The following is a 268,788-nucleotide window of genomic DNA, read 5'->3' on the forward strand; positions in this document are numbered from 1 at the left end:
TTTGTTTTATAGATCTCATCTCGGCGATTCATATCAGAAATTTTTGGGAAAAATTGCTTTACAAATCGGAGATCCATCCGTCTTTGAAAATGTCCCTTTTCAAGCCAATTTACAAGGTTTGGAGTGACCGAGAGAAGATATTGATGAGCTGAGCATGACACACATCGGCTGATCTTTTTATGCTGAGCGCGCTCTGAAATTTTAAAGACTCTTAGATACGTCTTTGTTCTTCGCGTCCTTAACGCTCGCTACCAAACTGAGCTTGGCCAACCAAAAACCCCACTGCACACCCGGAAGTACTGGACGAGGTACTCCGTTTATTATCCATTTTTTCAACTTGTTGAACTCTGCCTGTATGGGTGTGTTATAGGCGATCGCGTGGCATGTTTGGTCGGGCGAAGTATAAGAAGTTTTACGTTAACGATCCGCACATGCACACCTTGACGCTAACAACTTAAGGTAAAATATTTGGTTGATGCGAAGAACCAATTACCGTCCACTCGTTGCATAAGCTAATTCTTCCAAAGTTCAACAAACTATCATTGTTGTAGAGGTTCAAGTTCATGTCGCGCAAGTGTCACGGATTATTAATCCAGACAATAGTTAACTTTTTATCTCGCGAAAAAATCGAATAAGTCCACCTTGGCAGTTCCTCGTTACTTTACGTTCATCGGCTTCGATATTGGGTTGGCGAAATATCAGGGACGTATCGGTACCAAAAGAGGAATTGTTTCTTTGCGCGCATCTGAACCGATTCGACTCTGTCCTCGATACATTCTACAGTACTTGACCAATCAGTAACTCTTAGAAGAATAATAGCCTTAATAACAATTCTTTATAAGAATAATAGGTATTGTTTCAGATTTTATTTTCTGCTCTGTCATCGCTCTTCGTCGAAACTTACTTCTCAATTTAAAACCTTTGCTGATTACCATTATGACTGGTTAATTTATCAAGCGAAGCAGGGCCGGCTTCTCGACATTAGCATGTAGCGTAGTTTATGACCGAACTGATAAATTCCCTCATAAAACGACTTTTTGCTAGGGAATCAATCTCGAAGCATTTTTTCCCGTTGGGAAATAAAATGAAAAAAGTGCGCCTCCACCGGGAATCGAGTCCGGTGATCCGTCTGAGCGGCGTCACTAGCGAAGTGTCGGATTGCTGGCTGAGGCCCATATTCGCTCCTAAGGGGTGCCGAAATTTTTTTATTTTGTTTCCAGGCAAGACGAATTGCCGTCGAGCATAACCACCACAAGTGACAAGTTTCGATGGACGCTTCGAGCAGAATCACAAGCACGGGAATTAAATTAAGATTTTACATTTCGCTCCTGTCAATATAATTGAAACAAAACTTGGTGCGGTAAAAACTCGATAATGTTTCCCGCAAATTCCAATGCCATTAGTGCATAATGCGTTCCTGCTACTTCTAACAGTACCCGTACATTACCAGTGACAGTACCGCTTCGGCCGCCTTTCCTTATCGAGGGCAAACTTTGCTATAAGTACAGATGCGTCTTGAGCACTCGTTCGCTCTTCAGAAAATGGAAAGATTCCGATGAAAACGTCGGGGCACCTGGAAAATACGCGAAAAAAAAAATTGTCCTTAATAAGAAAATTTCACTTCTGATCGACATATTGCGCGCATAACAATTTTGCACTTTATTCTGCAACTGTAGCAAAAACCGGACACTTAATTTATGGCTCGATCTTATCCACAGATGCAGATTATATAGGCAACATTTTAACAATCAGATTTCACTTTGTATAGACAAGTCGTTTATTAGAAACATAATATGGTGCATGTGGGATAATAACTTTCCTGCGATTGCATCACAAGGAAAGTGAAGTAAAAGACGTTTTAAAATAATTACAACTGAAAATATATCTGATACTCCCTGCTTTGTGCTCGCCATGAAGTGTCGAGAGACCACTGGTGGAAAGGAACAGTCCACTATTTAAGAGCAGCTAAATTAGATTTTTACATATTGAGCGAATCTCTTCCTTGCCGATTGATAATACTCGTCCATCAAAGGCCTCCTTCAAGGGTGCTGTCTAACAATGGATTATAAATCATTCATGAAGAAAGAAACCATTTTTCTTGTAACGAGGCCTTCGATTACTTAAAACAATATATTAAATCGTCGGGCTCATGATACGTCTCCGACAAATTAAACGTTAACCTGTTTGATGAATTTTAAAATTTCTCAGTTCATATGGGTGATAAATTTCTTGAAATGCCCTCGATGACTTAGTGGCGTAGTCATCATAAGCCAGGCTCGGACTTGAGTACTAAATCCAACAAGAGTAACTGAATATATGTATTCGAGCTGTAAAAATTTCCCCGACTTTGCGACGGTTCTCAGAGGTTTTCGGAAAATTTCGCCCGTGCGGCAACGCCGCAGGGTAAAAACCTCTGCGCGGGGCGCAGGCGTTGCCGTCCCGTCCTCGTTAGTTAAAGACTTTCTTGTGCACTTGCCAAAAGGGCATGAAATTCCATTTACTTCCGCCCGCCTGTTGACGATAAAGAAGGGCATAACAAGCTGTCGAGGAAGGTTCGTACAATCGTCCCTGCTTTCGAGGAAAGAAATCTTCGATTTCAGGGGATGTTCTATTTCGTTGATTGGTTTCGATTTGTTCACGAAATTAATTGAGAAAAAAATTGTTTTTTTTGTTGTGAATATGCCCGGTTTCACTTGAGTGGGAAAAGCAATCGGCCCAGTCCGGGCCGTGGGATTTGGGATTTGAAATCGAGTGAAATTGGCCGGAACTCTCTGGAGATTTACAGGGTACCAAAATTTTTTGCGCCCTAAAACTGAAAACTGGAACCGATTCTTTCCAGAATTTACTACAGCCCTACAGTCATAAGAATTTTTTTGAAATTTGGAACGTAGTTTCAGTGAAACGCAGCCCATCAATTGACATTTTCAGCCACGAAACGAGGGATTTTTCAGACTTTGCCACAAATTAGCAGATACGTTTTTGAGGAATCTTTGATGCCAGAAAAGGAGTTTTTGGAACTTCCTGATATTAATAGAAATTTCTAGAGTTTCCAACAAATTTTAGGAATTCACGAGTGCAATTTTATCAGCACAAATTTCATCGAGACTTCCCGTCCGAGCCCTTATTTAAGCACAAATATTGTTCTGAGCTGATGATGGTTGAGAATGCTGAGCAACCCCGCCCCTCCGCGATCCTTCTCCCCGTCCCTACCCCTTTGCGTTTATTTTTGTTTATTTTATTTATTGTTTCAACATTTTCCGGCAGGAAAAAGCATTTGCGACCCGCAAATAACGGTTTTTACAACAAATCTTTCCAGCCCACCTCAGAAAGTTGTCACCCAGTGACCCCAAGTGCACCTGAAATATTCCCAAGCGTTCAACTAGTTACCATACTCTCTCCGAAGAATAATTTCGAAATTGCGTGACTATCTAAAGCTCATTTATCCGACTTGGGTTAAATTTTTATCAGGATGCGTGACAGGCCATCCTGCGAACTTCTACAGGCAATTGAGCACTGCTCGAGGCTCAATTACCGGACAAGCAAAATTAAATGTTTCAATTAAGGCTTGTTGGGGTTTCCAAACCTTCTAAGTGCGGGCAAACACAAGAGAAATCTGTCTCTCGAGTTTGAGACAGTTCGCGAGATATCCGAGATGTCTAGACTTTGAGACAATAATCAAAGATTGAGCACTTATGCGACATTTAAAACCTGTATGTTAAAGGACGCTTTTAGCACACCGGAACTGGGACATTAATAAATGACATAAAGTCACTACACGCGGTGTTGCCGATTGAATTGGCAATGCCACTTTGAACTCAATGATCTGCAGGAAGAGCCAATTTGCATGCATAAACTATGTGGTGCATTGAGAGCCCTTTAATTGATAGTGTGTGCCTAATTTTACTCCTCCCTATCTTGAACCGAATCCAGCGCCCATGTGCACACTATTGCCGGATCTCTTTAAACGGCAAGTATTAGCCTTCGGACCGTCCGAACATCTGCCCCCGCACTATGACCGGCTGAAGCCGTTCCGATTCGGCCTCTGCCTGTGCACTACGGTTCTCCCTCCTCCTGCTAAAACCCCGCAAGTACAATTTCGGGCACTCGAGGAGGCGGCAACGTCGCAATCCACCCCAATCCCAATATCGCTCCAGCCATCAGCGACACAGCTACACAGCAACTGAGCAGCGCTGGTTCGGGGTCAGCTATCGTCTGCTCGGACGGTCGATTCGGTTTCTTTGCTTTTGTAGAAACGGCTTTAGCTAGTAGTGCAGGTGCTTTTTCTTTGTGTTCATTGGATTTCTGGACAAGTGCCATCGATGTATTTTTGGATATAACCCGAAAAGAGGAGGAACGTAGCTGGGAGAGCGTATGTAGGTCTAAAGTTCGTTTGTGCATGTATAATGTAATTTTAGGAGGGTGAGAAATAGGAAAACGGGTTGAAACCTCGATGAGGTATTGAGCTGTCCCGGTGGTGGCATGAAGACCCACTGCCATCCCTTAAATTGTCAATTTGAGCATCGGATGCGGTCGAAGAAAGGTTGATCGTCACATGCGCTTATGGGCAGAACTCTCTGTTACATGAATATGATAATATCCGATAATTTCCCGTATTGATTGGGAAATTGAACTTTTATGATGAGTAACCTTTGAACATATTCAAGGTGTAACATATCTTCATGGAGATACTTCAGGGTTCAATAGTACTGTGTGAAGTAGTAAAAAAGTGCTAACAAACCCGTGGTCAAAAACTTACCATTTTGGAATATGGGGTGGTAAAGTTTCACTTTCTTTCTCATATTTTATATTTTTTTCACATATGTCTGAAGGTATTTTTTAAATATTTTGCACACCTACCATAATCGTCGGTATCCGTTTGCAGGGTGTCATATTTTTTGGGCCATTTTATGCTTTGGACCTTTTTTTTTAAACACCCTGTACGAATTCTGACAGCAAATTTAAATTACCTCTTGAGTTTTTTTACCTTTTTGCAACGTTTTCGTATGCTTCACGGTTTTCGTAAAATTTGTAAAAATATCTGTCGATGTAAACCAAGAATGTAAAGAAAACAAGGAAACTTATCAACTATCTGAAGTAGTTCGTAAAATTTAATTAAAGTTCTTAAAGTAAAAATAAATCTAAACTAAAACTAAATTATAAAAACTGTTGATAGCGTCTTACGCTTGTGTGTCGAAAATGGTGCATTTTCGACCATGGCCCTATTAGCATTTTTTTGCTGTTTCGCAGAGTACCATCGGCCGCTGAAGTATTTCCATGACGATATGTCACACCCTGTAGAGCATCAACTACCTATTAAAACCGCGATCATTGAATCGATACCTCGGACTAATAAATCATCATAGTATTAAAGGGAGGAATTTAATAATGCGGAGTTCAAATGTTGTGGTTTGGGCGGCGAATTTGGCAACTTTGTAATGCAAAAATCAGGGTGGTACTAGGGGGAAAAAGTAGCGTTGCGGAACACCCTGTTTAGCTCCTTTAACTCGAGCACTCCTCCAAGCGTGTTCCGTTATGATGCGCTACTGAGCAATATGTGTTTCGAACTGGGGATATCCCGCTATAAACAGAATACTTTGCCGTAACATCTAACCAGGGCCGTGCCATGAATGGTAAAAAAAATTGAATAAAATATATCCCACTTAGACCTACCTCTGGAACTCAAGTACGCCGCTGTCACACGAGGGGTCATGTAAATTTAAAAAAATACCAGCAAAAACCCGTTCTATCTAGACCTTTTAATTGAAAAATTCCTACCAGCTCATGGAAATTAAGGACGTTACTGAGCATCGTAAATTTCAACATTCCTTTATTACTAGAAAATTTTGCACAGATATTTGAACGATCGCAGGGCCGGACCACGAGGGGAGAGAAAATAGAACTTTGATTGGAAAATTTTCCGAAACCATCTGGACCATACAAGGGCAGCGTCCAGAGGGGTCACGGAAGCAGAAAGTGCATTTTATTCCATTCAGGTTAGTTCGAGTTTAGATATGCTACCGGCATCAAATGCCTCACACTCCGGACGCTCATCTGTAACTAGAAACGTTTTGGAAAACGTCTGAACAATATCAGGACCGTATCGTTGATTCCCTGCTAATTAAATGCGCCAATGAAAATTCTATATTTCATCTTTTGGACATTTATCCGCAACTAGGAACGCACCTAGAATAACATCAGAGTCGTACCGAGTCGAGCCCCGCAAGTGGAAAAATCAATTCAATCTAGTTCTGCTGGCTGTGGAGCTCCCTAATAATGGCCTGGAGATTTCACGCTTCTGGTCGTCCTGCATGATTAGAAAATTATTAATTTCTGCAATATTTACATATGAAAGTGCTTCCTGAAAACTGCGTTTAAGTTGGGTTATTGATCGAATGAATCACCATGATATAGAGGTTTTGTGCGAGATTACTGCAATAATTACTACCTAGAGCCGTCAGGGCATGCCCGATGTGATTAGCCCAGTTTCGATCATGAAGCGAATCAATTCCGGGCACATGCCTATTTTCGCTTTTATGATATTTGGACTTCCTGATCTGCGAAACGGGCCAGATCGGTCGTCCGTCCAGAGGATCCGGCTACGCGAGCGGACGGGACGAGAAGGCACATTGAATAGTCATACTGCTCATTATCTCTGTGGCAATGCCGCCGATTCTAATGGCGGTTAATCTAATTAATGACTTGGCCCAATTCCGGGCCCTCGTGAAAAATTTTCAGTAATTAGTTTTGTAACTGCGCCCGTTGCAGATGAAGTTCGTTACCGCCGTGGTTACAGCACCAATCCTGCAATGTAACACAATGAACTGGTGAATATTTGCAGGGGGCAATCTGCATGCGAACTCGTATCATTTCTTTTCGAAGAACGATCCCGGAACACACCGATCCGATCGGAGACGGGCGGAAATCGCATTGCGTTACCGTGCGTTTACGTTAAGCTCGCACGTAAATTTCGGTGCCGTTAACCCTATTGGTTTGTTATCGTTGGGGGCCCCCGTTTACGGTTGTCGAAATTTTCCACGTGTAAACGAAGGCCCGACGCGATTTTACGTGCGATCGGGGTGAACCGGCCCAGAACGTCCGTCCGATATTTGATACCCAGACCGTGCCTGCAAAGCCCGATTCTGGTTAAACCTCATAAATTATAAGTAATTTATAGTCCGGTAAATATGCATTGACATGTGCTTATTAACAATGTAACATAGGATTTCTTTGCCTTTTTTGATCGCGTCTTAACTGATACCATTAAAAGCGGTCATCAATTCTTGTCTTTAGAGCCTGCCTCGTTTCTGCACCTAAAGCATGGCAGCGCCCGCAAAAACTTTATTATGAGCAATAAGGCATCTTCGCTGACTATTATAAAAGTGAAAAAAAGATGAGTATTTCGATTGCCAATAAAGACTGGCACTGATATTACAGTGGTATGCGCTAAGCGTGTAATTGAGTTCACGTCTAAGTGGTACGCATGACATAAATCACTTCGTGGAAAATGGTTCTCTTCGCAGCACCTAATTGCGTTTTTAAGGTCGGATTTAATTTAAGAAGCGCCCGGAAATTTTCCCGATGGAACACTGCGCGAGTACCACACATATTGTTATTTAGAGCCATTGATGGCCCCGGCGATGGTATCAGTGTCGCCAAGATTCTCTGTCGGTCACTCGATTTATGCAGGAATTCCGAGCTGGTAGTACCAAGTTGTACGGTAGCTGCTGCTCACAACTTAGAATCGTATCATATTATATCATCTACCTATGTATATGGGTAATTTATGAAGTCTAAACGCACTAAAACCGTCGGATTAAAAGATCGCATAAAGGTGTACACTTCGAGAGCGTACACTTAAATGTTGGCCATTTTTCTAATCTCTTTTAACTTTTTACATGAGCCATAAAGATAAATATGGGAGAGTTGTGTGCGTGCTCGCTTGCAGAGACGTTTCGTCGTAGAAATTCGTGTCTAACGCATCTGCAGATGAGCTCGGAGCGCGAGGAAAGGCATGGGGGCTCATCAATTTCGGCGAAAAACGTGGCCGGGACGAGTTTGACAAGTGGCCGGAACGGTTGGGAACTTCTGGAAGTGGCAGGAACATTTTCGTGACCAACGGCACCAGAATCAGATCGGGAAAAACATCTGAGTATTTGCCCGCATTTGGGTGCGGCCCCGTCTCCCACGACCCTACCGCTCTTTCTTTTTTTTTTTTTTTTTTTTTTTTTTTTTTTTTTTTTTTAATTTATGACCGCTCAAAATGCCGCTCGTACTGGGGTTTTCATGGCTCCAATCAATTGAAACCAACCACTCGTTTCCTTGGCTTTTCAACCACTTTCGGTGCGGCCCAAAAGTGTTTTTCGACGTCGCGCCTGCGCTACTGGTTTTGACATCTGTTTCTAATGCAAGTGAATCACGAATCTTAAGATTTCGCACGGAACTGGTCCCCGTCCCAAACTACCGCTGACGTTGGTGGCGCACATTGTTTTTGGAATCGACTAAAATTTCAGAAAAAAAAGAGAGAAAGTTTTTCGTAATTTTTCGTCAGTTTTCAAATCCTCTAGGAGCGCCACTGGCTTAGACAAAATAAATGGTAAATTTCAAGTTTTAAAAAAGCTTCTTCAAGGTTCTTCATGAAGTCGATAAGCTTAAAAGTGAAAAAGTACGCATGCAGCTGCTTCTAACAGAAACTTAAAACCAAGAATTCCTACGTAAAGACGGGACGCTGCTTGGCAAAGAAAGTCGTTACGCCTGTGTCTAAATGCCTTATAACCCAATATTTAAGTTTTTGAGCTTTTCCCGGGCCCCTCCAGTGGCGTGCAAGTATGGCTCTTGTTTTGTCAAACTGAAGGCTTCCGCAATGCTTTTTCCGTCTGTGAAACTTACACCTCTGGGCCTTGGCTTTAACCCCTGCTGAAAGCTCATTTTCTTCATTAAAAGTTTCGCTAATTTTTCGGAAAATATTCCCCTGAATCGTTGGAGGAGATACGTTTCTGGACATCGAGAGGCCCTGCTCCTCCGTCTAACCGGAGCTTATTTGACTTGGCTACCTTCTCACTCGTTTGCAGACTCTTCGAGAGGTGCAGCCTCTCTCGAAGGGCGAGGATTCGCAGAAAGCTCCCTTAAATTCATATCCTTCCCAAATTTTCTAATATTTTTCCTAGCATGTTGGCGTAACATTTACCGCTGCAGAACCATCTGCGGCACTCCGAAAGCCTTGCCGGTTACACAACATTATCGCAATTTAATTTAACAGCAAATTGTTTATGAGTAGTTAAACATTTTATGTAAAGCTTGTAAACTAATGAATTTATTTCGAGCCATAAAGAACGCTTGGCAGGGACTCAAAGGCGTATATGCCGCGAAATCGTATTAAACTTTTTCCATATCATCGCACCCACGCAGTACCACCCATATAAGTCCAAGAGCTGTCAGGTCGAGTTTTTGTGATAAATTTACATGTAGGAACATTTTTAATACCGACGAAGAACAGCTGGCTTGAGCGTTAAATCATACTGCGACATTTCGCCAATATTGTAGTGCGCAGTAAAAAATATTAACGTATTGACAAAATAGTCCTCCCCAGGGCAATTTGGGGCTACCCCTCGGCTTTTGTGGCCTCCTAAAAGCAATCAAGAGAGGTAAAGTTAAAATTACGATTTCGATGCAGGGCTGGGGCGAGAATTGCAGGGTTGAAATAATGCCGCGTGGGAAATAATAGTCTGGTAAGGGTGTTCTTACCGTACGCCTTCTTATCAATGCTTTGGTGATACTTCAAGAGCCACTTGCAGAATAATAGAACATAATTTAAGCACTTAAACTGAGAATGTTATGGGTGTTTTATATCTATAGATCCTGCGAATCTCTTGCATTAGCGCCGTAAACTTGGGACATTAAATATCAGCTTATAAATTACATAGACAGAGCGCTATAAGTTAGCTATTAAATAGCTAGCAGGGATGGCACTACGGAACGTCGTTTATTTACACTTCTTTTATACGCGCTGATTAAACCGTGTGAAACCTAAAACAGTTCTGCTCATCCAAAGAATTATGAACTCTCAGGGTGAGTAATTTAAAATGCATCCTAGTGAATTTCCTCGCCGGAAATTGGAAAATCGATTTTCCAAATGTCCCCTTCCCGTCCCTGTTTTTCTCCCTCTAAACGGCAAAACCTCAAATTCCTTCATTAAGCAGAAACCGTAAACTTAAAAACGTTTCTTGCCTAATTCTTTTGTTTGGAACACGTATCTAGCGCCGTTAGCAGCAGCAAATGGCTTTAAAACGCCCATGGAGACCTGCGAAATATGAACCCGAGTTAAACCCATAAAAATGTTATTGGATACAATGCAAGCTCCTATACAGGGTGGCAAAAACACCGAAGGCTTATGTTTTGACAGTTTGTTGCTATGGCACTGTGGCCTCTCTTAGTTCAGGTTATTTCGAGTTAGTTGCTGCAACAAACGTGAAAAGCCTGATTTAAGTTCCTCCATAATTCTCGATTCCAGTCGGTTTAGGCCCCCCCCCCCCCAAAAAAAAAACGTTCACATGAGGTAATTTGAGCTAGTCAAAACTCTTCCATTGCGGTCAATTCACATTTAATTCGGGTTAAAATAAAAACGAAATAATTCAAGGCTAATTCAGATTATCGAGGAAATTTATGGCGAAAGTGATTAAATTTGTACTAATTTAAGTCACAGACTTAGATTTTTTCCCAAAGCCTGCACGCGCTGCAGTGGACTATTGGGACACAAATAAATCCGGAACGGGGCCTATCACGTCAAGGCGTGTATTTGCATGACGTGTATGTGTGGTGTGTTTGATTTAAGGGGCAATCGATGTGCGTTCGATGCTACTTCGTTGGAGGAACTGAGATTTTGCTGGAACGAATGAGAGAGGTCCGGGAGAAGAAAAGGGCTCGCCAATAGAGAGATTTCCAGGCAGGAAGCCTCGGAGCTCCCCTGATATTCAGAGGAGTGAGATACCAGAAGGGAAGCGACGTGCTCACAAAGGAATAACGACCCCAATTTAGGGCAACGGTTTATCGAAAAAATAGTCGAAGAAAGGGTCCAAATAGAGACAGTTAAGTGAAACGTTGTGGCGATAGCTGATTAAACAGCTATAAAGACTCCAATTTGGGGCAACGGCTTATCAAAAAACAGTCCCGGCAAGGTCTAAATTGTAGTCGTCAAGTGAAACATTGTGGAGGCAACTGATTACATAGCTGTAATGACCCCAATTTGTGGTAACGACTCATCACAAAAAGAGTCTGAAAAGCACCCGAATTGCAGCCAATCAATGATACGCCATCAAGAGCAGAAAATGTAGCCTCCAAGTTACCCCAATCTGGGGACAACAGGTAAAGAAAACAAAAAAGTCTGAAAACGGCGAAAATCGCGATCGTTCAGTTAAATCATGTAAAGACAGCAGATAATGACCCGAAACAGTTTCGATATGCAGAGCAAAAGTGCTCTGAGTGAACAGGAGGCAAAAGAGGAAAAATTTGTGAGGTACAGTGGGGGAGGTCCAGGGGAAGTTGGCAAATGGGGCGGCTGGTGATGATCACCGTCCGGCGTTGAAGAGTTTTGCGACAAAACCTTTAAACCCAATCAGGTTTTTGACAAATCAATTTCTACTTTCACTACGCACTCATTAGGAAATACACAGTTATTGAACAAGGTCGAAATCCATTTTTGTCAACGCTATATTGCCATAACGGCGTTTTTTGCAGAAACATATCTCGCGTTATTAAATGAATACATTAACGGATTGTTATAAATAACAGTAGGAATTGCTATAAATTCCGTCATTGGTGGTTTATTCAGCTACGTGCACGGACCGCACACACTTCAGCCCCCTTTCACAATTGGATGTCACATGTCCTTTACGTCGGATTTCCAGGAGGCCACACGTGACTTTTCGGAGAAACTTCCCCAATATATCCTGATATTGTTCGAGAGGAAAATGGCAATTGCCACTATTTTGCCGTCCCATGTGTTTAATTGGTTCTAATGTGCTTTTTCCGCACAGTTACATAACACAACTCTATTACACATTATTGCGTCACTTCAGAACCAAATCGAAATATTTAATAGCGAGTTGGTTCTGGTCTTTTAACAATACCGTCTGTCCCCTTCGCAAATTCCTTATCGGGGTTCGTAATAAACCTGCATGGGTTGTTCGCCATAATAAAACTAAACTCAACAATAAAATGCTGGACGCAATAACAGTAAAAAGAACATAAATTACACCCGCATACGTTTAGACAGCCAATGATGCCGTACATACTCAATTCCATTATACCTGTAGCACAATATGAGGTATAAATTTATGAAGGTTCTATGTTCTTTACCAATTAGACTGCCATCGCTAAGAGGAGTCATGTGGACAATATGCAAACTGATACGTTTGTGTTCTTGAGGATACCGCTCGATATTGTGAACCAGCCATGCAAGACAACATTTGATCCATCGGTAAATAACTGTACCAGATAGGGACTGGATGAACTGCAGCTTTACGTTCAGGAGCCATTATTTCCGAAAGCTGCCCGTAAAAATCAAAACAGTAACGAGGCGCACACAGGGCGCACACCTTATCGCACACGAAGATTTGATGTGGGGGGGACGGGGTGCACACCTTATCGCACACGAAGATTTGACGTGGGCGGGACGGGGTGCGCGAGAGGCGCGCACCATTCGGCACCGCGACAATGGGGTGGGCCCACTACATTGCGCCAAAAGTATCTGACGAAATAATGGGAGCGCGCACGGGGCGCACGCCATAACGCGCACCAAAGCGTTTGATGCAATAATTGGGGCCACACAGGGAATACACTTTATTGCGTCAAACTCCTTGATGCCATAAGGTGTGTATCCTGTGTCGTACTCAATCTATTAGTAAGCTTGATGTGTTTCATTAGGTAATAATTATTATTGTGAAAACGCCGCCACAAGAACTATTTTAATTAATAATAATATCCTGCCAGTCACATTATGTTGTGATGAATCTTTGGTGATGAATAGATCCTTTTCTCAACTACTTTTCGCGATGTTTGCCTGTTCCACAAAGCAGTATCGCGTGTTAGATACAAATCCCCATTAGGCTTCCAGTTTCTCGCTTTAATTAAATTTTAATCGTGTATAATAACTCTGACGTAGTACTACTACGAGCATGAAATATTCGATATGTTTTAATAATTCATGTAGCAGCACCTTTAATTGGTTTCGTAATTGTATCACACATGTCAAATCGAACGCGTTGGTAACTTAAGCAGCCACAATCGCTTGCGTAACGATTCTATTAAAATTTGATACGTTAATCAGCATTTATGATTATCATTATGGTACACGAACACGTTAGATTGCCGTGATTCACGATCTGTTTTCAAATTACGTCATTTTTCTGGGCACAGCAGGTAGTAAACCAATTTTTTTGCCACCGTAAACTACCTACATAGCTCTGTGGTGAATATCGGTGTCCCTTATTTGGGCAAGAGTGAGATAGCTAGGAAAATTCAGAAGAAAAAAAAAACTTCCAAAATAATACAGCAAATGATTCAACGCCAAAAAGCAAATCCACACTTCACGCTTATCAACGGCTGCAATCCGTACAGGTAACCGTTGTGCAACTGCTTGAAATCCCGAGCAGAAACGATGCTGTAATCTCGTTTAACAGTGATAATGTCACCCCCTCCTCCTTCCGCCCCTAAGATACCACATTTAAATCAATGTGAAGGGTAGCGTGTCGTTCAGCGGGAGTTCCAGCAGTTGCACAACTGCCAACTCCGTTCACAGCAACGTCGGGACAATTTAGAAAATCCTTCTGATTCCTCATTCTAAAGTGAGCGTTCGAACGTCCTATATATGTCCGTATAGGTTTTCCCTTAGGATATTCTCGGACTCCTTAAAATTGGCTTTTGGATATTTCCGTCGTGTCCAGTTACAAGTAATCTTTTTTCCGGTAACTTCAGTTAGGTTTATGTTGGGCTCTAGATATTTCGTAATATTACGTTCTAAGGGATGGGACTTTGAGTTTTCTTCCTACAAATTTTCCCTCCATTTAGGGGAGTTCCGCTCAGAGCTTCTCCTTCCTCTGAATATCGAAACTACGCACGTAGCTGAAAAGCGACATCCCCGAACTAACCTGAATTAACCCGAACAAGGACAGATAGACACGCGCGTTCGACACGACAGACCTGACACCATTTGACCGTTCCAGTTCTAAATTTGACTTCTTTTCGCGTGGTGAATTTTCACAATTGTTTATCTGTAAATGCAAAAATTGCGAGTCAGGGATTCCATTCGGTGGATCCTTTCCAGGGCTCTTTTTGCGATAAGCCGGTGCCTCATTTTGAATACTTGGAATTTTTGAACCCGAGCGGGAAAATTCTCAAGCCACGGCATATGTCTTATAGATAGAGATGACACTGATTTACCTGACCTGATATCGAAATCTGGGATAACATTTAAATACTAAAATATGCAGCAATTCACACCAATACGCGAACTGCCTGAATTTTTATGCTAATATTTCGACGAGACATTTTTGTACGTAATTTCGTCAACATCAGATACAGTCTGAGAGGAATTTTTCCTTGTTTGGTCGGGAGAAAACCCTAATGCTCCTTCGGTTCCTCTTTGAGTTGGAAATTTTTGAAGTTATTCATCTGAAAATGGAAAAAAAACGAGAGGCATATCGAAAAGGACACGCATAGGTAGACACGAGCAATTTGTTGCGTCTGATATGCCGGATTTGGGCCTACGCGACCTCAATATTTCAAACTCCTAGTTTGATTCCTTTGCGAACAACGAATTTTTGAAATGATCCGACCAAAAATGGAAAACTGCAAGTCGACAAAAAAGAAGCGGCCTCGTGAACCACGACGGAGAGACATGCGCAGTTCCCTGCGTCCAATCGACCAGACTTGGGCCTATTTGACCCCATGGAATGGTGAATTTTTCAGAGACATTTTCCTGGGCAACTTCTCCCATGCAGCCTCGCCGGAACTTTTTAAGGTTCGGATGGCAGAAAACCCATAATGCCCCTCGTTCGTAAATCAAAATTTTATTCGCGTGTAATAATAATTTCCTCGAAGGAGATACAATATTTACGACGTCTCGCAAGTGCCTTGGAACCACATGGAAATAGGGAATACCTTTCATAACGACCCCCGTAATCGGCTCTTTAATCCATTTAAATCTTGAAATGTTAACACTTATCGTGATATAAATCGGTCTGAAGAAAATGTAATGTAATCGTATTCACGGTTTAAGTACCATCATATTCAGCCTAAGTTGTGCTTTGTTCATGTACTATCAAGTCGAAAGGTAGATTTTACAGCGAGCTTTAAACGATTATTTACCTTACGGGATTTGAGAAGAAAAAACGATTGTGTGTGTATGGGAGAGAACTGTAGAAATCGCGCTGATCTGGCTAGTTGTTAGTAGGTGCTCGGTATTCGACGAAGAATGGTAACTCGAGGAACCCGTAAGAACCACTCCAAGTGAACCGTGATACGGTTTTGGCGCGTGAAGGTTCAGTGGATTTAAAAATCGCTTTTTGATTAGCTCGGTGCATATAAGTATTATTACTCCTGCTGTGACCTTGTTGGATTATTGTGCCGCTCCATGAACCCAGTGGATTAAAATGTGCACCTAAGGTGAGCTCAAACATTACCTGGAACCCACCATGGGAAATTTATCGCCGAGTGTTGCATGTCGCTTAAAGGGACACTTCAGTTATGAAAATGTCCGCATTATCTCGATGAGTGTTCAAACGAGATTTGCCAGTTAAAAGTATGCCAGAATCTGACCAATTTAAATGCCGCTAATTAACCAGTTCCAAAACCACTATTTTCGTGTTCGACAAAAACTCAGGCATTTTAATTCAGATTGTAACGACAATTTAATGTGCTGTTCTGTGTGAAATGTGTGTTGACCACCTGAATTCGCCATATCCGCCACTGTGGAAATTTAAATCGGGGAACCGTTTTCTGCGTGCGGTGCAAGAAAATTTGTTTGACTACCTGAACTCATTATTTCTGCCACGGTGGAAATCGAAAACGAGGAGCGTTCGCTGCGCACGCCGCAAAAGTTCGATTTCCAATAATAGTTAATTAAATCAATAAATGATACGGAAAAGTCAGAAAGCTGTTCCTTTCCCGTGCCACAAACACTAATCTCGATTCTTATTTTCCTCGCCTTTTTACCGATTTGTCATAAAACACACAGCATTGTTGTATTCAGTATCAAAGGAGGTCAATGTGTTATTTAAACAAAAGGCCATTAAAGAAAGTGATTACAAGTAAAACAAATTATACAGAAGTGTTTTACAATGGTAGCGAAAATTGGTTCACGTTGGTCGGTTGGATGGTTCAATGTCTCAATGAGTTCCCGTGGCAATATTCTTTGCGTCCTCACTCGGGATCCAGTGGGACGAGCGCGCCGCACTGGAATGAGAGGTGGTGACCCTCACTATCACACACAATAAGAGAGGAAATTAGCGGTTCGATTGAGGACTAATAGAAACAGGATTTCGCTGTTTTTGTTATTCGCACTTAAGTCGCTATGCGCCGAAACCGAGAAAAATTATTGCTTCACTCCTGCTCTATTTACTACTGAAAATGTTGTTAATCTACTGCACTTCAAGCATCAAATTTTAATTTGTGAAGGTGCTTTGGTTTTCGTTATTTAAACGCTACGGAACTTTCTTTCCTCGCCTACCATCAAATTACTATATCGATACCGTGTGAAGTATTAGCCTGGAGTATGCTCAATCTACTGACGAAAACGGCATTAATCTACTGAGAGAAAGTTTGAGCCATCAAGCAAATTGGGAATTCACTTTTTGATCCGTTTTCGGGGCTTCCTTGGGAGTTGTCTTGCTTGCAGTCGAGTGACTGCTAATGTGAAACTGTAGCTTTAGATCTGTTTGAAAAGCGTCATTAATCTACCGAAGACGAAGTTTACATCGCCGAGTGGTAGTTGAAATTCACTCTTTGATCCTCTTTCAAAGTTTCCTTGGGCGTTACCTTGTTCACAGACAAGCAACTGCATTGGAATGGCCAATCAGCCTGCTGCCCGCCTGTTAATTCCACACACACCGAACCAATTTTCACTGTTTTGAAGGGTACGTTGGATTTTTGCAAAATGCAAAAACCAGTGGCGTAGCTTGTGCCTAAACGTAGAATTATTTTTTTTTAACTTCGCACTAACACATTAGGGGATTGGGCACCCTCGGTTCTTAAATTAAAATCTCGACGTGCGAATTCAAGAATCCGCGTCGTAGCTGCCTAACGAAAGACCACTTTTACATTCCATCAAGTGAAAAATTCATAAAACGGAAAGCCCTGAATGTGACAAAACAGGGCTAAAAAACTCTAAAGGGTCTGAAAATTGCTCCTCCAGCTCCATTTCATATAAATTGTTAAAAACTGGGAATCCAAGAAAGTTGTTGTCCAAATTGTAGCTGGAAACCTCTTTTAGACGACGCTGAGCATCTCATAAACGCAGTGCTTCGCAGGGGAGCGGGGCGAGACTCGACGGGAATTGGGATAAATTAAGGGCAACTGGGGGTGCAGCGATCCGAAGGAATCGCTAGATTCTCGCAGGAATAGACCGATAAATGGCCTGAAAGGCTCCTCTGCAAGTGACAAAAATCTCTTGTTTCAAGGCATATTTGCAGCTCACATTTCCAGCTTAGTGCTACAATTTTTATTTGCCCTTTTTACGCGGACTTGTCACAATATTCCAACAATAATCCAATTTCATAATTAAGCAGATTTGCAAACGTTGTAAGCTAAATTGCTTTGTGCATGCATGCGGAATACTATAAGTGGATTTGGCATCAAGATAATTGAAGTGACCTTGTTGAATACACTTCCTTTTTATTTCACTGAATGGACGAAATGCGGGTGGTCACTTCGCGTATGATTATGATGGTGAATGTGTAAATTTCATAGGTCAAACTCTTTCATAAGCGATCATTGCATAAGTAGCCTTTCCCGTGGCTAGAGGTGGTACCGCTACGCGTTTACAAATATTTGGCTATCGCTTATTAATTCATCGTGGAAACAGTTATAAAATGGGAAGGTCAGTTACGCCATTGGTACTGGGTTATCACGATGTGGTCTGAATATTCCGGTAAAAGATTTTACGAGGATTTAATCTTCTGAAAGTTGGAGCGAGAACGGTATTTTACTTACCGCTTTGCCCCATGAGCGTTGACCATTCAAAACAATTTTTTTCGGACCTTGACTTATGAGCAATAGCAAATTCGGCCACTTTATCTTGAAACCGTCAAAATATCAATTAAAGCTCACTAACCTTGATATTATATTAAGTACCTGTTGGCGCACATTGAGATCTGGTGGGGAAACAATCTTGTGTGTAGCCGGTGATTTATTGCGTCTTTTTAGGCGGTTATTATCAAATTTAATAGCGATAATTTAACTAAGTGATTAAGATAAATACGGTCAAAAACGAGAGTTGCTCAAACGGCCAATAACAGTAATAACAATTTAATAACACATCCTGGTAGCTTACCTGAAATGTTATTGGGTGAATTACGGGCTCTTACAAGTAACAACTTTAATATATCAATTACTTGGAGGGTAAGAAGTAACTGCCTTGTTATTTTAGCACCGTATTACGGCTCGGGAATGGTAATTTAAAACTTAATAATTTATCCAATAATGTAATAATAAGAATAAGTGATTAATAATCTATACGTATACGTGCTTTCAACGCGTTGGATCCGTACGGTTATGATACGTTTTTTGCGCTGAGTTTTAGTGCCGAGGACGAAGCGAAAAGACCACGAAACGCTGGAAGTTTGAACAACCGACGGTTTTTCGTTTTTTTTTCGGGCGCGGTTGGCTGCTCAAACCACATAAATGCTCAAAATTTTCGATTTCAGTGTCGATGTTCGACCTTCGGATTTTGAATTTGAGACAAAATTCTTCAGACGCAAAATCCAATGAAAACCAAGGGCGTGCGTGCTGCCGCAGAACGCATGAACTGAACAGAGCCCCGACGTCGATTCTACTTCATTTTTGGCCGTCTCTGATCCCTCCGCGGAATGCCCCTGGTTCCTACCAATACGCCTTGAACTGTAGAATCTCGCAAAGGATTATTCAGGTTTAAGAATCGAATGGCAGGCAGCGACGTCTTTACTCCCGCGGGAGTTGGGGGAGTTTCGAAGGATCAGTTTTGGTTTTAATTATTTACATAATTTCTTCCCGCAGTGCCCTCATGATACGACTCAGATTTCTGCATACACGCTTTTGGGCACAGAAATCTGTCGTAAATTGGACACGTGTTTTGTACGGTTAAGACTGTTTGCTCAATGTTTGATTTTGCTCGGGAAGAGCGCCTCACGTGCAAGTTGTTTTTTCCCGGCAGTTCCGTGAAACCAGGAAAAAACTGCCGTTCCTTAGCGATTGAGACCAGGAATTTTTTCGATAATTTAGCGTCTCAAAAAGACATTACAGAATTCCTTAGATTTTAAGATCGCAGGAAAGACAGTGGTGTGCCCAGCTCCACGGAATCTCAAAGAATTTCCCCAAAGGAGAGATTCTACATGATTTTTAACCTTGTGGCGCGACCCTGGTTTCTGCAAATGTGCTTTTAAACGCAAAATTTCGAAAAGAGTTCGTTAGGCTTTCGAATCCAAAGAAAAGCAGTCGCGTGTTTAGTTCCACCAAAATTATCATAAATTTCAAAAGAGTTAAGAGGCGGGCGTGGGTTTATCCTTCAGACACACAATTTCAAAACACAGTGGCGCGCCGAGTTCCACATTATCGTCAAGAGTTTCTGCAACGTGGAATGTCAGGCGTCGTTGCAACACGATTTATTGTTGCTCCCTGTGATCCGTTTATGGCACGACCCTGACTTCTATAAATGCTCCTTCGAGGAGAAAAATTTGCGGCGAATTCTCCTGACTTTCGAATTCCGTGAAAGGCAGTGGCGTGTCTCGTTCGATGGAATGTTCGGGAATTTCGAAAATGCAGGGAATTCAAATGCAATATGCGGTTTTCAGAGAGAAGAATTTGGACAAATCGTTATTAGCGAAGCAGTCCTTCTGCATCAAGCAATTTTAAACTAAATGATATTTCAGGCATTGTACGTGGACACTAAAACAATGATGACGCATTTTGCCTGGAAGTTTTACCATCAAAAAAAAAAAAGTGTGTTATTCGACGCCTCTGAGAATAGCTGCACCGGGCATATTACATAATCAACAGCATTAATCTCAGGCAGAGAATACGTGACTTTCAAAATCTAAATAGTACCTAATTATCCACGGAATAGGTTTTTAATAGCAGGTTGCCTAGCAGACGCTTCCGGGAATGCAACGACTCCAAATCACCGCATCACTGTGGGATTTCCTCTGATATCTTTGATTCTCAACCGAAAAAATTATTAATGATAATGGTAATTGAGTCTATTCTTAAACTAGCAACAATAGCCAGTGGTCAAAACACGTTTCGTGGCGTAACTTTGATTAAACTCGGCACAACACACTCTCAACTGAAATTAACCTCCGAGTCTCACTGTTTGCTATAAATCACTTGAGGATTAGTGGGTCAGTGGCGTGCCTTGTTTATAAGCCTCCCCAGGGATTTCCGAAGAAGGAAAGTTCCCCTCGAGTTCCGCACCATCTTCGTGTCTTCTCTGGGCGAAACTAGCTTCATTGAAGTTAGCTGGCCAGGCTCGCCGATTGCTCGAAATTTGGTGGATTTTAAACGTTGCTCGAACATCCGTAAAAATTTCGGGACTTTCATCAAAATTGCCGAAGCATAGACGTACCGACGTGTCGCGAATTTGCAAAGATTAAACGGCAATATTCCAGCAACTGATGGAGCAGCTGCCTCAAGAAAATATCTCAAACTCTTTTGGTTTCTAGGATACTGAGTCATATTAATAACGGTTTTTAAAGAACTGCTTGAAGCGTCATGATTTATGTAGGTCACTGGCGTGCACTGATCGTCGGTGATTTTTAAAGGAGAAAAGTTCTAGAATTTCGGGCCTTTTTCAAAGGGGATTCTCCCTTTCGACTAGCGCCAAAACGGCCAAAGCGTTTTACGTGGCAGTGGCACCCCGCGCCTATAATGTATTCACCAATTTTAACTATCGGACTCCATTGGTGCCCGAACCACCATTACTACTCCCAAATAGTGTTACTTATCGGAACCAGTTCTGCATTCTATATCGTGTCTGGGCCAAACTAAAAAAATGCTTTTGTTGCAATCTGAAACAATTTCGGATTGCACAATAGGACTTTTAACGAACCTGCATTAGGCCAATGGATAAATTGCACGTCTATAATGCTCGTATAGGCAATGTAGGTGAGACGGATAAATGGCTGCACCTGGGATAATGCAGTTTAACCTGATTTTGTTCGGAACAAATCGAACTTTCCCCATCAGGATTTAGCGCAATGTCTATGCTATTTAGTTGACACTCCATTGAATTATGCCTCTTTCTTTTCCCACCGTCTGTAGGTGGCTGTAGAAGAACCTAAACCCTGAAAGATGGCATACTTAAATACCTCCCATGTAATTTCACATTGATCACATCAGATCGTCTGTAAAAGTATCTACTGGAGCTAGCTGCTCTCCCACACATACAAACTACAAGTCTTCGCAATTCAATTATGATAAGATCGCTTTTGACACACCTTTTGTTTCTTACATATTTATCGGTGTCTGTCTGCGGTCCTTGTAAATGATCCTCAAGGGCACCATCAGGTTTAAGGCTATGATGATCGTTGGAGCTAGAAATCACCAGTATCAATCATGCTTTATAACGAATTGCAGCCTTCACGAGAAAAGCTCTAATTAGGCACTGAGGAATACAAAATCACACAGGAGGTAAATTTCCTAATCGCAGCTGATCTTGATACATATTTTCGTAGATTTTCAACATTAACTACGTGGGCGAAACAACTTAAGCTCGTTTTACGTAACCGACAATTTGCATTTTCTCCGTGGGCGCTGCTTTATCGTCCATACTGATCTAGTTTTGTTCAATAATTTCCATTTCATTTAAATAAAAAAACTTCTCGGATCAGTCGAAATAAGTCCAGCGAGTGAACGAGTGTGGGGCGTCCCTGTAGCATGTCGATCACTCGTTCTAAGGTCGCACAGGTGTTGGGACCTTTAAATCATATGGGAAGTGATCAAAAGTCATGGAGAGAACAGTTTGTAATGGAGCTAATTGGGGTCCAGCAAACCGGAATTATACGGGAAAGGGGTCCTTCGTGGTGGGGGGCAGCGCAAGGAGACTGGTCGGCTCAGGAAGGGTGACCGACCAAGTCATTAAATGGGCGGCGAGTGGACTTGGTCCATGTAAGGCTTTCTGATGACTTCTTTCGAAACAGTACCGTGAGCCCGCGCGGTTGCAACCTCTCGGAAACCCGTGGAGCGATCGTTTTGAAGAAATAGCTAAAACTCCGTTCGCTTCTGAGATGCTGAGTTAGTTCAAGGACTAACTCGACGATTTTGAAAGTGCTGTAAAATGAAGGTTCGCGAAAAGGCTCTTCCAAGACTCAAGGACATCGTTTGAGGCTCAGAGGCGATTGATTTGAGCAGTGTCATGGGTTCCGGAAAAACGGGATGTCGTCTCAAAATTTGACCTCTCAAGTGCATTGCCGTACGCAGACTTCCCGATCTTCTCAAATAGTCCGCAATTCCAGTGGAAACTTTACGGCATTGTTGAGACCCATGTGGTGTTGCCCGGGGTTTTAGGGGCAAGTTCTAGGCACAAGAGGCCCTTTTTCGGTCGTTAAAACGTCTATTTCTGTCGAAGGTTCTTCAATCTTCCCAAACTTGCGTTGGGCTGCGACAACCCAATAATACCTTGTAATAACTTGTATTACTAAGTATCAAAATCACACATCAAATCCTAATTAGGTAGAAGCACTACGTCAGGAAACGACTGACAGGTATCTTGAAATAAGCCAGAATAATATTACATGTTACGTAATGTAAATTTTTTAGCATGTCTTATTCACGTCAATAAAATATAACGAAGGTGAACCCGAACCAATTTGTTTCGTTTCATTTGAATCTTATTACAAGCGATTAATTGCTTGGGAAAGACGGCAATATTGCCGCGGTTAAAGCCTTATAAAAATCATTATTAAACAGCGGTTTTGCCACATTATACTATTGGACAAGGATGAGGAATGTTGCGTGATATTATGCAGTTATGAATTAACTGTTAGTTTGCAACCAGTTGCTTGTCATCCGCAGCTGAGCTTTAATGAATTTCTCCCGTGAAAGAAGCAGCCCTATAACATCAAAGACAGGCAGAATGACCTTACCACTTTGGTAGTAGAAGACCATGGTGGTATGTGAACTAAAAAACTCGACGTGTTGCATAAGACCAAACCGGTTGATTCTTGGCTACAAAGAATTTAGTTGAAAGCAATTACTTATAATAATGAAACAGGTACCGTTAAACAATGTAAGTAACAACGTTATTAGTCCATTATAATGGCCCTTTAGAGGCAGTTTTTTGGACAATTTCGCCGGCATGCATAATTGATATGCCGCTTTATACAGGGTGTCGGTCTCTGGAGCTCGACCGTGAGAACTTCGGACACCAAAAGAGATACCAGATCGGTTAAATTGGGGCCAGGCGGCGCAGTTTGAGGTCGAAAATTCGCCCTTCCAAAATTTGATGGCAATTTAACCGAGTCGGTTGCACCTTTGAGTATGGACGAACGTCTCGGAAACTCATCGGAAGTTTTCAAATTCGCGAGACCTCCCGACTCCGAGTTGCTCAAGTCTGCGACGGAACTCGTCGTGGTGGTTCCGATACCCCACGGTTCAGCTCGACGGGCGGACACCCTATACGCAGGCCGAACCGATGCATGTGACCTAGACTGACAGAAAAAGTTTCCGCAAATAACCAGATTACTTCTTTGATGATTCCAATTATCCGGCACGAAAAAGCAATTATTCATTTAAAATTCGTATCAGCCGAAACCGCACAAGATAATTTAAAAATAAGACATATTAGGCTAGCAGTAATAACGTGATGTAATGTTCTAGTTGAAGGATCGCATTAAGTTTTTATTGTAGGCCGAACCAATACCCAATATAAAGCCTCGGTTATTGACTTATTGCGAAGACCTTCACTGAGACCATGGTGAATGAATAAGTTCACGATCTGGTCGCACACTCGGCGTGTCATCTTTCTCTAGTAAAAACAATTCACGATTCTATGCGGCGTACTTCGTTTCGCTCTGGGCACGAGGCAACATTCAAATTGCTTTTATTGCATTCAGCACACGGAAATTGTTTATATTCATCAAGAAGAACAGCGAAAGAACATCCAGCACGAGGGAGCAGTGGATGTTCTTCTAGATCTATCCTTCTCGATTCTCGATTCCAGTTTACACAACAACAAATAAATGAAATACAAGTCAGCTCTAACGACGCAGATCTACGCATGAATCGCCTTCTTTAAGCCAACACTTATTTTTGATTTTTATTAGATCGGGTTAGGCAGAACGATGTAGACACGGAGTGCACATCATTAAGTTTTGCCATCAGAAACACGATCTACAGTAATGCCCCCGGGGTCGGTTTATAGACAACATAGAAACAGGGCATATACAAGTGAGTCTACATAACTAGTCATTACATTATGCAGAGCAATGGCGCCGTTACGGCATCCTTGAAATCTTTCATCTTTGGTTACAATGATGGTGTGAAAATTTCCTCTCGATGGTGTTGGAAAGTTTTCCTATTCAATTTAGATGCGGTTTCTTGTGAAACTGCTTTATTTTTATAAGCTCTTTTACTTTCGTTTACCACGCCAAATTAAACAGCTTGCTATAGCGTGGAAATCGTGCCTCTTTAATTCTTTTGTAGGATTAAACGGAACTGATGGCGAATTCCTGTTTCGGTGAGTCGGTGAGGCACACAGCTGAAAAGCGAATAAAACGTGAAACTACACGGTTTTCCCTGAAAGGAGAGTCATTCGCCGGTTGTTAGGAAAATGACTGTTACGTAGGCGCCTCCGCGGCCAAATTGGCAACCAACAATACACGTGCATCTTGCCCGGGCACGTTCACGCAGTCACGCACACGGAGAAAATCGCGCCGTTTCCTGTGTCCGACGCGTGAGAAAAGCGTCAGGAAACGCGCGCTCGGCCCTTCATTCTCTCAGGAACGTGGAAAAAGCATTCGGTCCTGCGAGTTTTCCGAGCCGCTATCGGTTTTAATTACGAAACAAGAGCGTAATAGCGAAATTCTCACCAGGCTCTTGTATAACGCAGAATAAAAATAAGGGCAAATTAGCAAATTTTCCCACCATAAAACACGTAATTTAGCATCTCATTGTCTGGTGGAAAATACATTCATCAAATCGACCCAGAAACTACCAAATTTTTTTAATTTTAACCGGAATGAGCCGGTACTCTGCAAATAAGGATGGGAACTTCCCACGACACAAAACCCATACTTTTCGCTCCAGTCAAAATTCATTCCTTCGGCTTCTATTTCAGGAGTGATTACATAAACAGTTTAGGTATCTAAATTTATGGCTTTTTACCTGCCTGTTTAGCGGTGACGATTAAACCACCTAATTTTGCTGTTGTTCCTTTGACATTTACTTTAAAGGCTGCCAGCCCAAGACGGAATGATGGATTAAAGCAGACAAAAAAAGGCTGCGCAAGGTCTAAAGAAATGATTAATTACCACCTGCGTTATTAATGTAATGTCTGCATTAATGTGTAACCTAAAAGATAGCTGAATGTTGATAAATACGAGGTCGGGAGGGTCTGGAGTTCCACCGAAAAAAGAACTGCGGAGAATCGCGTGTCGAAATATTGGTCTTTGCCTAACGGGCGTTTAAATCGACCTCGGATCGCAAGCGGGCTTTAGTAGTTTTCGATGAGTTTTCTGAAGTCTGATCGACTCGATCGTTCGAGAGTCTGAGGATATTCGGTGGGAAGGACGTTTCGGTAAAACTTGCAGCCGCTCAAACGAACGGATAATACGCAAGAGGCGTCACTTCTGGTGGAAATATAAGTGCCAGAAAATGGGAAACTTTGGCCAATTCGAAACTTCGATATCTCAGAAACTCCTTAATGGATTTCCATGGAGCTTTCTATATAAAGTATCTGCCCTCGGTATGATTAAAAAGGGCCGCATTCGTGTTGAGTTATCGAATAATACCCAGGCAAGTTCCATATACATTTATATGTCTGTTTCTTTGAGTCCTAACAACAAGAAGCTGAAAATACAGCAGGATTCAAGCCACGCCTGTATCCTGGCAACCGCTCAGACGCCATGTGATCGATAACAGGGCGATCTGGCTATACAGAATGAGTTATTACGCCTGTATTATATCGGTCCATCAAGGTATTTCCATTTGGAAATTCTCCTTTTGTCCCGCAAGGTTTGCGCTCGGCCGCAGGAGTAATCAAGACTCGTTTAAATGATTTCTTAGCGGGTAATTAACACTTTCATTTGAGTCCATTTCGATTGAAAGGAAATCGGATATCAATTTCGTATATAAGAAAGTCGGATGTGTCACTAATGCATCATCGTGGGAATATTCCCCGGTTGAAAAATGCATGTTTCCATTATCGCCGCTTTCGGGGCGAAAACATGCAACTTTCCATTCACCCCCTTCGCAATTCTTGTGTAATGGAAAAGCGTACTAAGTTCAGTGACCGGCATAAAATACTGCGGAAAGAGAGGAGCTTTCATCGGGTGTTTTGTGTCATGGTAAGGGTGGTAACTTCCCTTCTGCATTAACATAATTGATTCCGATCGTTCAAAGCTGAGAAAAGCACATTGCAACGGAGAACAATTGTAATGGAGAGTTCGGTCACACACAGCTTTATTTACACTGCATGCAAAACTATTAGGAAACGGTACCATTGTTTCGAAGCACGTAAAATTCGCTGAATACAATCGCAATGCAGGATTGTGGGCTAAATGACATTATTTTGATACCGTGGCGCAGAGAGGTGAAGAAACGTGGCTTTACGCATCTCTTACCGCGTTTCGTAAGATATTCGCCTATGCGTCCCTCTTTGTTGCATCAAAGTAAATACATAATAATATAACCACTTAACTGAGTAATAACAATAAATTCCTGGCTAGAAATGGTCATTGCCGACGTAAAGATCAGAAGGCGAGATAATTTTTTAAACTACTACAACAGGTAATTGCATAATCGACACAATTGTCTCGTGCAGATTAGAAAGTGCAGCAACTCGTAACGATAATTGAATGACAGCTAATTCGATGCTCCTGCAGAGATTGAGGACTGTAATTGGCATATTTGGTGGTGTCACCGAAAACCACCTTTTTACAACTAAACGGTTTTATCTGAAGTCGAAAAACTGCGCTATAGAACTAATTGAATTTTGTCTTTATCGATTATAACTGGCGGATTTCGGTCTAGAAACCCTTTTTCTTCTTTTGCTCTCGATTGGGGCAAACCATACTCGGCGGAGCGGAAAGATGCCAATAAACCTCAATTAGTTTTTTGGGATGCTAAAACCAGAAATATCTCAATTCTATCCGAAAGAAAAATCTAAACAATCATGCTTTATCAGCAGAAATCGCCGCTTCAGAATGATCATGTAACTCAATGGCGTCTTCCTTTATTTTTGTAGGTGCGGTAAATAGTCCAGTTTTGTTCAACGAATTCGCACGATTACGCCCCAAACACGAACGACAACGGCGTGAACCTCACCACGAAAAACGTCTAAAATCTGAAGAAGCCTACAGAGGATCGGGATTGTGGAGGCCTCCTGGGTCGCGATTTGTGTTCAACGAACGCGACAACCGTCCTCTGTAAACTGTCAAAATTCTCCCTGTATAGTGGTATTTCTGTCGTGTATTCATAATCAACGAGTGAGCTAATTAGCCCGGGCAAGCCCCATTGTTTTCCCTCTATTTTGACGTGCAGTCGGGGCCACAGGGCTGATATCTTATCGGCCACAGACAACCAAAAATCTCAATTCTAATTTAAACGATTTTAGAATTTTTTTTATCTATCTACTAATATATTTTATCTATTTTTTGTGTATATATATATATATATATATATATATATATATATAGAGAGAGAGAGAGAGAGAGAGAAAGAGAAAGAGAAAGAGAGAGAGAGAGAGAGAGAGAAAGAGAAAGAGAGAGAGAGTAGAGTTTTTGGATGTCATTGAAATCTTAAGAGCCGTTAGGTTTCATTGGTTCATTTTCGAGCTTTCTTACATCTTCGTGAATCAGTGCTCCGGTATTTATTCTCAAATCCACACTTTCGACCAATAACGTACAACCAACTGACCCGAACTAACCCGTTTCGACACTATTTCATCCACTGCGTATCAAACGAATCGAGCTCGTTAAGATGTTACTCACATTTCTCTTCTATTCCAGGCCTGAATGAGACCCTTAGGGTGGCACAAAGCGATGTAGGTGTGATTTTTCCTGAATCCTTTAAAGGCCAAGAATATGCCTCCGTAAATTAACGGTAAGTGGCAATTTGTTACACTAAAGAAAGTTTGTTAAACAATATCGAAAAGGTGGATTGTGCGGTGAGTAAGGTGCTTCTGCTGCGAAAGCATTGAGATTCTTTCCACCTTACTGGAAAATGAGCTTTTCAGAATGTCCGCACACAAAACTGACACCGAACAATAATATTGCTTTCGCAGTAATTAGCACTAAAATACAGTTTTAAACACCGTATTGGCTTACAACGTGTAATGAGTGCTTTGTCTTACAATGGGCGCTTTGTAACCCGTTCGAACCGATATGTTATAAGCTATAAAATTTGAATTTTAAATAGAAAATGATGGCTGAAACACGGAACGGAATTTCTTGATCTTTGTTTTCGTGTCAATAATGAGGGGGTCGCCGTGGGCCCCAGGGACATAGGAAGCGACTTTGGCGGAGGCGACCGCGGTCAATGCCTGTCTTTGTTCGTGAGAAAGAGCATGCTGCAAGTCGTTGCGTTTTGCATTGTTATCCGAGGAAAAAATCCCACTCTCACCTGAAGATGACCTCATCATTTTCGACAACACACCCAGAACAGGTTGAAAAATCTAAAGTTCAAGCCCTTTTTTAGCGCCGCGTCTGTCTTGAAACAAAATCATCGGTAATACGTTCCATCATTTGCGAGCAGCAACAGCAGAGAAGATCTAGAGCATTTCCAATTCAAATTTGTTAAGTGCCAGTTGAAATGAATATTTTCCCCGGGGAGAAATGCGATTTCGTGTTTAAGTGCCGGTTAGCTTTGGCAGAGACCGGATGATTACATATCGTGGCAATAATGGAAGTTTCTGTTAAAGTTATAATTGAAGCACCCCTGTGTGATAATTCCGATCTTAAAACTTTCGCAAATTCAGTTTGGAAATAATTATAATTTACGCCAAATCTCTCGCTAAAACCTCTCTCTAATCTCTCCTTCTCAATCTGGCTGACAGCTAGGAAAATTGAAATACCTTTGGGGCTTAATATCCGACGCCTGAAATGGGCTATTGGAATATTGACATTTATCATGGAGGGGTATCGCCTACAGCGACGTAATCGGCACGACTTCGGATAATATTGAAATCCGTGGAAAAACTGATTTTTCTAATGCCACAGCGAATTTTCACACATTTGGACCGGGTTTAAAATCGTGTAAAAAGGGACGAGAAAGCTGCTCTCTTAGTTTCACTCACGGAAGCCATTTGCATTCATAAACTTTCATTAATTACGTCCGCACTTGCAAGGCACATTCCATTTGGTTCTTTTATTGGACCTTATCAACAGCTTCCCTTCTTATCGAGTCTGTCACCCAAAACACTGCAACGCGGTCAAAAATATTTGCAACACCGTATATCACGGCGAAGCGGGCATTTGTATAGCGGGTGTATGTCGGGTTGCTTACATAAGAGGCAATATATAACGGATTCATCATTGTTCTGCCCCCCAGTGTTGCTGTCTTGGCAACAACCTCCTGATTGATTTACCAGGACTGCCTGAAAATGGTGGTTTTGAGTAATGTTGTTACTGAACTTACGATTGTTGTATGCACTGATCTTGGAAAACCAATATCGCCGCTGGGGAATTTTCCCCGTGCAACAAGAGCGACTTCTCAAACAACACAAATTTCGTTTTAAATAAAGAAAGATGCAATAAAAAATAGCCACCTCCTTAGAGTCGCTGATAAGATAAGATAAAAATGGTCTGCCTTCTCGCTCGCACACCCTGAGTCGAGATTCACTATCTGAAACCGCCAAAGTCAGCTTTATTTGTCAGTTAATACTTTGCTTGTTCATGTGGAACAATCAGTGTACACAGTAAATTGTGTTCAACCTGTTCTCGTGGAGTTTTTTCCCTGCAATTTAATAAGGTGAAGTTGCAATGGTGCAGTGAAGTGTAAGACATTCCTATAGATAACTGATCGGCTCGATAGGCAATAGTGCTGAAATGAGTAATAATGGCCTTATAGAAAATTTTTCCTTGTCCGAATTCAAGTTTAGCATGTAAGTCTTAGGTCAGAGCCTCCATTTGCTCAATAGATGTCGCAAATGCGTGATGCCATCTATGTTACCATAATCGCTTTACTGTTTCAGATGTGACATTCATTTAGCAAAGATGGAGGAGGAGGACGAGCTGATGCGAGGTGGTCCTCAAGACTCGGGATACCTTCTGGTGCGCATAAACGTGCCAGAGCTGAGCGTGCAGAAGTGCCTGCAATTCCCTCGGGATCAGCTCGTTTGGGATGTGAAGCAGCAGTGTTTGGCCGCCCTTCCTAAGGTAGATCCGCCTGCATCAATCTCGAGTTAAGTTTGAGAGTTTGAGGGGACAAGTTGCATTTTAGGCTCAAGTTTTTGACCCCTCAATCCTCAAATACGCGCACCTCCATCAGCTTCAAACACCAATGCATTTAATCACTCGAAAAAGTAGTTGGGCAGGAAAATTTTAGGTTTCCAAAGAATTCTATTGGCCTGATGCGATGTTAATGACCACTATAACACAATAATTACATTGTGGTGTAAATATGTGCTTAGTAGATTAGGTTCCAAAAGGATACTTGCGTTTCAGTCATATAAAGGGTGAAGTAATCCGAGCTTGTGCAAAGTGTGTCGAATTTATTATTTTTGGAAAAACTGGAATGGAAATGCGAAGAATCGACTTTGCTGCGACGGAATTAATTTTATTGGATTTTGATGCGTTTTATAATGCCACCGAAATTACGTAAAAACGATAAACTAATTCCTCGTTTTACCTGATTTCAAGCAACGATTCGTGGGTTAAGCCTGATTTGCTGTTGTCCGCGAGTCGATTTATACATTTTTTGCACTCTTTGATGCAACGAAATTTTCATATGTCCAGTATCATTTCCATTCATTAGAACCATAGGAAGAAAACTGATATGTTTCTTATTATTTGATTTTTGTTTTTCATTTGGTGGCACGCGCAGGTGGCAAGTTGGTTCCGGGTAGGTACCAAGCAGTTATGCATTTTGGCACTCACTAGGTTCAATGTGTTTAGCGTTTGATTGCATGAGAATGCGTGGCACGTAGTGTTTATAAACAAGCATGGAAACATTCGAGAACGAAGAAAAAAGTAGATTTGAAAAATTAGTGAGTTTGTTTGCCAGCGCAACATAAATCATCTACATCGCTGACTTTATAAATCGATCCTTCATTGCTTATAATTTCCTCCAATTCCTTGGTTAATTGAAAAAGCACAGGTGCGTCGGGGAGATGAATGGCGCAGAGCATCGCTGTGATTGGTCATTTAAAGACTATTCAATGTTGAAAATTAATTACCAGAGCAATAATTAAAAATAACATTTAAAGCCCCCTAAAACTCTGTAATTAACTTGAGGCGGAGCAGCCTCTCTCCTCTGCGCCTCGTGGCGCGGAGGACAGATCGAGCGTTTCTGTGAGCGGTCGCTGAAAGACTAATCGGCGGTTTGCAGATTCCATGCGAAATCGGCCCTTGAAAGGGCGCTCTTCGAAATTTCATGATTTGTTGCCAGACTAGTAGCACCTGCATGCGAGTTTTAAAAAATAATTATTATTCAGTTAAAACATAGTAAATAATCGATTTTGAGATATCGTATCATGTGTATTTCTCGCCGAAGGCGTCTTTTATCTATGCCAAAATAATTATTAATGTATCGAAAACAATGCGCAATTACGTTAATCTCTACGAATTATTTCAATTGTAGTATTTTCGATATTATCGTATTGTAAGTGAAATTTATGACATCTTCAAGATGATAGATACGAAATTCCTGCGAGCTTTATCGTCTTTATGAAACATCGGGTATGTTACTATAAGCCATATGTAATCTGACTCTGTTGCTCTGCTCCTTTTACAACGTTTGTGCAAATATTTGAAGGCAGGTGCTATTTGAACTTCCAAGGCGAGCATTTCGAGGAATCTCTAATTTCATATTCTCGTATGTTTGCTCATAAATGTCCTTAACATATTTAAAGACTGTGTTCTAGTATGCCATCAGTTTTGTTTACCTGATATCCGCACAATGGAACTTTTGAACTTGTTTTGCTGATAACGACGCCCGTGCATGTTTAGTTCCATTTTGCTATCTCTTTGAGGGATCAGATTTGATTTCCAACGGTCACTATTCTGTTAATGGAACGCAGTCAAGTGCTAATGGAACTCAACCGGTATAATTACCATCAGTACTGCACAAGAAGAAAAATTACGTCCCATATAACCTCACACACACACACGTACACACACACACACATACACACACACACTTACACACACACACACACACACACACACACACACACACACACACACACACATAGGGCTACAAATTGCGAAACCGGCAATTGCCATTAAATTTGATTTATAATTCAAAAGAAACTAAGTTTGCCCTACGTGCCTTTCGAGCCGATCATAAAGCTTCGAAAGAACAAAAGTTCTTCTTACGACCTGTTCAGAGTCCGGACGATAAACTTTTATTGTGTCCCGGTATATCGAATACCGAGACTTGCTTTGTATGTACGATAAAAAAGATTAATTATTAGCATACACAAGGGGTCGTAATTGCAATTTTAAATGCTGAGCAATGCTGCGAATAACTTTTGAAGAGTAGCTCGAGTGACCTGTGAAATCAAATAAGTCACCGCCGTTCTTCGCCACGTACGAATCGGACTTTTCCTGAAATCTATCCGATTTCCCGCAGTTTTAATCGTGGGAAAACCCGCCCCGCGAGGGCGTAAACCGAGCTTAAATTTAACTTCGTGTGCGTTTATTTAACTAATTAATGGGATCATAGACGTATTCTCCTCTCATCAATCATAATTAGCAGATTGTATCTGCTTAGTTGGCGGCTTATAATTTCTTACATCGAAAAAAAGGTAATAATAACGCATTTAATATGTAAACTTATGTGGTGTCCGATTTCTTTCCCGCCTCATCCTCTCGTCCACCCATGCGAGCACCTGGAGCAGGCTGGATATTGATTTAAAAAACAAGCCTTTGCGCCTCGTGTGATTGAAATTGAGAAATTTTGCCCCGCAAAATTATCATTAGCTCCCGCTGCACTAGTGAGCGGCTTGAGTTTCTTTCCATAGGCAACCACCATTTCAGCCTCTCCAGGGCTGACGCATATCCGCCCGTGGTTTCCCCGATTTTAGTACATTGAATTTGTCCTTCTTTGTTTCCCGAATTGCCTGAAACTTCTCTGAATGTTACTGACCGATAAATGTTCCAGCTTTTAGAGGACGTTCCCCTTTTGCATTTAATTATACAGCTTTCCAAGGCTCGCAATAACAGCGCGTGTTTTGCCTTTAGGAACTTAAGGAAAGCTTCAACTATGGCCTGTTTTTCCCTCCGGAGAATGGCAGAGCCGGCAAGTTTCTGGATGAGGAACGACGCCTCGGAGACTATCCCTTTAATGGACCTGTGGGCTATCTCGAGGTGAGTTACGTGCCGGGGATTATTTGGGCATGTGCTGTTGACTGAGTAACTTTATTGGAAAGTTTGAAACAAAAGGAAATTTTCGTTGCTTGGATTTTGTGCCAGTGACGAAATTTCCATAGTGAGCAGACCCAAATTTTGAAACGTTCTGCCAGTTCAGGTTGCTCGCTCACTGAAGAAATTCTTGCTGAACAGAGAGCGGATGTATTGTTGTAAAAAATCGAGGACAGTGGGTCACCAAAAACATGGTTAAAATTCTTCACCAAAATCTGCGATGGACCCATACATGATTAAAAGCAAATTTGGGTGTTACAGAACTTGTAGCGGCTAAAGTAGCTGAGTTGCCGCTGTAAATTTTGCTTCACACTGACGTGAAATATCGCCTCAGTTGCTAACCAAAAATAGGGCATCTGGACCTATCAATTCATGTCCCGCTTTACCCACAACTCGTGTTAAAGATTTTGATAAATAACTGTGATCCACTTGTCTTCTCCCTCGTTCACAAATCCCCTCACAGTTCATACATGTTAAATATATAAAAGATCCACAGTTTTATTCCCTGTTTCAGCTCAAGTATAAGCGTCGAGTTTATAAAATGATCACTTTGGACGAAAAACAGCTGAAAAGTTTGCACACTAGGGCAAACCTTCGCCGATTCTTGGATTACGTTCAGAATGGGCAGGTGGAGAAAATTACGAAAATGTGCTCGAAGGGACTGGATCCGAATTTCCATTGCCAGGATTCGGGAGGTAAGGCTATTTGATTCGAATCCCATGGATTAACTCTTTAAAGGCCAACATATCTGCCGGTGAATTTGCCAACAGGGTAATTTCCATGAAAGGGACACATTCGGCGCCGAGCACTGGCCAGTTCTTTTATTTCTATGGAAATTATCTTCTTGGCAAAGTTACCACGACATTGATATATGGCCCTAACTTAAATTCCTCTGATGTGTTTATCAACATTGTTCTAGGAAATTTTACAACACGATTGCGCCTCTTTCCATATTTTGCTAGGTGATGCAGGCAATCGGTTATCTATACAAGTACTTGTTTCATAATAAAACTATTGATGAAAACCGATTCCTAGTAAAAATCACAAATGCAAGATATTAACGAGTGCTCTTCAAATTATCGATATTATCCCTTCAAATTCGATAGCGGCTAAAAGCGCTATTCCGTAATTGCATCGATACCAATGTTATCTGAGGACTATCTGAGATAAAATTCTGTTCACAACTATTTCCAGAAACGCCCTTAACCATCGCCACAGGCATAAAGAAACCTGGCAAAGTGCTCATGGCACTGGTGAATGGAGGTGCGATCCTGGATTATCGAACCAAAGACGGTTCCACGGCCCTACATCGAGCTGTGGAACACAGAAGCGTAGAGGCCCTCAAGACTTTATTAGAGTTGGGAGCTTCTCCCAATTACAAGGACAACAAAGGGCTCACTCCTCTCTATTTCACCATAAGCCCTAATGTGGATCCGGTGTTTGCAGAGACCCTTCTGCATGATCACGCAACGACTGGGGCTGCAGACACCCAGGGATGGCAAGAGGTTCATCAGGTAGGAACATCCGTACAAGGACCAAAATATGGGCGGCCAATAAGAGCAAATCATTGACTGTTAGAAGTATAACTTCTTAGTTTTATATTGAAATTATATTTTGGGTAAAATTGTCAGTGCTTTGACCTGTCTGCCCTGTTTTGGTTAAGTCGGTTTCCAGACATAATTTTGGCTTTAATTGTCAGAAACATATTTGGTAAATTTATCAGCGTAATCCCACTGAAAACTCATAAATTCTAGAGATTTTCAATTGAATGTGCGTACTTTTCGATATTAAGCGTTCGAAAACCCTTTTTAATACACGTTTATTTAAGTTAAATCTCGCATGAGCTATGTGTTTTGCAGTGGCATTCCCGGAAATAAACGATAGATTTGAAGTTCTCCATTGTTAAAATATTTTACTAAAGCTCGATTGTGAAAAACATATTGTTCTATCACTCGCTGGGAATTCGTATCAGTCAGAGGTGTGGCACGTGCAAATGAGACTAAGTAACCTTAATTTCTTTGTTCCCAAGGCGTGCAAACACGGCCTATTGAAGCACCTCGAGCATCTCCTGTTCTATGGCGCAGACATGAATGCGCATAACGCGTCCGGAAACACGCCCCTTCACGTGTGCGCAGTGAACGGACAAGACTCTTGCGCGCGTCAATTATTGTTCCGCGGCGCAGACCGACAGGCGCTCAACTACGCTAATCAGACACCCTGTCAAGTAGCTGTGATAGCTGGCAACATGGAGCTGGTCGAGCTGATCCAGAATTATCGGCAAGAGGATGTCGGTAAGAACAATTTTCCCATTTTTGATAAGATTTTACGCATGGATTAATAGTAAAGCAGAGTTTTGGAGAAAGGCTCGGTACAATTGCTTTCTAGTTGTCAGGCTTTGACGTGAACAAAATCGCATCGTTGCGTTGCCAGATGCTCTGTAGTGTGGGATTCTTTAAGAAATTCCTTTTGATAAATTGTGTTCGGCTCTATCTCTCTGCATAATGCATATGATAATTTACAATTTGCATGTTGAAAGTGAAATGCATCAAAATATTAATGCGCAATCTGTTTCACCTCGATGCGTCATTTTTAATTAAAATCGCGATTTATTAGCTCGCCAAGAGTGAATTGCCCTAAGAAATTTGCCCGGGTTTAATGAGTTGCAAGCATCTTCTTTGTGGCGTTTTTGATCGTTAATATTTTGATGATATATTCCGCACGATTTCAGTGTCTTGATTGCACGAATTAAATCACTTCAAGCAAATCATCATTGTATTCTGGCATGCCCCTCTTGCAAACGGAAACTTTTTCAGTCCCCTTTCGCGGACCCCCCAGCTACAACCCCAAAAGGCGTAGCGCCGTTGGATTGTTGACCAGAGCTCCCTCTTTGAGCACCCTCCATTTACCACCCTCTCCCTGTCCTAGTGACCGATCCTCCCTCCCTTTCAGCTCTGCCAGTTCTAGTCTCAGCGACGGAAGTGTCCCTCCAGAGATGGATACTGCCAGCATCGTCACAGGTAAATCTATTCTTCTTTCAATCTTGTTAATGCTGTTCATGAACTTCTTCCTTGTCATCTATGTCAAGCTGGAATGGCAGTTAATTGACCGTGCGCTATTCTTAATTATGCAAAAGGAAAAATACACCTTCGTTGAAAATTCCATTATAGGCTTGTGCCTTTGGTGGTTTTCACACTATTTTCCATCTCAATATGCTGCTTACATTCAGGCCACGATATTATGTCACGAAACTCTCGTTCGTGACCGCCGGTTGGCACAAAATAAGACATTTCTGGTCGACTAACTGTCGCTATAAACATAAATCGCTTTCAGTAGCAGAACCCTAGAAGGCTATTTTTCATCCATGCACTGAGACATTTTATACCAGCATATTTGGAATATCATAGCAAACATCTGTCATAATTTGCGTAATGGATCTCAGTGCTTGCACTGGGTGTTACAGACAAAAGTCTCGGCGACGCTAGCGACATCATCAGTGACAGCTCTGGAGTGGGTACCGCCAATTCAGATACCACGAACTGCAGCATGTCCATGCCCGGAAGTACTGTGGTTTGCGTGGAATCTTATTCTCCCAAGGAGAAGGGCCATATTAGCATCAGGGAGGGAGAGCTCATTGAGGGTGAGTGGGAGACCTGAGAGACTCTTTAAAAGCTCGCATTAACATTAAAGCGATGCCAGAATTGCGCGGGATAATGGGTTAATTTTGAAAACATTTGAGTTATTGTTTATACGCACTTCGTTGTTTTAATAACATTATTACTTGTTGTGGGCCAAAAGCGATTATATTATTAGGTGGTAAAGGGTAAATTGCAATGTTTCAGATGAATATACCATGGTAGGTAATTTCCTTCTAGCACTCAATCTACGTTTTTCCACTGCAATCACATAATTCCCCAGAATTGTCCTTTTATTTCTATCCACCGGCTTCGATAAAACCCCTAAAGGGGCTTGTTTCGAGCAATGCCAATTTTTTACATCCCCTTCTGCAGATCCCGCTTTTATTGACCCATTTATCTCGTTTAAACGTTCCCGAAAGCCGATAATAACTATTCATTTAGTTCATTGCAGGTTTTAGCCAAAAGAACGTAATGCGTTGTTAATTGAATCAGTACTAATTTAATCGTAAAATGCCACGTTCAAAGGATATTCATATAGTGCCCAACATAAATGGCAACGTCGCCCGACCTTTGTGTCAAACATCTCGCGACGTTATTCGCCAAACAACGTATCACGTGATTCTTGTCTGCTCAAGCGAAGTTGTCGACGTTAACCAATAATCTTTTAAGTGATGCATGTTTTTAATTTATCATTTTCTTAAGTTTTTGCCTTGGATGATTGTAGCTATGGATCGTCCAGATCTCAATAGACTTTCTTTTAATAGTGACTGGAGCTACAGACGACGGTTACCTCGAAGGCAACGTTCGCAGTTCTGGCAGCCGGTCCGGACTGTTCCCGGCCCATTGCGTCCAAGAGGTCAAATTACGACACTCAATTCAGGCCCCCATGATTGTTGCGCGTGACGCGCGAATTCCTGTGCCATCTCAATCTGGGAGTCGTGTAGTCGGAAGGCGAGAGAGTACGTCCAAGCAGTTCGCCACAGCGCCCAGATCCAAGAAACCGTAAATGAAACCAGATTATCCGTAAATGCCTTTTTAAAGATTATTTCCAGATATTCTCCAATGTGTTTGGAGCCTCGAACAGTCGTCCTCCACAAGGGAAGAAAGGGGTTCGGATTTATTCTTCGAGGAGCCAAAGCCATGTCGCCCTTAATGGAAATGACCCCGTCCGACCTCAAATGTCCTGCCCTGCAATACCTGGATGACGTCGATCCGGGTGGAGTGGCCGATATGGCAGGTTTAAAAAAGGGTGACTTTTTGCTGAGGATAAATAACGAGGACGTATCTTCGGCATCACACGAACACGTGGTTGATTTGATTCGAAAATCCGGAAACTTGGTCCAAATGACTGTTATTACGTGGGAGCCGCCCACCGCACACGGCACAATGCACATGAGCAGATCGGCAAATCTGCCCTCCGGTGATTTCCCAGACAATCCAGGCTCGAGGCAATTCTCCACTCTACCTCGAAAGATGGGCGGCGTGGTGGGCAGTATAGGGCGACCTGCACAAGCGCCTTTGCCGCCCAGGAGAGACCCCAAAACCACGCTAAGTATTGGTAGAGCTCGGGCGAAAAGTCTAGTTGCCGGATTAGGTAAGTTTTTGTTGCACTTTCGGCCCGACATATAAATGAGAAATCCAGGAGGAGATAGAGACGAGACTGATGATATGGCTAAATCAAGTTCTGCGGAATCGATCCAGCAGACGCCTTGCGGCACTGGAACCTCCACCCCAGTCCAGCCCAGAACTGCGTCAATAAGACAAAGACCCACCTCTACGAGGATGGGGCACACGGCCCTGGAAGATCTCTTCCACAAGCACCAGCAGGATTTGGAGAGTACAAACCAGAATTGTAATATTAACTTCGAAACTATTAGCATTAGCAGCACGGGATCCGGGACGAAGGGCAGGGTATACGCTAGTGTAGCCGAAATGAAACGCAATAGGTCTAAGGTAGGTCGACAATAGCTCTAATCTTTTTGTGCTTTACCCGATAATAGTAAATGCCATATCATATTCATACTTCACACGGCGACATCTGTCGGATGCGATCCTAAGTTATAGGATACATTAAAGATATTTAAATTATCAATTTTAAGCTGCATCCAGTACGTCCCAACTTTTACTACACGAATTTGTTAACTTTCAAATATTCCTCCTAATTTTCAGGTTAAATCGAAATTCATCGACATCTTTGGCGGTCAAGAGCTACGCAGGACCTTCCATAGCACCCCAGATCTGGCGCAGGAAGTGGCCTATTTGACCAATTCTCAAACTTTGCCCAACATAAAGAACCATCGAAGTCAAGAGGACCTGGGCGTAATTATGGGAGTCAACCGAAATCTGCCTCCTCCCAACCATCCGCCTCCACCTCCACCTCAGCAGGTTCTCAAATTCGAAATACCTAGACCCAGATCTGAAAATTTGCAAGGCAGAGATGCGATATCCGAAGGTGAGGTCAAGTTTTACGAAAAGCATGAGTGTGCGATTAAATTTTTAATAGGTATCGCATCATCTTTCAATCCTTCGGCAAATGCAAAGCTCTACGCTGCTCCAGATGATCTGAAAACTGTAGCTTATAGGTCGAAAAGTAATGCTTCGCAATCGTCCAGGCCAATTTTACGGAAATCTCAGAGTTTGAAGCAGACGCAATATCAATCTTCGTTGAATACCTCCGGACCGGCTGCGCCTTGCATATCCAGCCAAATTCAGACGAATCCCTATGCTCAGCCATTCCGGACTGCTAGATCGAATTCAACAGCAAGCAATAGGACCAAGAGGAAAAAGATCTCAACTAGCAAATCGGCATCGAATATTGTGCAATTAGGCCATGCAGGTCCTCCGACCACGCCGGAGCCAGACTACAGCTGTACAGACTCCGAGGAGGAGGTGGAGGTCGAGCAGAGGGATCTCACCGGATTGGCCGGTCGACTGTCTTCAGTGCAATTACAACCCGTGGAAAATAGCGGAAATAGTAACACAAGGTTGGTAGAACTTTTCTTGACGAATTTTCAGTTGGAAAATGCGTGATGATTTTCAGCGGCAGTAGTTCAGGAAGTAACTCAGTGCCTCACAGTTTTAGTGTAGAAGAAATTCAAAAAACTAGGTCTCAACTGAAATCGTCAAAGTCCTATCCCGACGATTTCTTCAAGAAACAAAACGCTTCGAGTGCGAAGATGGAAGCAGCAGAAGATGGAGATAATAGTTCCTCGGGAGTAAGTTCTGATCAGGAAATCACCACAGTTTCCAGTTCAGAATACCACACAACCGCTGATGCTACTCTTAAGATCCAAAGGCCACAAGCCAGTAAGTTGAATAAACATTTCTAAAAATCTATATTTAACTTCGGCAACTTCGCCTCACCTCCTGGCAGCTCATGTCCCGCATCCAGCTCTACCAAATTACCCCCCCCCCCCTCCCGAGAAAAACGGTGTCTTGTTACCACTTAATGGAATTGGCGCATTTTTTCCAGGTCTTCTCAAAAGACACGCAGTCTCTCTGGCCCAATTACCGCCCCCGATCGAAAACGAAAACGACGAAAAAGAAGAATTTTGTTTACCACCCCCTCCAGAGTTCAACGAAAGTCAAGCGGCTCTAATGGCAGCCGAAGAACTTGTTGTGGCTCCTCCACCTCAGTTCAGCGATAACCGACAGGTTACCAGGGTAAGTCGAGGCTCAGATTTTGAGCCTCAAAAGAGGAAACTGATTGGGACGATGGATAATTGGAGCTTGAGCTTTTGTTCCAGGTTGGTAATTTTTGTTCCAGGTTCGAATAGTCGGTGCTGTTCCTAAAGGGGTTCCTGCACTTAACAAAGCTCAACCAAAAATGAAGCAAGGCCGTCTACATAGCCAATAAACACTAGTTAGATCAGCGTTTATTGTATTTAAATACATGATTTAATGCACTAACGATTTTATACTCAATGTAGTGATATTACCCACTGAATTTGTTTTACTCATGGTATATCGCCAGTAAGGATTTTATTTGTTTCTTTTTTAACTCTAAATTTAAACTCCAATGATACTCATTTACTTGAATGTGATTAACGAATTCTCTCTCTATACCTCCCCCCCCCCCCCCCTTCTTCCTCTCACTCTAGCTCTTACTCTTTCTATCTGTATAGATCCTGAGCAAGTATTGGAGTTTTGAAACTATAAGGTGTTTTCTAACAACCGCTCAATTTGGTACAGTATTTTTTAACTTGTGTTTATATAATTTTACGGTATTTTAAGTCAGATTAGGTTATCACATTTTTCAACTAAGCACGTAACACTGTAAGACATTAAATTATTTCTTTTTGTATAAATTACATGTAATATTGATTAATACAACTCGGTTGCTTCCTTAGAATGAGCAGGGGTTTTATTCTTAACCCGCAAGATAACGGTAATTCGTCATAGGAATGACTCAGCTTCTCAAGCCCGATGCTGACTAAGCCAATGCCGCTTCCTGGGTTATGATAACGCCATTTTAAAAATCGATCGGACGAACATTGCAAACATTCTTTAAGACCTTCGTACCAGTAAACGAGACACGCACGTCGATCAGATTAATCATCATGGCGACTTTATTCACTTAGAACGTGCGAATATCCGATTTTGCAAAAATGGACAACTTACTTAACGCAACCCGGCTTGACCGATAAATATCTCCAAGATTCATCGGTTCTCGCATTTTTTCTTTGCGCGATCTGTTGGAAATGGTCGCATCTTGGAAAATCTTTTAAAATTAATTAAGAGACTTAATTGAGCCCCAAAGCTAAGGTTGGAGAGAACGAGCGGTTCAAGGGAAAATGAAAATTGACCCAGAACATGGGCTATCTCGAGAATTGCCGCAGTGAGCGCGTTCACTAAGGAATGAAATACCAAGACAATCTTTTTCTGTAATGAAACCTGAATCCCACAGGGTTCTCCTGGCCTTTCCAGGTCAGGGGAAACTTCCAAGTTAAAAAAGGGATAAATCTAATTTTATTTGAGTTTAAGTAAAAGATTGGAGAATTAAGAGAACAGGAGGGAAAGCTTTTCGAACCACGAAGAGTGACTGCACCCAATATGGCCTCAATGTCACCATATTCAGACATTTTACTACCATTGTCTCGGACAAAAAAGACACGACACGACTCGAAAATCCGAACCTTTTACAGTCATGCCTGCGGGGTTTAAGTAAATGATTACTGAAAGTTGCGACTAACTGAGAGATAAAGAAAATTAAGAAATGACCTTTAAAATCTGAAGCAATACCAATCAATACGTAATCAACCTGTAATAATCCAAAGTTTCATTAAGTTCAGTTTAATTAGGAATTATGTTAATGACTAGAAATTCTATGCTGTGCACGAATAAAGTACAATGAACAAGTTGATTAGTAGCTAATTATGGAAATTCTTAATTAGGAATTGAAGTTGTGGCAGCTGATTGAGCTTCTAAATGAGATTCAGGAGAATTCCGCTAAACACACACAATACATGATTTTATTGCAAGTTGTTGTCAAGAAAGTAAAATTCCCGAAATGTCAGTTAATAACCAGCGCACTGAAAATTGGGAAAATGCTTGAGAAAAGAGGGCAAGAATTGCTAATTGGAAATTACAATAACCTCCGAGGAGCACAGCTGACTATTCAACGGAGAATGCTGATAAATTGCAACTCAGTGTGTGTTCATCAATAAATTAAAGTGAGTACGCTAATTGCAAATCGAGCCAGCTCGATTTCTGGCTCTCAGACCAGTTATGTAATGTGGGTTAAAAATGCCCATGCGATCCTGGTAAAGGTTGAAGATCAATAAATAAAATGAATCGCTGATTAGGTGACGAAATAAACACTTCCCAAACTAAAAGGTGATTAGCGGGAATTAGCAGACTCATGACTTGAAACTGGGTAATTTGAGCCATAACGTTCAGTCTTGCCCCCCTGACCGCCGACCAGGACAGTCCACTCGATAGCCTCAAAGTCATTATACAGACTTTCAGCCTGCGTATCCTGGCTCTTTCAGAAACCCACAATTTCAGCAGTTCCCCCCTCGCGTCTAACCACACTTGGAAGGTACCTGCTCCAGCACAGAGGCCCCGCCCCTCTCTAGGGTGCCGATTTTCTTGTTTCTGGAACTAGACTTGTGTGTTGTCCAGTGCACCCCCTTGCCTCTCACCACTCTTATTGTTATTCCCGCTAAGTCTGGCGTGCAATTTTTAACAACTTATTCAAGAATTGATAGTAAACACAAATGGAAACCATCAACCTACATGCAAATTGCATAAGAAAGTTAAGTCGGTTAATGAAGCCCGACCTTGACTGCTTTGACATAACCATTTGGAGGGAGCAAATATTCTTTACCTTGCTTTGGTATGATAGCGCGCCCATGAAGAACAGTCGTGTTCAGGATTGTTGTTTCGGTTAAAGGGAGAATTGGTAAGTGTTTTAACCGAGAAAATCTTGTTATTTAAGGCAGTTCACGATGCTAACATGAATATAAGAGAATTAATTGAGTTTGAAGTTGTTTTTATTAGTAAATTGATTATCTTAGTAAGTCTAAACTCAGTGTCCCCATAGAGAGGAGTCCTTGATTCTGTCCGTGTTACCACATTCAAATCGCAGCTTTTCTACTCCCTCCACCAGGTTTGACAAGTAGTTTAAGAGTTTGTAATCTAGACGAACCCGTGATCAGTCGCGCTACTAGCCCGGTATTATAGTAAATTAATGTTCAAAGTAGAAAGAGAAAATTACAATTACTCGACTGGGACAGCTAGATAGGCATACCAAGTAATACCCACCTGCAAGATGGTGGTCGAATTCAGTATCTACGTACTTTCTTCGCTTCGGGTATTATCATTATTTTCTCTTAAATGGTTCAGGTGAGTTTCTATAAACATTTAAGTGGTTTAAATCACTGACGAATCTTGGCAATGAATTTATGAAGAAGTCAAATTTGAGTGTTTGTCGTTGGAACAACTCCTTGGAACTAAACAATCACAGGTAATAGTGCTTTAGGTTTAATATTTTGCTTCAATGCCTCGGAAATTGAATCTGTCTTTGAGAACGTAAAAAAATTCGGCCATAAACCGTCAAACGGGTCATTAAACTTCCTTGAACAGTCTAATCATCATCGAAGCGAAAGTGTGCATAAATTACATAATTATTATTTCGGCATATCGATTCGCGACTTATACATTCGATTATTGAATTAAAGGTCATTTTTTGCAGGAAATGCCTCATGCTTTGCTACAAAAATGCATTATTGTGCTCACAATATCGGTTTCTATAATAGCAGTCGCGGAAGAAGCGGACTTCAGGGATCACGCGTTTAGAGGCAAAAGGGCAGTTGGAAAACCTGGATTTTTCAAAACCCTATTCTCAGTTATCGGAGAAGTAATGAGTTTCGTTAAAACACAGTATACCCGTACATTAACTATCTTTAACTCTACATAGCAATACTCGGACACCAAAGATACCTTTAGCAAGGTAAATGGCATGATTAACGACAATTTCCTACCGGAACACGCACCTGTAAGTACATTTTTATTTCTCGGATAAATTTCATAAAAAATCATCTCAGGTCACGGAGGCTACAACTTCATCCAGTGATCCAAACGTCACCACCACGGCAGCCCCATACAAAATCACCAGAAGCGAGTTGAACAGGATCATTAGGAGGAACTTGAAAGGGCTCATGAGGTTGTTCAACATTGAGCTACAGGATGCTCTAAAGGTGTGTTTGAGCCTTTGAACTTTAGTAGTAATGAGATATTATTTTTATTATAGGAATCAAAAATCACAAATGCTGAGTACAAGAAGGATCTGAACAGGGAAGTTTCGAAGTTCCTCTAAAGGATCGTCATATAAAATGTAAATTTGTTTATATTGTAAATAATATGTTTGTTTAACAAGTAAATCCTTCAGGAGTAGGTCCACTGAGCGTCTTACTCGCAACCTAAAATATGTATGTCAGAATCCTCCCATTTTCAAGAGAACAGTTTTTCACTACACAGAGAATAAGTATTGAGTTATGCATTGAGTGAGTTTAGTTTGCCTTAAATTGTTGTTAATTTAATTTGGACGTTAATTTAATTGGTCGATGCACGCATCGACCAATCTCTAAATAAGAAGAAAATGGCTCGTTGTTGAAACAGTATGATAATATGCGACGAAAAATTGATAATCTACAACAACGTTGTACGTTGTTATTACATTATTCATAAAAGATCTTGGATCAGACGCAACGAGCCAGCCCGAAATACTCCAAAAGTGAACCAAAGAAACGTTACGTTGTCGGTTTGGTGGAATTGCAAAGGTGTGATACATTTCGAATTCCTTCCAAGGAACCAAAGAATCGAATCGAGTATGTGCTATCGTCAAACGGGTAGAGGAAATAGAGTCTAGAATTGGTAACTCGTAAACGAGTTGTGTTTCATCAAGATAACTTTAAACCACGTGCAATTTTAAGCACCCGTCAAAATTTACTACAACTTTAATGGGGGAATGTTTTGCTGCGTCCACTCTATTCCAGAGACCTGACACTATCGAATTATCATCTGATTCGATCGCTGCAGAAGGCTCTTAATAGAAAAACCTTCGCGACTGACGAAGACGTAAAAACGAATTTGGGTCAGCTTTTTTGCCGCAAAAGAATGTAATTTTTACAGGCGTGGTATCATGAAACCGTTCAGAAAATCGACAAATGTTATTGGACAAAACGGGCAATACACAACATAATAATGTTTTCATTTTTAATGAACTCTTTCGCTTACATTGTGAAATATGCAATGACTTCGTGGACAATCCAATAATATTCTGGAAAAGCCGTGGGGCTTCGGGGTCAAAAACGTACTACACTTATGCATGTAGATATGGGCCATCGAAAAGTTCGTCATAATAGAAAATTGCCCAATTTCGTGGAATTTACTCAAACGCTTCGGTCGTAACTCAAAATCTTTAGAGGGAACGTTACAACGAAATTCAATTTAAATTCCTTCTAGCATTGTTACTGGGCTGTCGTGCAACATCGGAAATCCGAGCGTCAACGACGCTAAGTTCCCGGTATTGTCAAACCAAATCGAATTTTAAAAGTGAGTGATTTACCTGTTTTAGCCGGGCACGATCTCATACAAACACTCACTATGTTTCTACGTATTTCACTTTTAACTCCGCACAAAGTTTTCCAATGTTTTTCCGATATTTTTACTCGAAATTCGGTATTTTTCGCGAGCGGAACGGCAAGCAACGCGGAGCCGCCATTAATACTGACAACCGAAGCGTTCTTGTTATGTTTACAAAGCCTTCTTTGCAAAAAACGTCGCTCTCATGTGACGAATATTTGTAAAATCACGTGTCGACAATGAACTATAGAACTTTTTTAATAAATCGTGATCAAAATACCTCACATTACTTGCGGTGCTGTAGGAACCTTAATAATAATATTTTTGCGCAAGATATCTATTATCCATTGAACTGAATAAGGGCTATAAAGTATGTGGTACTGGAAGCTATGATTCCTAATAGAACTGAGGGCTGGATCTGATAGAACCCCATTCCAGTATAAACCAGTTTGTTCTCAGAAATGTATTTCCATAAGGAATTCAGCTCTCTCTGCTCGTAAGATCCATATGGAAACTTGTACTGAAGTCTGTAGCAACTTGAGATGAGGCAGTCGGTGCTTTTCGTTACTTTTCCACATGAGGTCGTAATGATGAACGCGGGAATCTGGAAACAAAATAGATTCGTAATACGTGAAATTAAATAAATAACAGAGAAGACAAAGATGCACACTCAGTATCTACGTATTCGCTACTCCAATCATAGCAAACGAGAAACTCCTCAACACATATTGCGACCTAAACCCATTCGAGCCGGTCAATTTTCATCATTCGAAACCTCAATGAATGAAACCAGAATGCGGAGGAGACAGGGACAAAATGAACCAGAATTTTAAGGCCGTAATGCTAATTCATAACGCCAATCACCTTCCTTGATCGCAAATACTCTCTTTTAGAGGTTTTTATCCAAATTAAAAGGAATTACTAAATGCCCTCGTTTAATTTTTTAAGCGAGACTATATCAGCTCTAATTTGTCCATTATGAAAAGATTTAATAAAAGAAAGGCCGTAGCAACGAGATTCTCATGGTAAAGCACTAGGATTGAGGTTTTCATCAAGAACTCATCGAGTGATCTCGAGGAACTGGCGGTAAATGAGAGCTCCCAAATAAAAATAGTATTGATGCTATATGAACTGGGACCATGTAGAAAATTCAAGAAAAAAGGGTTTCCTTATATGTCCCCATGAGGCTGTTGTTCTTGACTTCATTTCAAATACTCAAAATGATGATCCTTTTCCTATTTCTGGAAACCACGCAAGGGAAAGTACCAACATGAATTAAAACGTTGAATCCTGGTCAGTAGCGGCCTTACAGGGGATGTTGTATGACGGTCCAGGGCAACAGATCTACTAAGGCCGACGTTGATTACCGTACATGTTAACTTTTCCATTGCTGAGAAAGCTGTAACCAGGGCACGTATTCTCAAGCATTCTCCGTATGTATCAGAGACAGAGAATATAATTTTATATCAGAAGCTAAATGCACAAACGCGCTCGGACAATTCGTGCATTGCGGGTTGCCTGTTCAGTACTGAAGGCGCTTATATTTAAATAGAGTTTTATTCAAAACCATTTAAGCTCAAATTGAGAGAACTATGACGCCTCCAAGTACCACTTGAGATCCACAAAAAACTTAAATTAAGTACCCAGCTCTCTTACCATTCCATAGACGGCCACAATCAGAGCTCTACTAAATTGCTCCCACTCAACATCCAGCGTAGTAACAAATTTCTCAGGGTTCCAATAATGGATAGATGAAATGAAAATCCCCAGTAATCTTGTAGTAGAATTGCCAAAGTTCACCAGTATCTTCCCTCCGAAGTAAGTGTCCAAAATCATAGTTCTTTCAACGGCCCCTAAATAGTGTCTTTTGATGTCTTTGATGGAGCTCAAGGAATTCAGCTGATACTTATGGAGCTTGTGCAAAATAATCTTAATCGTTAACAGTTGGTTTGTAATTGCTTTGTTGACTAGGCAAATGGACACTGCACATAGAGATTCGTAGTAGAGACTCACAACTGGAAGTTTCATAAAAAAAGAAGTGGCGGTATTTTCTTTAGAGGATTGTGAAACGTAAAGTATCAGCGAAGCAGTGACGAAGTTTGTATACAGAATTAACTGCCGAATTTCCCCGGCATAGAAGTGAGCAACACCCTTGACTTCGTTTAGATAATCCAGGATTTTCAGCCACTTGGTGTTTCCTCCCATGAGGTGAAGGAGAAAAGTTAACGGCACTGAGATATTGAATATGAACTTCACTACGTCAGCTGCAATGTGCATTGTAGTGATGTGAGGGTAGAAGGTTATTACAGTGAGATAGTAACTGAAAATAAGGGCAAAGGTAATTGAGCACATTAACATAAGGTTCTTCACGAGCATTGCCTTGTTTTTATGGAAATTATCGTGGGGTAAAATGCCCCAGAATTGCAGATAAGCTATAAAGTAATTTAAAACCTCAGGGGACAGGTGGCCGAGCACCATGTTGGGGATTACGCAGAGAACTATTTGAACACTATGTGGTATTACTCAATGGATTGGATATTAGTTAAGGTAATTGATGAATGTAATCAATCATCGTGAAGGGGGTCTGGCTTTATTTTTTCGAACTTTTTTGTTAAGTAACATATTAATTTGGATAGTCATAAAGTAGAAACGACGTATTCTCACATTTGTTGAAGAAAATGGGAGGTTGTTATTTAAAAAAATTATCGATGACGTCATATTTCGTATACGGATGACGTCACTGGTACGAACAATATGTCATAGTAACGCTTTTTTAAAACAAAATTGACTTTTTCGAGGATTTGTTTGAAAAATTTGTTTCTTCAGGAAAAATGAATTTACGCGTTACTTTACGAACATTCTGTGTAAGGCCATAGAGATTTAAAAAAATTCAATTTTACTTCCAAAAAGGTCAAAAGTCAGTGCCAAAATGACCTTTCCCTTCTCTGGAAATTGTGCACAGCGCAAGCTTCCTGTTCCTCAATGATCATTTTACGTCAGTCGCGTAAACCCAAATACACCCTTTTAACAATCCCCCCAAAAAAAAACTATTTTCGCATTTTAAATTCATTGATTTATTATCAGTAGCAGCAATAAATTAGTAAGAATACAAACAGTAGTGCAAAGGTAAATTATCGTGGGGACGTAGTGACGAGAAAGATGGATCAATAACGTCGTGAATAGCGTGGGGGCTAGTGCAGGAAGGCCACCATGAGCAATGCTGTGAAACTCTCCCCTCGGCCTAGAAAACATAAGAAATCCGAGAACATGAAACAGGAAATTGTGGCTCAGGTCCATCGGCACAATAGATCGACCACAAGTTCGGACAACGACTATGCAAATTCTGAGGACAACTTGGAAGTGCCTAAAAGCGACAAAAACGAGAATTACAGCTGTACGTAAAAACTCAAAATAAACCAAAAAATTCCGTTAATTATGTGTTTTTTTAGTGGTGAATACACCAAGCAGGGAAATTTCTGTAGATGGGGAGGCACAAATAAACTCAAAAATCATCTCATTAATTGAGACAGAAATGAAGAAGGACATCAACAGGCACTCTCACTTTACTGAGTCTAGGCCTCAGAGTCTTAGCTTCTATGAGGATGAAAAGATGCCAGAGGAACTATCCGGTAAACACTGAACATATAACTCCTCTCATTCATCAAATGTGTTCTTTATTTATAAGGAAACTTGGAGCTCTTAAGCCCCGAAGAAAAGAAGCACTACAGGAAGCGAAAGGAGTACTCTCAGATGGACATAGAAGAGCGCAACGCTTATAACGCAATACAGGATCTATATAACTCTAGAGACCCCGAGGAGATCCTCAACAGCTCCACAAAGAAGTCAAAATCCCGGAAAAAGAAATATGGGGAGTCTGAGCAAGGCATTGGGGATAGCAGGGAGATGATGATCCCGAAGGAGAAGCGCAAAAGCAAGAAGAAGAGAAGGGAAGCTTCTCCATCGTCCAGCAATACCAAAAGGAAACATAAGACTAGAACAAGGTTTGCAGTTCCTTTTAGATTAAATTAATAAAAAACACACTTTTCGCAGGGAAGATGAGCACCAACCTCGCAGTGAGGTGACACTGGCATTAGAAGAGCTTCAAGATGACGTTTTCGAAAACACGCTTGAAGATTTTGGGAACAAGGCCGAGAAAATGAAGAAAAGCCCTAGGAGGTCGGATAAAGTTTACGTACAAAAAAAATCCAGGTTCGAGGAGGTCAGCAGGCATAATAACATCCCTCTGAGCAGGCAAAGTGCCCAAGATTTAGATTCTGTTAGCAATTTAGATAAAAGGTAGATGCGCATTTCTTCAATCAGAGACCATTTAAATACTCAGTATTTTTCTTGCAGAATCTCTTCTCGTTATCCAATAGAAGTTGCTATAGTCTTCCAAAAATGGTGGATGCGCCTCTCTTCCCTTTGCCATGGCTTGTTGGGGGGTTTAGGGCTAGGCCATTGGCTCTATTTAGTCTGCAACTTTCACACCCAAGACCAAGCTTTTCTAACTCATTACGCTTACTATAGTGATATCTATGTAGGACTCTTCTTTGCCTTGTGTGTACTATGCATCATCTCCGTTTTTGACAGGTAAAAAAAACACATAAGTTAATATAAGACAGTGCAACGAAGGAAAAACTTCAGGATGGATGTAGGCCACTTGGACACTCATGATTTGACACAGTTTTTCAAGCAAAAGAAATATTCCCTTTTGGTGATTGTTTATATGGTCTGTCTAACCATACACTTATTAACCACCCCCTATGACGAAAAGCTCGCATTGCTAGCAAAGAGGAATCATAGCGATATAGGGGATCTTATTGAAAATACAACAGATTTGGGAGGTGAAAACAATGTTTTTCGTGAGAGTGAGGTTATTTGTGTTCAACAAGCTTTTAAACAGTAAAGAAGTAATATTATATTTTTTATAGATTACACTGGCGGAACTTAAAACTTGGAACCATCTGTCCCTATGGCGGTCCTTACTAGCATTCACTGCGTTTATAATTTTAGGCATAAGTACCCCAGAAGACATGCTCTACAACCACCTGAAAAGCATGGAAGAGTACCTACCCTCGGACACATAGCATTCAAGCATTCTAAAACGTTCGAATCGAAAATATCTTGACTGTATGTGATAACTGTTTTCATATTGTTAGTTAACGAGTAATAATATATCTTGAAGAAGACTGTGCTTACCAAAGTTACGGAAATATATTTAGAATTTATTAAGCCAAACGTCTATATATTTTCTTGAGTTAAAAAAATGATAATAAAATCAGCTGGTAATATAAAGCGATACTTAAGTACTTAGAATAAAAAGTATTACCAACAGGTATCTGACTTTCTTTTATCACTGATGACTAAAAATTTCAAAATATCCACTGGGTAAATTCAAATCCGTTATACCGAATTTCTTTCTCAGGTAACAAGTAAATAAACATATTCAACACTTTAATATAGAATGTGTACAACATAATAAGCGTGAACAAGACAACAAACATGATATATACAAAGTTTCCAATATTTTAAGAGCTAAATCAGATTATGAATGTTTCGCCAAAGAGGCCCCTTTCTTCCCGATTCATTGGCATTAATAAGATCCTAACGTTAAACATAAAAAATATATAAATCTATGACAAAAAGATAACTTGTTTGCCAGAGTTCTCAAAAACCCTAAGATAGTAGAAAAATATAATCTTTTTCATATCAGCAGCTTACATTTTACGTTTTGGCCTCGGTATTATTGTATAAAAATTAATCTACACAAATCTGCAAAAATGATAGAGCATTTTTCATCAAAATATAAATAATTGAAAATCATGAAACTTGCAGTTAATACCATAAAAGTTTTTTAACCACTGGAATGTGATTGCCAATTAAGAATATTAATAAACGATCTTACTGAGGTAGATCCATAATTATTAAACAAACAGGTGATTAGATTTTTAGACCAAAGACCATAGTCAAAAACTGCTCATAGTGGATTGTGATGTAGCCATCTTGGTCAGTGTCATATTGTCTGAAAGCTGCGGTGAGAGTCTGGAAAGAGGTAATGCTAATATACTACTGTAAAAATGAGTCTAAAAGTACACACTAAAATATCATTAATCCTGCTAATAAATTTACAAGCTAAGAGAAACAATATACTATAAACCATGAGGATGAAACGCTTTTCAAGGGAGTTTTTTGTATATTGAAGGTTTAATTATAATTTATATACTCACATATAAAACAATGCATGCCTGAATGAAATCATCAAATAGAATGGTGCCATTTCCGTGACGATCAAATTTCCGAACCATAGTGCTTATCAATACATCAGACAGTCTATAACCAAAAGAAGTGAGAGCAGTTTTAAGTTCCTCACGGTCTATGTTCCCAGAATTGTCCCGATCAAATGACCGGAAACAATTCTGCCAATCTGTCACATATTTCCAGAGGGCTCCAAAGTCTTCGAAGCTTATTTGTCCCTTGTTGTGTCGGTCAAACATTCCTGAGGGGGGAATATTAGGTAATTTCAGTCAACGAAAAAAAAAAGATTAGGTACCTATCATCAACCTGACAGTTTCAGGATTAAAGGGACTCCATGTTCCATTAGATAAAGCCTGCTGTAGTTCATCCGCGCTGATAAAGCCACTTCTGTCTTTATCCACTCTATATGAAACAAAGAGCAAAAGTTATGTAGTAATTTGCATCCAAATGTTTAGCTTTATAAAAAATTGCATATGTGAAGATCCTTTTAGATAGAAGATTTTAAAGCCACCTAATATATCTTAATAAATCTTGACACAGCTAAGAATACATTCCCAAAAGCCTTTATGATCAAAATTATTGGCTGACAATCGCCAGGTACACTCAACAGGATTAAATATTTTCATATTGCACAATATTTATAAAATTATATTAACTTTCAATGCATGGGATGCAGGCTGAAATTCATACCTTTGAAACACATCCCAAAGAAACTCCCTGCTGGGCATGGGGCTCTGAAAAGTCATTGCTCGGAAGATTGGGAATCCTCAAAAGATACTCTGAGGGCTAGGAGTATGGATTTAACCTCAAAATTTCGGTTGTAGACACTTGTACTATCAGCAATAATAAATATTGCAATGTTACACTGAATCGGCGAGATTTAGCTTTTAATTACTAATGTTTGTTTCTCAGAATTTCATTTGGAAATTCAGAATATTATTTCATACACTTGATATGTGTGGAAAACTAGGTGGATATTTGCTAATAAATATTTTGCTGCCAAAATATGTAGTGAGAGAGACAGCACTATGACACTTATGATAGATAAAATGGGGAATTTTTTATAGGTGTAAGAGAGAAGGGGCTGGTAAGGGAAAGGCTGGGGAATTTATAATAGCATTGCAGATATTTTTTATGTTCTGGATTTTATTTTTTCAATAAATATAAAAATACATAATAGCATATACAGAGTTTAACTAAAATTAACCTAAATAAACTAAAAAGAAATGAAAAATGTTTTATTATTCAAATCCATTTTTGTCATCCAGATTTTCTAGAAGATACAATTGTCGCCAATGGTTACGAATCGTACAATTTCTCCCTCATCTTACTCAAAATTCTACTACATTTGACCGAATAATAAAATGATGTCTTCTTCTAAATTAACTATATTATCAATCTCATACACTGAACTTGTTAGATAATGCCATTCTGTTTTTTCACACTCTGGTATTTACAAGGTCAATTTATACCATTGGCGAAGATTTCTTCATCTTTATTTCTTTGTACCTTACAAGGCAGATCCGGCCTGATTATTTTTATAAGTAAAAGCTTTGTTATTTTTAAGATTTGCTAATGAGGAATCTATTGTATTGCCTTGACTTACATATGAAATTTGGAAATAAAAGGAAATCTTATCAGAAATCGCAATAAAACTTGCTCTCAATGTAGTCAACATGTGTATTAATTAATGGGTATATTATTAGGTATATTATTACAGTCGGTAAAATTCGTCATAATTGATAAAACAGTCAATACTTATATAGTAATTAATTAATCCAAAGATCATAATTTATAATTCCATAATCTCCGGATAAAAATAAATTTTAATCGTGTAAGTGGTTGAGCTACCCGCATTTTATGCACTTATGCATTAAAAACATTCAAGGAATCTCTAATTAATGAATCATGCTCGCATAAAATCTTTCAAAGGTAAGAGTAGAACATTGAAAACTAAAAATAATTACTTTTCCTATTGGTTTTAGTATTGACCGCGACAAAAACGGTTACATTGACGTAAGTAAACTGCAAGAAGCATTATTAAATGGATCGTGGGAACTCTTCGACCCTGAGATTGTAAAAACGATGATCCATCAGGAATTTTGTCCCCCACAGACCGCATAACCAAAAAACGTAAACTTTAGTAATGTTTGATCGAGGAAACAGCGAAAAAATTCAATTTAACGATTTCGGGACTCTGTGAATGACTAGCAAAAATGCTTCAATTCTTTTAATATAGACTACTCTGGTACCAGTAACAAAAGAGTTTAGAATCGCCTTGATCATTTTTGGCTATAAACTTTCAGATTGTGCAATAGACCAGTTAATAAGAAAGTTGGGTGAACACAAAAAGGAAACTATTCTATTTAATAAGTTCATTGAAGTTTGTATAAAACTCCATGTGTGTTCAGAGGTAAATATTTGGCTCATTTGAGTAGTTTTATTATATTTAATCTTTAACTGCAGCCTGTAACGAATGCGAAATAAATAAAGATAGTTATATTAACATTCAGTATGATCAGTTGTTGAGTATGATCATTAGTTTGTAAGTTTAACGCTTAAAGAGGAATATTTAATTTATTTGTACCTTTGTTATTAAATAATATTAAATTTATTATTTTAATTCGAAAAGTCCATATTATTTTATTGTAATCAGTAAATAGAGTTGCGTAAATGTGACAAACTTCCACTTCTTTACATTGTTTACTTAAGGTGTTGTTTCAACAAAGGTTTCATAAATTAATATGCAACCAACAATTCGAGAGACAAGGGCTGTCGTAGTAAGGTTATGTTACATTCGAATTTAAAATAATTTACTTATTTCATTATTTCCTGTATTACTAATCGACACCATATACACAGTTTTTCACTAAAGAACAAATACTGATCATGGCCCTCCCCAATCAAGAATTCCTGTGGGGTGTTTTTCAAAGGTGGAAAATAATCAAATCTGCACAAAAACAGCCTTCCATTCAACTTATTTTTTCTCTTGCTATTTCAGTGTTGATCGAGATAGGAGTGGCTATATCAACGCCGAAGAGCTACAGCAGGCTCTGTCTAATGGGACATGGCAGCCTTTCAACCCCGAAACTATCCGATTGATGATTGGTAGATTTCACATTTATCCCCCTAATTTGTTGCTTTTGTAACTCCTCATATAGGGATGTTTGATCGTCAGAACAGAGGCCAAATTGCTTTCGAAGATTTTGGGGCCCTTTGGAAATATGTGACTGATTGGCAGAACTGCTTCAGATCATTTGATAGAGACAATTCAGGCAATATAGATAAAAATGAACTACGTACAGCCTTGACCACCTTTGGTTATAAGCTGTCTGAAGCATTGATGGACACAATAATGAGGAAGTTTGATAGGTTAGGAAATGGAACCATTCTCTTTGATGGCTTCATCCAGGCTTGCATCGTTTTGCATGTGAGTAGTTGAGATTTTAAATTTCATGTCACTCTTTTATGTGATATTTCAGACTTTAACTGCAGCTTTTCGTCAATATGACACAGATCAAGATGGGTATATTACAATTCATTATGATCACTTCTTGAATATGGTGATCAATTTGAAAAATTGAGTTTTATGTGATAGGGAACATCCCACCATTAGTGATAACTAAAAAAAAAATTAAAAGATTATGAATTTTGGTGACTTGCAAAACAGGATCACTAGAATGTTCTTTAGTTTAAGGCCTATTCCATGTTAAAAACGACCAAGTTATGTATTCTTAAGAAATAGTATGTCTTAATTCGAGTTCTCTATAAATAAGTTGTAATTGAGTAGAAGTAATGCAGACATTTTGTTTTTTCGGGCCTGCTTCTGGGGACAATTAATAAGGAATCTGTTTTTTTTTTATGTTGGATTTTGTGCTTTTTTGAGTTTGAAAATAAAATTGCTATTTTCAACATATAGTCAGCTGATTAATTAACATTCGCATCGATCATCGTCGTCCCACTTTAACGCAATATAATAAAAAGAAACAATGTGTTTTACTAAGCGCAATGACATATTTCCCATCAGAATGTGACAGTGACAATTATTGTTTATTTTTTACAACTTACTTTTAAAAAACTAATTAAATCATCTTTTAATATTAATATTCAATTATTTATTAGTTTGTTTAATTGTTTTTACTATAATATCAACCAAGAAGTGATTTTAACAATGTCAATAACAATCCCCAATGAATTTTCATCAGGGGGGCTATAAAGTGATTGTGGAAGCTGTACAGGGTTTTCCAGTTTTTAATTGGAACAGGATGTTTAAATTACTGTATGTGGTGATATCACTAACTTTGCAAAGTTAAAGAACTTGTTTAATGACTGCATAACTAGCTGAGGTAAGAAGAATTTAATCTCGTAGGAAGAGCACTGATTTTACACTATGTTTCAGCAGTAATCAGCACTTAATACTGTTTTATGAAAACAATGGTATATATATATTGATTTATTTTATTAACAGTTAATTGCTAGAGTGTTTCCGAACTAACATAAGAATGATCTTTTGGTAAATGTAATTAGTGTGTAAAGTGAATAGTAGCTCCTTGCAGTATTAAAGTAAAAATCATACATAAGGGGTTATATATTTTAATTTCCTTTTAGCTCCTTCAATCCTTTTAGATAATGAAACATTTATTAAATTATTTTTGAGGAATTATAAGGCCTAAGTTTTCATAATCAGGGGCTAACAGCTTAATTATCACATGCCATACAATTACATTGAGAAATAACCAGATATAAATATGCTATCTTGTGTTATGGTAATATTTATAAATAACTATGCAATAGCACTATTCAAGTATTACAACTTTGTTAAATATAGAACTGAAGATGGTGGATATGAAAACCTGAATGGAACCCCACTAACATGACCTTATTAAATGTTTCATTAACAGCTTCATGTGGGTCCTTTATTGCTTTTTCTATGGAATGGTTTATAGGTTATTTAGTAGTGCTTGGATGTATGAAGAAAATTTAAAGTAGAATTGTGGGTCTGGGCAGAATGGGAAATTTCCACCGTCGGTTGGTGGAGGAGTTTTACAACATTAATTGAAGAGTTTTTTCTTTCTTCAAAAACAATTGTTAGGACACTTCTTGTATTCTTCAATTATTTCATAACATTGAATTGTTCTACGAGTCCATTTTACACTCTTAGTAATTTTACCTAATTTATTTCTTTATTTATGGAGGTCAGTAATTAGATCATGCATAACAAGATATTAATTTGGGCACTTTTCGGGGCATATTGTTGGTTGATACTGCAAATAAATTATATAAAGTGCAGAACCCACTAGCAATAAACTGTTAATGCAGAAATCAAACACTTCAAATGCATAAAAAATGGCACAAATTAATTTTTTGTCTAGGTGTACTAATATTTTTTGTACCCCCTGTAGGTGTTAATCTGCAAAACCAAATGAATCTAAAGTTATTCAGCGGCATCGAGTTTGTTGCAGCTTCAATCAATCAATTTTTTTAGTTGCTATTATGGGCGAAGCCTCTGATGAAGATGACTATTTCGATACCGTCTCTATAAACTCCCCAAGCAGCAAGCGAAAGCTGAATAATAACGATTACATAGCGCTCTCCCGCAATACCTTATACCATTCTATAGCTGATTTCGAGCGAGGTAGCATGGAGATGACCGAGCTGACTCGAGACGACGACCACAAGGTCTCAGGCAACAAAAACATTAGAACCTATACACAGTGGAGAGATAGGGTATAGCAGCTTCCTCAATTTTCTAACTAACTTTTAATACGTTTGTACCTTATTTCACCACTGATTCGGAGTTGGTAGTACTTGACCAGTAGGGCTTGACTGTAATGCTTTTAGCCATTAGGTCATTGCAATACCGGTTTATAGACGGGTGACGGTCCAGGGCGGCGGAGTTTTCTGGTCGCCGGTTTTTAGTAGGGAAAGGGGGCGGTAATTAGAAACTTCGCTCAGAGCGCCAGACTGGTTAAAGCCGACCCTGGTTTGTTATCAATTGCCCATTATAATTCATTTTTATGAAGCCATGCTAATTTGCTTCATCCCGAAGTGTTTAGTCGATTCAGTGTTTTGCTTAAGAAATCAGGCAGTTTGTACGTTCAGTTTCCATTACTTTAGTCTGTTTGGCTTTCAAACATGTGTTCAAATACATGAGATTTATAATTATGCACATATCACGTTAACGCACAGTTTTAGGATTAATTTGGTATTTTTGAACAATATTTCAAAGCTTTTATATAGGGGATATCGCCATAATGGTTGTAAGTACATGTTGCAATACGTTTCAAACAGGTTAATTCAAGGTAAAAGAATAAAATTTAGATCCAAAGACAATTAAGAGTTACTCATTGCCATTAATGACAATAGCACAATAATTAGCTATTATTTTGAAGTTTTGTATAACCATAGTGAAGTCTTAATTGCATGGTAGTGGTACTAGTTAATAGTAATCCAAGAGGGGAAGAGGGTCAAGGCTTTATGGCTAGATCCTTAAGGGTTCTTTTCGCTCCCCAGTGCACCTCTTTGCAGTCCGTATGGATCCTTTGTTTCTGTCCTTTTTCTTCCGTACGACGAGGACCATGCCGCCTATCACACACGGGGTCCCTTTTTTTACTGACCCCGCAGCCTTTTCCCCTGCCCCGCAACCCATGTGAATGTTCTCCTTCAATACACCTCTTTTTGGGACCTCAATGCATAGCTTATATACAATAGAGGGTTGAATATGTGACCAATGCACTATAATTTTAGAGTTGGAGGTATTTCTCGAACTCTGAATTGCAAGTCGACTTCGTTCTGGCCTATGACCAACAGGGAAAGGAGGCTCATGTGCTTAAACGCAAGACTTTCGAATCGAACTTGCAAAGCACCGGCTTAATTTTAGAGAGGGAGGTAAACCAAAGAATACACTTCGTGAAAATTCACGTGCCCAAAGAGGTTTTGTGCCAGTACGCTGAAATTCTGAAGTTGCGATTACCGATTAAAGAAGTGAGGACCTTAACAGGATTGCTTTATATTAATTAACGAAATATTGTCATTTTTAGAATAATGAGCAGCTTCCTAGGGACAATTTCGTAGCGAGTACAATCCAAAAGTGCTTAGAGAAATGCAGAGTTGCTCTAGATCCCCACAAGTTTCCTCCTAGGAAGTACCAGTTGACTGCGGAATTCAGTAAGGATAAAGATTATTTGTAAGTTTTGTGAGGCTTGCAGTAGTGTCTTGCAGCAATGTAGACTTGAAGAACATGCTTTTATGCAGGTTTTATTACAATTTCCTTCTATGTAGGTTTGATATTGACTCTCCCGACTTCTTTAACGACTCAGTGAAAATCGCTGTAACTTCATATATTCTGGAAAGGGAAAAATTTGGCCCGGAAGATCAAAATAAAGGCATTAAACAGTTACTTGCGGAGAACGTTTACAAGGCTGCCTACCCCTTGCATGATGTAATATGAATCAAAAACCATCAAGTAAATATTGCATGAGTTTATTTTAGGGGGAAATCGACGACGTGGGCTCGAAACGCTACTTACTGTTCCACGAATGGGCCTCCGTGTCCAAATGGATAAAATTCCAACCGGTGGACGATATCAAAGACTACTTCGGGGTCAAAATCGCGTTATATTTCGCATGGCTCGGCTTTTACACGCACATGCTAATACCTGCAGCCATACTCGGGGTCATCTGCCTTATATACGGAGCTCTAACTCTAAAAACAGACGCTTTGAGTAGGGATATCTGCAACTTGGATATCACAATGTGTCCTTTATGCGACAAATACTGTGATTATTGGAAGTTGAGCGAGAGCTGCACTTATTCGAAAATTCAGCACGTCATAGACAATCCTGCCACAATTTCCTTTGCGGTTTTTATGTCCATATGGGGGGCTGTGTACTTGGAGTTATGGAAGAGATATAGCGCAGAAATAGCCCATCGATGGGGTTTGACCGGTTTTGATCTCCAAGCCGAGCCTCCAAGGCCCGAGTTCTTGCTCCGACTGTCAAACGCCAAGAAAAAGAAATTGAATGTGGTTACTCAGCTACAAGAACCAGTAGTGCCTTTTTGGCGCGTTAAACTGCCTTCGATTATTCTGAGCTTCACTGTAGCCTTCTTCTGGGCCTTAATAGCTTTAGGTGTGGTTATCGGAATTGTGATTTATCGCATGTCCTTGCTGACTTCCGATGCATTATACAAAGACAAGACCAGCGTTAGAATATACGTAGTTCCGGTCACTGCAGGTCTGCTTAATCTAGTCTGTATCATTATACTAAATATGATTTATGACAGATTGGCCGTGTGGCTGACCGAGATGGAGTTGCAAAGGACGCAGACGCAATTCGACGATAGTTTGGCATTGAAGATTTACATCTTCCAATTTGTCAATTACTATTCCTCTATTTTCTATATTGCGTTTTTCAAAGGGAAGTTCGTGGGTTATCCCTCGAAGTACAATAAGGTTTTTGGCTATCGCCAGGAAGAGGTAAGAATTGACAAATTTATGTCTAACATAGGCAATAAGCAGTGCCGGCCTTATGGGGGGGGATTGAGATTGGCATAAGGTCCAGGGCGGCGGTACTTTTGAGGGTAGGCGGCCACTGACTGAAAATTTCGCCTAGAGCCCCAAACTTTCTAAGGCCGGCTCTGGCTACAAACATGCGGAATTCGGAGCAAACTTGCCGCATTCCCCATATGCATGCGCTCCTTTTAGAATGTGTGTTTTTGTCATCTAGTGCAATCCTGGGGGTTGCCTGATGGAGCTAACAATTCAACTTGCCATAATAATGATCGGGAAACAGGCCATAAATAGCGTGATGGAAATGCTGATTCCTCTGTGCTTTAAAATGTACAACACATTTGTGGTCTCGAAAAAACTTGAGGAGGCAGACACTCAGAAAGAACTGATAGGCTGCAATCAGTGGACTGCGGATTATAATTTGTCCGATTTAGAATCGGGAAGTTTGTTCTCCGAATACCTAGAAATGGGTATGTTAAGGTAGTTTAAAGTGGAAGTTGTACTTTGAGTTGTCTTTACAGTGCTCCAATACGGCTTCGTCACCCTGTTCATCATAGCGTTTCCTCTGGCGCCTTTATTCGCTTTAATCAACAACGTATTGGAGATGCGATTGGATGCAAAAAAGTTTATTAAATATTACCGACGCCCAGTACCTCAAAGGGTAAAAAATATCGGCGTGTGGTAAGTTCACCTACCATTGGTCGTTATACTGTGTTGCAGGCTTCTTTCCAGGTATCGTCTATTAGCAGTCGTAGGCCGAATAGCGATAGTCTCAAACGCCTTGATTATAGCATTCTCATCTCACTTCATACCCAAACTCGTCTACATACTAAAAGTGAACCCCCAACACTCAGACTCCGGATTTCTCAACTTTACTTTGGCATTCTTTAACACCACCGACTTTAAACCGGGCACCGCCCCGGAATCTCCAACGCTTAACATTTCAATGTGCAGATATGCGGAGTTCAGAAACCCTCCAGACGATCCTCACAAGTACAAACGCCCCTTGATTTATTGGCACATTTTAGCGGCGAGATTGGCCTTTGTCGTCGTGTATCAGAATCTCGTTACGTTCATTGTAACAGCAGTGGAATGGACCATTCCGGACGTGAGCAGGAAGTTGAATGACCGAATCAAAAGAGAAGCCTACAAGGTGAATGAGATCATTATTAAAAATGAATCGGAAAAGGCTAAAAGGAAGCTAAATAGAAATGGTATGATTTATTAGTTTTATTTCGTATGTAAATGCTTTATTGGGTAGGTTTTTTAGCGGGGAAAAGAGACTCTGTTCTCTCAGTTGCTACCGTGTATCATGACGCTATCAGTGAGGCTGGTAATTCGCGCAGTAACCGATCTACTACGTATTACGACACAGGAGATAGTTAGCGTTCAATGTTCCTGCGTAAAACTTGCCAGTTGTACTTATGTTATTTCAAAGTTATTCTCGAAATACCGTTATAATTCTCTTTTATTCAATTATATTATATGAAGGTTGTATCATTATTACTACAAATCATCACTATAGCTTTAATAGAGTGTAGTTTTCGGTATTTTTTTACACCTTTTAACATTTCGTGTTATTTATTTTATGGGCTTTCTGTGGGAAAAACGTTTAATGGGACCAATAGGCAGTAACTATAAAGATTAAGCGGGTAAAAGAAGTTTTATGTTATATTTAATTGTTGAATTTGTGTGTTTGTTTTTATTGAATGATTTGACGAAAAAGTTGTAACCATAAATTTAATATATACAAAATTATACATAATATACCAGGGCTATTTTTTCAACTTCTGGTGAACTAACAAAGCTCGATGAGGTCAGCAACCACATATTTTATCATATGTATGCCAGACTAAGGTTATTTAAAAAAAAATAAAACAAACATAAGGCCTTGTAACACTGCTTTATTTTCAAGAATTGAGAAAGGCATATCTTCCAACACAATGCGTCGTGGCCATTCCTGAGCTCATATGTTTACATTAGAAAGTATTAATAAACATTCTTATGGAACCCCATGCATATTATGGCGTTTTTGGGTTCTTTGAAAAATTCTGTATATATCACATATCATGCCCACGTCTAATTTCAACAGTTTTCGAAAAAAAAATTGCAAAAAATTGAAATGAAAAAACTATTAAAAAGAAATAATTTTATATAATTTCTAAATAAGTTTTGAAAATCATTGAACCAGTTTCGAATTAATTTCGACTCGATCATACGGTGTCTTGTGGTGAAGACGTCTTCACCGTGTGTCCGGAAGGGATCGCAATTGTAGGAGACAAAAAATCAAAGTTTTATTAAAAAAACCCTATTAATTACGTTTAAAAATAGAAACTTAACATTTCATACATTATTGCCTTACATATTACAATTACAAATCGTACAAACTCGAAGGGTTATTCGAATTTATACATCTACATATCTATGAAGTAGTAAATAAACAAGTACTAAAACAAAAATATATTTTAATAGTCAAAGTAATATTTTATATCGAAAATCTATAAAAATAAGTTTGCAAACGTCCACATACGCACTTTAAGATCGCAATTAATTCTGTGTAAAATTCCAGTAATGTGACATTGACAGTACGAATTTAAAAGTCGCATAAACCACATAAAATCGTCTAATTTTGCGTTTACCCAAGATCATCAACGTTAAAAATCATTTTGCCGCCTCGATATGAGCCAAACTGAGCATGCACATATTCTGAAATTTTACCAAAGTAACACGCTGCACTGCTTTGGTTAAATTATGACTTAGATCGAAAGGGTCTTGAACACACATATATGAATTGAACCGGAATATTTCTGGATCTTCGCCTTTCAATTGGGCCACGTAAGCATTCATTTCCGGAGGAAAATTTTCGGGAACTTCATTGAAAAATAGACTGCGTTTGAATGGCTCTCCCAGCAAAGGGCATACCACCTGAAAATACTCATTCGTATCAAATCTCCCTTATTTCAACATAATTTCAAGATTCTTACATAGCTATTAAAGTCAAATTTTGAGTAATACATGAAGAAGTCCTGGAGTAGTTCGTATACTGAAAATTCATATGTTTTTATGTACGACTTCATTTCATCTGTAGATAAGACGTAATTTATGGTCTCCCAACCTAAAACCGCATTTAAAATTGATATAGCTAATAATTTACTTAGTAGAGAATAAATTAGTTACCGCTGATGACTTTATGCTCAGCCACATTCAGCTCTCTAATCCTTTTTATTGAAGGTAAATATCCGATCACTTGCAAATAAAATATGCACATTATGGCAAATGCATAAGTTGTTATATTCTCATAAACTACTAAATCGACCCATTTCTTTATTAGTAGAATCAGTTGTTGGCACACTGGCTGTAGCTCCATGCAAAGCCTGAAATAAAGTTAAGCTCTAGTTATTGTTCTTTAAACATTGGAGGTTTCATTAACCTCAGAAATTTGGTGTTTTCAACGCTAAGACCATGCTTGAATGAGAGATCGCAGGCGAGATTAGTAGGGACGTGAAGCAGCCTTAAAATCGGGGTTCTCGCTGTTAAAACTTGAACTAAATTTGCGTAATCTTTATCTTTGCTCAGAATTTTATAGGCTTTTCTGATTATCGTTACTTGGCCTGCTGGGTCTTGGTTTTTCTGGCCGAAATAACTTCCTGCGACCTCGACAAACACGTCTAGATCACTGTCCTGGAATTTCGTTCAATATAAGAAACCTGTGGTATTATACTGAACTAAATAGGTACCTGATTTCCTATACCGGAAATTCTAGACCCGAATGGGTAAACCTTGCAGTTTTCATCTATTTCTGCAAGTGCTGATTGGAGTTTCTGACAACAATACCTTGATGAAGAATTCGTCAGAACGTTATCCGCATTTTTTGCCATTAAAGCAGCCTGTTGGATGATTTGTTCTTTTGAATCCAAGAGCTTCGTTACGAGGTCAGATAATTTTGCACCTTAAATGTACATTTTAGGGTATTTTTGTGCTAATTAGGACTAGAATACTCACTCTTCTCCCGTCTAGTGCGCACATTTGCGGCCTGCAAATGACGACTTAATGACACGTCATCACCGAAAATTACCAAATTGCAAGTGGTACATTCGTATTCCGCTACTCTAGATATTCGCTTGGGTGCCATCGCTTTGTGTCTAATTAAAAAAGCAAATATTTATATAGATTAAATATGTCAGTGTAGGTAAACGTATGTTAGTCTAAGAATACATGGAAAAAAAACCCACCCCCATTTACGTGTGTGCTATTTGGCTTTCTTTTTCATCCCTTTTGCTGGGTCTTGGCAGATAAATTGGAGTAACATAAAAATAATGTAACAAGTAGAAATGTAGCTCAAACAGCTGACAAACATCATCCACAAATGTTTTAAGCCGAGCAGCTATGCATGCCTCAAATTTAATTAATGCATCTGAACAAATGAGCCATTCTTGAAATAGCACATGGGGCGCAGTAGAAATGCGCCGAACTTTAGGAATTTTTATGCACAAACAGATGATTTTATCCTTGTTTTGATCCCATAATAATTATAACTTACCTAGTTCCGTTAAAATTGTGGCTTATCCAATCCCCCTCACTATACATCTTAACATTGCAAATTTCACAATAATACTTATAATTAAGTTTATGTATCTTCTTATGCTTTGGAGAGGAAACAAAATGATTTTTCAATGAAAGCACGCTGCCCTGCAGTTCGCATTGACATAGATTGCATGTAACCAGTGATCCATTCTGGTGATCTTTCCAAGATAATTGGGAAGCGTAGCGTTTCATGCGGTAAGGCAATTGCTCTATAGGGTTCATACTTTCGTCCTTTTCTACTGCCTTTATGATACTATGTTTCGCGGGTATTTGAACAGATCTTCTCTGTAATTGGTCTTGAAATTCATGAAATCTCTGTATTGAAAACAAAGCTTGAGCCACTTTATACTTACTGTCAGGAGTAGCATCTGGGGTTAAATTTAAATTATTAGCCCCTCTAACTTTTTTGGCCTCTTCTTGCCGTTTTAGCAGTGCTTCTCTGGCTATAACTTCACTCTTAGAAATACCATAAACTTGAACTTGCAAATTCACTAAATAATAGGCATTAATTCTTTTCTCATACATCTCCTTAATTTTCTTCCTATGCATGCCAATTGTAATGTGGGCAAGTACGTCGGCTTTAAGGCAACTAACATAGCACAAACTGCACTTAAATTTTGTTGAATCAACGGGCTTAAAGTACACTTGATGCGCCTGAATGGGCGCCTCTTGCTTCATCCAAAATTCGTGAAATGTCTTCAAAATTTCCAACGTAGCTATATCTTTAGCACAGTTTAAGTGTTTCTGACCCATGGCATGACTGACAAGCAAGTATTTGCTAATTTTCAAACCATTCAGATCACAACTGCACAATAAACAGGCAGCTTTATTGTTACTAATCTTGATGATTGTAAATTCTTTGACTTTGTCATATTTACGCACACCAGACATAAGCATAGAAGGATATATTGTATTCTCAACTTCTTCATCATAAGAAATGTTAAAATTAAAACGGAAACTGTTGACGTTTTCTGAAAAACTTGGGGGAATCTATAAAATGTGATTCAAATAAAAGGAAAAGTTCGTAACACTGGTAAAATGAGTACTTACTAGTGCACTTACTACAGAAGGTTCCGAGTCATGTTGCTCAAACCCACTATCATAGTTTGAGTTTCCAGTATTACTAATGTCCTCCATTGCAAGGGTACTCTTGTTTTCAAATGTAGTAAATGCCATGTTCTCTGTTATTGGCTGAATATTTAGTGTATTAGTCAGAAACTGACAATACAGCTCTTCAAAATGATCATGCCCTTGCAAACAACTCCAAATATCTTCATATGGATTTACCAGTATTTCTTCATTACATAAACCACACCTAAGAGTAATGGATTAAAGACACATAACTGTAGCGATATTTATGTGTAACACAATAGGAAACTGATAATGTTTAAATGGCTGATAATCTATTTCTGGATGAATCATTGTACTCTGATAATAGCCAGTAGGTCCATCTAACAGCACTTGATAAATTCTATTTGCCATCAATTGAAACGGGTCTAGCCAATATTCTGCAAGTTTTCTTTATCATCAAGCAACTTTCTTGACTTCCTTATGTTGGGGACTCCTTACTTCTTGCAAATATGGTGTGAGCCATTTGTGTGAGTTTGGGGTTCGGGAGAGGTTTTACAGTGATCAGTTTCTCTACTTGGTAGAACAACTCAGTCATATGTCTGTAGAAACGTTCAGAGATAAAGTTTTCAAAAAATTGAGCCGTACCATTTCAATTGATGGTTAGTGCAACACAATAAAATATTTTGAGGTTTTATGTGAATTTTTTTATATCCAATTCCAAGCAAGAACTAACACTATCAACAACAAATTTTTTTGACAACATAAACATTGCAAAAGGAGTTTTTTAAAACTTAAAACATGATTTTGCTAGTGAAAACTGCAGACTTAATTGCACTTACTTGAAGTTGTAGGTGCGGTTTCGAAAGGTTCCTCCTAATTCTGTGAGAGTCAATTCAATACTTTTTCTCAAAGACCCCAATGAATAACGCAAACTTTCTCTCTCTTTTGGATTGCAGTTTAAAAGCTCCAATCGAAAGAAACTTAAGTTATGAGAAAACTCTGTGATTTTTTTATGGATATTTTCGACACTTAGTTTATTGTCTCTATGAAGTGCAGACTGGGATTGATCATTTTTTCTTGCATGAGCAGAGGAAGTTGGCATAGATTCTCTATCCATTTTAATCTGAGAAGTAGGAGTAGCAGGTATACCACATAAGTATGGAGATAGAAATTTTATATTAGTTGAAAGTTGGCAATATAGCATTAAGTGGGGGGCGGTGGAAATATGTTTAATACATTTTAGAAATGCTAAAATGCGATTCTATGAGAGGTACTCATAAAATTCACTTAATTCGCAAGGAAATTTAGCAAATTAATTTACTGCTTCACAATCCTAACCTAGCTTTCGTTTTCTTTGGCTAAGACTTCTAATTTGACATTCTATAGCTCTGATGTTTCTATTTCTACATCACTAGCTATCTTGTTTCCTCGTCGTGATAATGATATAAGACAAGAACAACATATAACTGCTGCGTTTGTATTCATTGACGTTCCACGTAATTCGTTATTCTCCCGTATCACGTCAGTGATGAAATCATTTTTTTCAATTATAACCTAACATTACACCTCCCTCTAGTATTCTTGGCGGTGGTAGTCTTTCTTTTCCAAAATTCAATTCCTAATGATATTTTGTCAAAAAAGCTCTTCAAAACCATGTCTTCCTCAAGTGGCAGTGGTTTCTCGACCTTAAAGTGGCAAATAGCTCTCGGATTGGGTGCTGTGGGAGCCGTGGGATTAATTTATTGGTACCAGAAATCTGGCCAAAATCAGACCTTACGTTCGTCAAAAGAAATCCAGAAACAAGTGGAAGAGTCGTCTTTTCAGCAAGCGCAGAGACATAAACTGGAAGGCAACGAAATGTTTAAGCGAGGGAAGTATGATGAGGCCATTTCATCCTATAATAAAGCCATTGAAATCATTCCTGAGGAGTACAAAACCGACTTGGCTACTTATTATCAAAACAGGGCGGCGGCTTATGAGCAGTTAAAGAAGTGGAGCGCAGTCATTTCTGACTGCCAGAAGGCCATTGAATTGAATAACAGATATGAAAAGGCTTTATACAGGTATGTTTGATAAATTTATTTTCCTGGAATAAATAATATTTGTAATACTCATAGTCATACATGTTTTTTTTTCCAAATCCGTGATTTTGCTCATCGTTTTGGAAATTTGAACTGGTGCAATGAGCTGCCTTATAAAACTTGTGTGTTAATATATTATTATTTACTCATCATAGGAGAGCTAAAGCATATGAAATGTTAAAAGATTATGAGAATGCACTAGATGATGTCACAACAGTATGTCTATTGCAAAATTTTGGTAATCAAAAATCGCTTCTAATGGCTGACAGAGTGTTGAAAGGGTTGGGGAAAAAGAATGCTGTGGAAGCAATGAAAACCAGAATATCTGTTATACCATCTAAGAATTTCATTAAAACATACTTTGCCTCATATCCTGATGACCCAGTATATAAAAAACTACTTGAGACATCAGATCCCCTAGGCCAAGGAGAGCTGAAAGGTAATAAGTAATAATAATTTCAAATATAAAATAATAAAATAAATAAGGAATATAAATTTCAAGTGTTGGCAGGGAAACCAATCCCATTTAAATCATTCCCTGAATATAAACTTTTTTTTAGGATTCCTAAAAGCAAAATTAGCATATGCTACTGAAAAATATGATCAAGTTATCCCAGCCTGTACCGAAGAGCTAAATTTCAGTGAAGCTGAATCAATTTATAAAATAGAGGCCTTAGGATTAAGGGCTTCATTTTACTTTCTTACTGGTCAATTTAAAGAGTCCCTTGATGACATTTCAAGCATCATTGACTCAGAGGTGGCTTCTAGCAGCATAAAAGTAAATGCTCTCATAAAGAGAACATCCATTTATATGCAAACAGACAGAGTACAAGACTGTATGAAAGATTTTGAAGCAGCCACCATTTTGGGACCAAATATTTCTGGTATATAAGAGAATTTGGTTGCTCAAATTGTAGTAATAAGTTTTAAATCATTGAAGATATTTACCATCACAGGGGACAAGTCATGTTGCTGTTAGAAAAAACTGAAGAAGCTCGACGTGACTTTCAAAAAGCTGTGGATCTAAATCCCAATTTTCCTATTGCTGTTGTTCAGAAATGTTACACTGACTTCAGACATGCCACACAATGCCAGGATGTTGGATTACTGATGTCCACTTTGAAGGAGTTTAGAGAAGCAGTGGCGAAGTTTCCTTCATGTCCTGAAACTTACATTTTATTTGCTCAAGTATGATGTCTGCTCTTATTTTCCAATCAAAAATAAATTAAGTTATAGGTACAAACAGAAAGGCAGGAATTTCAAGAAGCTGAAGAGTTGTACAAAAAAGCGATAGACATTGATCCTTCAAATGCTACAGTTTATGTGCACCAAGGCCTTTTGTTGCTGCAATGGAAAGGAGAAATTGAGAACGCTGTGCAATTGATGAGACAAGCGATAAATGTAGATGAAAAATGCGAATTCGCCTATGAAACTTTGGGAACGGTGGAAGTGCAAAGGTATATAAACTTTAAGTTTATAGTGTTAACTTGAATTAAATGAAAAAGTTTTATTTTATTTCCATTTTAGAGGAAACCTATTAGTGGCGATTGATTTATTTAATAAAGCAATCAAGCTAGCCAGATCAGAAATGGAGATGGTGCATTTATTCTCACTGCGAGACGCTGCAGCTTCCCAGCTGAAAGTAGCATCCCGCATCGGGATCGACTCCTCTTTCTCCTTTATGAAAGGTGCCGATTAAGCTTTTGTTAAAAACATTCTAGTCTCATAGTAGATATCGTTATTAAATGATGGAAATTATTTTCGGTAATTCGTTTTAGATATTTTTTATTCAGTTTTCCTTTGAAGGTAATATATATTATTTCTTCTAGGAGAATGTCTTTTTGTTTAAGAATATCTATAATCAACTGTTTATATTATTATACCATGTTAAACGTTGTTGTAGTACTATAAGGGAGTTTATGCTTGTTTCAGATTACCTAAATTTTCACTTTTACAGAAATTTTCAGTGTATTCCAAGCTTCTTTGCTTTGGTATATCATGAATACAATTTCAATTGCTAATGTAAGTTCCTAACCTTTTAAATACAAGTAAATGGGTTATAATTTGTTTTTTTTTTATTTCCATAATATAAATGCTTTTTATACTTATTTAACCCGATGGTCCAAAAATCATAGTAGATATCCATCATTGAGAATTACCGAATGGTAATCTGTAAGTTTCCGAAAAAGGCACAAAATAAAAAAAACCCACATGATCAAATACAAGAAAATTTCTTAGTCACTCTTCTCCCAACTGCTGTAGCTCGAGATTAAGATGTCATCTTCCTGCCCACCCAGCTTGTTTGTTTCCCCCTGAAAGATGTAAAATCAATATTTGATTCGCGTTCAAGCAGATAAACTGATGAATGAAAATAATAAAAATATTTTGGCAAAATTCATTTATTTTTATGTTTAGGGTCAGTCAGATTTAGGTGTATTACATAGACAATGTTTGTGATACGGAAAAACGAAACACAACTGAGAAGAGGACATAGTATGTACCCATGTAGAAGACGTTCGGTATCCCTTTTGTTCATCTTTACTCCTGAATAATACTGACAAATAAATAAGCAATGAAACTGCATTTTTATCACATGTAAGATTGGATTTTACACATCCAAAGATACATAAATATTTACAATCATACCAGCGAAAATAAATTGCACGGAGTTATAAAAAAACAGTTTAGTGTTTATTTAAGATTAAGGTCCAAACAATTCGCTCAGTTTAGAAGCCTTTCATTTACCTTAGTAAATAATATAAAAATAACAACGGGCTTTTAACCTACTACACTAACATTTTGTACATTTCATTAAATAATTTACACATTTTTTCCTTAACTACCACTATCTATACACGATTCACATTCACGCCTTTTCACTCTGACCAACAGGTCACCTGTGGGTCGTTCCATCGTTTATGTCGTACAATACTTGTGCTATGGTTCTCGAAGATTCTACGTTACTCAATGCGATGTTTGCCAAGTGAGACTCGTACGATTTTAAGTACCTGTAACCAAAAAAATCACCAAAATGTTTCTTTGCTTTCCTATCCGCTTAATCAACAAACCGTTTACAATGGCTGCTGTAAATCACCAGATTGCGCAGGATTAATGAAGCTGTTAACCGTATGCTTTTGGTCACTGGCCCTTCATTGTCGTCCTGAAATAAACGCATTTATGTGACTTCTGGAGACAAGCAACTTCATTGGACATCAAGCAAATAAAAGAAATATCAACTATTTTCAAAACATGCGAGTATGCACCGGGGTTCAAGAACACTTCTGGCAAAATAAACGACATTAAACCTTCACCTAATAAACTGTAATTTATTCAGAAAGCGTACTGGAACAATAACTAGCACTAGAACCAATCTTGGGCAAACTGAAAAACAACGTTAAAGCAAATTATTGAAAGCCACAACGGGAAAACACCGAAACTTAAAAAAGGATTAGCTAAAGTGTCGACAAACGCCTCACCTGATCTTGAGGTGGAAGCTGAACTTTTATTGTTGTAGTACCACCATGCTTAGGGGTTTTGATCTAAGTACAAATTAAATATTGGTCAAGACAAAAATGTAAGGCAAGTCGAAGATATAAAAGCACTAGTCTTCGGCTTTAATCAAATATAAATAACGTGTTTGGATGTGTTTTATTTTGATGTGAACGTTTAGAAAATATTGGAATCTCGCAAAGTAGGTTTTGATATTCCACAATTTCTTGGGGAAAAAAAACTGCTGCGAGTACTTTATGATGGTATGCAGCTGAAAGAGATTACGTCTCGGGTCAGTGTTAGGACTATTGAGAATTTTGGATATGATGGAATATATCGCTATAGATTGGTTTCGTTGTCCAGGCTGATGTGGTTTTATGTTGAAATCGTGCCCGTGTTCGGCTAAAATTCCCTTTGATTGGTATTGCAGGTTTGTAAAGGCAGTGACTATAATATTACAAGGAAACTACATATAAACTGTACTTTGATAGAAAGGTTTTCTGTATGTCTTGGCGAAGGAGACGTTTGCTATGGTGATCGAGTACCTTCTACCTTTTCCAATATACTTATACTTACATTCAACAATCAGTTTTTAATAAACAAGACAAATAGCGATGTAAATAGAATTAAAATAATTTTTTATCTGAAAAAAAGGGAAAAAACTAGAGCTTATATTTTCATGGTTTTACATATACTCAAAACAGCTTTGAAGCGTGTCGGTTAATTTTTACTATTGGATTTTAGCCCCAATTCTCAGCACCGAAGGAACTATGAAGGAAACGGTTCTGCAGCAATACAATAATCAAGTGAAAAAAGCCATTTTACGTATTTTTTACAGTTTCTTAATAATTCAAACGTATTATTTATACCTCACCTGCAATTCCTTGGGGTTAACAAACTCCAATGCGTGCCTTTTAATGGCATGAAGGGCTGCATCCGGCGCATACCCGGGATGCGAGGTTGGAGACGCTGGAGGCGGCTCCACGTTTATGCCCTGCGAGATTTTTTTCCGTCTTACTAAACTATGCTTCATAGCCTGAAAAGTGTCACAAATCAGAAAACTTTCGCGTTGAAGCCATACCGATCTCGTACCTCAACATTACAGTGTTTGTCGTGCAAATGTGTCATCAAGGAAAACCGTTTGCGCTTCAAGGAATCACAGCGATCCCACTGACAGATGACCTCCTCGTCACCTTGAGGACAGTGAGCTTCGCATGCATGCATGTACACTTGATTAGCGGATTTGAATTTCGTGTCGCTGAAAGTATAAATTTAGAGTAACTTTTAAATCACAAACTGTGAAAACTTACATGACACAATCGCCCCACTCGCAGACGTACGGCGTGGTAAGGTCCCGAACGATCTTGATTTTCGGTTCTTCCTTAACTCCATTACTCAACGAGGAGGAGGTGGACGTTGTACTCAAAGCTGGAGAGGGTGCAGGAGTCGGTCTTGCGGACTTTGATTGCTGGATGTTGTTTGATACCTTTAGGGAAAAAATTAACTATCAACGCAAAGTTACTTTGTCGATTATTAATTAAGAAAAAAATTAGCTAAATGTCTTACAGAAGAAGATTGGGCCACAGGCCTAGGAACTTGAGTTACCACCACTTGTTGCCCCTGTGGCGTAACAACGACTTTTTGATGGTGGGTGGCAGAACCCGTCGGCTGCTGCTGTAGGATAATTATCGTCTTCGAGCCAACGCTTTGGCCCTGCTGCGCCAAGAGAACGGTTTGGGGCTGGCCGTGGACCACTGCAGTTTGAGGCTGCGCCACAACATAACCTGATACGCAACAAATTTTTATCACTCTCTCTTTCATAAGAGTTCCCGAGTTTTATAAATGTATATTTAAATGGCCAGTTAAGTTTCGGTTTTAACATAGTTCGTTTGTGATAACGTACCTTGCGAGGAATTGGTCTGAATAACGTATTGTCCGCTTTGGGAGCTCTGTACCAGCTGGACCTGACCCTGAAGGCCCTGCGACAATAGCAGTTGCCCCGCGTTTGGTTGTATTAGAACGGATTGTCTCTGCTGCATTCCTGCGTTTACAATTACTGTCTGACCAGAAGCGGTTTTTATCGATGTTCCTAAGAGCAAAAATTCAGTTAGACAGTGCTAAATGTACTAAAATGGTATGAATTTCATTGTTGCGTTATTAAGAGCCGTTTTTAAAAGCTCTGTACGTAAGTGCCTAATCTATTCATAAAATTGATTACAAAGGACAGAATTTCGTCGCATATTCTTAAAACTTTTGGAGTTTTCGAACACCTTATTTTGATATACAAGGGTTTCATAACCCCCAAAAAAAGAAATCGAGAGGTATTAGATCTGGACTCCGGGCCGGTCAGTTAACAGATCGACCCCGTCCAATCCAACTGTTAGGTAATTTTAAGTTTAAGTGGTCCCACACGTCGTAAGGAAAATGTGCCGGAGCTCCGTCATGCTGAGACCACTTTCTTTGGCGGATATTCAACGGAACGTTTTCGAGCAACTCACGAAGTATGGTTCAATAACTCTACTAGTCGAATCAATATCAGTTCTCTATTAACGTGTGGGCTGGTATAATTTCCAATTATGCCAACCCACACGTTCTTAGAGAACTGATGTTGGTTGGACTTTTTAAATGTTTTATGAGGATTTTAGTCGCTCCAAATATGACTATTACGGCTATTAAAGTAACGTTCTATAACAATAAACAAATCAATGAAATACGAAACCATGAGCATTATTTAACATTTTTAACAATTTCTTTGTCTTGTGCCTTTACGACTCATTTCCGAATATGTTTATGAGGTAAAATGACTTAACTTATCACCCTTTATAACTTCCTAAAATTTGGCAACATGTTCCTGAAACACCCTGTATATAAATACAAAAACTGTACTGACCTGAAGAAAATACCACCTGCTGGTTAGTGGTGTGTATCTGAGGTTGCGAGACGATGATTTGTCTCGGTTGCGACAACAGCACCTGCTGGTTATTGTCCACTATCAGCTGCGGTCCTGACTCGACGACCGGAGGATTCGGAGTTTGCGCCACCTGCATCAGCTGCTCCTCGTCCTCATCCTCCAAAATATCCGCAGCAAAATCGGCAAACAACTTGGCTGCTGCAGTGGACACAGTGGATGGTCGGTCCTCTCCGTTAGATGACTCCGCAGGATCGCTACTGCCATTTACATTGGTCAGCACATGAGCTTTCTTGGCGTCGACCTCCGAAATATCCTCCGAAGCTCGGCGTTTCATCCCCTGTTTCATTTCAACAACACCCTCTACTTTCATCTCTTCGACTTCCATATTAACTTCCTCGACCTCGTTCCTAACTTTATCCCTACTTAAAGCCTTCTCGATGTGATTCTCCAACAAATCCGACCTGTCGGAGCTCAATTTCAGATCTTTACTTAAACTGCCGTTCAATAATGTCGGACTCTTATCGAACTTTTTCTCCAGCAAATCTGCCAGCCTAAGTGGCTTGTCAATACTTATCTCACTACCAGGATTTTTTACAGAATCTTTGGAATCGCTGCTCTCGTTCAGTGTCTCTTCGACTATCGGCATACCGTTTAACAAACCCTCGAAACTGGTCAACGAATTGTCGTTGTCCTCAGTTGAGGAGACGATGCCCACTGCGGCAATGCCAGAGGTAGACGAGAGGGAGTCACTGTCCTCGTTCACTATGGGCGGGGTTTTCGCTTTGTGGTTGCTTAAAGGCGCCAGCGGTGGAGGTGGTGGTTGCGGGGGCTCTTTTTTACCCTTAATGGTACTCGCGAATTGAGTGGTTGAAGACACTGAAGGGTCACCGACGTCACTGTCATTAAACAACTGTCGCACCCCATTGATTCTGTGCATTTTTAACGCATCCAATCTACTTTGGTTTTTCGGTTGGGGGATGGGTTCCGCGGGAGCGACGTTCTGTTGCGAAAGGAGTCTTTGGCGAGCAGCCACCTGAAATCAATTTCCACTTAAAAATCTTACAATTGATGAACACCTATGAAATATATTAATAATTATTATTAATATTATTACGTCAAAAAGCAGTTATGTAAATACCTACAATAATTATAGATTGTAAAATTAGCAAGTAAAGTGGACCCTTTTTCTAACGACCTAATTCACACATTGGAGTTATTTTTTAACAACACCCAAGGTTTAGTTGTAGGTTATGAAATTACCATGCTATTGACTACACATCGAGAAAACAAAGCGTGGTTAATGATACAGTGTGAACAAGAAAAGAATATATATAATATAATAGTATTTGTAGCTACCGATACAGTTGAGCGGTGAACGGTGGAGTGGAAATAATAAAATATTGAAAAAAATCACGTTTTTTTCATTGAATTTAAGTTTAAATCAAATCTGCAGCTATTGCAGTTTACGTTTACGCTCGTGCTTACCTTGGACACACTGTATAACAAATTGTTACGGCTTATATATTACACTAAAATACTGAATAAGATAATGATCATCAATCACGTGTTCAATTTGTACTGGAAAAAAGGGTGTTCAATGTTTAGATTACTACTGGTTGTAAAAAAGTTCTTAGTATAAACATGTGTCAAAAATTAAGCGAGATTTCTAAAACCTCCAAAAGTAGTCAATTTGCAATATGAACATGGCAGCCCCTTAATGCTCTCTGGGAAACCTCAGAGATTGGTTGGTTTCTCACGGAGCCATTTGCTCTGGTAAAGACAGTTAATACCTAATTCTATTTCCTTTCAATTGATTTCTTGGCAATAATCTAAATTTTAAAGCCTAAAATACACCGGAACGCATTTAGACGCGAGCGCAATAGAGAAAACAACAAAACAAAAATGCTGGAGTTAGTGTGTTACCTGGGCTACATTTTGGCAGTCTGCGGTGGCAATCTTCATGCTCACTGCCGGCAAGCATGCATCGTTTACCTTTGTTGCCAGTAGGCTTTTAATTAACGAACTGCTATTACTCTGTCCGGTTTGCACTAATTGGTAATCCTGAGTTTCCAGCTTGAGCGGCGCGGCCGCCAACGGAGTCACGCTCGTCGTCGACGACGAGCTGCCGCTACCAAGAAGCGCGTGGCTCAAGTGGGGATGAGCCATGGCCTTGTCGGGTAAGGGAGAAAAGTTAATACGGAGAAAACTGGGAGAAACTTTTGTATCTTGTCATGCCAGTGTTGCAATTTATCGTTGAAGCTATAAACAGTGGAATAACCTGTGAACTTTATAACTCCAAGAACAAATTGATTTAACGAAAATAACCACATAAAGTCAAAACTCAAAGAATTACGAATTTTGTTAGTACAAGGCTACTACGTGATTAAAAAAATATTTTTAAAACACCGACTTTTCCAATACGAAATCTGCTCAAACAGATACCCAGTAAGTCCAAACAAACAAGAAAACCTACCTACCACATTATACAAAAAAAAAAAAAAAAAACAAAAAAAAAAACAAACAAACAAAATAAACACAATAGGATCGATTAGGTTAGGATAGAAAAAGGCTCCACTGTTATCCTATAGTCCAGGTATACCCCAAAAAGAAATATTCGGCAAAAAAACCTTTTTAGACTTCTGCAAATTTATCAATGAAAAATAATCGATTCTCTTCCCTTCACCGACGTATTCCGCTTTACAAGGACTATTACCTGACTCTTAGAATCACTCGGAGCGACCAGCGTGGAGGTAGCGCTCTCCCGTGGCTTTGGTGGAGCGCTCAACTGAGCTTTGAGGATGGGGGATGAAGGGGACAAAATGGTCAAAGCTCCTTCTGGCTCCGCCTCCACAGATAGTGGCGCCGCGTCGCTTTTGGCGGCGAGAACCGGCGCCACTTTCTGTTTTCGGCGCACCGCCGACTTAGGCTGCACCGCTAAAGCACCGGTTCTCGAAACGGGGTTGAAACAGGGCTTGGGGGGAGAAGATGAGGGGGGAATGTTGAGTTTAAGGGGTTGGGCGCGCACCTTGATTCCCTCGTAGAACTGGGGATCTCCGGGATTGGCCGGTTTCATTGGGTTCGGGCCCACAGTTCCGCCGAATACTGATCTGCAAGCGAACATACATATACTCGAATTTTCCACGATGTCCGTGGGAATCATAAGAAAACTCACCGTACACATCTGGGAAAGTGCAGCGGTGAAATGACTCCACGCCTTCCAATTTGCGAACAGGAATTTAAATAGTGCTTATATAACTCCTGATGATCCACCCTGAAATAGTTATTAGTAAAATAAATCGATAAAGGATTGAGATGTGCCTCACTTGTTCCCGGCAGTGGAAGGTTCGTAGGTGGCTCGCAGCCATGCCAAAGCAAACTGTTCATTTTCATGGATGGCTTGCTGATGGGCATGTTGTTGCTGAATCAACTGCTGTGGGGTCAAAGGTTGGACAGCAGGAGGGGCAGCAACAGCTGGTGTGGTGGTGGTGATGGTAGGAGCGGTCAGGGTTATGGTTTTGGCTGCTGCAGACACCACCCCATCTATAAAAGTTATTAATAATTTTAGAACCGAAATGTCTCTAAGTTTGGAATTTTCAGCCTTTACGCGGAAGTAGGTACAATGAATATGAAGCGATCAGTAAAATTACAACTAGACATTTTCAAACAAATTTGCTTTACATCCATACCATTGGTTGCAATGATTATTTCGATAATAATTATGGAAATAATCAACGGTAATAATAACTAATCCAATTGGCTGCAAAGCAGATTTGCTTGCAAATTTCCATTTTGTAATTTTATTACTTACTTTATATTCATTGGTCCGAGTTCTGCGTAAACACTAACAATTTTAGAATATAAATCTATCCAAAAAATATTTCTCAGCAATTACTAGAAGTATTTCCCAGAAATTTTATTCTTTGTAACAGTATCTGTCTCTTACCTGTTTTGGTAGTAACAGCCACTGGTGTAGCTAATATTCTCTGTGGAGCGATGGTTACATTCCTAATTGGAGTGGTGGAAATGTTGGATATAATTTTGACAGGCGTAACACATGGCGCTGGGGGTGGACTGACAATCGCCGCCGAAAGAACGTTTGTCACTGAATTTGATACGTGCGTCGAGGACGAAGTTACAGCGGTCGGTTGTGGAGAGGTTTGAGGAGAACTTTGTTGCTGTTGCAATGTCGCCTGCGTCTGAGATTGCAGTTGACTTCCCGAGGGAATAGTCTCCACCAGTTTCATCCCAATACACGCCTTGGGTCCGTAACTTTTTCCCTCCACAGTTACCAGTGACACTAGAGTATCTATCACCCCATGGTTATTCGCTATAAAGTTACAAGCCCTTTCTCCAAGGGACGACAAAGAGTACAAACATTCTAAAGTGTAAATTAATAACATGACATCGTGAATGGTGAGAAAGGAACAGACTTTGTTATATACAGTTGACTCTAATGACCGAATAAGAACGTCTTCGTTTTTCTCGTTTTGGCTTAGTTTATTTAATACTTCTACGGATGACAGACAAGCGGCGCGATCGTCGCTTTGCAAGTTCTTGCTGACAATCTTCAGTAAAAACGACGCGATTAAGTCGGTTTGAACGTCCTTCAGCTCGATATCTGTGGCGATGTTTCCCAACATATCGAGCCCTAACGTCTTCAGCGCGTTCCACTGCGAACAGCAGCACAATAACAAAAACCTAATAAAGGCAGAATTTTTTGTCAACACGGCCACGTTGTCTTCGATGAAACAAAGATTCCGCAAGATGGTCGCGATCTGCAGTACCCGCTGCCCGATGTAGTCCTGAGTACCCAAAGTTCGTCGCAAACAAAACAGCTCCCGATCGCACGAATCCGATTTGAACTTGACATACTTGGGTAGCTTTAAGCTATCCTCAAAAATTTCACATTCACTGTCCATATCACACACATTCTTCGCTGATTGTTCGCTTGGCGGTAAATCTAGGCCGGCGTATTTTAAAAAATCATCCTTTAACAACGTATCACAGGGTTTGTCCTCTTCCACCAGAGGGCAGAACTTAGTTTCGTTTGTGAGATCCAAAAATTCGTCCGATTCGAGCACATCACTCCAGAAGTTATGAATCGGCTTTTTTCTTACTTCGCTATACACATACATAAACAGTTGCCGCAGAGAGCCTGGAAAAAAAATTCCCCCATTCCCAATCGTTCGAATTAGACTAGAAATACTTACTGTAATTAAAAATTCCCGCATGACCTAGCAGATAAGTGACGATCCTTGGATGTTTCTCTAGCTTTAGATTGTTCCTATTGTCGTTGGAGAGTAACGTGCAGACGTTAATCGCGAAATCCTGTTCATTAGGTAGAGGTGATATTAACGAGAGGGCCAATCTATCGTAGTCCGAAGGTCGGTAAATATTTGAATCCAAGTGATGCTGCTCGCGTTTCTCGTCTGGAAGGAAATATGGCATCTTTACCTCGACATAAAGGCGTTTAAACAAATTCATTTCAATCCAATTAGATTAACAAAAACATTTGAGAAAGAAACTGTGTGATACAAAACAGAATATGTCTGCTTTTCAAGGCAGCGCTAATCCCGCGGCTAATCCACTGTACGTACAACATCGCTCAAAGTCTACGACCCACTCATTTTATGAGAAATTTCTTGGTTATAACGAGACACCATGCCCTTTTCATCTCCCCTACATTTTTTTTGCGGCGCGCCACTGATTAGTTTTTAAAAACCTGAATTGCTAGTTCAATAACGATATTCAGCTGTACACCACACCAGCTCATATCTGATCAACAATCAACGTACTTTCAACGTTTGCATCAGACTAACTTAGTCCCCGCTTTCTGATACTCAATTTAGCGATTTAGTATATTCCTGGTGGCAGGTTAACATGCTCAGTCCGCTCCTGGATTGAAGTGTTTTTCACTTCTGGTGTCAATTTCATCAGCGCTCCACATCTGGCGGGGCGGGTGCCCAATCCCGACCCCGCCAAACCAGAAAGGGCGAATCAATAAACGTCTGTGGGCAAAATGCCGCGCCGTGGCAACTGACAACCGTCGGGCCGCTGCTGTTTACACCTCAGATTCGCGACGTTGCCATCAACTAGAAGAGGGAGGGTTATTGATTTGGTTCAATCATGTTTTATTACCCGAAAAATTGCTATGCCACAAATCGGAATTTACCGCACAAGCACAATAATTTAAGGTCTATCCGCAACCAATAAGATGGATAAAACTTCCGGGTTTTGGCTTATCGAACGATCTGATCGGCATTGTGCGGTTTTACAGCTAGGAAATAAGAGCGAGTCTTTGTTGGGTCATTTCTTGGTTTCACGAGGATGTCGCACGCTGCATCCGGCAACGTCGTTGAACGTCGCTTAATCACATCATCGAGTTCTCGCCCGGCGCTTAGCGCTTACCACCACCACCTCCACGCAATGACAAAGCGTCTGGTTTGCTTTCGGATTGCCGATTTTATCAAATATGCTCGGAATCCGCACTCGGGCTGCTTAGAGGAGCAGGCAATTGACCCAATCTCGATATTCAGTCCCCACTTTCATTGTTTGATATCCGTTGCCTATCGTGAGAGTTCGCCGAGAAGCGCCAAAACCTTTATCTGCACATTCCAACGATGTTTTGGCAAGATTGTTTTAAATATCTGGATTAACAGAAAATCAATACGCCAGCCAACGATTAAACCCACGAGTGCAATTTAGAACGGGAGGGTTTTATTGTTGGGAGGCTATAAAAAGACCATATGGCTTTCCACAATGTAGTAATGGCCTATTTATACCTGCGAATTTTTATATTTATTTGCTTGCTAGGGCTACTTATTCGAAGCTTATTTGGCACGAAGAGAACGTGGTTACTTTGTAGAACAATAGGGTTAGGTCGGTTTATTACCTGATACATTATGTTGGGCGTAAACATAGGTATGAGGAACAGCGTGTAGCACCCGCGCAGACCAACGTTTATGTCTGCTCTCTTCGTCGTCATCGCTTCCTCTATCTCCATCTTCACCCAGAAAGTGAACTTTTTCCCAACGGTCCAGATACCTAAAAATTAGAAGGGTTTATGAAATGCTGAAGGTTCTCTTAGCTTCGTTCCTATTGTCACAGAACACCGTCCACATTGTGAACGCGCGTATCTTAAACTGAAATTCGAGCGATTTCGAGTTTTTGAGAAAATCAAACTCCAATTGCTGAACCCGATCTCTTCCACGACAACATCCATTCCTTCATAAAAATTTCGATGCGATATTCGAAGCAAATCGCATTTTCTATTATTACCTGACAGCAGCAAATGGGTGCCAATGGTGAGCATATGAAACCGAATGAATGAATGTATGAATGAACGAAAAGCAACGACGTTTGTGCAGTGGCGGTACACACGGGCTATACGACAGTTCGGCGATGCAACCGGCTACTACTTATCGAAGTGACACTGACCTAGTCCAAGTTAGAATGAGAAAGACCGCGAACCTTTTCGGAAGAGGGGAGGGGGGAAATAGGCGCCGGCGACCACGTGATTTTGTTAGTCACCGGCGGCACGAGGGTGTTCTTTGCTTTGGCGGTTTAACGCTCCTCTAGACTCAGTCTCTACAGTATCGGTCGGGGTGCCAAGCCGACTGGTCCAAACTTCGATAATACATATACAGTTAGCAACGTGCGACCGCCCGAACTGCCGCATTTCGGTTCAGGCAGCGTGTGAGATCCATGAAAGGAACGCTTCATTTAAGCTCTCACTTTAGAAGTGAATGGGGGTGAGACATCACCCTTTAAAGAAAACTTCCCGGATAGAATACAATTGGAATAATTCAAAAATACAAACGGATCGTTCACTGGAATATGCACTCACCTTAAGTAAATTTGCTTGAGGGCGACAGATGCGTTAACGCAGGAGGATGGGATCTTGAAATGAGGCCAAAAATTGTTCCATAGGTTCTTCGAGTTCACCTGCAAACATATAAATTTTTAATATGTATAAGTCACTCATTGGCAGCCTCAAATCCTGCCTGTTTTGACACGTCGTGTATCGTCATAGCGTCCACACTACTTCATCTATTAATAGATAATTTGACTGTCGAAATCGGCCATAAGGGACCTTGGGGAAGTCCTCAGAAATCGAATCTAGGTACCAGGTACACCTAGCAGAATACCGTAGGACCGCGTCATTAACGAAATTTGAGGAGTTTGAAGCAGACAAGGTTTGTTAAAAATCACGAGTTTAGAAATTCGACATAGCTGTTGTCATTTTTTTAAGGCAAAAATGGCGCGAACCTGCAATTTTAAATGGGGTACTCTGTATTTTTTACATTTTTAATTGAGCAGATAGTTCCCGGCGGCACCTTTAAGCCAACCAGCTGGTCCAATAGGATTTTCTGGACATCGTCGCTGCATTACAATCTTCTTCATCATCGGGCACCTACGTAACAAGCGTTTTCAAATATACAACGCCTTGGGATAGCTTTCCTCCTGCAATGTACTGTGGCTTTCGACAAATAGACGAATTGCCCATTGCAAGGAAATCATTTCTGCACGTGTAATAAAAAGCAAGAAAACCTTGAAATTCGCCTACAGAAACATATGTTTGACTTTTAATGAGCCATATCTGGAGCCGGCAACGTTGCTGCGAGCAATTTTCAGTTCATCAAGTTCATCGACCGTTGGAAAACTCGTTCTGAATCTGAGCTGCTCGACGACAACATTGAACATTCGCTGCTTGTTGTGAATGCTATACATACCATCAAAGCAGCTATGATACAATGTATCATAGGTGCCAAACGATTCAAAACGCGAAATATACGTTGATATGCAGGAAGGAATTTGCTTCATGCATAAGAGAGAACGAACTAGTTTTGTTAGGGTAGATGACCATACACTTGTAGAATCAATAAATTGCAGCACTATGGTGGTTTTCCAACTGGAAACGGTCAAGAATGCCACCACGCCTTCAATCGCACCTGTGAGTGTTTGAAGCAATGCAATGTTAATAGAAATAATTACTCAAGGATGGAAAAATAAACGCAGTAGCTATGAAATGGGAACAATGTCACAATTTGATTGTTTAAGGTCAAATTATTCATGTTTTGTTAACTTTAACAAGCCAATGTCTATAGAAACGACAAAACGAAGACTGGAAATAGGACAGATTGTTGGTTTCCATGGAAACTAGCCAGATGTTACAGTTAAAACCACATCAACAATTTGGTACCAAGACCGGGAAAATTTTTCCTGACACGATCATCACCGCTTCCCCTTCTGTTTTCTTCGTTCAGCACTCAAATGCGAGTGAAAATCCAAATTTTTAATGTTTCCAGGCCCCACTGTCAGCGTTCATCACGGGAGGACGCCGAGTCAAGATCATCACCGAGCACCCTCCGTCACGCGGCTCGTACGCTTTAAAGTGAAACTCTGGTTGTTTAAAGACGTAACCGAATTTACGTTTTCAAAAGACCACGTAGTGGTGTCGCAGGCTTTACAATTGTTAGTTAACAGATGCCTTCGCCTGTCGTGTGTTGGCCGTCGATAGAGGTTGTCCCGCCGTCGCGGCGAATGATTGCACCACGAGCTGTAGGCAACTCGGTTACAATATGATGAGAACGGCGGGACGGTGAGGGAACAGGGGCGAAACAAAACAGTGAGACAGACCCTGACCTAGACCAAGCGGCGGCACGCGCCACATTATATGATACAGAGGATGGACTGACTACCTCCTCCCCAAGACGGCGAGCCGCAGGCGCCTTCACGCAATCAAGGAGAGATAACTAAATGAGGAGGATTTTTGGAGTCGTTGGGAAGGCGATATTAGACGAAATAACATAACTATTAATTGATAAGTGAATTAAACTGTAGAAAACACTTTTGGCTATATTCGTGGTTGACCCTGTACATTACTAATTATTGAAATATTGCCGTATCTCGACCAAAACACCCTGTACAATGACAGTCCCACAGGGCCTGGCATCAGGAAAATATGTGAAGTGCGTGGGATCTTTTTTGAAAACAGAATATCCCTGCTTGGGTTGTTGTTATGATTCAAGGTTCTTGGTGTAATTTATAGTTTACTTCGTTATTAGTTATCGATGTTTTAGTTTATATTTGATCACAGGTCACGCAGTTAGGGTTCTGTTCTACGTACATATCTATTTAGGTATTATTACATATGGCCAGTTTGGAGCCCTATTATTTCATCGTTATTAATATAAGCTAATTGATATGGAAATAGAAAACCGAGTTTCTGGGCAATACCCAGGGAAATTTAATGACACACGAGAATGCTAAATATGTATTAAAACAAATTAAGAAAGTGAGTAATAAATCATAACCTTAAAAGATACTTCATGTGGAGATTAGTTGCTTTCTTATATTTACATTTTGTCCCCCAGAGGCGCTTTCCAGTTGTAATAAAGGACTAAAGTAACATACTCTCTGAGCCTTAAATCCACAAGTGCTCAACACCTCTAGCTGGAACAACTTTTAAAAGGAAAAGCACAAACACCAAAAACAAGGTTACAAAAAAAAAAAAAGAATTTTTCTCCTCTTTTTATTTGCTCACTTAGTAAATACATACTAAAAAGGCTTGAAATACTCAAAAGTAAACACATGGCAATGATCTGCCATACACATAAAAGTACTTTCAACCCCAAAATATCAGTAGTCACTTAAATGAGAACAGGCAACAGAAAATTGGAGTGCTTTGGATTCATAAAGCTATGAAACCAAACTAAACACTTCCGAACTGTTCAGAACTAATCACAATGCAATATGGAAAATAACCCAGATGTCACACTCCTTTTGGAACTTGTCTATGGAAATTCATTTGCACATAAAACTGACCACACAATAATTTCCCTCAAAATGGTTTCTTATGGTGAATCATAAAATTGTGCTTTAAGAAGGGACTCAAACACCAAAAAAAAAAAAGGTAAATAATTAAGATATTTTCAAAAATGAATCACAAAATTTGTAGGGCATAACATTACTTCAACTTTTCTCTATCCACCTCACTATACTCATGCCTGGAAGGTATGAAAAACCGCCAATGCAGAGTTTCTATGACTTGCTTTGCAGTCAAATCAACTAAATGAAATAAGATGTCACCATCACCAATCATTAATATTTACATAAGTGCACATTTAGTGTTATGTAAATTCTTACCTTAATCCAGCCCCCTTCAGCTGTGATCAGTGAATACAGCAGATAGAGGTCAATCTCCTTACCTCCAAGGGTAGGGCACCGTTTGAAGGGAGTCCTAGAAGAAGTACCCATTGTAAGCATACTATACACATAATTGGGGTCTGGATGATCCTTACCCCCTGACCTCATGGAAGTGTCGCAAATCGCGAAGAAAACTGTCTCTTTCCTTGGAGTACGTGGCCTCGTCTTTCCCGACAATTTCGGCCATCGCGTCGATGGAAAAATCCAGTCAAATTCACGTCGAGCCCCGCGGAAAAATTACATGTACGGGTACGTTGGTCGCGATTTCGAAAAGGAAAATCCACGACGGTCCGAGGAAATCTCTCATTTCAGTTCGTTTTCCAGTACATTTAGGGATGCTCGAGCTCGTAGTCTTTTACCATTCAGCAGGCAGTCGACTCCCTGCTTGCGCTACCTATCGCGACGTTGCACTCACTCCGTGCGCAGCCAGATACATCGCGAGCGCTGCACTAGACGCTGCCTCACTCACGGCTATCGCTCTACCAAAAAAAAACACCACTTCTCCGGCAAATTCGGCGCTTTCCCTCAATTCCGCCAGCCGCTTTTTCCGGATAAAACACATCAAACTGGCCTTCGTTAACCCATGATGCCTGCCTTGAATCCTTACAACATGGCTGCCGGTCTCCGTTATAAGAACACACACCAACCGAATGTACTATTCACAGTTCTGGCTTCGTCTAACGAACTAAAACACTGAAAATCAGAACAAACTTTAATTTACACAATCTAAATTTCGCCGCACTGATCAATCTCTTTTAGAAACCCAATTTACTGGCCGATAAGTCCGATTAAAAATACACAAACATTTGACAAGACAAACTTGGAAGTTCAAACGGCGAGAACTTTGACTATCGAGTAGGAGTAGGATATTGGGATTTGCGGTTGCGCCATCTAGACGCATGTCTCGTCAAACTTTCCAATTCAATAATATTTTGCTTGTATTGTTATTTAAAAGTGTATTATAAACCTAACAAAAAAAAACGAAAAATTAAGCAGAATGCAGTTATTTTTTAGTTTGCTAGGCGGCTTGAATAATTAAGTAGTATTCACGAAAACGTATAATTGCAACGGTTCTTGTTAAAGGTGACATTGCGATCTCTGAAATTTAAGCCTCGGCTACTGCACTTAAGATGACAGCACTAAATAAGTAATTATCTAAAGGAGATATTAAAGCTTTCTGCATTTTTAAGTAATTATTTTTAATATCTATATAATTGTATTTTATCTTTTTATTATTCATCTGCACTACTGCCGTACAACTATTATGTACTTATTACGAGTTTGTTAATGAGATTAAAACAGCACCACTAACAACGTTGCCAGATCAAAAAATCTTAACTTGACAACGTGGAGAATTCGTATTAAAATGGTGACAGAGTATTTCTCGTGTACTTTATTTTGATTTCTTGTTGCATACAAAATACACATTTTTTCGCCTTATATTTCCGTTTCTTAGAAAACCGCATTTTTCAATTTCTTTAATTAACTTAGAAGTACATTCTAATTGTTAATGTAATGGTTTATAAAAGAAAGAAGTATAGTTCCGGAGACACTAACCTCAAAAAAAAGTACAGAACTAAGCGGCGCGTGAAAGATCTGGATCAGGTAAGCATAAAAATTTATCAGATGGGCCTTCAATTGAAGTTAAACATAATAATATCCGGGTCAATCGCGTTCAGCGCTCAAATCTCGTATTTTCCTAACAAGTAAACTCCTTAAGATTACGTTTGCACCCATCCTTTAATATTTAAATATTTCATGTTTTAATCAGGTTAATCAGATGCTGCATTTGAAGTCTAATGAAGCTCCTGTTATAAAAATACAAGAGGCAGATCATTGAAGTATTTTGTGTTTTAAAAATAATGGTTAAAGGCTTTTTTACATAAAACAAATTCTCATATGCTTAGTTGCCACTCGTTTATTCCAGATTGATGAGGACTTGAAAGAGGAGAATGCCAAAGAGCTCCTAAACCAGGAAATTGACTTTGATAAGCCTGGAAACGCCCAATTTTATTGTCTGCACTGCGCGCGATATTTTATTAATAGTAGTGCACTTCAGGAGCACTTTAAAACCAAAGTTCACAAGCGAAGACTGAAGGCTTTGCAGGAAGAACCATACACAATTGAAGACTCAGAACGAGCTGCCGGACACGGCAGTTTTTCACAGCCTTTGAAAAGAAAAATTGAAACTCAGTGTGTGTTAGAAAACAAAAAGCAGAAAATTAATTCATAAAGATGTTACGACAGGTTTTAGCTTTAAGAATTATTATTAATCGCCAATTTTCTTCGGCTCTTTATGTGACTGGAGATAAAGCACATAAACAGTTTGCTGTTTTAAAACCAATCATAGACTTTGATGACCAGTTGAAAAGTAGGAAAGACTGTTTAATTGAAAACATAAAAGCCCGTCAATTATCCATTGATTTAAACAAGGTTGAAGAAAGATGGAATTATTTCAAGGAAATTGAGAGAAAAAAAGAGATTTTAGAGGAAACCAAAGCCGAAATTGGGCACAACATATCGAAACTTATGAAACTGGACAATGATCCAGATTTAGAAAAGGAAATTGAGAAACTAAAGATACATTTAAGACTTGTAAAAGATGAGGTAAAAAATTTGCGAAATTTAAGTTATGCAGTTGAAGAAGGAGCAGCTTTACAAGTACTAAGTTTGCCGAACGTTTTACACCCGAAAACAACACAGTGTGAACTTGAAGTCTACAGATACCTGGAAAAATCTGACACAAGAACTGAGAATCATGTTGAGATTGGTAATAAGAAAGGATATTTTAAGTTAATTAATCACATGACTTGCTACTTAAAGTCAGAAGCAGCTCTATTTGAGTTGGCAGTTCAGAACTATTTCAGCCAAGAGCTAGTTAATTTAAATTATACTCAATTCTCTAATTCTGATTTTGTAAAGAGCGTTGTTATCGAAGGATGCGGTTCAGACCCCTCTGCATGCTGGGATGGTTTAACCTTGGAAAACATACACTGTATTCAGAATGAGGGCAGTAATAAGTTGCACTTAGTAGGAGCAAGTTCTCTTTATTCTTTCATGGCCTATTTCACCAAACACTTTGTGCATATTACCCAGCTCCCAGTCAAGGCCTTTTGCGTTGGTAGGAAATACAGGACGGTGCAAAGCACTAGCCCCAAGGACCTTTTCAACTTGAGTCAATCATCTGAAATCAGCTTATTCAACCTTTTGTTGGACGACGATATTCTAGAGAACATGGTTGATGAAGTAGCAACTTTATACAGACAATTAGGACTGCATTTTCGGCTAGTTTTAATGCCTGCCAATCAACTCAGCAAAGCTGAAAGTTTACGTTTGTCGATACAAATGTTTTCAAACAGTTCCTTGTCCTATGTCGAAGTGGGTTTTGTGTCTTTTTATGAGGATTACCTTAGTAAACGGTTGTTATTGAGTTGCAGTCAAGATAGAAAAGGAAAGTTCCCTAACGTGGTAGGTGGGAGTTTAATTAATGCGCAAAGGGTAATTGGTTGTGCTTTAGAAAACAATGTCTTAAAGCAGAAGCCTTTGTTAAATGATTTTTTGTCTAAATACATCTGTTAGGTTTGTCGGATTTTTTTTTGTTTTATTTCAAATAATATAGGGCAGCTCTCAATCAATGGAAAGTAAGTTCCCTTTAAGATACTACAATGAACCTTTCATTTAATATTCTTGAGTGTACAACAGCCGCAGATTAACGCGGTTCAACAGGCTATGTAATCGCCTAGCAAATGAGCGCTTTAAGGGTTTTTATTGATACTTAAGTGGGATGGATGAAGGGTTTAACTTAGAAATGAAACTTAAAAAATTAATATTTAAACCTAATCTTGAAAACAAAGAATTTATTACACATAAATAAGCAATATGTTAAACTAGAAAACGTTCTTAAAAATCATTATATATAATATATAATATTAGAGGTACAATTATTATTAACAAATATAACTTCAATTTAGTAGCAAAATTAAGAATTATCACCGTAATCGCGATCTCCAACATTGATCCTATCGGGAGCAGATGTAACGTTGAAACCTAAGATACGAGAATCGACCTTTAACATTTTTGATTTCTTGCTTTTCTTGTTCTTTCCCTGAAATAATGTTTTCGTTACAATTATATTTGGTTTAATTAAATATCTAACCTTGACTTCTTGAAATTCAGTACTGTTGTGCATCGAGGGAGTTATGGCAGGCGCGGGTGAACACATATCATCTTTGTGAGCGTTTTTAGGCTTGAACGAGCGCCTTTTTTCCAGGAAATTATTGGTGAATTGTTGGGTGGCGTTATTCTCGCCCAGGTACATTCTGCAATATTCTCTTACCTCGAAAGCAGACTCGATGTCCCGTAAAAAGGTGACGAAAGTCGGAACTACACATTAAAATAAATGTGCGAAACAGGCAAAAAGAAACCATTACTCACCATCAACGTTGGTATCAATACTCGATAAAGCCTTAAAACACCAGTTGGTAAATTCATCATCGACGTTATTGTTATGATTCTTTTTACTGGCGGTAGCTTCTTCCTTCTTCGCCTTGGATTTTTGGTGTTGAGGCTGCTGTTGTTTGGGAGGCTGAATTTTGGGACATTAATAATGATTATTCGATTTTAAGAGATTCCAGGCAAACCTGTTTGGAAGCGCTGTTGATCGTCGACATCGAATTGCTCTTCGCAACATTGGACGGTTTGGTAGGTTGCGGCTTTGGGGCGGGATCGTCCCAAAATCCACCTGTAGTGGTCGCTGACGAAGACCATTGCGAAGAAGCGCTTGCCCAACTAAGACTTTGACCGCTCCAAATCGTGTTGGTTTGCTGAATTGGCGCGGCCTCTCGCGATTCTTTTTCCTTCTTTAATCGGGCTTCCGCAGCTTCCTAATATACCGTGAGTCATATGCATAAGAATTAAAAAAAAAAATACCTTCGCTAATCTTTCCTGCTCCTCAGCTTGAATCTCTGCTAACGATTTCACTTTTCTAGGTTCCATCGCTTTTGCCCAACCCAATTGAATCCCACCAGGTTTCTCCACTGACTGTTGCTGTTGCAGTTGCAATTCTCTTTCCTGGAATTTTTTTTTAAACGATCTTAAAGCTCACGAGTTTTTGAGGCACACCTGAGCCCTTTGAGCTTGTAAAGCTGCCTCTTGTGCCTTTCTTTCCTTTTCGGCTTTCTGGATTTCAGTCAGACTCATGCCGAAAGTGGAATTGGCTTGTGACCATGGAGCAGCTTTAGCTAACGACAATTGTTCCAGGCGTCTTTCCTCTGCTCTCTGTCTCTCTTCTCGTTCTCGTTGCTCCTTCTCGCGTTGGATCCTTTCATCTTCGATTTTTTTTCGGTCTTCATCTGAACGTTTTTTGGCTTCTTCTTCTAGTTTTCTTTGCTCTTTACGTTGCATTAAACCGCTATAATTTGTCCGTGTTTCTGTGAAAATTATTACCTTTCAATTTCCTCTTTTCCTCGAGTTCCCGCAATCGTTTCTCTTCCGCTTCTTTCTTGGCCTTCTCTAGTTCTTTCTTTATCCGCTCCTCCTCCTTTTTCTTTCTGTCAATTTCAGCTTTTCGTTCCGCTTCTAGTTTCTTTTGTTCCAGTTTTCGTTTCTCCTCTGCTTCCTACATATTGACATTATTCAGAAATTTAATATATTATTAGGATGGCCAGATTATCAATTTGAGATTTCACGGGGAGTGACCCCCCGTCCTAATACCTCTAGGCCTTCAAAGAATGTAAATAGTTTAACCTAATCTAAACTAATCGAATTAATATTAATCTAAGTGTAACAGTATTCAAAGCTATTTCATCAGTTTATATTGAATTCTTACCTTTTTCTGTTGTTCTTCTTCAGCTTTCTTTTTCCTCTTCACCTCTTTCTCATCATCTTTCTGTTTACTCTCCTTCGTCTTCTCAGACTTCTTTGCTTTTACCTCTACCAGGACTGATTCCTCAGGTTCACGTGATACTTCAAGCGGTTTACTTGTTTTTTGATGCTTGGGGAAGGAATTATTGTTCACAATGGGCATTTAAAGGGGCTTGCCACAACTCACCGCTGGACTAGAAGATGATGGCGGCTGTTGCACATCCCACATGGATAATGGGACTTCTGGCTGAATTTGATTAGGCCATTGTTGTGGCGGAGCGGCCGGAGGGGCCGTTCCGAACTGATTGTGTTGCCAAAATGACTCCACCTAGATTTGTTTAATCCCTACATTGTTAAACCCAAAGCAGAGCGAAAATGGAATGGGAAAAGTACCAAATTTTGCTGTTGTTGCTTTTCCTGGAGCTGTTTCAATAGTTTGGCGATGGGATCGTTTTCTCTGTTCGCGCTGGGATCCATCCCTTGTGGAGTTGGTACTGTGAGGCCTAAAGCGCCGCTTAACCCACTCTGTAGTGGGTGTCCTGCACCTAGAAAATATGAAACGAACCCTTATTTTGTAAATATTTGCAATCTTGAATATAGGTAAAACAAGCATGCTTCTGTGGAATTTTATTTCAAATAAGACTTGTTTTTGTTGGCTCAAAACAGCCTATAAGCACTATTAGTTTCTCGCAGTTTTTACTAACCAATTCCCGCTCCGGGAATACCGGATAAACCTCCAGCAAGATTGTCTGGCGGCAAGGGACCGGGTATTCCTGTAGGAAGGGCATTAGGCATTGTACTTGGTAGTCTATTTTGCATGGATAAAAAATGCGGCATATGTAAGTGAGGGTCTGTCGCTGCAGCCGCAAGATTCGGCGGTTGCTTGTCTATAAGTCCAGAAGGAGGGAGTTTATTCGCCTTGAAGAAAAATAAATAAATTCTCCCATACTATGAGAGAGGAAAGGACGCACTTGCTGCATTTGACTTATCATGTGCATTAAAGGATTTACTGGAGGATGCTGCTGCACATACTGGAGATCTTGAGGAACTTGCTGAAATTAACAAAGCAATGGTCTAAGTTTTATTAGTAGCTTGACGAGGCATGTTACCTGCTGTTGCAATATCAGTCTTTGAGCGGCTATTTCTTGTTGCTGGACCGCGATGGCACTCCACGGGTCGGCCAGAACTCGTGCCTGCGCTTGTTTAAATGCCTGCATCTGTGGCACAAACGGGTACTGACGGTCTGGTTCCGATATCTTGGATATGTCATTTTTCAATACTGGGAAACGCATACTACAAAAATGCAAAGATTTACGTTAAAATTTCCAACATTCATAATAATGACAAAACGGCAACCTGGTTTGGAATGGATTTGAGTTACACATGGCCATAAGTTCGCCAAGCAAGAAGAACCGCTCATCGCATTGCCTCCGCACTTTCAAATCCTGACCGAAATACCCTGCTTTGAACCACTCCGACATTTCCATGTTGGTAAATGGGCCTTGCATTTGCCCCTGAAACCAACAACCTATTTTTTATACAATAACAAAATAAGCGTTAAGGAATTTTTGAAAAACTTCGCTAAAATTGCGTTTTAGTCCAACAATAAATACCTGAGGATCTTGGTAAAACCATTTGTCCTGCCCTGGAACAGAGAGATTTGGAGGGGGCGCCAAATTGGGCAGTTCAAATGTCGGTTGCACCTGAGTATTTTGTTTAGGAGGATCCTCGTCTACAACCAGTTTGGAAATGAAAGCTTCTTGAAGTTTCTCAAAGTCATTCTCCTCAGCTCTGTTTGATAATAAAATATCTATTCAGAAAAACGTATTAAAATATCCTTACTTCTCCTGGATTTTGGGTTCTTGAACATCAGAACTTTTTAATGGTCCTTCAGATTTGGCCCTATCCCTATTGCTAATAGAATCCTTGAGCTTATCGCCCGCTTCGGGAACAGATAATTTTCTCTCTCTATTAGATGGAATATCCCTTGAGGCATATTCTTGATTATCAGGAGGAATTTTATCCTGAACAAAAAAACAAATAAAACTATCTTGACTATATAGATTGTTCAAAGGCATTACCTCCCGAATCGAGTCATAATCAATGTCTTTAACTAAAGACATTGTTGATTTTGAAGTAAGTAATGGAGGGTGCGTTTTATGCGAAATATGCTGCTGGGAGGAGGATTTGTGTAAACCATCTTTTTTCTGTCCGCTAGATTTGCCACCATCCGACTTAAAATCAAAGTTAAAATCGCGTTAGAAACATATAGAGTAGAAAATTTACCTGATGCTCATCATCCGAGCCATGAAAAGCTCCCCGATCGTCAAAAGACCCACCACTTTCCACTGGATTCTCAGTGGCCCATTCTGGCAGATGATCCTCACTCTCCCACGACCTCCTAGAGTTCGGACCTCGGGTGCCATCAGCCCAACGCCCGCCTCTTTCTGGCGGACCAGTCCTCTCTTCTTCACCGTCACCTCTCCAACTCGACTGGCGACCTAAGAAAAGAACAATAACTTTGTCCTTACCCAAGTTTAAACTAAATACCCCATTTCTCGTGCATGCCCCTGCCTAAGGAAGACATTCTCCATCCATCTCCTTCCTCAGAATCCCTACCCCGTCGCCAATTATCCATTGAAGATGGTCGCGAACTATACTCCTTTCGAGGACTCCAATCAGAGGTCTCTCCATTTCCCCAAGTGCCCTCATAATTGGGCCTTCCATAAATTTGATAACCTCCTCTTCCACGGCTGCCTCTCCCTCCACGATCGAGGGAGGTACCTCTTCCACGTGGAGCGCCACTCAGGCTCAAGGGGCGACCTTGCCAACCCCCAACTCTCTATACACAAACCAGAAAGAGAAGTTAACTTATGCATATTATTTAACAAAATTTTAGCTTGTAACAAAGAAGGTTTCCAAGATAAAATTGAATACTTGCCTCTTCTTCAGTTGTTGGTAAAAGGGCCAAGGGTAAAAGTGTAGTATCTGAGTACAAAGTTTTAAAGTTAGCAAGACTGGCAGGCGGTTTTATGTTCCGGTCAAACAAAGCTAACATTTCCTCTCTCCCATACCTAAGCAAAAGGGTTTAATTGTACAATTGGCCTTTTTTGTCTTTACAATAATTAATTCCTTTAATTCAGGTTGTTACAAGACAAGAACTATATTGAAACAGTAAGTATATGGGATGTTTGGGTCAGGATTGAGAGGATTTTTTTAGAATACTGCACAAAAACTAATGTATTCAGTAAAAACTCAGATTTTCAAAAACAACATAATATTCTTCATTTCAACAAAAACAAGTAATAGGCTCAATTAATTCTTTATTACTTCTGTTAATATGCATAGACATCAGTATCTACCTTAAATGTTTCTGTGCAGTGTTCAATGTGAAATTGGGCTGGCAATATCCAGTGGCAATTTGTTTGATTCTTTATAACCAAGATCCTGCTTGCCCTAAATCTTGTCATCATCAAACTGATATATGGCACTGACTAATACGGGACTAATATTTTGGATATACTTTTCCTTCAAGGTTTCTGGCTTTTGCTGTTATGTTAATATTAAAATTTCTAAGAACCGTGATTTTATTATCTATGAGTGTTCCTACCATATTTGCCAATATGTTTATATCCATTGCCGGAGCAGCAGTAAGATTTTAATCTGAGACACTGTTATCCATTTGCTTTTACGTTAATTCTCTTAAAGAACTACATTTCGCTATGATTTAGCACTCCACCTAACCTCACAAATATATATAATCGGTTTTCGCTTAAAATTTCGGTTCCGCTTCTGAAAAATTGTGGAGTGTTTCGATCAGAATAAAGAGGGTCTTCAGGGAAATTAAACATTATTGATCAAAAACTTGAATTTTCAAGAACGACACAATCTAACTCCCTACTGAGCCCTATAATTTCAATTTGGGTCAACTTCCAGTCATCCGTCAACTTCCACCACTGTCAGTGTCCCGACCACGAAGATGAAGAGCGTACGAAAATGCATAGGCAGCTGATAAGATAGTAAGAGATTAAATTTAAAAAAACCTACATATGAAAACTTCCGTATCACTAAAACAGGGGCGTACAAAATCCATAGGCACCCGATAAAACCGTCAAATAAAAAATACCCTGCATATGAAAATGATCACAAATCATTGTCAAACTCAGACATTAGAATGAGATCTACTTGATTTGATTGTGTTCTTGCTTAACTGAAACTCTTACATAAGTTTTATGACTTCCAAAATACTACAAATATAATAAATAAATTTCTCTATTCCTGTTATGCAGACAAAACCAAGGCACTGGGTAGAAAGAAAAATCAAGTTGGATTAATAAGTGGTTGCTGCAATGTGTAATTGTCTTAAAAAAACTCAAGACCAAAATAACATTAAGTCAACCTCTTAAAATGAAAACAATAACAATTTTTTAAAGATGGAAATGGAATAGTTAAAGGACTCTAAGGAAGGAAATCCTAACTAGAATTTCAAAAATATTTTCAGTGAAGAATGTGAGGAATTTGAATTTAATAATTCTTATATTCTAAAGGGTATGTGTAAAATTAATGTTTTAGTGTTTACTTACCGGTAGTCAGCTAATTGACACCGTTGTCCACCTCCACCAGCTCCTCCTCCAGCATTGCCCTCCGAAGAGAGGTTGCGAATCCAGTCAGGACCAAAGTTCATTGAGTCAGTCATACTAAAACAAGTACACACTATCAAAAACTACTCAAAAAAATCTTAATGGGTTGAAATGTGGTTACATTTCAGAAGATGTTTGAGCCTGGCACAAATAGTGGCACAATCTAAAAATGGAATAGACTATTTATAGTAGTTGGAATGACTAAAACTATGAAACTACTAAGACTAGGAAGTAGTCTGGTCTAAAATGGGGTGTAATGTGTGAGTTTTTAGGTTGTCATATGTGAGATCTGACCATGAAAAGGCAATGTGAGCATCAAGGCCCCAGGCCAACATAGGTGGCAATTTTGCTCAGAGCACATACTGGTAAATAAGGAAAAACTCCCAAACCACTGTTTGTTTGAGTGTACTTTCTTTCCTGCATTTGGGATCGGGATTCCTCGAGGATTAATTCAAAATTACCTGCAAATAATACCGTTTTTTAACTTCGAAAATGCGATCAACATTAAATGGCTGCAGCCAAATTGTAGGTTATCGCGCATGTGTCATGTTGTCAAAAAACTTAACAAACAAAAAATCTCTGTGCTGTCCCGACAATTTGATTTAGGCAAAAATAGTACACTCAGTGTTGGGTGAGTGTTATGATTTTTTTTTTTAATATTTAATATTTCATATTTCCCGTTATTTTTTCCTGAAAAAAACTGGACAACAATAAACAATTGGACAGAATCTAAATATATTCAATTAAGAAATATGACAAATTGAGGCAAGAGAGGAAAATAGACATAATAAACGAGAGCAGAATTAGACGTTATTTTATTTTAGCGAACATAAAGTATCGATTGGTAATAATGATTTATGACATTCATATGTTCCCATTTCTTGTCTTGCTGTCAAATTTATTATTCATTTTCATCTGTTAATTATTTAGCTCCATTCGTGTTTCTGAAATTCTAGGTTTCCGGTTCTTTTATCTGCTGCTTTATTCTAGAAAGAATAGGAAATATTAGTACACTGGTCTTCAGTTATTCTGCTTATTCTACCCATTTTGTATCTGTCTCCTTCAAGTATCTAATGAATGCTAGAGTCTAAAAGTTGAGGCATATTTGATCATTTTTGCATGCGCTAGCTCCAAATTCCTACCTAACTAAATATGGCTGAAGTGGATATTTCCCCTAAAAGAAATGGGACACTTTTGAAAAAGATATTAAAGGAGGGTACTGGGGATTCCCTCGTTCCTGAAGGATCCAGAGTCCAAGTCCACTACACTGGCACCCTTTTGAATGGAGAAAAGTTTGATTCCAGCCGAGATCGAAATACTCCTTTTGAGTTTGAATTAGGGAAAGGTAGGTCTCAAACCTTTGAACTTCCTTCTTTTAATTACTTAAAATAATTATTCCCAAAGAAAAAACTACAATTTTTTTTATAGATTATGTTCAATTAATCATTCCTTAATAAACTTAAAACATGCATTTGTGCCTGGGTTTACATACCCTGAGTAGATTAGTCAAGTGGTAGGATAATTTAATGTATGACTTGTTCAAGCACTATCACATTCATCAAGTTCATTACAGGGTCTTATTCATACAAGTTGTAATATATTTACTAAATATATTCATCAATTTTATGAACAAAATAATTGAATTCCACTTGACTAATTAAACTTTGTATTATGTAAGTTTTTTATGTTTTACATTTATTGACATATTCAAGACTTTATTATATATAAAATAAGTGTCACATGCTAAAAATCTTTATAAAACCAATCAGAAATTATGCACTTTTTTCAAATTTTTTTTGTTATTAATTAATCCTTTATTTATCCATACATCTGCCATTTCATTATATTTTATTGTAATGAAGTTTGCTTTTACAGGAAGTGTTATTAAAGGATGGGACATCGGTGTAGCTTCCATGAAAAAAGGAGAACAAGCAATTTTAACTTGTGGCCCTGAATATGCTTATGGTGCTCTTGGCAATCTACCACTTATTCCACCTGACTCAACATTGAAATTTGATGTAACATTATTACATGAAAGCAACAACTAAGTTACTCATTTACTGTTTATTTTAAGGTTGAAGTTATTGATTGGAAGGCTGAAGATCTGACCACAAATAAGGATGGGGGTATTGAAAGAATTGAAGTTTTAACCCGAGGTGAAGGCTATATTTCACCAGTTGAAGGCAGCCATGTGGACGGTGTGTTTATTTAAATGTTACCATCACTGAATAATATGTAATAAGTTTTTATCTTTTTAGTTAACATTATTGGGAAATATGAAGGTCGAACTTTTGAAGACAGAAAAGTTGTTTTTAACCTTGGTGAAGGATCTGAAGTTAATGTTATTGAAGGGGTTGAAAAAGCTTTGGAAAAGTTTAAGAAAGGTGAATCTTCAAAGCTAATTATTAGCCCTAAATATGCCTTTGGAAATATTGGATCTGAGGAGTACAACATTCCCCCAAATGCCACTGTTGAATATGTGGTCACCTTGAACAATTTTGAGAAGACGAAACTCACCTGGGAGATGGATTCTGAGGAGAAACTAGAGCAGTGCAAAATCTTCAAGGAAAAGGGCACTAATTACTTTAAAAATGCCAAGTATCAGTTGGCCATCAAGTTTTACAAGAAAATTGAAGAATTCCTGAAAGAAGAACCAGGTGAGTTGTGTATTTTTCTATTTATTGAGTATTAACTAATGCATTTTTTCAGAATTATGTAGTGAAGCTGTGGACCAAAATGTTTCCCTTCTCTTAGCTTCATACTTGAACACCTCTTTGTGTTATTTGAAAACTAAGGACAACTTTGAAGCAAAAGCAGCTGCCACCAAAGCTTTGGAATTGGATCCCCGCAATGAGAAGGCTCTGTTCAGGAGAGGTCAAGCGTTTTTAGGCCTCGGAGAGGCTGGATTGGCCGTAAAAGATTTCAAAGAGTGTCTGATAATTGACCCCAAAAATAAGTCAGCTCAAACACAACTGGCTCATTGTAACAAATTATTAAAACAACAACTGCAAGAGGAGAAAAAAATATACGCGAATATGTTTGATAAATTCGCCAAAATGGATACCCAGGTGAATTGAAATTAACTGACTTAATATACGTAAAAAACTGGAATTACAGGGTTTAGTTCGTTTTTTTTTTCTCTGAGAAGGTTCGTACCGTTCCCATTATCGATGCACAATAAACTTTTTATGTGAACAGGGCGTTTTTCTTTTTATGTCTTCAAAGAGGGAAGAAAATGAGAAGCAAAGAGAGCCGAACGTGATGAGTTGCGTGGGTGAATGGGGCAAGGAAGACAGAGAACGGGAGCCGAGCGAATTCGAAAAGGAAAATCCCAACATTTTGCTGCTCAATAGCAGTGGAGAGTTTAAAGATATGTAGACTTATCAAAGGTACATGCCCTATATTAAATTCGGATAACTGGGGTAATATCTCATTTTAATCCGAAAGCATATGAAAATTTCCCAATCATCAACAAGATAAACGTAGTCAATGTTGTCGTTCTGGAAAAGGTCGGAGGCAGTTTCTTAGTAATACACAGGAAATCACGACACTAAGCGATACTGTGTTTTTATTTCAACAGACATTATTCTCTTGATAAAGTTGTCAGGAAAGGTAGATGGATATTAGCTTAACACCCTATTGGCTAGGTTTATCCGAAAGTATTTTCGAGGTTTGATCAAAAATAAAACGACTTTTTCCTAATAATATATAGATTTATTTCAAATAACTCTCGACTTCTAAAAACTCTAAGACTAAACAGCTGTGAAGGGATCTTCATCATAAGTTAAAGCGCTCTCGACACGCCATTATTAAACGTTTGATATAAGAATACTTTATTCAACATTACAACCTGTTCACAATTATTATGTATGTGCATTTCATCGATTGCAATGCAAAACATTCTCATTAGTCAACCGCAAGGCAATAAGTTTCATTAAAGTGCAAAACAGCTTCAAAAAATCAAATGCACTTACTAACAACAACTGTGACAAATCGGTACCCCTGGACTATAACACATATAATAAAAACATACTTCTTTGGCCAAAACATATACGAACAAGCGATTTGTAAATGCTAGTAAATACGCGATGAGCTTTATATACAACACAAACTAATAATTGGGTTATTGTGGTCTTTAACTGTGGCCACTCATAAAACGAAAAATCAGTCGAAAACAAGTCTACAAAATAGACAAAATAATGTAAATAATACTCTTGCGAAATCTAATAATGATTGAATTTATAGTGCGAATAGATAGTACACTTGGTTAAAAATGCTTCGTACAAGAAAAATATATAAACATATAAATATATATCGCTCTATTTCTTTTTACTGGTGGGATTTCTCTGTGGTGTTGATGGTCGCCCGGAATTTACTCCCTGATATTGGTATTTTGCCTTTTTTTCCGACGGTTTCAAGATCTGCATAACGTCAGAATCCTCAAGCGCAAACTTAAAAATAAACTTAGAAATCTTACCTGGAAAGAGCACATAAGTGTCTCATCAACGCTCATCATCCCTCCAGCATTGTCGAACTCTCCGCAATAATTCGGGGCCGAGAAGAGCGTCACCAACTGTCGCTTGGCAAAGAATTCATACCCGTCTTCGACTACTTGATGTGCGCGACAAATCAAATCCAAATCGTGCCTGTTTAGGAATTTACTGACGACATCCGCTCCAAAGGTAAAAGAAACGCCGCGGTCGTTTTCGCCCCAACCCTGTACGTCTTTGTCCGGATCAGACCAAAGCAAATCGCACAAAAGTCCTGAGAGAATTCGGAAATTGAAACAATCACTCCAACTCACAACATACCAACTCACCAGTATCAGGAACATCGGTGGGTCTCATAATGCGTCTTATCTGCTCCATGCCTTGTAGATCCGGACTAAGGCCTCCGTGGCAGCAGAAGATTTTCTCGTCGATGATTGCGGCAATCGGTAAACAGTTGAAACAATCAGTAAAAGTCTTCCAGAGTTTGATGTTAAACCTCCTTTTACATTCGTCGTAGAAACCATATATCCTGTTGATGGAGGCGCATTCATGGTTGCCCCGCAACAAAAAGAAGTTTTCTGGGTATTTTATTTTGTATGCGAGCAGGAGACAGATGGTCTCCAGAGATTGCTTTCCTCGATCGACATAGTCTCCTAGAAATAAGTAGTTGGCTTCGGGAGGGAAACCGCCGTATTCGAATAGTCGCAATAAGTCGGTATATTGTCCATGAATGTCGCCTGGAAAAAAATATGTTTTTAATGGAATTGAGTCGGAATGTGATGTGAAGCATGCTATTTAACACATACTACTTTAGTATGAGCTTTTATCATATCTGAAACCGCCCGTCGGTACTAATTATTTTGTTTATTTACAAATATACTTGAAAAACATCCAAAGGTAGTTACATTTGCAAGAAGCGGTTTTTACAAATATGAATTTAACATCGGTATAAACTTTTTTGAATAAGTACAGCTCTTTAAGCATTTCAGCAGATCATAAATAAAATTTAATAGAATACAGGGGCGACAATATTGCTCTGGAATTATACAAGAAGTAGCAATGTATAACTCAGATAAAGAAAAAACTACTTTGACCTTTTGAACTTGATTCCTCAAGCATTAGTTTATGAATGTAAATATCTGCCGGAGAAACCCACCTCTACCAACTTGCACATCAGAATGCCATGATCATATCAAAGGTTTTGTACAATCAGTATGAATAACATCTACCTGCTGTTTGTTTAGGAATGTATTAAGCATATTCAAAGAAAATATGCATGGAAATCAGAATTTCATAAAACAATAAGCCAGCATGATGGATGTACCCATAATCTTATTAAAAAATCCCAATATGTTTGATAAGATAAAACTTATTACTGACTGGATAATAATTTGTATCAGTGATTGATTCGTGGAATTATTAATAGTTATGATCGCTAAAAATTATCCACTTGGAAAGTTAATAAACTTACCACATATCTTCAGGGGGGCCTCAAGTTCCAGTAGAATTGGTTGTTGCAGGAAAATTTCCCTAGATTTTAAGCAGAGACCTCTTACTTCGGCTTCGGTCATGTGAACAGGCTTTCCAGGACGGCATCCTCGGACTAGAATTAATATTGTTAATACTAAGTCAAGGATCATTAATCTTTAATTATAATTATGCTCATTAGTTGTTTGTGTTAGAGAATGAAGTCATTCAGAGCAATAAAATTAAAAATGTAAGTAAGGCACATTCTATTTAACAAGCATGTAATGAGCTGAAATGAATACATATTGGTCATTTTCAAATGGAAATATATACCTGGACATGTTTTCAGTGTAAGTACAGGGAGACAAGCATTAATATGATGGAAGAAAATACTCAACAACCTGGATTTATGTTTGGATCATGTGGACAAAATTATTAGGATTTTATTTATTATTATTAATTAATTTTTTGGCAAAAACAAGGTTGAGGAATTTTCCAAATCTTGAATTACAATGTTATGTTAACATCAAAGTATACAGCAACCCCTTTTTTACATACACGGAATGTAATTTTAAATAGTAATATCAAGTTTATTACATTAGTATTACTTTTTACCCTCAAGGGAGTGTAAAAATAGTCCTGAAATCCCGTTTTTTATTGTTTTCTGTATCTCCTAAGACCTTGATGGATTGTTATGTGACCACAAGACTACACAAAGTGTGATTTTGGGTAGTTTTCATTAAACTTCCATTCAATTTTAAGGCTGTATATTGTACGAAAGTACTGAATTAAGAATAACTATTGAATTACTATGTAAGCTCATAAATTCGTCTAAATTTGAGTGTTTCAATCGATTTGACAGGTGCAGAAAATATACGATTATTTCACTTTAATTTTAGTTTGTATGCCCTGCGACTAGGAAAAATCTAGAGTATGTTATTAAAGGATACGGAATTGCTACAAGTTGGTTATAAATACCTTCTAATAGACGTTGAATTAAGCTATCAACGTTTAGCTCAGGTTCTGCCATTTTCCCTTTTTCAACACAACAAATTGAAGTTCTATCTTACCGCTACCAATCTAAGAAATTGACATATTCAACATGACGTTGACATTTTGGTTAGTGATCTTAGTGCGGGCTCCTAGTAACCTCCTAGTAACTTTCATGATGCGCTGTCACGTGACCTGTGTCTAGAATTTTACTAATTAGAATCAAAGCATTTTAAATATGCATGGAAATGCTGATTTTGTGCGTTAATTTATTAATAAGCATTCAAGTCCTGTAAAATATTCATATATTTGTTACTCAGTTTAAAGAGCTTCTAGTAGTTAAGTTTTTTTGTCGTCTGATAACGTTGAAACTTGTTGGAGTTTCAGCTGCAATGTGAAGTAATAGTTATGGATAATTGAAGACAAGTTTTTATTACTATTTTATAGTTACCAATTAATGAGTATTTCAGTTTTAATTATTGTCGTTAGGATGAGATTGCTAGTTATTATTAGCCTGAAAATGGCGACCTAAAAGCGCCATCTAGTAGAATTAGATAGGAGTTGTATTTGACAAAATTCATCCGCGAATTTTGAAACTGCGATCGTCCTGGCTGATGATACGGTCAATTACTTCTGTTACCGCAGTTATATATTATTATATACTTTATTTCTCTCTAATATAAAATATATTGTTTTAGAAATTAATTTCCAGTACGTAGTGGAGAAAATCGCGGGGGAAAAATAGGAAAACGTCAATAGAATAACTTTCAACGCAATTTCCATAAAATAGAATATTCAACAATGGCTTTAGTCGTTTATTCGTAATAGAATTGGTGACCGAAAGAGAAGTTTAACCTCGAGCTAGCAATTTCATTTATTTTAATGAGGAAAATATGGAAAATTGCCGCGAGAAAAACGGGAAAGTAATTCTAAATAATGAACCAAATCTTGCCTGTTTTATTGTTACGTTGATTGGTTTCGAACAATCGCTTTATTTCATATGGATATTTTATTAGGTTCAGTAATCCTACATATGGTGGTATCAAAAAACATATAAACAGAAAAACTTATTTTTGTATGAATTTATTTTACTTTACATCCTGTGATTTAGGCAGTTGTACTGCAACAATTAATATAAAATAACATGCACTTCCTAACATTATCACTTTGTACAAGATAAATATACGAATCAACAGAAGAAACCGACGGTTCGGTTTAATACTGCGCAAGGCCTTGCTTCTTTTTACAGAATTAATTGAGCGTCGTTGAAGTATTTACACCGCTGATGAAATGTGGATGATGATTGGAGCGTTCCGCCAACTCTCCACTAGGCAGGGAGTAATGGCGATATGACATGTATTCGGGGGCTGCTGCAGGCGGTTCTGGCTGTTTAGGACAACGCCTCTGTTTCCTCACCTGTAAAAATCATACTTAATGATGTTTAACTTTTCAATTATTCGCTCGAATACCTTTAGATAGCCGAGAATTGAAACCAAGAGTACAAAGACAACAAATCCCAAACAGCAGCCTATTATTAGGCCTAATCGTCTAGTCAGAATTGACGGTACACCCAATGAATGGTCTTGAAGTACGCTTAGGTCCGGAGCTCCCAAAGTTATCACCTACAAGACGGAAACCATATATAAAGCAAGAAACTTCTGCTGATCTTTTAACACACTTCTGTGCATTTACTCGTGGACGAATCGACCAACAGAGGCAACATTTCTTCCTGGAAAGACTCGAAGTCGTCCTGACTTAGGTAGGTGGTATTCCCGATTGGATGGTTCTTTAGTCTGGATATCGTTTTGAGTTCATAAGTGACCCAATTACCCAGAGCAGAAACGCATATTCGATATCGAATTCCTGGATAAAGGTTGGTTAGTTTGAGAGAGCGGGCAGATTCATTTAAAACTTTTCCTTTTATCTGGAACGTTTACGATTTTCGTTAAAAATACATCGGAAGAAAATAAGCAAAAATGACATAATGACTAATAAACAATGGTTATGTTTAGTGACGTCATGACGTCGCGCCCTCACAGACGTCATAACGACAAGATGGTGGACATATTAGGAAAAGCCGTGTAGACCGGTGATGAAAAGCAAAAAAGTTGTGTTTGAAGACTCTTTTGTCGGATTTTAAGTGTGAAAATATGTTTTTTCGGCGGCTAAGTTATCGGAATATCGCTAAAGTGTCTTTCTGTTATACAGACGTTACTCGGAAAAAGTATTTTAAAGTTCATCCCACCACTGACGCCTTCTGGAGGACACCGCTATTGCGTATGTATCTCATTTTTAATTTAACATAAATCGCGTAGGAATTTAAGTATCAAAAAGAAGTGTTTAAATCCTATAAATATCTGATTATTATTTCTACAAATATCGGTTCTCATATCAGTTTTAATCCCATCCTCATATTGGCCTTTTTGCCGCCCAACAGCAACAGTCTTATTCTATAATTAAATTATCGGCACACTCTCGATATCGTCTTGGTCTCGGCGACATCTCCCTCGTTCGTCGTCTTCAGAAGTCAATTCACGGAGCTCCGGCTGGATCCTCGCCTTTTCCCTCTTGCCGCACCGCCTCGCAACGTTTCACCAAATCGAAGCCCAGGAATTCGTCGGAGGGCCTTTGGGTGTGCTTTCGTTTATGTTCGACGATCAGTTTAAGATTTGTGGTGATAAGTTGAGGATGTGTATGTGGTTATCCACGGGGGATTCCACTTCACTACTGTTGAAACAGACGAAACCGCTACTGTGGACGAAAACGGGCCGAAAGCGACCGCAATCAGCGAAACGATTCAAGACGAACGATTGCAGTAAAAGTGAAAGTGAGAGGACCAAGCAGGAGACTTCTGAAGACGAATTACCCTATAATGAGTAATTTCAGATCCGATAATGACAACGCACTTAAAAGCTTCCATCACTCGAATGGCCAATTAATTCCTACCTCTTCTGAAGCTTCAGTCGAGTAATAAGCAACTTGGTACCCTTGCAATCCTGACCGGTTTCTCCCCTGCCATGATACTACAACCGAAAACGGTTGTATATCTTGTATACCCAGTTTAATAACCATGGGTTGGTTACATAATTGCTTGGGAGCCAAATCCCCGAAAATCCGCCCTTTAAGATCGTCGGGGTATTCGCAAAGCAGTTGTTCGTCATTCTCCAGTCGTTTAAGGTGATCTTTCATCCATTGCCATAATTCCTCGGAATTGCAACTGCAAACTATCGGATTATCTGGAAGGGTGAAATCAGTTGAAAATTCCATCGGAAATAGTGAGGTGGAATTTCACCGTGAACGCTAATAATTTTGAGCTTGGGTTCTACGGGTCTGAGGGCCTCCAGTGGGATCTGCTCCAGGCGATTACCACTGATATCTAAAACCTGCAGTTTTGTCAACGTTCTAAAAGTTTCCGGGAGAATGTTAAAAATCCCGTTTCCATTCAAATGCAGGTCGGTTAAGCCCTTGAGGTGGCTGAAGACATTTTTTTTTAACCTGTAACATTAAACAGGCTCTCGGATAATAATCTTTGGAAATGAACGATGCCTCACTTAGTCAAGCGGTTGAATGCAACATCCAGTATTTGCAACGATTTCATATTAGCCGGAAACTCGTCCAAATCCTTTAGCCGGTTTCGCGATATATTGAGGATTTGCAGGCTGTTCAGGCCGTATATGCGTTCCTGGGGTATGATTTCGATGTGATTGATGGCCAGATCCAACGAAATCAAGCGACTGAGAGAGCTGAAGGCTCCTGGTGATATTTTCAGGATTTTGTTGGAGCTCAGGTGCGCGTGGAGCAACGACGGGAACAGTTCGAATTCCTTGCTCGTCACCACTATCAATCCGCTGTGCTGCAAGTAAAGCTGCGAACAAACAAAAATCAAAAACGTTCGCAGATAAATTACTCACCTCCTCGAGAGAAGGATAACTGCGAACAGGTCCATTGTCGTGCATGTTAACTATGGGATTCCTTGAAATATTCAGCCACTTGAGTCCCGGTAGAGTCATTTGGGACAAAGCGGCGTTCGGCACGTGCTGAAATCGATTTCGAGAAAGATCCACCCGTCTGAGAAGGCGGGAATTCTGGAAAAAATTAGCTGGCAAAGCTGAGAGCTTGTTAGTATTCAAATTGACCGAAATTAACTCGCGCAAGTTGGCCGAACTGAATCCCGTCAATCCTGATATGGAGTTGTCGCTCAAATCCAGATACTTTAAGTTGGGCATTCCGTTGAGATGATACATCTCTAAAGTCACGAAGTTATTGTTGGATAAAGCCAGTCTTTCCATGGTCGATATGTTGGCGAGCGCCATGTACGGGATTTGAATGAAGTTATTCGAGTTCAAGTTGACTTCCTTTAAAACGCTCAGCTGAGCGAATATCCCCGGGTACAATCCGCTCAGAAAATTCGAGCTCAGGTCGATTTTCGTCAAGCTTTTGTTCTTCAGAAAAACCGCCACCGGCAGAGTCTTTATCGAGCAGTTTTTTAAGGAAATCGTTTGCAGAGAGGGCAAGCCATTAAGGGTTTTTTCATCGATACCGCTCAAGTTGCCGCAGGACACATTTAACATCCTCAGCCCCGGCATATTGAGCTGACTAAGGAGCGCCGAAGAGACGTCATTATTGGCCAGATTTAACTCGTTAAGACTGCTCAAGCCTGCAAGGGCATTAGGTTCGATCTTGTAAATGGAGCAATTGGCCAAGTTAAGTGTCCTAATTGGTAATCCCTTTGAGAACGTGGAATCCTGCAGAACCCTCAAAGCGTTAAAGGACAAATCCAGTTTCCTCAACATTCTTAAGCCGGCGAACGATCCCTTCTCGATCACCTCGATGAGATTGAAGGCCAAGTTCAGCTCTTCCACTTCACGCAACTCCGCGAAAGTTTCCACCGTTATTTGCCTTAGGAAGTTAGCGTGTAGGTCCAGGTATTTTAAAGTTTTTAGGGCGTCGAACGCCCCCGTTTCTATGGCGGACACGCTGTTGTTATTCAGATAGAGCTTTTGAGTGGAGTTTAAATCTCTGAACAGAGGACGTTCTATTCGTCGCATTCGATTATTCCCCAGCCAAACAATTTGCGTCCTGGATTGTCCCCGGAATGCATCGTGGTGTAATGAACTCACAATGTTGTAATCTAATTGTAGAGATACTAGTGCCGTTGGATTGTGCGGGAACACGTCTCCAAGGTCCGCAATGGCATTGCCTTGTAAATTTATGTGCTGCAAACTCTGCAACGTACGAAATGCGCCTTCGTCAACCCACGATATCTCGTTGTGTTGCAGGTGCAACTCTAATAAATTCGGCAACGGATCAAACGCCCCCCCGCGTATCGTCCGGATTCTGTTGTTGTTCAGTCTTATCTCTCTCAGCGAGTTGGTTTTCTCAAAAATGCCCGGCTCTAAGTCATCCAAAGAGTTCCCGTCGAGACTTAATGAAGTTAAATTGCCATTGTTAATGAAAACGTCTCGCGGCAAGTGAGAAATAAAATTCGAACCTAAGTGCAATTGTGTTAAATTACTGAGTCCCAGGAAACTTTCCGGGTCTATGTAAGTAATGGCGTTCCCGTGGAGATAAATGACGGAAATATTCGATGACTCGGCGAAGGTGTCCAGGAGAATCTCTAAAATGTTGTTCTCGGTTAAAAAGACTTCCTTCAAATCCGGCAAAAAGGAAAACAGCCCACTGACATAATGGAGATGGTTGTGGCTTAAATCGATCGACCGAATTTTCTTATTGTGCTTAAAACTCTTCGGGTTCAAATGCACGATTCTGTTATGGCTTAAATCTAAACTTTCCAAGTCCCGTAACATTATGAAAGTTTCCTCATGAATTGTTTCGATTCCATTGTAATATAATGACAACGTCCTCACTGCCAGGCATACTTTAAAAGTTTCCCGGTTAATAACTTCGAAATTGTTAAAACCAAGGTCCAGATACACCAGGGAGTTCAAATGCGAGTAGGTATCACCGGTAATTACACTAATTTCGTTGAAAGATAAACGGAGGTCCCGCAGCTGCTCCAGGCGTTTCAGAGCGTTTATGGGAAACTCTCGTAACTTGTTTTCTGATATGTCCAGTTCTGAGATTGTCTGCTCCAGACCGGCGAAGGAGTAGTCGGTTATCTGGAATAGGGGACGTTAGCTGGATGATTTCATTTCACACAATGCGAGCGAGATGTTTGTCAGCGTGTATGTGATGTAATTTTTCTTAATGTTCGAGACCTCTGCGCCGCATACCCGCCGGCCATACTGGGCGTTTCGAAAGTGCAGAAAATTCGGGCGATATCAGGGAAGGGCCAGTTCGCACTGGGCACGGGTCCGTTTGCGCTCCCCCGCCCGAAATACCGGGCGGTGAAAATGTTCGAGTTTCCCCCGATCGAGTCTTCGCGGCTTTGAACGTTTTTACGAAAACTGGGGGCGCAGAGACACGTCTTTCAAGGGGGAAACAGCGCTTTTAATCGCGCCAGCGGCATCCCCATTGGCGCGACCCTGGACGCTCGCTGCTCCGACCGCAAACCGAGGCGAATTCACTTATGAACGATCACATGGAAAAAAATTATAAAAATGAGAAATATTTATTTCTTAAAAATAAACGTCACAATTCAGAATTCGGCCCAACGTTCTTGTGCCATCATCTTTCGCATGTCGCGAGACAATCACGGCAGTTCCCTCCCGGGATGGCCTTCGGTACCGTCTTCGATTCGCCCTAAATCTCCTCAGTGTCGGATCGTAACGCTCTCCCCGCGAGCCGGCCCTTCGAGCACGTTGAACAGCCAGAAGTCCAACAGTGCCGAATCAGGCGAGCGCGGTGGCGGCGCGACGATGTGGGTCGAATCTCTGGCAGAACGTCCTCTGCAGTGTGGGACGGCGCATTATCGCGGTGCCAAAACTGAGAATTGTCTGCCCATAATTCTGGCCCCTCGGGGTGAATAGCTTCACGCAAAGGATGCATAATACTCAAGTAATGTTCCTTGTTAAGTTTGGCCTGGCGGAAGAAATTCATAACGCACGACATCGCAACAACAATGTTTATGAGAGCACGTGTGGCTCTGCAGCAATTCAATAAATCACCATGGAACTTTGCATAGATATCACGGACAGCGCTACCGATCTGCAAAAAAGTAGTTTTGTAGTACCCATGAAGTTTAAATCGAAAATTCACCTTATTTCTTTTTATCACAGTGGTAAAACCCAAAGTGTGACACGCCGCTGGCTTTCTGAATGTAAAAATAATTTTCTGAGTACTCCATACTTCAATCAACAAAAATTCAATATTTTCCATAACTTTTAATTCCATTAAAAAAAAACATTATTTTCTAATTAACACACGTGTAACTACAAGGCTACGTTAGATAGGTTGCATCGCTTGTAAGAGAACGTTTAATTAAGGTGTCGAAAATGCCCTTCAGCTGCAACAATGCATGCCTCGGCCCTTTTTCGCATATTTTCGGGCATTCTTTGGAAAATTCCTGGTGCATTCTGTACCGCGTTAAACCAATGCACTGTGCGATTCCTCCGTTGCTTATCGTTGCGTTTTAATTTTTTCCACGAAAACGCGTGACGTCATAAAAAAAAAACATCCAATTGATCTTTTTCGCCCAAATATGGAACATTCGGAAATAATTCTTTTAAAACAGTGGCGCCCCATGTGTCACGTTTAAAATATTCAGGGTCACGTGAATGGGGACGCCACTGGTGAAATGAAAAACGCTGGCTCCCCAGTTATCACGATAATATTTGATGCTTGACGAACTTATTAGGAGGATTTTTTTATCGCCCTGTATTTCAGAGAGGAGTCGCGAACGGACCGAGATCCATATGGGCCCTTTTTCTAACATCGCCCATAGACTCGCTTCCCGAATTTTTGACACGCTGCTGCGAAGCAACTCGCATCGTGCTTCGCTCTCACCCAACCATTCAGGCAGTTACTTAATGCCCGTAGCGGACGTATTAAAGAGAAACTTTAATAAATCCATTAATTTATCATTTCCAAATTGCGTTACGTTTATTGCATATAGTTACGATTATATTAGCCTGAGTTGAGGTAAAACATAATTAAAATTACTAATCTGCAACTACATAATGATATAAAAGCATTAATTAGATACCGCGTGCATTTTAATCATGGAAATTGCAGTAATATCGGAAATCCATGAACCAACCAGCCACGATTTCATTGAAATACTTACGTTCTCCAACCGATTGCCCTTAAGGTTTAATTTCTTCAATCCTAGGCCGTAAAAGGTGTAGTCCGGGACCTTCATAATCTGGTTATGCTCCAGATCTAAGGCGGTAAGCTTATTAAGACCCTTAAAAGCCTTCTGAGGGATCTCTTTCAAACGCGCGGAGGCCACACTGAAACTTTCCAGGTAGGGCCTCAGGGATCGGAGAGACTCCTCGTGGAGCTCCTCGATATTCGACTGCGATATCTGGATATCACGTATAAGCGCCGATTCCGGAAAGATGTTCTTGGGGAGCTTCGCCTGAAAATACAGGGTGGCTCGCAACGCAATAGACGCAAAACCCGAAGGTCCCAAAACAAGAAGATTTTTTCACGTGACATTTGTTCTCGTGCCTACGATTGTTGGGGCATCGGCCTCGGAAAGAACGTTTCCTAAGGCTGATGTCTCAGCAACCCGAGCCACGAGTATTCCGAGTGCCGTCACTCGCACCTGTTCTGTGCCTATTGAGTTGGGAACCGCCCTGTATGCTGGGTGTACGAAATTAAGTGCACGCCATTGTCAACTCTGTCAGTAGTAAAGCGTTTCTTTGAGCTGGTTGCTATGGCGACACTAAACAAATAATTGAACGTCGCATTGTCAAGCTGGTTTTAAAACAGTTTTTTTTAGATCACCGTGTATATTTACAAACGGCATTCAAACTAGTTTAATTTTGTACCTTAAACCTTCAGTGACTTTTTTGTTTAAAAAGAATATTTTTTATTAGAAATTATGCGCTATTCCAGTATGTCACATCTTTTTCGGGGCGAAAAGAGCATTTTTAAGTATTTTAGCACATTTACTATTAACTTACCACCTGCCTTAGATTTGACATTTTTTCAAACTAACGGGACATATTTGACACTTTTCCCTTTCAGCCACTTAGCGCTTGTTCGATTAAATTAAACTGATTGATTGCCGCTAGTGCAACTTGAAATGAACGTAGCTGAATACCTTAGAAAATGCTCATTTCAGAAAAGAAGCTTTTTGCATAAAATTAAACTGGTTTCAATTCCCTTTATAAATATATACACAGTGTTCGATTAAATAAGGGCGTGTTCAAAATAACCTCTACAACGCGACGTTGAATTGTTTTTCTAACACCAACATCGCAACCAGGCCAAAAAAATAAAGCTTTTCACGATTCAAACTAGAGTTCTATCTCTACTAATACCAAAGTTAACAATGGAGTGCACTTAATTTGGTACACCCCGTATAGTACGGGCATGCAGTAGACAAATATTAATGGAACTAAGTGCTTGCCAAAGTTTTGTCGGGCTCGTAAATGGAGAGTGAGAGCACGGGCACTTTGACGGCCTCGATGACCATCTTCAGGGTGTGAGCAGTGGCGGCGGGGCACTTGAGATAGATTCCATTTTCGAAATCGTAGCAATGACAAGAGGGGTTGGCGGCTGGGTCGGGGCAGTGTTTGCCGCCCCCCCTAACCGCACCCCACAGTGTCAGCACACTTGTAAGGGCGGCCCAGAGGCGGCTCATGACCGACAATGATTATCATCAGGCATCTTCCATGATTTTGCCACAGATGTGCGGCTTAGAATGATCTGGAACAATAATGTGAAGCCTAGTGGGGCACAGGTACGAATGTTATGGAACAGTAATTAATTGTCATGAAAATGGAAGATTCAGATTAAGCACCATTGTTAGTAAAGCGTTTAAGCTCCCATTCATTTTACTTAATGTAGTAACTTTGGGTAAATATTGTGTGCCACCTTTCCTATGCAAACAGGGAAAAGCTGCTGTGCAGGGTAAAGTTGAATCAAATAAAATATTTGCGAAGCATTAAAGCAGTTTAAGGTTTAAAATGCCGCTTCATTATCGTTATTAGCCCAGTTGAGTGAGAAGTTTGAAGTGATTTCACGGGGTTATTGCGATATTTAAAAATTACCTGCTCGAACGTACTAAATTTACATATAAACAACTAAATTTCAGCTTCTGTGAGCCACCTGACAGTAACGTTCCCTGATCAAGCGGTATCAGGTTTATTAATCCAGTCCATTAAGAGCTATTTATCCAGGAATCGTGATCCATATAGTGTAAATCGCAATTAATTACTGAGACACCGGCAAAGCGTTTCCGAATTCAGGGGGAAATTTCGTATTGATATTTGCAAGCAATAGATCATGTTTATTCCGGTTTAGCGCTCGCTGCCGCCAACGTTTACTTGCCTTCAAGTGAGAATCGAATTTCCAAGCTTGACAATAATTAAATTTTAGTTAAATGCAGTCCCCAATTAGTATACTTTGATGGCGATAGACAAGCTCAATTAGGTTTTGTGTCTTGTCTATTGTCGAGATGGTAGCTGCAATTAGTTAAGTTGAAAATTTAATATCGATTACGTCAGCCAGGATACGAAAATTGTTAAATAAGCTGTCATTCGCCATTTATCAAGAAAATAAATCGAAGGTTGAATGGTCTGCTCAGAGATGGCGCCCCGGTCGCGGGAACTTGGAGCACTGTTGTACCACGGTTCTGCAGATGAAAGATACTAATTGCTCAAACTAATTGACGATGCATGTTCAGGCTTGACGCGACAGAACTATAGCAAATGGAATTTTAAACCGCATAGAGTGCTTATGCCGGTCCGTAGTGTCTGGCATTCAAAAGGCCGAAAATATCTCGGTGAGATCGATAGGGCAAAGATGCACCTTGCATTCACCATTTAATCAGGATATTTTTGTGTATTCCAAGTAAATAAGCTTTTTGAATAATCTCAACCCAATTATTTCAACGCTCGAAGGAATTTTTTAATTAAACACCGTCTGAATTAATTCAGGCGTGTTTTGGCCAAGGCAAATAATAGGTAATCATCATAGTTTAACTCTCGAACTCCGGCAACTCGAAATATGCACAACCAGTTAACTCGGTTAATTCTAAATGTTGTTCACATCAGTCTGGTGGTTTAGAATTTGCGGTATGAGCGAACCATATTTTAACCGTTTTACTCTCCCCGAATTAATTTGGTTTGCGCAGTTCGAGATGGGTCTCAGAAACCTGTGTTTTGTCGGAAAAAAGCTCGTTACTGTACGTTTGATTGTCTGGATCCCAAAACATTCTGTTATGCCTACGTAGCTTAATTTAGTCACTTACGAAAATTTTTAAATGGAATTTCGTTGCTACATTTTTAACAGCAATGTTAACTAGCTCGTATGCATTATGAAAGCCTCCCTCACAAAAACCTGTAAATTGGATATAAGAAGGGCAATTGAGAGGTCGACGTTGGCAGCATCGTGGAAAAGCGGCGAATTAAACGATTTTCCGGGGAATTGCGCTTTTTAAATCGCATAACGTATTGACTACTCAATTATGCCTGCCAGTGAGTAATTGATTACGCCGAACTGGACGTAACTGATGGATTGAGTGAATTCACTGAGCGAACCATGTTCGTTGACCGAGAAATGAACCAAATAAATCTTGATTTATTGTGTCACGTCGCCAATTTGTTTAAATCGGTCTATTTTAATAAATTTACAGAATGGTGGCAGTTTCGTGGTTGGTTGTATATGGGAAATTTTCAAATAATCCGATATGGGGATCTAGAGAAAGTTTAAAATCATAATTAAATATCAAAAGTAATTTCCCATCTAAAAGGAAATTACCGAAAGTTGAAAACTAATTAGTGATTGCTGAGGGGAAGATTAATGTTGGAGGAAATGAAATAAGGGGAGGTAAAATCGGCTTGGCTTTCAAATAAATCAATTAAAATATCCGGTATTTTCTCATTTTACACTTTGGGGTTCAGATATAGTTTGGATTGATTTACGATTACTGGAGAATTTGTTGAGCGATGTTCCTTTTCCAGGGCGCTAAATAATAATTACACAGTCTTTCTTCAAACAACTTTCCAGGGCATTATTAAAGTACAATTTAGCCGTTATTTATGCTACAGAATTTATCTTTTACAGGAGCGATAAATTATGCACAGGATGTAAAATTAAAATTTAATTTGAAAGTTTTTAAAGAGCCTTCTGGAATGTAAGACTGCACACTACGTGACGGAAAGGAGAACGCCCCGTAGAAATTGTTCAATCCAAACAATTTTTCTTATGCGTGTGTCTTGTACCACCATAAATACATTGTTAAAAAATTAAACCGTTTCGATGGTTAAAACACGAAAAAAAACTTTATAATACGTGGGCCCTCCGCATTGTTTTATGCGTCCCCCGACACGTCTAGGCATTGATCCAATGAGATGATCGACGTTCTCTTCAGGCGTCTCACTCCGGGCTATCTGCACGGTATTACAGGGCGGCGCCGAGGTTTTCGGGGGACGATGTAAATTTTGTCATTTTCAACCCACAACATCCCAGGCCTGTTCAATTGGTGACAGGTCCGGAGAACGAGGTGGCCAACGCAACGAATCGATTTCATTTTGTTGGGAGAAATCCGTAATAACCAGAATTAAACGCGATCATGCATTGTTTTGTCGAAAAACTGAACTGCGAAACGTTCGAATCTGAGACAGGAAAGACCGCTTTAAGACTCCTTAGATGTACCGTTGAACCGTTATATCGGCTCTGATCAAAGGTGACCTGGCGAACATGAGCTGCGGCACCCCTTGTTCGACCCCTTTCAAGATGGATTTGTAGTTGCGCTTTTTACAGCGAAAAATGCTTAAAATTCTTTACAACACAGAGACCGATGCGCGAACATACATTTGAAAAACTAATAGGATTTAGTCTATATGTATATATATATATATATGTATATATAGGCGGGGATGTGTGCCAAAAATTACTTAAATCAAGCCATCTTTACGGGGTGTTTGCCTTTCTGTGTCACGCAATTTTCATGCTGTTTTCTTTTTATTCCCACCTAAAATCAACATAATATCAGACTAGCTCGAGTATAATAGTCTGGGAAACCCCAGACTAATACAGTTTCGAATAAATTCTGCGGCTTTCTCGACAAAATCTTAAATTTCCCCATGATAATAGTAAACCCTTGTTGAGAGTTTTCGGGTTATCCCTCTTTTATGCAGCAACAGACGTTTACCCTTAGATTTAATATAAATAAAACGAGAGCAAAAAAATGAGGGACTATATACAAAACTCAGTGGAGGAACATGTGTTTATTTCGAAGAAAGCGGGGAAGGGAAAATGTTATTTTATTACATTTGGGAATTTAAATTCCCTGTAGCGATGAAAACTTCCTTAATCCAGTTATTTGGAGCTTTCTGATGAAGAATTTTGTTCACTACTGAAAGGGGCAGTTTCCCCCTCATAACCAACGTCTGACCCTTTCATTAACTGAGATAGAGGGAACAGGTGTATCCTTTGCATTTAATATAATTTTCGCAATTCACCACCTCCACCTTTGACGTCAACCTTTTAATATTTGGAAACATAAATTGTCGGTGATAAATCTCTGGAGTTATCAATTAAATCCGGCCATTCATTCGGCATTTACAAAGACACCGCACCAGCGGGACAAATAATTAGGAATATGTTTCAATCACAGGTGATTTAGGTGGATATGACCAATTTGAGGTCATTAATTATTTTGATTTATTGTTGTCAATGGTGGGATTTCACTAAGGTATCAATTAGGGATCCGATACATTCCAGCTCTAATCAATAACAACTATGGAGATAAATCAATACAAACCAAGTTGATTTGGAGCCGGATCTGGGGTTCCGGCTTCTGGTGAATTATCGAGTAGCGGTCGCGATAACGTGTCGACAAATATATGCTTTTTCACCTCCATTACTACTTCGCAATCGATTTTGCCTCTACAGGGCGGAACAGCCAATTTGAACAAATTCAATATTTGCATATTTCCAAATATGCGAAAAAAATATATACCGAAATGCGTCGATTCTGAGTTCTGAAATTACATCACTGTGTAACTGAATTTCGATGTGCTTCGACCCTTCCAAATCGATTAATAGGAAAGCAAAAATCGCTGGAGTGGCCGGCACGTTCACCCGATATTGCTGCATCAGACTTCTCCTCACGAGAATGTGCGAAGGGCAAGGCGTACAAAACTAAACCACGTGATCCAGCTGACTTGAAGAGGAGAATAACGTTTGTGATTGGGAGATTGCCAAGAGGTCCGAGGCATGCATTTGGGACATCACGTGGTACATCGAGATGGATTTGTTTCGTTATTTCATTACGTTGTCCATAACGAAACTGTGCTAGTTTTTAAGTTGTAGAGAACGTCGTCAATTACATGAACTTTTTTCTATTATTCTCTGCAATAAAGTATGAAGTTGTGGTAGTTTCGAATGAGGAACGAAAGGACCTCTCAAACGAGGCATCACAGGCCCATACATTCGATTTAAAAATATGGGGGATGCAACTGTCACGCAAAAGGGGGTTGAATTTAGGGATGAAACTTTTACGTTGCAGGATGTAATTTCAGAATCTAAAATTTACGTCCTCGGTATTTTTTTCCCATGTGTGGAAAACGCAGGTATTGAATTTATTGCATTTAGCTATTCGATCCAGTATAGCTGGTTCGCAGGTCTTTTTGCAATTCTCAGCTGCGGGAAGCGACAATTTTACAAGTTCACCTACGAATATTTTGATTTGAGGCCATTTCGAACCTTCACTGAAGGATTCTCTATCACCTCGAAGCGTGTTTCGTACATGGGGATTCGTAAACAATGGCGAATCCTTATGCCTTATGGCATGCGCTATGCACTGTATGCGTCGGGTGTGCTTTTACAAACTTACCACCCCCCACATTTCTAGAAATGTGGGGTAAAGATGAAAATGCTGGGACCCGTCGACTTTGCGTATGTGGGGAACGAAGAGGGAAGGCGAAGAACGAAAAATTTCTTACCCCCGATCGACAGTTTTGTTTTTTTTTTTTTGGAAAACATGGGTCAAGAAGCATGTCGTTTTAAAGATTTTCGAATTTTCTAAACGACCGTGCCGAAATGTCGTTTTTTTTTCTTCGTAATTCTCAATTTTTTAAGAGCCGTCCACAATGCATTCCATCCTTCCCCACGCAATAAGACGGACGGTTGTCAAGCTCTTATCGCGCTTCTTCAGAGATCCGCTGATCCTGAAGATCCTGAAGTGCCGAAGAGCCACGTTTTTAAGGTATCCCCTGAGGAAGAAGTAGACAGCTGTAACGTCGGGAGATCTAGTTGGTCACTCGATGGTATCTCTTCTGCCAATCCATTTATCGGGAAAATTATTATCAAGGAACTATCGAGCCGGTAAAACACAATACGGAGAGGCACCGTCCAGTTGGAAATACAATAAATTCCCTTTCAATGTTGGGTGTCCATTCCTATGAGTCCTTCTTTTGATAGTTACACGGAATGAATCACTTTTCAACTACATTTGCATTAAAAAAAAACCAAAATTTCCACCACCGTTTGTAAGACAACCACTCATGCGAACTGACCTGATCAAACCTGTAATTGGAACATTGGCCTCTTAAAACCTTAAGTAAGCGGGTTAAAACTTGTTTTAGTTAGCATCCAACCGTTAGCGTTTTCAGTGTAAAATTAGTCTTTTATTAATCCTGATCCGATAGCCCTTGATAGATTCTGGTATCAGACTTCTCTCCTCCAGAACCTCCATAGTCTCCAAGCATTTTTTGCGGACGTTCTCCTTTTTGGTCGAGCTGACGTGCAGTTCGGTGCTGCTGATTTTGGAGGTATAAAATCAATTTTAATTTATTCTGCTTTTATTTCATTTCTCCTCTCATGTATCATTTTTCCGATATCTATCTCTTGACGTTGCTCTCTCCCAGTAAAGTAGAATTAGCATTAATGCATTATTCCGCAGAATCCCACGGGATAGCTGGCATGGCTGGATTATTAGATTAAGTCATATGCTGTTGGAGGTGGAAGTTCTTTGTGCATTTTCGGACCAAAATAGACGGCAAAATCAGACGTTTTAGCCCAAAAATCTTACCCTCTCTTTATGCTAAAAGCTCTTCAATTTTTCATACCGGAGACTCCTTTAAAATGACAGTGTTCCTCGAGTCTTTATTGGAGCGATATTAAATGACAAAAGCCATTTTTCAGAACATTGTTCGCAATTGACGGCTTTACCACTTGATATGCTCCCACATGAAAAATACATTTACTCTTTTTAAATCCAAATTTCAGGCAGCTGTATATTGAATTTCTTCGGGCCACACCATCGGGAATAGTTCAACACTGAGGCAAATTGCTTTAGAGATTATTATTATTTACATGGAAGCCAATTTCCTACGATCCGACAATGTGTTCATTATCTCCGTTTGGGACGCCGAACCTTCCATTTTTCATACCGAAATATCGTAGGGTTGAAGAAATTTTTATTACGCGAATGTTAAATGACCCAAATCCATTTTCGGAACGGGCTTTGACGGGTCGATTGCATTATGTGCTTTCAGACGATAAGTACTTTGAGCTTTGCTGAGATTCACGTGATTTAATGCGTCCTTTCGAACAACGTTGCGCTAAATTGTGGTCGGAAGATATCGGCTCGAAGGGACATATATTGTGTCCTCAACAGTCCCATCAATTTTTAAAGAATTTATCTAACAGCCCTCAATGTGACCGGAGTACAAAGGAATTTTGTTGAAAATCTTGACGAAATGGTGAAAGATATTTGTTGAGTTTATTCTCACTTCATATCGACGAGAGACGGAATGGGACGTTACTCCTGCAGGTCGGCGCTTTTACGCCAATAAGCTGGGGGCATCTGTCATTTCTCTCTGTGCACATAGTCAAATTCAGGGCGCGACAGAGAATACTTTCCTTTACTGTCCATTAAATTTGCATTATACACCCGATAAAAAGGAGGCCCGTCAATTTACCTCTCGTTTGTCGAAGGCGCATTAACTATAAATGATCGCAAATTCGGCGATTTCATCATTTAAAGTATCGATTTTGGCATCAAGTGGGAGGAAATAAGAATTTGAGGTGATTTATCGCCTAAACACTCCAAAAACACTACTAAGCAGCGAAATTGAGTTTTCAGTTCAATGAATGATATTTCTTTACTCATAAACGCTACGCTGAAGAAGGGAGAAAAAAATCGGTTTTAAATCGTTTTTCGTCGGAGGAACGGAAACTGCACTTTTTTATTTTAGCGGCCGAAGCGACGAGTGCAAAGACGAGACCCAACTTGTTTAGCTTCCCCAAAATCAAATTGGACAACATTAGAATCTAACCCGAAACGGCTCTCGTAAGCCGAAATTTATTACAAGGTCTAAATGTCCCGGATGTCCTAATTAGGCCGATTTTTCTGTTTACCCGAAAAAGCGCTTTTTCTACTACATTAACCAATTTCCTAATCTCCGATATCATCAGAGTCACAATCCCGGGTTGTAAAACCGTTTAATTAGCAGCTAATAATTTCGGTTTAAATCTATTGAGCTTTCCGTAGAATGAAATTTCAATCGAGATTGATGGAGCCGATGATCCCGTAATCATCAGCAAAGCCCTAAAAAGGGAAATTACGAAACTGTCTTTTTAAATTTTCATTAGCTGGTTGCAGTGGTTGTGGTACGTCGACCAGCGTGCTCGTTTGGACGCGCAAACACAGGCTGATTTTAAAACAAGATGTTCCTCAAAAACTGATATCGGAGGCTTGAAAAACGTGCGACAAAGCAAATGCTAAGTGTTCTTCAGTGCAAGGGAGAGAAAGAAGACAGATTCCTTTATCTCGGAACTCTTGTTAAAACAAAGGGTGCTGATTTGCACTTCATAAAAGTGGCCTCAACAGCTTTATTATAGCACCAGGCGACATATTTCCTATTTTATTATTCTTTAATAATTCAGAAACCTCGGGTCGCCAGTCGAAGTGAAACCCCGGAGAGGCAGTTATCGATCTTGGAAGTCTTCTCAAGTCGTAGATCAATTAATAATTGTGACTGTCGACGATGTAATTGTAGTCGGTGTTGGAGTTTAACGAGTGCAGTAGGCAACACACCGTACACCCCGCCTTAAGACGCGCATAATAAGTGTTGATACCAGGTTTACTTCTCGGTCCCCATGAGGAGCCCAGGGTGTTCCAAAAAGAAAGCTCTTTAATGGATTCATTCGCATTGAATAAAATCGTCAAAAAGCAAAGAAAACAATTCGTACAACATCTGGGCTGTGGCGGCGTCTCGGAACTTACGAGTGAGTGCTTTTAGGTCCTTAACGATTCTGTGCTCTGGCCTGGCAAAGCACTAAGTATATGAAATGGAACAGTAAATCTCAGGAAGTGTTGCAACACATTTTGTCAAGGGCCGGGAGTTAATAAAGTTTCTGCTTTATAGCAATTCCATTTGTTTTTTCTTCGTTCGGGGGCGACGGCTCCTCCAGGCATTCTATTATTTTCTACTTTAGGACTGGGAGAATGTTTTTCGAGCCCCTTTCATTACGTCCGAGAAGAACTTAATTGAACGAACCCATCACTAGGTGTTCCGTGACAGTTCTGAACTGGTCGCGCACTGCACCGTTGTTCTTGACGTGCACGTGTTCCGGTCGGGAAACGCATCACTTCACGCAAAGAATGGTGCTTCGCACTTACGCATTTACCACAATACGGGACGAGTGCGCCTTCTCTATGAATCCCGTTTAAAAACTACGTATTTTTTATTTCGATATCTCAACATAGTTACCACCGGAGCCGGACTTTTGCCGTCTCTGTATGATTATCAGATCCATTTATTTTGTCCTGTTATTGCTATCTCGTATCCAATACGTTTCCAGCCACATTAGCTCCGGAGCTTTGTATCGTGGAAGTAATAGACTAGTCGTACAAATCCAGGCATTAAATTGCTGTTTTTCGACTGATATCCTAAAAATTTGGCCAATATGTTTTTAAGTAAAATATTCCAGCACGAGAACGTCAGTTCGTTGTTCCTGTTATATGTCAACGGTCTCGAGAAGTTGCACAATTTAGTTTCTCGAGGCGAGCGAGTGACTAAAACTTAAAGCTAAAAAGCAGCTCACGTATTATAGTTCGTGCCTAATTGCCTCCATTGTGAATGCATGCGGGGTCCCACAGGCGTCAGTCCTTGGACCGATTCTGTGGAACCTGTTCTACGACCAGCAGTGCGACACTCGAATGGCGTCAGCGGGAGGCCCTGGAACTGAGAATAACGGAGGCAGTGGAGCTCATGACGGGCACGTTCGGAAAAAGGGCACTCGACATGGCTGCGGAGGAGATAAGTAATGGTGATAACTTTTTAAACAATTTTTCTTAGCAGAAAGTTCAAGTTAAAGTCATAACGCTAATTCGTTGTCACTCTTTGGTGACTTTGAACTTTTTTCTTACTTTATAACATTCCGACAAAGTTTTACTTTAGTCCTGCAAACGTCACCCTCGATTTCCGAATTGTTTTATGGAATCTACCTTTGTTTACGCACGGAAATTCGGACTATTGATTTAAAAAAGGCTCGATCAATCGTTTGCTTGGTGAAACAGAGTAGCCAGCTCGGTCATCAGATTTAAATACCTGTGACTTTTTCCTTTTGGGCCGCTTAAAGATCAAATCTATAAGGATCGGCCGAATAGCGTAGAAGACCTGAGGGCTAGTATCGTCGGTGTAGTGTAATCAATCTGCAAGACACCAGTGTATGTTCAGGCGAGAAGATCGCTTGTGCACCATGCACGACTACTCGGAAACCGAAATCTGTTCAGTAAAAATTAGCGGACCCCTTGAGATGGACGGAAGCCATTTTCAATATTTTTTGGGAGTAAGAGATAAATCCTTAATAACATTAGTCCTGTTGCTGCTGTCTAATGAAAAAATATTTCCATTACAAGAATGCCCGCTACGTCCGTGACGATGCATTTCGGTGTTCATGCAATCGTGCATCGGTTTATAAACCCATTTTTCTGGAAAACGGTCCATTCTGAGGAAACGAAATAAGAGCGCCTTTTTTACTTAGAAATATTTACGACTCAGTAATTTTATTTCGAAACTGGAGAAGTGCTAGAATCAAAGGAGTTAGGGACGCATTTGGGCAGGACTCCCCTGTATGTGACGTCCCTGGCTAACGTCTGGAGTTTGAAACGTGGAGGTTTTCTATCACGAGGGAGTCGGAGCCACATCAGAACATACCCCGTTGGTGAGACCCGAACGGAAAATGGAACAAAAGTGAGATCAAGAGCGAATAGATTAAGACTGGAGCCTGAAATAATAGCGATAGAACTGATGGAGAACGAGAGGAAATGGATGGAGTTCGCAACTATGGTGGACGGTATTGCGAGAACGGAAATTGTGAAGGAAAGGGGAATGGGAGAAGCCGAGTGTTTGTCGTGTCTCAAAGTAATTACTACTCTGAGACACAAGGAGAGGAGAGGGGACGGCTGGGGCGGCTCCGGCGGGGAATCCCAAATCTCAGACCACCCGGTTGTTACGATCGCTCCATCTGCAGCGGAAGCTCGAACGGCCGGGTGCGCTTCGAAGGATTCCACCTGCTCGGGCCCCCAAAAAAGAAAAAAAAACTGCCTCCATGGTGCGTCGCAAGCGAACAATCCTCACTTGGAGTCGTACTAATTAATAAATGTCGCATTAACGCCTGAATGAAATGCTTATTTGTTAGTTAATTTACGACCTGTAGTTGCACCATTCAATTTGTCGTCTAAAGTTACGTCTTACATTAAATTCCAGGCGTCTAAATACGACAATTTTAGCTAATTAAAATTAACTACGTTTCTTGGAAAACAAATCCCTTCTTCCGCTAATTAAACAAAACTCACATTCCCACTTCAGTTTCCAATTAGCTTCAAAATGTTTTTATTTTCGCATTAGCGACACTGCAGTTGTCCAGAAAAGTTCCAACAACTGAATCGGTTCAACACAACTGAATAAGGGCCCTGTTTGACATTAAAAGGAGATCCTCTCGAGTAATAATTTAATTTTCCTGAACCCAGACGAATCTAGATGGATGTCGCCTTAAATAATGGGATTCTTGAACGATTCCATTCAGCTGCAAGTCATACTCGATTTAATTCGATAATTACAAATTAGATTTGAAATTGATTAAATGCGCGGTTTTTGTTCTAAATGGTTAAAGTTCTCTGGGAAGTCCCCGGATTTTTTTAAAATTATTTTTTTATTTTTTTTTTAAAATAAATGACGCATCATGGCCGTGTAATTTGAGTAAAATATCCTTTATTCGAGCTAATAGTGAGGAAATTGAAAGGTAAATAGAAGACAATTAAGTTCCCGCAGAGATCGCCCCAGTTCTCGAAATAGGGTTCGAGTGCGGTACACATTTTAAGTTTTTGTACCTTTCGATAGTGGATTCGAGAAATGGGTATTTACATTTCGTCCTTTGTAATAAAATCTGGAGGATTTTGAATGTTGACAGTCTTTAGAGCTGGATCCAAACTTTCGGAAAGGGACGTGCGGACGAATAGAGAATGCAAATTCGCAAATGCCCGTAATTTTTCTGACGTGTGCTAATTGAAATTCAAATTTTAATACCTGCGAGTGAATATTGTTAAAATTCCTGAGCGTCATCGACGCTCACAACAAGATAAGCTTATTATTAAAGTGCGAAGAACACAAATTGAATTTTAAAGAGGACACTTCCCCTCTTCCGTCCAATCTCATTCTCATCCTCCCGGAGTATGAAAAATATTGAAGGGAAATATACTTTAACCGACGCTTTTAAAAATGGGTCAAATTCCAACTTTACTGCTGGATCCTTTAAACTTAAAGGAAGCAACGCCTGATTTCCGATACTTAATCCCTTTGGAAATGCTCTCTTAAATCCCAAACTTTTGTGATTTGTTGGGTTTATTTCAGACAAATCAGAAATATTAACGGAACTTGGCGTTTGAAAGAATATTTATGGGTGTATCTACGAGGAGATTCACGACTATGCGCTCGAACTTATAAGGATTATTTAATACAACACTAAAAGACGTTCGAGTACAAGAACCCACGTCCGGAAATGTCTCCTTTAGACGCCGCGGCCCCATGACGCCTTAAGACAGTGACGCGCAAAACGTGTTTTTTCGAATAATTTCGTTTGCGTTCAAAGCGAAACTTCCCGAAAGGTTCCGTTAATCGTTCAATAGCAAACGTGGCCGCACATTTTTCTATTCAACCCCGTCAGCGTTGGGACCGTCAGTCCCGTGGCCCCCCGGGCTACCCGATTTGACACCTTCAGATTTCTTTCTGTGGGGACGTGTAAAATCTCCGGTTAGTGAAACGCCAGTGGAAGTGGACCAAAGCCAGAATCGACGAATTACTGGGCCATTTGAAGTTGCTCGAAGCGACGATCAAAAATTATGAGCCACGTCCCCAGAAACCATCCGCAGGGTAGCCACGCGAAGAGACCCCCCCCTCTAACTAACTTTTCAATATATTGAAGTAGAATTTGTTTTTTACAAAAAATGCTTGAAAATTCACGTAGTTTTCCAAGGGTTGTCAGCAGTTTTATACGGGGTGTTTAATGAACGCGTGCCAACCCAACACTGCACGTATTGAGCAATTAAACAAGATTTTTTTACATGTTTAAATTCTGCGTTTTATTGCTATTTCAACGACATATGTAGGCCACAAGAAATTTCCGGATTAGGGTTCTAATGCTTAAACATATTCTACCGTTGCAGTGAATAATCCCTAGAAGTTTCGTCCCATAATGCTGAAACACCCCGAATTCGTTGCATGGGGCGGGATTTGCATTATGTCCAAAAAACGCATGCTAGGAAACCAAAAAAAAACCGTAATACTCTTGAAAACTGCCAGAGCCGGATCCAGCCCGATACTCCTAAGCCGGGACAAGCGGGGTAAACCTTTCTGGGGTCTTGTGCAGGCGAGCGTTGTTAGCTGTTGGTTTAAGCTACGTGAACGTCTCCAAAAAGTATTTAAAAATGGATTTTATATAGCTGTTATATACGTTGAGAGTTTAGCCGTCTAAGAAGGGCCATTAACGTTAAAAATCGCCGGTCCTTCCAAAGAAAAGGGACGTAGTTAGCGGAGTTTTAGTGGAGTTTTACTGTGCGGCAAAAACCTACTGTGGATCTTTATTTCTGCTACATTACGAGCTAAATGCTGGTGCTAATTACCTCCTCGTTGTGCCCCATTGTAATTGTTCCGAAAAGTTACTCGAGTATTACAAAAGACTCTATAATTATGAGTTCCTTTTGTGCCGTTCTTCCACCTTTGTAAACGTAACATAATGATACGGTTGGTTATTTTTTCTCTTACTTTGCCATAAAGATGCTCCCTTGAAAACCAATTATATCGTAACAACCTTAACCAGCAAATCTTATTAAATTATTCAGGTTATTGCGCTCACATTTACTAACTACTCTGGAAGATTGTAGATGAGTTATTTACAGGAGAGGCGCCAGGTAATCAAGTTTGTTTAAATATTTCATCCTCTGCTCCATCAAGATAAAGAGAATTCAGTACCAAAGTATTCTCCGTATTTTGTCTGGTGTGTGGTAGTCCCTAAGGGCGGTCCGACATTTAAGGATCTGCGTTTCTGGATTCGTCCTAAGGCGGAAGCGTTATATCAACGTTTGTCCTAAAGTTAGCTGCTTCTGGGACGTGGGGTGTTAAATATATTTAAAAAAAAAATCAAAATATTTTTCGTCAAATTTGCAAAACATGGCGGGGGACATTTTATCGAAACTCGGCATACCCAGGCGGCAGCCCAAACAGTGCATTTCCCTTCTATTTGGGAGAAATGCCGCGACCGTAGATGTGCGTCGGGGCTACCACGTTAATTCTTATAGGGGAACTGGGGAGGGGCCACGCCACCAGAATTGTCCAAACGGGATACTTTTTATATAGCCGATTTAAAGCATGCCAAAAGCGTATCTCGTTTCGATTCGGCGAGTCGTTTTTGCGAAAAACAATCTAACGTACCGTCCAGAGAATCTGGATGGAGAATGCGTAGGCCCCCGGACGGGCCGGGGAATAGTAGACCGGAACGATTCGCGGCCGCTCAGACACCCGGAATTGATTCCTTCAGATTACTTTCCACGGGGAGATTTGAAAGCATTCGATTACCGTACGCCAGCCAGTGCCGTACATCATCACGTGTGCACGTCGCCCAATGGAGTCGCGCGAGGTAATTCGCGATACCTCCGGTATGGTCGAACGCGTTCGAGAGCCCACGGGAAGAAGGACAGACCCCCGTGCGTTACGGCGGAGCAAAGCCTCGGACGGCGATCTTGGACTTCTGTGGGTCTTCGACGCTCTCCTGGACTTCTCCTTGGCGACGGCCGCGACACGTGGGTTGCGGGTCAACCTAGTGCCGATCGCGCTAAGTGACCCGCCGCCCTCTCCCAGGCCCCCCATTCGACCCCTCTCGAAATGTTGATTTTTAGTTGCGTTTTTTACAGTTTAAAAAAAAAAAAAAAACTAAAATTACTGCCGACGCGAGGTGGAACGCGAGAGTATAATTGAAAAAGTGGTCGTTTCTGCGTACCAAAAATGGTTGGGGGCGAGCTACTCTCGCGGGGTGTTCCCCTTTTTTCGCACGCAGTGCACTATGATATGGAACAATTTATTCTTATCATATTACAGACGTGGCGGAACTTTGGCTGACATATCTGCGATTATTGGAAAGTCGGGAACTATCCAATTTCGTTGAAATATTGAACTTCCAAATACCGAACTATCTCATGCGGCATGTCAGACTGGAACTTCCGAAGAAACTTTATATACTTACTGAGTATTTTTGCTGGCACTATTTATTTGTCACGCGTCATTTCTTAATAAAACTTTTCCGTATATCGAATTTATGTGCTTAGAAATAAACTTCCATCCGGGCTTTGTACGCCAAATTCCATTTTTCCAAAGTGGTTTTAACCTTAACCGCATTGCAAAATAATTGCAATAAAACAACTGGAAATTGCTCCATAATTTTGCCTCAAACGGCTTTCATTGTCTAGAATGTTTTTCGTTCGGCGGAGGGAAAGCCGAATTGACTAGCGCCGTCGATTTTCATCGATATTTTGTTTAAATTGCGGTCGCGTAGATCGATATGACGCCCATTCCTGTGTGGCAAATTCCCAAATTAGTATCTCGGTTTTTTTTCTTTTTTTTTTTTTTTTTTTTTAAATTCATTCAATCGGTGCAAGGGCCGACTCAATATAAACCAACTTCCAGAAAGCTCTCCGGGAACAAACACCCAAAATACATCCGGTGCACATAAACATGTTCGGGTTATAAATATGTGAGACGTATATTTGCCTCTCGATGCCCTTGATGTTCTCGGGAGGTGTTTATATCGCTTTCAGAGGAGAAGCCCCGAGTTTGTTGTTGTATATTCTCTTTTCCACAAATCTGAAAGAGAACGTCGGCTGGAACGCTCGTAAACTTTGATTTGTGCCCGCGTGTGTTTAAAAAAGGCGCGCGCGTTATCGCCGGCCGTTTGCGAGATATTTACACTTCTCTTTTGATATTTGTGTAACTAAGGCAAGAGCAAGACTTCGTCTTTAATTGGGTCATAAATTCAGTTAGGCGGGGACAACGTGGATGCCGAGATGATGTTATTGGGGACTAATCGATATATTATGCTCCGGCCAATTTCGGGGAACAATAATATATTATTTTGGAAATATGCGCTTCACGTGAGAGTGTTTTATGGGCGCGCATTAAGGACGCTTTTCATACGGTGACATTGTCCAGGACATTAATCCATGTCTCCAGGGTCACAATGAGTTTAGCGTATGACAAAGGCTGTTATCACGTTAACGACGCGGCCACCCATCCTCCCAATTTCGGCCCACTAGGCCTGTTTATTATTTATTATCATTAACATTATTGTTCTTACACTTATTCTCGCTCCTACTGCGTTTCGCCATTGTCATTTTCTCGGCAATTATAGTTTCTTGTCGTCGTTCCCGCTCCTACTCTTGCGATTATAACTTCATCATCGTTAATCATCATAATCATCGTTAATTTTTCAGTCAACTACAATCGGAAAAACATCTAGGCGCTCACCTGCATTTTAGGCCTCGCATGTGTATCGTTGCACTTCCCTCACTCGCGAGCGAAACGAGTTCCGGTAAAACTCGCGGTGCGCTTTCGCGTTCCCTCCACCGCCGCCGGGCTGAGTCTCGGCCTGCAAACGAGGCGAAATTCCGCGCTCAACTGCGAGTTCGGATCCAGAGCAGCTCCGGTTACGGCGCATCCGAGAGTGGCAACGTTCTCGGGAGAGTTAGATTGATGTGTTCCCCATGATCAGTTGAGGTTGGTCCAGACTTTTTTGCCGAATTGAGCCGTTCCAGCGAGTGGCCAGTAATTATGCCCGAATTAAAGTTACACCCGGGAAGTTACAGAGATAACGACAATTTCGAGCCGGGCTTAATCACAAAAGTGACCCCGACAAGGCGGTTTCGGGAAGAAGTCGAAATGATGATGATGATGATGACGACGACGATGTGGGGGGCCGAGCGGGACGGTTTCCCTTAGCGCTATTAATTCGCCAAATAATCGCGGTTTACGTCGTTAGATGGAACCTCGAAAAACGCCCGAAAACGTCGGACTTAGTTGCGGCGTTGCTGGCGAGTCGAACATTTTGTATTCTCTCCTCGAGCCGACAACGGTGTAACAACTGTTGGACTTCATCGTTCGGTATACCCGTAGAGCCTTTGGTTTTTCTGATTTATGGCGTTTTTAATTTTGTATCTCGAATTGCGCTATGGAAATTCAATTTACATTTCAACGTTCATCAACCGAAATTAAAAAATTCTCGATTATGCTTTCGATAAATGTTTGCTTACATCGTTTGATTTCGAAAATCAGCTTAAATTGCAAACTGCTGTTTTTAATAGCAACTAACTAAACCAACAAACTTTAACGAGATTCGATCGTCTCTATTTACACTATCGATTTGATTTTTGAGTTTCATTTTGCAGGATAATCCGGGTTTTCGCAGTGATTTTCTCACTCGCAAGTTGAATTTTTCTGTCTACGTAAATTCGTTTTTTGGCCGATGTGTCGCTTCGCCGTGCAGAGGTGTCGATTTAAAAAAATGTTTATGATTAATTTCACGTTCTGTTGATCCATCAGAAAGCTTCGGGAGTTAGGCGGCTCCCTCCCGCCACAATCACGTCCTGGGGGCACCTGCTTCTGAATCGTAATTCGGCAAATATTCTTTCCCATTCTGGACACTTAATAAAGGCCGCTGAGCGTTATTTAGCGGCCCATAACGATGTATTTTCGTCACGTCTCCAAGATGTTATTGGAAAGATCCGACGCGATACAACTAAAGAGGAAAAGTGATATATGGGACATAACTTTTTTGCTGCGTAAATAGATATATTGAATTGACGTGTTTTGGTTCGAAATCAAATAAATTCAATTTTACATATTTCATTAGAGATGTGAGGAATCAGCCCGTTATTTATTCAGATTGTCGGCGCTGCAAAAGTGCTTCATATCCAAGTGCGCTTATATTAAGCTCCCAAGAGACTCTAGTCTCTGTATATCTAGGAGTAATTCAATTTTTCTACGAAGTTTGCCAACGGAATTCGCAAAATCGTCAAAGTGTCACGTCGGACCTGCATACAAAACGTCGTTAAGGGACCATTTTCTGCTTTAGACACAGCTATAGCCTGATTGTACCGTTGCGGCTTAAGATTAAAATGGAAATATACGTCTGAAAGATGAATCCCTATTAAGACGAGTGATATTTTTCGCCATGGTCGACGTTTATAAATCACCTCGAGGAACATACTCACCTCCGGTATGTAATTTAATTCGCTTGCAATATTTCGAGACCTTCCGGAAAGAGGGCTCCGAAACACACACCGTGATTTGTTATTTAAAGCATTGGCAATATTTTGAGGCTCGATCGATTTTAAAGTGCCTATATAGAAATCCAGATTTTCCTAAAAGCAAGACCACGGCCATAGCAACACGTTTATCCGGAGAAATAAAGCTGATTAGTTCCCCATTCACGTCCAGTTTCTCTCGCGGATCCTGCCTTAATGACGCCTAATGGAGAGTTTCACCTGAATCTTAATTAATTATCACGCGTCCGGGGACCTGGCATAATATGCTTTGATAAATTTGCAACAACGGTAGGAATTTTATGATTTTCAATTTTCCTGAGAACGACGTAGCCGTTCCTCTAAAACTTATATCCAAAGCGCAATCTAAATCCCAAGTTCATATTCCTCTGCTGCGTCTTTGTTTGAGTTAACAAAACACATTAACCAGTGCGAAAATAGAGGGAGATTAAATTTCACTAGTCGTTAGAACATTAATATACAAGGTAAAGTCATCAAATATTACTTAACAAAACGGCAGTCTGTGTATCTTCTCCCGAGGGAAATTTCATGGAACTCGGTTTAATGTAGCATCTAGTCATGAACGTTAAAGTTTTACAAGCGTGTCCGCAATTGGATTGTACCGTTTATTATTTGCTAACATCGTGACCTTAATACCGCCCAGATTTTGATGACACGGATTTTTGCCACCAAGATGCGATGTCGCGACGCAATTTCCTCACTTTTATGAATCGTAATCTGGTCGTGTATAAAAGGTTTGATGATGATGATGGTGGTGGTGATTTCTTTTATACCTCCCCGAGAGCGCATCCCACCGAAAAGCGTTGCCGTTAATTGATTTCCTCGAGTCACCTCGCAAATGGAAACCTCAAAAACCTTTCCCACCTGAATGTACTTCAACATTCCACACCACTGGCAGCGCTACCAGCAAGGCGGCAAAAGTCACGTAATCCGAAAAATCGACGGAGCGCTGATCACTGACGGGGGCCATTTCAGAAGTGCTATTGAATTTTCCTTAATAATTGAGTTTCTCGAATTGATGCAGATAATTCTTTAAAAAAAAATAATGCCACCAAGGTGCCTCGCAGGTGTTTAATTCATTTTTTAAGCTGTTCCCCAGAAATATCCTCTTCTCAATTTTCACGTCGTTACTTGCGGACACCTCCCGATAACGTTTTGGTGAGACGTCACGATGTTGAACGATGTCAGCAGAGAAGCTTAGCGTGGGACAGTGGGTGAAAGTGCCCGTTTTCCAGGACAAAACAATTTTCGACAATAATTAGAAACAAAGTTAGAATTTTATTAACATAAAATTGCGTTAAAGGTAAAACAGCCGTGTCTGACTGGTGTGTTTATCGAAACCACGGTTTGATAAATATTATATAATTGTCAACAGTTTAACTGATTCCGACGTCTAAAGTTCGAAACTAGTTCCTAGAATGTAGTCGTTTGTAGAAATATTTTACGGCGACAGTTTTGATTTATATATACTACCAAATCTGTATAAAATGGAAATAATCTGCCGTCAAACACCATTACTCCGGCTGCAGCAAATACATGTTTATGGAGCCGAACGATTTATCATAATGTGCTCCCGGCAGAGCGAGTACGCAGCTGGACAAGACACGGCCCTTATTGCTTTCGAGACGGACTCCAAACTTAATTCACCTATAAAGATGGAATATTTTTTGAAATCGAAAAATTGCAATTACGTTACTTTTGATATATAAGACTTCGTTCGCCAAATTGTCCAGAATATTTTAAACAGTAACATAATATTTGCCGTATAGTAGAATGTATGAATACATGGAGATTTTAGCATTTTCAATATATCATTTTATGCGAACCCGTAACGTGGATATGCCGTTATCGCTTGCATCATTAAATTTTCATTTGGCCCGTCATAAATCCACCTGCTAAGCTAAACCTAAATATCCAGTGACACTGAAATGCGAATGTTTCATCGCATCAGTTGGCTTTTAACGCTCGTGTTCTAATTGAGCCCCAACGATGAGAGAGTTTGTGCGATAATGAGTACACTTTTACAAGCAAAAAAGTGAATCCCCGTAACATAAAAGAGGGAGGGTTGGGGGCAATGAACATGTCTAATAAAACGCGCTGCGACAATTTTTCTCTTGAATTAGAGCGAAATTCCGTCGTGCTAAACTTTCCAACTATCCATGACATTTATGCAAAAGAAAAAAGCATAATGAAACCCGAAACCCGAATCCCACAACATACAATTAAATGCCGCAAATGTGTAGGCGAGGGAATTTTATCTTGCCGGACGATAATTGAGGTGCTTTACCGTATTTCATGCCGTCCCGAGCTTTGTCCGCGGCTTGCCAACCAAGCACACAATGCAAAGGAAGGAAGCCGCTGTTGGTCGCAACGAATATATGCACGCGAAAGCGATTCATCAAAATGCGTCACCGGGGATTAACAAATGTGTACACTCGGCTTGGGATTTGGATTTCATTTCAGTGCGACCTCAATTTTACCTCACCAGCCTGTCCGACACTCTAAAAAGTTTAATTTGTGTTGGTTTCGATAGAAAGAAAGCAAAGGATTTGATCGAAAGAGTCCAAAAATGTTATCAGTGGCAGAGCTTCTTTAATATGTACAGCGACGAGGGTCGCGAGTTTCATAATTCCGAATTTAGGTTGGGTACATCATAAAGTACCCCGTTTCTTGTACATTGCAGTTAAATTGGTAGTTGTCAATCTTCCAGTGCCGACACATAGAGACTTTTAAATGAGGTCGTTGATAGTGCCCCAGAATCAATACCTTAATGAGGGATCGATCTGGTGCATATGCCGGCCAACGCGTTAGAAATCAAAAATGCACCAAAGTCAGCTCGATTTCTATGAAAAAATTAAAAATAATTTTGAGCTCATACCGACGCAATCATAGCTGAAGTGCCGAAGCGGATACCCTGTATATGCTTTAAAAAATACTCGTTCGATTTCTGAACCTTCATCATCTAGAGTACTAAAGGTAGCGAATATTCTCATTTTCTTCTTTTTAAAATTCAATTATTGATTCTACGAAGTTCTCGCAAATCCAACCATTTATCCCCGCCTGCTTTGGTTAGTAAGTTTGTTCTATAGGTATCACTCAAACCGGAAACAATGTTCTTTGCAGATTCAACAACCCATAATGCTTGCATCTTCGTTTTGCAAATCTCGAGGGGAATTTCGATTTGCTTTGTACTTTTCGGGCTTGAGATATCATGAATATTTGACAAACTTGGAAACGGATGGGAAATGTTAAGGGCCGTTGTCTCGGCACCGTCGGTGAATCATTAATGCAAAACAAGGAGAAATATGCGTTTTATAGACTCTGCAATTTACCACGGAAAACTTCACATTTCTCAACGTTAGAGGCTCACTGAGGGCAAATAGATCTTAATCCTCCCACAATTAGCCTAAAATTCGGGGAACAACTGCTAATCCATTAAAGTACACATTGTAGGAAAATTTGTCGAACGACAGGGCCACATTAAGGGCTTAAGCTTGTGGGTAATAACTATCGATCCGTGGACAAATTGTTCCGAACAACTGTTGCCCAGTTTCTGGCCCTTAATAATTATTATAGGTGTCCTGGTCAGTTACGGCGATAGCCACGATTTACCGCAACACTAACTTTTAGGGATGGAAATTAGCTATGAGTCGTTAAGCATCTTCTGAGTCCGAGACATAAAAACGTCATCAATCAAGAGATTTACGGACAACAGGGAGCTTAATAAACGGAACGTTCCACACTAGCGGAATATGAGTACTTGTTTTTACATTTAAATGGCAACGTTGCATTGGTCTTTTGTTAAACGTTATCATGTTTGTGTTCGCTGCGTTGCCAAACGTCAATTAATTTCACTTCTTCCTTCATTTGTAGATACATCGTTATTTCTACTGTATAAACTATTCTCGACATCCTCGCGTTCTAGCAAAGTCTCCATAGCTAAAATTGCATAACTTTCAGTGCGCCCTGATTCCGGAGAGCGAGCGGGTTGAAAGTAATCTATTTGAGACCAACAAATCTCGAAGTAATTTAGTTTCCCTAAAACTTCGCGATATGTGCTTAAATAAGAATGTTCTAGCAGGAACGCTATACTTCTCGAATGTTCAAATTATGAAATATTATACGGCTCGAGGCGGAAGTTTCCAAATTTTAAAGTTTCCGATTTGCCAACACTCGACGAGAAGCCTTGAGGGTGTAAACCCTGCCACAGGACGATCGTAATGGATTCGTAATTTAAGTACACATTTTTGGGTTAAAACCGCTTTTTGCCTTGTGCAACCTAATTAAGTTAATCCACGAAGTTCCTGGAACTTCTAAAACATCCGAAACCTAATTTTAGCAGATTGCAAAGAAGGAAAAGTACATTTTTTTAATTCCCGTTATCTCCTCGAGTCCATTAAACCGAAATTGCCGTTTAATTGTCAAGAATCTGGAGGGTTAAATGCATCGCCCGTAGTTAGAAGGGTATTGATTGCCATGCTAACAGTTATATTCCCAAAGTTTCGCCATAAAACTTGGAAAATAAATTCTAATTCGTCCAATATTGAGCACGTAATAAAAATACTGTATAACAATGATTTATACATAAGGATGAGCGTTTCTCAAAGATATTAATGCACGTCATCAGATGTTTTGATTACCAAGTTGGGAAGGCGTTTACCTAACATCGACGTGCATCAACGTGACAAAACTGATTTTATTCTGCGGCATAATTTGGTATTCTGACACTGTTCCCACGTGGAAGGGTACGAATTTGTTTTGTTACATTTGCATGGCATTTCTGGATAAAATGGAAATTGTGCCAGAGAGTTTTTACACTCATACATTTCCAATAATGTACATTAAAAAAACGTTTGTGGTACTTGTTAATTAGATTTTATCCTCGGTGTCGCGTTCATTCGCCATTGCCACTCTTAAAAGGGAGTGACTCCTATGTCCAGACCGGCAGTGGCAACCATGTCCCTGGGAAGAATTATCTGGAAATGAGTACTGTGTCACGGGGTTTATTATTGAAAATAAGTGAGTTCAAACTTTTAGAAATTTCGAAGATTTTTGAGCTGACCCATAGCTACTTCAAAACTTTAAAAATTCAACAAATATATTGCAGTCAAAAGGTCGAAATCCCGCTCATGCACTTCATAACGAACTTTACCAGAAAGTTAGTGAATGGCGCATAGCGATAGGTGGCACTTGTGGGTTTCTAATTCCGCTGTGACCCGACAGATAGCACCAACTAACTTTTTATTCTTTTTGATGGTATAACGTACATTCACCACCTATCAAGAAACATCAATGAGTGGTTTAATACCTCGTACTCAGTTAAACTCAATTTTTTAGAGTAGATTTAATGCTCAAAAGTTTCTTTCGGAATTTTCTCAATTGAGGATTTGCAGGAGGTTTGCGCATTAATACATGATTAATAATTTTCATGCTAAAAAATACTAAGTATATTGCGAAGGTTAATCCCCCCAAGCGTCTCCTGGATTTGCATCCACTTTAAAACCTGATCTCCCCGCAATCTCCACAATATTTCGAGTAATTTATAACCGACGTGAAAGGGCCACGTATACGGTTTTAACAAAATGGTAGCGACACGAGACCTCGATTATATATCATATTACTTTTAAGAGACTTTCGAGTCTGGAAACGAGAAGCCGTCCTACACCTTATAAACCGGCTTCCCATCGTGATATTACAGGGAATCAAAGCGAAGTTAGGCGCCTCAAAGGGACTCTTGTAATAAACTTAACTTTCTGAAAGACAGTAAATCTATCACAGCAAAAGTCCCTCGCAGATTATCAGTTTATCGCTTTCAGGTGAGTTTTGCGTCATGCGAATGTGAGGCCGAAGTGGATTTAGGTGGGGCCGAGGCGGCAAAAACAGGAGACCATTTTATAGAGCCAGGAAGAGCAATTTTTAAAACAACCGCGTTATTACTTAGATTTGTTTAGGATGGAAATTCTGGAATTCAGCAAAAGTTAATTTTTAAAGCAAAAATTGTTCGCACAATTGGACACATTTTCAATATACTATAAATCAACTCATTTACGCTTAATGTCTGTTCTGCGTTAATTAATTTTAGAAATTGAATTACGTGTGTTTACGATGCACAGATACGAGCACTGATGGTGTATGTGTAAATATAATATTTACACGTAAAAATTCGGCTTTTATGTTTTCTGATAATTGGGAATTTGATTTAATTTTTTTAAATATTAGTCTGCTTCATACGGCTGTTTCCCTATCAAATATGTTGAAAATTATTAAAATTATCACAAAATATAATTTATACAATACACAAAAACCCAATAAAACCTCAAAACTGTGATATTAAACGCATTATGAATTTGGTGTACATTCAGTCGGAATGTTATTTATAATATTTCAGGGGTATAATGCAGTAAATACGCGTTTCAATAATATTAACATTAAACATTCAAATAACATATAAAAATTCGATAAGCAAATTCAACAGATATTTAAAATCATTGAGAGATTTATCATGACGGAATTAACCAACTTAGTCCCTCATTTGCAAGTATAACACTTCTGACTACCAAATGTTGTTATTGCATGTTGCTATGCTCAGAATCGATTTCCCTTCCTGGGCGGCATACAAACAAGAACGTCCTTAAATACAGTTTCATTGGAATCTTCTCAAATGATGGAATTGCAGTTATCCAGAGTGGACTATACGGTGATGGGAGTGGTGAACAAGAACTGCCTCAGACTACTCCCAGCGGCAGTTCCCAAAGAACCACAAAAGGTGGCTATAGCCGACACTGATGGAATCCTCCAGGTCTTTTCAGTGCGCAAAGACGACATTCAGTTGCACTTTAAAACCCTGCCGGGCCCTGCGATTACGTCCCTTAAAGTAGCTGGAGCTTCAGGTAAGGGCCAGCCCTCTTGATAGAGATATTTTCTTATTTCTCAACTTCCAGGGACTGTAAATGATAAAGTATTCATAGCTGCCGGCAACGAAGTCAAGGGGTACACTAAGAAGGGGAAGCTGTTTCTAGTCTTCGATTCAGGAATGACTGAGGATATTAATTCTATGTAAATATTATACCGTGCGGCTCTAAATTATACCTCCCTCCCGCTCTACTGGTAATTTAGAAAAAAAATATATTTTTTTTCAAAGTTCAAAAAGAGCATTAAATAGAACAAAAAGTGGTATCTTTTGACGTTTGTTTTTTTTTCTTAAATGTCGCGCTTACGTCATCGGTAGGATAAAATGGCCAATTTAAACAAAATAAAACATGAGTCATGTGACATCTCAAATTAAAGATCTTTAAAATTTACATTCAATGGTGCCCGTTTCAGACGTTTTATTTAATTAATTTCCTATCAACAAAAAGGTTTTTTTAATTGTTTATGTACATTACACCACTAAACATCGTTTCGAAAAAACTCTAATTTGAGGTGTCACCTGACTCATGTTTCAATTTTTTTTTAGTCGGCCATTTTGTCTTACCGGCGACTTCAGCAAAATTTAAAAATGACTCAAACATCAAACAACAACGTTTTTGTCCTATTTAATGCCGCTTGTGAATTTTAAAAACTATGAATTCTTAAAAGGTTAACAGAGGGGGGCAATTTAGAACCCCACGCTGGTTATTATTACGTGTTCTCATAGGTTTGTTTTGGGCAATGAACTATTCCTCTGTGGAAAGCACGTCTTTAACCACTACCGAGATTGCAAGGAAGTGGGCTCCTATCTCTGCGGAGACACTATAGTTGATGTCACAGCGTTCTATATGCTCAAAGTACTATCATTAAACAAAATTGAGAATTTTCTGAGGTTTGAATGACCGAAATTTCCCAGAACGGACGTCTGACCTCCTTAATCGCCTGCGAAGGTCGCATGATCAGGGTTCTGGAGCATGCCAGAGTTACCGCCAGCATGGAGGTGGAGAGTTCTCCTACAGTTTTACACATCCACGAAGATGACGATTCAAGGACAGTCTTGTTTGGTACTGTCGATGGAAGAATTGGGATTTTAGACGTTGAAAGGTGATACATACTTCCCAAGTAATCCAATGTAAAAAGTCGTTTTTAATGCAGTTTGCAGGGCTTTCAGCGATGGTTGATAACCAACGAAAAAAACGCTAGCTCAATTATCTGCATTGAGAGTTACGATATGTCCGGTGGTGGGACTAAAAATCTGATACTAGGAAGGCAGGATGGAAATATCGAGATTTATAACGTGAATATGCACGACGAAATGGATAAAACTTCATTGATTTTTTTAGAGGTTTTCCCGTCCTCGTTTCCCTCTAAATGCATAAAAATACATTCCTCCTCTTTCACAGAATTGCAACGAATGCATAATGTCTTTGCAATGCGGAATAGTTGCTACCAAGGGCTATGACGAGGTCCTTGCAGTAACTTACAGTGGAAGGATATTCGGGCTTACGACTCAAGTAACTGATGCCAATTTCGATGGATCTACGGGAAGTTACGTATTCACTACAGACGCCTCGACTAAAATTAGCAAGCTCAAGGGCGACATTGAAGAATTGCACGCAAAATTGAACAAGGAGCGGGAAAAATACCAAGAGGCAACCCTAGGCAATATGATGGAGCTTTCTGCAATTTCCTTAATCCCCATAAACGCCACTGTAATATTTCCTCTGCATACGGAGCGTAACTATATAATTTTTTTTAAGTTTATTTTGGACAGGAAAACTGCCAGCTATTTGCTCAGCTTGGAAGCCCCCACTCCGATCGAGCATATTCTGATTGAATGCAACGCTAAAATTGATCTGCTAGATGTGGAGAAGAATACTGCGGTTATAAGTTATAGCGAGACAGCTAATTTAAAGGTAAATGTTCTCATTAGTCGGTAGAGCATGGAGACTTCCTTATACAGGGCAGTTCCCAACTCCTGGCAACCTACAGATGCCAGTTAAATACCAACCGGATTGAGCTAAAAATTCAATCAACTGAAGGCGAAAAGGGACTTCTTCAGGCTTATGTTTCGCCAGTATTGCAACCAAGATGCAGTCGATTACTACAGTTCGACATAAAAGCCTTGTCCCTGCATTATCGTGTCAACGAATACAGCGATTTGAACCGGTAGAAAACCTCGTTAATATTGCTTAAAAAACAACATTTTAATTGTATTTTTAGACCGTTTAGTGTTATAAAATTCAAAGGAACTTTCTCATTGGCAGAAATCCATAATTGGATCAGCCAGTGCTTGCCAGAGGTTCCAGGTAGACCTCAGATGTCTGAGCAGTGTTTTGAATTGTTCTTCCAGTCAAGCCTGTTGGACTCGATTTTAATATGCACTTACAAGTAATGGCTAGAAATAATCCAGTTCCAATAACAATTTTAATTCTCCAGGAAATCCGAAGCAGAGTTTAGGTCAGATAACTTGACGACTTTATGTGTATTGAAAGAGGTTTTAAGCGTGGAGGCTACAAATAAGAAAACGAAAATAGATATAAGTTTAGGTAAACTAAGTCCTGCGGGCTCAATTAATTGATATAGAGTTGCATTATATCTTATGTAGTCATTAACGATCAATGCATAGACCACATCCTTAAAATGGTGGAGCCAAAACTGCTTGAGCATAAACAGTTTTTAAGGGACAAAGAGCTGTTTGATGCCTTGAACGAGCTTGAAATTGCGGAAGAAGATAACGTGAAGTATCTCTCTGAGAAATACCGAGCGATACTTCAAAAAAAGAGTGAATTGGTTGAGCATTTCAAGACGTATCCAGATTATTTGGATAGATTATATGGTAAGAATATGAACATGTTTAATTGATATATTAGGTATATTTGGTGTTTGGGTCTGATCATCAAGTAGTTTTGAATTTGTTATAATTTTAGATTCGATATTGAACTTGCTAACCAGTTACAACAAGCTGAAAGGACTTCAACTGAGCAGGCAAAAAATCGAAGATTTAAAGAGAAATTTGGAAAATTATTCTTTTGACGATTTAATTGACGTTTTTAAGTCTGGAACTGCATGCAGATAATTAATAAGTTCTGAAAAAAACTTTTTAAATAAAGAATTTTTCTTAAATAACAAAAAACGTAAATTTCAGGGCTTAATTTATCAGAAAATCTCTTGGCTAACGGCGATATGGGGTCTCGTGTGATATTTTTATTCAAAATTGGCCTTCAAAGGACCTCGACGAAGGCCAAAGCTACAAGGAAAGTAGATGCAAGAGTGGGTAAAAAATTGTGATATAAGATTATAAAATCGCTAAAATACCTTGTTATACATATTTTTGTGCATGATTGAAATTATTACCTACAGATGCGGCCCAATTTCTTTTATGTTTGCCCGCCTGGTGCGTGTACTTTAGCTAATTTTCTTCATATTTAATATAAAATAAAACAACAATATATTCAATTAAACAATTTCTTAAATTATCTTCTCATGGCACTCGTATTTAGAATGTGCATATAGTATAAACAAAAATCAATTTCATGACTCTTTGATCATTTGAGTCAACTTAATGTAGCTCAGTGAAATGAGCTAATAAATATTATTTCCGCTTTAAAGGGTTTCTCATCATTCCATTATCGCCGTTTTCATTGAGATTGGCAAGATCCTCGTCTATCAGCAGCTCGAAATCCCCTAGAGCTTCGGAAGCTGGAATTTTATTCCATCTGACACTGATAAATACAAAAATCCATTAATATATTCAAATAGTTTGTATATTATCATACTCAGGCATTCCGGATGGAGGAACGACTATATTGAATATATTGTCCAAGAGTTTGTGTTTTAAAATTCGATCATTCGCTGTGGTCGACGTAAGGGAGGGTGAGGCATTTACCTGGAAGGGAACTTAAAAAATCTTCCAAGTATCACAAATCCACTACCTCAATCAGCCAGGGCTTCAGCTTATTATCAATGATAATATCATATCCATAGCACTCGAAACAATGCCGATCTGTTGAAATAACTGGAGCGATGGCTCGAAGACAATGTATAATCAACCAACTGATTTGATCGAACAACTTTTCAGTTACTTGTTTCCCTCTAGTATTTTCCAAGTAGAGGCGCAAGTTTTGGACGCTCAACTTGCCTCCGTGCAAAGAATTATATTCACCCTTATGTTATGTATAGGAACGATCGTTTTTAATACTATACATTGTTTATTTTATGATAGCAGTGACTTACCCCGTGCTTTTGTACAGACACATTAGTTAAATGAACGTACATGTTATCTAATTCTGCCACGCTTGAGTCGTATTTCACAGTGCAAAAGCGACAAAATCCCAACTTAAATTGGTAAGCCTTTAGAGGGCGGAAAGAGGTCACTAAGACGTACAATCTTAGGTCAAATTTCTTCCCCCCGATAAGAAGAGGATTGTCTATGTACTTTGATATAACATAGCTTTCTTTAGCTAGCTGCTGCTGAAATGGCGTTTTCGACTCTCTAGACCATCGCTTTAGTTTAGACAATTTGTTGATTAAGAAAATTCCTGAGCCTTGAGATCTTCCACAGGGCTTCATTATCCATGTGCTTTGGGGCGCTTTCCGGTATTCCTCCACGAACATATTGTAGTCTGCGGGCAGTACGAATGTTACAGGTATGAAATCCAAATGCAAATACTTGGAGTCGCCCCGCTCAGCCATCACATTCCCCTCCTTCTCTAGATCCCTCCTATATCTTTTTATATTTTTAACCAGAAGATCTTTGCGTGAAATTTCGTAATGATTGGGAAAGTGATTTATAATCCTGTATAAATATTAAAAAAAGAAAATAAATAATAAACATACAGTTTTTATAAAGGAGATATGGATGCTTACTGATTGTCATTCATTCTGTAGCCACTATCCACGCTAAATAGACTGCGGCATGTTTGGGTTCCTGCCCAATAAATGTTCCAGTCATCTTCGGGGCCCACTTGTCCCCAGCCACGTTTCTCGCAGTTAGCTAACACCACACTTTTGTCTAAATCGGTGCAAAAACTGATCTTCATCGTGAAATTTTATAGATGATAAATTTTGATATAGTTCGGTAATTCAAAATATGGATTAAATAAAGTTAAAGTTGTGCGTTGCCATGGAAAATCGATTTGTGGGAATTTTGATAGAGAAATGCGTGAGAAACTTAGTTCTATAGAAAAATTAACAAATCAATACGGAAATTATATTTTGCTGCAATAACTGAAATTAACTGATGAACTGAACTTAATTGTCCATCACGATGACGTCAGTCCGCTGTATGACGTCAATTTTATACACCGGGTTTTTATCAATGAATTATTAAATCGGCGTGACATACCATTCTTATATAACCTATAAATTTATCAATAGAAACTCCTATATTTACATTTTTTTGGAGCATTTTGAGTAATTTTGTGTTTCCTTTTTACATTGTTTTTTCTTTAATTTTCCTCAATATTATGTCAACTAGGTGGTAAGTAGTTTTTCGAATGTCTACGTTGTGATTCAAAATTGATCCCAATCAGGTACCCAATTTACCAAAAAGGCGGACCTCAATTGAGAGTGTTCTTACCAAACTTTTGGATGAAACTGGTCCGACCGGTTCTGGAGCAGCCCCCCAATGTAGTGCAATTCGCCTGTTCTATGGAAATGACCCGTTTTGATATGAAAAATTATTTAGAAAAAATTTATAATGTTAAACCAGTGCATATTCGGACAAGAATTGCCCTTGGGAAAACCCGTAAAGATCCTGGGAAAGGATATATTGTAAAAGATGATGATGTTAAATATGCTTATGTTACACTGGTAAGAATAGTGGTAGCATGGTGCCTTGAGGAAAGTTATTGTAATTATTTTTTAGCACAAACAGGAGATTTTTGAGTTTCCAGATGTGTGCCAGATGCAGAAAGCCGGTTTGGAAGATTACGAAAAGTCTTTAAAACAAGCAAAAGAAGGATTTAATGACTATTTGGATAGAAACAAACAGAGACCTGGAATACCTGGTTGGTTTACTATTTAAGTTTAAGAGTTTGGTTTATTGTGTAGTTGAAATGTTAAGAATTCTCTGTGAAATTGGTTCTTGCGTGATTATTGATTGTAAATATTGTGTTAATAAGGTAATAATTAAGTGTTCATAAGTAAAAGGCTTTTATTGGGAGATTTTACTTGTATAAATTGTCTACTCTTTGTTAACGTTTTTTACACATTTATGTCAACAAAAACTGACGAGTAGCAGAACCATATGTCGAACACTGTGTCATATGTCATTACAAATCTGTCTAAAGCGAAAAGGTTGAAAAATTAAAAAGGCCGAGGCCAAGTGAAAATAGAAAAGGCGTCTATTTCTTCTTAAATTCCTGAATTTCCTTAATTTCCAGTGAATTAGAGATAAATATGACAGTAAAAGAAAAGCCCTTTGTAATACAAGCCAGGCCAATTTAACTGGAAAAAGAATGAACTTGCTATACTAATTCCCGGTTTGATCAGTCATTTCTCTTAGTACCATGGCGGAATCCGAGCCAAAAGAGTTTTTAGACGACACGAATTTGATGGCCGATTTGGATCCAAATATAAACGCCACCGAGACCAGCCTCGGCGACAATTTGTTCACTTCGGATAGTGAAAATTTGCAGATTCTTGATAGTTTTTTAAGTAATGAATCTATGAACAATGAGCCAACTGGAGATGATCTTACCGAGGCTCTATGTGAAGAGCTCCCTGAATCTGAGCCAGAGCCCCTGGCTGAGATACCGGAATCGGATCTAAAGGAGGTAGAAAAGGATAATTCAGAATTGGATAATTGCAATTCAAACTCTAATGAGGAACAACATGTTGAAAGTCCCTCAGCGACTGTAGAAGGGTTTGCTTTCAAATGTATTTATTGTGATCGTACATTGACTCCTACAGATAGTCCCAAGTTGTTGGAGTGTCTGCATAATGCTTGTACAAGCTGTATTAATGGGAAATTATTTGAGAATAATGAATCTTCAGGATCAAGTGGTAAGTTGTAGATATGTTTGTCTTTAGTATATTTAATGGAACCCCTTTACTCTGATAGATGCATGAACCACATATTTTATAGATATACATGACAGACACATTGAGGTTGTTTTAACACTTAACCATGTCTTTCCACAATAGTCTATCAACCTTTTCTCTTAAGTATCATTTCATCTAGTTTGTGTTAATACAGGATGTTGAAAAATAATCCTAGTGTGTTAAAAAAAATTCAAGTCTCACTTAGATGAAAATTGCATGGCATCATTTTCCATTATTATGCACAGTTTGGAACCTAAGATTTTTCACCTTTTGATTCATAATGTTTTCATGAAATATTAAGGAAAAACACATGTATAAATTAACAACAGAGCATATTTTCTTGAACTGCAGGAGCAGCCACATTGCCATATCTTCAGAATTATCTTACAACTGTTTTCCTAATTCAGAATTTAACTATCAAACAATGGTAATCTCAATATTTCAGTGAATCAGATTACATGCCCAACCTGCAATATTCAATGTGAATCTTCAAGAATAATAGAAAACCAGTTCCTTCTTGAATTAGCTACCAATAACGAAGAGAGCAATAATTCGTCCAAAAACACTGATGTCAAATGTAGCAGCTGTAGTGACGAAGCTCTGGCTTCTAGCTTTTGTGCAGATTGCTCTGAATTTATTTGTGATAATTGTGTTCAAGCTCATCAAAGGTTTGTTATTCTACACTGTAATTGTTTCTAAAGTTATAAATGAGATTCTCAGGTTAAAAATTACAAAAGACCATACAATCAAATCGAAAGAAGAAGGTTTTAATGAATTGAATGCCTTGAACAATGGCTCGGCCAACTTGTTTTGTTCAAATCATCCTCATGAAAAGTTGTCTCTGTTTTGTGAGACCTGCGATAAGTTAACTTGCAGAGATTGTCAATTGATTGAACATAGGGAGCATAAATATAAATTTACCAATGAAATTGCCTCAGAGGCCAAGAAGTATATTTCTGATATGCTGAAAGATGTTGGGTGAGGACTGGCATTCTGTATATTGATACATAAATTCTAATTAGTTTTTCACTAGATATAAAAGAGCTTTGCTCACTAGCGCCATGAAGGTAATTGATGATCGACAAAATCTCATAACTGAAAAGAAGCAGGCGCTAGTTAGGGAAATTACTCAATTAGTTGTGAAGTAAGTAATTTGAGCTAAAAGCTAATATTTGCATAATATTCAATCATTTTAAAGGCTCACCCAAACTATAAGTACACGTGGCAAGCAACTAGTAGGAAAATTGACAGAAGTTTGCGATTCTAAGCAAAAAACACTTCAAGAGAAGAAACTGGCTCTTGAGCAGCTCTCTAAAATGACAGATCATTGCATTGAATTTACGCAATACGCACTAGACCACGGCAGCGACATGGCACTACTGTATAGCAAGAAGCAGGTCACTGAACACCTGAAACGGATCAAGTGCAAGAGAGCGGACATTCCAAATCCAGAGATTCCTGTGAGAATTCATCTAGCTTTGGACAAAGTGCCTGATTTAATTAAAGGTAAACAATTGCTGTGGTTCATGGTGTTTGTATATAGAAAGTTTCTTTTATTTGCGCCTGTTTTGGGTAGGATTGTCTTCAGGTAAATGTTGCGTTTATTTAATAGTAACCAAAGTTATTTGAGTTTTGTCTTTATGGTAGTAATGTCCACGATCGGTCAAATTGTCGTGGATGGAAGGCTGTATCCATCCCAGGCAACTTCTCCAGGAGTAGCAGCTCCCTTCCCCCCTAATCAGTCTCCAAGTCCTGGCCAAATGAGGCCTCCACAGCAGCAGTCTCCAATAAGTCCTCTAGTGCAGCAATCCTCTCCTTCAGGCGTCTTTGGTCAACCATCAAATCAGCCTTCAAATCAACAACCGCAGCAACCGCAGGTACTTGAGACTTTTTCTTATGGTTTCTTTTGATCATTACAATAAAGTTTGATTGTAATAATACTAACAATGATTTGTTTAATTATATAAAGCCTTTGGTAAATAATTTATATTACACGGAGAAAATAATAAGAATACATCATTTTGTTTTTATGGTCGGATAGGTATTATTGAGTATAGTGTATTTTGAAGCGGAAACTGTCCGTGCGGGTCCTCCATGAAAAAATAGCGCAAAGTTTTTATTTATCAATTAGTTAATTTTTTATTTTTATCACATTTAGGTGGGCGTCAGAATGGGAAACCCCCCTCCATACTCTCAGTTCCAATCAACCAATCAACAGTACCCACAGATGATTCAAAATCTCGGCCAAAATCCGCCTCATCAACCATTTGGTAATCAAATTAATCGTTGTTAAGTTAACAATTAATTCAACATGAATTTAGGCCAAAATAGCACCACTAGCGCCTTGCAAAATCGCCTGCAAAGCATGGGACCTCCTGGCTTGAGCAACATCCCCCAGACCATTCCGATTTCCCTTGCGCAACAATTAAACATCAATCGACTGCAACGGCCCACTATTCAAAGAGCCATAATTCCAAGGATGACGGCAACTTCTATCGGGCTAAATCAACAGCAACAGCAAGTTTCAAGTTCTACCCATCCTCACGGTATGATGCAGGATAGGAGTAACTTGAGACATTTATTGCAACCGAACAGTAACGGCCCGATTTATATTCAAACGGGGCCGGCGCAGTATCAAGCGATTCAGCCACATCAGTTCCAGAGTAGATTCGCTAATTCGCAGCAAATAAGGTGAGTTTCAAGTTGGTGTACATAACTAATGACCAATGTGATAAAAAAATTAGGTTTAGCGCTCAACAGCCCCAAGTGCGAATGATAATGCCTGGGCAACAGAATCAAGGACGAATGGTGATTCAGGCTCAACAGGTGAGGGCGCAACAGTCACCCTTTGGTGCAAACGTCGGTTCGGGGTTGGCCAAATGGCATACACCACAGCAGAACAATGGTAAGTGCTTTGTTAGTATTATTTTAGATTTGCTGTTTTCTCATTTTCATAAGTTTAAATATTGTTTTTAAGATTTATTTTTGACTAAAGAAGTGAGAGTTATACTTGAAAGTGTTTTTCTAGAAAATGCACAAAATGCGGCGCAAAACAGAGCCATCTCCAGCCTTCCTACTATCAACGATAATTTCAAAATTACCTTGCGATCGCAGCCTGAGGCGAGCAAAAGCACTCCTGCTACAGTGACCTCTACTATCCCCAAAACGCCAAGTCCTAATCATATACACCAAGAGACGGAGCGCAGCCTGGACAAATTTTGTGAAGAATCTGTCAAGGATTTAATGGCCACTATTGCTAAATTGGACTCCAATGGTGTTCAAGTGTTGGCCGAAGGTCGACAAAAAGGTACATTTTTTCGCTAGTCGTATGTCCAAACTGCACAGAGATTTGACATTTTAGGAGGTTCCCCTCACGTTGATAGTTCGACCGGAGACGCCAATCCGGCACCCAAAGTAAAGGCTGAATTAATGGACGCAAGCAAGGATGATCCAAATGAAGATTGGTGTGCTGTTTGCATGGATGGGGGTGAGCTGGTGTGCTGCGACAAATGCCCCAAGGTGTTCCATCAATACTGCCATATCCCCAATTTAAGCGTTGAGTAAGTGGGTTTTAAGACGCTTGTAAGAAAATTGTGTATCACAAAAATTTTGGCCAAGAATGCTTTTAAATAATTTTTGTGTACTGCATGTATGTCTTGGCTAGTAGTAATAGTAAAACGCGAGGTCCAAAGCACTGTAATTAGGCCTTTTTCGCTCCCAAATATACCCCTTTTTATGTGATGTGGGTCCCCTTATCGCTCACAAAATGGGCCGTTGATTTTATGAAAGAGTTCTCATTCAGTGGCGGATCCAGGAGTATTGTGGGGGGAGGGGCACTCGCATCAAAGTACATCCTTAAGTAGTTGAATATAAAGGTGTAGGTAAGAGCGATAGAGGGAGGGTATTATCTAAGGCTGGGCAAATCTTACAATCGAGTAATGAGATCAATATTTCCCTTATTTTTCTGTTAGTAGCCTCATGAGTTACCGAAAAAAATTATGGAGGCCTTCGGGGAAGGAAGGAGGGCTCTTTCCCCTGATACCAAGTTCTTCTCAGAGGAGAAAGGCCACTCTGAAAAGCCTGTGCCTAAGATGTGCCCACCTATTGCTCATTCCTAAAAAATTGATATGAGGATTCTTCTCCCATACCGCAGTATTTGCAAAGCGGACTATCCTCCATTCCTAGGGAGATGCACGTACTTTTTTAGTCTGCAATTACCTGTGATGACTCCCAATGGGTCCCTGATGCATTGTCGAGTCCTCCCTGGTAGCCATGATGCCTTGGATATTTGCCGATTAGGCAACATATCCTTGGTATCATGTCGGTCTCAGTCACGGTTCTGTACATTAAGGCCGGATCTTACTTAATCCCGATATTGATTTTATAAGAGCAATTGGACTCTCGATCTTGATGTCGATCGTGAATCCGAGACCGAGACTAGCTAGATTTCCACCTTCGCTGTATCGCTGACGCTCCGTGTATTATATTGTAAAAAGCCTTTCCAGAAGGTCTTGTTGTACGCCAACTTATATAAGAGGATAAAAATTTCCCAAAAGATGAAACAGAGGCCTAGAGAGATTTTAACGAATAATTAAGCAATTAATTATTCCTTAAAATCCACGTTCATTATTAGCAGCAAGTCTCCTTCAGGGCTAAATCATTAACGTGATGTTAACTTTAACATCAACTCAGTTTCAAATATCTCCATTGAGGGTCTTGAAACTTGGTGTCAGAGGAATTATTTGAAATCAAATACTAGTAAAATACATCTTTTGCTGTAGGAAAAGATTAAGACATATTTCTCTGTTTATATGCCTGTATATGGGAAATCTATACACATGTCGTCCTGTGTGAAATTTTAGCACTTAGATTCCCGCTTGGATTGCGAAATTCACTATCAATGCATAACATCAAAATTCAATAGCAACTGTGCACGTCTGAGAAGGATTCGAAGTGCTGTATCTCTTGGCATGCCTAGAATGTTTTATTTGTCTGGTGTGCGGTCCATTATTGGATGTGGCACAATTTTTTGGGGTTCATCTTCCTATCAAACAATGGTGTTTAGGTCCCAGAAGCGTATATGGGAATGTCTTCAAGGGCTAGCTGTACTTAGAATGTTCAAAGCGTCAAACAGCATTGGTCTTGTTTGTGAAAACAAATCCGAACTTATTTCAACGTAACTTTGAGAACTGCTGAGAGCATATGACTGTTGTCACTAGAGGCAAGGATGTCCTTTCTGTGCCTTGACATGCATCCACCTTTCGTGAAAAAAGTTCCTCGTACAGAGCAACGAAGGCGTACGATATATTACCTGATCATGTTAGAGAATTAACATCAGAGTCACAATTTCGGAAGGAGATCATCATGTGTCATAGAGAAAAATGTTTTTTATAATTTTCATATGCAGTTTAGGTATTTCTTTAATGTTCTTTGTTTGATTTTGATTTGACTTTGATTGAATGTTTGATTTAGGTGCACCGTTATTGTATTTTACTATTTTAGCCTCTAAGGCTGGTATAAGTGACACAGGCACTGTTTTACTGTGACGTTGCTTTGTGATATAGAATCATTTTGTTGGCAATAAAGGAAATTATTATCGTTACTACTACTATTATTATTATTACTATTATTATTGGGCGAATTTCCATAGAAACCTAGAATCTGCTTACCAACATTAAGACGTTTCTATGAAAAACAGCTTCAACTTTTCTATGGAAATTAGCTTGCGGTTAACGTTAATAACACATTAATAATTTGGCCCATAACATTAAGGCAACGCACCGTTGTGCGGTAATACCCACCTATACTTAAACGCTAAGATAAGTCTGTCTTACTTGTTCTTCATTTGCCTAAAGATGTTTAACATCGTCATGTTTTTTACTTAAGGGGTAGCCTTGGAATAGAGGCAAGAAATTGGTTAAAATTGCTCTGAAGTAACAAAAATATGCTAAAGTTCTGTTAGCTTTGATACCAAGCTAATTCCCATAGAAATGACCAATACTAAGGCTCTATTTCGATATTTCTATGAAAGTTAGCCTGTAGTTAAAGTTGACAACACGTTAATGATTTGGCCCTTAGCTGCGCAGTTTACATGGAAATCGTCCTGCTAAATTTTTTGGCACTTCAAAAATTTCAAAAAGGTCAATTTTTTTTAGCACTGACAACCATTAGTGCTCAGAAATCTATGAGTCTTTAGGTCAGTTGTACAGTGAATTCTCGTTTTAACGAGGCAGGAAGGCTTCATTGTTCATTATGTAAAAAGAAAGGAATCTGATGAAAACGAACTACAGTTGAACGCAAAGAAAGAATACTAACGGTGGTTTTTAATAAGGTTTTATTGAAAAATGTAATTAGGAACAAGAACTTTACACGTAAAATCTACAAAAATTGATGCGACAAATATGAAGATTACCCTACTGTGAACAGTTGCTATAGTTACAGCTGACATATCATTTAAAGACAGCTGATTTTCGAAAAGCAACATTAGCGCCGTTTGCGGCAAGACCCACGAATTACAACCCGGGCAAACTTGCGAAATCGCAGGAGTGCCCAGGCCCTGCTCTATAGCACTGCAGTGCGCTTCGTACCTATCGGTAATATGACGTACTACGTCCGGCCTTACAGTCAACTTTGACGTCCCCTCATTTCACTTGTAACTAACGAATCAAGTCACGACATACGTGAAATCTTTGTAAATCATTCCCCAGTGCTTTTGACCGGAAGTTTTGTGACGCCTTTACATATTCCACATAGCCCAAAATAAATAACGAGTTTTTAAGTAGAAAATGGCAACGTTGCGGCCAAATTTTTTATTCAAACAGACACAGTGACGTAACTGCCTCATACTGTGCCAAGTTGCCGGATTGTAAATAAATATTGAAATTTTTAGAAATTAACTCGTTTGCCGCCAATCGACAATACAAACTTCAATTCTCTTTATTGTCGCTTTTATAGTTTCAATTCAATTTAAGGGAGAATGACACGTGGCAGTGTCTGCTCTGCATGAATTTCGCTGACATCCCCGAAAGTATTATGAGCGAAAGGAAAGACGGAGAACTGAGCCTTAGAGAGAAAAAGATTGCGGAACGTCTAGTGTTAGAATTGTACTGCCAGTACGAAACCAGTTTGCCGTTCAGGGAGATTATCGGACCTGAGGTTCGAACGTTTAACGCTAAAATGTGCGAAAACTGACATGTTTCGTGATTGTTTCAGAACGTGGAGTATCACGAGATCATCAAGAAACCTATCGCCCTTGACATTATCCGACAGAAACTGAACTGGAGCGTGGAGGGGCACTATAAAAGCATTCAGGAGCTGGTCACAGATGTTCGACTGATGTTTTCGAATGCCTATACTTTCAACCCGGTAATAATAATTTCATTACTAATAAAATTATGGTTTACCACAAGTTTAATTTTAGGCGGATTCTCAAGTTTACCTAGACGCCAAATCTCTGGAGAAATTCTTCGACGAGCAACTGGAGAAGTTCTTGCCAGGTTTTCCCTACCACTCCCGCGAGAATCAGGAGGAAGAAGCGCAACCTCCTCCTAAAAAGTTTCGTCGGATTATAACAGACTGACAAATAGTACAGGGGGCTAATAACACTGTTTATTTCTCCCTGTAAAAGACGTTTTTCCATGATATTGACTATTATCGTTTAGGGAAAAAATTGTACATAGTTCTCTAAATTTCCTACCCCTTGAGATTCGCAATTATAAAGGTTAAAAAATATCGATTTTTGTTATAGACGAAATGTCTCGTTTTGCTGCTTGAGGAGAAAAATGTTTTCATGAGTGTGTATGGGTGTGTGCTGACAAATTTAGCTCATTTTTACCGATTTCACATTGAAACAAAACGCACGTAAAATTGCATACGATGCATCGTTCGATCTTTCGAAATCGGTAGTTGTACATATAATTATAATTTCATAAGCGGGTCAAATTTCGAATCGGTTCACGTTGAACAATACGTTGAATTTGACCCACTATCAAGCCTACTGTGTAGTATAGTTAGTTTGAAGTTCAATTGGCAATCGGACTTTTCGTTCAGATAGTGTTTAATTAATGAATTTACCGTATACCAGGTGCAAACATTCAAAACTATTTATAAGTGCGTTCTGGAACTGATTGAGACCACTTTATCTTGAATCAAACACTCAGAATGGTAAACTCGTTTAATGATTCTCAAACTTGTCGTTTTTTAGTAATTCGCTTTGACTGTCGGTACCACTAAATACAATCCAGAATCTCAGTTTCGTTTCATTATGAAGGGTCAGAGACCCCAGTTCACTCGGTTGCAGATAGTCAGAGTGCGTTGCTATACTTTTATAAAGGCGGCGAATAAGCCACGTTCTTATAAATCTATATTATAGAGGTACAATATGCTTCCTAATCGGGATAGATCTATGTAATTATATCGTAACTTTAAGAAAAACATTGTTAGTATACGTTTTATATTTAATAGGGCGTGCGTTTTTTGTATGCGCCTGCGCGTTTTTATTCATTATTAGAGTTAGTTTTTATAGTTTATGATAAGAGTATTTATTTACATTTCGTTCTTGAGCTCTAAATCATGTTTTAATGATAGAGGTTATTATTTGTTAGTAAATATAATCATTTAGTGTTTTTTTATGTTACGATATAGCAGTTAGTCAGAGTAAGTGTGTAGGACGCATTTTACGCCTAAAGTATCACTCATTTTAGACACATTCAGTGAAGGATTACTATCTAAGCATAATTGTTCTGTTAATTTTGTGATTTTGCTTGCACATTTTTTTATTTGAAAAATTGACTGTGGCTTCATCTATGATTCAATGGTCATGATTCCGGTTAGAAAGAAGTAGGTTCCTCTGTTTTGCAATGCCGTACATTAGCTACGCGTCTATAAATGGCGCCACCGATTTAAATTTTATAATTAAACGACCCGATGAAATATCCTAATTAAACCTAGTTTGTATGCTCTACGTAAATAAACATATTATAATGCCATTTCCTGGTTTTTCCATTTTTTCACCCTTATAGAAGTATTCCGTATAAAATAACATGGGATTGACAGGAGTTAAATGTATCTCCTCGCATTTCTGAACTACCGATACGAAATATTAAATTTCCAGTAAAATGCTGCGTATATGTATATGCACACCATTCATCCGCAAACTTCTAGAATAACTGATTTACTTATGTTTTAAAGCAAAGAAAAATATCATTTTTAGCATACAGGAAAAAGCAAACGTCTTCAGCTAAGAGACTCTTTGAGCCGTAGTTCTTTTTTCAAAAAGTAATTAAAAAACCATTTGTTGGAATAGCGGAACATCTGAGAGTTTGACCACACGGCTAATCGTAAAATTTAAAACTATTCGAAAAGTTCGTATAATTTGCTATTTTGGACAGAAAATGTCCTCAAATGAGCTAAACAATTTTTTTATAATAACAGAATAAACTGACATTAATTTAAACAAAAATAACGTAAAGCTCGATTAAAGTACCATAGCTAAGTTAAAGTTTACAAATAAAAAGGTATTAAAAACTTAGTTTTGCATCAGAAGTTTGGCAATGCCGCAAGAAGTGCTAATTTTCTCAAAAGTTTCAATTTGTGAACGAATCATTTGAAACAAAATATTCGTTAGTCGTGATATTAGTTGTCATTTCCATGTTGCTTAAGTATGAATCAAATTGGTTATTATAAGCATTGCCTACTAAGTATATGTGTGTATTGAAATTTCGCAAATTTGATCAGCACCACTGCCTTGTTGCCAGATCGAACAAACCATGACAATGAAAATACATCATCAGCTGATTATGTGACAGTCCTGTCAAATAAGAAAAACAAAAAAAAATACCCATTAAATTGATTGAAATAGGATGTACCAGTATTATTCAGTAAAAAATTTACTTAATGGGAGAGAATATCCAGAGTGAAATTTTTCGTTAAATCAACCGGTAGTGTCGATATTTCGCAATGTCAGTCGCAGACAAACAAAGTACCACCAGCCAAACCAATGGAGCCCAAAAGGATCATGAATCTATAACTCAATACATTACCATTTTAAAAAACTTGGCGATCACCAACTCAGACTTCTTCTCTAAAGACAGTAGTGAAAACGGTCAAAGATTGTACATTTCCTTCATCGCTATTATTGATGCATTAGATGCATTGCTTCCAAGGGTCACTGAAGTGCAAATGCGAGTGAAAGAGTTTGACTTCAGTGCAGAAACCCCAGGAAATGGTTATCGAAGCTACATTACAGTCTTCAGGTTTGCCCTCAAGTACGCTATAGAAGTTAACCAGAAAATTATGTTGAGGAGAAACAGTCTTCTATTTAGAAAAAATGTGTTGACAAAGTGAGTATAGTTTCTGAATATAATTAAAACCTTAATTTACTGGTTCCAGAGAAATAGAATCTTGTTCGCATATGTTATCTAGTCTAGAAGTGTGTTTCAAGCATTTACAAACAATACTCTCCTGGAGTACTGCAGGAAACCTCTTTATAGAGGACCGGCCTGTGGAGGATTTGATCTCTGTATGTCAAGATATAAATCAGTATTGCTTCTATGGTAGATCATTAGGGTTTCAAGTAATACACCAAAGATTTTTTGAAAATACATTAAATATCATGAATTTCAGTTTTGTGATTCTTTAAAAAATGTCCTCCAATTTATCGCTTTGTCAATGGCAATATTTTCGGAGGCATATTTCAGTGAAGGTATTGCAATATATTAAAAAGTGATAAATGCTTCTTTGGTACCATCATATTCTAGGTTCCTTGATTTCTAAGGCAACTAACTCTTTTATGACAACTACAAAATATATTACTGACCCTGAGCAAAGGGCTAAAAGAATTGTTAATATCTCACAAAGTGCTGATGTGGATTTTTGCAAGGCTTTTTGGTTCCTATCTGAAAATGAGTTAATGAACCAGCTGCCTTCAGTTGTATCTCCAACTGTGGCCGTGTGTAAAGTGATAGTGATTGCACCTGAACCTTTATCTCTTAATGTGAATGGAAAGGAAATTGAGGTGCCAGTACCTACTTCACATATAGGTAAGATTTAAGTGAGGTAATTAGAATATGCATACTCATTATTCTAAGTGTTTACATATAATAGGTTTTTACCTGTAAGATAAATTGACTAATTTTCAGTGTGTAATTATTAAACAATTGAACTATGCGCGTCTATTGAATTAGCAGCAAATAAACAAATTAAGTACTTGCTAACAAGCGAAAAAAAGTGTTAATTATAGAATGCTGTATTTTTCACTTTCTGGCAAAACTATTCTACTGCAGGCCTTAAATCCGTGCAAGTCCGGCTAATAAGTTGCCATGTTCGCAAAGGAATGTTAGGGACTAAAAACAAAGTTCCTTTGGAACCCCCTTCCAAAGGCCTTATAATTCATTGCCACGGAGGAGGATTTGTAGCTCAGTCTTCTAAATCACATGAGGGCTATCTGAGAGACTGGGCAAAACGGCTTAATGTACCTATTCTCAGTATAGATTACAGCTTGGCTCCTGAAGCACCATTTCCTAGGGCCCTGGAGGAGATATTTTACGCTTATTGTTGGGCTTTGAAGAATCATCAGTTTTTAGGAAGTGACGGTAAAAATTTGAAAAAATGTAACTGTAGAAAAATAATATTTTGTCTTAGGAGAAAAAATTCTTGCCGTCGGCGATTCTGCAGGTGCCAATCTCCTATTGTCCACTACTTTAAAATGTATTGATGCAGGAGTTCCAACTCCACACGGTATATTTGTAGCTTATGTACCTACTTTAATAAAATTTGCCCCATCGCCTGCGAGAATGCTGTGCATGATGGACCCCCTTTTGCCATTTGGATTCCTCATGAGATGCCTCAAAGGTCAGTTTTTTCTTACCCTGCCATTGTCCTAATTCAAAAACTCCCTTATATTTAGCTTACGCATGTACTTCATCAGACACTCCAAGAATTGGGAGCACCGCAAACTTATATGCTTCAGACACTGAAAGTTTCGAGGAAATAACTGAGTCGGATTTAGCTGAGCTGCAGGCACACAAATCTCCTGTTTCTGAAGCCTCTGACACTTTGACTTATGGCTCTTTGGATACGTTAAATTCCACGATGGAAGATGATTTGAATGATAAAGATGTGACTTCTGCAGATATTGAAAAGAGCCAGAAATGCATGGCAGATTTAGTACACAAATATGTACTAGGTAGGGATTACTTGGGGTCTCTATTTTCTACGGTCACTAGAGGAGGTATGAAGTATTGCACGAAAAGTGAATTGTGTTGTATTGCTCTGCTTTACTAGCTTAGTTAATGCTCCTCTAATGCCACCTGTGCGTGTTATAAGTGTTCCCTCTCAATCAAATGAATTTTTTTAATTGGTAAACAACGATTTTAGAATCTGACACAGATACAGAAGGAACTAAAAGCTCTCAAGTTGATCCTGAGAGTTATTCTTCATCATCAACAGTGCAAAGTAGCGGTTCCTTCCAAAGCCGCCTTTATGGCTTTGTTTCCTTGATAAAGGGCCACTTTAACAAAATGCTAGGAGATCGTGGATTTAGCGCACAGGAAAAGATGTTGTTAAATACCGAAAAACCCAATAGATTATGGGATGAATTGTGCATTCCTGTACCCAATAACCCTTATATGAGTCCCTATTGCGCTTCTGATGAATACTTAAGGAGATTTCCGCCTACAAAAATCTTGGTGAGAAAATTATTATGAATGTCGATTGATGATTTGAATATTAAATCTTATAAGACTGTGCATATGGATCCTTGCCTTGACGATTGCGTCATGTTTGCCAAGCGGCTTAAATCTTTGGGAAACGACGTGACTTTAGATATCCTAGAGGGTCTTCCACATGGATTTTTGAATTTTTCTTTGGTGAGTTTTCACTTCAATTGTTGAATTATACAACCTAACCAAGTTGCAGATATCGAAAGACGCTCACGAGGGCTCGAAAGTATGTGTACAGCGAATGAAAGAATTGCTGAATTTCAATAAAGATCTGTTACGACCTAAATAATATTAAATTAAGTTATAGTGGTTGCACTGAAATAAATTATTATAAGTTATTTATTGATCCTTTAACCATAGAATATTGCCGTATTTTTGTATTATTTGTATCGATTGGCTCGACATTTTGCGCTCTCTACGATTTTAATTATTATGTAAATATTGGAAAATGATGTTCTCAAGGACGTATTTTGTGATAGTTATTCATTAGAAGAATAAAAATATATTGAATGATCCAAAAAAGTTTTTCTGTTTCTGTTTAACAAATATTACCACCAAAAGTTAAGTTATGGCTTACCTTTTAAATATTATTGATACTCTGTTACAAATTCGTCATTCAGTTCTTAATAAACGAGGATGCTGCATATTTTCCGTATCACAGTTTATAACCAAATTTTCATTTATCAAAATGTTCTTACTACCATCTTTACTTAACGATAATTATGAGTTACCAGCACTATTAATGCGTATAAAAGAAAAAAATTGGGTACCGTGTAAAAACTGAACCGGACACTCACCCTTTCTTTAAAAGTCCTAAAACACATTTTTACTGCTTGAAATTGACCAGATCTGTTTCTTTACGGAATTTTAAGGTTTTTAACTTTAAGAAAATAGTTAAATTGGTTCCAAAAATCAACAATATATCTAACATAATGCAAAAGAAAAATACTAGTCACGGACGCATCATAAACAAACACAACTGAATAAGAATGGCGCATTTTTCCGCGTCTGGCAACAGTGATATGTCACCATAGGTATGTAACCCTCAATGCAACAGAGTATGCTTTGTTGCCTAACATCAACTCAATACAATTAATGGAAAATTTTACAAAAACGAAACCTTCGACGCGATTTGTTAAAACGACTGCTGCATCCCTATAAGCTTCCTCAAATTATGAATACCCCTTGCAACTTCTCGTGATGGCAATTGGGAAGGAGTAACGGAATTTATTACTATTAGCAAATTCCAACAGTTTACCTTGAATGTATTAATACAATAAATTGTACAATAAACAAAACAAGTTTATAAGTTAAATGAGTAGCATTTCCCTTATGCATAATTCCGACAATTAAATCAACCAAGAAAATGAATAAATACAAAACACTTTCATAAAAATACCTAAAGTCAATGTTCCAGGTTACCATTTACCTGCCCCTTTTTCCTTAAAGTCTTTTGAAGCACATGTGCATCTGCTGGCTCAATTCTCTTATAATAATGCTCTTTGGTTTCAACTATTTCAAATCCAAACTTTTTATAAAAGTCAATAGCTCCCTCATTATTTACTTGAACATGTCTAAAAATCCGTATTTGTTACACAGCTTACTTTCCAACAATGTCTACTTACAAAAATATACTATCAAAATTCCCGTCCTGCTCTACATAACTTAAAATATGCTCCACCATCATTGTTCCAATTCCAAGTCTTCGATAAGGATACAAACAGCCCAGAGTCATTATATACAACCTCCTACTCTTCTCAGATGTGTCAATTCGACAACACACTGCTCCAACCACAATATCATTGTAATAGGCTAATTTCGCTAATTCTCCCGCTTCCAAGACATCTTTGTAAAATTTATCGTTGTATGAGACAGGGAACACTACGCTGTTGAGCTTTTTAAGCTGTTTAATATTATGGGGTGTCACGTATCCTAGCTCTATGTTTGCCCTAGGAGGAAGGTGGAGGTTAGAAAATGGAGGGAAATTCATTTTTAGTAAACGTAAAGATCTTACTTAGTCATTTTACGATGTATGTAATGATAAACTTGTGAAGCGTGAATGATAAATCGTCGATAAAGCACTGGGGTACGAATTTTTGGGGCTATTTCTTTATCCACTATAATTTCCAAATTTTCCTCCAAGAAAAACTTCTCCTTAACTGTCACTGTCACCATCAGTCTAATGTACAGACAACATTGCCCATGATCAGAGGCGTACTTATGTTTTCAATTTTTTTCACAGTTGAATATTGTGAAAACTGTGCTTAAATAAGGAGTAATTCATAGTGATTAGTTTTAATTCATGATAATAGATGGACATTAAAAATTATTAGTAATATTAGTCATTGATATAATAAAAGAAATATGTTTGTTTTCTTTGAAATTGACATTGTTAACACAAAAATTGAATTATTAAAATTCTACGCCAATGCTAGTGTCATCTCTGTCTTCTTCTCCCATCAATCTCTTTCCACTCTCTCTCTCTTTTGCCGCCCTTCCGTTAGGATCATCGAATCTCGTTTTGTGCCCTTTTTCTCCATCTTTTAGCAGCAATTCAATAAGGTAAGAACATCCTTTGAATTAAGAATAAACTTTTGCTACCGTCCAACCGTTCCTCACCATTAAACATCAGCTTACTTGCCTTAATTTCACCAACCGATTTTTTGCGCAGTGTCCTCATTGTCGGCCTGACACATTTCAAGTCCAGCAAAGATACACGTGGTGTCTCCACCGAAAAATCAGTTTCTTTGTTCTTCCCTTTCAAAGATCTTCATTGCAGCATCTGCACTATTTTGTAGCCGTAATGACCACCGATCTGGAAAAGGCTGGCGACTGTCCCGACGATTTAGAATCTCTGGAGGAGGAGGAGGAGGTGATCTTTCCCAAACAGAGGCCTTTTGCATCCGGTCCATTATTAAGTCGTCAGCAACGCTCTGCAGAAATGATAGCCTCACTGCCACCTTCGGCCCTCCCTCGAATCAAAGCCTTGAAGAAGCTTCAAATGGATGCTACAAATATTGAGGCTAAGTTCTTCAAGGAGGTGCATGATTTGGAGTGCAAATATCATAGGTGAGTTTGAGCAATCAACTTTTGCAGTATGAAAGTGTTTTCTCACAAGGTTGTATGCTCCACTCTATGAGAAACGCAACCAAATAATAAATGGAGACTATGAGCCTACTGAGGAAGAGTGTCAATGGCCTTCAGATGATGAAGATGAGGGACTACAAAAAGCTTTGAAAGAGAAGGTGAAAATTGAGGAAACAAATGGGAAGGAAGAAGACAAAGCCGCTGATAAAAAGGGTATTCCAGACTTTTGGATAACAGTCTTTAAGAATTGCACTCTCTTGACTGACATGGTTCAACCTCATGATGCTCCAATCCTCAATAATATTACTGATATTCGGATGTCTTGTCAGGAGGAACCAATGGTAAGATTTTTCTCTTAATTTAAAAACTTCTGTTTAAATTTGGTTTCATGAAATCAACGGATATGAGTAAAAACAAAAGGTCAAAGGCACTAAGAATAAATATGATTGCATGCGATTATCTCAGTAATTGAGTGTTTAATATTGTTTATAATGAATTGCCTTGGGTGTTTGGGTTGGAGGCATAAAGACAAATTTTTTTAAGACATTTGAAAAATACTGAACTCTAAAATATAGTTATTAGTAATAATGAAGTTGCAGTTTCTTTGGTCCAAATTAATCAGGAAATGATTGTTTTGATCAGCTTGTGATATTTGAGTGGTTTTATTATTGATATGAGACATTTTGATGCACACAGGAAATAATTCTAAAGAGTCCTATGCTGAGAGACAACTGTGAGATTAACCTTAATAGTTTAGAGTTATTACTTATGCAGTCATTCTGCATGCTCTGCTCTGTTTACTCTTTACACACAAATTCCTTCCATAACAACTCCCATTCCCTCACCTTCCTGTAGCATTACAGGCATTTTTCCACTTACAGAGCTTCAAACTGGAATTCCACTTCAAGCCAAACAGCTACTTCACGAACACCGTTCTTTCGAAAGAATATTTCATGAAGTGCGTGCCGGACGAGGACGATCCATTCAGTTTCGAGGGCCCTGAGATTTACAAGTGCGTCGGTTGCACAATCAATTGGAACAAGGGCAAAAACGTGACCGTCAAAACTATCAAGAAAAAGCAAAAGCATAAGAGCAGGGGTGTGATTCGGGTAGTCACCAAAACCGTGCCAAATGATTCGTTTTTCAACTTCTTCTCGCCACCCACCATCCCAGAAGATGCCAAGGAGCAAGATGTGGATGAGGATTTACGCAATTTGCTTACCAGCGATTTTGAAATTGGTCATTACATTAGGTGAGTTTAAAATTTGAGGTTACGCGAGTTTCCTTGAACGAACCTAAACTAACCTGTGATATTTGAGAAGTCTAGTTTTTGATACTAATCATCTTGATGCACACAGGAAAATAAAAATTACAAAGGGTCCCGTGCAGACATGCGGTGCATTCATAGAGCTAATAATTTTTATTACTTTATGGTTTGCATGTGTTCTCTGCTCCGTTTACTCTTTGACAGTATTTATTGCTTCTGCAAAGAAAACTGTACAGAAACATATTTTGGTTTTCAGAGAACGTGTAATTCCGCGAGCAGTCCTCTACTTTACCGGCGAGAATACAGATGATGAAGATGATTATGAGGAGGAGGAGGAGGAAGATGATGAGGATGAAGAAGACGAAGACATGGACTCCAACGCTGCGGGCAAGAATCAGGAAAACTGCAAGCAACAATGAAACGAGATTCGTAGGTCGAGGGCCGGCAATAATGCTTTTGTATTCGGTAGACCTGGCGGCCGGTCATAAAAACTTCTCGGCCTGCTCTCGATTTACCACCAATTTTCCTATTTAAATTATTATGTCATACTCATAACATTTTATATTTTTACTCTTTGCTTTGTGTATTTGAGTCATTTTGGTAATGCAAAAATCTGGTGATTAGTAATGTTTTTGAGGACGTGAATATTTGTATTTCATTTAATAAATTCAAAGTAATTTTTCTAATAAAAAAGCATTTTCTTTTGTGGATTGGTAAGGAGATATATACATACATACATATAATAACCTACAAAACGTACTTATATTCAACCCACCTATACCCAGCGATACCGAAAAATACATTAACACAAATCTGAGATACAGAGATGCGAAATACATTAAAAATTAAAAAATCCGAGGAGCTTTAAAATTTCAAACTAATGAAACACACATCGACTTTCTACTGCGTAAAAGCTAATTGAAAATGCCAACAAAACGATGCTCTTCTACACAGCGCACTTTTTAAAATTTTCCTAGCTTAACATTTTAAAGCTTGTGAACGAGTCATGCCTCGATGATTTGAATTGCCTCTTTACGTTCCTCTTCCAGCTCTTGGCCGGTGGTGTTTAACATTTTCCTGGCGAAATCGTTGATTTCTAGCCCTTGCACGATCTCCCATTTGCCGCCCTTAATGGTCACGGGGAACGAGAAAATCACGTCCTTGGGTGCGCCGTAACTGCCGTCGCTCAAGACACCCATGGAGACAAATTTACCGGCCTGTGTACCAAGGAACCAATCGCGCATGTGATCGCAAGCTGCTTTCGCTGCTGACATGGCTGAGGACATTTTACGGGCGTTGATTACGGCGGCACCACGCTTTTGAACCGTTTCTATGAAGGTCGAGTTCAACCATGACGAATCTATGGAAGTTAAAAAAATAGAATTAGATGTCTGACCACATTTGCTTTTTTAAAACAAGTATGAATGTCAGTACTTGATCATTAATGCCTAGATGAAATTATTGCAATGCCAATGGTTCTCTAAAATTCAACCTTGATCAAATGACGAAATAAATTTAGCTCACAGATATAGTGGCAAATTAGGAAATACACCAAAATTGTGATAAGAAAAATATGCCATCCTTGAAAATAAGCACGTGCTGTTTGAAAAAAACTGCAATCATTGAAAGAAGAAAGAAATAAAACTTGCAAATAGATTATCGCAATCCATCAATACGTCTGCGAAATCAAGCTCAGGAAAGTCCGCGTGCGATAAATACTGGTTGAGAGGGCGAACATGTATGTTTCCTGTGCAAATACGATCTAGTTCTAGACTAGTAGATCTTAGTTGTTCATAAAATTACTTCTTGTTCAAGCAGAGGTAACGAAGTGTTTTCAATGTTTACTGAATTATAGGCCACACATTGAGATTTCTTTGCTAAAATATATGTAGTTTAGTTTTATTTTGCGCCTCTTCGATAATGATTCTTTAGTTTAGTGTTTTCTATCCTGTTCGTTCAGGTTAATCCTCAGCAAACTCTCTAGATTTACGTGACGATCGACATAGCAATATTCATCCTGCAGAAGGGAGGTCTCTATCCATTTTTCGAAAATTTAAAATGTTTAAAGTGTATCATAATTTGTTTATACTTTTTATTACATTTACTCACGCATATCCTTCAAGCACCCACTTTACTCATTCAATTTCCTAACAATCGATCAATTAACTTATAATATCATTGTGACTCACCCTTAACTGCCTCAGGAACTGCAGTTGGCTTGCCTCCAATATCAACAACTGCATGTGAAACATCTGGGAACTGAGTGGATGAATGATTCCCCCAAATGATAGCGTTGCTAACTAAGCGAGCGGGAACTCCCAGTTTAGCGGCGATTTGAGCTGTTGCTCTGTAACACCTCTATTAATCTCATTGAAGCCTGATACGTGTCCGAATTAACAAACCTATTTTGATCTAGTCGGGTCATTGCAGTGAAGTTCTCTTTGGGAATTGAGGGCGCATACCGCGAACAAATTAGAGCATTGGTATTGGCCGGATTGCCCACCACTAGAACTTTAACGTCCTGCTTGGCGTATTTGTCTAGGGCTTCTCCTTGCACCTTAAATATCTTGACGTTGGCGCTCAACAAGTCCTTGCGCTCCATTCCCTGTTTTCGCGGCATGGCGCCGACCAAAAATGCAGCCGCGACGTCTTTGAAAGCGACGGCGGGGTCATCGGTAGGTACGACGTTGACCAACAAAGGGAAAGAGCAGTCTTCCAGTTCCATGACGACGCCGCCCAAGACTTCCATCATGGGGGGAATGTCCAGAAGGTGCAGAATAATGGGTTGGTCGGGCCCAAATACGTCACCATGGCCTATCATATAAAGGATGGAGTAGGCAATTTGGCCGGCGGCGCCAGTTACTACCACTCTCAGGGGCTCAGCCTGAAATTTTTCAAATTGATGAGAGTCTGTTTCTCTATAATTTTTTGCCAGTGTTACGGATAATCGTAGGCTTATTCATTTAAAATTAAATTCATTCCATGGGAAAAATATTTTCAATTTCAACTGCGCTGAAATAGTAAACAAGATAAAAATATCGCAGTTATATAGAAATCCTTTTATAAATAGGTTCAATAGGAAAACAAGTTGAAAAAGTTAGTGTATTTTTTATCTATGATCTCCATAACCCAAATCTGAAATAAGTTATTGGTCTGCACGCTAAATTCATCACTCCTAACAGTGCTGATAACTGTTAGAATAAATAAGAGGGGAAATATGTAATTGGAATGGCTGATGTTTACATGTTAATTTTTAGATAAACAAGATAGAGAAAGCAACAGGCATCATAATGTAGTGGTGCTGTTGATGCTATAGGCTTACATCACATGTTTTTTTTTGTTTAAAATTAGCTGTATCCAAGTACAAATTATGGTGTTATAAATACTTAAAATTCACTAAACCTGAGAGTAATTATATAGTTTTAATTGTCATAAGGTTCATTTAACTGCAACAGGTGGTGCATAATTGTTTTAATTCTGCAGGAACTCAGGGAATAATAAAAGATCACATTAATGAAGCAGTGTTAACTTTACCCGCAAGATAACATGCCCGTAATGAAGGCAACAAAATTGAGCCTTCATTTCCATGCTAACAAGGGCTGTATGTTCTTGAGAAACTTAGTGGAACTGATAATGTGGGCAATAGTAAAATGGGCAGACTCAAGTCCTGATATAGAGCCTCAAAGAGATATCCCTTGTAGTCGCAGTAGATCGAAGCTAGATTTAAGTAAATATTTGCCAGCGATTCTTTTAAGCTGAATAATGAGTTGGGTTAAAAAGCGAAGAAGTTCAAGCAAAGTTTTTGAGCTTCACTAAGAGAGTTGAAGGCGAAATACTACAAAGGCCGTGCGAACTTGCTAATAACAAATTTAAGTCTTTCATGAAAATACAATAAATGAATGTAGCCGGCCCGCCTACATCAGCCAAAAACAAAAATTAATTACATAATAAGGATGTTTTTGTTGCAAACGATCCGGGTCAGGACACAATTCCCCGAAAACTTGAATTAATTACTTGACTTATTTAATAATTTTTGAGCATACCATCGTTGGAGTATCAAACGGAGCACACTGATTTGACTTGGGTTAATTACTGATGAATAAATGACCAGGAAGACGTCCTTTAAAAGCACAATTTACACTCGAGAATGATTTTTTTAATTATTTTCTTTCCCAACAGTACGTCACCCCCTCCCCGAGACAATGTAACTGACATTGATTGAAAGGTGCGAACGTCACAAAGACGTTAATGTCTCTCATTTAAAATTATACTGATCAAACATGTTGCTGTCTTACGTAATTAGCAGTTACTAAAAGGAGACAGACATAACTCCTAAAAAGCTTGCAGTTGATGGTGAATCGTAAACGTAGGGCGTTTATTAAGCTATTTGTTATTTACAATATAACATTTGAAGCAAGTAGATAATAGCTGATGAATTTATCCCCGACATGCCTCTTATGTTTCAACGCCTTCTCGACGTTTTTGTTCAATGATCACCCTGTCGCCGTTAGGTTGTTTTTGTATTTTTGTTTGGTCTTCACATCGTGACGTGACGACGTGAGATCATAGAGTTTCCTACTTTCCAGTGAAATTTAATTTATTTTTTATTTTTTATCACATATCTCACATTACTCATCAGTTTTCATTACTTTAAACCTTAATTTATTCTTTATTTCAACACTATTTAAGAGGAAATCAAATTAAACGACCCACCTAACCCAAAAAGTTGGGAATCCTAGGCCAAAGCAAAGGAATGTCAAAATAGAAATTTTTTCAAGAACCTCGCATCAGAATTTTAATTATAAAAATGGATATGTGGAGTGAACCAGTGGGGAATTTAAATGAGGAATTTGCACCAAGCAATCAAAGCACCGAAAGCCCTTTCAGCGAGCAAGAAATGCGCATAATTCTGGACCTCAGTGAAATCAACCTGGAGGAGGATTCAACCTGGTAAGTGCAGTTAAAATTAGCATCCCCTCGTTATTTTAAGCCCAAGAATGTGAGTACTTTGTGCAAGAGTTAAGTAGATAATTTTAAATTTACAAGAGACATACAGTTATATTTTTGCCTAAGTCACAATGTTTTAGAGACCTTTCTGTAAAACTTCTGTAACAAACGTATGAATGCACTATTGCTTATAAACATGTATGAAATTAAGATAGTTTTCTGCCATATTCCTTGTTTAAGGCTGTACAAAACAGGAGGACCCTCAATGACACAAAGTGTCCAGAATTGGTTTGAAGAGTTATCACAAGACTCTTCTGATTGGAATATCTCACAATTAAAGCCAACAAAATCAATTGATACACGCACCTTTACTCGCCCTAAGAAAAAGTATACCCGTCCCAGTATTAGCAATATTGAGCAGGTATATCAGAGTGCTAGCGAGGGCAGTGATATAAATTCCTCTATGGAAGATAAACTTGTTAATTTGACAACCAAAGTAAGCCTATTAAAAATAAATTGTAACATATTACATAGAGTTTCTGTTGAAGGTGCCTCAAACCGTCCAAGAAGATGAGAATGAGTCTATCTTGATGCAGAATTTAAAACCTTTGCAATTTGATCTATCTCAGCCAACTAGCCTTCATAATTTTGACAGTCTTCTATGGGCAGATCCCCACATAGATTCGTTTCAAAACATGTCTCCTCCCAGCATAATGAAGACTTCCTTGTGTTCTTCTATTTTCAGTAATCTCATGGAGGATAGTTTCATTAAAAATGACCCCATATTGAGAGAGATCCGAGACAAGGACTTTACTCAAGCTGCTTTACTGCAAGACATGGAAGCACCCTTGTATCAAAGTATCACTGAAAGTTGTAGTAGTATAAATTCAGACACCCCTGAAGGGTTTTTGAAAAAGGTTACAAGGGAAACCACTTTAAGGAAGAATACTAATTCTTGTGTCTTGGAGAACAATAATGTTACTTTTACACTACCAATGAATGATACATTTGATATTCATTCTTCCAGTGATGGTAAGTTTAATTATTTATAGTCCTTGCTAATGGGCTAAATTTCCTTTGGCCATGAGGTATCTTTATTTATAGCTTTATTGGTTGTTTTGAAGGATAATTAGTGAGATTGTAGAGACCTAAAATTAAGGTTTGTCTATGGGAGGTGGCCATAAATTTCTTGGCCTCATTAAATGCTTATTGTGTTTTGCAACATGGCAATCAGATTATTTGTCTAGATCCAACTTTATTCTGATAAACTCTGCAGTAAAAGTCTTTGCAATCCTATAGATATTTAAAATACCTTATGAGGCATTTTATTAATATGAACTACCTCAGATATAAGAAATTTATGGGATATTAAGTATCCGAATGTTACAGTATTTTAATAACCTACAGCTATTTTAAAAACCTGAATTTCTAACTAAATATTTAATAGCTTTTAAAGGTCTAAGGAAATTATCTATCATTCACATTAACCCCTTTAGGTAGTTCTGGTGTCAAAAACACCACACGTTTGGTGGAATCCAAGACTGCAAATCCTCAGTCAATTGATAAATCTATTGAACAAACACCCAAGGTCAATACGACTTACCGTTTTACTCCCAGAGAACACAATGCCCCCAAATTCGATTTGAGAAACAATAGACTGAGCCTTAATCTCACTGTTGATAGCATACGTAGTTTACAGAAAACGTTAGGTAAGGACTAACTTGATCAAGAGAGATTAGGTTGAAGGCCTGAATTTCAGATGTGGAGGGTTCTAGGAGCATCGAAAATAAGGCTAGTTTGGAAGACTTGGACTTGAGTGGGAAAACTGTGATATTGGATAGTGATAAAGACTTAAAAGAGAGATTGACATTATCCAATGGTGGCATAGATCTGGATCAATTGGCATATGAGCAGGAACAATTTAGGGACACTGAATCTACCAAAACTGACAGTGAGAGATCACCCCTTGGGTCGGCAGATAGTTTAGACAGGACATCTAGTAGTTTGTCTAGTAGCAGTAAAGGGTCCAATAAAGTGCTGAGTATGGAGGATGTGGCTAGCGTGGGCGAGGGACGTCGAATCAGTAAGTCATTAAGTTTATATTATTTTTTTTATACAGTACCTACTCATTAAGCTTGTGAAGTGGGTGCATAAAACACAGTTGTTTACAGCGCTAATTTATTGTTCACTTTCTAACGGAGGCTGTTTCACGTAATTATTCAGACCGTTGCACCAAACCCAGTTATGTATGCGTGATCTCCATAAATTAATTGCAAATTACGGCTTTTCTCAGGGTTTTATGCGGTTAAAATGAAGGAAATAAGGAAATATTTTTATGTATTCCAATTAAACAATTATTTTAACTCACATTATGATTATGCAGGGATTAGGGTTTTAGCTATGCACTTGTTTTATTTACTTTCGTTGTTGGTAACACCATTTTAGGTAGAAATTTATTAATCTCCACTCCAACGGAGCATGTATCAAAAAACCGAAATATTTGGAATTACGACTATTACCCGTCTCCAATTCTCTCAGAAAACGTCCAAAAACCCAAGGTAATTTAATTCGAAAGTAAACAATTATGGAAACTTCACTAAAAGCATTTCAGATAGAACAACCGAACACTAAAATTCTCAGCCGCTTAAACGAACATCAAATCGGACTCAAAACAAGTCAGCAGCGCACTTTACACACTTTGGTGAACACTAAGTCTTTAAAGGCCCTGCCTGGGTCGTGCACAGCATTAAGGAACATTGCGGAGCACCCTCCTTTGGGCGGCATGCCAAACTTGCGGAAAGCACCGGTTCAAAATGCCCGCGCTTCTAGCAATTTGAAGACTATGGATTCGAGACTGAAAGGCTCCTATACAAGTTTGAAGCCGATTAGTGCCAATTTGCCTGTGGCTCCACCTTTAAATTCTGCTCGAATGATTACTAGACCTGGAAATATTGCTTTGCAAGAAGGGAGAAACGTAACAGATATTGAGGTTTATGTGTTTCTGTGGTAATTATTGTTTTACTGCAGATTATGCCAAAATCTGCTCAAATTGGAGATGCAATCATGATGCCACCTAGAGCAAGCGGTCTGCCAAGGCCTACGGGGCGAAGGCCGATTTCGCGGATACCGGCACCGCGCAGTTCCAGCACAAAGTAAGAGATAGTATGCCACTGAAGCACGTCTCTGTTGCTTCTTCTTATTGTAAGCTTGCTTTATTTACTTGTATGTTTATAGTATCTGTATGGTTTTATGTGAAAACAAAATATATTGCTATTTCAGGCCAATTACCATAACGTCAAGAAGCAAGAACTATTGACAAACGCTCACTTTAAGAGTAACTGCCTCCAAAATCACCGTTGTGCCTTAATTTTCCTACAACGTGTCCCTAACGTCTATAGCATATCTACCTACAATTGACTCATTATTGATTCAAGTGTAACTAATAATAAATTATTTACTGTTTTATACATATTATAAATATTGTTTACGGAAAGAATGGATACAGTAAGAGTTTTCGTTATTTTTAGAATTTGTACTTTGGTAATGTCTGAGCTGAAATTATTTTAGATGCTAAATACAGTAGGTAAAAATGCAACTATTTTGCAGTTCATTTTTTTTATCCTGTATATTCTTGAAAAGCAAAACAAAAATCTCTTTGATGCATGAAATTCGGCTGGAGGCATTTCTGAGGTATGGATCCTAAAAGTGATGAGAAAGATTGCTGTATGGATCTTGTCTGTGAGCAACTTAGTCATTGTTTTGTGAGCGAGTGAAAGATCGGGAAAATGCACACTGGGGAGACTCACTAACAACAGTATTAAATTTCTCGAATTACATTTATTTCTGAAGTTCCATTTTTGCGTAAAAATAGCGCTCTCATGCCTTTAAGATAGACCTGAATTGTTCTTTTTAATATTAGTGTATAAACATTTTTGTTGTTCCCTATATTATTAACTACCTTATTGTTGTTTTCTGTTTTGTAATTTTATAGCTGTAGTTTATGAATTAAATTCTGTCAGAATATTAATCTCATTTTTTAACTCGGCTCAATATATTTTATTTACCATAACGTTTTCGGTGGTTTATTTCATTGTTCGATTACTTCGTTTAAAGAACGTTATTTCCGTATAGTTGAGCCCCAAATAACGTCTCTTTAGGGGTCGAGATCTTATGAAAAATGCGACTTGTGCAAAATGCATGCTCCCAAGCAACGCATGCATAAGAAAGGTGCGAATGGATATTGCGAAGTATGCCACTTTAACGTTAATGATGTACAAAGTATTCGCAAAACGCTCAAGCAAGTAAAAATTCTCGATAACTGCAAGGAAACCGACACTCACCATTCAATCAAGAATTGGACTATTATAGTTAAGTGTACATTAATTATTGATAAGCGAGAAATCTAGGTTCGCCCCTCAAAAATATTTCACCCAAACAGGCATTCTATATAGTAATTGATCCCAAACTTATACTCTGACAACAAGTAAGTTTTTTAGACGCATCAGATTGACGGAATTTATAATTATATCCCGACCAATTTTACATGGCGTTTGGCTTCAGAAAATGGTCAATCATCACTTCTTTTCGCAAAAAGTTTGGTCTAAGATGATTCTCCTTCTTTCCTTGGTTGGATAAGGATAAATTTGAGTATTAAATATTTTAAAGAGCGAGATGGTCGTGGTAAAACAATGAGATATACATAGGATCGTTTACGGAGTCAGTCCAATGAAAAACCACATTTAACGCAGACGACCAATTAACTTGATGCTATTTCTTCTGTTATTTTGATATTCATGCATGGCTTAAGAACGTCTTCAATTATCAACTCTCCTTCAAACAAACTTCTCGTTTTCCATTTAAGATGAATCTCAATTAAAACTCCTTGTAAATCACTAACCTTTGTCCGTTTAACTGGTGTTGACATCAACCCTTTATATTTCCCCACTTGTAAAAACGCGCACTATTTGCGAAGAACATTCAGCCATTATTTTCCTCCGTCAACCTCTCGATTCCATTATGTCCATTTTTCAGCGATGGCCAAAAAAATTAAATTTCCTTCGTCTCGATAGATGGGTTCTTGCTTTATCTACTACTTAATCTTGTTCATACATAGGCGAAAACGGCGAGTACTTGCAGATGCTTGCAGTAGAAGGATGATGTTTTATGAGTTATGGAAGAGGTGCATTTAAAAAAAAATGAGTTATAGAGGTGCATGAAAAAGTGAAAGAGACTCAATTTTCGAGACTCCTGATCAGTCCATAACATCGCAAAATCGCAGAAGTACCGAAACATTTCTAAGGGGAACTTTCCTGCCAAAGTTCAAATGTTTAGGTCCCATAATGGCGAACAGGGGTTCATTCAAAAAAATGTGCAATAAATTCTTCTCGATATCTACCAAAATATTCAGTAAAAATACACGAATTTCTCCTAAGCAGGAAAAAGCGGACTGCGCGCTTGCCAGAATCGCGTGTCCAGCCTTCCCTCGACTTCCCACGTTAGTAAGCCAGTTTCAGCTGCAGCTGGTTCAGAACTAATCGAGTTCCGTCTTCCGTCAATGCCCTGCTGAAAGCGGCAAACTTTATCAAAAGTCGCGTCTATGCACCTGTGCTTTACATTCAGTAGGTAAACGATTTTCTACCATTTACAGAACAAATATTTTGTATTTCATCAGATTGAAGAAAATGTTTATTCAATTCCTTCTGATCTCCTCCCTGATGAAACCCGGATACCTATCGGAAATAGGCTTGAGATGCGATATGATCCCCGAAGGGGTAACGGCCCCCAAGTCCCAAGAGGGCCTTAATCGATATAAAATCGAAATTTCTGGAAATCCGGAATCCTACGTGCCCGAGGAACAGTACAGCGGTAAGTTTTGCAAAGCCATTTCCTTATTTAATGCGCTATCCAGTTTCATATATCTGGATTGGGTGACACTAATGATATAATCGGTTTAACTCGGATAAAATATTCAATTTCATGAGGGTATTGATTCAAGCCGTCGTCAATCTTGCGTATGCCACATATTGTTTATTTCTGTCCATAGAACAATTTATTTGCTGTTAAGGGAAACTTGCTGCGAGAATTTAATCTTTGCACAGATAAAAATTCCCCGGAAGCATTGAATGGGCAATAAAGCTGCAAAATCGCCCTCGTTGCAGGAGAAATACGTCAGCAGGCACTAGTTATTGCCTTCCGTTTAATCGGTCCGAGCTAGAGGAATAAGTCGCTTTCTGGCAAGGAGAAACTATTAAAACTGCGTTAAGCCGCAGAGAGAATTTAATAAAACTTAATTGGAAGTTTTCTTCAAAGGCTGTGGCCCTCAGTGAAGCTCAACTGGCTTGATCAAATGAGGTATGGAATCCTTGCCGCTTCATTATTTGTAACTGCAGCCCTCTTTCCTACCTAGAAAACCCAATTTCCGGTATTTTCCCGAACGAAGATCGATATCCGCGTTTAAAAATGATTTTGATTTACAACCTCATTTTTCATTGTGCCCTTTATGACGCGTATCGATTGGCTGAACTAACAAACTCTGTGTTTGTTTCCCTCATATATTTGAATTAATCCCGGGAATGTTCCATAAAATCGCCGAGTCTTTATCGCTGCTAGCGTTGCGTTGATGTAACCGAAAATAATCCACTCTTCTGATATGTGTAGTGTTCCTGAGGACAGATCAGGAATCCCCTTACAAATTCACCCACTTCATCTTCTCGGTGGTGAATGAAAACCCAGAGAAGAACATCGATTCGGAAACCTCAATCGGCTCCCTACAGTTATACGGCGATGCTCTCACGAAATTCAGCGAAAGCTGCCAGAACGCCGTGGTGGAGGCTGATACTCAGCCAAAAGTGGAAGTCCAGGTTTTATTGGAAGAATGAACTTTCCATGGTTACTTTACTGATTAATTATTAATCCAGTTCTTGTGGTTGGCTCCTGTCAAGGGCAGCGGCTGCATCAAATTCAAAGCAACAGTCGTAGAATCTGTAGACGTTTGGTTCAGCGAAGATGAAGATCTCATGAAGACGTTGTGTGAAGAAGCGCCGGACTCTGAAGACACCCAACCGAAGGTGTTGAAGCACTGTTGCACTTGCGATGAAGCTAAATACGAGGTGAGTCGCTCTAAACTGGTAGATTCGTAGCTTATTGATCGCAGGTGACGTTCGAGGGGTTGTGGTCGAGAAACACGCATCCCAAAGACTTCCCCAGCAATGGCCGCATAACTAGATTCAGCGACATAATCGGGGCCTCGCATACTGTCAACTACAGTTTCTGGAATTACGGAGAATTCGCCAGCGAAGGGCTGCAGCAGCTGGCAGAGTACGGAAACACGAGATTGCTGGAAAGCGAGCTTAAAGCTAAGGTCCTGCAGTTTCAATTGCGAAGACTCCAACGTCCCTTCATTCAGTATATAATATAGAGTGACCACATAAGAACGATAATCAAGGCTCGAGGCGTGAGCTTTCCCAACATAACGGGCAAAACCTTCGCAGTGTTTCGCGTGGACAACAAACACCACTTGATGTCCATTGTGTCCATGATTGACCCGTCCCCTGACTGGATCGTAGGCGTGTCAGGGCTGGAGCTCTGCCTCAGAAATTGCTCTTGGGTGGAGTCCAAAGCTCTGAATCTTTATCCATGGGATGTAGGCACTGACGATGGAATCACATATTTGGTATTTTTCCGCATTTGCAACCGTTAAACTGGTTGATTTGGGCTTAATTTAGTCAGTTAATCAACCGGCGGTCACTAAACAACCGATAAGACGTCTGAAATTCGACTATCCGGACGACGCCCGGTCACCATTTTATGATCCGACAGGAGCTTCCATGAAGCCCTTCGCCCGGTTGAAGTTAACGCGTCAAAGATTGTACGAGAAAAGATGCGATTTTCAGCCCGAGGATGCGGATGAGAATAATTCGCATTGCGAAACTACGGGTAAGTACATTTTATGGTAAGAGCGCAGGGTTAAGTCATTAAATTCTAATCAGCTTGGTCGGATTGGTCTGCCTGCTCCGTGACATGCGGCAGAGGTGTGAAGTACAAGCAGCGCCGCTATAAAAACGAAGAAAGCAAATATATCTGCCACAAAAGATTGACTGAGAGGGCAACTTGCGAGGCAGTCCAGAAATATTGTCCTCAAATCAGGAGGAAGGAGCTTGAGGACCCCATGTGCGAGCTTGGTGAGTTTCTCACATTGAACAGACCGAATACGCATGTATTTAGGACCCTGGTCGCCTTGGTCTGGTTGTAGCGCGACTTGCGGAAAGGGGACCAAGACCAGAGATCGGAAATTCAAGAGTCGATACGCTGCCAAGAGGTGTGTACGCAGGAGGACGCAGCCATTGGTTTTGCAGCAAAATTTGGAGTGTTTTGTGGACCAGAAGTGCGACGAATATGAAGACTTTGTATTAGTCAAAAGCATTAAGAAAATTTAAAGTAAAAGAAATATTTCCAGGAGGAATTGCAGGAGTGTCCCGAAAGGCCTTGGACTGACTGGTCCCCCTGCTCAGCTACATGCGATAAAGGCTTCAAGGAGCGCTACAAATTATCACTCAAGTACACAGGACACGAAGCAATCTTCGGGCCGAAGGCCCATAAGAAAGATTCCCAAGTTAGTGACGGATTTGACCCTGATGACCCATGCGAACAGAGAGTTCGCGAGACAGTAGAATGCTTCGAACGGCCGTGCGACAAGGGCAAGGCCCTTCCTGAAGGTAAAACTACCCTCTAATCCTCCCTTAAACAAGTACTTTGTTACAGCATACGTATGCGGGCTACCCAAAGACGTGGGGGCTTGCAAGAGCAACGTGGATCGTTGGTATTTCGACGTCACCAAAGGCCATTGCGAAATTTTTAGTTTTAGCGGATGCGAGGGCAACCAAAACAACTTTAACACCCTGGAGCAGTGCCAGACTCTGTGTTCTCAATATCACCGTAAGTTTTTCAGCCCCCATTAAATCGAACATAACGAAGATTTTTCAGAGGAATTGATGGCAAATTCTACGTTGAAGCGGAAAGGTTTGGAGGCTTCGATCTCCGGGGTTATGTCCTATAACATACAGAACGACGCCACTACCGGTAATAAGAAATGTGGTATAGCACCACCAGGATTTTAGAGTCAACAAGTCTCAATGGAAATTAACGTTTCAGCCTACATTTACTCATCGGTAAACTGCGAAATGTCCAAATGGACTGAGTGGTCCGAGTGTAACGTTGGTGGTGATTGCGGGCCTGGGTACAAGTTCAAGTATCGACACGTTCAGGTGAAAATTTGCCATATATTAAGACTGTTTGTTTAGGTGATATTTGCAGGTAGCGCCCCAAAACGGCGGAGCACCCTGCTCGAAGAGGATGATGAAAAAGAAGCGATGTTTCGTGGAGTGTTAGGGATGATTGTTTTAGACGTAATGGGAGAAATTATGCTTATAAGGAACGATCCACTAAATGTGTTTAGTAGTAAGACGTATTGATAGTTCGCAATAATTTATTTATCACGAGACGAGATTACGTATAAACAATAAATGCAGATAAGACACGTTGGGCTAAGATGAATTATTATCCTGCTTGTTTCACTCGAAGTAGCCAGAACATTAAGATGGTGATTCGCGACCATAAACCTTAATAAATCCTCAAATACGTAGGTAAAAACTCTTTTAACAAAGTGACCAAACCCGATTCTTTATTGGGTAAAGGGAACATATTATTATCTCTTATCAAGTTTCTGTTAGAAAAATCTGTGTCAAAGAAACAAATCTTATCGTTCTAGGTCTAGGCCTCGCCACTAATTTATTATTCCAAAATGTACCGGCTTCTAAGACAAATCCTAATTATAGCGTCACTATCGGTATTCCAAGTCTCCTCTCATCGATGCGACAAAATTCCTGCAGATTTGATATTCAACGAACAAACGCGGCCTAATAGCGGCTATTACTTGTTAGACATAGAAGGCAAGCCTGAGAAGTACTCACCAAATAGCAAGTACAGAGGTAGGTAAGTTACTGTATCACTTAACTTAGTAATTAAAATTCTCATAAAATCGAAGTAACAATCAAAGCGGATTTTTACAACCGCCCTGGATCAAAGTTCACACAATTCATCCTCACCCTTGACTCGAAACCCGATCTAGACCAGGAAGTGACTCGTCAAACTGGAAATTTTAAATTAGGGCTGGATTCCCTGTCTCAGTTTAGTCATAAATGCGTGAATACTGTCATTGAGACTAATACGCAGCCAAAAAGCCAAGTGAGAGCAATATTCGCCCTCCGCGCCTGCTGTTACACCACTTACTGTTTCTTGTAGATATCTTTAATATGGATGACTCCGCCGCCCAATAGCGGATGCGTCATCATCAAAGCCACAGTAATTGAATCTAAGGAGCATTGGTTTGCAGACGATTTAACTGCTGAAGATGGGTATTTAACCAAGACTCTGTGTGAAAATTCTGATGAGGACGAGGACACTTTACCGGAGATTTTGGACTATTGCTGCGCCTGCGACGAGGCCAAGTATGAAATGGCCTTTCAGGGAAATTGGATCAGGAACAATCATCCCAAAGGTTTACTTTATCATTCATCAATTGAACCAATTAAACGGAGATTTTTTAGGCTTTCCTGAAGATCCTTTTACGACCAAATTCAGTGACATAATCGGGGCGTCTCATAAAAATGGTCAAGAGTTCTGGGGAGAGGGAGCGGAGCCCAGTCAGGGCCTAAAAGAACTTGCATTTAATAGCAGTACTATGTCGCTAGAGGCAGAGCTTAAGGGTAAGTTTTACCCTTGATTTCATATCTTTAATTTCACGATTATAATTATTTAAGAAAATATCGCAAATTTGCATACTATCATTAAAGCAAGAGGTCTAGCTTACCCACATATTACCTCCTCCACATACGCAATTTTTAGAGTTGATAATCAGAATCACTTAGTGTCTCTCGTAAGCAAAATTATGCCCTCGCCAGACTGGATTGTCGGTCAGTATTTCTTGCAAAAATTAACAAAAAAATTATCCACAATCAACATAATTATTAGGAGTGCCAAGCTTTGAACTATGTTTATCAAATTGCTCTTGGAAGCAACAGAGAACTGTTAATCTATACCCAAAAGATGTAGGAATCAACGACGCCTTAGAATACACTGGCAATGAGCTCAATTCAAACCCAAATCCCATTATAACCGAAATTACGACCACTCAACCACCAGATCCAAAATCGCCTTTTTATGACGAATCTGGTGAACCCATGAAGCCGATTGCAATGCTGCATTTCAGACTGCAGAAAATCTACAAGAAGGACTGTGATCCTGATAGGTAACACATAGAAACATCATAATTTGTTTGGGAGATTTATGTCTTCACAGAAAACCTCCAGATGAGGTTGTTGAGGAAACTACAATCAAAACAGGCCAATATAAAGATGATAAATGTGAATCCGATGGCTGGAGCAAATGGTCAAGCTGCAGTGTGGAGTGTGGGAAAGGCCATATGACTCGAAATATTAAGTTAAAACATCCAGATTTGTGTGAGAATGTCACAAGAGATGAGACGCTAGAGTGCGATTCTCCCTGTGAAGAGGCAGAGGAGGAGAAGGTAATAAAAAAATAAATTATACTTTATTAGTTACTGCTTTAAAATGTTTCTAGCATATATGTTCCCATATAATATGGACTAAATGGACTCCTTGCAGTATGTCCTGTGGCAAGGGCACTAAAATGAGGTACAGAACCCTAAGCCAAGCAGTTGAAGAGGATGAAACTGATACAAAATGTGTCAGCAAAGAAGTGGTGGTATGTGAGGAAGATTGTTAGAATTTTTTATTTTAATTTTATATCATACTTACATTATAGAAACAAAATAATAAAAATATTTATTTTTTCTTTTTTGCCTGGGTTTTATTCCTATATAGCAAATAGAAAAAGTAATATTTACCACCTAAGAAGAAGCAAATTCCTGTTAACACGACTAGTCATAGTGACAAATCCTTTCTATTATTCTCTTCTTGTTCAGAGTTTTGTTTTGTTTCTTTCAAAGGAAGAATTTGAAATTTAATGTCAGTTCCCTTTTGCCGTTTCTGGACTAGTCTGCCAATGCTTGTGATATTTTTTTCTAACAAAGAATATATATTCTCCTAAAAATAATTGTTAATTTTTTGTACAGTAATTCTCAAATTAAATTCTACAATTTGACTTACAGCTTTAACATTATTATTAACATTTCCATTGATAACTACTCGAACCTCATGTTTTTTTTCCAGCCACTTTGCTATTTTCTTGATATTGGTTTGTAAATCGTGTTCACTGATATTCTGGCTCAATATAAGCATTTTCTCCCCTTTAAAAGGGCCTTTTAGTTTCTCACTCTTTTTGCGTTCTCGCTGTTTTAAGTCTTCGGCAAGATATTCCGCACCAGTGAACAATTTATATACAGGACGTTCAGATTTCGTATCCAAATCAATGATTTTCACCAACTTCATATCTCGCCTTTTTGCAATTCTTTGTGCCTCTTCAACAGTAATCACTGAGATGTCATCCCCAGAAAGCAGCGTGATTTTGGGTATTGGACTAGTTTTTTTTCTTTGGGGCTTTTCAGTCTGAGGTTTTATTTCTAAAGTTGATGGGTTCTTGTTCAAATCGGTTCGACTATTGAGGGGGCATGTTATTGACGAATATTCTAGGAGTTTTTGCAAATAAATTTTGCGAGGTGGGCAGGTTGTGTTAAATTGAAGAAATAATCTTCTCATAAACATCATTTAATAACACCACTTGCTGCTAAAGTTCACATTAAATAAAATTACTAGAAGAACCAAAATAATAAACAAGAGTATTTAACCTCATTTTAAATATTAGGTTCCAGAGCAGTAAAATTGACATATTGTTATTTCATTTACTCGTGTTTTAAGAAACAGAGATAAAACATTACTCTTGTCACGTCATCTATAGTGTAAATCTTTTGTGTTTTAACCTCAAAATCTTGAAATTTGGGCAACTAATAATTATTACTGTTTTTAAATACCAATAAACGTAATTAACCAAATTGTTAATTATAATTACCTGGTAGTTCTTTAATACTGCTTCTTGGCAATGGTGAGAATCACTGCGGAAAGGGTGAAATCATAGTTTTTTCCGTGTACATTAAGGTATTAATATGTTTATTATGTGACAGACTACTTAAATTTATTTTCAAATCACATGGGATTCTGCTTTCTGACTATAGTGAAAATCACCTCCGAAAGGCTCAAATCATAGTTCTTTCCATGTACTTTCAGATATTGATTTATTTATTAGACGAGTGAGTTTACTTAAATTCGATTGCAAATTTCGCTTGTGTTTACCACCTTTTCATATCTCCTTGGATATTACCAAATGAAAATTATAAAACAAGGTATTATTTAACTTAAAACTATGACCCATTCATAAGTTATAAACTAGTTTCATATTTGGATTTATCATTACGAATATTTATATCTAGGAAAAAGGTGTCGTCTTTTATGTAATTTTCTTTAAACAGTGTTGAATGAGGTATGAAAATGTAAGTGGAAGATGATTCTTGAGGTTCATCTTCTTCTTTGTCGCCTTCGTCCCTCTTTGTCTTAATGTATTTGGAAAAATCCTTTTTCTAAAAAGTATTAAGTGATGGAAATATTGTGACTTTCAGTTATTAACAACTGTTAATCTATACTTGAGAATTATTATTTGTCAGGTCCCTCAAAGTAATGTGCCCCTCAATTATACAAGGCCAAGTCAAAAGAGCATCATATTCCCCTTTGAGTATGTGAAAGCAGGCCAAGGCATGTCGGTCTTTCCATTTATAGAGCCCATTTATATAGAGCAAGACCTAAAAAAGTTCATAATATTGAAACAACGAAATTCATTCGCCGTGTCACTGACCCTCATTTTATACCCATACTGAGTGGTATAAAATATGGGACTTTTCAAAACAATATCATTTTCTTTCGCTCTCTTCAATTTCGATTCTACATCTGTTATTCGCCATATAAGTCTTTGATAAATAGCACTTTCAGTCGCACTCAAATCTACGAACAACCAATAGATTTAGAATCAATATAATTTTCAAATTAAGACCTTCAAGAATCTCTATGTTAATTTTCATCTGGTTGACTTCTTGCCTTATGGTGCTGAAGTCCCGTTCCATGATTTCAATCTTTTCAGCTGCTTCTGAGGAAATTTGACTTACAGCTCTAATATCAAAAACCAGCCCTAAAAGAATTTTTAATTACATTAGAAAGTTCTGCAGGGACTCGCTGTTACCAGCAGATTTAGCCTTCTGCTCGTCCAAAGAACTCTTTATTGCCTGAATTTCCTGTACAGCATTCTGAAGAACTCCAGTTTGCTCCAACCACATATTTTCAAATGACTCATTTTGCTTGTTGAAGGTAGTTCTAATGTCTTCTAGGTTCCTGACAAAATCGATTTCCACGTTCCTGGAACGCGAATTTTCTTTATAGAAATTTTGCTTCGTTACGTTCAAATCTATTTGCAAATTTTGGACTTGCAGTAGTTTTTCTTGGATGAAATTCGATAGTTTTGCAGAGTCTTGTTTTATTGAAGTGATTGAGGATAAAGAGTCATTCAAAGAAGTCAACTGAAACGTTCAAGTGGTTTATTGAATATTTTTGCGAGATGTATTTACGTACTTGAGAGTCAACTTTCTTCTTCCACTCCATTAAATACCCGTTAATGTAGTTGAATTTTTGAATGGCCTGCGAGTGCTTGTTAACAGCGTCTTTTACTTCTACGAAGTTGATATGCACTTCCCGGGGGTGAATAGGATCGGAGTCTACCACTTGAAAATTGCCATGCCTTGAAGTTTCCATTTTTAGCTCCAAATCTGCCAAATGTTTTTGGAGTTTCCCGATTTCCTCTTGGTGCTTCTGTTGCTTGTCAAATTTGCCTGTAATACAAATTTTATGGTCAAACTCGTTTTAAAAAACATACTTTTATACTCATGGTGGAAGTAGAATTTAACGGCAAGTTGCCAAAGGAATGTGCCAAGTCCAAACTTGCAGATTTCCTTACATTATTGATACATTCAGTTTTGTGTTTAATCATGCTATCTCTGGACACGTAAGACCCGCATTTATACGGGCAAGGCACGAGCACTTTGGAACAGAGCGAAGTGTGGCCCTAAAAAGGAATTTTTAAATGACAAAAAAATGCGAAGTCTTGTAGGTATAGTACCACTTCCGATTCATTTTCGATAAGCTTAGTGCAAAAATAGCAGGTGAAGGGGCGTCTATTATTACTCATGTTTATTAGAAATTTCCCAAACACACTGATGTTGAAGGTAAACTGAGGAATCAGGATTAATTTCAGTCGTATCAGCGAGCATGAAAGATAAGATAAAATTGTATGTAAATCGTGTAGAAAGGAGGAATGATAATCAAAGATTGAATGATTTTTGAACTATATGTTGCGAGTTAGGTACTTTATTGTGGTGAATCTTTATCAGACACAACTAGGGTGATTAAACCGTTTGCATCAACTTTGCATCGTGATAACGCATTGGAAATAGATTTTCTGCACTAATCGGCGGTTTATAACATAATCGAGACATTGATAACTACATACCGTGCCAATTAAAGCAATATCTAACTTCTCCTTGAGTATTTCGCCAAAGGCAACTTTATTTGCAAATATGTACACCTCGTTAATAAAACTTATTCCTTTCTTAACTTTACGCTCTTCAACGAAATCCATACATTACCTATGTTTAGGGCCCCGTTTCAATGGCATGAACATTGGTTCGGCGAGGTCTGGAACGTTTTCTTCAGAAAAAAATTCAGAATGAAATAGTTCTGGTGTTTTTTTAAGCAAAACACTTAAAGGCAAATTTAAACATGAATAAAATTGTTGGGATATTTAAATTCCCACTATGCAGTTAACTTTTAGGTCCAACGCTTGATAAAGGTTTTTTTTTACCGATTGGGGTCTTAAATTAGATAATCCGGAAAAATTCTACTGTACAGACGTTCTGTAATGGAGTTAACTCGGTTTTTAATTGATTTACTAATGTATTTTCTAATAATGAAAGTGTGCAAGAAGCAGGTTCGGCCAAGCTTCTTCTGCACGTTTTCCGTGAAACATTCGTTGAGGAAACTCTTTTCATGTCTCTCCTAATTTTTGTGCCCTTTTAAAGATTGAATCCTGTTACGTGAGAACAAATAGATGAGAATAGCGCCGTAATACACCAATGTCGAAAGAAGTTATGAAATGCCCCCGGTATAATGCTATCCTTTTCTCCGACTAATTGAATTTCTCATAAATCCATCCTTGTTACGCATTTGTTTCGGCGGCATGCTTCTGTACCCCGCAACACATAATACAGCAATAGTTACCGGGGACTTTTGCCAAGTTCATTAACACAGCGTTTGGTGTTAAATGGATTGGCAGAAACAAAAAGAATGTGTCACGGCTAATGGAGGGCTATGAAGGCAGATGAGTGAATTCTAAGCATTCAGTATCGTAATGTCTGATAATGTGGTAGGGAGGAAAGTTGTTACCACTACACCTACAGGCTAAAATCGCACATTAGACATTTAGACTCTTTTTGGAAGTGAAATGCTCGGTTCTTTGAGCTATAAATTACATTGTTTTTATTTTTGTCCATCTAATTTGTTTATCTCTTTATTTCGTGTTATTTTTAAACCAAACCTTGAGGTACCTCGTGCCAAATAATGAGGATTATTTGTGGCTGTAATAGTAGATTTAAAACAACCATGGAACTGCGTTTTTGGGCTTTAAAACTCCAATCATATTCCTCAGCAACGATCTTTAGATGCCTTTTAAACAAACGTTTGCGGTATTTTGGCCTTTCATCTGCCTGGTGCTCGATCAGTGCTCACGGTCAATATGCCCGAAATAAATAATTAAATGTCTGGATCGCGCCGCTGGTTTTACAAAAGTGTTAATTTTAACCAATGAATAATTTTGGCTTCGCTAAAGGATACGTATCAAGTGTGAATCAGCGAAAAACTATTGGTTGACCCGAATTAGAACGGGGGCTCTGTTGCGTGGGCGCCCAAACGACTCGGGTTTTTCAAAAAAAAAATTTGTGTGACAGACTGGAATGGCTGACGATGTCCCAAAGCCAAATCTGTAGGAATCGCGTATAAACAGATTGATGGTGATGAATAATCCTCGTTTCGTGACGTCCGACTATAAAGATTTTTGTTTTCGAGCCGCTGAAAAAGCTCAAATAAAAAATAGCTATACACAAATTTCGTATTCCCCTCGATGAAAATATCTCCTAAACTGTCTGAGTTGTGTCTCGTTTCGACCATTCTTGCCCCCACACTCGGCTCTATTTCGAAAATGTGACTCAAAAGAGGTATTAAAATACATGTCCTAATTCAGTTGATGTTGGCCAACCGATGTAGAGACGTAAATAGCGGAGACAAGCCCGTGCCAAAATCTGATATTATTCATATTCGAAGCCGCACTCTATAAAAAGATTCTCGTCTAATAATCCATTATTTAAATAAATTAGTAAGCAACGAAGTATGCATGCGATAGTTTCATAGGCTTCAAATGACATAATTTATTCCAGTTGGCAATAATAAGCATTTCGTTATTAAAGTTCCCGTCTAATCAACAAAGACAGTGAACGTCTTATTTTATTCATCAAAAATGTGGCAATTTTATTGCTGATTATAAGATTGAATACGTAAAAATCATGGAAAGTTTTCCAGTTTCTACGATCGAAAGACATGTCTGACGTTAATGCGACGAACCGAAATAATTTTGCATTTTGCACGAATTCTGAGCGGTAGATGAAAAGATCTCAATGATGCTGACCGCACTTTACTTCTAAAAATGATTTATTTTATGTACTATTAATTGCGTTAACTTTACGGCTTTGGCAACGAAAATGCTCTTATCCACCTAAGAGAATTCCTTCAATTGGGTGCCTGGTAACGTTCTAAATATGTACTTGCACAATTTGGCATGAATAAAAACGAAACGGGTTCATCATTCCCCCATTATTTTTAATAAGCTTTTGGATCGATTGCGGTCCAAATGGTTAATGAGCGAAACCTTTCCATTACCTGGACATTTCAACTAAATATTTTCATAAATATGAAGCCGTTGTATGCGGCTACCTACGCCAGGGTTTATACTGATGGCTGGCAGCTGGCTATTCAAGATTTAACTTATAATTTTCACGTGCTATGTATAAAGTAATGCATAATAAATTGTGCAATTACAGTAGGCGTACAAGTGAAATCGAAAACTCTAAAAAAAATACGCCCTGTAGATATTGAACGTTTGACGTTGCGCTTCGTGACGGATCACAGAACCATATTTGACTCCCGTTCCTCCTCGTCATGGCGAGGCTTCATCCGGCGAAGAGCGCACTGCCAGACCACGCCTCTTTCTTCTGATTGTCGCATGCGCTCCAGCCTGTATTGTTTTTTCATCGGACACAGTACAATCAGTCCTGCTTGATCCCTTTCTCTTCCCCTTTTCTGTTATGGCAAGTCTTCGTCCAGCCACTCTCGCCTTCCAATTCCTTGTGCGAAAGTTTTAGAGGCGCTGTGCAGGCTGCGCAACGTCTCCAAGGCAGTGCACATCCTTAACTCGATTGACTTAAATTATTGAAAAAAGCGGGTCAATTTGTCTGCCTTCATTCGCGACATACAGGGTGGTTCCTCTTGGGTAAAATAAAACTAAAACGCGTTATAAATGTGTTTTGAATCGTATATATTTCCTTGAATTAGATATGTTAAATTTGATCAGAGATGTGTAAGAGTCTGGATTTTAATTCCAAAAACGAAACCAGAAAATGTCAAAGGATTATGAAAATTGCAAGAATCTACTGGGCGTTACTATTTTTGTGTTAAAATCCGACAGACCAGCTTCGGGGGCACGCCTTTGAAATTCCTGAATAAGCTCTGATATATCTAAGAGATACTCCATAACATGTTTGTTTTATTATTTACATTTTCATTAAACGACGATATTCCACTTCAAGTGTCCTTAGTATTTTTAAAAATAGTAAATGATTAATTTTTTTCTACATTTCAACACGTAATTTCGCTCGGCCTAGTTAGAGTAACAAATGTTCACAAGAAGAGCATGTTCCATTTTTGCAAGAAACATTATTTGTTTTTGGAGTAAAACATAAATCTCTTGTAAATCAGTAAGGCAGTGTGAAATAAAATAATCTTCGATACACCTGCATCAGGTGTTTTTACGGTACTCGTTGATATTTTCCAGACTCCGGTCCGGACGTCACCGTGCCCTTAAACATCTCGCAGTGTAATGCGTTACCTACTGCACTTGTGGCGTAAGTGTATATTTACAAACAAACATTACAGTAACCAATTTAAACAAGTATTTACATAATGCCAGAAATCCCTCGCAGTTATTCTTACAATTTAATTAAAAATCCTGTAATTGGCTTTCTATTGGAGCGATTGGCAGCCCAATTCGGATCCGCTAAACGAGTAAATTTTGGTTAGATAAAATTCTCCTGATAAGTTAACTTTAAGTCTAACGCACCTTTTTCTTTTTTTTTAAATTTAATTAGAAAAAAGTTTTTAACATTCGGATATATGCAAGACTCAACCGAAGCAAAAGTTCTGGGTATAGTCTTGAACATAGTGCATGTCGCAACGCAAAAACCAATAATTCTCACTCGTCTCCTTCAAACAACCACCTAAAACTCTTTAAAAACTCATTAGAAGCAAACCAGGTCAGCCTATTCTTAAACGTTTTCCAGGAAACGTGTGATTTTCCTTGAGACGAGTACGGGCGCTATCTATCCAGACTGCAGAAAGAAAAACCAAAACAAATTACCGCACTTTAAGTCCATGGACTTTCCAGTTTTATACAAATTATCTGTCCTGAACTTGAACCACATTTTCGACATTTTTTATTTATGTCCTGGCGGCCACGTTTGTTTATTCACTCTCTATCCAGATAAAAATAGAAATAGATACTACGACGGGTGTGTGTGTGTGTATCTGTAGATACTCGTGAATGAAACATCTGGATTGCGGGTTCCTGTTGTTTATGCCGCGTAGCGCAATTCTCCTATGCCGCGAGAAATAATTAATAGTTAAAAATGGGCATAAACACGAGGGGTTTTATATGTTCCTAGGTAAGCTGATATCAAATCCCTGAAAAAGGTGGCGAATTTCACGAAAATTCCACCAAACAACTGTTTTAACAAAAATAGCCCGTTGGTCCTCCTTCGAGATGACTGCAAGTGAGTCGGGAGGCCTCCCTACCTTCCCGATTTGGTTCCGTGTGCAAATCGTTCATAGACTAGGCCGAGCGGGCCCGTTTCCCTTGCATTCGAATACGGTGGTTGTTTCTACGAGGATCCCTCCTACACCACTTAGTTTTTACGATCCGACCAGGTACGAACAAAAAAATTAATTTAGTGTTAATATAGTGCTAAACAGTGATCACACGCCCCAAGGACTACATGCATACAGTGTGCGCGTTTGAGTTTGAGTATCACTTGTGTACGAAGCCATATTTGGTCACCTGAACAGGCACGCGGTGTAATCTGGCAACTATCCAGGCTCCGGCTATTTTCGGAAAGTAGTGTTTACCTTTGGTTAGTTGGAACACTGCCAACTGGCCTACTAAGGAATCGACGCATTCTTTTCTAAATGCATCCAGCACGAGATTCTATTTCATAATTGATGTGTTTTTTTTCCAAATTTCAGTTTGTATTCGATCCAGAGATAAAAGTTTCGTAACTTTGACTCATGGTTCAACTGATGTTAAGGCTCTCTCTTAAACTTGGCATTGGGCTGAACCACATTCAATGCACAGATAAAAACAACTAAATAATAGTTGGAGATAAAATGAAGCAAAAATTTTTATCTTAAATCAATAGTAATGACATTGAACATACTCCGTTGCTGTTCCTTTGATTTTACCATGATTGTAGATTCCATTTTCAAAACTAAACTGATCAAACTGTGTAATGATTGTTAACCGAATAAATTTCTGTATTCGAAAACAACAGAAGTTTCCAGTTTGCGCAAAAGGTGATTAAACATGGCTTTTAAGAGACCTCTTATAGTGATTTAGTTTTAATATTGAATGAATGTTGTGAGGATATAAAAGCTACTAAGCGTGTTAGAAAGAAGGTAGAAAAATTACAATTTTTCGGTTCCATGAATAAGTTACTTTGGTACCAAGTTTCTACAGAATCTGGGCTTTCACAGCTTTTATTCAGCTTTTTTTTTCAGTTTTAGTCCTCATTTTGGATTTTTTTGTCTTATGTCGTCTCCTTCTCTTTCTCTTCATCATGTGTTTTCAGTAAATTGTACCTATACCGATTCCACTTCGTCATTATTGCATTCAACTCGATTTCAGTCCTCCATTTTCTGGGATTATTATTGTGCCTTTCTCTCACGAATTGTTTTCATGACGTTTGTTCTCTTTGATGTTTCCTCTCTTTTACAGCTGCTCTTGTTTTTTTCATGCATAATCATCTTTTTTGTGCCTATTTGAGAGTCACCTGCAGCTCACGATAATTTCTAACAAAAATTTTAATTTAATAAGGAATTACGATTAGAATCATTTTTTTTTAATCTGTTTCATCATGAAATATCTGGTGGTCTTCTGTTCATTTTTTTAGACCGTCTGTAAAAGGCCAGGTTTTTTTATTTTATATTTTTTCCATAATTTTTGACACCCCTTGTATCTAGACGACACTCGTAGGAAGAGGGCCCCTTGCAGCGAACATTCAAATAAAATGTGAAAATCTCTTAAACTTCTTTCTCTCTAATCCTAATTTTCGTTTCATTGCATGCAATTCTGCTTCTTTGCGAATTACTTCATTCTTCTTCTCTTTAACTTCTTCCAGAGATGAATTATCCACATATTTGAATTTTGCAATATTCTCTTTTTTTTTGGCTTAGAAATTCTTTGGAGATTTTTTTGATCAATTCTTTATCGTTGATATATCCCTTATTGTAAACAGGCGAGACTCGTATCGGTTATTATTTTGCTTCTTCGTTTTTATCACCGAAATAGCTGCATGCTTCATCTTATAAGACTCCCCATGGCCGCACCTCAAGTTTGTTTTTCAGGATTTGTATTGTCTACGCCCCCTAGAACTTCCCCTCATTACCATTATGTGCAGTAGACAAGTAGATATTTCACATCAAGCATTCTCCCCCGGTATTTGTTCTCTGACATTTACTGAGCTTTCTTGTTGACCATTTACATGCGATCTTCAATTTTCTGATCTAGTTGCTCTCAGTCCTGATTCGTCTACAAATCTCATCGAATTTAACCACCAAAACTCCCAATTTATTGGTTAATTTCGGGCCATCCGAGTCCAGAGCAGGAATCTGACAGGATATTGTCCTTCATATTTGTTTACATGTCGCAGAGCCCCTTTTGACGGATAAAATTATCAATTATGAAATTTTCAATGGCGCCGGCCGCGTTGACGCAGATAGCTTCCGGCGGCCATTTTGTCACACTTTCATTAAATGGCCGATTTACCGCAAATGTCATTCATTATTTGTCAAACTCCTAGTAGCTTTCCCAGCAAGATGGTCTCTATAGAAGCGACACATTCAGGGTGGAACAGTAGTTTCTTGCTTCATTTGCTGGGAAATTATCTTGCTGGCGAAGTCATCGAAAGTTTGAAAACCCGGTCTTAACATCATTGTATCATGATCCTGATATAGGTCTATGAAAAATATCTCGCTTGTAGAGTCATCGGGGGGTTGACACGTTGGCTCTTAGCAAGCCTGTTTTTTTATTTAATTCGTTGGCGCTCTGACATCCACGTTCCTCACACCTTTACCTTCCTTTGCAGGTCGACGAAATAACTCAAAATGCCTTTCAAGCCAGTCGAAAACCCAAAATGCCCCAAATGCGGCAAATCCGTGTACGCCGCTGAAGAACGTGTGGCCGGAGGATACAAATTCCACAAATCCTGCTTCAAATGCGGTAAGTTCCACGGTGTCCGACCCGGCCAAAAATAGGGCCATTACATAACTCGGCATCAACTTTCCGAAAATACGTGCAAATCACGTTTAACGAGAAGAGTAAAAATAGAGCTACGAAAATAAGCCTTGAACGCCCACTCGCCTCGTCCATGTTACAAAATAAAGTTTTCCTTTTGTTCAGGCCTTTGTGGAAAGTTCTTGGATTCCACTAACGTAACCGAACACGAGGCTGAACTTTACTGCAAGAACTGCCACGCCCGCAAATACGGACCCAAAGGGTACGGTTTCGGTGGTGGTGCTGGCTGCCTCAGCATGGACACTGGCGCCCAATTTCAAGGGTAAGTTCCGACCCACCACCAAGTAATGCCGCATTATCGGTTACGGTTATCGGTTACGCATCACCATTCAGGCAAAATCTTGAATTGAGGGCTTCCTTTTCTTATAGTCCTGTAATCTGCCTCAGCAAGCTAACACCTCTGAATGCTTTTCCATGTTATTTGTGTACCCACTCTCGAGTTCGGATGTGTTAAGCTTGCCACGAATTGTATGTTCCAAAGCATGATTTTGCTCTTTTTGTCTCTCGCAGTAATAACTAATTGTTTGGATCGACCGAGGATTCAGGCGACTGCCCAAATTCACCATCAGCGTCGTCACCTTTTTCCATCCATCCACCGTTGATTAACTCTCTTTTTGTTTAACTTATTTATATAGACTTATTATTTAGAGTAATTTAATATATTTATATTTCGTTTTACATATGATTCGATTATTATTTTGTAATAATTGGATACAAAAATAAAAACCGTTAAAATCAGTTTCCGGCTGGTTGTGTGCTGTTTTTCTGGCACAATATCCGCGGGCATTTCAAAATTTTTCTCTCATAGTTTCATGTCTCTTTGTTGTGTTTGTCGGATATTGTGACCAACCCCAATCCCTTCCGACTCCCCATGTCTTGAAGTCGTGCGGAAAGTGTTAAATTGTGGATCTGTGACGTGCACAAAACGAAACGGTGAGAGTCTTATTTTGTGTTCATTATTGGCCTCAGCAACGCTCTGTATATTGTTTATGTCTAACACTGCGCAATGACATCCCGTAATAACCTCTTTGTGATGGGATAAGCCCTCAATTTAGATTTTTCTTCACAAGATTTTTGTATTTTTCCTGAGCCTTCTCTCATTACTGTACTTTTATTTTCTAGCATTTTTTTGCAGGCTTTAGCTCTACTCTATCGGTGCTTCTAACCACTCTCCTTATCGCACTTTGCGGTGGCTACTTCTGATTCAATTCCACTGACGAATCAGAAGTTGTCAACGCACATGTTTGTTGGATTCCTCACAGAACTTGTGTGATAATTATTATGATTTAGAGAGCACTCATTACTCACCTTCCTAACTGATACACTTAACTAATACCTACGTTTCAGTGTCATTATAATCAGTTTTAAATGAAGCGTTATTTCTTCCTCACAGAGAGGACGACGTGGTTGTCAACCGAGCAGTTCTCCTCCCGAAGGCCATTGCCAAAGCTCCCGAAGGCGAAGGTTGTCCCAAATGCGGTGGTTTTGTGTATGCTGCCGAACAAATGCTTGCTAGGGGACGTGTAAGTAGCATAGTTAATTTATTGATACTTAAAATTCGATTTGAAATATAATAGTTTCCTAATTTTGTCCTCGGAAAATACAGAGTGTTCCATAGAAAACCACCACATTTGATGACTTGATAACTCAGAAAGTAAAATCGAGACCGAAGCCCCATTTAGATAGGGGCTCCTAGTAAAGGCACTTTGCATACATAGGCTCTGCAAGATCGAGCAACCATACTTTAGCCTGAATAGAACTACAGTAATAACTAAAATAAAAAAATAAATTTCGCACCTTACGGGGAAATTTATTTGACACTTTATAAATTTCTCTCCTTTATTTTTGACAATTTTGACAGGGCTGGCATAAACTTTGTTTCCGCTGCGGAAACTGCGAACGCTGGTTGGATTCGACGTCACATTGTGACGGTCCCGATGGTTCCGTGTACTGCAATGGTACGCCCTTACACCGCAACTTTTTCGTGTATTTTTGGCATGAATTTACGTTTTTGTCCCATGCACTTCTTGTGGCGTCTCAACTCATGTCCCACCCCTCTGAGAGATCAGTCAATACGAGACACCCCAATAATGAAACACCCCCCGGTCGTTGAATTAACCGAGACTGTTCCAAACGAGTTTTGTAGCAAAAGCACTTTACCGCACACATGCGGTAAGCGCTTTTGTTGGGTAAATAACCATTAACGTTTTACTTTAAGGCGTTCCACAAATCTTGCTTCAAATGCGGAGATTGCAACAAACGATTAGATTCAGTCAACGTTACCGAGGGTCCTGATAAGGACATCTATTGTAAAGGTATGACCAACCAAATTTCTTCCCCGTTTCGTAACTTGTTTTCTAATAACCATTTGTGTTGACGTGCAGTTTGTTATGGAAAGAAGTTTGGACCCAAGGGTTACGGATACGGCCAAGGTGGTGGTACTTTGCAAAGCGACACCTACTCTGTCAGGTAACAAAACTATACTCTAACTTGTTGCTGTTTGTCTTCTAACACCCTCCATAATCCTCTAAAATTAGAATACTGGCTAAATTACACAAATTAGGAAGATTAAACCTATCGGGGTAACGCTCAAGGGCGAGTGACGTGAAAATGACGTTTAGGTCGTAGAATGCAGATTGACCGTCGTTACGTCGTTTTGACGTCATACATCAAATCTAAACCTCTGGTACTTAGTTAGAAAGTCCCTTTTGGCCACTATTCCAATCCAGTACCATGTTTTTCAGTGCGCAATGTTGCCAAACAAGCTTAATAAAATCCAAATATTTTATGTATAGCTTGCTATGCTCAGCGCTTTGGGCCTCGGGGTATTGGCCACGCAGGAGGGTTGTTCCTAGGGCTTATGTGCGATGCTTTGGATATCGAGTGGCAGAGGTATTCCACTTATTGATACGAACTCGTTTAGCTAGCTGGCACGGTGTGTGTTTTCGCATGCAATCCAGAAATCCCTGGCAAATTTCTAAATTTCACTCGGGGGTTTAGCGGACAAGCGCCAAAGATCACCGTTGCCGACACGGCCGCCATCAAGGCTCCGCCGGGTCAAGGCTGCCCTCGTTGCGGAGGAGTGGTCTTTGCTGCCGAAGAGGTGCTGGCCAAAGGGCGGCAGTGGCATCGTAAGTGCTTCAAGTGCCACGATTGCACCAAGACCCTCGATTCCATCATCGCTTGCGATGGACCTGATAGTGATGTTTACTGCAAGACTTGCTATGGCAAGAAGTGGGGACCTCACGGTTATGGCTTCGCTTGCGGAAGCGGGTTCTTACAAACTGACGGTCTAAGGTCAGATATTTTCTCCACGTGATGTAGTAATTGTTTGCTAATAAGCGAATTCAGTGAGGAGGAGATTTCGAGAGGACGTCCTTTCTACAACCCGGACACCACCTCCATCAAGGCTCCTCCCGGTCAAGGGTGCCCTCGTTGTGGGGGCATGGTGTTTGCTGCTGAGCAGCAATTGGCCAAGGGAACTGTAAGTTTTTGATAAAAATTACTACGAATTCAAATATCCCGAAAGAAAATATATGATACTTATGAATAGTGAAGGGAGCATTTGAAATTGGTATCTTTAACCGTTTTCAATATCCCGTTCTCAGGCAAGAATTTTATAATATTAATAACTGTAGCTTTTACCATTAAAATTTTCATTTCCCGCCACTGTGCCAATTCCAAAAAACCATATTCAACGGCAACTACCTTGCATCCTATTCTTGCTACCGTAAGTAGCCAACAAAGCTCTGGATACAATTCGCACGTACGCATGTTCGGTTCATCTTCACTGTGCGCAAGAAAAGGATGGTTAAGGAGTTACGTAGAGCCGACATTAAATTTGACCACATAATTGGTTTAGATGCCGATTATTTCTTCACTACTTATAACCGAGATGATCAAATGCATGCAATAACAGGATTAAAGCCGTTTTCGAATATCTCTAGTCCTCAATTTTGTCTAACCATAATGGGCATTCTTTCCATCTTCCTAAATATCGTAAACATTTAATTTCTTGGACATAGATGTGGCACAAGAAGTGCTTCAACTGCGCTGAATGTCACCGGCCCTTAGACTCTACCCTTGCGTGTGATGGCCCAGACAGGGATGTGCATTGCCGTGCCTGCTACGCCAAACTATTCGGTCCCAAGGGCTTCGGTTTTGGCCACACTCCCACCTTGGTGTGTACCGACGGATCTGCCCCTGTAATCCACGACCCTCGCCCCAACAGTGGACCGCGCGGCGCCCCCGGACAGGGCTGCAAGAGGTGCGGATTTGCCGTCTTTGCTGCCGAGCAAATGATCAGCAAAACTGGCATATACCACAAGAGGTATGAAATCAGTGCAGTTTCGCGTTTAATCGTGACGATATTTCAAAATTACGATATCTGTTGAGCAGGTGCTTTAGCTGTGCCGACTGCGGACGCTCCTTGGACTCCACCAACCAAAATGACGCCCCCAATGGAGAAATCTATTGCAGGGGGTGCTACGGGCGCAACTTCGGCCCCAAGGGAGTCGGTTTTGGAATGGGTGCCGGCACTCTCACCATGGCTTAGATTTTTGAATATTCTCTCTTAATCAACTTGTTAACAAACTCGGCCCGTTTTGGGGAGCAGAAGCCAGACGTTACAGGCCTGGACAAACTCAACAACACTTTAAGATCAAGTCTGGCTTTCGCCCGGCAAAACGGCCAGAACTTCCCGTCGGATTGATTAAGACTGCTGTACTATATTGTTCATTACACTTAACGAGTATAAACAAGGATATCCCTGCTTTGTTATTGTTAATTCAAAGTGCGCGAATTGATCGATCTAGGATTAGTAAAGTTTAGCTTATTTAAGGCGTATTTTTGAAAGGTATTTTTAAAAACTCTTTTTTTATAATAATATATATACAATTCCACAACGTTTAACAAGACTCAGAGGGAACATAAGACTCAGAAATTGCTGGCTTCCGGACGCCGGCCATGGGATTGGAAAAACTTCCTTCGAACGACGACACAGGTCGACCTGAAGAACCTTTTTTTTGTATATATCTACACTGGCCATTTTTATGGTCTATATTCGAACGTATATGCTTAGCGCTTGGCAACAATGTAACGTTTTCGCTGTGTATCATACTTAGAACGTGAAATAAAACTACTTTGAAAATGTCCGTTTTACTTGACCTCGCTTTAAACACCGCTGTCGGTGTTCGATACTCCCCACATCGCGTGTAGTGGGCGTTGTCCAGATCTCTGGAAGCATCGGTATTTCTGGCGTACGGTCTCCCACTCGTCGCGGTCGGTTAAGGGGCGTTCGCGATGAGGACATCCGATACTCCAGTCTCTCGAACAACTTGCCCTGAGAATTGCTGATGCGACATGATTCATCAAACACATGCGTGACTGCATGCCAGGTTCACTTCTTCGCATGTATCAACGACTCCTCTAACGACACGACCGTTTCCTCTGTTCTACTTGTTCAAATTCAGATTTTTTCCAATTACAACGATGCTTTACAGCCACCCGAGTGTCTTTAAGAGGTCACTCATTGTCAACTACATGGTCCTATTTAGTGGCACCTATAGCAGAAGGCGTCTAGCTTTTGAGACGAGAACGTTTGGCTTCTTCTTCTGCAAGCACTGGCGCGGCTGCTGGTCCAGGGCAGTTCTGATGGTCTCCTAAACCATGAGCAAGAAAATCGAGTAAAAGTTGCGTATTATCGATGTCCTCTGCAGAGTTCCTGCATGTATTACTCGGTAGGCTATGATAGTCAAATGCTTGTGGGGTGGTACCCAACAATCAATTCAAATGAATAAATAGGCGCCTCAGCAAACTTTTATTCAACAATTACAGTCCTGTAACTTCAGCAATCCAAGGCCGAAGAAATACTACGTAAGCATACACCCCTGGATAGTTGATTTGGGCGCATCCAGCACCCCACGAAACCACCCCTATGAGAGTGCGCTGGTTGTTTATGTCCACTACCAAAGGGCCTCCGGAGTCTCCTTGACAAGCGTCTCGTCCTCCGTAAGGAGATCCTGAGCACATCATTGCGGGCGTCACGACAGCTGCAATTTTAACACTATGAGCCGATGCAAACTTTGGAAAACTTGTGGTTACTCGGGTTGTAGTACTGGTTGCAGCTCTCATTGCTGATCCAAGGGGTAGCAACCATGTGAAGCCGGGACGGCGCCACTCCACCTTGTGTGAGAGCTCCCCAGCCGGTGATGTTGCATCTGGCACCAGGAATTTCGGGCTAAATAGATTTTTTAATTTAAAAAATTGTAATCGTGAGAACTTGCCTGGTTGGCTGCGGGTAAAGCCACTGGCCTTATTGAGTCAGTATATGTCAGCGGCATAGATAACTGGATCAAAGTGATGTCATAGTCGTAGACGTTCAGGTTGCTGGAATCACCATAAAGGGGATGATCGACTATTTTGGATATGGCTATTACTTGGCCCTCAGCCAGCTGAAAAGTAGTTCCAACTCGTATGGTAAAACTGAATAGAGGAGGTCTGACGTTGGTAGATCTGGATGAAATATTTTAGTACTCAAATGGAGATAAAATGTGAATTAAAACACATTTGGGTGCAATGGGCGGCACTCAGGACCCACGTCTCCGAAATAATAGATCCTCCACACCTATGTCTGTGGAAGTACTCCAGGGAGACCTGATAGGGGTACTCTAGGATATTAACGGGATTTCCCCCAACAATCCTCTCGTCAACGTCTTCTTCAGTAACCTGTAGTTCTGGGTAATTATACGTTATTAAACTAATTGGAAAACTATTATCGAACTTACGGAAAATTTGTCTGGTTTCACTTAAAACCATGAAATGTACAATAAAGAAGAGCAAGAGTTGCCGCCCCATCATAGCCATATTGCAACTTTTCGTAAAAGACCTCGCGGTTAATTGGAATTAAAGTAACATCGACTCAAGTGTTAATCTCGCATTAATATTTTGTTAAAACGGTTATATAAAGATGGCTTAACATTATCTTTGAAAGATAGCAGATAATTTATTGTTATTGACAAATTTATTGGCGTTATATATTGATCTACAATAATAAGTCGTTAAACCGATTTTACAAAACACTCCAAATGTCCCCAATGACTAATTGATGTTATACTGAACTCTTGGAAATGTGGTTCCAGGCACCTCCAATTTAAGTGAATTTTTCCACAAATTCCCAAGTGGGGACGAGCCCATTAGGGTGGAAAAATTCATAGGGGGTCAAGGACAGAAGGTAGTAGCTCAGGAACTGCTAAAGATTCTGCCCTCGGAAGCAACAAAGCTACAGTAAATTTTATAGGGAAAAAGGTTTAGAAAGATCAGTGAACTAACGCCACCCAAGTTGAATTACAGCAAATTACATATACAAGTAGAATAGGAAAGATGGAAGGAGTCAGATTGAGTTGCCATGAAACAAAATTCGTGTTGATATCAACAATTAAAGATTGTTCGTTATGCCAACAGGTGGCGCCAACTGCAGCGACGCACCGCAAGGAAAATCTTAAAAAATTATCTAAGACAGTTTTAGAGTCTTTTATTGGACAACCTATGCTGCTGGGAGACCAAAATAAGGAGTCTGTGTAGTTGAGGAGGGGTTTGGAAAGTTCATCGAACTAACACTAATCCAACTGAAATGGGAGAAATCGCTCAGATGCCTACAAGCACGAAGATAAATATAAATATATTTCTCAATAAACCATATTTTAATATTTTATCATTAAATTAGTGTAATTACAATAAATAAAAAGGTACAAAAACAAATCTCCACCTTCTTCCTTGTCTTAACTCCTATACATCAGCACGTCTACTTTCCAATGATGATTTTGCGTCCGGCTCCCATGTTCTGTCCGGCCTGAGTGGCTCCTTTGTTTTGTCCAGCCTGGAGACCAATAATGGTCTGTCCAGCTTTCAATTGGGCCTCAGTAAATTCGCGCTTGTTTTCTTCAGAGGGTTTGGGTCCTAGGTTCGGGCCTGGCCATTCGGGGTGCAAGTAGCTGGCACGTCCCAAAGCGAAGAGGGTATTGGTCACGTTGGCAACGTCCTTCTTTTCCCAAAGATCGACGGTTTGGAAGACGTCGATGTCTGGAACTCCGTAATTCTTTATGGCCGCCTGGAAGCTGCAAGAAGTGAGCTTAGAAAAGTTTCCTAAGAAACGCGCTTATTTCCAGAAAGCGGGTAAACAAACGGATTTGCAGGATTTTGGATCTATTTTTAGACGATTTTGTGAAACTGAATAATGCTATAAATTATAGCGGGAGTTGGCAGCCGGGAGATCGTAGGTAACTATAATAGGCCTCACGAATGCCAAGAATTTAAAATTAAACATTTTTGTTCAGTTCTGGATCGGCCCGAAGAAGATGAAACTTCACATTGATTTTGGGGATTTACCATGCGATGAAACTTACTTGTTGATGTTCTCCATGAACTTGAACTGTCCGCCGGAAGTGTTGATTTTGGGAACAGCTCCAGGAGCGAGTTTGTTGATAAGCTGGCAAAGGATGGTTCCATCCTTAAGAACGTCCTCGTAGCATTGGCCTGGGGGGAATTTCGCTCCCAAGATGGTTTCGATCCATTCTTGAGCCTCTTTGTCTTGCTCAGGGTTACGCTTCGCAGCGATCTACGGATGCGCAAAAATAAAAGAGCAATTTCAAACTCCTTGATGCACAAAAGCAAATAAAATGTAATCCAGACTCACTTTGGCTTGTACTTGGCGTTCCAGAGACATCCTTCTGATGAGTTTCGCGATAAGGTGAACCAACCGAGTTTCACACCCAACTAAACTGAGTGCCAAACCAATTTTTAGCTTTTATACGAGGTCGGGTTTTCAATCAACCCACCGAATTTCAACGTAGATGTGGAAACTCGTACCCGGTTAAATTTAGATGCGCGATTCAGATTTGTGATTTTTAATCCAAATATTCGCCAATTTATTCGTAATAGTCCTCGACGCAGGGTGATTTATGTCCGAAAACCTTGACCATTAAGTTATTAATAATTGTTTACCTATTAGTCGATGATTGGGTTACATCTCGCTGAGAGCAGACACTAACTTCTAAGGTTCATTACTAAAGCTGTACGGTAAAAATTTTATTGCCAAAAATTAGCTGCGTTACTGCGTAGCAGTGCAGAAAAGCCAGAAGAAAAGGAATGAAATTTAGTCAAAAGTCCGCTGGTGGTAGGTCTGGTGAGCGTGCCGGCCAAAGCATGTCGCTATTGTTTGAAATTATCCTACGGGGAATATTTCGCAGAAATAAGTCGTCACTGTCCAAACGTTACATGGCGGAGCACCATCTTGTAGGAACCAAAAGCTGTAAACTCGGCTCTAAAATGTCCACACCGCACTTTTCTGATGGACAAACTCGTTCGTAAAGTTCTCATTCTTGTCTGTCTGTTGGATATTAGCAAAGCTTCGTACAACAACAGGAAATGCTATTTAATTAGGGAAACAAATTATTTATTTTTGTCTTAATTTACATACAAATTGACTAAGAATAATCTTTGGGGAACGCCACTGGGTACAGTCAAAGCAAAATTGTACGCTTCGACTGGATGGAGGTGTCTTCAATTCAAATAAAAAATATACAAAAGAATCACTTAGTTGTATGCTACAATATTGATCTATTACAATACGTAAAATTCGGAATTTTTTAACCCTAAGATAGGTATAGTCTCGTGAAGCCCTTTTGCACAATTAAAACTTCAGCAAAACGAATATAAAATGTGGTTTCTTCTTTGATTGTGCATCTGGGCTTAAAAACGATTAGAAAACCAAGACAATGTACAAAACATCTTTTATATACATCCACTCGCATTGGAACGCTTCATGACTATAATATAAAAATCACAAACTTTATAATTACACGTGTATTTATTGTTTGGAAACAAATAAAAAACAAGTTTACCTATATCATCCTCAACTTCAACGGCAGTGAGGTCTTGGAAAATAGGAAAAAGCGGCTCTCTGCCAGAAATCATAATATGGGAGTTTTCGCAAACCTGATCAGGTCTATATGGATCGAGATTAAGGTCGTAATCAGGTCCAGTCCAAAACAAAGTTATAATTACATTGAAACATCTATATTACAATATTTTTGTTTAGGTGGTAACAAGTCTTTAACATAGAAACTCATCCGTATACAAATCGTATATCTAGATGTAAATTCATCAGATTGAAGACGGATCAATTTTCCCTACATTATCTAGATTTAAATAACACAAACCCCCCCCGCATTTTACAATCGAAAAGCACAGAAAACTGTGCTGCATCCCTGCTGGGGCCCAGCTGCGCCTTTAAGCCCAGTTTTAAATGAAAAGTCCACAACTGCCCTCATAATACCCCTGTTCCGAATGAAAAACTTAAAACAGATGATTAGCTGCCGTGGGCTTCAAGTGATCACCCAGCAAATACGAGGCGGCGCCACTAGTACCCAAAAGTGACGTGAAAGGTGATGATAGGGCCGCCGCTGCGGCTGCGTGGTGTGACTGAAGATGGCTGGGTTGAGAAGACAAAACTTTGTTGGCCTGATGCACCAGGAGAGCGGTGTTGCAGGACTGGGGGCTCATCGAGGGCCATTTGTTGTTGTTTGAGAGCGTGTCGTCGGAAAGTTTGCCTGCAATGCAGAGGAATATGGAAGAGATTTCGACGAGACGCCGTTGAAACTAGTGAATAAGCTCTGGATGTTCGGCTCGATTTTTGTCCAAAGTATGCCGATTATTTGCGTACGCATTTAGTCGTTTGCGAGGGTGGGCAGCGTGGGAAGCGTAATTTTGAATTATAATCCGCTCCTTTGAAGTTCCAAGATTGTATAAACTCAAATTTTAACGACCCATTTTAGAATTAAAAAAAAACGAAAAACGTTTCGTCGTTAATTTTATATGAAAGTTTTCCCGAAGTCTGGAAATCCATGCCAGAGAACCGTCCAGAAACAGTAGAACTGACAACAATGCGCTTTGCATTTGTTACATGCGTTTTATAATTTTACGTTGTCATTTTGCACAAGCACTACTTCAAGTTTTGACATAAATCGGAGAAACCCGATCTATTACGACCTGCTCCGACCCTGTATCATCCTGATATGTGACTATAAGCAAAATTCGGCCAGATGCTGCTCGTCCAATTCCACATCTATGAAATATAAAAATAATACATACGCGTTCTCTTCGATATTTGGAGCAAGGACTTTTTGATGGATGATATTGCACTTTCATTGGACGCGATTTATATCCCCAACTATTGCCAATACTTATAAATAATAATGTTGCAAGTGCGAGATGTTTTCACTGTTACCGAGTGGAAATTCGGAAATTTGTTTGTAATAGAAGGTGGATAAATTTAGTACTTATGCGCTAACTTTGTTGGAGTTGACACGAGAGCTCTTTTGCCAAAAAATAGCTTTGAAGATAAACGGAAATTTGCAGTTTCGCTACATTTTGCCCAAACCGGTTTTACGGGTGACATGCACACATCGGGTACCGTCCCCAATCGGCCGATGGCGGCCGCCCCTTCCGCCACCCTGACGTTTAATCTAGAAAATTGCCCGCCGCCTCTCGTTTATTTCCATTACTGTCAACTGTGCGGATGCCGCCAAGGAAGGCCCGTTCTGGATATGGTGGCATGTTGTCACGGGAAAGGATGTGCACTTTATTCGAATTTACTAACCGTCGTTTTGTTATTTAACTTACCATTGTTGATGGGCTTAATGTCCATTCCATTAGACGAATGATGGCTGGACAAACTACTCGTGTTGGAATTGGGCGTGGTGCTGACGCTTGAATGGGGCGAACCAGGTTTAACGTCCTTCTGTCCGTTTTTGGTGGTGGTACCGGCACTCTCTGCTTTAATCGAGGGGGGACTGTCTGCACTGATATTCGACTGGTTCTGATTGGACGCCTTTTGTTGAGCCAAGCGCTCCTGTTTCCGGAACTTCGCCCTTCTATTCTGGAACCAGACCTGAAACGGCAAAGCACAAAGCATAATTCATCGCTTTTCATTAGTTAATCTCCATAAGTAGGGTTGCGAATCTAAAGAATGAAAAGTGTTATAAATTACCAGCCGTTCCCGGCGGTGGCAGCCCTCCGAAGGAGACGATACAGAAAAACAGGGTCTAAGGAAATTTTAATCAATTTACTGGAGGGAGCTTACTTAATTAAAATTTCGTTAATTAAACCTACAAGTTTTTAGAATAACGTTCTTTGGTCTCTGACAAAAATATCGGAACGCAATAGCAATCAGCTTAATCAATTCCGCTTTTATTTATCGACTGTCAAGGGGATGCGCAATTATTGTAAAATGTTGTGCAAATATCCAGAGAGTTTGTCCCTCTCTGTCCCTCATCCTATTTTCGACTTTTTTCCTGCAATATTGTTCCAGGCCAAATTGAAAAGGATCGGCTGATTTTCCGGGAGAGCTTCCCGTTGTAATAAAACGCAATTTGAAATTAACCCTATGGGCCTGTGGATGAGGCTGACAGATATTCCCTATCAGGCGTCTGTTTTTGTAAGGGTTGCGCATAAGTATCAACAAAGTCTCTTTACACCTCGAACCGCCTCGCTGAGAAGAAAAATTGGAATGTCTTGCAACGTCGCTATTCCAGTTGACAGTTTTTCTAGCTGTGTGCAACCGTGACAGCTAGCAATCAAGGGAACATTGCAAGGTTGCCATTTAATAAAACCCTGTAAAATACAACTGCCGCGAAGTTGATGGTGGCTCAAAAACTTTTACCGTCGTTTCTACTTCCAGATGTGCCTAAAGGAGAATCCAGATCCTCCGACTGAGGTCCCGTAGCTTTGTCAAATGCAATTGCAAACCTGGCGTCAGAGGCACTTAATGCCAAAATTGGTGAGAAGCAGACGTGATATCTCGAAAAACAAATCAAATACATAACTCGGTTTGTGCAGATTTATTGAACCCCTCAATTTGATGAATTTGGGATTTTCTAATGCTCCGCTAACGCCCTAGATATCGACGCTCAAAATTTGAGCGTAGAAAAGCAAGTCTCCGTTTGGGAATTGTCGGGAATGACTCCCACTGGGCAGAAACCAAAGAAGATATTGAAATATGGCTTGCACGGGTTTAGAGAGTTCGTCAAGGTGATTAATTTCGAATACGAAATCTGTCGAAAATTAGAGCCCATAAAAACGTTTACAACCGCATTTACATTACAAAAATACAACTTTAGAGTATGAGTGACAAAAAATAAAAAAATAAGAAATTTGTCTGGACAATTGCCATAATAAAATAAACAAATAGTTATGAAAATTATTTAGATGGTTGTGACTGGGCCGTAAGCCAAATTTAAACAGGTAGCAGGTAGGCAGACCTATCAGCGATGCTAAAATGCAGCTGTTAAATTTGATTTTTGAGACATTTCTCCGACCCTTTGGAAGATAACGGTTCATGTAATCGGTGAGGCCATGGTTCGACCATGGTCCGCTCACGGTAACGCCAACCATCGCAACGTTCATTGTCTGTTCACTCTATTCACATGACAGCGCAGGATGAAGCCAGTGCTTCGAATGTTCCAACATTGGACGTGACCGTGACCGGACCATATTCGAATCGGGCCTGTCCGATAATATGAATCATCTTTTGGTCGTAATTTTGTACAAAAATAATGTTTCAACTTAGGAACAAACAGGCTTAGGTACCATCTTGTTCCAACGAAAACATATCCATTGTTACATCTCCAAATATCACATTCCTAAACCGCATCCAACGCCAAACTCATGTGTAACGCTCTGGATAAATAACTCTTTGGAAAAAGTTGGAATTTCATATTTTTAAGCAGACGATTAATCTCAGACAAAACGCAGTAACACGCGAAGACCTGTATTTAAAAATAGGATTTAAGTAAACTTGGCCCGCGGCCCGAAATACGCGAATCTGACACGTCACTCCACGTATTTTCATCTTTTTGACTACAGACCGTATACCCATTTAAGGTAGTCATGGAAAAAGTGTCGGAAAAGAGTAATTGTCAAAAATTGGCAGGAATTTACTGAAACTGAGCGTGTACGAAATTGCGCAGGAGCATCTTCCCGATTCTGTCACGTGTTCAATCTTGTCAAAGTGACACGCGGTCATTGCACTTCCGCCATATTTTTCTCGACTCTAAGCGGGACTTAAGCCTATGCCTCGATTAAATCGACAATTTCCCACGTTGATGCACCAATTCGAGCCAAGCTCAACCCGAATTCGGCCTTGGCTCACACGGGAAACGTGGAAATTATAATATTTTCCATTGGCAAAACTATTTATTTGCTTGTTTTTACAGTGGATTTTTTCTGCGTGTTTTATTCAGGTGATGCCATTTAATAATGTCCCAGGGCTTCAGATGTACAATTACGTCGACTGCATTTTTTATAAGTCTCTCCCGGGCCCAGGAAAAACGACAAACAAACGTTTTAATTTGCTAATGTGACGTTTTTTCGATGAATTTTTTAGGCCAGTTCCGATAAATATAAAAATGCAAGCGGCATCATCGCCATTGCCGAGGCAAACACGGAAAAATCAGAACGAATCCATGCTGGCAATTGCCAAACATTGACGAATTTCAAAACAACTAACGAACTGTTAGCCAGCTTTGGCCGATCCCTTGTAAAAAGCTCGTTAGCCGCCCTTTTGCCCTCCAATCAAAATTGACGGTGCAGCTGAGGGCCGAATACCGATGATTAGGGAGTTTTCACGTGGGATGTCATCAAACGGATGTCTCGTTAAAAATCCACCTCTGGGGTCGGGAGGACTTACAATGCTTTGGGTTTGCGGGGGAATCGGTCTCTTGCGGAGTTTGAGAGCAATTTGCAAACGGGAACTTTACAATTTATTTTTGATTAATATGAGGGAGTCCACTGCGAAAACTCTTCGTTGGTTAATTACGCTTCAACAAAGAGGCGGTCGGTCTGGATAGCGCCGATCGCCAGAATCCGGGAAGACGATCCTGGATAAACACCAATCAAGACCGAGACTTATGCTAATACTCTGTTCCCGGATAGATCGTGACCAATTTTTTCAATACTTCTGGGTCTCTGGGCCAATAATTGCTTGAAGAACTACGGACAAATTGAAGTGCTCCGAGCTATATTTTTCAAGATCTCGAACGAACGGGTTTTTGCCAAATCGCATGAGGTTAACGTTAAATGTTCGATTCATCTTTCTGAAAACATACCACGTCACCGATTTCTCAGTCCACGAATATCCCTTAATAAAAATCTAATAAATACTAATTAATTACGCAAAAATTGGAAGCGCACTGAAGGTGGTTTCTTAAAGCTAATTTGAAGCGAAACTTTTCTTAATCTTCATTAGTTAATTTTAAAAATTCAATGTCCCCTTCCGAAAACATGCCTCACCATTGATTTTCCAGAGTGTTAGCCCTTGAGCAGCCAAACTCTTGTTGACTCCCAACAGCAAATTTTAAAAATGCAATTAAAATTCAGTCCCTCAGTATTCTCCAATAAAATAATAAATTTGCCAGTTTATTTCCATCTAATGGAGATCGCACCGAAAGCGGCGTCAAGCTGAAAAATCCTTCTGAGAGTTTGCTTCGCCGCTCATTTTCCAGAATTCCGCCAAGTTCCCAGGACACCCTGTATAATTGAAAGGTAATTTACTTGATTGGGATTGAATAAATTTGTCCTTTATTGATTAACAAAACCGGCGATATAATCATCATTTCAAACACCGAGCTTTAAACTGCACCTTATGTCACAGCATTTAACATGCATTCATCCCCGTTTGAAGCGTGTATAGTGGGGTGGCTTGACACCCCTATTCATCGTGCCACGCTCGCTCTGCCTGGTAAACGTTAATTGAATTGTGTTTGAGGAACAGGTTCTTAAAATCTCTAAGCAAGTGGAATATAGTTTTTTTGTTGTCTCAGCTACAGAATTAAATGGATGAATTATTTTCAAGAGAAAATTTCGAGGCTGCCTTCGCCCCAAGGCTCTCGAAGCGCTAACACGAAGGGCAAACACTCGAATACGCCCTCCACGTCTACTTTTCAGAATAACTCTGTCCAAATAGAATAACATTGGCAGCTGGTGGAATTCGGCCTGCGGTGTTTTCTTATTTCATATGCTTATTGCTGTGTCAACACGAGGAAAACACCCTGGACTTTTCCAGTTTCCACCCTCCACTTCTCTTTGGTTTGAGCTAATCCAAGAAATACATTTTTCCTGTTCTGTTAAGGGGAACGCAAATCCCCCGGCGTTTAAGTTGATTTAATATTCATTAGCCGTGTCGAACGTCGACCAGTTTACGCACTATATTAAGCTACTTACAATTTAATCCACCCCTCTAAAAAAAAACTACATGTCATGTTTAGTAACATGTGTGATTTGATTTAGTGCGTTTTATGAACCTGCAGTCCTCCCCCGGTTTTGCTTTCATGTCCTTCCGCCTGTGAATATTGATTGTTTAGTTTCGTCTTCGTGTCACTTATTGCGACCCCATGTCATGCAATCGAATGGGTGTAAAAAAATTAGGAGTCATCCGTGTCACTGCTGTGGGTTTTGGAAGCTTTTTGGGAGGAGTCGCCTCCGAGTAATCTCGAATTTTCACGTGAGGAAAGACTGCTTCATTTTCGTGGAGCAGTGGGCCAGGGAGATTTTCATCCTGTTAGCCAAGAGTCGGTTGCCAGCGTCATTGGTCCCTTTTACGCCAATTTTCCACCACTGCATCAGCGTCGTCACATCATATTCAGCACCACCTGACCCGCATCACCTAACCGTCTCAGATCATCAGCGGAACGTGAGAGAAGACTGAAGCTGGGACGTCGATCATGCTACTCTGATCAGTCAGATACCCTCTGAATAGTGTCGGCGCTTATGTGGTGATTTCCACCTTAGCTTATTATTATTATTTTTTAATTAACAAATACTCTTTATAATATCCTTTAAAACTATTACAATCTGATCTACTAAAAAGATCAATGAGCAATTTTGTTCCAACTTAAATTATTACGTGATGACTAAAACTAAGGTCTTACTTACTAGTTCGCCTTAAGATCTAATAAACTTACTACACTAAACTTAGCATGTAGCACAAATACCGCACAATAATCTGCTTTTCACTATCACTATTTCGCTAACTCGAAAGGCTTGGTTCTCTTGAGACTTTTCACTATGTTTGTGTGGTCTAAGAGCTGGATGGCCTCGACATTCACATGATTCAGTAACCTTTGTTCGTGGCTACTGGCTACTTTGGTGATGGTTTGATCAACAGTCTCCATTTGAAGGTCCCGATGGATGTCTTTGTTTCGACAGTACCAAGGTGCATCCGCGATGTTCCTTAGTGCTTTGTTCTGAAATCGTTGGATCACTTGTATGTTGCTCTTGCTGGCACAACCCCAGGGTTGAATACCGCAGGTCCAAACAGGTTTTAGTATTTGTTTGTATAATAATAGTTTGTTGTATGTAGATAACTTGGATTTTTTTCCTAGGAGCCAGGACATTTTTTTAGTTTGATGTCCAGTTCCTCACGTTTCTTTTTGACGTGAACTTTCCAGCGGACTTTCGCGTCTAATGTCATTCCCAGGTACTTAGCTGAGTCAGCATGGGGAATCTGGATATCGTTGATCCGGATGGGTAGATGTTGCTTTTGTTTATAGGTAAAGTCTACGCGCACAGACTTGTTTTCATTTAACTTGATTCGCCAGGTTTTAGTCCAGACATCAATTTTACTAATAGAGGTTTGGAGTTTTTCAGCAGCCTCTCCATGATCCCTTCCGACAGCAATGACTGCGGTGTCATCAGCGAATGTTGCTATTGTTTCTCGTTCAAGACTTGGGGTATCACTAGCATATAATAGGTAGAGTACTGGACCCAGCACGCTACCTTGTGGTACCCCTGCTCGGATATCCTTTAGTTCTGAATAGGCATCTTCTCGTTTGATTCGAAAATATCTTCCCGATAAATAGGATTGCAGAAGCTGTGAATGTTGTTGTGGAAGAAACTGGTTCAATTTATGGATCAATCCTTCGTGCCATACTCTATCGACCTTAGCTCAAGGGCCCGTACTGAAAAACTATCGTCATACATTGGCAAATGCTAGTTTCGGGTCATAGCTGCGTACGAACAGTGATAGCCGACGAGACTTTAAACGGGCGAAATGTCTTCATTTTTAAGTTTAACCGTATCGAACGATTTAAACCAACTGGATCCTCCTGGAAACCAGCCGTGGAATGGGCGACTGCTGTGTCGTTAGCTGACACCTCTGCATCAAACGAAATCAATCAAACAACTCTGCCGGTGCGGGGCCCTATTCCGTAAACAAAACCCTTAATCAGCACCTATGGTCCCCTTTCGACACGCGTCGCCCCCGGGGGCAAACAATGTGGCCAGGGAGGCGTAACTTCACACCCTTCCAGTTCTCCATCTGTCACTGTTTGGTTTTCGGCTTTTCGCTGTTCAAGACTATTCTTTCGCTGTTAGCTTATTAGCAAAATATGCTCGAGGGATGGTTGGAGCGCCGTGCCTGTCTCAACACCGTTTTGTACGGATGTTCAAAATTCTCTTCGTGCTCTATGAATTGTCGTTTATAGGAGACTTAATTCAAAATTACATTAACTCTAAACAACAGGTAAATTAAGTTCGCAGCGAATTACCGACCTAAAACATTCACAACGCTGACGTTTCGCTTTGAAATTCAAATGGCGTAAATAATTGAGCTAAGCCACAATTTCATAAATGACATATTTCATGTTGATCATTTTTCTGGCAATTATTCATGGACCCTCGCTGAACCGTCGGGCCGCATGCGAATTAGTTGTCCACGTCATTTTTGATGCTGGATTAATTTTTCTTTTACACAGGACGGCCTTGCTTCATTATTCATTTAGTTTTGCGGGGATGAGAAACAAAACCATTTGGCTAATGACAATAAGACGAAGTCGAACTAAAAATGTATTAAGTTAATTAGGTTTAATCGGGAAAATTGCATCGAAGACCACCAGAAAACAATTATGGCGACGGGCAACAAAAGAAAACCGGGAGGGTTAGTAAAGTGATTAAAGTGAGTGTCCGAGCAGCTGGGGCTCTTGACTCTAACACCATAAACTTGACAAGACTGTTTTCGTTTTAATGCTAGGTCCATTGGTAGTGGAAGACAAAAACTATTCCCACGCACACCCAACGCTCTCGCACACGCGAAATCCCAAGACGTCCATACAAAATCCATTCGCTACGTTTGTATTTTCATCTTACAATTAAGCAATTACATTGTTTGACAGGGCGCCCGACTCCCCGAGGACACATTCGGACTCCACCCCCTTGTCGGGGGTTGAATCGATCCAAATGGAGATCTATTATGCATCATTTAACGGCGAGTGTCTCTTGGGGTTTAGTGATGCGTGGGAAATTTCGATATCTCTTCTACAGTGAGTTAAGGGATTCGTTTTTCCTGGTCGTTATGCACGTATTAATCGCGTTCAAGGGGTCCCGATAGGCCTAATTTTCTAACAGCGAAAAGTCGATTAGTTATTTATTATTAGTTGTTGGTGTGCGGATCAAAGGGCCTTTGACAAAAATACTGGACGAATTTTGAAGAACGATAAGCCCCAAGAGGGCGCCAAAAGCAGGTTCCCGTCGAAATTCCTTCAAATAAAAATCTCAAAAGCAATCATATTCGCGCGATTTGAACCGTTCAATAAACAATTTTGTAAATATCCATCATTTTGTTATGTGGCAGATCCTCAATTCTCGATTGTGCGATGCGGGGCTTTCGTAACAGGTGCTATGTAGTACCACGTGACAATACAAACTCGCGACGCTATGTCAATGTGACGTTTTTCGAATATGGAAAATGTGGTGTTTTCGCATGGTAAGCGCAAACGTCATTTGGCAACATTTGCTGACTGGGAAATTTTCCGTGTCAAAACCTGACGTCAAACGTAAATAAATGCTGCAAGGGACGCAGTCAAGTCGACCCTGGGTTCTTCACTTGTAGGTTTGAACCTTGTATCTGTCGGTTGGAGCGATGAACAGTCCTTCAAGAAATTTTAAAGGAGGTGGGAGATTTTTACCACTTTAAATTTTTTTAGCACTTTTCAAACTTTAAGCGACGACAGCTAGATGGCTCGAGGAGCAATCGCTCGACCCTGAGGATAAAATGTTTATCTGTCTTTATATAATGAAGGACAGCCATATGACCCAGGGTGGCTGGTGTTGAATGTGGTTTGACGGCGTTGGCTCGATGGTTGCGAACGAGAGCTTTAGCAAAGCAGCAGCTTTTCTTGCGCAAATTGGAGCGTAAGTACCTTGGAAATGATCGGAGATGCCAATTTATAATAAGTAAATACCCATATATGCTTGCATCTAGTTATTATCCACTGTTATTTTACACTTTTGCCATTATGGGCATTGATTTTCCGGCTGTTCGCCGCCCTGATTGACTGCAAACAACCACTTGACACTACAGCTCGTAGAACACAATCGTTAGGGTGTGGTCACGTGCCGCTGAATGCGGAATTCGATAGGCTTGTTTTGATGCGAACCCGTGAAATTGTCTTTTGATCTGTTCATTTGGGGGCTTAGTTTATCGAGCTGGAACATCTCTCTTATAGTGTTAGATCCCACGGTATTTTGTTCCCATCAACAGATTGAAATTTGTCGGGCGATCAACCATTTTCTGACCTTTACCAACTCTTTGAATGTCGACTACTGTATTATTTGGCATATATGCGAGGCTTTGGGGAAATGAAAAGAGATTAAAACGGGGCTTCGCAGCTCGTAAAGCGCAAATTCTCGTGACTATTTCGGCCGCAAACGGCCTGCGTGGTCTGCTCCCCATATGCAGGGCTCTGGTAATTCTGATGAATGTTTTTGATTTTCTTTCTGGCCGCCCTTTATTAATATTTACTCGCGTACTAATTGGACTGGAAATTGCGAGGTATAACGTGCACTAGTGTATCAGCTTTTGCAGCCAGTGGGAATTGCCTTTTTCACTGCTTTATTTTGATATTTTAAAACAAAAGAAAAATTACGAAATTTATGAATCTTGAACAGAACTTTGATTGACCTGAACTGGGGAGAGTTTCGGTTGCCGCAACGCTGGGTGCCAGAAATGGCAACTTCGCAAACTCCATGAAATATTCACGGCGCCTACTCAGGTGCGCTTATGCTCCACTTACGTCCCGGCTTAAATTTAATTTAGTTACGGTATCAATATCCATAAAAGTTTCCATCTTCCGTCACTTTCCATTGCCAATCCGCAATTATTCACCCGAGAGAGACAGCTAATGATGGATGGGCCGTCGCTGACAATCACGCCCACGTTCAAACTGATGGATATCCATATGGCGCGTTTCATACATCGTTATTTTCCACTGCTTTTGATTCGATTCGAGAGAGAAAAAATTGCTTACCTGGACTCGGGCTTCGGTGAGGTCGATTTTCATGGCAATTTCTTCACGGGTGTAGATGTCTGGATAGTGGGTCTCCTGGAAGGCCCGTTCCAGCTCTTTTAGCTGGGCAGAGGTGAAGGTGGTGCGGATCCGTCTCTGTTTTCGTTTTTCGGTCAAAACTCCTTCATGGCCTGGATAGACCTTGTAAGGGAGACCTCCTAGAGGGAAAAAAGTAACCAAATCTTAAAGATATAATGAAGGGAATGCTTCATTTCTCCTTAATTGCCCGCACCGATGCCTTAATAGGGCCTATAATTCACACCTTTCCTAACCAGAGAGTAATATGTGTAACCGCATCATTTAAAATTCTCGAGGATTATTGCGGTTTTCGGGGTTGTGAGCTAACACAGGGAGAAAAGCATCAACTTTCATTAATGTGTAGAGTTATTTCTCAACAAGTTTGAAACTTTTTTGACAACTGCCATTTATTCGTTAAAATACACTTTGAGCTTGGATAGTGTTCTTGTATAATGCGGTAGATCGTTGAGCAATACACCTTTGTAAGGAGCATTTTCTGAACCCTCTGTTGTGTATTTAAATGAACAGCATAAGCATAAAATTTAGACTGAAAAAGGCACGAGAGGACTGATTCGCTTGTAAATAATTGGACAGAGTACGTCAGAAGTATTTCGCAGTTAGACCAATTATTATACTGGGCGAGTTATTTAAATTTTAGCCTCTCTTCGCCCCGTTTCCCCTGTATATTTGCGAAAGATGAGTTGCAAAAATCACAAAGGTGCTCGATCTGGAAAGAAATTATTTAAAATTAATTAAATCCTCAAAGGTGCATCGTTCATCTGCTAATATAGAGTGCTATGAATGCGCATCAGTCCGTAATTCGCGCAGAGTCTGAATTCAATTGTTTATCAGTCATTGTTATTATTGCCGTCGGTGAAGTTTCCGATTTTTGTGAAATCGGATGCTTTTCGTGTAAAATTCCAGTTCTAGAATCAGAAATACTTTTTGGAGAGATAAAAATATGAAACAATAAAGTGTTACGAGAGTTTTCCACTAAAATCCCGGTATATTCGTGTGGTATTCGTACGAGAAATCGCATAAAACTCATCGGAGTGTTGTGTCGTGGGAACTGCTCTGTTATTTACTTCATTTAAAGAGTTAATGAAAGCTGGGGACACTTTACATATTTCAGAATCACAAAGCACTGGATGATGTAAGTTTTTTGAACCATATTCTCAATTATTATTTTATTGAAATTCGGTAGCAGTGACCATAGAGAGTAATCAAGTTAAGTAATTCGCTCGGCTGCTGTTGCAGATGTTGGTACTTGGTCAAGTTCATCTGCAGACTGATGTTTTGATTCAGATTTGTAAAAAGGAATTCCAAGACAACAATTTTCACAACTTGATAGTCCTTTTTAATAATAACAATTTACCCAAAAATGCGTCAAAGAGTTATTCACTTGTTTAACTTCTTTCCGTATTTTACGTTTCCGGTCCAACGTCAATGACGTGAAAATAAATAGTTTTCGCATTGTACTTTTCGAGAAATAAACATTGAGTGTCGACTTCCTAAATAATTAGATTATTTAGCATTTTTTTAAGTTATGGTGAGAATTGCATTTTTTAATCGTTCTCTCTAATTTTAATGCTTAATCGAGTGAGAGTTGTCGGCTGTAACATTTTTTTTACGGTAGACACATGCGCCAGTCTCTCTTGGCATTAAAGACAGAATGGTCCATTTTTGTGCAATTTATGATGAAAACATGGAGATATTTATTCAATATGTAAAAAGACATTCCGCTAAGATTTATTCGCCTCGATATTGGATGCAAAAGATAAAGAAAAAGCCATAAAACGACCCGCCCGGAGCCCATAAACTCTCTCTACATGTTGCCATAGTAAAATAACCATAAAAATTCGCGTGGCATCTACATCAATTCTGCTGCTTTCGCATGGATGAGCGACTTTATCGAAACTGGAGACGCACTATGAATTCCCTTGCACTTTGTGTGTACAAATGCCGAATCTCATTAACTTGAAAAAAACCGTGGAAAAAATGTTCAGGCGTGATCGATATTCCACCCTCTTTCCATATTTTAGAGCAAATATTTTCGCAGTTAGAGCGAGAGGAAGCTCCGCGGCGATGAGTGATGTCTGATAATTTGTTGAGAGGTATTTGGAATTGAAAAAGCCCTCGCACTCGAGAAATAACAACTTGAAGACAAGCTGAAAAGTTTGGCTGGTTGGGGGGAGATGTGTTGGAGGAAAAGTTTCGGTTAGGGAAAAATTTAAGGCCGAAAATTAGCATAATAATCACATTCGCCGAAATTATGGTCAAATAAAGATGTCTGTCATACTCCCTTAAATTGCGGCCATGTTCAGGGCATCAGTGAAACAAGATAGAACAGCAGTCGGACATTTTTCGTTGCGTAAGAAAGCAAAGGGGGAGCCTGAAGCTGGCACGATCGATATAGGCGTTTCTTTACTCTTGAATCACTCCTGCTGGTGCCCCAGGTTGAACGACTCCATTTTGGACCGGCACGCTGAAGAAAATAATCGAATCGTCTCTTGTTATTCTATTATTGGATCATAACCTCTTTTACACCACTCTTATTTGAAAAAACACAAAATACGCAAAGTTGGGTCTGACCGAGTCGATCGAGCAAAAGACGGCAGCTGACTGACTCGAAGAAGGCTTTTTCTCTGTTCGGAAGGCCATCATAAGACCATAACTCAGTTTGGCCCGCTAACAAGGTTACACTTCCTCGGAAGCAGGCCGCTCAAATTAAATAATTTAATAGCAGCGAAAGTTATTGTGAATAATCTGGTTAGGACGCCGATATCGGATAGATCTGGGATGGAGATGAGAGGAAAAGAAAAGGGGCGATTGGTTCCAGTGGGGCGCAGACGAAGACGAGAGAGAAGGCGGTAATCTTCTCGATGAGGACTCGTCACTATGGTTACAGCCGAAGATGAATGTTTAATGGGGCCAAATTAATTAAGGCAGTGGTGTCTCCGATAGTCAAAAATGCGTTAAAGGTATCGTTAAAACCTACCTGAATCGAGATAACGCGAACCTTTGAGAAATCTGTTAATAATACAGTTAGTTAAAATTTTGTTCCAGTTTTCTTACTTCTTTCCGCATTACGTCTTCCAGGCTAAATCAGGTTAGCCCCAGACCAACGCTATATGTTTAAATTTTGAAACTGCAGATTTGGAAAATAGAAACCAAAGCCAAAGCTTCGGGAGGTATATTGGGTTAGTTCAGATTTCAACGTTCAAACTGAAATATTCCCACATCTTTTACCATTCCCGGAAGATTGTATTTAGCGTTTTGAGACATTGAGCTTTGGATAACTTAAATTAACCTCGCTGTATGAGTACGAATTACTGGATATACAGATATTCATTATTGTTTCTCTGAGTCTCTCAAATTAAAAAATACTTAAAGCCGCTTATACAAAGAGCCCTAATTTTCAAGTCACTCTTTCTAGCTTGAGTGGATTTGCGCTTCGGTCTCAAACTGAAAATCATGTGTCAAGCATAGGTGTTGTGATTGGTCGGTCAGCTGCAGCGACCCAATCAGAAAGCGATCAGGATTACACATTTATAAAAAATAATAGACTAATAGGGTTCATTAAAGAATGATTTTGTATTAACTGGAAAATTCATTAATACTCAACCGTAAATAAAGAATTTTCGCTCCACATGTACATACTGCTTGACCGGTTTCTAGTAGTAGTTAACTTTACTTGTTTCTCCAATTTTTCTGCTTTTTTCTTTGCTGTTCTTACTGAGGTAAGCTAGGCAAGCGTGAAGCAATGACATTTTAACAATGAATGAAAATGATAACAATCGCAATTCAACCATTCGACGTAGCTCCAATTCAATCGGTGACTAATCTGAATTAACTAAAACTAATACACGATATTATCGAATTACTAGAAATTGATATATTAAATCCTAAAAGACATTTTTTAGGGCGGAATTAATTTTAAATCTTTTTCTCTTTCGAATTAAAACTTTATTTAACTCAATCTCTCTTTGTTTCATTTCGATCTAAAACTTATCTCTCATCATTTCCTCAATTTAGACCTCGGAGCCTTGATTACAACCTAAAGACGTTTCGCTTCGGCTTTAAGCACGAATCTCAAATTTTAACGAAATTTGCTATTACTATCAAGGACTTTTTATAAAAATAATCTGTTAGATAAAATTGTTTTATCGGATCTTAAATAACGCATGAATAAAATATATACCTATTCAACGCTATAGATAATGGATCACCCTATATATAACGTGACATTAATGTTTTTCTTTGAAACTCGCACAAAAATCGAGTTTTCAGACGAAAGATGCGTATGGTGTTACGGCAATGAAATTTGCCATTTTTTCCACGTCTGAAATCTTCAGTCTTGAATAACATCAGATAATCAGAACTGCAGAAGAGAAGAAAGCAGAAAATGAGGAATCGTATTAGACATAAATTTTACATCCGCTGGAAATTGACCGAAAGGAGATTTCTTGGCGTCAACCTTTGGAGGACTCCAGGTTTAGCCGTAATACCTTCGTGGAAACTTAAATTTCGACTCAACTTCACTACTTAAACAGGAATTGAGACATAACAATCTTCCTATAAACCAAAGCTTTGTCCAGCATAAACTAATCTGAAGACTGAGGCCGAGACTTTAGCTTTGTCCACATAACTTTCGGAAAGCTGAAACCTTGATTAAGCTGAGCAAAACTTTAATTTCATCTTTCACCTTCCAAAATGCGAGCTCAGCTTCAAATGAAGCCATCCTTGGCGACTTAACCGATTCGTAAGATAAATTATGATTTACGGCTTACCTTGCAAATTCATCGATGATGGAAACATTCCGGCGGCCCGATGAACATCCTGGACATGAGGTCTGGCACCCATGACAGCGCACTGGGACCCCGCAGCCGAATGGTGCACCCCCATGGGGGCACCAGCCGCCGGATTGTAAGTACGAGCCATCGAAGCCGCGGCTGCCGTGTACCGGTAAGCGGCTTGGGACATTTGGCTGCAAGACGTAAGATCGCCGTAGGAGCAGGGCATGTTGGTGAGACCCGTCGGGTCCATACCCGCGCCTTGCAGACAGCTCGAGTCGAAAGAGGCTTGGTTGAGGTAAGAATAGTCCATCGCGGTTGAAGTAAGAAGAGGAAAATATATGGTACTCTAAGGAATGTAAACAAATCAATGCGAATCGACCCTAATCCGGGTGTTATGATTTAGCTTCAACCTAGTTAGAGCCACTTGTAAACTTGTTACTTCCGACCCGTTGAGGAATAATCGAATAAAGAGTCTGGCTATCAAATTATGGCTATTAGGGGCTTTCGCGCGCGATTTTTTCAAGATAGCGTTCGTATCCAGCGCGTTAGACCTTACTGTCTGCCCGAAATCAAATGATAAGCTTAATTCAATAACCTACCTCGTATACACCCTTCTATAAAAGGGGATGAAGCGTCGCAGCATCCCTCCGGGGGCGGGGACCTCGAGAGGCACACCAATGGGGTGCCGCCTACCAGACCGCGCTGCTAGCTCATTGGCAGCGGCGGGTGACGTAACGGCACGCGAGCAAGGGTGGTCGAGCAGGGGTTGCACGCACAGTACACATGGATGCAGGAAGAAGCTGAGGAATATTAAAAGGTGTCTCGCATCGTCAGGACCAAATTAAATTTGTATTCGCAAGGCTTATCTGTTTTTCTTGGTTTGCATCAACAGTCGGCGTGATTTCGAGACACCTGTTCCGGGATGTAAATATTTCCGGATACGTCTGACGCGTATTGTAGAATTTATTCTGGACTAGTCTGACTCGAACAAACTGGTCGTGGTTCGAATGCCGCATATTATTGCGTGTCTATCCATAACAAATCGACTACCCCGATTCTCAAAACCATCGACTAAGTTGCAATAATAGCCGAAGGGCGAGGGATAATAATTCCGAATGCCCGGCTCCAAAGCCACGTGGCCTTTGAATTATTCGATTGTAATCGTCGTTCAAGTGGAAGGTGGTGCTTTGTAAATGATACAGTCCATTCTTTGTTTTGGGCACAGATGGCGTTATGATGTGAGGATGGACTTGTTTCGGGAAGTCATCTCGGCTAATGCCCTTTTAATGGCGATCGGGGCCCCCCATGTGATTGATCATTAAATTTATGAGGTGGTCAAACACACCTTTCCACCATCCAAACGTTGCAGTTTTGCTGTAGCATCGCCTTGTATATCGAAAGTTTACATGTCGCCTTCACAGGGACGATGTTAACGAATGTCACAAGGGTCGTCGCCGTTTAAAACGCATTAAAAAGCAGGATGTCACCTCCTGCCAAAATTTACAGCTCGATAGGGCCGAATTCTGAATCCACTGTAATTTCAATTAAAAACTAGTTTTCGCGGAAGAAGTACTTAACCGGTGCCAAATTCACACGAGAAAGACGAGGAAAGTACGCTCTTCCACGCGAAAAATATTGTGCGGGTGTATTGCCAATGAATGAGAACTTACCTGTTCCCAAAGTTCCACAATACTACCCCTCACACGTAGGTAGTCGGGTCGACGCCACCTTGTCACAAATGTGCCAAACCAATCATTCGTTAATGGGGGTAATTAATAAACGAATTTGTGAACATTCGAGGCACACGTTAATGCTCATTGCTCGGCGCGGTATTTTTGTACTTAAGATCCACATACCGATTCATTTTCAATTCAGAGAAAAACAAATTCAATTAGGAAATTAATCAATCTATAGCCCCCTTTGAAGGGCTGTGCAGTGGTAAATCGAGCGCTTCCGTCTGACAATGGCTCGTTTGGTATGATCTCATCCGAAGTCACGTGACTTGGAGTGGTGCGACACGTGCCCATATAAAAACCAAATTTCATCCTAATCCCATTTGTTTCTGGGTAGCTGGTGTTGGACCTTGATTTATGATCCTATTGTCAGTTTGAAGTAATGGAAGGAAAAGTTTATGTAATACTCAGTTTTACTCAAACAGTGAGATCTTAGAGACCCTTTTTGGTCTTTGCCGCGATGAATCGATTTTCAGGCAGATTTCGGAAGATCGGGCCGGAGTTCCGTCTACTTCTCAATGACGTAAAAGGTTCTACGTTTCGTGGATCTCCTTGGACCTGCGGGAATTCTCGGTTATTCCCTCGTTTGTAACGTTGTAATGGCTACTAGAATCAAAGGTTCACTTCCTGCATTAATCCCAAATCTAAAAATTTTCTTTAGCTCTTGATCTACTTGATATCTGCGTACTTTAGATAAAGCGCGCTTTCGCAACTCGATAATGTAGGGTGTGTCCCAGAAATTCCCTTTAAAATACATTGTGAACGTACTTCTACAGATTGCCAGAAAGGCACAGGGTGTTCTGTTTAAGAAAATATCGATTCAAACTCCGTGAACCAAATAATAGTTCCCTTTGAGGAGGTGCAGCTTCAAAACTGCTATCGGAGATCCATACGAGAACTTAAATACCAAAAATGGCTCCCCCAAATTGCAGTTCGTGGTTACACTGGCACATACAGGGTAATAAAATAAGTCGGCTGGTGTCTGAAACTTATAATGCATAACATTGTAAATTCGTCAAAGCTCATAATCAGTAAAATTGATGTTTTTTCAATTACGACAATTATCCATCTGTTGGCTAATTACTATGGTAATTAATGACACCGTTCGATAACCATTCGATTACAATAGCACTATCAAAGTACATTTTTACGATTAACACGAACCAGTTGGGGTTGTTCGACGAAGACCGAGAATGTGCGCTCTTGTGCCCTACTTAATCTGGGCATTAATAGCCCTAACAATCATTAAAACAATAAATAAGATATGCTGTTTTTGGTGTAAGAGCAAAGTTTGTTTGGTGGGGAAAACAGCAATTGTCACTGGGGGAGCCTCAGGTAAGCTTGAAACGATCGTTTTTCTCCAACCCCAACTACATTATAACCTCATTAAGGTATCGGATTCCAAGTTGTTTCAGCTCTAGCTTCGAAGGGGTGTCGTGTTATAGTTGCAGGTATAGCTAACTTAGAACAGGCAGTAAAAGTGTTGAAGAAGACCACTCACAATCCTCAAATAATCGGTAATCAGTGCAAAAATAAATTTCCTCTGGAGAAAACAGAATTTGTCTTCCATGTCAGGCCTAAAAGTAGATCTGGAATCTTTTAAATCGGTCCGCTACTTTGCCCATCAGATCTTAAGTTCGGAATTTAGATTAGATATTCTGGTACGTAACGCTACGTAACGCTACGTAACGTACGTAACTACATGGCAAGGAGAATAACTGCGGAAGGATTGGAGCGAACCATGCAAATCAACTACTTTAACCACTTTTTATTGACCCACCTCCTGTTAGGTTTGTCTCGAATCGAATTTTACACGCATAAAAAATTAATTAAGACTTTCCATTAAAACGAAGATCTCCTAAAGAAATCTGCTCCCAGCAGAATAACCTTTATGAGGTCGATAATGGCTTACGTGGCAGATGTAAACGTCGATAAGCTTTTGCTAGACGCGGAGTATTATAACAGTTTTTGGTCGAAAGTCACCTCTGGAACTTATGGTGGTTCCAAGCTGTGCATGGCAGCCGCAGCTAAGCTGTTCGGAGAGAAACTTAAGGGTGAATTAGTCTTTGGGGGTAAACCTGTGCTAATCTAGGGTTACGCTGCAGGAAGTGGTGTGACTGCGAACTCGGATCTTCCGTATTTGCGTGCGAACGCCGATGTTCTGGAAATCGATAAGAAAGGATCGCAATTATTTAGCCTCATTAATGTTGCTCGCAATACAACTCTACGGAAAGGTACCTTTCCCGCAAAGTACCTATTGGAGAATAGAGGTGTCGTTGTTTTTAGAGCGCGGAGGAGGGAGCGCAAACCACGATTCATCTAGCGCATTCCGATGAGGTGAAAGATGTCACTGGAAAAACGTTTGTTGAGGGGATGGTTTTCCCAGGACCTCGCCAAATTATCGAGGAGTTTTGCGTGAAGTTGTGGAACTATTCCGTGGAGTATACACAACTACAACCGCACGAAGTTAAATGTTAACAAGAATTACTTTTTTGGTGCTTTAATGTTTTTTGTTTTTTTTTTAATTCAGTAAAGAATTGACTTATCTTAAGAATTAGCTTATTTGTTTACTTACACACAAAAATGAAATTTGTTTCTAATTATAAAACTTAAGAATAGAAATATATATACCTTGAATTTCTACATCCATCAACAGGCTATTTCATGCGATTCCATCTTCAATATCTTGATGGTCGCTTGCCAGATATCCTCGCAGAATCGATTAGTCAGCTGCGGCAAATCGGGTATTCTCATTCCCTCAAGGAAAGACTTTCCGCTGTCATTTTCCACCTCGTCCGAATGAGCCACGTGGATCAGAGTTTGAGCTCCTTCTTCGGGAGTCTAAGCAAACGTTTTCGAGAGTTAAAATGATATTTTCAACTTTCATAGGGCGCAATTTACCTTGCCAAAAATATACAGGTACGACATGAACAGAATGCCTAGTAAGTAGTTTTTGTCCTTACTGATTGTGTTGGAAATGAAGCTTGTCTTCACCACTCCGGGATGAACCGCATAAATTTTAACTCCAGTACCTATAAGGGATATCAAATTAGAAAATCAGGGTCTTACGAATGGGGGTTAACAGGGTCAAAACGTCAAGGAAAATTTGTCGTTAACATAACTCCGAAAATTCGCGGAGGCTCCGAGTAGGTAAATTATGAGATCAGTCGCTAAATCTTAAGAGGCTGAGGCTCAAAGTTCGTCAGTCAGACGTGTGTCCCTACGCCGAATTCGCAACCGCCAAATTGTCAAGTAGGACGTTGTGGTTTGTCCCTTTGAATTTAGAAAATTCGCGGAAACCTCCGCGAATCATGTCCGCTGCTGGAATTCCTGAAACGCCAAGGCCCTCACATCGAGCACCATGAGGGCGCTTTGCAAAGTGAAAAACTTGAATTTTAATCCAGGAGAAGCAGGAGCGTACATGACATATTTTTCGATAAAGAACCAGCGCCGACAGAAAAGTGTCGGTCGTACCGACGGCGATTATGTCTCAATCTTTTTCGGTCGAGAATCGCATACGACCGAGAAGTATGAAGTTTTGAAGAGACGTTAAGAAGTGAACTACGCCACTGATTTTCATGTATTACGGTTATGGATTATAGTGCGCCTATTCTATTTTGCGTCCCCGAAAAGATGCAGTGAAATTGGCTACTGAGCTAGTTGGTGCAGCACCAATTCAATGCCAGATGGGGCAATCGCTTGTTTGCGGCGTGAAGCCTAGTACCCTAAGAACGCTCCTCCACTCGAACCAACTGTCCTTCTCGCAGTACACACATACAGTATGGGTGCACAAAATATAGCGAACGAGCTTCTCAGCGAAACTCTCAGGAGCGCCCATTTCCCCTGACTAAAAAAACTTACTAGAGTCTTGATCTTTCCGATAATTACCATCGATTCTCTTGGCGAACGATCTAACAGCTGCTGTGACAGCTAACTTGGAATTACTGTACACTCCTCCATTAAATGCCGTAAGTATCTTCTGGAAATACTCCTCATTTGGATTCAGTTCGTCCACCTTAAAAGAGGATAGGAAGGCCGCTTCTGAACTGGTAAAAACTATCCTACTGGGGGAAGACTTTTTGAGCAGACCTAGGAGACTTTTTCCAGTGTTTGCTTGGAATTTGCACAAATTTACCTAACAAAAGATGAGTCAACAGAAAGTGGCTAAAATAGTTGACTTGCATGGTTTTTTCCAAACCGTCCACGGTCTCTATTCTGATTCTATAGTTCCCTACTCCGGCGTTACACATGAGCAGGTCGAGTTTAGGCTCAGTCTCTAGAATGTTCTTTGCGAACTGCCTGACGGATTTCAATGAACCGAGATCCACAGATTTTCCTATAAAAGTTAATGGAAATGAATATTTGGTGGATTCACGGAGACTTATAAATACCGATTATGTGAGGATTGTGGGTGATACTTTTGATTTTTTTCACTGCTTCTTCTATGTTCACTAGGTCAGCTACAATTATGCGACAGCCCTTTGCGGCTAAAGCTAGAGCTGTCTGCATGCCCATGCCTGAGCAAACGGGTGAATGACGTTTGTTTTTCTTTTGTATTTCGGATTCTTACCTGAAGCAGCCCCGGTAATAAGTGCAGTTTTGCCCACCAAACATACTTTGCTCCTACACCAAAAACATATAAGTTTATTGATAAAGGCCACCATTGCCATGCAAACTACAATCAGCCAACCGACGTGCATGATGTTAATGTTTTTCCACGACACGACACTCAATGAATGCACTAATTTAGTAAACCTTAGACCTTATACAAAATAACCTAACTGCCTTAATTATAACTATTTTGCACGTATTTCAAAATGGTTTTTCCTGATTAAACACCTTGTAATGAAAACTGATAAAGACTTTTACATTTACGTTAGGTCGTATCAACCAATCAATTAATTCATAATTGGTTCATATTTAACATTTTATTGTGAATTTTTACGTAAACCAATCACTGCTTGAGGGCTTTATTTGTAATCACCACAGAAGCACTATTTAGTCCAAGGTAAAATTCAAAGCGCTATGAGCTTTAACATCGAAATGTTTCAAGATCAAGATGAAACTGTACAGATGAACATGAAGTACGAAAACTCCGTGACGTCCACAAAAGGAACGAGCGGTCAAGTGCAAGTGGAAGAAGGATTGTAAGCAACGTTGAGACAGATGTTCCCCCTTATTGACTACATCGGGCAGGTGGGCGTACAGACACACAAGCGGGTGTAGCCTGAAAAAGACAGAAGAAACAGGCACCAGTTTATTCTATTTCGGAGACTCCCCGAGGATGCGCGGAAAAACATTTATCAGCGCCATCTGCTGCGTCTTATTTGCTCCTGCATCTCGACCAAACTAATGAGGCCTAACAGAACCGAAACCGGCCTTTGAGGTGCTCGAGCCAATCATATTTAAACCCAATTTGGAGATACTAGATGTGTGGCATGAACGCTCTCTCAAGCACCGGCCGAAATGCTGCTGGATCAAATGCTTGAGCAACCGGCCGTCCCAAACTGGCATCGAAAGCCGTGAAAAACTTCTGGAAGCATCACTAACGCGTCCAAAATCCCGGAATTTATAGAAACGATACATCAACAACCATTACGTCGCTGTAAGGAACAATGTAACGCGTAAGCGATCGTAAACCACGCAGCTGACCAACTTCATTTAAACGTTTCCACGAACCTCGTCCTGTTGGTAAACTCGCCAAATCTCCGAGTTACAGCCCCTTAAAGCATTGTGCCCTCAAAACCACGTATCCAATGGTTTTCTTCACGGTCCAACAAATTACAACTTGTTACAAAACGGAACGTCAATTAAACCGAAATGTCCGAAATCGACGTTTTGCGAAATCGCACTTGATGGAGCGGAAAATTCGGTGGGTGAAGAAATCTAGCAGATGACTAACGGTCTGGCAAACCGAGATGACTTTTTGGGCCTTTAATCATCCACAAAAAAATTCCTCGTGTTGGATTTTCACTTAAGGAAACGCGGTAATACCTGAGTGTGCAAGAAGTAAGTTTGTCGACCGTTTTCCCGAAGAAAACAGGAGCGGCAGCTGCGTGTGGGGATCCCCAAGGGAGGGCGAGGGGGCGGTGCAAGGGGATGAGGAGATCGTGGACAAATTGCTGCCGCCGGAGAATCGGCTAAAGAACGTGATTTTCGCCAGCGATACATATTTAAAGTGTTAGACAAAAAAGTGAAATTTATACTTGACGGCCGTATAATGCATTAATGATTTGCGTAAATTCACATTAATTGATTACTGCATTTAAATTAACTGTGAACCTGCAAAATAATAATTGGTACCGTGTACGCAATCACATAGGTAATACGTTTTAATAATAGTCATTGGAGCAAATTCTTTCGCCCGAAACGTCCTTGATGCCAATCCAGGACTCTGGATGGACTCCTGTCTGAAGGCGATGAGGACAATCACTCTCTCGGCCTTATTTCCTTCGGGAAGATAGTATTACCTTTTGGCCGAAATCAAGAATGCATGCATGCATTTGATCTTTTTATTTTCTCTCCTGTCGACGTTTTTGTTCAGAAGACGTTTGTTGAAAGACATTGTGTCCGAGGAAAAAAACCTTAAGGTCGCCTTTAACCCGTATAATCAATGTTTATGAAATGGGGCTTCGGATATTAGCGTAGTTAGCGTCTTAAATTGCTTCTTATCGGATTAAAGGCAATGAAGAGCCGCATTAACCGACTAATTCCCTTTTAAGGCATAATTAAATTGTAGTGCTAAAAGTTGGCTCTCTCGAAATGTTCTTGAGAATCATATGCATGATAATTTTTATTGATAAGGCTTGTTCCGTGGTTTTTGTTTACTACCAAAAGCGAGTCATTAGAAGTGGCATAAACGTAACAATTCTCCGTAACTCTAATTTCGCCCTGTTAACATCATATTTAAGTTAAATTAATGAATTTGTTTTGTTCCTGTTGCTCATTGTTATAACGCGACATGCAACCATGAACGAAAAGTAAACAACGTTTAGAAATTATTGCTTTCTAATGGAAATTAGCTTTTATTTTTTGGAATAATTGTTTTTGAACGTGCGTTACTAATTATTAGCCAATTTTTCCTCCTTTTAGGAGCGCTTCGGATTTCCATTATTGAACCAAAATTGATTTTCAATATTCATAAGTGTGTAATTTCAGCGTTCCAAAACGTCACAGGGTTTTTTCGAAGTATCTTGCCTGTGCAAGTCCATTAAGCGGCGTTCCAACTAGTATACGGCCTCACAGGAGGGCGAGGTCGAAGGGCGGCCCGGGTGCTGGATTTTTTTCGTCAGCGGTTTTCCTTGAGGGTGGGGGGCGGTGGTTGAAAATTTCGTCCAGATCACCACACAAGGCCGAGTCTGGTTCCAACACTGATTTATGCTTTTCAAACTCGCGCCTAGATGTCGCCTAAGTTCGTCCGTAAAAAAGTCGACTGTAACGAGTTATCTATTGGACCTGTGAATAAATAACTATTACGCTACAAAACAACCAAGCACAACTCTGAGACAAGCTTCGCCTAACAAACGCACTTGGATACAGTTACGTGAAAAAACGTGAAGTCGAATCCAACAACTTTGATTCATTATCTTGCGTCCAAATCTGAAAGTCACGTGTTTAAGTCCTTAGGGATTCGTGCTGGGAGCAACCGATTGGGAAAGGACAGTGGCATGTGCTCCCACGAAATCTTTAGGGAATTTAAGTTTGAATCTCATATATATTTATCCCTATGGAAAGACACGGGAGCACCAATATTGAGTGTACGTTACAACTACGTGTGTGATTTGCCGGTATTTTTTAGCATCAGCGATTGGGAAGCAAAATTTTACATTAAAGTATGATACGCATTAATGTAAAGTTTCAGAATTTAATTTATTTTTAGATTAAATTATGTTAACAGTAAAAACGAAAAAAAGTTTCGTAGTGTAGTTAATGTCGGGGCTACAGCGCGAGAAATTTAAAAAACTGGCACTTCAGATCCATCTCCTGGTAGTCGGGTGAAATAAAACATATTTAGACATAAGTGTTAAATGCGGCAGCGTTCAAGCTAGTTCAGGTCTAGTTTGTCAGCCATTTTGTAGTAATTATTAATTTTATAACTTGATCATTGAGCATCGTTGAAATATTTGTTGCCCTTCTGGCATTCTTGTTACTAAAAAAACTACAAATATTTATTAATCAGACATAATTAAACTTTTCTGGATCCCTGAATCTCTTGAAATCCTCATTCACAAGAATTTAGCAAAGTGAATGCTTCTTCATATTTAAAAAATGTAGATAACCCTTAATGTTTTATAAAAAAATCCAAAGCAGGATTTTCTTTATAATCTGAAGAGGCAGGGCATCCTTAACGTAAAGTCAGTATATACTGTTTACACATTGTGATGATTGAATGCGCTGATGCCATTACTTCTTCATGTCAAATAAGTATAAATGTGATGTTGTTATCATATCAGTGCTTACTGTCAATCAAAATTTGTTCAAATTTCAAAAATGGCGCTAGACGTAAATGTTGATAGCGAAACAGTAACACTAAAAATAATGATTTTTCCACTAATAATAAACATATTAATATCTTTTTTGGCATATTTTGTGACCCAAAGGATCATTCCCCGGCTGAAGTCGAAGTTCATTAAGGCCAACCTCTTCGGAATCGACATGAGCAAGACAACAAGTGACAAAATGTGAGGTTAGTTATACCGTTTTTGGGGCTCCCTTGTTCAATTGGTACTCCTTTCAGACCCGAGTCCCTAGGCGTAGTATCAGGGTTCATTTTCCTAGTCGTCTTGGTCCTGTTTATTCCTGTGGCTTTTGGACACAGTCTGCTAGAGAAAACATTCCCATATGATGAGGTAAATAGCATAAAACTCTTGTATGATCTTTAGTATTTAGTTGTTTTATAGTACGTGAAATATATAGTTGCATTGCTTTCAATAAGCTGTATGCTGCTATTGGGTTTTGCCGATGATGTATTGGATGTTCCATGGAGGCAAAAACTGTTGCTACCCACAATTGCTTCTCTGCCCTTATTGATGGTTTATTATGTGAGCTTTAACACTACTACCATAATTGTGCCCAAACCCTTCAGAGAGTGGCTGGGTACTAGTGTCGACATTGGAATTATTTACTATATTTATATGGGAATGTTGGCAGTGTTTTGCACCAATGCAATTAATATTTTGGGTGTGTGATAAGTTCCTGCAGTTTCATTGCTATTGTATCATTATCATTGCTATTGTAGCTGGAGTCAACGGTTTAGAAGTAGGCCAAAGCATTGTTATAGCAATTTCAATAGCAATATTCAATGTGATTGAACTGACTGGGCCATTAAGAAAGGCTCATCAATTTAGTCTTTATTTCATGTTGCCATATATTGGAACATCCATGGCACTTTTGAAGCATAATTGGTAAGTCATTTATTTATAAGAAATAACACAATATACTATCTTGATATATCTATTTATATTAGATTACAAGTATGACTTCATTATATATCACAGCATGTGGACAAATTTTTAATGAATAATTACAAAAAATGTTCAGGGTTAGAGGCAACTAAGAATACCTTTCAACCTACACAAAACACTCTTTGCTTGTTTGTTTATTTGCCATATGAACTTTTAAAATCATAGCTTTTTACAAAGGCACTTTAAGAGGTATTAAATAAATAAACTTAAACATAATAATCATTTTGAGAGTAAAAATTCACCAGCAAAAAGTCAAATTTGAAATCATTTTCAAGCACATAAGGAGGAGCAAAATCTACGTCAGAACGATGTCCGCGTTCTAGTTCAGTCTTACTGTCAACATAGACCCCAGTTTCAATTAAATTCTCGATAAATTTGTGTGTAATTTTAGTTGTGCCAATTTTATCCCAATTTATCAGAGTTGAAGTTAAATACTCAATAATCTCCTCAGGCGAAGCACAGTACTCACAATACCACCCCCCAGTGTGGTTCAAATCACCTAAAATTATGCCTTTTTGAGGCAAGTGTTCTGTTTTATTGTGTCTCAAATGCAAAGCTGCTAAATTGCTGTTTAATGTATTGCGCAGGTAGGATATTGTGCACGCTCCCGCAGAAATTAAAGTTTTCTTGGGGTGCAGCCAGAAAAAACCATAAACGCTCCATTTTAAACGGAAATAAATCGGTTCTGGAATGTTTTGATAGAATTTTAAAAAAATCATTGAAGCTCTGTCAAGAATTTCATTGGTAGGACTGAAAATGACATAATCATCATCTTTAAGGTTTTTAATATGAGGCTCAACTTTATTCCAAATGTTAAAACTGTTGTCAGAAACATAAAGGATTTTGTGCTGCCACTTTTTAAAAGCCTTTTTCTGCAATTCCCTCTCAAAATAACTACTACCATTCTCATAAACAATGAATAAATCTATAATATCTCCTAAAGCAGATATTCTCATGTCCACAAGGTTATCACTGGACTTAAGATATTGAAAAATGTAAATAAGACGGTGCTGGAAAGGAACTGGTCCTTTGACTTTATGCACCTGCCTGCTGGCTAAAAGGGCCCGGAATAGTATCTCTGGATATCCACAATCTGGGCCATGCCACCCTAAATTAGTTTATAACAAAATTTCTACAATATACTTTAAAATGGACTCACCTTGTAAACAATTACATTTCCAGTTAACTCCTTTAACCACAATCATTGTTTTAATATCTGTTCCTTCAGTAAAACACATGCTAGAGTTAAAATCAAGAAAAAAGCCCCTAGAAGTTACATGCTTTAAATGAACGCTTCCATTCAAAGTATAATACATTCGACCATCGGCTTTTTTCAGTACTTGAATTTTGGGGAGAAATGATATTTTGTTTAGTTTCTGCTCGATATGGGGCTTGTTCAAGAAGAAGTAGGACACTATTAGGCATAGCTGTGCTAGTATTAATGCTAACAATACGATTTTGTTCCTGATAACTGGTCGATAAATGTACATTTTTTGAGGTTGCTGTATTTACGGGCACAAATTCCCATTTGGGGACAGGCCGCTATGCAAATAAAGAACCATTATTTACTATTTATAATCTACCAACGCTTTGAGTTATTTTTGAATTAACGCCGGCTTTTATTTGGAAAATTTGGTCAATAAAAGGTTTGTTTACATTTCTTTGTTTTGACATTTGAGGTTGAGGGTGCGGCCCATTGACATGGACGACGTTGCCAGCTCAATGTGATATATTTTCGTTTCATCATTAGATGTTCAAAATTGAAATAGATTTTATTGTCAGAAATAAATTCGTTCTTTCCAGGTATCCGGCCTCTGTATTCGTAGGAGACACTTTTTGCTACTTCTCCGGTATGACTTTCGCTGTAGTAGGAATTCTTGGTCACTTCAGCAAAACCACTCTACTGTTCTTCATTCCGCAAGTCTTCAATTTCCTATACTCCTTTCCCCAACTCTTAAAGTTTGTGCCTTGCCCCCGGCACCGCCTTCCTAAGTTTAATTCTAGGTCTGATAAGATGGAGTGCAGTACTACAGTATTTAAATACGCGGAATTGAGCACTTTAGGGAAGTTTACTTTAAATTTGTTTAGAGTTTTGAGGCTAATTCGTTGGGAAGAAAAGGAGGGTGTTGTGGTTACTAATAATTTTACTCTTATTAATTTGATATTACTTTATTTTGGGCCAATGCATGAAGCTAAGTTGACAACAGTACTACTGGCTGTTCAGGTTTTGTGTACATGTTTGGCCTTTTTGGTGCGATACCCTTTTGCTTCTGTGTTCTATGATGTACAGCCTTAATTTCCTATTTTTTTAAAGACCAAAGTATGTAGTGCCTTTATTGTTATATGTAAGACATTTTTAAATAAAATGCTTGTTTTGTTGTATTACTAAAGATCCTTTCTACTCTATTATTTAATAACAAAAATGAAGCACAACGATTAAAATTAATTTAAACATCATAGCCCACAATGTGACGCTTTCCAATGCACTCTCCAACATAGAACCAGCACCAAACCTACAATTTCTCGATAAATAGGTTAACTAAAGACCTAAAAATAAGATACCTCAATTGCAATAAGTGAGTTCACAAATCCATCTCGGACAGTGACATTCTTCCAATTCCCATTTTTGGCAGCACTTACAAGTCTTCCAATGCCAGCCCTAATTTGGGGTATGTCAGCAGGAGTTGGGGGGGTTAGTTCCACTTTCGCATATTTCAAGAAAGTTTGCAAGGCTGGTTTTGACTGGGTAACCAATTCTTAAAGGAAAGTTAAAATATTCATTTGTGGCCAGATAAGGTTTTTTGTCAGTTTCTATTGAAGCGGAAGAGATAAAATACGAATTTATTTATTTTTAATTTATATGTATGTGTATTGCAGGGATTGTTCTAGAGTAACAATTGCTGGATCACTGAAATTCTGAATTACATAACTAAACTAATATAGAGTAATAAAAGTTTTTCTGAGTTTTATATAAAATTAAACATTTACTTACGGCCAACTAAAGCAGGAACTTTTTGAGCAAGCTGAGCCATTCTATTTATTTTTGAGTCACGATAGAAATTAAATAACGTAGCGAAAAAGGGACGTTGTAACTAAATTTTTTCTTAACCTTTCTACAAACTAAATTGGCAAATGTGTCCTGACTTACGTCTGCTGTCAGTAACTTCTAAAGTTGAATTTATGTCGCCCTGTGACGTTAAAGTAATAATGTAATGATTTCGCAACATATGATTTTTGAGTTTCGAAGTAACGATTTAGCGCCCTCTGTTGGTGTAACTATTGATCTACTTATTTATTGGAGTCACATCCACGCAGGTAAAATTTTTTCTAAATACAGAAAGATACATGTTTCGATAATATATATAATACTTCAAGGCATATAAAACGTTTCCCTAGGGTACTGTCGTATCCTTATGTAATATAGTGATTCTTCAAAAGCCCATTAAAAAATTACCATGAGCTCATGATTTCACTAACACTAGGAATGGAAAAAAAAACAAATAAATATTTTTAATAATGGTTTATTTATGTATTATTTTCACAAATTACATGTCTGAACGTTAAAGGTATACTTGAAACATAAAAATGAAATATGTTCAATATTTTTAATAAAATCTATGTGTGTATACATAGTGACGTCACAACACCATTTGAAATTTTACAGGTTATACTATCGCTAATTTCATATACAAATCATTAACTGACAGTGCATTGTATTAGAAACACGGGAAAATTGAATAGTGCCATTTCGCTTTTCCTTTATGAATAAAGAGAAACAACAATACATTATTGCTGGGTTTGCCTTTCTTGACTGTGAAAACGACGTGCCTCATTGAAGTATCAAAATCAGCTGGCAAAATTTAATTTTTGGTTAATTATAAATAAATAAATTGTTAAATTTTGCGGCTGTGGCATTTTCTTAAAACTTTAAACAAAATAATCAGATTTTCACACAGTAATAAGTATTATCAAGGGCGTCTAAACTGCGTTTTGTCATCGCATTTTGTTAAGAACTTAACCTTTCAACACTACACCCACAGTTTTTATAAGGTTACTCAGAAAAAAATTGAAATTCCCGGAATCAAAGCACTAATATTAGGAATAAATAGGAAAAACTCATGTAAATCAAAGGCATCAAATGCTTTCCACAACTGAGTCATTTAAAGTGAACATTATCGATTAGTTTTATTTTCATTTACATTTTCCAAGACCACTATGGGTACACCAGGCCGCCCTAATCTTTTACTATCAGTATTTTGTGCCATTATTGCATTATGTCACAGCATGCCAGATCCTGGAAAATGGGACTATACCATGCCATCGGTGAGTAAAAGGATTATCTGTTTAGTTCAGCAGCTAAAAGTTATTGCCACAATAGTTTTGTTGAGAGAAGTTTTATAAATGATAGTATTGATTCATGATGAGTGCCAAAGTAGATAACTTGTTGGTAACAATAGGGAATTGAGCATTTTTACAAGTTAAGTAAGTGTATAAGTCAGAGTACATATGTCATTTTAACTTAAGATAAGCCATAATTAACGACTTTTTCAGTTTATTGCTCTATGGTTGTTCAAAAATTAATTGCCCCATGTTTTTCTTGGCACAAGATTATTTGCTCTCCACTTCACGTGGTCAGTCTCTGTCCATAATTGTACCAGTTTTATGATTATTATCTCTTCATTTCTAACAACCCATAACGTGCACTAATAAAGTTTTTTAATTTTCCAGGGAATGAACCCCCTATTCCTTAGCAAGAGTGTTTTTAAAGGGGCAAAAGTGTATATCAAAAGTAAGTACTTTTAAACATCAATATCATCACTCATAAATGATATAGCAGATACCATTAATAACTAAAATATTTTCATTATTTCCAGTCAATTGTGAAACAGAAGACCCGGACGCAAAGGTGCAACTGAATGTCGCAATTGTGCAGTCTCCATGTTGGAATGCAGATGAGGCATTTCCAAAATTAAAAGAGGTAAATTTCTAATTATAGTCCAGGTGATTACAACATGATAATTATGTTTAATTTTTAGTCTCAAAATACTACCATATTAATCAACTACCGAGACTTTTTTGAAAATGATTATCTAAATTGAATTGATTCTGCTCAGCAAATTTTTAAATAATTAGATTGATTGCTCCTGATAGCCAGACTATCTGATGAGTTGAAAATCAGTTCATACCAATCAGTCAAATCTAGATTTAGCTTTTCAAACACCCCTAAAGTTAATTATTGTTTTACAGCTCCTAGATTCAACTGAAGTCACCATCAACTCCTCAAAGGAATACCACTCAATCGACACCTACTCGTGCAACGACCACATATTCCTCAAAGAAGGCCAAATCGCGGACAAAGCCTCGTCTGAAACCATCCATCCTCTGCATGAATTCACTCGTGATGGAGTTTATGTCTTAGGCCTCACTGTCCAAACTGCAAACAAAGACTATGAAATCGGAGTTCACATTGAAATTCGCAGCGATTACGGCTATCTTTCAGCGGTGGACTGGCCATTGCTGCCTTTCTATGGCTTCATGTGCATTTACTACATCATTCTGGGCCTGATTTGGTTGCTCCTCTCCTTTTTGCAATGGCGAGATTTACTGAGGGTGCAATTTTGGATCGGGGGAGTTATTTTGTTAGGGATGCTGGAAAAGGCAACATTCTACGCCGAGTATCAAAGCATTAATAATGTGGGTGTTGAAGTTGAAGGAGCAGTGCTTTTTGCCGAATGGGTTTCTTGCGCCAAAAGGACTTTAGCTAGGATGTTGGTCATTATTGTGAGTCTCGGTTTTGGAATTGTGAAGCCAAGATTGGGGTCAACTCTTCACCGAGTGGTGGGAGTGGGTATTCTCTATTTTTTTCTCGCAGCATCCGAGGCATACTTAAGGAACACTAAAGCTAAGTCTCAGTCAAATCGCGATTTATTGGTTGCCTCAGTTCCATTGAGCGTCCTGGAATCTGCAATTTGTTGGTGGATATTTTCGGCCCTAGTTAACACCACGAGAACGCTCCGTTTACGCAGAAACGAGACCAAACTTGCCCTATACAGACATTTCACAAACACCTTAATATTCTGCGTAGCAACCTCGGTGATATTCATGCTTTATTGCATCAAAGTTCACTATTATGTCGATTGTCTCACAGTTTGGAAAGACATCTGGCTTGAAGAGGCGTTTTGGCACATCTTGTTTTCCTGCATGCTGTTGGTGATAATGATCCTTTGGCGGCCAACCAACAACAATCAAAGGTACGCGTTTGTGCCTCTCTTAGACACGGGAGACGATAACGAAGAGGAAGAGCACTTGGTAAACGACGCTTATGGAGTTAAAGTGCGAATTCACCATCAGAAACACGGGTCTCCACGTCACTCCGTCGACGATGATTTGAAATGGCTGGAGGAGAACGTGAAGAGCGATCCGGCTTTGCCGATTTTGGATTCAGACGAAGAGCTGGTTAACACCAGGTTCGAAGTTTCCAAAATGCAGTAATTCGACGTGTTATTAAGTGCTATTTATTTGCTTCAGTTTTTAATAGATTTAGGTGAATTAACATAGAGATGTTAACGTCAAGCAATTTTTTATTTTTCATTAAGTAAGTTGCATTGTCATGTGATAGTTATGAGGTATTACATTCAGAAGTTGTGGAGATGAGGAATTCTGTTAATTTCAAAGTCGAAAAGTGGTTTAAGTCATTTTTTTACTAAGAAAATTCATGGCGAGAATTTTAATTGTAGATGTACAGCTTGTAGCGGAATCTTAGGACTTTTAAGTAGAAGAGAAAATTCTCTTCGCGTATGGATATTACGGATATATTCAGCTGTAAATACGAAAAGTCCTGAGAATGTTAGTGGAAGTTATCCCAAAATAAGAAATGTTACAAATAAGTATTGTTTAATTTTTGCACGACACTGTGCGTATTCCCTCGACGGTGGATAGTCTGGTCGGACCCCAACATCGGGGCAATTGTTTTATAGGGTTATCTTTGCATCGGAAAATCTGGAACTACATCCGACGGGAGGTTAAAGAAATAGCGTTGATCCCGCAACGAATGGCAGTGAAAGATATCTCGCTGTCTGACCATTGGCTGATAAAATATGATGTCGCGTCACCAAGGCGAATATAGCCTCGAAAACAAATCTGAGGACCACAGTCTGAGGCAAGTTCAAGGAACTTGACTCAGTCGGTTTTATTACTTCAAAAAATGTTCAGGAATATCGCAAAATCTTTCAGTTCGTGGTATTTTTTAATTTCTGTGGACTTTTTTAACTGTTGCAAAAAAATATCACATTTTGGTATTTTTCGTTTTACGACATCAACAGAAATAAAGCGCTTTCGCCAAATTGTCCAGAATTTGGTTGCATTTTTTTTTAATTTTTGACCTAAATTTAGTGTTTTTGAAAAAAAATATAAAAAATTGAAGTGTCTAAGGGTGTTCTAGACGTAACATAAAGATTGAATAGGGATGAAAATTAGCTATTTTTTTAAACTGGCATTATAGTAGGATGCGCAAAAATAGTAGTTGTTTATTTATATATGTAACTTAAGGGGGCTTTTGCCAAATTTGCTAAATTTTTTTTCGAGAAATATGTCACATGATATCTTACTAAACGCTCCAAATTATTTTACCACAATAAAGAATGTTTTCGGTTTTTCATATATTTTTTTTTTCCCAAAACTTTACGTGGACGAACGCCTATCTGGGCGTCCTTTGTATTTTCCAAGGGGATCTAGACTCAAAAGGCACCCTCTGGTCTCGCGAAACGTTAATTATTCGTTATTAATATAATTTATAGGAAAAATGCTAATAAATTATTAACACATTTTCGCGTTTTCAACAATTTTCACACGTATGTTATTGCTTGGCCGACCTGAATAACTTTGATAGGGGCAACGGTTGGATTTTGGCCATTTTCGATAACCCCTCGTCACGCCGCTATTATATTAGTTATATAAATATAATTACTACATTATTGGTACACTTTTTTTTGCGTAGATTGCGACAGAGCTTTTTTGATTTTTTTAAAATATTAGTAACGATATTCGCGCAAAAGTTACGTAACGTGGCTGTGATCCATTGACCCTTAAAATTAATTAAATTATCTGCAGATTTTTTTGGGGCATTTTGTAGGGCCGCTGTGGCAACAATGTCTACATGCAATAGCCTCGCCTAGTCCGGTCCCGTATGGCGGAGCTGGGGCTGAATTTCCGTGGTTCGGCAGTGTCGACCAGCAGTCGAGGGTCTGAGGAGGCAGTGCAGTGCGGCCAGTTCGCGTCTGTGTACGCGCGAAGCCATCTGTTCTCGTGTTACATCTGCCGACGAACGAACGACCATTACAATTCACATTTAACGAGTAATTGGGGAACATAAGCGAACATGATCCAAACCGACGGTTATAATAGCATCGATCCCTTCGTCGACGGGTACATGGAACAAGAGGAGGAATGGGAACGCGAAGGATTATTGGACCCGGCCTGGGAAAAACAACAGAAGAAGGTATCAATTTTGTTTATTTTCCGGTGGGTACCTGAGGTTTTAGAGGTATTTACACAGTTATTTCGACTTGAGGCCGTTCACTATTTTAAGGCCCACACACAAACTCTCCCCAGTCAAATAATCAGGCTCTTAAAATTGCGTTCTATAAGTCAGTCTGTAGATGACAATACTTGCAATAATTATCTCATAAATCTTCCATATACACAATTGACACGGATTTCGAATTGATCCGGGCAACATCGCATTCCGTTTCGTAGGAGTCAGGCGTCGAATTTCGACGTCGCGTCGCGTGCCCAAAAATGGATTCACTCGCGGGTGGGACTCCGCTGATCCACCATCTCGCTGGACCAGAATTATTTCGGATAAACAGAAAAATATTTCGTCGAGAGACGTCAAAAACGAATTTTCGGAAAGCGATAAATCCGGTTCGGAAATGGGTTTATTAACCTGCTGTCTCCAGTCTTAATACAACATTTTCCTAGTATTATGTCTATGGACGTAGATGAACTTGAGATTTTGCAGCTGTAGGAGATGGTGAAACGACTACGAATAAATCAGAAAAGTAAATTGTGAGGTTTCGTGACATTAGGAGAAAAACATGTATTTATCGGGGCAAATTTCATTTGCTCCTGTCTTACAGTCGACATCAATTGCTTTAAAAGCTGAGACAAAGGTCCAAAGAATCTAATCCCAGTCGAAATGGGGATTTTTAGAAAGTTAATAACCGATACTTGTTGTGTCTCAAGATCGCTAAACGGCCAATATTCGAGCACTTACCTGGGCTTGAAAATAGTCACTTCACCGCTACTCTGATTTTCCGATAGAGCGAAACTTGAAAATTGATACTTCGATACTTGAAACCCGCAAAACATACTTAAAACTTGGAAATTTTCTAAACAGAAAGGCACCGGTTACAATTAATGATGGCCGAACTGTCAATACTTGACACTTGATGACAATTCACGCAACAGCTGTCATAACATAGAAGACTCTGGGTTGCGTCATCAAAGACAAGCGTTCCTTTGAAACTATAGCATTCTATAATATATATATTTATTTAAATAAAGCTTCAATATACTCAACATTTATATAAAGATTAAATACCTATATGTCCCTTATCTGGATTGTTTATTGATGTCACACACAACCAATTTATCTTTTACATTACAGTCCTATTACGGTACCACTTTTTAGTCTCGTATATTAGGACTGCAACTATGTACATTGCACTATTTGGATTTTAGATTAACGTGCGAAGTTGTATCGTAAATATTTGAGACGTTATAAGAAATATTTTACCATCAATTTAAGTTTTCACAGCTAGTTAAACAGACGGGGGAGATAACGTGTTGTTTCCTTCCTTACGCCGCCTTCCATGGGGGCTTCCTCTCTGCGTATACAGCCTTAACCTGAATTTCTACTCGGTCTCGGGTGCACAGAGCTCAGAAAATGTTCACGTACTCGATACTTAATTTCTATCTAGACATAAATCACAAACGTCGATGGCTCACGTAATCTCCTTAAATCCCATTTACGACCACGTGAGATCCAGATTTCAATAATTTACGATTGTTGTTTGCCTCTGCATGGTGCCAGAAGCCTCAAAATGACGATTAATCTAATCGCGTTAAACCCTATTGCCGCATTCTTAATAATATTACTGCGCCGACCTTATTAACGTTGTTGATGTGACTTGAAATGTTTATTGCCAAGTTGGTGTGGGAAGTATCGGCATCTACCACATTTAATAATAATTATTCATGAAGGAATTTCGATTGATGATTAATCATTAGCGATAACTTCTAAAAGGTGTTTCAAATTCTCCTGGCCAATTCGTGCTTCCACACCAGTGTGCACTCAGGACGGCAGTGTCGGCGACTTTTTCGAATATTCTTGTTTTATCGTAACGTAACGTTTGGAAACATGTTTCAGCAAAATGCCTTTATCAGATGAAAAAAAAAGGGGGCTATGTTGGAAATTCACTACGCTTTGTATCGGAATGTGCAAGTTACTTCGGAATTTTTCTTGGTAAAGTCATTTCAAACAATGAAGACATACGGTCGCCGGCACGTTCACCAGATCTACCTCCACTAGATTATTATTTATGAGGAACAATGAGAGACCTCATTTATAAATCTGCGTCCGCCGATAACAATGAGCTGCGAATGAAGAACGCCAGAGCTTTAAGGGCCGAAATGAGAAGAAGGCACTTTTTACTAACGATACAGAATTTACGCGTACAGTGGTGTTTGCAAACTCTTTTTTCGTTGCACTACTTTCGAAAACAAAATTTATGGCCTTAACACATGTTGCGTCATCGTAATCGGAAGGAAAACATTGATTTCAAAAAAACGTAAAAAGCCAAGATGGCGCCTGCGAAAAACTGATGATGGTTGCACAAAATCGAAACGTCAGAGTTGAAATGTAGCATCGTCACGTTGTAGAAAAGAAAAGTTGCAAGTGTAAATTATCTTGAATTACCTCCCTAAATAATATTTGTAAAAAATAAAAGGTTTTTTCGAAAATTTCGTTTTTTTTTAATACCTCCGACACTCAACATGAATTTTGCGAATTATAAAACGGCATGATCTTGTGTTTCAAATTACACAATTTTACCTCAATATAACCGACCTCGTATTTTTATGGTTGCCAAGGCCCCCATGGTTAAGTTTTAGTAACGGACACCCTGTATAATACATCACAATTTCTATACGTTTATCATCACACCTCAGCATTTTATAAATTATTTCTGTTGGTTATACCCATTACTTATATGCAATTAGCACTGGCCATGTGACGCATTTAAGACCCCAACATTAACCACTCTGCACCCTTCTCTTGCCATGGGGGCTCCAATTTATATCCTCCGTCAGTGGCGCCGCATGATCGTTCAGCTCGAACCGCCAAATTAGCCACAAACTCAGGGTTCACAATTTCTGTGTTTACGATGACAAAAATCAATACCGATAATGTTTTATAGCGGATATTGCGAGCCTTATTCGGCCAAGTCTCGGCAAACCTCTCCCATGGCACTACGCAAATTCAGGTGCGCCAATGCTTTATCTACCAACAGGCATAGTGTGCCACCCTCAAAGGAAATAGGATAGGGCACGGGCATGATCGATTTTCCATTCTCTATGCAGTTTGCAAACGTGACCTTGGCCATTGAGTGCAACGTTGCCGGTTCGAGTTATAATTCCAAGCTAATCTACTGTTGTCTACGAAGTTATGGCGGAGTCAGTGGTCAAACGATCAAAGACCAGTTAAATTATTTATCTTCTGTTGCTCGTTTTTCGTAAACGGCATTCGAAACATTTCGGCTATAATGGAAAGGCAACGCTGCTCGAATTATTTTACGCCGACACTACATCTACTTTCGATTTCGCTGAATGGGTGGAGTACCTCGACATATGCGAATAAATGCTAAACCTTATTAGAATGTGTGCATAAAGCGACATTCGCGAGTCTCCGATATTAATTGTTAAATGTTTGATTAAAGCAATTCTTAACGAGACTTGAAGAGTTTTTTTATCGACCCAAGTATTGGTTTAAGCGAGTTGAGCGCGTAAAAGCAGGCGCGTTACTAATCTTGCTCTCCTTCAGTCAAGAAATTTATAATTCTAAGATAAACACATGAGCGGCAACATTGATGGTTGTTCATCTGACCAATCGGGGCTCAGCATCGAGCGCCACGAGCGTCAAACTATGGCAGGCAGCGGTGGCAGGGTTGCCAGAATTATCGCAGTTTACGAGTACGGGGAGAGTGAGAGACGGTGGCGGGATAAATTTGACGGATACCGGAAGGAAGTGCTGTAACTTTTCTATCTCCGTACCGATGATAATCCCGCTGGTATTGAGCCTCTAGCTTCAATAATAGAGGCGCGCGGTAACGTAGGTTGCCTGATTTATTACAAAACTGAATTGAGTTTTATGGTAACCAATGTCACCAGGTCAAAATCTGGTAGTTGGCCTCAACAAAGTTGCTTAAATTACTCAAGTTTCATGACTGATCGTCTCGATGTTTGCCAAATCTCCCCAAACACTGGTCACTCTTTAGTGTTGAAATTTGGCTCGCCCGTATTTTCAACGAGTTAAAACTATCTTTGTTTTGAAAATGGTCGACTAGCGCAAATCGCACTATTCATGTTCAATCGCCTTGCTTCTATTTTTCGCTGTTACCGTATCAGTAACAAAACCATTAGGTGTCGGTTTATCTGCAAGATAGTTATTCGCCAACATTACAGCGAACTAATTGGCCATTATTGTGCGACTTATACGTGGAATAATATTAACTAATTGTCTTCGAGGTTTAAGCGGGTCTCGAAAGTGTTAAGCCCGGTTCGGCCGGAGAGCCGCAAATAACAACAAAATAAAGCAGATAATTGCTTATCTACGTAATCTACTACGCAACCGAAACGTTTCGACTCAAAATCGAAATTAAGATCGCAAAACAGAGGCGTCCCAATAAACAAATAAACATTTGGCTCATTACAGTTATTAATAAGCGAAGAAAGTAGTTCGCGTTATTGCCGCCCTCGTCTGCGGCTCGCGCACAATCTAAGCCTCGTGCGACAAGGAACTTAATTGCGAGCGTTTGACGGTGTCGATAATTTTGACATTTCCTAACGTTCCGCTGAACGTTACCGATAGCGCACTACTCGTTGTGGTAGCCAGAGCTTTGCGCCGTATCTATCGTTCACTTGTTCCTTGTAACACACACGGGTGATAGCACTTGTCTTCGCGATTACGACATCCGTTCATTACGTTGTTGCCTTCGTCGGAATGTAACTTTTCTTTGGCCTAAGACTGCTTTCTTGGCAATTTGGCGAAGGCCCCCTTTGAATTGTCCATAATATCGAGTCGGTGCCGGTTTCCTTGCCGGTAGTTTAGTAAATAAATAACTCGAATCGAAGAAAATTTTCCTAACGGACCCCGAACCATTTGAGTACTTTTTAGAACAACTAGATTATCACCTGCTCTTCCGGCTACGGTTTTAAAAAAACTCCTATCATTAGAGTGATAATGCCCTTCTTTTACTAATGCGCCTCGAAACGCCATTTCGTAAAATCCCGCTTTGACCTGGAATTTCAGATAATTTTAACCTAATGGCGGCCAGTCTCGGATCCAATAGAACACGATTTCTTATTTCTCTCCGATGATAATATTCCCGAGCGTTATAAAACGGGATTGTGGTCCGTAGCGTGGGCCCCATCTGTCCTTCGCTAAAAATACGCGGTAGCCGTCTTTTCAGTAGAATGCATATGCCCCGTATTTTTAGGTCTATCTTAAAAATAAAAGACAGTTCACCCATTTAATAATATAGCGGTATTACAGCTGTTAGCTGATAGCGGTATGTACTTGTAATGGGAATGAGTAATAATAATAATGACTGTGTCGCTGACGCTGACTAACTCTCTTTAAGTAAACGCTCTTCATCTCGCATCGCAGACGCAAGAGGAGACCGTGGGCGCCGTTACGGCTTAAGTTGACAGTTATACTAAGTGGGTACATACAAGTCGCTGCCTTAAGCCCGTTTCAAATACGCGGTATTTCTTCAAGGATATTTCAAAATGCTACTGAACAATAACAATGCTGCAAATCAACCGTTGCGATTCGTTCTAATGGCATTTCGTCCGAATTACACAACGAGATAAGACGGATAACATTCTCTTTACACTCTTCTTGTACCGGCAATGTTGCCACTATTTCAATTAAGAATTATATCCTCGGGCGCTCTTCAATGCACAGGTCTCGGAAAATCTGGACCGTTGCTGCTGTAATTTACGTCACAGCGCTGATTTGACTGACGGCTCCTCGTTGATAATCGAACGTTGTGACGTCACCAAGTGTGCGAGCGGCTACGTTCCGGATTCACTTCGATTTCATCATGGTGCTTCCGCCATGCTTAAGTTTCCAGCTCGAAATCGATTCTGTGATAACGACAGTGATATTATATCACGATTGCACAAGTATCATTTGCAATTCAAACGTGTTCCGGATTTGCGCCTTTCTACTCTCAGGCGATTTTTGTCGCTATTGCGGTTTTCTTGCTGTATCACTAGTGTAATGTGATTGCACTCTTTCCCATGAAAAAGAACAGACGCCGTAAATAAATACCTCGTATTCTAAGGTTACAATAATTCCGCGAAAACCTTGATTTCATTACGTTTATTAACATTATTCCACATAATCAAAACAATGTCTCCGTTTTCTAGACATTCACGGCATGGTGTAACAGTCACTTGAGGAAGGCCGGAACCGGGATCGATAATATCGAAGATGATTTCAGAAATGGATTGAAACTGATGCTTTTGCTTGAGGTCATATCTGGAGAGACGCTGCCAAGACCAGACAGGGGCAAAATGCGGTTCCACAAAATTGCCAATGTCAATAAGGCGCTGGATTTCATCGCCAGCAAAGGAGTGAAACTCGTCTCTATCGGTGCAGAAGGTGAGCAGTGATTTTCATCTATTATATGTTTACGATACGCTAATGAACGAAGGTTTCCAGTGGCGCCTACACCATTTTGGTCAGCGAACGGTCAATAACAGGCACATGCAAGGTTTTTAATTAGTTGCAGCTAAGGCCGTGACGAGTTTTTAAATTCAATTGAACAATTTGATGTAGTTTTAGATTGAAAAGCACGCAAATTTGCCTGCGTTATTAAACCCGACAAATAAGTTTGACCATCAGTTAACTGCCGACTTGGCAAGAGGCTCGTTATTTACTCTTATCATTGCCAAATAACTGGGGCGCTAACTGGTAATTATAAATGGATTGCAATTACACTAGTTTAGTAGGTACAACAACTTATTTATTTAGAATTCGTCAAACGTTAATAAAATCTGTTGAAAAGTCTGTAAAAACGATTTAAAGAGACCTGAGAACATTGTGAAAAAAACCCAAGGGTACACAGATCAATTCCGAAATGTTTCGGCCGATAGTGTTGAGTTACTCCTTCGACTAGGGCGATTCAAGAATTGTTGCTGTTTCGCTTACGTGAAGAATAAGTTTATTCTTGCAGCACCATTCATTAAGACCGCCCATTACGCTGCATATTTTTCACATAGTGCCTCATAGCATTGACCAGAAACACCCACCGTCGAGTCATCAACGAATAGGGTCAGCGAGTAGACCCTGAGTTGCAGTAATAATTCATTCGCCTATATTAAAAATAAGATACGTTTCAGTACCCCGGAGCAAGTCAGTAATAAGTTCCTCTTTGATGATAGGCATTTCGTATGCCCTAATGGACGGCTTGTCGGAACTACTCACGCCCTTGCCCCCAACACCGACAATTTGTGTCAATAGAAAGTTCATTAAGGGCGTCGAAGGTTTAAGAGAAGTCAAAGAAGATACCTATCGACGGATATGTTCTGATAGACGCTTCGAGGTATTTTCATTTATTTCCGATGTATTTTGGCGGGAAAAAATCATCAGTGATCTACCCCTCGGGCGCGACAGATGACATATGGCAGTGGAGGACCGTTACCTGTCCTGAGATCATGCGCACGCGGACAACACAATAAAAGCACTGTGAGACACTTTAATAAATATCTAGAGATTTTCATTGAGAGAGTTAACATTTCGGCGTTGAATACAAATGACACAAATGGCAAAACGAACGTGGGATCGATTTATCACTTTCTTGATGATGCCGAAATGATTTTTCTTGGAAAATGCAAAATTAAGTTTCCCTGATTTCGGGTAAAACGATTTTGGAAAACCCACTCACATCTCAAGGAGGGAGGTTGAAAATCCGGGAAGAAAGCTCAAGCATTCTGAAGCATCCAAGGTTTATATAAGGCATCCCCAGGGAGCTTGAAAATGCTGAATGAAAAACCATGGAAATTTCATGGTGACTCGTTTAGAACTTCTAATAATGCATTTTGGTGGGAAAACTTAAGGGCAAATTGATAAATCTCGAGTGATGGAGCACAAATCCCGATGATGGCGTAACACCCCACGAACGGCTTGATATCTACATTTTCAAAAAATCGAATATTCTTGCTATTTTTGATTAAATTAAAATTAACACTAAATTGTGAGGCCTCGAAGGAAATTTCAATTCGTTGCTGGATAAGCCGCGACCAATCTCGGAAACAGCAAACTCCAACCAACTTTTCCTTCGAATCCAATTACATAAATACAGGTATTTCCGATATAAAATCTCCCAAATTCACAGTTATTCACCTGATTCATTGTGACGAGAAATCGGCAACACACTGTGAATTAGTTAGCTTTGTACATCAGTCCGCGTATAAATTTCTGTGTTTTCGCAGAAATCGTGGACGGCAACCTAAAAATGACCTTGGGCATGATATGGACCATCATCCTGCGATTCGCAATCCAGGACATTTCAGTAGAAGAAATGACTGCCAAAGAGGGTCTTTTGCTGTGGTGCCAGAGGAAAACCGCTCCATACAAGAACGTCAACGTGCAAAACTTCCATCTGTCCTTCAAGGTAATGACCGGATTCATTAGAGAAATATTGTTTCTATTTGACGGTCTTGACCTTTAGGACGGCCTGGCCTTCTGCGCCTTGATCCACAGACACAGACCAGATTTGATCGATTACAGTAGATTAAGCAAAGACAATCCCCTTGAGAACTTGAATTACGCCTTCGACGTGGCCGAAAAGTATTTGGACATTCCAAGGATGTTAGATCCTGACGGTAAGGCCCCCATATAATCTCCATAGTTTTTAAGACATTTGCACAGGAACCCCTTATCATGTCAAGAATTTCCTTAACTTTTTGACTGTATCAGGAATTGTCTCTTACAGATTTAATTAATACTCCAAAGCCAGATGAACGTGCTATTATGACCTATGTTTCATGTTATTACCATGCTTTTCAGGGGGCACAACAGGTAGATTGACGTTTTTGACGCTGTGGCTTCGTTTTCCGTCTAACCCCTTTTTGATTTTTTTTTGTTTTAATTTTTTTTTACCAAAACGTGCTAATACACTCCATAAGTTTGTGCATGTCGTCTCATGTCTTTAATATTGTTTTGCACGCAGACTTACAGAACACTGCTATGCCGGACGAACGTGCGGTCATGACTTACGTGTCCTCTTACTACCATTGTTTTTCCGGCGCCCAAAAGGTGAAAACGCAATGTTAATCTTGTGGGCATTTTGCTGGCAAACCGTGTCTTAATGGCGAAAGAAACGAAATCATTCTATTTTCAAAATTATGACATCCATCTACCATGACGACATTCGTATATGTTTTCCAGCAAGATGCTCTAAATATAGAGGCTCCTAATTATATTTACGAGTTACGTTGGATATTCACAGACTGAGATAAATCATTGTGTTTACAGCGGCATTTCGGAAACCGGAGATTATGTACATACATATAACTTGAATCATTCAATCTGTTTATTTCAATTCTCATGTTGTAAAGCAAGGAACCCGACTCAATTACATCACCATTAAAACCCGACTTAAGGGTGTTTATTACATGCTTTTTAATTGGAATCTCAATTGTGTGGGTGTTATAGTTTGACAACTGTTTTATGTAATATATTTGGCTAATTTTAGAGCGACCTTTCTGTCGCTAACCATTGCAGCACATCTGCGAATATCCACGTAAAAAAGATACGCCAACAGCATCGAGTTTTGCTCAAAGCTTTTGCCTTTATTAACACAATACAGGGTATCCCACAAAAACCATGGACAGCAGAACGAGACAAATTTCTCAGGTCACGATAGACCGAAAATTGCACGATCTTTAGATTGTAATTGGCCAGCGGCATTAAGCAGTGGCAAAGTCAGAGGCGTACCCGACGCAAAAACAAAAAAAATAGTACTTTCAAAACTGGAACCCCGCTCCGGCGCAAGAACGCATCACGTTCGCGTCGAGTTAATGGATGTCGATCGTGATAATTCCGCCCTGAGGAGTTTGTTTGTCCGTGTCTTCTTGGGACGCCCCGTAGAATAAAATTTACCAAAAAACGAATTCCCCAATGAGACACGCGCATTACAGGCCGAAACTGCCGCCAATAGAATCTGCAAAGTACTTAAAGTCAACCAGGAAAATGAGCGACTTATGGAAGAATACGAAAGACTGGCCAGTGACGTAAGACAGTATTTTTTCTTATGCGTTTCTGTACTAATTTTCCTTGAATTCAAAGCTCCTGGAGTGGATCAGACGCACCATGCCGTGGCTAAATTCCAGACAAACCGACAACTCTCTGGCCGGAGTCCAGAAAAAACTGGAGGAGTACCGCACCTACAGACGTAAACACAAGCCGCCCCGCGTGGAACAAAAGGCCAAACTCGAAACCAATTTCAACACCCTACAGACCAAACTCAGACTATCCAACAGGCCGGCCTACATGCCCAGCGAAGGCAAAATGGTGTCTGACATTGCCAACGCTTGGAAGGGCCTAGAAGGAGCGGAGAAGGCCTTCGAAGAATGGCTGCTCTCTGAAATGATGCGCCTGGAGCGTCTGGAGCATTTGGCTGAGAAGTTCCGGCGCAAGGCCGATGCCCACGAAGAATGGACACGAGGCAAGGAAGAAATGTTGCAGAGCCAGGACTTCCGCAACTGCCGACTGAACGAGTTGAAAGCGCTCAAGAAGAAACACGAAGCTTTCGAAAGTGACTTGGCGGCTCATCAAGACCGAGTTGAACAAATCGCTGCTATTGCTCAAGAATTGAAGTACATTAAATCCACCACATAAAAAAAAACTCTCTAACTAACACTATAACTGCAGCTCTCTGGACTACCACGACAGCGTCACCGTGAATGGGCGCTGCCAGCGCATTTGTGACCAATGGGATCGACTGGGTGCTCTCACTCAGAGGAGGAGACAAGCCCTGGACGATGCTGAAAGAATAATGGAAAAGATCGACATTCTCCATTTGGAATTCGCCAAACGCGCAGCGCCCTTCAACAATTGGCTGGACGGAACCAGGGAGGATTTGGTGGACATTTTCATCGTGCACACAGTTGAAGAGATCCAAGGGTTGATCGACGCCCATTCTCACTTTAAGGTTTCTAAGGAGTTTGGCACGTTGAGAGCGGTTTGAAAATGTTTCACTTTCAGGCGACGCTGGGCGAGGCCGACAAAGAGTACCAAAGCATTGTGGGTCTGGTGAGAGAGGTTGAAAGCATCGTCAAACAACATCAGATTCCCGGAGGACTTGAAAATCCTTACACTACTCTTACAGCCCACGTAAGTGTGCAGACTTTTTAAATGGGAATTCATTTCTAAATCATTCAACATCAATTTCACTATTTTACAACTTCCTCAAGATGTCGGAATTCCGCTATGCATGTAGTATGCTCATTTTCAGGAAAAAAAATTGATCCTGCAACTAGAGATTTGCCAGGCCTGTAGAATTTTCTCTGTGAATTCTTCACTAAATTATGGATTAATCGTAGTTTAACATTTATCGTCGCCAATGCATTATGTCCAGTAGCATACTGCTTACAGATAAACATTAATCATCAATCATTCACATTTAATTTTTATGAACTAATCATCTCAGTTCAGCTACTAAGTACTTAAATAACTTGCAATCTCTTTTGCTCTCATGCTTGTAACAAGGAAGGATTTGGTGGTAATTTAGAGGTAAACCAATTATTCCTCCATAGCAAGTGCTTGTATTTATCCAGTATTTGCTGTTACACCTGATTTCCTTATTAGGACCTGACAAGGAAGTGGGGAGATGTGAGACAGTTGGTGCCTCAGCGTGACGCCACACTTCAAGCGGAATTGAGAAAACAACAAAGTATGTTTATTGGACAACTTTTGCATATTTTCTAAGGAATCTGTTTAGATAACGAGATGCTCAGAAGGCAATTTGCGGAGAAAGCTAACGCTGTAGGACCGTGGATCGAACGGCAACTAGACGCAGTCACGGCCATTGGCATGGGACTGCATGGAACTTTGGAAGATCAATTGCACAGATTGAAGGAATATGAACAGGGAGTGTATGCCTACAAGCCGCACATTGAAGAACTGGAAAAGATTCATCAAGCAGTGCAGGAGAGCATGATCTTTGAAAACAGGTATATTGTGCCTCGATGCTATGGCCTTCATACAGGATTTTTGTCTGCAGATACACACAGTACACCATGGAAACATTGCGAGTGGGATGGGAGCAACTGTTGACGTCAATTAATCGCAACATCAACGAAGTAGAAAATCAAATTTTGACCAGAGATTCAAAGGGAATCACGCAAGAGCAACTCAACGAATTTAGATCGTCTTTCAATCATTTTGATAAGAATCGAACAGGTATGGTTTTAATTTCTGTGTCTCAAGATGTCAACAAATGAGTATGTTTTTAGGCCGCCTTGCCCCAGATGAATTCAAGTCATGTTTGGTCTCTCTTGGATACTCCATCGGGAAAGACCGACAGGGAGACATCGACTTCCAGCGAATTTTGGCTGTGGTGGATCCCAACAGCACTGGATACGTTCACTTTGACGCCTTCCTCGACTTTATGACGCGGGAGAGCACTGATACAGACACTGCTGAACAAGTAATTGACAGTTTCCGCATTCTGGCAGCTGACAAGGTAAGTGTTCCTGTTTAAATTAATAAGTCCGCAATATCAAACATAAACAGCCCTACATCCTTCCTGATGAACTGAGGAGGGAACTGCCACCTGACCAAGCTGAATATTGCATACAGCGCATGCCACCCTTCAAGGGCCCTGGAGGAGTGCCCGGAGCTTTGGACTACATGTCGTTCTCGACAGCTCTCTATGGAGAGTCTGACCTGTAAGGTGTCAACCCAATGCTCAGGTGATATTTATTCAGCTGTAGGAATGTACAATACACACATGGTATAATAATATTGTTTGCCTTTGGTCCCCACCACATCTGACTATTTATTTATTTATTTATATTAATTTATTTTTATAATCGACAGCCGCCCTGCTGGAGGCTGATATCATAATTTGCGCGTATGTTCATCATGCAGGAAAGAAATTTGTTTTTCAGCTATAATAATCTGGTGTTATTGTACATGTGCCAAAATTTGTCATTAATCAAAATTCATAGTTTTAATGGTGCAAACAGTCATAGTTTTTAAATGTGCCATTAAGGAATAAAACACAAGGTGCTCCACTGCTTTTACACATGAATTTTACATTTCAGTAGATGCATTGGAACCCATTACTTGGTCACATATCATGCTAAGAGAACCACGCATTTTAGGTGTATTTTTTATTGTACTTTATACATTATGTATGACTTACATAATATGTACATAAATATCACCATCTCAAGAAGAATAAAGTAATATATTGGGAAATGTTTAAGCTTCTTATGCCTTATATACACCTAAACTGCGTTACTAGACTAAGTGAGGAAAGGTTTTTTTACTTACAATGTAAGATTGCAACTTTCTGTTCTCAATTTATTATTATTAATAATTGTTAAACGTAAGTTTAATTTAAAACCAATATTAGTGTACAATGTTTAACTTATATTTAACAATTCTATACATATTTTTGTCAGTGGAGTGGATTATTTGTATTATGTTTGATGATCTTTTCTGTTACTATATTGTTTATTTTGATATACTTTATTTTTGGATGCGTCACTGAAACTGAATTTATTCACTTTTAGTCTGTTTTACGCGATTTATATAGGCTCTTTTCAATCCTTATTCATTATTTCTTTTAGAGTTTCAATTTTATTTTTATTGTATCGCAGAGTAAATAAACGAAGTATACTATTAGGGTTAGTTTTGAATATTGTTATTTTCTAGGCTTCCAATTTCAATTTTAGAGTACAGGGAGACTGGACTTTAAGTCTAGAAATCGGTAGATTAAATAGTAGACAAAAAGTGAGTTGAAGAAAGTGGAAATGAGAATACTGGTACCGGACTTAAAGGAACTTACCTGCGTTTAATATACGCCATAACAACTACTCCATCAGAGGGCCTCATGACGTCCATTTTTAAACGGTCTTTCCATCGTAAAAATCACTAGATAGCTGTTACTTTAATGATCTTCCGATAATTAAAGTATTTAGGGCTCTAAATGTCGTAACTTCACACTCGGAGAAAATCACAATAACACAAAAATTTTCCTATATAATACCCCGATTCACAAAGTTTTTTATACATCCTCCATGTCACAAAAATAGAACAAATTAGACTTATCAACTGTCAATGTGAATTGAATGAATTTGAGAGCTACTGCCATGCGGGATGAAAAGCCCTAAAGAGGTATTACGTCATAAAACATACGTGTTAATCATATAAAATTTTGGTGTATTTTTTAATCTCAACTATCATAACAGACAATAATTTAAAAGAAAATTGTAATACTCCTCAGATATGCATATTTGTTTAACTAATTGGATAAACCGCTTCTGAACTAACATTTATTATTTGAGAATTAACTTCTTTAGCAAGGAAGTGTTGAGTGTGGTAAGGTTTTGAATCAGGTCAGGATTGCTATACGAAAAAAAGAATTATTTGGTTTTTTATGTTTAATATTTTCATATATAAACTGCAGTAGACCGCACGCCAATCCTTTTCTTTGTCGTCCGTGTCAGTTTTGCGTGAAAGTTCGTTTAATAACTTGTAAATTGGAATTTCTAACGTCGGTTTTTGGTATACGAATTTTATGAGTTTGTTTTTAAATAAATTATCATGTGCCACCTAAAAAAAGGAGGAATATCAACGCTGGTGATATTACACAAGCTGCAACTCCCTCATAGCACTATCACTCCGGGTGTGCAATTAATGAACCGGTTGGTGCACTCTTAGTCTTTTTCCTGACAGCTCGAACGTGCTTTTGTTTATGTCGGAATTCGATATTCACTTGTTTTTCGCGAGATACACTTTTGTTTTGCTTGGTGTCTTTTCCTGTGTTCGTATGTGTGTCTGTACTGAAGAAGTTTTAGGTAAATATTAATGCCATATTTGCACATATTACACATATTTGTAATTTATCAATGTGAATAGCATAGTGTGTTAATTGGTACTCTTTCGCGGTCTTATAAGCAGTCAAACAGGGTGCTTTATAAGGCGGCCAATTGTTATTACATCTCATTAGTTGAGTTTGAACAAAATTTGACTTTGATTTACGTATTTTGTGCATTTACTTTTACGTGTGCATAATGTAAATTATGTAATGCTTGCGGATTGAATTGAGGCTTCCATGTTTGCCCCTATTTCCATGATAATTATATATATTGAAGGGGTTTAAGACTTGACGTTTTACAAACTGGGCGCCATTTTAATTTGCTCTTACCCTGCGGGAAAAATGGAATTTTGTGTTACTCTGTACCTGTTAAGAGCAAGGAAACCCGATTTCTGGCCACTAAAATTATCTTCTCACTAAATCTTAGCTCGGCTGTGATTTTCCGTACCTGCCTACATGTTATAAAGCCGCTACATTGCCCTAATATCAAATAACAAACACTAATTCGCGTAATACATTTCTTATCTCGTTTAGGGCAGCTCTACCTTCCTCAGAATACTGCGCTAAACTTTCCTTTTTCAGCAATAATTCGTTATGTGACGATTTTATGGCTTTAGTTTTTCGGTGCCCCCTACAAATTCCCCATTTTGTTCCATTTGGCGTTTTTGTTCATTAACGACCACTTTGTCCTGCATGAAGTGGGTTAACATACTTCGTACATTATTGGTCGGGTGATTTTGACTCTGCTCTGCCACTACTTTCACTTACGTCATTTTCGACTACATTTTTTCCAGCCATGTAGCCCTTAAGGTTTGAAGTCTAATAATAAATGCAGTGTAACTTGAAATTGTAGGCTCGCTTCTTGATCTGTTTGTCGTCGTTTTGTCTCGACAACAATGTTTCCTACGTCCTCTTTACCCTCAATTCGAACAGTACCACTGTGAATTGTTTAACTTTATCTTTCAGTTCTTTAATCTTGAAATCCTTGGCCATGCTCTACATATATTCAAATGCTTCTGTTTAACTAGATTAAGTCCGTTATTTAACAAATACGATATTTTTAATGAAAATTTACTTATCCATCATGCTGTCCCTACCTTCCATAAGCTGGTCTTTAAACTTCAACTCTAGTCGTTCCATCCAATATCTACGCATTTATTATCTGCTTCATCCCTCTGTTCTATGACGTCACTCGCGTTTTCCACAGTCCTCTGCAGCTCGTTCAATAGAGAGGAAACCAAGATTTCCATTTGTGTCTCTGAAAGCGTTCTCGGCGGTCTCCATTCTAAAATAATAGAAGTTATCATATCAACTTCAAGGGCAAATAGCAGGTATCTCACCTGTTGGTAACGATATTATCATTGGATAAAATTGTGTGAATCTAATAGGGAGGCCAAAGAAAATTGTCTACTTGATTAAAATCGCTAATTTTATATTCTAGTAAAAGGTAAATTTATATGGCCTGTCCATAGGAGTTTAGAAATCTAAATTATATCCAAATGCGAAGGAAACTACCGTATATCGTTCTAGCAAGAACACAGCAAACCGATCGACTCTATAGTTAACAAGCCACGAAGTTGTTATTCGTTTATGCATATCCAAATAGACGCATCCGGCAAAAAGCCACTACGCATTAAGCAACCTTTTGGACTTATTCTGAATCCATGAAATCACGGATTTGTCATTAGTTTCCTCCATGATAATAATTTTTTACACGTTTATTAGTACTATGTAAAGCGCAGCGGAACTAGTAACTCGGCAAAAGCCCTTAAAGTAAGATAAAGTATTAACCTAGTTTCGAAGTGGTTCTTGTCCGCGGTCAGCTTTTGCAGCGAATTTTTTTGATGTTTTAAATTAATTTTCATTTCTTCTTTCTCTATCTGCCACTTTTTTTCTTTCTGCTTCATCTGATCCTGCATTAGTCTGAAACAAATAGAAACACGAAACCTTTAACACAACAACCTCATACAAGAGCGATACAGCGAACCGGCAGACAAAACCGAAAAGAGCTTGAATATAAATCTTGATTTCGAGGAACCGAACGACAAGTAATGACGAACTGAATGATCGAAACACCGCATACCGTTTGCCGAACAGAGATGATTTGCGAACCTGTTTGCAAACACGTTTGTGGCCACCACCAAACCATTGTTTCGTTTGCTATGTGGTTCCTTATATTGTTCGTTGTTCGACGAAATGTTCAGGTCTGAACGAACTTTTAAAAATCGATACGAACCTAATTGTTCTGTGCAATTCTGCATTCGAGGATTGCATCTCTTTCTTATCATTTTCCAAGTCATTTATTTTCGTCGTCATAAGTCTCAAGTTTTGGATGTTGCTAATGTTATTGGATTTAATGTCGCCATTTATTTTTCTCTCGTTTTCCAATTCTTGTTCCAGTTTCTGAAAATTAGTCCAAGAACATACACTCCACACTTTTACCTCGACACTTGCATACGCAGACTTGAGCCAAGGCATATCTTAACATCCGCCTTGTCTCCACACGTTCCTTCTTTGCACCGAAACTTACACGCGCCATACTCTTTTTACACAATTTAAAACTGCACATGCATGTACCAAGATAAAAAGGGCCATGTGTAAGACTCTTAAACATACGGGAATTCATCTGATATTTGAAAAGCTACCGTAACTTGCTCCTTCAGTGCCTGTAGCACTCCATTTAACTCAGCAATTGTTTTGTCATGGGATAGTTTCTGGTTCTCAGCTTTCCTCTGCAGATCTTGAATGATGGTGTTAGATTCCTCCCTCAATCTTTCCTCTTCTTTGATCTGATTTCTCATCTCCTCGATTTGGCTGTCGTTGCCCTCATAACGTTTCTCGGCGAGGAGCTTTTGCCAGTTGACCAGTAGCTCGCTGATTTTAGACTCGTGCTGTTGTATCACTACTTCAAAGGATTGCTGTAGCTGCTCACCTTCGCACTATGGAAAAAGTTGCAGAATCTCAAGACGATGGAGACTTTCAGATTTTATACCTTCAAAAACTTAATTTTGTCCGATACTTGATTGACGTTGATATCAGACTTTGTAACACTCTCCAGAAGTTCGACAATCAGGGCTCGGCGGCTAAGCAGGTTTTTGCATGTGTTCATGAGGGTTTGGGGGATTTCTTCAATAGAACTTTTCATTTTGTTAACAACTTCCATCGAAATTTGCTCGCCGACTCCCTGATGAGGGAAAATTACGCCAAGAAATTTGTTTTAAGTTCTTACCATAACACTGTGAGGGGAAGGAGCCTTAGGCGCAATCGACGACACAAGTTTCACCTCATCCAGTTGCACGTTCCTCCCCAACTCGTCTAAGTTCTTCTTAATCTGTACTAAGTTTTGGTATAAATCCAGAACTGATTTCTGCTTCTCCATCAGCTCCTTCTTCATCTGAAGGTACCGCTTGTTCTTGTTTATAAACTGGATTTCCAGAGTGTGCTTGTTCGCCTGGTTGCCTTTGCGAGACACGACAGATCTGGCATTTTTGAGCAGGGGCGGAATGTTAGTGGAACCGGAATTTTTCAACGGTAATGGGATCTTGGACGAGGCTGGCATGGGTGGGCCCGTGACGCCCTTTCCGTCGATTTGCGATTTAGGAAAAAGACGGTTTGCCGTCAGTTTAGCTTCAAGGGCTTCGCTCGAAGACGGTCCCGCGCGCGCACATCCAGAATTGATATCTTCAGTTTTACTTGCCAGGTTGAGCTCGGCTTCGGTTTTCTCAAAGTCGGAGGAATTCTGTAAAGGAGCATGGGACTAATTAAATTGCCGGAATGATTTAGCATGTTCCCTTTTATGGGAAGTTTTGATCAGATGTGCTTGTGTCCGATAGATGTCAGTATATGTCATTATCAGTTTCCTACTGTTAAATTTATAACACGGTTGTTTCATTACCGACTTCATCGCTATCGGACTTTGAAGTCTACTGGAATGTGTTTTAGGCGGACCTGAAATGGTAAGATCGATTATCACTGATGCGAGACACTTGATAGCTAGTAGTAATCACGAAATCACGCAAATAGAATTTCTGGATCGCTGTGATGTTCTCCGAGCAATCTACCAATATTACTGCTGCTCACCTGCAGAGCCGTTGCTTTGGCACAAACTCATGCTGCGATTTATTTCCGCATTCTTACAAAAATTACAAAAAACGCACAATTAAAATTTTTTGTAAAATAAAAGTCATTGGCGACAGCGGGGAACAAATGATTTGACGTATCTCAAGTCATGTGAGTAGCCAACGTGATGACTGGAAAGACTCATGTACGAGGTTACTCGAAAACTATGAGGAAACGAAGGGATAAATTACTGGATAAATATCCAGGAATCATAACTCAAATCTCTTAGAGGAACGTTCCTCGTAGGCGCTTTTATTCCAAAGCTGATTTTATTTACAACTTAATGCCGCGATTCCAGACGCCGATGCTATCCAGTTTCTTGCGGTCGCGGTCCTGTCCATGTTTGGTAATTCGCACTACTGATCTTGGAAAATACCCAACTTGTGAAAGTCGGCTCACTCAACCGTGCACCAACAGCTCACCTTCTCTGTTGTAGATGTAAATTGAGTCAATGCTAACCGCTAGGGCTCCAGGTTTGCTGGATTCGTCCGGGTCGCTGCCAGGAAGTGCACGTTTGTCAGTTTATTTTCCTAAAGAAATCGAGAATTATTCATACCGTATAGGCAAAGTGTCGGTGCTGTAAATTTTGACCCGACACAGCATATTGCTGAAGATTTCCACGCCGATAAAGCGTAGGGCTGATGATGGTAATGCCGCCAAAGAGTATTACAGGGAATTCTAATATACACGATAAGGCTGGCCATGGGCGTACCATACGGATACGTGGTGTCCTTGACCCTCTTGTAACACACAATGAAAACGAACTATTTACATACTACATTAAGTGCCAAACACTGTCTGAAGTCTATAGTACCCCAATGCAACAAAAAAACCCTTAAAACTTAAGGGTGGGCTCCTTCTCCGGGAATACTCAAGGTAGTATCGCGTTTTCCTAGTTACACCCTAAACCTCCGGCTCGCGATGGCAGCCAAACGAAGGGCTAATCGATCACCCCTTTTATTCTCCAAATGAAATTCTACAGTGGATGCTGTGGAACTTAGATACTCAGCGTCGCATTCTTTATTCTCAACGGGTAGCCTCATTCTCAAGCTCCTGTAGGAAACACGATCGAGGGTTGGAGGCTAGGGACTAAAATGAATACTTACGAGCGAGTAACTCTGATTGAACAGTTGTAGGAACAGGGGATGTCGAGATTGGTGCTGTGACAGCTGAGGTGGCCAATAACTCCAAGCCGTGGGTCGGGGACCTGTCAGTTTCGCTCACTTGCACCCTTAAGAATTTCCCTAATAAAGACCTACCTCAAGAGATTCACCCCGTTGGTCGAAAGCTGGTTAAGAGATTCCTATGGATTTCTCTCTATATGCGTGAAACTAGAATGTATTCAGTGCTTGAAGGAGGTAGTAATAAACACTTTAGGTTTATCAATAAATTACAGTATTTAAGATAATTTTGTAAGCGATAATTTTGAGGCTTCACTGTATGTTTCTAAAGAACGAATACACAGAAAAATTGATAAATTTTTCAAAGACTACGTAAATAATTGCTAGAATTGCGAATTTGTTCACATGTGCAACATAATGCTGGCTCAGTATTAATTATTGACCTTTTGCTCTGACGTATTTTGTTGATGGCATCAGGCGTTTTCTGGCTTATTTGAAGTGACTTATTGATCGTTGTTGAAATAGAGGCAGACAATGAAGATAAAGAAGAATCGAACAAAGAAAGAGATGATGGCAGGACAGGAGTACACATATGAACATACTAAGTTGATATTACTGGACATAAATTTTCAGAATTTTTGTCCGAAAACCAAAAGGATATTTCTAACATATTTATTCATCCAAATTTCCATATAATATATTACTATCAATCCAGGTTAGCACTTCGATCACACTTCCGTGATCTATCACAAGCACTTGATCCTCATTCTAGTCCCAAGTATGCCCACAGAAATTTTTATCCATTTGATTCAATTTATCTTCCTATAAAAGTGTCCAATGCACACTAGTTCCAATTAACTACGACCATCGTTTACCCTTTCATCCCTCTTGTAGCACTTCATGTAGGGCTCCCTCGTATAATTGTTCATTGTAGCAATATAACACGGTAGAGATACTTTAACATTTTGGGAGTAATAATTGATTTTCATTGGCTCTGGCGTGTGAGGGTATGTATGCGACGTGGTCATTGGACAGTTGGATATGGCAAGGAAAATCAAATTTGTGTTTGGAATTTCCTTCACTACGTAAGACCTGGAAAGAACGATTCATTAGAGAATAATATGGGTTTCAACCCACCAATTGCAGTTAAATTTAATGGAATCGTTATTGTAAAAGCTGCTTCTGAATCCCTTCTTTAGAGTGAAGAGCCACATTTCCCGGTCGCATGGGGTTGGAACGGTTTTCTTTACTTTCAGTGTTTCAAAGATCTTGCTTTCCAGCTTGAGGACGTCTTCCCCTAATGGATGGATGTAGCCGAGGGTGTATAGCAGCAAATTGAAAGCCCATTTGATTGTCTGGAGTAAGTTTAACAGAGCCTGAAGAAGAAGCTATGTAACATTTAAGTGAGATGGAGGGCTAGTGATACCGATTTCAGAAATAGGTCGATTTTCGGAGAACTGTTTTTTTTTTTCTTGGTGGCTTTTTTGAAGCATTTCTTGTCGCCCGGATCTGGAGACTCCGGAGGCTCGTTCTGGCACGAGGCTTGGTAGTCGAACATTCTGTAACACGATTCCTGATTGAACTCATAAAAACTACTCGCACATGTGTATGTACCTAGTGGATTCGTACACGTTTTCCTTGACTAAGTAGTACATGATGTCGGGCCGGATATCTCCAATAAATCGCCCGGTATACTCAATCTCATCGCTGAGCAAAATATAGGCGTTATTGTCTAAGATAAAGCAATTGAGATAGTCCGACTCGCAGGTAATCTTTTTACCCCCTTTTTTGGCTCTGGGCTAAAAATGTGCGTGTTTCCAAACCGTCATATATGTACTGACTGTTAAGTCACCTTAGTGGTTATACTGTTATACAACTTGTACATGGCTTGATGATTGAACTCTAATCCCACAACCGCAACCGGGGTCTTCATGTTGCCTTTTTCGACGAATATAGCCTTGGTGCCTCGAATCATGGTGTTGTTTTCATATCCTAACGAAGAAACGATGCGGAAAAATCTCAGCTAATCCCCTAAGGCCTCACCTGATATTTCAAACGGCACCGAGAATATGAACATGTCCTCATTTTTTAAGTTTTCTTCCACAGAGCGTTGGTACCAGTCCTCGTCGATGGACCTATTGCTGGCAGGTTCCGCTTCATCATAAATATTCTGGTAAATGTCTCTGTTAAAAGTCTTCCATCTGGTTAAGCCAGAGTTGGTAGATAGGAAGATTTTGTGCATGTAGTAAGCGTCGACGAACCTACAGCAGTAATTTCGTTGAGATTGAGGAATTTTGGTGCGCTTAGCGGTTACTTCTTTTCATGGTGGACGTCGTCGTTGAACCAGGAAGTCTTCTCTATGTCGTGCATCAAATCGTGGTAGAGATTATTCCCTGGGTAAAAAGCATTGAGAATTATACGCTAGAGAACATGTACATCACCTACGAAATGATGGGTGGTAATAGGCATATTCAATTTGTTCTAACGTCTTCTTGTGCGTCGGAGGGCAGTTTTTGCAGTAAATCCTGAAAGATAAAAATATCCCTGCTGCGTCTTGGATTAAACCAGATAACTACCAATCTGGATGAGCCGCCCAATTATCATAGTTTAAGATGGTTTCAGGGGGCGGATCTTTTGATACTCTGGATTTGTTCACCTTTACGACACCGTACTGATCTGGCATTACAATGCACAGTGTGAAGGGCCCAATGTCTGTGTAGTAGTAATGCCTCCTGGCGCGTATTATTCTCTTCTATCGACCCATGTTGATATAAAAAAAAGTGTCAGGAAATCTCAGGTGTTTTACCATATCGTCCAAAGTGTATTTTATGTTCAGTGTTGCCTTCTTGCCCTGTCTCTTCAACATTTTTTCCCGCAACTGTAACCATTCAGAGGTGGAAGATCTGCGCTTCAATTTTGCTCAAAAAATACAGCGCGATGTTGCCGATTCGAGCGGCAATCTATGAGTAAACTTACACGAACTATATCGGCTCCGAAGATTCTGGGCTCGTTTTCGTCGTCCAATATCTCAGTCTCCAGGATATCCACACGATTAAATGTCGGTTTTAAAATGTATTCGAACTAAAAGGACGATTCCAGAACATTCCAGAGCCAGCATTCTTACTTACCTCGGTGCGGTGCTCGGGGTGCATCAAGATGTATCCGTTGTTGGTGATGATGAAGGCGTAGCCATTCACTCCTATCTGAAATCGTTAGTGAGAGATTTTTCATATGTTTCGTATCAGTCACGTTGCACGATGTCAACGCAACGATTGACTTCCATGAAGGTCGTATCTATGAATTGTTAACTTTGGCAACCCTGTTTTTCAACCACCGTTTTGAAAAACTAGTCGCAGTTTTGAAGTCCCGTTTGGGCAAATGAGACGCTAATCCATGGCGACGAAATCGGAAATAGTGACGTCATTTTAACCTCTAAAAAACTACGTCGCAGGGAGATTAATGCGTTTTCCGACGCAGCTTCTTCCGATCTTGCCGCCACCTGTTGGCGCCTAATTTGCCAAAAGGCACGGACGAAACTGTGGGAAACAACGTCACATCCTCGTCTTCTAGATCGTTGGGCCAGGCTTCAGCTCCAACATCACCAAGTGGTGCCAAACGTTCTTAAACTTACTTTATTGTAGGGAATTCTTGCCCTAAAAAATTTAATCGGCACGTCGACTCCTGCAACTCCAGTTAAATTGTACTAAAAACGTCGTTCTCTGTAAGCGAAAATTCGTATAGGGCTTAGCACCCTTACCTCATCTCCGCGTCTCCCGTAAACTGGAAGAGACACCGTTGTCATATACGTGTAATTCTGCTTTTCCTCGTAAGCTCCATAGACCTAAAAATTCGATTCGGTGTAATATTGTACAGATTTGAAGCCATCTTACGTGAGTTTCTTGCAAAAGCATGTGGGTGACGCTGTTGTGGTTGAACTGCAAGCGATCGGCCCTCCTTTTCACATGGTCCAGGAACACTTCACGCTGCCTAATTCCCTCGAACTTGTTCCAGAGCCAATTGGAAAGCCTTCTATCTGCCAAGTCCACGTACAAGTAGCTCCAGATGGGGGACTGTTTGTCGTTGTAGCAGAAATTTATCGGTCTCGACATCACTTTCAAGTACTTAAGGACTTTTTCTCTGATATCGGGCTTCTCGGTCATGTTCACGTAGTACCCTGAAAGGCCTAAATTTTGTATTTGTTCCGAAGGTGTCGATCGTCAAACCCATGTTTGAACAGGCGATAAATTCCATCTGCTTCTCATCTTCCTTCTCGGTGCCTAGAAGATACGTGAATATGCGTACTGGAAAGTTTTTGATCCAGTTCGATCGGTTGAAGATGGATATATCATAGTCGTAATCGATTCCTTCGGTTATGAGCATGATCGCCTGGTTGCAGTTTGAGGCTGCAAGACGACAACTTGTGCTTCGTGTGATAGAAGAGATTTTGATTGATTACTTAGATTAGTCTGGCGAAAATAAGCCAACAATTTAAAGGCTTTTTCCAATCCTAAGGAAATGTTCGCCACGAATTCTATCTGGTAAACTGGCAAATATTCCCTCAGAAGGCGCAAGTTTTCTTCGTTTGCCTGGAACGTTATATCTTATTCCTTAGTAATGAATCAGTCATGGTCTTACCTGGAAAAGCGTATCATTAAAGCAGTCGACAAGGGGAGAAGTCACGTTATTGAATGTGTAGATATTAACAAAATCATTATCGTTCAAAGTATCGAGAATATCGTTGACTATTTGATGGGACAGTTTCCTCCTGAGTCCCTTCATGGAGCCTGACTGATCCAGAAGGATAATAATGTCTTTGGGGGAGGTCATGGCCTCGGTGAACCAAGACCTGGTCCTGAAGTCGTAGGTTTGATAATATCGTTCGTCCGACCACTGAACAGCTGGACAAACAATATTGATGTTTCTCTAGGTCGCTTGGTATGAAACGATTACCAGGATAGTGCCGCATGAATCCCGAGGGGCTGGCAAAATACTGCCAAACCAAATCACTATCTGCGTAGTAATTTCTTTTGAAGACCAAATCCAGCGGTTCAGACCATCGAATCCCCTCGAGGACTGTCATATCTAGCAACAATTCAAATAAATCACATTAAATTTTCAATCGCAATGGCTCCTGCCACCACCTCTTTCGAATATGTTGGTGGCCACCTTCACCGCGCTCACATTGAGGTTTACGCTGGTCTCGAAGTGTGGCTCATACTTCAATGGCAGGTTGGTGTATGATTCTCTGCTGTGCAGGGCTTCCATTAAATTATCGCAGTCGCAAGAGAAGTCCTCAGTTTGATAATCCCGCTTTTCGAACAGTTGGTTTATGGATGATTCGCTGTTGAAAATGTTGTAGGTCAGATTTGTGAGATGCTTGTGCGCGCACCACCATTCGCATTCCTTCTAAAAGTCTTAATTAGATTTCTGGTGAAGCCGACGTGGAATTTAGTACGTTAAAGATGTCTTCGGATATTTCCATGCTTCGCTCAATGGTCTCTTCAGAGTTCTCGATTCCGTCCACGTCGAAATAGTAGTATCTGTCTCGAGTTTCGTTCTTGTATGCCTGATCGTCTCTCCGGTAGTAGGAGAGAAATTCCGCATAATCGGCAATTCTCTATGTGATGGGGCGTGAGTTTGGGTTTAATTTTAAAAAAAGAGGGAGGAGGGGGTAAAGACATACTCGAACTGCGTCCACTTTGTTTTCCATGAAGATTCGGATGTCCGAGGCAACGTCCTCGGTGAGGACAACACCGTCGATCTTGTACAGGTGGTTTTGTAGGTGTCTGAAGTTCTATTTTTGAGATTAGTAGTTTACTAATTTGTGTGCAAGCAAAGTGAAAAACATAAATAGAATGTAAAATTCCATTTATATTTTTTGCGTTATTTACATAGAAGTAAACAATATGCGATACAGGTCAAGTTTACTGTTATGAGGAAAAACTACCTTTTTCACGTCCTGGACTCGGGTCATGTTGTTGCTCAGCTCCAGGAGCTTCCGGCCAATTTCTTCGGACCAAATTTCGACCCTAAAACAATTCCTCAATAATTGGAGTATTGTTCGATTTGCGGCTGGACCAATCAATTAAGAAACGCACACAAACCTCTGTTGTCGTAAAAATGGCAATTCTCGTAAACTCTGATTGCTTTGAATTTATTATTTGTTCGACACGAAGCCACATTTTGGGCTTCGCAATTGTCATGTCTTTGGGGGCCACACGGGGTGTTTCCCCAAAAATAAGCACGGTGCACCGATAAAAATCAATAAGATTGAGACAAGTCGGCGCCACATCTCTACAGCTTCCAGTGGCCAAATTTAGGCCCTTGGAGTCGGCAAATGGGCCCGATTAAATATGTATGGAGACCAGTTTTTTTTTTTAATATTCAAATTGCGACAATATTTCCACGAAATGTTACATGCATTGATCAGAATTATCTCCACTACTTACAGGTCAACAGTCTCCTTCTGAATGGCCCGTATCGCGTTGTCGATTTTCTTGGGATCGGAACCATAAGCGATAGCAGATCTGAATAAGATTGTTGTTCCATAAAATACAATACAAAAATTGAAAATTTCCATTATGGAGAGGAATAGTGTTGCTCTGGTTGGTTTGCTCGAAAGACGCGTTTCAGATCGACTGGCCAGTTTTTGAACTAACTACCTGAACTAACCTAAACTAACTCTCTCTCTGTCTCTCTTTCTCTCTCTCTCCTTCCCTCCCCCTCTCCCTCTCTGCGCTGAATCTCTCACGATCTTCGAAAACTATGAGAATTGCCAAAACTCGGATGTTTTCAATGTGTAATATGTGTCTTCCACGTAAAACACCCATCGGACAACTACGGTAGATAGATTGCACTAATCTTATCAGTTGGGAGAGCTAAATTGATTTTTCGCCGTAGCTGATCCCCTTTGACGTTGGATTATTTGGTATGTTCGGTGTTTAGGTTCGGTTTTGAAATTTTGGTCGGAGTTTTGTAAATTACACAGTACTTTGCAAATTTTTGGAAAATTCTGTAAGTTATTGGAAGCTCGTGAGATATTTGTTCGAGTCGCAATTTAGATTCCTGTCGCCGGTCTCCGCTCCGGGGTTTGCTCAGACGAGCGCCTCAAAAATTTTTTCTTGCAGACGTGCACTTTTCTACCCAGAAAACTACATAAAGACAGAGAGTGGCAACTTTAAATATTCCACGATCCCTGGAAAATAAATCCACTTTCCACATATGTATATATCTATAATGATCATTAGAATGCGCAGCTTTGTCCTAATTCGCTTCATCGGTAACTTTCACCGTTCAGAATATTCCCGCAGCGAGTACCAGCTCCGTCTTCTCCCTGGTGTGTTTTCCCGTTCTCGTCTGTCTCGTTCGTTCTTCTGCTCGTCGTTTTCAATCGTCCTCCTTCGTGCGAACGTTCCGTGGGCCGATTGCTACTCCGCCTTTCTCGGCACCGCCATTTTCGTGAGTCCAGCACCAGCTGGTCTTTGAATGTCGCCACCCGGTATATCGCTAACCAGTGGCGTTCCCACATTAACACCACGCGAAACCGTTGTCTTTGCACAGTTAATAATTATCCTGCGAAATACAGTTTGAACGGGTGCCACTGTTCCATCTTTGATATTTTACGATCTGCGCCAGCATGTTCCGATCACGTCCAGTTTGAAGAGAAGTAAGATAGGTGTCACGAGCTGAATCTTAAACCTCTATTTGTTCAAAGAAGATAGAACTATCTTCGCTCGTCTTCAATCTACGAGGGATATTCGAAAATTTACTATTTTCGACTATTCATTTCGATATTTTCGTAAGTTAACGGAAACAGTTCGTTCCAATCTAGTGGCGTACTTAAACTTTTTGACTAGTGGTCAGCTGTCGAATTATTAAATAAAATTACGTTCTCCTAATGAGACATCCCGTATATTTTTGCCTCGCGAAGCAGCTTACAGTTGTTATTTTTTCTTAATGTATTTAAGTTGGAGAAGTTGCTACTGGACGCGAATGAATGTTAATTCTCAACTTAGACGCATCCCGGACAAATCCTCTAAATATTCACGCGAGAATGAGGTATGAGCCTCCTCCACTCACACAACCCCGTCATTCAGATTCTCTCCTTTATCGACTTATCGCTCGGAATCTTGACGCTTGGTGAATGAAATTGTGCGTGTTATACATACTTAATTTTATGCTGTTCAAATTCGTTAAAAATCGTGTGGGGCCCTGGAGGTTAACTTTTAGTTGTCCCCTGTATAATTAACGCGCAGAGAGAGCAGCCAAACTTGACATATCGTGCGTAAGGTTCGAAATCTAGCAAAACATATCAAATTTTAGTGTTGAATTTCTTACCTCGCTTTGGATATGAATGCAATAACACTTGCAAAAAAAATCCAATTAGGATGAGATTCATCACGACTTTATGCGTCATTCCAGCTCTGCGTTTAAGTAACTCGAGCATCCCGAAGACCGGTTTCGATACTCATCAGTTCGCTTTATGTCGAGTCAATCCAATACAGGCAGAAATCGACAATGTCAACGGCAAGTATGTGAATTCTTATGTCAACCATTGGTGTTAGATTTGGAACCTTAGTCATAATGTGTCAAATGCGATTGCTGTTAATGCACCGTTACATAACACCATTGGTTCCTATGGCACCCCTGTAGCATATAATCCATTTCATATACTAAGTGTGACATATTAATTAAGTCAGTGTTATGAATGCTTAATGTGTGCCTTTTCTAGAACCCGTTTCCTAGATGTGTTCTTCGAAACTTAACAAATTCCTAGGAAAGTGCTGCTTGCAGTGCTGCCGTATCTGGTCTGTGAAACCAAACGGTGTGGCATACCGAAGTTCCTGTATTTTGTTACGAATTCCGATAAGTTTGCTTTTATTCCAAGCTTTCCGGAAATCTGTTTAAAGCCGGGATTCCATCAGAGAGCTCCTTGAGGCGATTTAAAAGTGAGAATTCTGACATGCGCGGCAAACATAGCGATTTTCGGCACTTTCCAGGCAGTTTTCCGCGTCGGAAGGAACGTCGACGTATGTATGTCAAAGTATTTCCGGGAAAAAAAAGAATTATTTGCTATTCGGGTTAACTACTCAAACCCGGTAAAATACAAAGAAGCATTGCCCCTCCTCCTCCCTCGCCGCGGTCCTCCCATTTCCGTTTCGCTTTCATCGAGAATTGAGTACGTCGAGGCTATTGAATACCGGATGCTAAATGCGGTCTAATACGGTCAAATTAAACATACACAGCGAATTTAAAATTAACTATATCGTTCTTTCTTTGCCTTTTTGGGAGCAAATGGCCCCGTTCAGCAGAGTCAACAGCGTTGTGCAAGTGTGGGGGAACTACTGTTTGAAGGACACGCTACATTTGAAATGCATTCAATGGACAACAGTCGCACGAAACTGCGGGCCCTGCCGAATGGGACCAATGGAGACAGCTCTCCCTGCAATTAATCCATCAAATTCCATCAAAAAATTATCAACGGGTAAAATTATGATCCTTCGTCTCATTCGGAATGAATAAAACCATCGAGCTGCCATTTACAATCTGATGGTTGATTAATTTTATTTCGAGTTTGAAAATCGCCGGAAATGGTTTATCTAATGGCAGGTAGCAACATTCATCTTGAGCTAAGAGTGCCCGAAGCCGTTTCACTTTTTAAATCAACAGCTACATCATCGCTGATACAAGATTTATTTTTCCCTTCGTATCTCATTTCCTTTCCGTTGATGATTTACGAAATGCTTAGCTCGGCTGTCTTCAATTTAATGGCGAATACATGAATATCAATCGTATCGTCAATTCAGCGTTTATGTGCTCGATTAAAAGTGCTGATCGTTTATTAATTTGATAATTGTTTGTAGCAGTTTTTGTCGTTGGTGCGGACCGAGTGTGCCATCGGGGTATACCAAGCACAACCCCGTTTCCGGTATAGGGGCCCATCCGTGGGAACAATTCTCGTGATGTCACCATAAAAAACTGCTCAAGAAAACTATTAAAAGATCTCATAAACAGTTTTAACCCTAATAAAATGAAGCCTCAGTCACCTGCATATGATTACCTGTTTTATTTTGTTGCTGCAGATGGTTCGTTATTCTAATCTCCTCGATTTGGTGTTTCATCGAACCTCAAAAGGAGGAAAACTAAGCCTTACAGGGATGCTATAGATATTAATTGAATTTCGTTGATTTGGACAATGAAAAAAGTGCATTTCTCGTCAGGTAGAACGTTTTCTGTCGATTTAAAAGCTTCCTCCTGCCTAATAAGACGAAGACGCAACATGCAAAACCGCCATTAACCATCATGTAAAAGGACAACCGCCGTGAAACCGTTAACATTTTAAAGTTCACAAATAGTAAGTCGAGCAAACAATGAAATTTGAAATCCCGGTTACTTCACCTTTTCCACAAGTCGATTTACATATTTGGGGACATCCTGATTACGCGCCAGAGCCACGAAGAAGAGAACACGCACAGCTGGCGCTCCATGTCGGTCACATGAGGATACGAACAAAATCCACAATGGAAAAATGTTCACCAGGCATGTCCGAAAGACCACAGCGTTGGAAAAACGTTGCGCCTAAAAGCCGACCTTCCCAGGCATTCCTTCTCCAATGGAGAAGAAAACTTAGGAGGTGAATGTGGACGAAGAAGCTCATGCGTCGTCGAGACAATCAGGTGATAACTGTTCACGAAGAATTTGGTCATCAAGACGGTCACATCACTTCGAGGGCAGCTGTGGATGTAACGCGGTGCGTCAACAGCGATTCAACCCGGAGAGATTTCAATTTTAAGATGAGGATTGAAATCGTCAAAGAATATTCTACCAAGACGGTCCAAAGAACTGCGAATCAATCAGTTAGCTGCTGACTAGGATATCTCCCACACAAAAGGCAAAGCATCAACTGTTGGGCAGTGAATAATCAGGAAACTGACCTGAGCAGGACCGTCCAACAAGGAGGATCGTCGACAAATGACTTTCTGGCAATAACCGAATTAAGAGAACTTTCCCCCAGAAATCTGGATATCACGATAACCCATCCGCGACTGGCTAACCCTCGAAGCAGGGGCACCTTCCCACCGATATCCACCACGCCAAATCCCTTCGTGGAGTAATAAGGTTAATTTCCATATAGTAACTCCGGATGATTAATTCTATTATTTATTAACCGACGACCTGTAAGGCTCACGAGCAAATGAAAAAAGAGCCCCTTGTGGGCGAGCGAACTTTACACCAGGATCCGGGAGACGAGATTGAAAGAGTGAGCAAAGGGTGAAAAGGGGGCGGCGGATTTTCCCGAAAAAGGGCGGTCCAGGTGTTTTCCGATCGAAAACGATAATTATTCACTCCTGGACCCAGTAACCGTTTTTTTTTAAACGCTCCAAAATATGGATTTTTTTTCAGTTCATCGGATTAGTGAACGTATTCCATAGTCGAATTGCCTTAATTCACGCCGTGCTTTTACCCTTCCAGCCAACAAGTGGAAATCCGCCGATTTCCACTTGTTTCCCACCAAATCCGACCCTGTGCTCAATTCATCGAAACAAGGATCTGAATGACGACGTCGTTTGAATG

The 268,788-nt window shown here is 39.6% G+C and overlaps 41 protein-coding genes and 1 pseudogene across 90 annotated transcripts; 22 read left to right on the forward strand and 20 right to left on the reverse strand.

Moving 5' to 3' along the window:
- The first annotated feature begins 4,142 nt into the window (after nt 1-4,142).
- Prosap (prosap) lies at nt 4,143-41,966 on the forward strand. Of its 10 annotated transcripts, none has more exons than XM_066298200.1 (18): nt 4,143-4,373; nt 28,407-28,500; nt 30,590-30,773; nt 31,441-31,458; nt 33,801-33,926; nt 34,495-34,675; nt 35,175-35,494; nt 36,010-36,271; nt 36,794-36,997; nt 37,420-37,617; nt 38,380-38,617; nt 38,668-39,209; nt 39,258-39,568; nt 39,785-40,067; nt 40,119-40,599; nt 40,656-40,921; nt 41,088-41,278; nt 41,382-41,966. In XM_066298200.1, the coding sequence occupies exons 3-18, from the start codon at nt 30,612-30,614 to the stop codon at nt 41,469-41,471; spliced, it is 3,873 nt and encodes a 1,290-aa protein (XP_066154297.1). In that variant the 5' UTR covers nt 4,143-4,373; nt 28,407-28,500; nt 30,590-30,611; the 3' UTR covers nt 41,472-41,966. The 10 variants fall into 10 exon arrangements, with proteins under 10 accessions (XP_066154297.1, XP_066154298.1, XP_066154296.1 ...); XM_066298201.1 differs by having other exon boundaries at nt 4,143-4,369; XM_066298199.1 differs by lacking the exon at nt 4,143-4,373 and adding an exon at nt 15,430-15,657.
- Nucleotides 41,967-43,888: 1,922 nt separating this feature from the next.
- LOC136347724 (uncharacterized) lies at nt 43,889-45,517 on the forward strand. Of its 3 annotated transcripts, XM_066297971.1 has the most exons (6): nt 43,937-44,018; nt 44,160-44,225; nt 44,811-44,975; nt 45,036-45,113; nt 45,163-45,315; nt 45,369-45,517. In XM_066297971.1, the coding sequence occupies exons 3-6, from the start codon at nt 44,814-44,816 to the stop codon at nt 45,432-45,434; spliced, it is 459 nt and encodes a 152-aa protein (XP_066154068.1). In that variant the 5' UTR covers nt 43,937-44,018; nt 44,160-44,225; nt 44,811-44,813; the 3' UTR covers nt 45,435-45,517. The 3 variants fall into 3 exon arrangements, with proteins under 3 accessions (XP_066154067.1, XP_066154068.1, XP_066154069.1); XM_066297970.1 differs by lacking the exon at nt 44,160-44,225 and having other exon boundaries at nt 43,889-44,018; XM_066297972.1 differs by lacking the exons at nt 43,937-44,018; nt 44,160-44,225 and adding an exon at nt 44,281-44,582.
- Nucleotides 45,518-47,042: 1,525 nt separating this feature from the next.
- Nucleotides 47,043-49,180, reverse strand: LOC136347997 (uncharacterized). Its single transcript, XM_066298485.1, has 2 exons — nt 48,359-49,180; nt 47,043-47,306 (listed from the first exon to the last, which is right to left on the reverse strand). The coding sequence occupies exons 1-2, from the start codon at nt 49,178-49,180 to the stop codon at nt 47,043-47,045; spliced, it is 1,086 nt and encodes a 361-aa protein (XP_066154582.1).
- Nucleotides 49,181-49,655: 475 nt separating this feature from the next.
- On the forward strand, nt 49,656-51,934 carry LOC136347773 (DNA ligase 1). Its single transcript, XM_066298060.1, has 7 exons — nt 49,656-50,096; nt 50,152-50,331; nt 50,388-50,703; nt 50,753-50,998; nt 51,056-51,292; nt 51,347-51,575; nt 51,634-51,934. The coding sequence occupies exons 1-7, from the start codon at nt 49,913-49,915 to the stop codon at nt 51,787-51,789; spliced, it is 1,548 nt and encodes a 515-aa protein (XP_066154157.1). The 5' UTR covers nt 49,656-49,912; the 3' UTR covers nt 51,790-51,934.
- Nucleotides 51,935-52,139: 205 nt separating this feature from the next.
- On the reverse strand, nt 52,140-53,972 carry LOC136347774 (programmed cell death protein 6-like). Its single transcript, XM_066298062.1, has 4 exons — nt 53,648-53,972; nt 53,253-53,359; nt 52,930-53,198; nt 52,140-52,744 (listed from the first exon to the last, which is right to left on the reverse strand). Exons 1-4 carry the CDS (start codon nt 53,701-53,703, stop codon nt 52,643-52,645), a joined length of 534 nt encoding a protein of 177 aa, XP_066154159.1. The 5' UTR covers nt 53,704-53,972; the 3' UTR covers nt 52,140-52,642.
- Nucleotides 53,973-55,724: 1,752 nt separating this feature from the next.
- LOC136347747 (programmed cell death protein 6-like) lies at nt 55,725-56,871 on the forward strand. The gene is made up of 4 exons (XM_066298017.1): nt 55,725-55,890; nt 55,959-56,065; nt 56,119-56,387; nt 56,440-56,871. Exons 1-4 carry the CDS (start codon nt 55,847-55,849, stop codon nt 56,539-56,541), a joined length of 522 nt encoding a protein of 173 aa, XP_066154114.1. The 5' UTR covers nt 55,725-55,846; the 3' UTR covers nt 56,542-56,871.
- A 129-nt stretch (nt 56,872-57,000) lies between these two features.
- On the forward strand, nt 57,001-63,235 carry LOC136347746 (anoctamin-1-like). Of its 7 annotated transcripts, none has more exons than XM_066298011.1 (11): nt 57,001-57,303; nt 57,357-57,394; nt 58,443-58,684; nt 59,705-59,941; nt 59,998-60,143; nt 60,239-60,398; nt 60,449-61,432; nt 61,683-61,935; nt 61,987-62,146; nt 62,198-62,679; nt 62,736-63,235. In XM_066298011.1, exons 3-11 carry the CDS (start codon nt 58,451-58,453, stop codon nt 62,849-62,851), a joined length of 2,772 nt encoding a protein of 923 aa, XP_066154108.1. In that variant the 5' UTR covers nt 57,001-57,303; nt 57,357-57,394; nt 58,443-58,450; the 3' UTR covers nt 62,852-63,235. The 7 variants fall into 7 exon arrangements, with proteins under 7 accessions (XP_066154108.1, XP_066154109.1, XP_066154111.1 ...); XM_066298012.1 differs by having other exon boundaries at nt 57,360-57,394; XM_066298014.1 differs by lacking the exon at nt 58,443-58,684.
- Nucleotides 63,236-63,734: 499 nt separating this feature from the next.
- Nucleotides 63,735-68,463, reverse strand: LOC136347980 (uncharacterized). The gene is made up of 10 exons (XM_066298464.1): nt 67,960-68,463; nt 67,100-67,364; nt 66,403-67,039; nt 66,006-66,345; nt 65,468-65,607; nt 65,203-65,414; nt 64,896-65,146; nt 64,643-64,839; nt 64,450-64,580; nt 63,735-64,390 (listed from the first exon to the last, which is right to left on the reverse strand). Exons 1-10 carry the CDS (start codon nt 68,322-68,324, stop codon nt 64,127-64,129), a joined length of 2,802 nt encoding a protein of 933 aa, XP_066154561.1. The 5' UTR covers nt 68,325-68,463; the 3' UTR covers nt 63,735-64,126.
- A 174-nt stretch (nt 68,464-68,637) lies between these two features.
- Nucleotides 68,638-71,264, forward strand: Tom70 (translocase of outer membrane 70). Its single transcript, XM_066298465.1, has 6 exons — nt 68,638-69,183; nt 69,357-69,640; nt 69,762-70,085; nt 70,142-70,389; nt 70,438-70,658; nt 70,729-71,264. Exons 1-6 carry the CDS (start codon nt 68,774-68,776, stop codon nt 70,898-70,900), a joined length of 1,659 nt encoding a protein of 552 aa, XP_066154562.1. The 5' UTR covers nt 68,638-68,773; the 3' UTR covers nt 70,901-71,264.
- A 606-nt stretch (nt 71,265-71,870) lies between these two features.
- Nucleotides 71,871-87,662, reverse strand: Bap170 (Brahma associated protein 170kD). Of its 6 annotated transcripts, none has more exons than XM_066298462.1 (19): nt 86,905-87,662; nt 86,750-86,843; nt 83,448-83,545; nt 82,494-82,645; nt 80,812-81,030; nt 79,545-80,756; nt 78,925-79,141; nt 78,774-78,872; nt 78,627-78,708; nt 77,525-77,770; nt 75,581-76,634; nt 74,594-74,779; nt 74,257-74,474; nt 74,001-74,176; nt 73,783-73,948; nt 73,565-73,726; nt 72,678-72,740; nt 72,270-72,361; nt 71,871-72,209 (listed from the first exon to the last, which is right to left on the reverse strand). In XM_066298462.1, the coding sequence occupies exons 1-19, from the start codon at nt 86,994-86,996 to the stop codon at nt 72,095-72,097; spliced, it is 4,743 nt and encodes a 1,580-aa protein (XP_066154559.1). In that variant the 5' UTR covers nt 86,997-87,662; the 3' UTR covers nt 71,871-72,094. The 6 variants fall into 6 exon arrangements, with proteins under 6 accessions (XP_066154559.1, XP_066154557.1, XP_066154555.1 ...); XM_066298460.1 differs by having other exon boundaries at nt 77,594-77,770; nt 78,315-78,708; XM_066298458.1 differs by having other exon boundaries at nt 78,315-78,708.
- Nucleotides 87,663-88,156: 494 nt separating this feature from the next.
- On the forward strand, nt 88,157-89,183 carry LOC136347848 (zinc finger protein 593 homolog). The gene is made up of 2 exons (XM_066298189.1): nt 88,157-88,414; nt 88,737-89,183. Exons 1-2 carry the CDS (start codon nt 88,325-88,327, stop codon nt 89,040-89,042), a joined length of 396 nt encoding a protein of 131 aa, XP_066154286.1. The 5' UTR covers nt 88,157-88,324; the 3' UTR covers nt 89,043-89,183.
- On the forward strand, nt 89,045-90,398 carry Slimp (Seryl-tRNA synthetase-like insect mitochondrial protein). The gene has a single exon (XM_066298179.1). It carries the CDS (start codon nt 89,045-89,047, stop codon nt 90,386-90,388), a length of 1,344 nt encoding a protein of 447 aa, XP_066154276.1. The 3' UTR covers nt 90,389-90,398.
- Nucleotides 90,399-90,632: 234 nt separating this feature from the next.
- On the reverse strand, nt 90,633-97,866 carry Gyf (GIGYF family protein Gyf). Its single transcript, XM_066298167.1, has 21 exons — nt 97,773-97,866; nt 97,255-97,368; nt 95,613-95,745; nt 95,222-95,513; nt 94,958-95,172; nt 94,514-94,905; nt 94,285-94,462; nt 94,028-94,185; nt 93,781-93,964; nt 93,643-93,723; nt 93,376-93,589; nt 93,065-93,216; nt 92,859-92,999; nt 92,637-92,801; nt 92,255-92,426; nt 91,931-92,199; nt 91,739-91,879; nt 91,450-91,692; nt 91,244-91,394; nt 90,966-91,192; nt 90,633-90,914 (listed from the first exon to the last, which is right to left on the reverse strand). Exons 1-21 carry the CDS (start codon nt 97,850-97,852, stop codon nt 90,789-90,791), a joined length of 3,828 nt encoding a protein of 1,275 aa, XP_066154264.1. The 5' UTR covers nt 97,853-97,866; the 3' UTR covers nt 90,633-90,788.
- Nucleotides 97,867-98,106: 240 nt separating this feature from the next.
- On the forward strand, nt 98,107-100,869 carry LOC136347839 (FK506-binding protein 59-like). Of its 2 annotated transcripts, XM_066298178.1 has the most exons (7): nt 98,107-98,656; nt 99,187-99,329; nt 99,386-99,509; nt 99,570-99,968; nt 100,021-100,379; nt 100,537-100,700; nt 100,759-100,869. In XM_066298178.1, exons 1-6 carry the CDS (start codon nt 98,464-98,466, stop codon nt 100,687-100,689), a joined length of 1,371 nt encoding a protein of 456 aa, XP_066154275.1. In that variant the 5' UTR covers nt 98,107-98,463; the 3' UTR covers nt 100,690-100,700; nt 100,759-100,869. The 2 variants fall into 2 exon arrangements, with proteins under 2 accessions (XP_066154275.1, XP_066154274.1); XM_066298177.1 differs by having other exon boundaries at nt 98,108-98,656; nt 100,537-100,869.
- Nucleotides 100,870-101,003: 134 nt separating this feature from the next.
- LOC136347845 (serine/threonine-protein phosphatase PP1-beta catalytic subunit) lies at nt 101,004-104,375 on the reverse strand. The gene is made up of 5 exons (XM_066298186.1): nt 104,247-104,375; nt 103,273-103,404; nt 102,131-102,538; nt 101,789-102,075; nt 101,004-101,732 (listed from the first exon to the last, which is right to left on the reverse strand). The coding sequence occupies exons 1-5, from the start codon at nt 104,296-104,298 to the stop codon at nt 101,631-101,633; spliced, it is 981 nt and encodes a 326-aa protein (XP_066154283.1). The 5' UTR covers nt 104,299-104,375; the 3' UTR covers nt 101,004-101,630.
- Nucleotides 104,376-105,248: 873 nt separating this feature from the next.
- On the reverse strand, nt 105,249-130,594 carry LOC136347833 (protein artichoke-like). Its single transcript, XM_066298165.1, has 10 exons — nt 130,361-130,594; nt 113,737-114,035; nt 112,444-112,737; nt 108,170-110,377; nt 107,810-108,123; nt 107,551-107,753; nt 107,205-107,494; nt 105,937-106,182; nt 105,728-105,880; nt 105,249-105,674 (listed from the first exon to the last, which is right to left on the reverse strand). The coding sequence occupies exons 2-10, from the start codon at nt 113,968-113,970 to the stop codon at nt 105,510-105,512; spliced, it is 4,107 nt and encodes a 1,368-aa protein (XP_066154262.1). The 5' UTR covers nt 113,971-114,035; nt 130,361-130,594; the 3' UTR covers nt 105,249-105,509.
- LOC136347838 (Bardet-Biedl syndrome 7 protein homolog) lies at nt 106,396-142,694 on the forward strand. 3 transcript variants are annotated; one of them, XM_066298175.1, is made up of 13 exons: nt 106,396-106,535; nt 138,851-139,064; nt 139,116-139,230; nt 139,811-139,940; nt 140,000-140,187; nt 140,239-140,428; nt 140,487-140,999; nt 141,047-141,252; nt 141,307-141,474; nt 141,523-141,632; nt 141,692-141,922; nt 142,014-142,169; nt 142,232-142,694. In XM_066298175.1, exons 2-12 carry the CDS (start codon nt 138,875-138,877, stop codon nt 142,160-142,162), a joined length of 2,190 nt encoding a protein of 729 aa, XP_066154272.1. In that variant the 5' UTR covers nt 106,396-106,535; nt 138,851-138,874; the 3' UTR covers nt 142,163-142,169; nt 142,232-142,694. The 3 variants fall into 3 exon arrangements, with proteins under 3 accessions (XP_066154272.1, XP_066154271.1, XP_066154273.1); XM_066298176.1 differs by lacking the exon at nt 106,396-106,535 and having other exon boundaries at nt 138,754-139,064; nt 140,487-140,795; nt 140,844-140,999; XM_066298174.1 differs by lacking the exon at nt 106,396-106,535 and having other exon boundaries at nt 138,752-139,064.
- TTLL1B (Tubulin tyrosine ligase-like 1B) lies at nt 142,570-144,381 on the reverse strand. Its single transcript, XM_066298180.1, has 5 exons — nt 143,953-144,381; nt 143,320-143,881; nt 143,019-143,249; nt 142,863-142,972; nt 142,570-142,808 (listed from the first exon to the last, which is right to left on the reverse strand). The coding sequence occupies exons 1-5, from the start codon at nt 144,123-144,125 to the stop codon at nt 142,679-142,681; spliced, it is 1,206 nt and encodes a 401-aa protein (XP_066154277.1). The 5' UTR covers nt 144,126-144,381; the 3' UTR covers nt 142,570-142,678.
- A 49-nt stretch (nt 144,382-144,430) lies between these two features.
- mRpL23 (mitochondrial ribosomal protein L23) lies at nt 144,431-145,249 on the forward strand. The gene is made up of 3 exons (XM_066298188.1): nt 144,431-144,565; nt 144,618-144,897; nt 144,953-145,249. Exons 1-3 carry the CDS (start codon nt 144,552-144,554, stop codon nt 145,109-145,111), a joined length of 453 nt encoding a protein of 150 aa, XP_066154285.1. The 5' UTR covers nt 144,431-144,551; the 3' UTR covers nt 145,112-145,249.
- Nucleotides 145,250-145,562: 313 nt separating this feature from the next.
- On the forward strand, nt 145,563-155,117 carry bon (tripartite motif-containing protein bonus). Of its 2 annotated transcripts, XM_066298168.1 has the most exons (14): nt 145,563-146,091; nt 146,576-146,798; nt 146,851-147,108; nt 147,164-147,274; nt 147,329-147,636; nt 147,778-148,007; nt 148,289-148,400; nt 148,452-148,821; nt 148,875-149,035; nt 149,159-149,437; nt 149,492-149,690; nt 153,102-153,285; nt 153,343-153,495; nt 153,551-155,117. In XM_066298168.1, the coding sequence occupies exons 1-14, from the start codon at nt 145,596-145,598 to the stop codon at nt 153,707-153,709; spliced, it is 3,243 nt and encodes a 1,080-aa protein (XP_066154265.1). In that variant the 5' UTR covers nt 145,563-145,595; the 3' UTR covers nt 153,710-155,117. The 2 variants fall into 2 exon arrangements, with proteins under 2 accessions (XP_066154265.1, XP_066154266.1); XM_066298169.1 differs by lacking the exons at nt 153,102-153,285; nt 153,343-153,495; nt 153,551-155,117 and adding an exon at nt 151,196-151,732.
- An 834-nt stretch (nt 155,118-155,951) lies between these two features.
- Hsl (hormone-sensitive lipase) lies at nt 155,952-159,371 on the forward strand. Of its 3 annotated transcripts, none has more exons than XM_066298170.1 (10): nt 155,952-156,470; nt 156,520-156,703; nt 156,754-156,832; nt 156,888-157,169; nt 157,413-157,721; nt 157,771-157,980; nt 158,036-158,359; nt 158,506-158,816; nt 158,871-158,996; nt 159,046-159,371. In XM_066298170.1, exons 1-10 carry the CDS (start codon nt 156,088-156,090, stop codon nt 159,136-159,138), a joined length of 2,301 nt encoding a protein of 766 aa, XP_066154267.1. In that variant the 5' UTR covers nt 155,952-156,087; the 3' UTR covers nt 159,139-159,371. The 3 variants fall into 3 exon arrangements, with proteins under 3 accessions (XP_066154267.1, XP_066154269.1, XP_066154270.1); XM_066298172.1 differs by having other exon boundaries at nt 157,413-157,715; XM_066298173.1 differs by having other exon boundaries at nt 155,953-156,470; nt 158,036-158,314.
- Nucleotides 159,372-160,093: 722 nt separating this feature from the next.
- Nucleotides 160,094-161,039, reverse strand: san (Probable N-acetyltransferase san). Its single transcript, XM_066298187.1, has 3 exons — nt 160,864-161,039; nt 160,475-160,798; nt 160,094-160,423 (listed from the first exon to the last, which is right to left on the reverse strand). Exons 1-3 carry the CDS (start codon nt 161,022-161,024, stop codon nt 160,255-160,257), a joined length of 654 nt encoding a protein of 217 aa, XP_066154284.1. The 5' UTR covers nt 161,025-161,039; the 3' UTR covers nt 160,094-160,254.
- A 237-nt stretch (nt 161,040-161,276) lies between these two features.
- Nucleotides 161,277-163,896, forward strand: LOC136347843 (nucleosome assembly protein 1-like 1). 3 transcript variants are annotated; one of them, XM_066298181.1, is made up of 5 exons: nt 161,277-161,411; nt 161,648-161,918; nt 161,968-162,277; nt 162,818-163,188; nt 163,460-163,896. In XM_066298181.1, the coding sequence occupies exons 2-5, from the start codon at nt 161,653-161,655 to the stop codon at nt 163,620-163,622; spliced, it is 1,110 nt and encodes a 369-aa protein (XP_066154278.1). In that variant the 5' UTR covers nt 161,277-161,411; nt 161,648-161,652; the 3' UTR covers nt 163,623-163,896. The 3 variants fall into 3 exon arrangements, with proteins under 3 accessions (XP_066154278.1, XP_066154280.1, XP_066154279.1); XM_066298183.1 differs by having other exon boundaries at nt 161,313-161,411; nt 161,629-161,918; XM_066298182.1 differs by having other exon boundaries at nt 161,336-161,411; nt 161,521-161,918.
- A 50-nt stretch (nt 163,897-163,946) lies between these two features.
- On the reverse strand, nt 163,947-167,406 carry Mdh1 (malate dehydrogenase 1). The gene is made up of 4 exons (XM_066298185.1): nt 167,247-167,406; nt 165,606-166,087; nt 165,393-165,550; nt 163,947-164,563 (listed from the first exon to the last, which is right to left on the reverse strand). Exons 1-4 carry the CDS (start codon nt 167,247-167,249, stop codon nt 164,208-164,210), a joined length of 999 nt encoding a protein of 332 aa, XP_066154282.1. The 5' UTR covers nt 167,250-167,406; the 3' UTR covers nt 163,947-164,207.
- A 266-nt stretch (nt 167,407-167,672) lies between these two features.
- On the forward strand, nt 167,673-172,219 carry LOC136347765 (uncharacterized). 3 transcript variants are annotated; one of them, XR_010733536.1, is made up of 9 exons: nt 167,673-168,153; nt 168,391-168,646; nt 168,699-169,182; nt 169,647-169,859; nt 169,910-170,233; nt 170,596-170,708; nt 170,762-171,124; nt 171,178-171,372; nt 171,430-172,219. XR_010733536.1 is itself a non-coding variant. In XM_066298042.1 (9 exons), the coding sequence occupies exons 1-9, from the start codon at nt 168,011-168,013 to the stop codon at nt 171,464-171,466; spliced, it is 2,058 nt and encodes a 685-aa protein (XP_066154139.1). In that variant the 5' UTR covers nt 167,673-168,010; the 3' UTR covers nt 171,467-172,219. The 3 variants fall into 3 exon arrangements, 2 of the variants coding, with proteins under 2 accessions (XP_066154139.1, XP_066154140.1); XM_066298042.1 differs by having other exon boundaries at nt 171,178-171,302; XM_066298043.1 differs by having other exon boundaries at nt 167,675-168,153; nt 171,178-171,351.
- A 1,425-nt stretch (nt 172,220-173,644) lies between these two features.
- On the forward strand, nt 173,645-177,686 carry LOC136347860 (spondin-1-like). 2 transcript variants are annotated; one of them, XM_066298223.1, is made up of 14 exons: nt 173,645-173,768; nt 173,822-174,015; nt 174,808-175,010; nt 175,068-175,259; nt 175,304-175,510; nt 175,568-175,822; nt 175,875-176,085; nt 176,139-176,330; nt 176,374-176,555; nt 176,606-176,864; nt 176,911-177,084; nt 177,133-177,243; nt 177,301-177,413; nt 177,463-177,686. In XM_066298223.1, exons 2-14 carry the CDS (start codon nt 173,832-173,834, stop codon nt 177,535-177,537), a joined length of 2,358 nt encoding a protein of 785 aa, XP_066154320.1. In that variant the 5' UTR covers nt 173,645-173,768; nt 173,822-173,831; the 3' UTR covers nt 177,538-177,686. The 2 variants fall into 2 exon arrangements, with proteins under 2 accessions (XP_066154320.1, XP_066154322.1); XM_066298225.1 differs by having other exon boundaries at nt 177,133-177,228.
- LOC136347861 (spondin-1-like) lies at nt 177,663-180,026 on the forward strand. 2 transcript variants are annotated; one of them, XM_066298226.1, is made up of 9 exons: nt 177,663-177,791; nt 177,917-178,136; nt 178,193-178,392; nt 178,450-178,705; nt 178,755-178,913; nt 178,968-179,120; nt 179,179-179,455; nt 179,506-179,734; nt 179,788-180,026. In XM_066298226.1, exons 2-9 carry the CDS (start codon nt 177,950-177,952, stop codon nt 179,950-179,952), a joined length of 1,626 nt encoding a protein of 541 aa, XP_066154323.1. In that variant the 5' UTR covers nt 177,663-177,791; nt 177,917-177,949; the 3' UTR covers nt 179,953-180,026. The 2 variants fall into 2 exon arrangements, with proteins under 2 accessions (XP_066154323.1, XP_066154324.1); XM_066298227.1 differs by having other exon boundaries at nt 177,702-177,787.
- On the reverse strand, nt 179,937-180,979 carry mIF3 (mitochondrial translation initiation factor 3). The gene is made up of 2 exons (XM_066298241.1): nt 180,336-180,979; nt 179,937-180,272 (listed from the first exon to the last, which is right to left on the reverse strand). The coding sequence occupies exons 1-2, from the start codon at nt 180,891-180,893 to the stop codon at nt 180,111-180,113; spliced, it is 720 nt and encodes a 239-aa protein (XP_066154338.1). The 5' UTR covers nt 180,894-180,979; the 3' UTR covers nt 179,937-180,110.
- Nucleotides 180,980-181,398: 419 nt separating this feature from the next.
- Traf-like (TNF-receptor-associated factor-like) lies at nt 181,399-183,472 on the reverse strand. Its single transcript, XM_066298234.1, has 8 exons — nt 183,343-183,472; nt 183,108-183,288; nt 182,799-183,055; nt 182,413-182,746; nt 182,227-182,361; nt 182,032-182,177; nt 181,823-181,978; nt 181,399-181,759 (listed from the first exon to the last, which is right to left on the reverse strand). The coding sequence occupies exons 1-8, from the start codon at nt 183,409-183,411 to the stop codon at nt 181,562-181,564; spliced, it is 1,476 nt and encodes a 491-aa protein (XP_066154331.1). The 5' UTR covers nt 183,412-183,472; the 3' UTR covers nt 181,399-181,561.
- Nucleotides 183,473-188,378: 4,906 nt separating this feature from the next.
- On the forward strand, nt 188,379-196,318 carry LOC136347862 (muscle LIM protein 1-like). Of its 6 annotated transcripts, none has more exons than XM_066298228.1 (10): nt 188,379-188,528; nt 190,961-191,094; nt 191,275-191,431; nt 192,563-192,692; nt 193,031-193,127; nt 193,965-194,061; nt 194,170-194,466; nt 194,521-194,653; nt 195,195-195,499; nt 195,568-196,318. In XM_066298228.1, exons 2-10 carry the CDS (start codon nt 190,980-190,982, stop codon nt 195,722-195,724), a joined length of 1,488 nt encoding a protein of 495 aa, XP_066154325.1. In that variant the 5' UTR covers nt 188,379-188,528; nt 190,961-190,979; the 3' UTR covers nt 195,725-196,318. The 6 variants fall into 6 exon arrangements, 5 of the variants coding, with proteins under 5 accessions (XP_066154325.1, XP_066154326.1, XP_066154328.1 ...); XM_066298229.1 differs by lacking the exons at nt 193,031-193,127; nt 193,965-194,061 and adding exons at nt 193,388-193,484; nt 193,554-193,638; XM_066298230.1 differs by lacking the exons at nt 188,379-188,528; nt 190,961-191,094; nt 193,965-194,061 and adding exons at nt 193,388-193,484; nt 193,554-193,638 and having other exon boundaries at nt 191,290-191,431.
- Nucleotides 196,319-196,960: 642 nt separating this feature from the next.
- LOC136347869 (trypsin-7-like) lies at nt 196,961-198,127 on the reverse strand. The gene is made up of 5 exons (XM_066298240.1): nt 197,955-198,127; nt 197,735-197,903; nt 197,454-197,682; nt 197,272-197,407; nt 196,961-197,219 (listed from the first exon to the last, which is right to left on the reverse strand). The coding sequence occupies exons 1-5, from the start codon at nt 198,031-198,033 to the stop codon at nt 196,999-197,001; spliced, it is 834 nt and encodes a 277-aa protein (XP_066154337.1). The 5' UTR covers nt 198,034-198,127; the 3' UTR covers nt 196,961-196,998.
- Nucleotides 198,128-198,850: 723 nt separating this feature from the next.
- Nucleotides 198,851-200,022, reverse strand: Mp20 (Muscle protein 20). Its single transcript, XM_066298242.1, has 3 exons — nt 199,862-200,022; nt 199,572-199,783; nt 198,851-199,283 (listed from the first exon to the last, which is right to left on the reverse strand). The coding sequence occupies exons 1-3, from the start codon at nt 199,889-199,891 to the stop codon at nt 198,971-198,973; spliced, it is 555 nt and encodes a 184-aa protein (XP_066154339.1). The 5' UTR covers nt 199,892-200,022; the 3' UTR covers nt 198,851-198,970.
- A 1,205-nt stretch (nt 200,023-201,227) lies between these two features.
- LOC136347866 (paired mesoderm homeobox protein 2A-like) lies at nt 201,228-220,253 on the reverse strand. Of its 2 annotated transcripts, XM_066298238.1 has the most exons (6): nt 219,880-220,253; nt 217,978-219,669; nt 217,373-217,724; nt 212,526-212,722; nt 202,849-203,116; nt 201,228-201,776 (listed from the first exon to the last, which is right to left on the reverse strand). In XM_066298238.1, the coding sequence occupies exons 3-6, from the start codon at nt 217,686-217,688 to the stop codon at nt 201,523-201,525; spliced, it is 1,035 nt and encodes a 344-aa protein (XP_066154335.1). In that variant the 5' UTR covers nt 217,689-217,724; nt 217,978-219,669; nt 219,880-220,253; the 3' UTR covers nt 201,228-201,522. The 2 variants fall into 2 exon arrangements, with proteins under 2 accessions (XP_066154335.1, XP_066154334.1); XM_066298237.1 differs by having other exon boundaries at nt 217,978-220,253.
- On the forward strand, nt 220,246-223,203 carry LOC136347867 (retinol dehydrogenase 13-like; annotated as a pseudogene).
- LOC136347868 (retinol dehydrogenase 12-like) lies at nt 221,596-223,969 on the reverse strand. Its single transcript, XM_066298239.1, has 6 exons — nt 223,682-223,969; nt 223,503-223,628; nt 223,247-223,447; nt 223,000-223,200; nt 222,013-222,143; nt 221,596-221,952 (listed from the first exon to the last, which is right to left on the reverse strand). Exons 1-6 carry the CDS (start codon nt 223,809-223,811, stop codon nt 221,761-221,763), a joined length of 981 nt encoding a protein of 326 aa, XP_066154336.1. The 5' UTR covers nt 223,812-223,969; the 3' UTR covers nt 221,596-221,760.
- A 3,454-nt stretch (nt 223,970-227,423) lies between these two features.
- On the forward strand, nt 227,424-230,965 carry Alg7 (Alg7 dolichyl-phosphate N-acetylglucosaminephosphotransferase). The gene is made up of 5 exons (XM_066298235.1): nt 227,424-227,792; nt 227,849-227,960; nt 228,012-228,291; nt 228,350-228,515; nt 230,379-230,965. Exons 1-5 carry the CDS (start codon nt 227,602-227,604, stop codon nt 230,869-230,871), a joined length of 1,242 nt encoding a protein of 413 aa, XP_066154332.1. The 5' UTR covers nt 227,424-227,601; the 3' UTR covers nt 230,872-230,965.
- Mgat3 (beta-1,4-mannosyl-glycoprotein 4-beta-N-acetylglucosaminyltransferase) lies at nt 228,549-230,351 on the reverse strand. The gene is made up of 2 exons (XM_066298236.1): nt 229,735-230,351; nt 228,549-229,683 (listed from the first exon to the last, which is right to left on the reverse strand). The coding sequence occupies exons 1-2, from the start codon at nt 230,063-230,065 to the stop codon at nt 228,782-228,784; spliced, it is 1,233 nt and encodes a 410-aa protein (XP_066154333.1). The 5' UTR covers nt 230,066-230,351; the 3' UTR covers nt 228,549-228,781.
- On the reverse strand, nt 230,726-231,747 carry ATPsynG (ATP synthase, subunit G). Its single transcript, XM_066298243.1, has 3 exons — nt 231,568-231,747; nt 231,138-231,331; nt 230,726-231,088 (listed from the first exon to the last, which is right to left on the reverse strand). Exons 1-3 carry the CDS (start codon nt 231,605-231,607, stop codon nt 231,023-231,025), a joined length of 300 nt encoding a protein of 99 aa, XP_066154340.1. The 5' UTR covers nt 231,608-231,747; the 3' UTR covers nt 230,726-231,022.
- Nucleotides 231,748-232,401: 654 nt separating this feature from the next.
- On the forward strand, nt 232,402-236,230 carry LOC136347976 (transmembrane protein 87A). The gene is made up of 4 exons (XM_066298449.1): nt 232,402-232,898; nt 233,304-233,364; nt 233,450-233,553; nt 233,823-236,230. The coding sequence occupies exons 1-4, from the start codon at nt 232,791-232,793 to the stop codon at nt 235,065-235,067; spliced, it is 1,518 nt and encodes a 505-aa protein (XP_066154546.1). The 5' UTR covers nt 232,402-232,790; the 3' UTR covers nt 235,068-236,230.
- A 549-nt stretch (nt 236,231-236,779) lies between these two features.
- Actn (alpha actinin) lies at nt 236,780-250,779 on the forward strand. Of its 2 annotated transcripts, none has more exons than XM_066298447.1 (14): nt 236,780-237,072; nt 243,288-243,522; nt 245,355-245,536; nt 245,594-245,747; nt 245,858-245,943; nt 247,065-247,157; nt 247,213-247,742; nt 247,798-248,077; nt 248,131-248,259; nt 248,734-248,818; nt 248,867-249,098; nt 249,149-249,327; nt 249,381-249,610; nt 249,661-250,779. In XM_066298447.1, the coding sequence occupies exons 1-14, from the start codon at nt 236,953-236,955 to the stop codon at nt 249,817-249,819; spliced, it is 2,694 nt and encodes an 897-aa protein (XP_066154544.1). In that variant the 5' UTR covers nt 236,780-236,952; the 3' UTR covers nt 249,820-250,779. The 2 variants fall into 2 exon arrangements, with proteins under 2 accessions (XP_066154544.1, XP_066154545.1); XM_066298448.1 differs by lacking the exon at nt 245,858-245,943 and adding an exon at nt 246,095-246,180.
- A 495-nt stretch (nt 250,780-251,274) lies between these two features.
- LOC136347977 (putative leucine-rich repeat-containing protein DDB_G0290503) lies at nt 251,275-256,190 on the reverse strand. Of its 7 annotated transcripts, XM_066298454.1 has the most exons (11): nt 256,055-256,190; nt 255,870-255,922; nt 255,204-255,713; nt 254,967-255,158; nt 254,620-254,913; nt 254,211-254,377; nt 253,766-253,897; nt 253,050-253,259; nt 252,520-252,998; nt 252,341-252,454; nt 251,281-251,939 (listed from the first exon to the last, which is right to left on the reverse strand). In XM_066298454.1, exons 1-8 carry the CDS (start codon nt 256,083-256,085, stop codon nt 253,163-253,165), a joined length of 1,476 nt encoding a protein of 491 aa, XP_066154551.1. In that variant the 5' UTR covers nt 256,086-256,190; the 3' UTR covers nt 251,281-251,939; nt 252,341-252,454; nt 252,520-252,998; nt 253,050-253,162. The 7 variants fall into 7 exon arrangements, with proteins under 7 accessions (XP_066154549.1, XP_066154548.1, XP_066154547.1 ...); XM_066298452.1 differs by having other exon boundaries at nt 251,275-252,454; nt 252,520-252,970; nt 253,072-253,259; XM_066298451.1 differs by having other exon boundaries at nt 251,275-252,454; nt 253,072-253,259.
- Nucleotides 256,191-257,871: 1,681 nt separating this feature from the next.
- Nucleotides 257,872-263,871, reverse strand: LOC136347974 (voltage-dependent calcium channel subunit alpha-2/delta-3-like). 3 transcript variants are annotated; one of them, XM_066298445.1, is made up of 25 exons: nt 263,664-263,871; nt 263,162-263,243; nt 262,898-263,008; nt 262,670-262,831; nt 262,356-262,617; nt 262,165-262,296; nt 261,850-262,112; nt 261,671-261,800; nt 261,438-261,617; nt 261,105-261,388; nt 260,972-261,055; nt 260,846-260,917; nt 260,343-260,417; nt 260,191-260,295; nt 260,021-260,122; nt 259,791-259,966; nt 259,660-259,739; nt 259,529-259,607; nt 259,258-259,475; nt 259,067-259,206; nt 258,829-259,013; nt 258,641-258,773; nt 258,352-258,590; nt 258,090-258,306; nt 257,872-258,036 (listed from the first exon to the last, which is right to left on the reverse strand). In XM_066298445.1, the coding sequence occupies exons 1-25, from the start codon at nt 263,792-263,794 to the stop codon at nt 257,983-257,985; spliced, it is 3,696 nt and encodes a 1,231-aa protein (XP_066154542.1). In that variant the 5' UTR covers nt 263,795-263,871; the 3' UTR covers nt 257,872-257,982. The 3 variants fall into 3 exon arrangements, with proteins under 3 accessions (XP_066154542.1, XP_066154541.1, XP_066154543.1); XM_066298444.1 differs by having other exon boundaries at nt 262,356-262,620; XM_066298446.1 differs by having other exon boundaries at nt 260,021-260,092; nt 262,356-262,620; nt 263,664-263,870.
- Between the last annotated feature and the right edge of the window lie 4,917 nt (nt 263,872-268,788).

This window comes from Euwallacea fornicatus, chromosome 30 (genome assembly GCF_040115645.1).
Source record: "Euwallacea fornicatus isolate EFF26 chromosome 30, ASM4011564v1, whole genome shotgun sequence".
In the NCBI taxonomy this organism is placed as follows: domain Eukaryota; kingdom Metazoa; phylum Arthropoda; class Insecta; order Coleoptera; family Curculionidae; genus Euwallacea; species Euwallacea fornicatus.

Excerpts from the sequence above, each read along its gene's own strand:
- LOC136347845 (XM_066298186.1), bottom strand. The coding sequence starts at position 104,298 with ATGGCAGAACCTGAGCTAAACGTTGATAGCTTAATTCAACGTCTATTA. Across the intron at positions 102,539-103,272 it reads GGCCCCCCTGAAGATATGTG|GCGACATTCATGGACAATAT; the intron begins GTAAGTTTATTA and ends ATTTTTTTCCAG. Across the intron at positions 102,076-102,130 it reads CACCGATGTTCCTGATACTG|GACTTTTGTGCGATTTGCTT; the intron begins GTGAGTTGGTAT and ends GAATTCTCTCAG.
- Traf-like (XM_066298234.1), bottom strand. The coding sequence starts at position 183,411 with ATGAGTAATAATAGACGCCCCTTCACCTGCTATTTTTGCACTAAGCTT. Across the intron at positions 182,747-182,798 it reads AGAAGAAAGTTGACTCTCAA|TTGACTTCTTTGAATGACTC; the intron begins GTACGTAAATAC and ends TGAACGTTTCAG. Across the intron at positions 182,362-182,412 it reads GCAGAAGGCTAAATCTGCTG|GGCTGGTTTTTGATATTAGA; the intron begins GTAACAGCGAGT and ends AAATTCTTTTAG.
- Gyf (XM_066298167.1), bottom strand. The coding sequence starts at position 97,852 with ATGCGCGATAACCTACAATTTGGCTGCAGCCATTTAATGTTGATCGCA. Across the intron at positions 94,463-94,513 it reads GAACCCAAAATCCAGGAGAA|AGCTGAGGAGAATGACTTTG; the intron begins GTAAGGATATTT and ends ATTATCAAACAG. Across the intron at positions 93,217-93,375 it reads TATTCCCGGAGCGGGAATTG|GTGCAGGACACCCACTACAG; the intron begins GTTAGTAAAAAC and ends CATATTTTCTAG.
- Bap170 (XM_066298458.1), bottom strand. The coding sequence starts at position 86,996 with ATGGCCGAAATTGTCGGGAAAGACGAGGCCACGTACTCCAAGGAAAGA. Across the intron at positions 82,646-83,447 it reads CTCAAGCAAATTTACTTAAG|GTATCTGGACCGTTGGGAAA; the intron begins GTGAGTGCATAT and ends TCTAATTTTTAG. Across the intron at positions 77,771-78,314 it reads CGAGTGATTCTAAGAGTCAG|GCCATGGCTCATCCCCACTT; the intron begins GTAATAGTCCTT and ends TTACCCGACAAG.
- LOC136347774 (XM_066298062.1), bottom strand. The coding sequence starts at position 53,703 with ATGACTTTTCAGAGCCCCATGCCCAGCAGGGAGTTTCTTTGGGATGTG. Across the intron at positions 53,360-53,647 it reads CTTTGGGATGTGTTTCAAAG|AGTGGATAAAGACAGAAGTG; the intron begins GTATGAATTTCA and ends TGTTTCATATAG. Across the intron at positions 53,199-53,252 it reads AACTGTCAGGTTGATGATAG|GAATGTTTGACCGACACAAC; the intron begins GTACCTAATCTT and ends TTCCCCCCTCAG.
- LOC136347773 (XM_066298060.1), top strand. The coding sequence starts at position 49,913 with ATGAGCAATGCTGTGAAACTCTCCCCTCGGCCTAGAAAACATAAGAAA. Across the intron at positions 50,332-50,387 it reads GATGCCAGAGGAACTATCCG|GAAACTTGGAGCTCTTAAGC; the intron begins GTAAACACTGAA and ends TTTATTTATAAG. Across the intron at positions 51,576-51,633 it reads ATGTTTTTCGTGAGAGTGAG|ATTACACTGGCGGAACTTAA; the intron begins GTTATTTGTGTT and ends TATTTTTTATAG.
- Mdh1 (XM_066298185.1), bottom strand. Across the intron at positions 165,551-165,605 it reads ACCCGACTAGATCAAAATAG|AGCAACAGCTCAAATCGCCG; the intron begins GTTTGTTAATTC and ends GAGGTGTTACAG. Across the intron at positions 164,564-165,392 it reads AGTTCCTGAGGCAGTTAAGG|ATTCGTCATGGTTGAACTCG; the intron begins GTGAGTCACAAT and ends TAACTTCCATAG.
- LOC136347862 (XM_066298228.1), top strand. The coding sequence starts at position 190,980 with ATGCCTTTCAAGCCAGTCGAAAACCCAAAATGCCCCAAATGCGGCAAA. Across the intron at positions 191,095-191,274 it reads CAAATCCTGCTTCAAATGCG|GCCTTTGTGGAAAGTTCTTG; the intron begins GTAAGTTCCACG and ends CCTTTTGTTCAG. Across the intron at positions 192,693-193,030 it reads AAATGCTTGCTAGGGGACGT|GGCTGGCATAAACTTTGTTT; the intron begins GTAAGTAGCATA and ends CAATTTTGACAG.
- Alg7 (XM_066298235.1), top strand. The coding sequence starts at position 227,602 with ATGGCGCTAGACGTAAATGTTGATAGCGAAACAGTAACACTAAAAATA. Across the intron at positions 228,292-228,349 it reads CAATGCAATTAATATTTTGG|CTGGAGTCAACGGTTTAGAA; the intron begins GTGTGTGATAAG and ends TTGCTATTGTAG. Across the intron at positions 228,516-230,378 it reads GCACTTTTGAAGCATAATTG|GTATCCGGCCTCTGTATTCG; the intron begins GTAAGTCATTTA and ends CGTTCTTTCCAG.
- LOC136347868 (XM_066298239.1), bottom strand. The coding sequence starts at position 223,811 with ATGCACGTCGGTTGGCTGATTGTAGTTTGCATGGCAATGGTGGCCTTT. Across the intron at positions 222,144-222,999 it reads GTTCGCCAAGAGAATCGATG|GTACTGGAGTTAAAATTTAT; the intron begins GTAATTATCGGA and ends TATCCCTTATAG. Across the intron at positions 221,953-222,012 it reads ACCTGTATATTTTTGGCAAG|ACTCCCGAAGAAGGAGCTCA; the intron begins GTAAATTGCGCC and ends ACGTTTGCTTAG.
- Tom70 (XM_066298465.1), top strand. The coding sequence starts at position 68,774 with ATGTCTTCCTCAAGTGGCAGTGGTTTCTCGACCTTAAAGTGGCAAATA. Across the intron at positions 70,086-70,141 it reads TTTGGGACCAAATATTTCTG|ATATTTACCATCACAGGGGA; the intron begins GTATATAAGAGA and ends AAATCATTGAAG. Across the intron at positions 70,390-70,437 it reads CTTACATTTTATTTGCTCAA|GTACAAACAGAAAGGCAGGA; the intron begins GTATGATGTCTG and ends ATTAAGTTATAG.
- LOC136347860 (XM_066298223.1), top strand. The coding sequence starts at position 173,832 with ATGTTTATTCAATTCCTTCTGATCTCCTCCCTGATGAAACCCGGATAC. Across the intron at positions 174,016-174,807 it reads GCCCGAGGAACAGTACAGCG|TGTTCCTGAGGACAGATCAG; the intron begins GTAAGTTTTGCA and ends TGATATGTGTAG. Across the intron at positions 176,331-176,373 it reads GGACCCCATGTGCGAGCTTG|GACCCTGGTCGCCTTGGTCT; the intron begins GTGAGTTTCTCA and ends GCATGTATTTAG.
- LOC136347861 (XM_066298226.1), top strand. The coding sequence starts at position 177,950 with ATGTACCGGCTTCTAAGACAAATCCTAATTATAGCGTCACTATCGGTA. Across the intron at positions 178,137-178,192 it reads ACCAAATAGCAAGTACAGAG|TAACAATCAAAGCGGATTTT; the intron begins GTAGGTAAGTTA and ends ATAAAATCGAAG. Across the intron at positions 179,121-179,178 it reads CTCGCCAGACTGGATTGTCG|GAGTGCCAAGCTTTGAACTA; the intron begins GTCAGTATTTCT and ends CATAATTATTAG.
- Actn (XM_066298447.1), top strand. The coding sequence starts at position 236,953 with ATGATCCAAACCGACGGTTATAATAGCATCGATCCCTTCGTCGACGGG. Across the intron at positions 243,523-245,354 it reads CGTCTCTATCGGTGCAGAAG|AAATCGTGGACGGCAACCTA; the intron begins GTGAGCAGTGAT and ends GTGTTTTCGCAG. Across the intron at positions 249,099-249,148 it reads AGCATGATCTTTGAAAACAG|ATACACACAGTACACCATGG; the intron begins GTATATTGTGCC and ends TTTTGTCTGCAG.
- LOC136347747 (XM_066298017.1), top strand. The coding sequence starts at position 55,847 with ATGGCCCTCCCCAATCAAGAATTCCTGTGGGGTGTTTTTCAAAG. Across the intron at positions 55,891-55,958 it reads CTGTGGGGTGTTTTTCAAAG|TGTTGATCGAGATAGGAGTG; the intron begins GTGGAAAATAAT and ends TTGCTATTTCAG. Across the intron at positions 56,066-56,118 it reads AACTATCCGATTGATGATTG|GGATGTTTGATCGTCAGAAC; the intron begins GTAGATTTCACA and ends CTCCTCATATAG.
- LOC136347976 (XM_066298449.1), top strand. The coding sequence starts at position 232,791 with ATGGGTACACCAGGCCGCCCTAATCTTTTACTATCAGTATTTTGTGCC. Across the intron at positions 232,899-233,303 it reads GGGACTATACCATGCCATCG|GGAATGAACCCCCTATTCCT; the intron begins GTGAGTAAAAGG and ends TTAATTTTCCAG. Across the intron at positions 233,365-233,449 it reads GGCAAAAGTGTATATCAAAA|TCAATTGTGAAACAGAAGAC; the intron begins GTAAGTACTTTT and ends CATTATTTCCAG.
- mRpL23 (XM_066298188.1), top strand. Across the intron at positions 144,898-144,952 it reads AATATGCTTATGTTACACTG|CACAAACAGGAGATTTTTGA; the intron begins GTAAGAATAGTG and ends ATTATTTTTTAG.
- LOC136347866 (XM_066298238.1), bottom strand. The coding sequence starts at position 217,688 with ATGGACTATTCTTACCTCAACCAAGCCTCTTTCGACTCGAGCTGTCTG. Across the intron at positions 203,117-212,525 it reads TCACCGAAGCCCGAGTCCAG|GTCTGGTTCCAGAATAGAAG; the intron begins GTAAGCAATTTT and ends TTGCCGTTTCAG. Across the intron at positions 201,777-202,848 it reads CATTAAGCCCATCAACAATG|GCAAACTTTCCGACGACACG; the intron begins GTAAGTTAAATA and ends TCTGCATTGCAG.
- LOC136347848 (XM_066298189.1), top strand. The coding sequence starts at position 88,325 with ATGGTTTATAAAAGAAAGAAGTATAGTTCCGGAGACACTAACCTCAAA. Across the intron at positions 88,415-88,736 it reads GCGTGAAAGATCTGGATCAG|ATTGATGAGGACTTGAAAGA; the intron begins GTAAGCATAAAA and ends CGTTTATTCCAG.
- Prosap (XM_066298194.1), top strand. The coding sequence starts at position 30,444 with ATGAGTAATAATGGCCTTATAGAAAATTTTTCCTTGTCCGAATTCAAG. Across the intron at positions 37,618-38,379 it reads GGAGGGAGAGCTCATTGAGG|TGACTGGAGCTACAGACGAC; the intron begins GTGAGTGGGAGA and ends TTCTTTTAATAG. Across the intron at positions 40,600-40,655 it reads AGCGGAAATAGTAACACAAG|CGGCAGTAGTTCAGGAAGTA; the intron begins GTTGGTAGAACT and ends GATGATTTTCAG.
- LOC136347833 (XM_066298165.1), bottom strand. The coding sequence starts at position 113,970 with ATGAGCCGCCTCTGGGCCGCCCTTACAAGTGTGCTGACACTGTGGGGT. Across the intron at positions 110,378-112,443 it reads AGGGCAATCGGTTGGAGAAC|ATAACCGACTACTCCTTCGC; the intron begins GTAAGTATTTCA and ends CCCCTATTCCAG. Across the intron at positions 106,183-107,204 it reads CGACTGAAGCTTCAGAAGAG|ATAAAAGGAAAAGTTTTAAA; the intron begins GTAGGAATTAAT and ends TAAACGTTCCAG.
- Mgat3 (XM_066298236.1), bottom strand. The coding sequence starts at position 230,065 with ATGTACATTTATCGACCAGTTATCAGGAACAAAATCGTATTGTTAGCA. Across the intron at positions 229,684-229,734 it reads GAAATGTAATTGTTTACAAG|GGTGGCATGGCCCAGATTGT; the intron begins GTGAGTCCATTT and ends AAACTAATTTAG.
- Mp20 (XM_066298242.1), bottom strand. The coding sequence starts at position 199,891 with ATGTCTCTGGAACGCCAAGTACAAGCCAAA. Across the intron at positions 199,784-199,861 it reads AACGCCAAGTACAAGCCAAA|ATCGCTGCGAAGCGTAACCC; the intron begins GTGAGTCTGGAT and ends GCGCATCCGTAG. Across the intron at positions 199,284-199,571 it reads TTCATGGAGAACATCAACAA|CTTCCAGGCGGCCATAAAGA; the intron begins GTAAGTTTCATC and ends CACTTCTTGCAG.
- Hsl (XM_066298170.1), top strand. The coding sequence starts at position 156,088 with ATGTCAGTCGCAGACAAACAAAGTACCACCAGCCAAACCAATGGAGCC. Across the intron at positions 157,722-157,770 it reads TCAGTTTTTAGGAAGTGACG|GAGAAAAAATTCTTGCCGTC; the intron begins GTAAAAATTTGA and ends ATTTTGTCTTAG. Across the intron at positions 157,981-158,035 it reads CCTCATGAGATGCCTCAAAG|CTTACGCATGTACTTCATCA; the intron begins GTCAGTTTTTTC and ends CCTTATATTTAG.
- san (XM_066298187.1), bottom strand. The coding sequence starts at position 161,024 with ATGGTGACAGTGACAGTTAAGGAGAAGTTTTTCTTGGAGGAAAATTTG. Across the intron at positions 160,799-160,863 it reads ATACATCGTAAAATGACTAA|GGCAAACATAGAGCTAGGAT; the intron begins GTAAGATCTTTA and ends CCTTCCTCCTAG. Across the intron at positions 160,424-160,474 it reads AATTTTGATAGTATATTTTT|ACATGTTCAAGTAAATAATG; the intron begins GTAAGTAGACAT and ends ACGGATTTTTAG.
- LOC136347765 (XM_066298042.1), top strand. The coding sequence starts at position 168,011 with ATGGATATGTGGAGTGAACCAGTGGGGAATTTAAATGAGGAATTTGCA. Across the intron at positions 171,125-171,177 it reads CTTTGCAAGAAGGGAGAAAC|ATTATGCCAAAATCTGCTCA; the intron begins GTAACAGATATT and ends GTTTTACTGCAG. Across the intron at positions 171,303-171,429 it reads CCGCGCAGTTCCAGCACAAA|GCCAATTACCATAACGTCAA; the intron begins GTAAGAGATAGT and ends TTGCTATTTCAG.
- bon (XM_066298168.1), top strand. The coding sequence starts at position 145,596 with ATGGCGGAATCCGAGCCAAAAGAGTTTTTAGACGACACGAATTTGATG. Across the intron at positions 148,008-148,288 it reads AACAACCGCAGCAACCGCAG|GTGGGCGTCAGAATGGGAAA; the intron begins GTACTTGAGACT and ends TATCACATTTAG. Across the intron at positions 149,438-149,491 it reads GGCCGAAGGTCGACAAAAAG|GAGGTTCCCCTCACGTTGAT; the intron begins GTACATTTTTTC and ends TTGACATTTTAG.
- LOC136347724 (XM_066297970.1), top strand. The coding sequence starts at position 44,814 with ATGCCTCATGCTTTGCTACAAAAATGCATTATTGTGCTCACAATATCG. Across the intron at positions 45,114-45,162 it reads TCCTACCGGAACACGCACCT|GTCACGGAGGCTACAACTTC; the intron begins GTAAGTACATTT and ends AAATCATCTCAG. Across the intron at positions 45,316-45,368 it reads AGCTACAGGATGCTCTAAAG|GAATCAAAAATCACAAATGC; the intron begins GTGTGTTTGAGC and ends TTTTTATTATAG.
- LOC136347746 (XM_066298011.1), top strand. The coding sequence starts at position 58,451 with ATGGGCGAAGCCTCTGATGAAGATGACTATTTCGATACCGTCTCTATA. Across the intron at positions 60,399-60,448 it reads CTGCCTACCCCTTGCATGAT|GGGGAAATCGACGACGTGGG; the intron begins GTAATATGAATC and ends AGTTTATTTTAG. Across the intron at positions 62,147-62,197 it reads GTAAAAAATATCGGCGTGTG|GTATCGTCTATTAGCAGTCG; the intron begins GTAAGTTCACCT and ends GCTTCTTTCCAG.
- Slimp (XM_066298179.1), top strand. The coding sequence starts at position 89,045 with ATGTTACGACAGGTTTTAGCTTTAAGAATTATTATTAATCGCCAATTT.
- LOC136347980 (XM_066298464.1), bottom strand. The coding sequence starts at position 68,324 with ATGCTATATTGCCAACTTTCAACTAATATAAAATTTCTATCTCCATAC. Across the intron at positions 67,040-67,099 it reads CTTCTGTAGTAAGTGCACTA|ATTCCCCCAAGTTTTTCAGA; the intron begins GTAAGTACTCAT and ends CACATTTTATAG. Across the intron at positions 64,391-64,449 it reads AATTTGACTTTAATAGCTAT|GTGGTATGCCCTTTGCTGGG; the intron begins GTAAGAATCTTG and ends GAGTATTTTCAG.
- TTLL1B (XM_066298180.1), bottom strand. The coding sequence starts at position 144,125 with ATGAAGATCAGTTTTTGCACCGATTTAGACAAAAGTGTGGTGTTAGCT. Across the intron at positions 143,250-143,319 it reads TGTCTGTACAAAAGCACGGG|GGTGAATATAATTCTTTGCA; the intron begins GTAAGTCACTGC and ends ACATAACATAAG. Across the intron at positions 142,809-142,862 it reads CCTCCATCCGGAATGCCTGA|TGTCAGATGGAATAAAATTC; the intron begins GTATGATAATAT and ends TGTATTTATCAG.
- LOC136347843 (XM_066298181.1), top strand. The coding sequence starts at position 161,653 with ATGACCACCGATCTGGAAAAGGCTGGCGACTGTCCCGACGATTTAGAA. Across the intron at positions 161,919-161,967 it reads TTGGAGTGCAAATATCATAG|GTTGTATGCTCCACTCTATG; the intron begins GTGAGTTTGAGC and ends TTTTCTCACAAG. Across the intron at positions 163,189-163,459 it reads GAAATTGGTCATTACATTAG|AGAACGTGTAATTCCGCGAG; the intron begins GTGAGTTTAAAA and ends TTTGGTTTTCAG.
- LOC136347974 (XM_066298444.1), bottom strand. The coding sequence starts at position 263,794 with ATGGAAATTTTCAATTTTTGTATTGTATTTTATGGAACAACAATCTTA. Across the intron at positions 262,832-262,897 it reads ACAAAGTGGACGCAGTTCGA|AGAATTGCCGATTATGCGGA; the intron begins GTATGTCTTTAC and ends CCCATCACATAG. Across the intron at positions 259,207-259,257 it reads GGTGCCGTTTGAAATATCAG|GATATGAAAACAACACCATG; the intron begins GTGAGGCCTTAG and ends TTTCTTCGTTAG.
- LOC136347838 (XM_066298174.1), top strand. The coding sequence starts at position 138,836 with ATGATGGAATTGCAGTTATCCAGAGTGGACTATACGGTGATGGGAGTG. Across the intron at positions 140,429-140,486 it reads CTTCATTGATTTTTTTAGAG|AATTGCAACGAATGCATAAT; the intron begins GTTTTCCCGTCC and ends CCTCTTTCACAG. Across the intron at positions 141,000-141,046 it reads GCGAGACAGCTAATTTAAAG|GGCAGTTCCCAACTCCTGGC; the intron begins GTAAATGTTCTC and ends TTCCTTATACAG.
- ATPsynG (XM_066298243.1), bottom strand. The coding sequence starts at position 231,607 with ATGGCTCAGCTTGCTCAAAAAGTTCCTGCTTTAGTTGGCC. Across the intron at positions 231,332-231,567 it reads AGTTCCTGCTTTAGTTGGCC|AATTGGTTACCCAGTCAAAA; the intron begins GTAAGTAAATGT and ends CTTTCCTTTAAG. Across the intron at positions 231,089-231,137 it reads ACTCACTTATTGCAATTGAG|GTTTGGTGCTGGTTCTATGT; the intron begins GTATCTTATTTT and ends GAGAAATTGTAG.
- LOC136347839 (XM_066298178.1), top strand. The coding sequence starts at position 98,464 with ATGGCTGAAGTGGATATTTCCCCTAAAAGAAATGGGACACTTTTGAAA. Across the intron at positions 98,657-99,186 it reads TGAGTTTGAATTAGGGAAAG|GAAGTGTTATTAAAGGATGG; the intron begins GTAGGTCTCAAA and ends TTGCTTTTACAG. Across the intron at positions 99,969-100,020 it reads ATTCCTGAAAGAAGAACCAG|AATTATGTAGTGAAGCTGTG; the intron begins GTGAGTTGTGTA and ends GCATTTTTTCAG.
- mIF3 (XM_066298241.1), bottom strand. The coding sequence starts at position 180,893 with ATGATGTTTATGAGAAGATTATTTCTTCAATTTAACACAACCTGCCCA. Across the intron at positions 180,273-180,335 it reads TTAATAATAATGTTAAAGCT|GAGAATATATATTCTTTGTT; the intron begins GTAAGTCAAATT and ends AATTATTTTTAG.
- LOC136347977 (XM_066298452.1), bottom strand. The coding sequence starts at position 256,085 with ATGAGTTTGTGCCAAAGCAACGGCTCTGCAG. Across the intron at positions 254,914-254,966 it reads ACAAAATTAAGTTTTTGAAG|TGCGAAGGTGAGCAGCTACA; the intron begins GTATAAAATCTG and ends CTTTTTCCATAG. Across the intron at positions 254,378-254,619 it reads CACTGAAGGAGCAAGTTACG|AAACTGGAACAAGAATTGGA; the intron begins GTAGCTTTTCAA and ends ACTAATTTTCAG.
- LOC136347997 (XM_066298485.1), bottom strand. The coding sequence starts at position 49,180 with ATGGTGCTCGGCCACCTGTCCCCTGAGGTTTTAAATTACTTTATAGCT. Across the intron at positions 47,307-48,358 it reads TTGTGGCCGTCTATGGAATG|ATTCCCGCGTTCATCATTAC; the intron begins GTAAGAGAGCTG and ends TTTTGTTTCCAG.
- LOC136347869 (XM_066298240.1), bottom strand. The coding sequence starts at position 198,033 with ATGGCTATGATGGGGCGGCAACTCTTGCTCTTCTTTATTGTACATTTC. Across the intron at positions 197,904-197,954 it reads TGAAACCAGACAAATTTTCC|AACTACAGGTTACTGAAGAA; the intron begins GTAAGTTCGATA and ends ATAATTACCCAG. Across the intron at positions 197,220-197,271 it reads CAACCAGTACTACAACCCGA|CTGTCGTGACGCCCGCAATG; the intron begins GTAACCACAAGT and ends TTAAAATTGCAG.